General features: G+C 40.2%; 17 protein-coding genes and 1 pseudogene across 30 annotated transcripts in view; 9 read left to right on the top strand and 9 right to left on the bottom strand.

Moving 5' to 3' along the window:
* Positions 1-10633, top strand: part of LOC120551213 (5-hydroxytryptamine receptor 3A-like) — a 20931-nt gene extending 10298 nt beyond the window's left edge. The window contains exons 9-13 of the mRNA XM_039788463.1: positions 2807-3017; positions 3127-3282; positions 3438-3523; positions 3601-4395; positions 10277-10633. Of these exons, the coding sequence (XP_039644397.1) occupies positions 2807-3017; positions 3127-3282; positions 3438-3523; positions 3601-3816 (669 nt within the window). The 3' untranslated portion in view covers positions 3817-4395; positions 10277-10633. The remainder of the gene's footprint in view (positions 1-2806; positions 3018-3126; positions 3283-3437; positions 3524-3600; positions 4396-10276) is intronic.
* Positions 10634-15581: 4948 nt separating this feature from the next.
* Positions 15582-24275, top strand: LOC120551214 (annotated as a pseudogene).
* A 3792-nt stretch (positions 24276-28067) lies between these two features.
* On the top strand, positions 28068-36458 carry lrrc59 (leucine rich repeat containing 59). Of its 2 annotated transcripts, none has more exons than XM_039788483.1 (8): positions 28068-28242; positions 28406-28515; positions 28713-28772; positions 29631-29789; positions 30436-30540; positions 30615-30687; positions 31144-31335; positions 34626-36458. In XM_039788483.1, the coding sequence occupies exons 2-8, from the start codon at positions 28414-28416 to the stop codon at positions 34904-34906; spliced, it is 972 nt and encodes a 323-aa protein (XP_039644417.1). In that variant the 5' UTR covers positions 28068-28242; positions 28406-28413; the 3' UTR covers positions 34907-36458. The 2 variants fall into 2 exon arrangements, with proteins under 2 accessions (XP_039644417.1, XP_039644416.1); XM_039788482.1 differs by having other exon boundaries at positions 34623-36458.
* Positions 36129-54134, bottom strand: LOC120551200 (NACHT, LRR and PYD domains-containing protein 14-like). Its single transcript, XM_039788428.1, is given in 12 exon segments — positions 36129-38267; positions 42192-42365; positions 42770-42943; positions 44096-44269; positions 44571-44744; positions 45182-45355; positions 49581-50846; positions 50848-51355; positions 52816-52892; positions 53194-53307; positions 53627-53764; positions 54097-54134. Coding segments are annotated over 12 exon segments (3006 nt in total). The 5' UTR covers positions 54111-54134; the 3' UTR covers positions 36129-38248.
* A 4868-nt stretch (positions 54135-59002) lies between these two features.
* nat9 (N-acetyltransferase 9 (GCN5-related, putative)) lies at positions 59003-61907 on the bottom strand. Its single transcript, XM_039788381.1, has 6 exons — positions 61692-61907; positions 61177-61286; positions 60399-60539; positions 60171-60230; positions 59486-59580; positions 59003-59394 (listed from the first exon to the last, which is right to left on the bottom strand). The coding sequence occupies exons 1-6, from the start codon at positions 61766-61768 to the stop codon at positions 59245-59247; spliced, it is 633 nt and encodes a 210-aa protein (XP_039644315.1). The 5' UTR covers positions 61769-61907; the 3' UTR covers positions 59003-59244.
* A 353-nt stretch (positions 61908-62260) lies between these two features.
* Positions 62261-67207, bottom strand: syt15 (synaptotagmin XV). Its single transcript, XM_039788377.1, has 8 exons — positions 67045-67207; positions 66742-66928; positions 65850-65986; positions 65406-65698; positions 65157-65324; positions 64119-64227; positions 63793-63975; positions 62261-63679 (listed from the first exon to the last, which is right to left on the bottom strand). Exons 1-8 carry the CDS (start codon positions 67052-67054, stop codon positions 63540-63542), a joined length of 1227 nt encoding a protein of 408 aa, XP_039644311.1. The 5' UTR covers positions 67055-67207; the 3' UTR covers positions 62261-63539.
* A 638-nt stretch (positions 67208-67845) lies between these two features.
* Positions 67846-71886, top strand: LOC120551164. The gene is made up of 2 exons (XM_039788376.1): positions 67846-68179; positions 69289-71886. Exon 2 carries the CDS (start codon positions 69304-69306, stop codon positions 71380-71382), a length of 2079 nt encoding a protein of 692 aa, XP_039644310.1. The 5' UTR covers positions 67846-68179; positions 69289-69303; the 3' UTR covers positions 71383-71886.
* A 1648-nt stretch (positions 71887-73534) lies between these two features.
* zgc:112285 (uncharacterized protein LOC561476 homolog) lies at positions 73535-77390 on the top strand. The gene is made up of 6 exons (XM_039788378.1): positions 73535-73695; positions 73814-73923; positions 75889-75983; positions 76111-76391; positions 76653-76816; positions 76923-77390. Exons 1-6 carry the CDS (start codon positions 73560-73562, stop codon positions 77100-77102), a joined length of 966 nt encoding a protein of 321 aa, XP_039644312.1. The 5' UTR covers positions 73535-73559; the 3' UTR covers positions 77103-77390.
* timm23a (translocase of inner mitochondrial membrane 23 homolog a (yeast)) lies at positions 77389-81198 on the bottom strand. The gene is made up of 7 exons (XM_039788380.1): positions 80680-81198; positions 80432-80490; positions 80244-80337; positions 79304-79388; positions 79145-79203; positions 78798-78908; positions 77389-78258 (listed from the first exon to the last, which is right to left on the bottom strand). The coding sequence occupies exons 1-7, from the start codon at positions 80780-80782 to the stop codon at positions 78125-78127; spliced, it is 645 nt and encodes a 214-aa protein (XP_039644314.1). The 5' UTR covers positions 80783-81198; the 3' UTR covers positions 77389-78124.
* A 5620-nt stretch (positions 81199-86818) lies between these two features.
* Positions 86819-100958, bottom strand: qki2 (QKI, KH domain containing, RNA binding 2). Of its 7 annotated transcripts, none has more exons than XR_005637867.1 (9): positions 100362-100957; positions 97714-97862; positions 96530-96646; positions 92763-92906; positions 91422-91509; positions 90918-91196; positions 89184-89701; positions 88957-89034; positions 86819-86951 (listed from the first exon to the last, which is right to left on the bottom strand). XR_005637867.1 is itself a non-coding variant. In XM_039788739.1 (9 exons), exons 1-9 carry the CDS (start codon positions 100501-100503, stop codon positions 86929-86931), a joined length of 1044 nt encoding a protein of 347 aa, XP_039644673.1. In that variant the 5' UTR covers positions 100504-100958; the 3' UTR covers positions 86819-86928. The 7 variants fall into 7 exon arrangements, 5 of the variants coding, with proteins under 5 accessions (XP_039644673.1, XP_039644674.1, XP_039644675.1 ...); XR_005637868.1 differs by having other exon boundaries at positions 88957-89031; XM_039788739.1 differs by having other exon boundaries at positions 89678-89701; positions 100362-100958.
* A 5295-nt stretch (positions 100959-106253) lies between these two features.
* Positions 106254-113199, bottom strand: prph2a (peripherin 2a (retinal degeneration, slow)). The gene is made up of 3 exons (XM_039788738.1): positions 112210-113199; positions 110280-110526; positions 106254-107582 (listed from the first exon to the last, which is right to left on the bottom strand). The coding sequence occupies exons 1-3, from the start codon at positions 112788-112790 to the stop codon at positions 107376-107378; spliced, it is 1035 nt and encodes a 344-aa protein (XP_039644672.1). The 5' UTR covers positions 112791-113199; the 3' UTR covers positions 106254-107375.
* Positions 113200-114515: 1316 nt separating this feature from the next.
* On the bottom strand, positions 114516-119529 carry tbcc (tubulin folding cofactor C). 2 transcript variants are annotated; one of them, XM_039788736.1, is made up of 3 exons: positions 119469-119529; positions 119337-119387; positions 114516-116686 (listed from the first exon to the last, which is right to left on the bottom strand). In XM_039788736.1, the coding sequence occupies exon 3, from the start codon at positions 116548-116550 to the stop codon at positions 115507-115509; it is 1044 nt and encodes a 347-aa protein (XP_039644670.1). In that variant the 5' UTR covers positions 116551-116686; positions 119337-119387; positions 119469-119529; the 3' UTR covers positions 114516-115506. The 2 variants fall into 2 exon arrangements, with proteins under 2 accessions (XP_039644670.1, XP_039644671.1); XM_039788737.1 differs by lacking the exon at positions 119469-119529 and having other exon boundaries at positions 119337-119435.
* bicral (BRD4 interacting chromatin remodeling complex associated protein like) lies at positions 117713-127246 on the top strand. 4 transcript variants are annotated; one of them, XM_039788730.1, is made up of 13 exons: positions 117713-117813; positions 120017-120070; positions 120292-120337; positions 120650-120698; positions 120819-120884; positions 121110-122381; positions 122480-122528; positions 122631-122671; positions 122793-122842; positions 123491-123636; positions 123793-123887; positions 123978-124080; positions 124179-127246. In XM_039788730.1, exons 3-13 carry the CDS (start codon positions 120297-120299, stop codon positions 124649-124651), a joined length of 2385 nt encoding a protein of 794 aa, XP_039644664.1. In that variant the 5' UTR covers positions 117713-117813; positions 120017-120070; positions 120292-120296; the 3' UTR covers positions 124652-127246. The 4 variants fall into 4 exon arrangements, with proteins under 4 accessions (XP_039644664.1, XP_039644666.1, XP_039644665.1 ...); XM_039788731.1 differs by having other exon boundaries at positions 117771-117813; positions 120002-120070; XM_039788732.1 differs by lacking the exon at positions 120017-120070 and having other exon boundaries at positions 117747-117813.
* si:dkey-21c1.4 (uncharacterized protein C17orf80 homolog) lies at positions 127086-134605 on the bottom strand. Of its 2 annotated transcripts, none has more exons than XM_039788734.1 (5): positions 134389-134605; positions 131403-132818; positions 129767-129880; positions 129137-129253; positions 127086-129034 (listed from the first exon to the last, which is right to left on the bottom strand). In XM_039788734.1, exons 1-5 carry the CDS (start codon positions 134396-134398, stop codon positions 129006-129008), a joined length of 1686 nt encoding a protein of 561 aa, XP_039644668.1. In that variant the 5' UTR covers positions 134399-134605; the 3' UTR covers positions 127086-129005. The 2 variants fall into 2 exon arrangements, with proteins under 2 accessions (XP_039644668.1, XP_039644669.1); XM_039788735.1 differs by having other exon boundaries at positions 129767-129877.
* Positions 134606-135429: 824 nt separating this feature from the next.
* Positions 135430-146309, bottom strand: LOC120551355 (guanine nucleotide-binding protein subunit alpha-13-like). Its single transcript, XM_039788749.1, has 5 exons — positions 145941-146309; positions 144775-145001; positions 140265-140315; positions 139233-139433; positions 135430-137784 (listed from the first exon to the last, which is right to left on the bottom strand). Exons 1-5 carry the CDS (start codon positions 146221-146223, stop codon positions 137413-137415), a joined length of 1134 nt encoding a protein of 377 aa, XP_039644683.1. The 5' UTR covers positions 146224-146309; the 3' UTR covers positions 135430-137412.
* Positions 146310-147135: 826 nt separating this feature from the next.
* LOC120551544 (regulator of G-protein signaling 9-like) lies at positions 147136-158430 on the top strand. The gene is made up of 17 exons (XM_039789028.1): positions 147136-147311; positions 149214-149310; positions 150240-150290; positions 150406-150512; positions 152205-152256; positions 152335-152393; positions 152469-152545; positions 152630-152711; positions 154142-154204; positions 155107-155136; positions 155300-155361; positions 156271-156384; positions 156468-156583; positions 156754-156841; positions 157168-157306; positions 157430-157512; positions 157913-158430. The coding sequence occupies exons 1-17, from the start codon at positions 147243-147245 to the stop codon at positions 158097-158099; spliced, it is 1476 nt and encodes a 491-aa protein (XP_039644962.1). The 5' UTR covers positions 147136-147242; the 3' UTR covers positions 158100-158430.
* Positions 158431-158847: 417 nt separating this feature from the next.
* LOC120551545 (regulator of G-protein signaling 9-like) lies at positions 158848-162880 on the top strand. Its single transcript, XM_039789030.1, has 2 exons — positions 158848-160630; positions 160972-162880. The coding sequence occupies exons 1-2, from the start codon at positions 160176-160178 to the stop codon at positions 161132-161134; spliced, it is 618 nt and encodes a 205-aa protein (XP_039644964.1). The 5' UTR covers positions 158848-160175; the 3' UTR covers positions 161135-162880.
* An 11626-nt stretch (positions 162881-174506) lies between these two features.
* LOC120551692 (glutamate receptor ionotropic, NMDA 2C-like) lies at positions 174507-226659 on the top strand. Of its 2 annotated transcripts, XM_039789197.1 has the most exons (17): positions 174507-174836; positions 174912-175815; positions 184899-185256; positions 185755-185853; positions 195313-195378; positions 196170-196358; positions 197090-197430; positions 197864-197978; positions 203157-203368; positions 211202-211370; positions 213573-213726; positions 214189-214314; positions 216091-216320; positions 219179-219339; positions 220567-220754; positions 222307-222539; positions 223778-225322. In XM_039789197.1, exons 3-17 carry the CDS (start codon positions 184915-184917, stop codon positions 225320-225322), a joined length of 4170 nt encoding a protein of 1389 aa, XP_039645131.1. In that variant the 5' UTR covers positions 174507-174836; positions 174912-175815; positions 184899-184914. The 2 variants fall into 2 exon arrangements, with proteins under 2 accessions (XP_039645131.1, XP_039645132.1); XM_039789198.1 differs by having other exon boundaries at positions 174507-175815; positions 223778-226659.
* The last annotated feature ends 32222 nt before the right edge of the window (positions 226660-258881 follow it).

The raw sequence follows: 258881 nt of genomic DNA, 5'->3' as shown, positions 1-258881 counted from the left end.
CACAGAGGTGGAAAGTAAACGTTCTATTTTAAATTCCACCTCTGCGTGTCTTTAGCAAGTATAAGTACTTTACTGGAACTCACTACATTACAGAGGGGAGCATTGTTCTGTCACTCCACAAAAGATATATGACTGCTATATTTTGCAGATTTAAAATTTGGCCAAGTTAAAACAATAGGTGTCACATCAAGCATCCAGACACCGACTGTGCAAGATCAAAGAAATTGGAAATGTTGCATGGGGAAATATAGAGAATATAGAGAATACATAAATCAGTAAATGATTGCTAAGAAAAAAAAAAAGGGGGAAAAAAGTGAGTGATAGATAAATAGAAGAGTAAATAAGTTTAGTTCCACCCAGAGACTCCAAAAAGCTGTTTTTGGACACATAAGGCCAGACAACAGTCGGAGCCGTCCACTTAAACCTCAGTCGTGGGCACCTGGGTAGCTCACCTTGTGGAGCGTGCACCCATATGTGGAGGTGTGCTCCTCGACGCGGCGGCCACGGGTTCGACTCTGACTCGGCCCTTTGCTGCATGTCATTCCCCTTCCCCCCTCTCTCTCTCCCCTTCATGTCTTCAGCTGTCCTGTACAAATAAAGGCCTAAAATCTTAAAAAAGAAAAGTAGTTTTAAAAAAATAAAAAATAAAAACCTCATAGCAGCACTCCTCACACTTGCTCAGCTCATCTCACCCTGAACATTTCCAGAGAATAATCCAGCTCCTATCTAGGAGTTAAGTTGCAGAGCCGATGCTGTTTGCAGTGCCGATCCTGACCTCCCTGGGGCCCTAACCAAAATTCTGCTAAGGGGCCCTCCATCTGACCCGTGATGCCGTGAGCTATGTTAACCATTTGCCATTGCCACACAGTCACCAGTTCACCTGGGTCTGTGTTGCTAGTACTTGCTGAAGACGGCTGTGCTGTTTTTGTACTGGGTCTGTGCTAGTACTGGCTGTGGAGGCTGGATGTTTAACAACTGAGTCTGTGCTTGTACTGGCTGATGATCCAGCATCTCCTCTACTGACAAACTTAAGCATAGCACCTGCAAATTATAGATAACTCATTTTTATAAGCTGCATCCGACCCAATTAAATTGGCTCCCAATTTCCTTTTATACATTTTCAAATATAAAATACTATTTATACTATGGCTTGGCTCTTGTAATATTTAAATAGTGAACTAGTGATGCAGATATCAATAATCCCTGTGAGTGATATCAAGAATTAATTTTTGTACAAGTGAACATGTAATTCCTGATATCAAAAATAGACATTGGTAGGTAAAAATTAACTAAGGGGCCCTACTAGTAAAAATAATCAAGAATTCACATTGCAAATAGTAAAAAAATTGAATTCTTGATATCAAAAATGCATAAACTGTGAATGAATAAAAGCTAAAATGGCTTGCCATAGCATGTTAAAGTTTTTATTTATTATTATGCATGTTGAAGCAATTCTTGATTTATGGTTATTATTTACTGAGGGATGTGCATCCATATTGACCAGTTTGTCTAGCTAATCAACATTTTAAATTCAATATAGCCTATAAATCAATGTCAAATTGTCAATACATTGCTTTCCATCTTGCATAATTAGTGCAGTTGTTTAGAGTTTTTAACTACACGTTGTCTGAGACTAGATAATCAGTGTCTTAAAAGTATGTATAATGTGTACTTTGATGAGGAGTGCCATCATTCACGCCCATATATTGTAGCCTACAGTCTATCTGGTCTTCACACACATTTCTGCTTGAAAAATGCACGTTTCATTTCGTGCATGCGCCTAACGCATGATAACACACCAGACGCAGTTATCTTTTCCGAGCTGCAGTAAACAAACACTGTTGCACTTTGTTGTTTATCAAACGTAATAAATAATTGTATTTTACTCTCACTTTTGTCAGGCACAAAGTCACAAAACACAGCCCTGGAAGTGACTGGCATTAGCAGCTAGACACAGACCAAGAGATGCACTGCCTGCCTGCCCAGCTAGGTTAGCAAGACCGAAAAAAAACACAATAGAAATGTACATAAACATAACTTTACTTTGCGGACATCAAACTTGGAGAGGAGAGAACACAAGTTTACCTGATTGTTGTTCCCGCAATTCACTCTCATGGTGTTTTTTTTTTTTTTTTCCTCTTTTCGTGACCAGCAGGATAGTTTCGCTTTATTTTGTCATGGATGTTGTAAACATTAATTGACGCGCTATGACACGAGGGGGAGGCGGGGCCTCAAGTAATTTGCAGGGCCCTACGCAGCTTACGTAGTGAGCGTATAGGGCGGATCGGCTCGGGCTGTTTGTAGAGGTGAGCCCGTCTATATCACTTTGGTACAACAACAACTTCGGCACCATATCCATCTCTCATCGTTTTTTTTTTTACTTATTTGTAAGTACTTACTTACTTATTTTAAAAATATATATATTTAATTTTACTTTAATTAAAGTACTTCTTTTTTTATCAAAATTGTCGTACTTCGCTACATTTCAAGTTGCATCCATTAAAGAAATAAATATGTAAATCCTTTGTTTTCTCTTTTTTGTTCTTTCCTTCCTTTCTCACTTGAATTGATGTGAAAATATGAAAATTCCTAAAGACACATGGTTTCTGGTAACTCTGCTCTTCTTCTGAAAGAGTAATTTTACCTGAAAGAGTGCTTCTCGTACCACTGTAGACTGGGCAGGCTGGGACAGATTACCTTGTTGTTGCACTTGTTATGTACTACATACCTTTTAATACCTAGTGTTGCTTTAGTTTAGCCTTTGTACAATGTATAGATCAACCACCTGACCCATTTAATTTTACAGATCAACATGAAGAGGCGGTCTGCACTTTACGTGGTTAACTTCTTGGCCCCCATCATGTTCTTCTTTTGTCTGGACTTGGCCTCATTCCTGATCTCGGACAGCGGAGGAGAGAAGCTCAGCTTCAAGGTCACTGTGCTGCTTGCTGTCACTGTGATGCAGCTTATTCTCAATGAGATTCTGCCTTCCTCGTCAGACAGGATTCCTCTTATAGGTAAAGAAGCTCAGAGTTTTGCCTTTATCAAACTGCACTGGAACAGCACATAAACTGAGTCAGTGTTTGGTTATTCGTTCACATTAATGATGTTGCCTTCAACCCAAAGCGGTCTACTGCATTGGGATGTTTGGATTGATGCTGCTAAGCCTAATGGAGACGATTTTGGTGATGCATCTAATGGAAAAAGACTCTAAAGACCAAAGCCTGAGTGAGGACTGTGGGGACAAACAGGGCAAAGTCAGCTTCCGCAACTGTTGTAGAGGTGAGATTTACTACAACAAATATGGAAGTTTGTATATATTTATGATAAAAGACAGAAAGTCAGAACCTTAGAATTCTCTGAAACAGACAGGTGTAATACTAAGCCTTTAATCGTTTAAATATACATTAACCATTGTGTCTAATGCAACTTTTTAGATGTTAAGAAATTGACTCACGTCTGTCACATCTGTGATGTGTTTCCTGGTGAAACGCCATCTGGAATGCTGCCGGTGGCCAAAGAGGTTAGGATAAAAAAATTCTCAAATGTCAAAAAAAATTTCACCCAGATAAATAAAATACTTCCTTTCTGTTTTTTCAGGGTAGCAGCCTGACGGAGGAGTCCCATGCCTCAGATGAGCTAAGTGAGGCGGTGAAAGCTCTGACTCTGCTCCTTAGCAACAGGGAGGAAGAGAGGATGCCCGGCTACTGGACCAGAGTGACTAAAACAATCAACAAAATTTTCTTCATTTTCTATGTCATAGCTGCCTTTGTGTTTTTACTCTGTTTGTTTTTCATTTGGAAAGAAAACAGGTGATAATAATTCAGATGATTGAAAACAAGTCATTCTGCAGGTTCATTTGGGCTAGAGGTGAAGCTGTGCTGAAATAAAGTCTCTGCCCCCAATTTTGGTGTCACTAACCACAACCTTCTTCTGCATGAGCCAAGCTAATGATCAAAGGTGTACTTGGCTGTTCAGGTAGTATTCAATCCTTCAGTGGTATTGCAGCTGCCATTTGCATGTTTCACACACAGTGGTTCATATCAAACACACATGTTGTCTTGTCATATTCTAATACACTAATCTGCAATCAATGGGTAGATTTATGTCTTTGCTATGTAATAAAATATACACTTTTAGTTATCAAGCATGCAGGTCAAAATTACATGTTTTCCTAATCTTTATATGGGCAATTCTTATAATCCACCCCAAAACATTAAAGTGTGTACAATTCTAAATATGCAATCAAGTGCATGGAATTTCATATCATACATGTTCTCACAGCTTTGTTTTGTTCCTGCAGGATTCCTATCTAAGCTCTTTTCATAAAATTACATTCCTTTTAACCATTGCGCTAACATGACTAAAACAAATATCCAAAAATCGATGCAGCAGGTCCCTATGGAAGCTTTGTAACTGTTTTTTTAAAAATGTGTAGTAATTTGACTTGGCTTCTCCAGAGCAAAAGAAGTCAATCTACAACATTCTCTCTTCAGAACCGGTATAGAAAGCACATATCAGGACTGTTCCATTATGAATACATGAAGCAGAGTAATGCAGCTGTGTAAGAACACCACAGAACGAACACAATAATACCTGATAGAATAACTGTAAAACACATTAATTTCAGAATATTATAGATGTGTTTCAGAATGTTAAAGAAACAATAGACCAGTTTTAAATCTACACTACACAACACTACGTAGCTTTATAGCTATCAGACTCTGTAATAAACAATAACAACTAAAACAATTCTCTCTGTTTTTTCTTTGTGTGTGTGTGTGAGGGCGGTGAGAGTGAACCTTAAATCCTCAGTGGAGAACCTCAGCTGACCCTGAATGCCCTTAGGCCTGTCTCTTTTGTGGTTTTAAAGGGATGAATCATACAAATGGGGAGCTTTGAGACTATTTTGTCTCAAAAGCGTTCATGGCGTTGCACTCGTCTGTTCAAACGAAAGCTTAAATTAACACATTCACACACGGAGAGTTGTTGCTTGAAGTGGGCATGATTGTTGGATTGTCTGTTTCGCTAAAAGTTTTATTCATACTTTGACAAGACATAATGGAAGAGTGAGATGTATGCGTGTTTCTGTGAATGCTGATGGTCACTTTAATTCTTCAAATTGAATTTGTTAGACATTAGTTTCACCTTAAGAAAAACAACTGCAAATAGAACTGCAAATACTGACATTTTATTTTTATAACAAACCTAACTTTTGACAATTCTGTCAAGATGGCACCACAATGAGTTTTCATATTTATACTACTCTCTATATCATACACATTGGATCTTTAGTGTATTCACTCTATTCATATCATATCTTCAGCTGTTTATTCCATAGGCTTACAATCTCTTACTATTGCCATAACTGTAATCACATTCTGCACTTTCTATATTTATACACACACAACACACACACACACATATATATATATACACACACACATATACATCTTTCTGTATTCTTCAACACTGTAAATACTGTTCAAACTGATAATGCTGTACACAGTATATAGTGTTGGCTATTCATACCCATTACTGTATATTCCATTTTCATATTCCATATTTTTTATTAATTTTTTATTTCATAGCTTATACCACGTTCTTTTATTCCATATTTTATTTTGTGTATTAATCTGTAAATTACTTTGTACTTTACTGCTTTCTGCACTTTTAGTTAGATGCTAAACTGCACTTGTCTCAATACCTGTACTGTGCATTGACAATAAAGTTAAATCTAATCTCGCACTGCCAGACCCATCTCAAAATGTGTTAGAGTTTCAGAGGATGTAGGACCCAAATGCAGAGACGGACAGGCAGCGTGAGCTTTGAGGATTTAATAAACAAATAATAAGGCCCATACTAACAAAAGGTGTCCCAAGAACAGAAGGCAAATCCAAAAATAGGTACAAGCAGAATCCTCAAAACAGGAACAGGCAAAACACAGAACAGTAACAAGCAATCCACTGACACTGACAAGGAAAAACACCAAACAGCAAACAATAATCCGACAAGACACAAAGACAGAACCGAGACTAAATAAACCAGGTAACGAGGACTAACAAGGACCGGTGACACTAGGCTGGGCAAACAGGTGAAACAAATAAGACAATCACAAGGGCGGGAAAACTAAAGTCAGGAAGTAAAACTAGACAAGACAAGGGAAGAAACAGATTTCAAAATAAAACAGGAAACCGAAAACATACAACCATGACAAAATGAGGCTTAAAATCCAATCAGATATTTAAAGAAAAAAAAGATAAGATTCAATAGAACCTTTTTAAATTGTTGTGCAGCAGCAAAAAAGGAAAGAGTGTAAACAGACAAACATAATCGTGTATATTTATATGCATGTTTATAATTTTTTTAATGATTAATTAATTAATTCAATCATTTCCTATTTATATTATCCATCCATTAAAAGTATATAACACTCCAAAAGACTGACCAAAAAGCACAATAGATTTTCATTTTGAGGCAGTCAGTGCTTCCAAAAACACAGACTTTCCAACGTCTCTGAGCTTTTCAACTTACTACGCTTCCAATGTATTCTTGCTGACCTACACCACAGACTCCAGAATGAGGTAAAACAGCAAAGTGTTGAACCTGAAGGATAAAATCAGTGGTAATGAAGTGGACCTGAGTCTGTGTAACCTCACCGAGGTGCCAGTCAGAGAGCTGGTGAGTTAACGTTACTCATCGTCTCTGTTTGGGTATGAAACTGTTGAATAAATTAAACATTCATGGCATTATATGAATGTGCTTTAAAGTTAAACTTAAGGCTACCATGCTGTGGTTGCATGTTTGAAATGGTTATTATGTAGGCCTACAGTTACTGCTAAAATGAAATTGACCCATGCTATGGTTTATCCCAACAGGCTTTATTCACCAAAGCAACTGTGGTGGACTTGTCTTGCAACAACATTACCTCCCTTCCTGTAAGTACAACAAACGCTCCTTCTACACTAGAACAAGAGAATGTGAACAAATGACAAGGAATGTGAATCCGGCTTTTTGTTGGTGTCAAAGTACACTGAGATATACATTCTGCTTAAAAACATTGGACTACTATTTACAGATCTAACCTTGTATAGAAAAAGTATACACATACATATACATACTCAGGGTGGACATGAGTTGTAAGCAGTTCAACCATAGAGCGATATTATCCGTTCTGATTGTTTAATTTGAAGGCTCTTTAGAGGCCATAATAAGAGGAGATAAAACTATACAGACATAACTCAGAAGAAAATGTGCCACTAAATCTTTTGTTTTATCCCTTTTAATTACACTCAACAAAATTATAAATACAACAATTTTGTTTTTGGCCCCATTTTTTATGAGCTGAACTCAAAGATCTAAGACTTTTTCTATGTACACAAAATACCTATTTCTCTCAAATATTGTTCACAAATCTGTCTAAATCTGTGTTAGTGAGCACTTCTCCTTTGCCGGAGAAAATCCATCCACCTCACAGGTGGTAGAATCAAGATGCTGATTAGACAGCATGATTATTGCACAGGTGTGCCTTAGGCTGGCCACAATAAAAGGCCACTCTAAAAATGTACAGTTTTACTGTATTGTTGGGGGTCCAAAAACGAAAAAAAAAAAGAAGTTGCTGGATATTGGCAGGCCACTCTAAAATATCATCCACGACTATCACCTCATGTTGCAGCATGATAATGCATGGCCCCATGTTGCAAGGATCTGTACACAATTGCTGGAAGCTGAAAACATCCCAGTTCTTGCAAGGCCAGCATACTCCCTGGACATGTCACCCATTGAGCATGTTTGGGATGCTCTGGATCGGCGATACGTACAGTGTGTTCCAGGTCCTGCCAATATCCAGCAACTTTTTTTTTTTTTTTTTACCGCCTTGTTTTCGAACCCCCCCGGACCCTCCCAATACAGTAAAACTGCATATCTTAGAGTGGCCTGCCAATATCCAGCAACTTCTTTTTTTTTCCTTTTTTGGACCCCACCCCCCCAACAATACAGTAAAACTGCACATTTTTAGAGTGGCCTTTTATTGTGGCCAGCCTAAGGCACACCTGTGCAATAATCATGCTGTCTAATCAGCATCTTGATATGCCACACCTGTGAGGTGGATGGATTTTCTCGGCAAAGGAGAAGTGCTCACTAACACAGATTTAGACAGATTTGTGAACAATATTTGAGAGAAATTGTTCTTTTGTGTACATAGAAAAAGTCTTAGATCTTTGAGTTCAGCTCATAAAAAATAGGGGCAAAAACAAAAGTGTTGCGTTTATAATTTTTTTAGTCAATGAGTAGTTATTTGTCTGCATTAATGATGCTGCCTGCCCCACCCAGTGCTCTACTGCATCGCTCTCTGTTGCTATGGCAACAAACAACACACAGCTTCAACACGCCAGCCTTTCCCCGGCTCTTACCGGCGTGGTAAAAGCTATTATGCTATCTCAAGTTCAGATAACAGCTCTGACGTCTTGCACACATGTGGTGCCGTAGGCGGAGCCCGGTCACTCCCACACTATGTAAACAGCGGGAGCGAGCGCCCACTCTACACAGTCACTCCTTCCCCGGTCGTAGTGGGGACGGGAAGAGCTCTGACTCGATGACTGCCCCGCCATGCGTTCACAGCATAGCAGCCGCTCTCTGTTGCTATGTGAAGAAGGATTTTTCTGGTTCTGGAACCTCAGGCACTCAGGCCTCAGATTCTGATTCCAGTTACCTTACACTCTAAACCATCCCTCTTAAGCGTATTCGTTTGATGATCACTAAACTAGTGGACTGAAATAAAATACTGAGATGATTAGAATAAAGTTAACACTTTTAGTAAACAGTATTATAAGTTTACAAATACAAATACACATGCACATGCACATGCACATGCACATGCACATGCACATGCGCATGCGGGCTCACAAACTGAGGTTTCCAACACCTGCCAAGTCAAATAAGCAATTGTTACAAAGTTCCACTTTCTATTTATCCTTTCTGGGTGTCATCCTTCTCTTGTCATGCTCCATACCCACCCCAGGATGGCAGGGTGTATGTTCATTCTCCAAATGGGGTTGATGGAAACCCCTCGCATTCCTTCCTCCCCCTTCATGACCTCTCTTTGTGACCTTTTCAACCAGGCATAAACACATATATTTCTACCAGCTAGTCCTGACATTAATGTTGCAACAAAACCTTTCCCACAGAATACACAACATCACACATCAGGCACATGAGACACTTAACACTAAACAGAAACTGTTATCATCAGAAACACACACACACACTCGTCGTTACCCTGTGTCATGTGTCATGATCTGTTCTGCAACTTTAATTACCTTTTTTGTGTTCTTGCTTATCTGCATCCTTAAGCCATAAAGTCCTAAACTATTTTTATGACTTAGCTTAACTGTCTGTGCATCAGAGGTCTCTCGGAGTACAGCCACTTTCTCTGACTGAATTTCACCCAGATAAATAAAATACTTCCTTTCTGTTTTTTCAGGGTAGCAGCCTGACGGAGGAGTCCCATGCCTCAGATGAGCTAAGTGAGGCGGTGAAAGCTCTGACTCTGCTCCTTAGCAACAGGGAGGAAGAGAGGATGCCCGGCTACTGGACCAGAGTGACTAAAACAATCAACAAAATTTTCTTCATTTTCTATGTCATAGCTGCCTTTGTGTTTTTACTCTGTTTGTTTTTCATTTGGAAAGAAAACAGGTGATAATAATTCAGATGATTGAAAACAAGTCATGCTGCAGGTTCATTTGGGCTAGAGGTGAAGCTGTGCTGAAATAAAGTCTCTGCCCCCAATTTTGGTGTCACTAACCACAACCTTCTTCTGCATGAGCCAAGCTAATGATCAAAGGTGTACTTGGCTGTTCAGGTAGTATTCAATCCTTCAGTGGTATTGCAGCTGCCATTTGCATGTTTCACACACAGTGGTTCATATCAAACACACATGTTGTCTTGTCATATTCTAATACACTAATCTGCAATCAATGGGTAGATTTATGTCTTTGCTATGTAATAAAATATACACTTTTAGTTATCAAGCATGCAGGTCAAAATTACATGTTTTCCTAATCTTTATATGGGCAATTCTTATAATCCACCCCAAAACATTAAAGTGTGTACAATTCTAAATATGCAATCAAGTGCATGGAATTTCATATCATACATGTTCTCACAGCTTTGTTTTGTTCCTGCAGGATTCCTATCTAAGCTCTTTTCACAAAATTACATTCCTTTTAACCATTGCGCTAACATGACTAAAACAAATATCCAAAAATCAATGCAGCAGGTCCCATAGTTTGTAACGCATGCTTTCTTTTAAAAATGTGTAGTAATTTGACTTGGCTTCTCCAGAGCAAAAGAAGTCAATGTACAACATTTTCTCTTCAGAACCGGTATAGAAAGCACATATCAGGACTGTTCCATTATGAATACATGAAGCAGAGTAATGCAGCTGTGTAAGAACACCACAGAACGAACACAATAATACCTGATAGAATAACTGTAAAACACATTAATTTCAGAATATTATAGATGTGTTTCAGAATGTTAAAGAAACAATAGACCAGTTTTAAATCTACACTACACAACACTACGTAGCTTTATAGCTATCAGACTCTGTAATAAACAATAACAACTAAAACAATTCTCTCTGTTTTTTCTTTGTGTGTGTGTGTGAGGGCGGTGAGAGTGAACCTTAAATCCTCAGTGGAGAACCTCAGCTGACCCTGAATGCCCTTAGGCCTGTCTCTTTTGTGGTTTTAAAGGGATGAATCATACAAATGGGGAGCTTTGAGACTATTTTGTCTCAAAAGCGTTCATGGCGTTGCACTCGTCTGTTCAAACGAAAGCTTAAATTAACACATTCTCACACGGAGAGTTGTTGCTTGAAGTGGGCATGATTGTTGGATTGTCTGTTTCGCTAAAAGTTTTATTCATACTTTGACAAGACATAATGGAAGAGTGAGATGTATGCGTGTTTCTGTGAATGCTGATGGTCACTTTAATTCTTCAAATTGAATTTGTTAGACATTAGTTTCACCTTAAGAAAAACAACTGCAAATAGAACTGCAAATACTGACATTTTATTTTTATAACAAACCTAACTTTTGACAATTCTGTCAAGATGGCACCACAATGAGTTTTCATATTTATACTACTCTCTATATCATACACATTGGATCTTTAGTGTATTCACTCTATTCATATCATATCTTCAGCTGTTTATTCCATAGGCTTACAATCTCTTACTATTGCCATAACTGTAATCACATTCTGCACTTTCTATATTTATACACACACACACACACACACACACATATATATATATACACACACACATATACATCTTTCTGTATTCTTCAACACTGTAAATACTGTTCAAACTGATAATGCTGTACACAGTATATAGTGTTGGCTATTCATACCCATTACTGTATATTCCATTTTCATATTCCATATTTTTTATTAATTTTTTATTTCATAGCTTATACCACGTTCTTTTATTCCATATTTTATTTTGTGTATTAATCTGTAAATTACTTTGTACTTTACTGCTTTCTGCACTTTTAGTCAGATGCTAAACTGCACTTGTCTCAATACCTGTACTGTGCATTGACAATAAAGTTAAATCTAATCTCGCACTGCCAGACCCATCTCAAAATGTGTTAGAGTTTCAGAGGATGTAGGACCCAAATGCAGAGACGGACAGGCAGCGTGAGCTTTGAGGATTTAATAAACAAATAATAAGGCCCAGCTATACAAACCAAAGGTGTCCCAAGAACAGAAGGCAAATCCAAAAATAGGTACAAGCAGAATCCTCAAAACAGGAACAGGCAAAACACAGAACAGTAACAAGCAATCCACTGACACTGACACTGACAAGGAAAAACACCAAACAGCAAACAATAATCCGACAAGACACAAAGACAGAACCGAGACTAAATAAACCAGGTAACGAGGACTAACAAGGACCGGTGACACTAGGCTGGGCAAACAGGTGAAACAAATAAGACAATCACAAGGGCGGGAAAACTAAAGTCAGGAAGTAAAACTAGACAAGACAAGGGAAGAAACAGATTTCAAAATAAAACAGGAAACCGAAAACATACAACCATGACAAAATGAGGCTTAAAATCCAATCAGATATTTAAAGAAAAAAAAGATAAGATTCAATAGAACTTTTTTAAATTGTTGTGCAGCAGCAAAAAAGGAAAGAGTGTAAACAGACAAACATAATCGTGTATATTTATATGCATGTTTATAATTTTTTTAATGATTAATTAATTAATTCAATCATTTCCTATTTATATTATCCATCCATTAAAAGTATATAACACTCCAAAAGACTGACCAAAAAGCACAATAGATTTTCATTTTGAGGCAGTCAGTGCTTCCAAAAACACAGACTTTCCAACGTCTCTGAGCTTTTCAACTTACTTACGCTCCAATGTATTCTTGCTGACCTTACCACAGACTCCAGAATGAGTAAAAACAGCAAAGTGTTGAACCTGAAGGATAAAATCAGTGGTAATGAAGTGGACCTGAGTCTGTGTAACCTCACCGAGGTGCCAGTCAGAGAGCTGGTGAGTTAACGTTACTCATCGTCTCTGTTTGGGTATGAAACTGTTGAATAAATTAAACATTCATGGCATTATATGAATGTGCTTTAAAGTTAAACTTAAGGCTACCATGCTGTGGTTGCATGTTTGAAATGGTTATTATGTAGGCCTACAGTTACTGCTAAAATGAAATTGACCCATGCTATGGTTTATCCCAACAGGCTTTATTCACCAAAGCAACTGTGGTGGACTTGTCTTGCAACAACATTACCTCCCTTCCTGTAAGTACAACAAACGCTCCTTCTACACTAGAACAAGAGAATGTGAACAAATGACAAGGAATGTGAATCCGGCTTTTTGTTGGTGTCAAAGTACACTGAAATATACATTCTGCTTAAAAACATTGGACTACTATTTACAGATCTAACCTTGTATAGAAAAAGTATACACATACATATACATACTCAGGGTGGACATGAGTTGTAAGCAGTTCAACCATAGAGCGATATTATCCGTTCTGATTGTTTAATTTGAAGGCTCTTTAGAGGCCATAATAAGAGGAGATAAAACTATACAGACATAACTCAGAAGAAAATGTGCCACTAAATCTTTTGTTTTATCCCTTTTAATTACACTCAACAAAATTATAAATACAACAATTTTGTTTTTGGCCCCATTTTTTATGAGCTGAACTCAAAGATCTAAGACTTTTTCTATGTACACAAAATACCTATTTCTCTCAAATATTGTTCACAAATCTGTCTAAATCTGTGTTAGTGAGCACTTCTCCTTTGCCGAGAAAATCCATCCACCTCACAGGTGTGGCATATCAAGATGCTGATTAGACAGCATGATTATTGCACAGGTGTGCCTTAGGCTGGCCACAATAAAAGGCCACTCTAAAAATGTACAGTTTTACTGTATTGTTGGGGGGGGGTCCAAAAACGAAAAAAAAAAAGAAGTTGCTGGATATTGGCAGGCCACTCTAAAATATCATCCACGACTATCACCTCATGTTGCAGCATGATAACGCATGGCCCCATGTTGCAAGGATCTGTACACAATTGCTGGAAGCTGAAAACATCCCAGTTCTTGCAGGGCCAGCATACTCCCTGGACATGTCACCCATTGAGCATGTTTGGGATGCTCTGGATCGGCGTATACGACAGTGTGTTCCAGGTCCTGCCAATATCCAGCAACTTTTTTTTTTTTTTTTTACCGCCTTGTTTTCGAACCCCCCCGGACCCTCCCAATACAGTAAAACTGCATATCTTAGAGTGGCCTGCCAATATCCAGCAACTTCTTTTTTTTTTCTTTTTTGGACCCCACCCCCCCAACAATACAGTAAAACTGCACATTTTTAGAGTGGCCTTTTATTGTGGCCAGCCTAAGGCACACCTGTGCAATAATCATGCTGTCTAATCAGCATCTTGATATGCCACACCTGTGAGGTGGATGGATTTTCTCGGCAAAGGAGAAGTGCTCACTAACACAGATTTAGACAGATTTGTGAACAATATTTGAGAGAAATTGTTCTTTTGTGTACATAGAAAAAGTCTTAGATCTTTGAGTTCAGCTCATAAAAAATAGGGGCAAAAACAAAAGTGTTGCGTTTATAATTTTTTTAGTCAATGAGTAGTTATTTGTCTGCATTAATGATGCTGCCTGCCCCACCCAGTGCTCTACTGCATCGCTCTCTGTTGCTATGGCAACAAACAACACACAGCTTCAACACGCCAGCCTTTCCCCGGCTCTTACCGGCGTGGTAAAAGCTATTATGCTATCTCAAGTTCAGATAACAGCTCTGACGTCTTGCACACATGTGGTGCCGTAGGCGGAGCCCGGTCACTCCCACACTATGTAAACAGCGGGAGCGAGCGCCCACTCTACACAGTCACTTCTTCCCCGGTCGTGTAGCGGGACGGGAAGAGCTCTGACTCGATGACTGCCCCGCCATGCATTCACAGCATAGCAGCGCGCTCTCTGTTGCTATGTGAAGAAGGATTTTTCTGGTTCTGGAACCTCAGGCACTCAGGCCTCAGATTCTGATTCCAGTAACCTTACACTCTAAACCATCCCTCTTAAGCGTATTCGTTTGATGATCACTAAACTAGTGGACTGAAATAAAATACTGAGATGATTAGAATAAAGTTAACACTTTTAGTAAACAGTATTATAAGTTTACAAATACAAATACACATGCACATGCACATGCACATGCACATGCGCATGCGGGCTCACAAACTGAGGTTTCCAACACCTGCCAAGTCAAATAAGCAATTGTTACAAAGTTCCACTTTCTATTTATCCTTTCTGGGTGTCATCCTTCTCTTGTCATGCTCCATACCCACCCCAGGATGGCAGGGTGTATGTTCATTCTCCAAATGGGGTTGATGGAAACCCCTCGCATTCCTTCCTCCCCCTTCATGACCTCTCTTTGTGACCTTTTCAACCAGGCATAAACACATATATTTCTACCAGCTAGTCCTGACATTAATGTTGCAACAAAACCTTTCCCACAGAATACACAACATCACACATCAGGCACATGAGACACTTAACACTAAACAGAAACTGTTATCATCAGAAACACACACACACACTCGTCGTTACCCTGTGTCATGTGTCATGATCTGTTCTGCAACTTTAATTACCTTTTTTGTGTTCTTGCTTATCTGCATCCTTAAGCCATAAAGTCCTAAACTATTTTTATGACTTAGCTTAACTCTCTGTGCATCAGAGGTCTCTCGGAGTACAGCCACTTCCTCTGACTGAACACAACTTCTTTTGCAACGTGCACAAATATAACTTTAACTGCTAATCTTCTATAATCATGTCTACAATAATAGAAATATCTTTCATATGGCAACAGACAACACACTGATGTGTGGGAAATCTTGCCACCCAGGAACGCATGGCTGTCAAAGCTTATCACAAAAGGCTATATGCCCCAGTTAAATAAATAAAGGATTGGTTATGAACTTTGCCCGTCCCTCTTCTAGTACAAGGCAGTGATATTATTACTGACAGAATCATTTTCAGGCAGCACAGAGAGGACCGGGATGCTCATTAACTGTTCAGACCTCTTAGAGTCATGATGCTTGCAGGTTTCCTCTTTCTGCTCCTCTTCACAGGTAAGCTGGTACAATTCTGTACGATGCATGCAGGTGTGAAACTTCTGTTGTCACCCCAATACAATTAAGGTGAATGGAGTTGTAGTTTAATTCAATTTATATTTCCAAAAACTCTCACAGTGTGGTAAGTTGATAATTTAGAGTAACTAGTGCAGTGCCTGTTGAAAATATGCCTGTTTGGAACGGCCGATTGCTTGGCCTGTGTTATTGCTGCTTGTAGAATTCCTCAAAACCAAATTGTAGCCTACCCCAAAATTACTTACCTGAGCTAATCAGCACCTATCTGTGCTAATCAACCACCAGAACCTGACCGTTTGTGTGTGTGTGTGTATTTGTGTGTGTGTGTGTGTGTGTGTGTGTGTGTGTGTGTGTGTGTGTGTGTGTGTGTGTGTGTGTGTGTGTGTGTGTGTGTGTGTGTGTGTGCGTGCGCGCAGAGAGAGATACGGTGTTGTCTCGTGTCTCGTGTCGTATGAGCGACTCATGAGTTAATTTAAAGAGTCGGGTGATCCGAGTGAGTCACGACTCAAAGAGGTTTAGTGCTCAGTCAGTGTGCATGCAGTGTGAGAGGGGGAGTGGTCAGCGGCTAGTGCGGCAAAAGCCAATGTGTGCTTCTTTTACCAATATATATTTGATATATTTTGCATTTCTAATCCAAACAACGTCACAACTTGGCACTGCACTTACTCTAGCCCATAACAAGACACCTGTCAAAGTTTGAAATTCATCGGATTAAAGGTTCGAGAGATATGCGCATTACACCCACACAGACAGACAGACAGACAGACAGACAGACAGACAGACAGACAGACAGACAGACAGACAGACAGACAGACAGACATTCCTGCAATTTATAGATAGATGGGGACACTTCCAGGAAAGATATGTTGCAATTCATTTTAATAATTAATTTAATCCAAATAGCTGTATACTCTTTTCTGTCAGGTGGAAGTCCCTTTAGGTTCCCAGACCAATCAGAGCATTCTGACGATCAACAGATGTCCAGTTACACTGTTAAGGAAAGTATGTAAAGAAAGTAATTATATACAATAATTATGTGCATTATTATTTACTCCTGTAGTCTTGATTATGGAATCTCAAAGACAGTTAAAACCTACCAGAACTAACTAACAAATTTGGTACTGACTCTATTTCAAATCACATTTTAAATACACGTTATCAATAGTTAATGCATCATTTGCATATTTAAACTTACAATTTTTTAGAAAATCTTTGACACAAAAAACAATTGTCTTAGGTAATCAATTAGGGAAGTTTCATTATGATATCTGTTTGTTAAAATGTCTTACCCTATTCACCTGTAGTGTCTTGTAGAATGTCTGGAATTTTACAATATCTTTAAAGGCTGTTTTCTCCAAATTTAGTTTTTCTCAGACACATATACATCAAACTTTCGACTTTCACTCCTATCTATTTTCTAAAGTACGTTGCAGAGGGGTTTGTTCATATGTTATTCATAGCCTGATATATGTAACATTTTACACCGAAAAGCGTGGTGAAAATAGACTAGTATTTTCTGATTTATGAAGTGATGAAAAGAGATAAAATTCCCTGTGTAAAAACCTTAGACTCTAATATGTTAACCACAGCAAACAATCATTTTGAACCTGGCTTTATCCAATGTTCAGAATTCTGTTTTGGAAATAAATGCAAACTAGCAGCTAACATATTTAACAAGATCATTTGTATATATACACATAACATTAGAAAAAACTTCTAATACAAATAGTATAGTCTTAATCTATAGTAGGAAATTTAAAATGTAATGGTGATGTCTCTTAGTTAAAATATTTTCCCTCTTCACCTGCAGTGTCTCCCCTTAAACAGCTGTGATGGAATCAGGGTAACTTAAGTCTGTTTTTAACTATTGAGTTTCTGTTTGTAATAATAAAACAAAAAGATACTCTGGTGTAAACAGTAAAGTGGTCTGGTCAACGATGCATTTGGACAATGTGTACCGGATGGATCTCAAATAGAGAGGCCTTTAAATGACTGCGAAAGCTCACATTTAAAAATCATTAGTGGGCTGATGACATAAACACCCGCAATCCTGCCAATGCCAATCTCATAATAGCCTTTCACTGATCACAATCCCTGGATATTACTGCAGATATTTGTCAGATGGTGTTTTCCAAGGTTTGATAATGAATTCAGAAGCAGTGGATACCTACCCACAGAGCCTATTGTTTGACTATTGTTTGTAATTTCTTCTAAAATATAAGTAACCATGAATACATACAGTGTATCTGATGTCCAAAAAAAAAAATAAGAGCATTGAAGCATTTCTTTACTTTTTAAGAAAAGACTCTTTGACTGAGATTGTGTCTTAAAATCTCCCAACAGATCTGGACTCTGGGGAAATCTCTAGGAAAACCTGTAGTTATCAGGATGTTTTAGACTACCTGAAACTGAACAAAAACAACGATATGTACACCATGACTCGACCTGTAAAAGACTTTAAAAACCGTACATGGGTACACCTTCAAATTGTGATCTATGGCATCCTAGATGTGGTAAGTTTTAAATTAAGCTTTACATTTTTGTAATTTTCTTTTTAATGATAAGGATTATTTCCTTTTGCTAAAGAGGGTATGTTTATTTGTTTCATTGAACTCTCTGAACTAGAGACATTATGTGGAAATCAAGACCATGTGCCCAGGAGCATGTGATTAGCGTTTAAAAAAAAAAACTTTGCACATTTAGCAATGCTGTGCGATGATTGTTGATACTCAATTGCCGGACAAATGGACCCCCCCCCCCCATGTCATCTATTCCAACTTGTCTGGCAAAAGTAGCACCTGAAGCCAACAGTTTTCCCTAAAGCTACATTGTGTAAGAATTTGTCCCATCTTTTGGTGAAATTGTATATGACAACCAACTGAATATTACTTTATAACCCCCCCCATTCCGAGCGCGTTCTAACTCCTACGGTGGCCGTATTATTCCAAGAAGTACGACGTTGCCCGTGAGTGTTCCTTCCAGTGTAATAATAGTTTTACGTTATTTTGTTACCATTTCATTGCTAACATTAGCTATCAGGTTCCCAAGCATATGCAAGCTAATGTTGTATGTTGTAAAATTGTACGAGATTAATAGTGTAAGGCAATGTTTACAGCGTAGGAGAGAAACAACGGAGGTTTGTGTCTTTAATACATTTCTCTGAGCAGCATAAACAATGTCAATGAAACCGAAATGAGCTCTTAGTATCGCCATCTTTTACACGCAGCTGTTAGCTGTAGCTAGTCTGTATTACGTCGTTCTAGTAACTACTGGCTGTAGTTAGCCAAGCAACTATAAAACATTGAATTTACACAAATAGGCAGAATTACCTTTTGAGAAGAAAGCAGCCAACTTCGGAGTCCCTTTTAAAATCATTGCTCCTTATGAGCTCTTTCCATCTTGGAAAAGCCACTCCAATATTAACTTTGGTCTTGTTGCTTTGCCTGTCGCGTTGTCGTTTTAATTCTCTTTTCAACCTCCTTGGCGACTCCGTTACATGTCCTAGAGAATAGGCGTGATGCTCCATCACCACCAACAGGCTTTCAAATCTGCCGACAGTTGCTGAGTAATCTTCTCCCCCTCCCTCCCTGGCATTCGTGATGCTGCCACGGAGTGTAAAAGTGCGAAACGCGGAGGTATGTCCCTCTTTGGTTAAAGTATTTTAAAGATGGAGGCGCAACATGGGAGCGAGTTGCTCCTATGTATTCTGAATGATTCTGAATGGCAGATTCTATGCTTACGAGAATACTTTGATTAGTTAGTGAGCACATTTTTGTGAGCACATATTTGTGAAAGAACGAAGGGTTTTTGCTAAGAATTAACTCAACAAAAATACACAATTGGAGCTTTAAACATTTGAGCTTGTGCTTAGATTTGGCATGTATTAACTGAAATGTTCTTTGTCCTTGTCCCTGTGTTATATAAAGTCTTATGTTTGAGGGCTGTATTTTATAGTAAAACCGGCATAATGACAGTTTTGCTGTATGGTCAGCCACAACATTCATTGAATTGTGCAGCAGGAAAGACTATCACTCATACTTTTTTCTTTGCTCATAGAGAGAGATTGAACAGACTTTCATTCCTTATGTTTGGATTTATATGGTGAGTTCTCTCTGAGATCGACATCAGTTTTCTGATCATTCGTACCTGTTCATCGGAGTGGAATTATTTCTTTTCATTCTTTCACTTCTTCTTCCTTTCTTCTTGATCCCCTCCATGTTTTCCTGTGTAGAAATGGCAAAATGAACACATTAGGTGGTTTCCACCTGCATTTTGTGGAATTGAACAGGTGGTTGTTCCTACTAAATTATTGTGGAAGCCAGATCTAACTATTGAAGAGATGTAAGTTTGAAGTTTTGTACATGCTCTCACACTCACAAATCCACATAAACTCACAATGGTTATTAGTGATAGAGCGTCAGACTGTTTAGAAAGTCGTTAGATAAAAAACATCAATGTTTGTTATTCAGGACAGAGAAGGACAAGGCCCCTCCGAGTCCTTATCTTACCATTGACTGGAAAGGTGATGTCACACTGAGGAACGACCTGATGATAGTCAGCTCGTGCAAGATGCAAGTTTACAAATTTCCCTTTGACGTTCAGAGCTGCAACCTCTCTTTTAAGTCTGCTGCATATTCTGGTGAGCTTGTAACCAATTTTAAAAGTTCTAGACATTCATTTTAAATGTGTGTTTTGCGTTTAAATGCATGTGTGCTGTGATCACTTTGATCACACTGAACAGTTTGTCACCACCACATACATTCCTTCTTTGTTGACCAATTTTATTTTTATTTTCTACCTCAGATGACGAAATAACGTTTGAAACCATCAAAGATGGTTTCAAAAACACAGAGTGGACTCACCAGTTGATGCGGGCCCAGTACGAGTGGTTGTTCATATCCTTGACAGTTAACAACAAAACTGTCAATGATCTTATCTACAACCAAAGCATGATTGTTTACACTGTAAGTATTGAGAAAATGTTACTGCTTAAATGTTTTCTTCCAGAAAAAAATCTATGTGTATACTTTTTTTTCTTCTTCTTCTTCTTTTTTTTTAAATCTCTTTATTGAGTTTTTCCAAGACATGCACCAAATGCATTGCACCAGCAGCACCCCATGTAATACAAGGTGGCAATGCAAGAAATGTCCAGATAAGCAAGCAAACCCTTACAGAACTAGCAATGGAACAGGCAGCAACTCAAACCTTAAAGGAGTAATTCAATTGTGACAGGAAGGCCCCCTCCCCTATAAATGTACACATATAGTACATGCATAGCCATACACACTCACGCATAATATACAAACGTATACATACATACACCCATATACCTATACACTTGTAAATTTACATACAGACAGACACACACACACACGCGCACACACACACACACACACACTCACTTACACAAAACTAATGGATGTTATACTGGGTGTGAGAGAGAAAGGCAGAAAAGAGGTTAAAAAAAGAACAAAAAATTAACTAACATGGCAACAACAGTGATTCAGGAAAAAGTAGCGACACACTATGGATTACAACTTGACACGACTGGCCAGGCACATGAGGTTTGTAAATCAATTCATGACTGCTGAGTTATCGACCATTTGTCAAGAAGTAGGTTCCTTATATTTAGAAAGACTCTCTCTTGATTGGCAAGCCTATATAGAAGGCCTTCCGTGTTGATTACATTGCCAAGTTGTCTCATAATCAGCCGGAATGAGGGATGGATCCAGATTTCTATTGTTGTAAAATGAGGCATTTCACTAGCAAGTACAAAGTGAGATGGCTTAGACAATGTGATTATCCTGAGGGGAAGTCACACAAAAACCAAACAAGGCGAGAAATTGGTATGGTCTAATAGGTTTGTCATAAGCCTTTGAAATGTAGTCAAATATTAGTGATCACAAGGCGTGGAAGCTTAGGGCAAAGCCACAGCTGGTGGAGTAGTGTACATGTGTCCTGTTTACACTTATCACACAAGGGGAGATTTTGTTGATGATCTTGAATTGTAAAAGCCGATATCTTGCACTCCAAGTACTGTATCATCAGTAATTTCAGCTCCCATTTCTTCTTCCTTATGTTAGCATCAGATAAGATTACATGGGCTAGCAAAAGTAAGTATAGAAACGAGATTGACCCCTTGCTGTTAGTGCTGTGACGATTAAGGCAGGTGAGGATGGTGTTTTCAGGTTTGTTTTCGTAGCCTGGGAAATGAGCTCTAACATAATTTTATCTGATAAAATTTAACAAAACATTTATTAAAGGTAATTAACTTCAGAAAAAGACAATGTAATGCACATCCAAGTAGCTGCTGGTGTAGGACAAAAAAGTACATGTGGAAAGAAGGTAAAGTCCGCACAACGGCTCAATGCTCTGAAAAATACTTTAATAAGGAACACAACGTTTCGGCCCACAATCTGGCTTTCCTCGCCTGTTGTGAGGTAATTAACTTGCCAGATTTGTCTTTGATTTTGTGAATGGCACGGGAGGTTGTTTAACAGATGTAACAAAATGTTTGATTCTGAACAAATAAGACATTCTGCCAAACTAAGATAATTCCTAAATAATTTATACAGAAAGTCAAAAACTCCCAAAGTAACACAAAGTAGTACCAGGGGAGAGGGATCCTCCAAACTACCAGGATGCCGCAGGTCCTATATGACCTAGAGACAGTGGCCACTGGCCAGCTGCCTTTAGTTCCTTGATTACCTCCTGCTCTACCCAACCAGGAACCTGCAACGCTTAAAGACAACACACTCACAGCACAGCAGCAACAAAGCACATATGATGTTTAAAGTTATCATTTGATACATTGTTAACTTACAGGTATATGTCAATGATTGCCACTTTAAGTAAATCATTTAAAAGCTTCCTCAACTACTACAGACGTGAGCAGAGACCTTGTTGATGCAACCTGGGCACCACAGAGTTTCCTTTGACTAAAGTATTTGAACCACCTAATCCTTACTAGATCAAGATGAAGAGGCGGTCTGTCCTCTACATCGCCAACTTCTTGGTACCCATCATGTTCTTCTTTTGTCTGGACTTGGCCTCATTCCTGATCTCGGACAGCGGGGGGGAGAAGCTCGGCTTCAAGGTCACTGTGCTGCTTGCTGTCACTGTGATGCAGCTTCTTCTCAATGAGATTCTGCCTTCGTCGTCAGACAGGGTTCCTCTTATAGGTAGAGAAGCTCAGAGTTTTGCCTTTATTTGACGGTACTTCATGTGAGCTTGAACAGCACATGAACTGAGTCAATGTGGTTATTCTTCTACATTAATGATGCTGCCTTCTCCCTTTAGCGGTCTACTGCATTGGGATGTTTGGTTTGATGATGCTAAGCCTCCTGGAGACAATTTTGGTGATGCATCTAATGGAGAAAGACTCTGCATCCCAAGACAACGAGGCAGGTAAAGACTAAAGCCTGAGTGAGGACTGTAACAAAAAGGGCAAAGTTAGCTTGCACAACCATGATGGAGGTGAGATTAAACATAGATTCTACAAACCTCGCTGATTGTTCAGTTTGCTAGTGCTACTTATATTCACTGCTATGATTTGAATACTCACAGACACAATTACAACTTACAATACATAATGTTGATGCTACAACTGTCTTTATTGTGTCAAACATATGCTTTCAGAGATGAAGAAATGGACTCACTGTGCTTGTGTTTGTGACGTGTCTGCTGATGAACCTCCATCTGAACTGCTGTCATTGGCTAGAGAGGTTAGGAGCGGTTGCACTTTAAAGGGTTGGTTCACCCAAATTAAAAAATACAAACATTTATAGAACAACGAAAAGTATAAAATATTTCGGCAGTATGTTCTTCTGTGACAAAGATGATGTTTTTGGGCAAGGGTTGTTTTAATTTCTTTAGTTGAGATTTTTAAATGCATTGAGAACGATAAACAAAATTGAAAAACATTGTTTGGGAAGAAGACAGAAATCTCAGGGATGGATATCTCAAAAACAACCCCGAAACTATCTGCACAACAAGATAACAGAAGGAGTGAGTCAAAAAATGTTTGTTATTAGGATGAATCAACTCTTTTACTCTCATCACAATGGACACAAAAACATAAACGTTAAATGTAGCAGCTTGCAATCCTATATGGTCCATAATCGTATTAATTACAAGTAAAAAAAACACTTCTGCAGGGCAACAGCAGCCAACTGACGAATGAGTCCAATGCCTTGGAGAAGGTCTCAGATGAGCTGAGGGAGGTGGAGAAAACACTGCTCCTGCTCCTCAACAGCAGGAAGGAAGACGGGAAGCCCGGCTACTGGACCAGAGTGGCTAAAACAATCAACAAAGTTTTCTTCATTTTCTATGTCACAGTGACATGTCTGTTTTTAGTTGTTATCTTTTTTAAATGGAACTATGCACCAGACGAGTAGTGGCAAAGTGTAAAAACAGGATTAAGACAATGCTAATCTAACACATATACTCTGTATTAGCGCATGACATCAATCTGGTTGTATTATACAGTTATAATAAGTTTTAGAACACCCCAATTTTTCTAGTTTTTTTATTGAAATTTTAGCAGTTCAAGTCCAATGAATAGCTTGAAATGGTACAAAGGTAAGTGGTGAACTGCCTGAGGTTAAAAAAAAAGTAAGGTTACCCAAAACTGAAAAATAATGTACATTTCAGAATTTTACAAAAAGGCCTTTTTCAGGGAACAAGAAATGACAACAACGTAAACAACGTAAAGCTGTTCTGCAGCAATGGAGGTTGATCAAGCTTTGAAAGTTGGTGCTACCAATTCCCACAGGTGTCCCAACTTACGTTCCAAACCCCTCTGTTTGTATAAAACTATTGTTGGAACACACTGTGGTACCGTACCCTCATGAGCATTATTTGAACAGTATTGTACTGCAGAAAGTAGTGTGTTGCCATAAAAATGGCGGGAAAAAGGCAATTAACAATGGAAGAGAGACGGACCATCATAACACTTAAGAATGTTGGTCTTTCCTACAGAGGAATTGCGAAGAAAGTCAAGGTGTCAGTGAGTACAGTATTCTTCACCATCAAAAGGCACTTAGAAACTGGGGGAAACTCTGACAGGAAGATGTCTGGCAGACTCAAAGCCACAACAGAATCAGAAAACAAGTTTCTGAGAGTCAACAGCTTGCGTGATAGGCGGCTCACAGGACAACAGCTTCAAGTACAGCTTAATAGTGGTCGTAATAAGCAAGTCTCAGTTTCAACTGTAAAGAGAAGACTTCGAGCTGCAGGTTTGATAGGTTGAGTTGCAGCAAGAAAGCCATTGCTAAGACGTCAGAGTAAGAAAAAGAGGCTTGCCTGGGCCAAGAAACATCGTCAATGGACTACTGAAGACTGGAAGAAGGTGCTATGGACTTATGAATAAAAAATTTTGATTTTGATTTGAAATCTTCGGTTCATCACGCAGGATTTTTGTACGCCGCCGAGTAGGCGAAAGGATGGTTCCTCAGTGTGTGACATCAGCTGTCAAACATGGAGGAGGAAGCGTGATGGTCTGGGGCTGTTTTGCTGGATCCAGGGTCGGTGATATGTACAGAGTGAAAGGCACCCTGAACCAAAACGGCTACCACAGCATTTTGCAGCGCCATGCAGTACCCTCTGGTATACACCTAGTTGGTCAGGGGTTCATCCTACAGCAAGATAATGACCCAAAACATAAGTCCAAGCTATGCCAGAACTACCTTTAAGTCAGGTTTAAGTCACCAGACTTAAACCCCATTGAGCTGGTTTGGGATGAACTGGACAGAAAAGTGAAAGCAAAGCAACCTACAAGTGCCACACATTATGGGAACTTCTGCAACAGAGTTGGGAAAAACTTTCTGAAGAATATTTGATTTCCATTGTAGAAAGAATGCCACGAATGTGTTCAGCTGTTATATCTGCCCAAGGGGGCTATACTTTGATGATTAAAAAATATATACAATATATAATATAATACATTTTGGTTTATAAATTGATTCCATGATTTCTTTATTAACTTAAATTGTTCATTTGTTCTATTCTTTCATTTCAGAGTACAATAAGACTGAACTGCATGAATTTCAATAAAAACCTGGAAAAGCTGTTCTAAAACTTTTGACCAGTAGTTATTTATATATATATCATTCTAATGTTTAATATGCCATCAAATACATAATTGAATATATTAAAATGTGGGCTTCGCTCTTTAAAGATCCATATCAAGTTATCTTCTAATGAAAAGCAATGTAATCAATGCCTATTGTTTAAGTGTTTTGCTCACTCATCCAGAATACAAAGCATATATACTATATACCAAGTGTGCTTCTGTAGCTGTGTAAATGTGTTTCTTTTCCTTCATGAAGCTGTGCTGAAATAAAGTCTCTGCCCCAAACTTTGGTGGCACTAACCACAACCTTCTTCTGCATGAGCCAAGCTAATGATCAAAGGTGTACTTGGCTGTTCAGGTAGTATTCAATCCTTCAGTGGTATTGCAGCTGCCATTTGCATGTTTCACACACAGTGGTTCATATCAAACACACATGTTGTCTTGTCATAATTCTAATACACTAATCTGCAATCAATGGAGATGTATATCTTTGCTATGTAATAAAATATACACTTTTATCAAGCATGCAGGTCAAAATCACATGCTTTCCTAATCGTTATATGGGCAATTCTTATAATCCACCCCAAAACATTAAAGTGTGTACAATTCTAAATATGCAATCAAGTGCATGGAATTTCATATCATACATGTTCTCACAGCTTTGTTTTGTTCCTGCAGGATTCCTATCTAAGCTCTTTTCACAAAATTACATTCCTTTTAACCATTGCGCTAACATGAATAAAACAAATATCCAAAAATCGATGCAGCAGGTCCCATAGTTTGTAACGCATGCTTTCTTTTAAAAATGTGTAGTAATTTGACTTGGCTTCTCCAGAGCAAAAGAAGTCAATCTATAACATTTTTAAAAGGCTGCGTAGTGACTTTGATGTTTAAAACTGGTCTAGTGTTTCTTTAACAATCTGAAACACATCTATATTATTCTGAAGCTAAATGTATTTTACATGGGTTCAGTTATTATATCAGTTATTATCGTGCTCTTTCTGTGGTGTTCTTACACAGCTGCATTACTCTGCTTTATGTATTCATAATGGAACAGTCCTGATATGTGCTTTCTATACCGGTTCTGAAGAGATAGCTATCAGACTCTGTAATAAACAATAACAACTAAAACAATTCTCTCTGTTTTTTCTTTGTGAGTGTGTGTGAGGGCGGTGAGAGTGAACCTTAAATCCTCAGTGGAGAACCTCAGTTGACCCTGAATTTGAAATTTGTTAGACATTAGTTTCACCTTAAGAAAAACAATTACAAATAGAACTGCAAATACTGACATTTTAGTTAGTTTAATAACAAATCATTTATAGACATTTTCAACAAATATTTGCTTTTGTTTGTTCAATTGTTTTTTATTAATGGGGAAAATCTACATTTACAAAAAGACATGAGCTGACTTCAAACCTAACTTTTGATAATTCTGTCAAAATGGCACCACAATGAGTTTTCATATTTATACTACTATTGTCATAACTGTAATCACATTCTGCACTTTATATATATTTTTTATATATATATATATATTTTTTATATATATATATATATATATATCTTTGTGTATTCTTACACACTGTAAATACTGTTGAAACTGATAACACTTTACACAATATATAGTCTAGGCTATTCACGCCCATTACTGTATATTCAATTTTCATATTCCATATTTTTTATTCATTTTTTTCTTCCATAGCTTATACCACATTCTTTTATTCCATATTTTATTTTGTATATTAATCTGTAAATTACTTTGTACTTTACTGCTTTTTGCACTTTTAGTTAGATGCTAAACTGCACTTTGTTGTCTCAATTCCTGTACTGTGCATTGACAATAAAGTTAAATCTAGTCTCACATTGCCAGAAATATCTCAAAATGAGGCTTAAAATGCAATAAGATATTTAAAGAAAAAAATATAGGATTTAATAGAACTTTATTAAATTGTTGTGCAGCAGCAAAAAAGGAAAGAGTGTAAACAGATATAGGCTAGTGCAACTAAAATATAGAAAATGCCAAAAATACAATAGTTATTATTAATTATATGTATGATAATTGACATATAGTCGTGTATATTTATATGCATTTTTATAATTTCGTATTTTTTTAATTATTAATTAATTAATTCAATCATTTTCTATTTATATTATGCATCCATTACCTGCACAAAAAAGTAGCCTACTCCACAAGAGGGTAAAAAACAACAACCAAAAAGTCCTGTGGTCTGTGTTGGGTCCTCCGGTGCTGCAGGTGGCGCTGTTCGCTTCAACGTCTCCGCGGCGCGCTGTCTTTCATTCAGTGACGTGGATTTTCATTTTGAGGCAGTCAGTGCTTCCAAAAACACAGACGTTCCAACATCTCTGATCTTTTCGACTTACTTTCTTCACATTTAGAAATTGTGACCACTCATTTTATTTCATTCGTTTGTCCCACTTCAACGCAGTTTTGTCACCGCTTTCATAACAGGTGAGCAAACCGTGTCAAACGTTAGATGGGGTTTCCTGCTCTCTGCTAGTCAAAAGTATCTTCAGTAACGTTACAAACTGTTAAAATGTGTTCAAAATCTCTTGGTGTCAGTGTTTGTTATTCACAATAACGCTCCAGTGTATTCTTGCTGACCTTACCACAGACTCCAGAATGAGTAAAAACAGCAAAGTGTTGAACCTGAAGGATAAAATCAGTGGTAATGAAGTGGACCTGAGTCTGTGTAACCTCACCGAGGTGCCAGTCAGAGAGCTGGTGAGTTAACGTTACTCATCGTCTCTGTTTGGGTATGAAACTGTTGAATAAATTAAACATTCATGGCATTATATGAATGTGCTGTAAAGTTAAACTTAAGGCTACCATGCTGTGGTTGCATGTTTGAAATGGTTATTATGTAGGCCTACAGTTACTGCTAAAATGAAATTGACCCATGCTATGGTTTATCCCAACAGGCTTTATTCACAAAAGCAACTGTGGTGGACTTGTCTTGCAACAACATTACCTCCCTTCCTGTAAGTACAACAAACGCTCCTTCTACACTAGAACAGGTGAATGTGAACACATACAAGGAATGTGAATCCGTTTTTTTGTTGCTGTCAAAGTACACTGAAATATACATTCTGCTTAAAAACATTGGACTACTATTTACAGATCTAACCTTGTATAGAAAAAGTATATACACATACATATACATACTCAGGGTGGACATGAGTTGTAAGCAGTTCAACCATAGAGCGATATTATCCTTTCTGATTGTTTAATTTGAAGGATATTTAGAGGCTGAAGGAGATAAAACTATACAGACATAATTCAGGAGAAAACGTGCCACTAAATCCTCTTTTTTCTTTTTTCTTTTTTAAATCCCTTTTAATTATTTAATTATCTTGTGACCCAGTGGAAACGATTTTTTATTTAAAAATCAAAATTTCTCAACTTAAAGAAGTAAGGTTTTCTATTGTGGATTTTTAAAATTAGTAAATTAGTGTACGTTTAGTCTTTCTGGCTTTTTTTTTTTGTTATGTTGAATATAAAGCAGTTACAAATTCACAGGTTGTTAATATGGTCTCAATTATTGCGAAATGATTGTGTTCTCTATTCCTTCATTTATAACACTAAAGTAAGGGGGGTTAGACAAATTAAGGTAAGGGTTAACAGAGGAATCCGTCTCTGATGACATCTTCTTACCTCAGAAAACTCTGGGATTACAGGGTGATACTAATATCCTCTATTTACTTGGTTTTTAAGCCTCCTTAGAGCACTTAGCTTGCTAACCTCAATCTTTATCTGCAGATTTTTCATCGTTGTCACTAACAAAGTATGAATATTTGGACTTGAGTTCTTATTTCTTTGGCTTTGTTTACTTCTTGTAGCCAGAGTTCTGCAACCTTACCCACCTAGTGAAGGTGGATCTGAGTAAAAACCAGCTGACCTGTCTGCCAGAAGACGTGGGTAACCTGGTCAACCTTCAACATCTGGACCTGTACAACAACAAACTGACTGTCCTGCCTGTCAGCTTCTCTCAGCTCAGGGTGGGTTTCATTTCTATATGCTTATTGACTTTCTTCCAGAGAGTTTGATGAGAAGATTGATACCACTGTGTTCAATTTTAAGCTAACTAATTAGTTTACCTTAGCTTAGCATAAAGACTGGAAGCAGGGGGAAACCGCTAGCTTCGCTCTGTCTAAAGGTAAAATGTCTGCCTTCCAGCACCTCTAAAGTTCACTAGTTATTTGTTTAATCTGAACAAAAACCTGCTAATTTGTGAGCTTTAGAGGATTTCTTTCTTTTGGACAGGATTTTGCTAGCTGTTTACAGTCTTTATGCTAAGCTATGCTAACCCGGCAGCTAGCTCTAGCTTCATATTTAGCATACAGACATGAGAGTGGTATCGATCTTCTCATCAAACTCTCTGCAAGAGTCAATGGTGGTTTTTTTGCCTCCAACGTCTCCTTCCAGGCAGCTAACCTTAAACCTAAACATAACCATTGACGCGCTGCCTGGAAGGTGACGTTGGGGGCAAAAGACACCAAACACCCTCTGCAAGTGCTAACCTTCACCGATATTTAGGTACTCTGCACTTGTGTCTGTTGTAAGAAATTAATATGGGTGTAGACTCTGGCTTTGTTTTGATCTCTGACCACATTTATTTAACTCAGTGTGTGTGTTTGTTCTCAGAGTCTGAAGTGGTTGGATCTGAAGGATAACCCGCTGGAGGCCGGCCTGGCCAAGGCAGCAGGAGACTGTCTGGATGAGAAGCAGTGCAAACAGTGTGCCTCCAAGGTGAGAGAGAAAGATTGACAACAGATCACCTAAGCAGCCCTCAGTATCTAAAACTAAAGGACATTTTCTTCCAGGTTCTGGAGCACATGAACGGTCTTCAGGATGAGGTTGATCGTGCACGAGAGAAACGCCTTTTGAGGGAAAAAGGTATCAGGAAATCTTTTTATTTGAGCCTCAAATTAATTTCAGCAGATCAACTGCAATTTGATCAGTAGAGCTAGATTATGACGCTCAATGCTTTTTTGGTCAGATTTGTACTCTTGCTTTCTTACTCTTTTGTCAGATAGTTCCTGATTTAAATAACAAAATAGCTGAAACTCAAGTATCATATCAAAGGGCTGGAAGAAGTACCCAGATCCTCTGCTTAACTAAAAGTATCAATCCATCAATGTGAAAATACTCCTGAGTAAAAAAGTACTTCAGTTCAATCTCTATGACAGATATATAGCAGCATTTAACTGTAGGTAAAGAGGTTGTGATTATTCGTGGTAGGAAATAAGAAAAAAACTGACAGTTATGCTCCTTTTATGTTATGAACAAATGTGATGCTGATCTGTCTGTCTACATCGCCTCAAAACACATTCTTCTTCCCTTCTTTATCAGAGCTGGAGAGGAAGAGGGAGGTGAAGCAGAGGGAGCGGGAGGCCAGAGACAAGGAGGCTCGTAAACAGGAGAAGGCGGAGGAGAAGGAGAAGAGGAGGAGAGAGTACAACGCTCAGATGGCGGCACTAGCTGCACGGGAACAACAGAAGAAGAAGAGCGAGGAAAAGAAGAAAAAGAACGGACAGGCAGCAGGTCTGGATGATGCACCTCTGAAAGGGATATTTCATGTTTTTCTTTTACCAAGTTAAACTTCCACTGGCAACTAATTCAGTCAATGAGAGGCTTTTTGAGATGTTTAAAGTAGAAGTAGCAGAGGATATTAATGATCCTGTAAAATGTTAGCAGCATCGTTCGTATCGCTGCGAAATACTAGACTACTATACGACATACTACTTTTTTATGACTTTTTATGATTTTTTTTAACATAATATACCATGACTTTTTATGACATACTATACTATGACATTGATATGACATACTATATTATGACCTTTTAATGTAATTGTTACTACATACTATGCTATGAGTTTTTCTGACATTTTTTGACATATTATACAATTTTTATGTAATTTTTCTGACATACTATTCGATTACTTTTTTAAAAAACTTTTTTTTTATATACTCTGACTTTTTAATTTTTTTCCAACATACTATAATATGACTTTGTTCTAGCTAGCTCTTTTCGACATACTATATTATGACTTTTAGGATTTTTTTCAAAATACTATACTGTGACTTTTTACGACTTATTATGACGTTTTTATAACTTATACAGAATACCATGATTTTTTTTCACATACTATACTATGACTTTTGTTATTTTTATGACATACTAAACTATGACTTTTTACGACTTATGATGTTTTTTGAAATACTATACTATGACTTTTTATCACTTTATTCTACATATTAGACAATTACTTTTTATGATTTTTTTGGACATTGGCTTTTTTCGACACACTTTACTATGACTTTGACTTTTTTGAAATACTATGCAATAATAATAATATGATTTTTTTTTGAGATACTATACTATGACTTTTTTGTGATTTTTTTTTTTTTTCGTCATACTATGACTTTTTTCGTCATATTATACTATGACTTTTTTACGACATACACTATGATTTTTTTTCGACATACTAAATTATGACCTTTTTAATTATTTTTTCGACTGACTTTTTCAGATATTCTATACTATGATTTTTTGACACACTATGGCTTTTTAAAACCCTTTATGTCATACTATACTATTACTTTTTAATCAGTTTTTTCAACATACTATTCTATGACTTTTTATGTCAATTTTATGACACACTGTACTATGACTTTTTTTTTTACATACTACACTATGACTTTTTTGACTTTTTATGCCATACTGTACTGCCAATTCTTTTTAGATGTACTATACTAGACGTTTTCATGACTTTCATTTTTACTTCCTACTATACTATGACTTTTTTGAGATACTGTACCATTACCTTTTATGACTTATTATTTGACATACTATTTTTGTATGACTTTTTTCCACATACTATACTACTACTTTTCATGACTTTTTTTTTTTGACATACTATACTTTGACTTCTTTTGGACTTTTTTAGACTATACTATGCCTTTTTTGACCTACCATACTATGCCTTCTTTATTACTTTTTTAGACATACTAAGACTTTTTTTTATTTACTTTACTGACTTCTTATGAGTTTTTTTTATGACATACTATTACCTTTGTTGACATATTATGACTTTTATTGACATACTATACTATTGCGTTTGACTTTTTTTTTGACATACTATGACTTATTTATGATTTTGTTCCAACATCTTATGACTTTTTATGACGTTTTTATTACACACTATGCTATAAATGGTGTAGAGTGCAAAGGTTAATGGAATAAATATGCAATGATTAAGGTAAACGTTTGCTTTATATACATGATGAGTAAGGTAGATATGACAGTATACACAGTGCCCAGTGTACATTTATTCATATTTGGCAGTGATGTGTACATGTTTAAATGTTTATAGTTACAGTGGATGGTTATTGTTACAGCTTCATTGCTGAGTGATTGATCCTGCCACTATGTGACTGGTGTTAATGTTCATCATATGGACAGTTTGCGGAAAGAAACTGTTCTTGCGTCTTGTTGTTTTGGTATAGAGTGTTCTGTAGTTCCTTCCAAAGGGGAGAAGTTGGAACAGGTTTTGTCCAGGGTGTGATGGTCTGCAGTGATGTTTTCTGCACATTTCCTGACTCTGGAAATGTATAATATTTTGAAAAAATGTATAAGTCATATTATAGTATGTTGAAAAAAAGTCATAGTGTAGTATGTTGAAAATAGTCATAGTACGTTTTTAAAGTCATTAAAAGGTCATATAATAGTATGTCAAAAGAAGTCACGAAAAAGTCATAGTATAGTATTTTTTTTTTTTAAAAGTCCTAAAAAGGTCATAGTCATATTATAGTATGTCGAAAAAAAGTCATGAAAAATTCATAGTATAGTGTGTAAAAAAAAAAAAAAAAGGTCATAGTATGTAATATGTTGAAAAAAGTCGTACAGGAAATACTGTATATCGAAGAAAGTCATAAAAAGTTAAAGTATAGTGTGTCGAAAAAAGTCATAGTATATTATGTCAAAAGTAATGTCGAAAAACTTAGTATAGTATGTTGAGAAAAACCATAAAAAGTCATAGTATAGTATTTTGAAAAAAAGTCATAGTATAGTGTGTCTAAGAAAAAGCCATAGTCTACTACATCGGAAAAAAGGTCATATTATTGTATGTCGAAAAAATTTAATAGTATATAATATGTTGAAAAAGTCATAAAAAGGTCATAGTATAGTATGTCCGAAAAATTCATGAAAAAGTCATTGTATATATTACGTCGACAAAAAGGTCATATTATAGTGTTTTGAAAAAAGTCCAAAAGGTCATAGTATAGTATGTCGAAAAAAAGTCATAGGAAAGTATGTTGAAAACAGTCTTAAGTATAATAAATCGAAGAAAAAAAGGCGTAGCATATAGTATGTGAAAAAAGTCATAAAAAGGTCATATTATAGTATATCGAAAAAAAGTTTGAAAAAGTCATGTATCTTGAAAAAAGTCATAAAAAAATCATAGTATAGTTTGTTGAAAAAAGTCATAGTATGTTGATTAAAGTCATAAAAAATTAATTAAAAAAAGTCCTACTATAGTATGTCGAAAAAAAGTGAGGTAGTTGTTGAAAAATCAAACCTAGAAGACAATAGGTTAGCAAAGCTGCATTTTGTGAGAAACAATGATAATTTTGTTATTTCTTGCACCGATATGGTTGGTGTTTGGCAGCTGACTCTCAGAAATCAGTGGTTTATGTGATCCCAGGACTTTTTTTGTGTTTGTAATTAATGTAGTTGATTCTTTGCTAGTGCAAAGTTAGTATAGTTGTTTTCTTTAGTTGTTTTAGGAGTTGTTCTAACACCACCCATTCTTGCTTCATCTCAGCAGATAAAAAGGCTGTTGTTGAATTGGCGCCTAAACCTCGACGTTCTCTCATTGGCCTGATGTTCAAGCTCCTCCTCCTGCTTCTACTAGGATTGGCCGGCGTGGCAGCCACCTGCCGCCTGACCGACCTGCAGAAGGAAACCGCGTGTGTGCCGGTCAACATCTTCGTCGATGACAGCCTATCCTGGGCCAAGGAGCAGGAGGGCGTGGTCAGACAACTTGTGCAAAATCTGTCTTCCGCAGCAAAGGAGTTTCTTGAATCCACACAAACATCTAAGAACTAACTCTCCATCAACTTCCAGAGCTGTGGGTTTTCCACTCCAACTGGGATTTTTTTTTTTTATATAGATACATGCTGAAATCATGAATATCGTTAAGATGAGCAGCCCTTCATCCCCTCACCCTGTTTGTGGTGCTGGGAAGTGAAGAGTTTGTACAAATGAACAAAGTGGGGTGGACAGATGTTTTAAAATCATCTTAGATTCCTATGGAATTGTTGCTTGTATACTCTCTTTGTACTACAGCCTGTTTTAAAAAAAATCATCCTAAATGTCTCAATGGACCATGTTTTGTACTTAAAACCAGGTTTGCGTTTCAGTGCATTACATGGAGCGTGGGGTGTATTTAAGAGATGTTCAGTGACATGTCAGGTGGCCCTGTCTGTGCTGCACTGGAGTGTCGGACCTGTGCATAAGCCGATGTTAGACGTGGCAGTCTGAGCATGTGCAGTGAAGGCTGTGTGAATGTAGAGCTCACTCGTCGGTGGCCTCCTCTGTCTTTATAATCTTACATCAGTCAAACCAGCTCAATCTCACAGCATATACACAATTACTGGCATGCAAACTAGAGCCCAACTGATATGAGTGGATTTTTATAATATCAGATAACAGTATAAGGCGTACAAGCCGGCTAACTCAACACAGTACAGAAATGCCAAAGATATGTTTGTGGTCATTAATAAATGTGTCATTGCATAGTTTTTCCAGCAGAGATCAAATTACCCCCCTTCTTGTAATGATTAAGCGATTTAAAAATATAATTAGTCATTATTTTTATGTCGATCGGTTGACTAATCATTTCAGCTCTAATTTATCTTAAAAAACAAAACAAATATATCAATAAAGATATATCTATATGGGCCTCAAAAATCCGGTATCAGTCAGGCTCTAATGTACACCCTTCCCAGTGCACAAACTGTATTAGAAATACCATACCAACAATTTTGCTTGTGTTACCCCTTATGCTAGTAATCCGGTCTATATCACAGATATGCATTTTGAAAATCATGCTGTTGTGTTTTAGACCTTTGGAAGTATTAAACCTACTGTAACTACATTCATTGATTTCCATTAATTTCCATTACAGTCTGAAAAGTCAAATTACTTTAACGAGACATTTCAACTCAAATCTGCACTTAAACAGCATAACCACACAAAAATACTAGAACTTCAACAAAAATATATCTAGACTTGATGTTCACTGTGATGGATAGATTACACACCTGTACCAAGTTTCAAGAGAATTTATTGAAATACTGCACGGACAAAATGGAAACCAGTGACTGCATGGAAGGTAGGAATTGTAAAGAAAAACAGCAGCATTTACAAAAGGGTTATCTGTAATATAAAGCATACATTGTTAAGGGGATATTGCTTGTAAAAACAGTGATATGGGCCTTTATGGTGGTTACAGTATTTAACTTCACTGTAGCTCAGAATTCCCAAATCATCTGGTATAATAAGGACCAAGAGTTCATATTGATCTAACTCCAAAATGTCAAATGACATTCATCTTGTAATCTGTTAACTAAAAAAATAAAAGGGTTCTTTAAATTTATTTTGTAATGCAACTTGTTTTCATTTGTCTTCATGCAAAAAGCTGCCTTTCTGCTGTGGTTTTTGTACAGCTTTGTCCGTGCTCTTAAACATTAATAAATGGCTATGCACTGCAAAAAATACGTCAACATTGTGCCTGTTTTTGTTACAGAAGAAGAATGGTGGTGAATACACTTTGAGTTAGGACATACAGACTGAAAGTAGCCAAAATATGATTTAAATCAGGAAATATCTTATTAATTAATAAGTAAACAAGACTGAAAATATAACCAAGCATGAAACTTTTTCGCGTTTACAATACTCTCTTCACAATTTAGTCGGTTACCAAAAACATTGACTTTCGACAACCAGCCTTAATAAGGCAGGTTGATAGAGGTGATGATGGTGATAGAGTGATACAGAGATTTATACCAACATGCAGGACATTTATGTATACATAAACTTTAGGGTTGGGTACATTATTTACATTGTGCAGTAGTGTGTGTACTTACCATTTTATTTCAATGCATTACAGCATACAATGCTGGGAATAGTTTATTCTTTTTGCTTAATTAAGAATAAGGAAATGGTAAAATAAGTTTTGCTAGTACAATTTGTTCTAAACCACATCGATAATGCACATGGTATTAGATCACAAATATCAGAAGGTACTCTCATGAATTATCTGGGTATTTCAGTCACCTACATATATGAATATTGATTTCATGCTTTATATTGAATTGAATCCCCTGCCAATACACAGCTGTAATAAACATGTACATGACATTACACTAAGACAAGTTTAATATCTTTTGCTGATTCATTTCATGTCAACAGAAAAAGAGCAAAAAAATGTGTAACAAGTTGTAAAAATGTTCAGCTTTAAGACTGCAATGGCTTTTTCAAAATCCAGAGATTGACTAAAAGCTACTCTGATCAAAATGTTTATATTAACAATGGTTCAAATGACAATGTGGAAATGAAAGGGGTTGTTCACAGTGACAAAGCCATTTATCGGTGTTTTAAGCCCCCAATGTCTCCTTCCAGGCAGCGCTGCCTGGAAGGCACTAGGATTTGGCAATGGTTAGGGTTAAGGTTAGGGTTAGGTGCCTTTAAGTCAATGGTCTCAGCGCTGCCTGGAAGGAGACGTTTGGGGCTTAAAACACCATGGAGCGACAAAGCTTTGGATAATTATCAACAGACTTTGCAGGTATTTTTTGTAAAAAAACAAAACAAAAAAAAAAGGAAATTGAAATATCATATATGAAATATAATAATAACAATGATACATGTTTGGAGTCTGTCCTTTTAACTGGCTTTTTCTTATTCTTAACCAATTATATTATTAAAAGTCTGCTGATACTCAGAATGGTGTTTTAGTTTTTAGACTTCGGTGAGCTTTGATTAAATCCACACTTTCTACAGGTTTTATCTTCTTGTCCAGGTGGAGGAGTTGAATGAGTGTGGAGCAGAAGACGTGGAAGAGTCTTAGTGTGTCTGCAGAGACTGTGTAGGACAGAGCAGCAGCAGAGCAGTCCTGATACACTGATGATACAGATCCAGAGGAACACACAGGGATGATGATGATGATGATGATGATGATGATGATGATGATGATGATGATGATGATGATGATGATGATGATGATGATGATGATGATGATGATGGTGGAGCTGATCTCAGAGCAGTTCAAGACTGCAGCACTAAGAGTCATCCCAGTAATATGACCCAGTCAGAGCTGAGGCTGCTTAACCTCTCTGGATCATCAGGACACAGCTTAGCCTCTCAACACATCCACCTTTCTGATCACTGTTAGTGAGTAAACTTCCATCTGAAGAGAGAAGGAAACAACAGAAGTGATAAATAAGTGTTTACAGAGAGTCCCTTTATCAGCTGTCAGTCAGTGATGCAGCACATCCTGTATAAAGACCAGCAGGGACTTCAGTCCAGTTTAGACCACAAGGGGAGCGGCTGCGTAGCTTCCTTTCTGGTTTCATGTTAATATTTTGGAGTGAACACATTGAGCTTGAAGCACAGAGACCTGCAGAGACGTTGGACATAAAGTCTGTTGACTGTGCAAATTAAAGTGAATACAGTGGCCCTAATTTATGAAACGTGCGTATGACCTAAAATAGGCGTAGGACGGGCGTACGCAAAGCAAGGCATTTATCATTTTCGTTTCTCTTTTAAAGTGTTGTTAATGGCCACAAGTGAACAATTTATTTCTGCCATTGACCGACTTGGCTTCGGCTTGTTTTTCCAGCCCCTCTGCTGTCAGGAGATAGAGTCGGGGTGGTGGTAAGTAAAATAAAAGATACTGCATAAACTCCACTACTGTGTGTTTATTTAAATATACAGTGCCTTGCGAAAGTATTCGGCCCCCTTGAACTTTTCGACCTTTTGCCACATTTCAGGCTTCAAACATAAAGATATAAAACTGTAATTTTTTGTGAAGAATCAACAACAAGTGGGACACAATCATGAAGTGGAACGAAATTTATTGGATATTTCAAACTTTTTTAACAAACAAAAAACTGAAAAATTGGGCGTGCAAAATTATTCAGCCCCCTTAAGTTAATACTTTGTAGCGCCACCTTTTGCTGCGATTACAGCTATAAGTCGCTAGGGGTATGTCTCTATCAGTTTTGCACATGAGAGACTGACATTTTTGCCCATTCCTCCTTGCAAAACAGCTCGAGCTCAGTGAGGTTGGATGGAGAAGCGCGTTGGTGAACAGCAGTTTTCAGTTCTTTCCACAGATTCTCGATTGATTCAGGTCTGGACTTTGACTTGGCCATTCTAACACCTGGATATGTTTATTTGTGAACCATTCCATTGTAGATTTTGCTTTATGTTTTGGATCATTGTCTTGTTGGAAGACAAATCTCCCCCCCCCAGTCTCAGGTCTTTTGCAGACTCCATCTGTTTTCTTCTCAGAATGGTCCTGTATTTGGCTCCATCCATCTTCCCATCAATTTTAACCATCTTCCCTGTCCCTGCTGAAGAAAAGCAGGCCCAAACCATGATGCCGCCACCACCATGTTTGACAGTGGGGATGGTGTGTTCAGGGGATGAGCTGTGTTGCTTTTACGCCAAACATAACGTTTTGCATTGTTGCCAAAAGTTCGATTTTGGTTTCATCTGACCAGAGCACCTTCTTCCACATGTTTGGTGTGTCTCCCAGGTGGCTTGTGGCAAACTTTAAACAACACTTTTATGGATATTTTTAGAAATGGCTTTCTTCTTGCCACTCTTCCATAAAGGCCAGATTTGTGCAGTATACGACCGATTGTTGTCCTATGGACAGAGTCTCCGACCTCAGCTGTAGATCTCTGCAGTTCATCCAGAGTGATCATGGGCCTCTTGGCTGCATCTCTGATCAGTCTTCTCATTGTATGAGCTGAAAGTTTAGAGGGACGGCCGGGTCTTCGTAGATTTGCAGTGGTCTGATACTCCTTCCATTTCAATATTATCGCTTGCACAGTGCTCCTTGGGATGTTTAAAGCTTGGGAAATCTTTTTGTATCCAAATCCGGCTTTAAACTTCTCCACAACAGTATCTCGGACCTGCCTGGTGTGTTCCTTGTTCTTCATGATGCTTTCTGCGCTTTAAACGGACCTCTGAGACTATCACAGAGCAGGTGCATTTATACGGAGACTTGATTACACACAGCTAGATTCTATTTATCATCATTAGTCATTTAGGTCAACATTGGATCATTCAGAAATCCTCACTGAACTTCTGGAGAGAGTTTGCTGCACTGAAAGTAAAGGGGCTGAATAATTTTGCACGTCCAATTTTTCAGTTTTTTATTTGTTAAAAAAGTTTGAAATATCCAATAAATTTCGTTCCACTTCATGATTGTGTCCCACTTGTTGTTGATTCTTCACAAAAAATTACAGTTTTATATCTTTATGTTTGAAGCCTGAAATGTGGCAAAAGGTCAAAAAGTTCAAGGGGGCCGAATACTTTCGCAAGGCACTGTAGGTACACCATGTAGGCCTAAGAGATTGCAATATAAGCCTATATATTACTGACTATAGCATACCATACTATAGCATTCCAATTTACCGTTAATAACAGTTTTCAGATTGCCAAATAGTACACACATTAGTGCAAATGAACCTGAGATATCAGGGTTTCAATCTCCACCTCTGAAAAGTGCTGCTTCTCAGCCGGATTACGTCTCGCCATGTCGTAAATTGTAGGGGCGAGGCCTCAAAACCGAGAATATATTGGGGCATGATATTTAAATTACGATCGTTTCCAGCCGCTGCATTTATTTTATTTTTTTATTTTTTTATTTATTTATTCGGGACAGTGCACATTAATGAACAATCTAACATTTCTGTACAGACTGCAAATGAGCCAGGTTATAGCATAAATGCTAATTTTCACCTGTAGTCCCGAGGCAGGAAAACAACAACATACAAGATAATGCAAAACAAAAAAAATATTACAATATACAAAATTAAACAAGAAACACAATCGCACGCATTCAGACAGATTACATTACATCAATAAAATTAGTCAAAATAATGACATAACTGAGAACTTTTAAGAAATTGTTTAAAGTGCTTTTTAAATGTGCAGTAAGTTGGACATTCTCTTATGTTCGTTGGGATGCTGTTCCAGAAATGACCTCCTCTGATAGACAGAACAGTTTGTCCAAAGGTAGTTTTTCAATGCGGGATCTCTATATCTCCTCTAAATGAAGCTCTGGTACAATAACCTCTGTCAGACCTTGGTTTAATGTATATAGAAAGCGAAGGTGGAGCAAGTCCATGAAAAACTTTATAAATTAACAACAATTTTTAAAATGAATAAAATTTTCAAAATTAAGCATATTGTATTTTCCCAAAATATTACACTGATGGAATGACAGAGGTTTTTGATCAAGTATTTTTATAGATTTTTTTAATATCATTTCTATGGGTTTTAAAATTGTATTTCCAGTAAGTGACCAGGTTGTGATGCAGCAATCTATGTGTGAAAATATCATTGAATGTAGGAACATTTTAGCAGAAGTAATTGTTATTAATAATCTGATTTGTTTAAAGTTTTGTAAATTGAATTTGATTCTATTCGCTGTAAGTTTGATGTGTTTTTTAAATGAAAGTGTTGGGTCCAGTGTGACACCGAGGTACTTGAACTCCTCAACAATGTCAAGTTCCATTCCCCCGAGGAACACATTGGACTGCTCCAGTTTTATGGGTTTTTTGTGAAAATCATAGCAACAGTTTTCTTTTTGTTCAATAACAGGCAGGATTCAAGCAGCCAATATTCTCCAGTGCTGATGTAAGGGTGGATGATGCTTCCTGTGTGCTTTTAGCAGGTGTAAAAATAACCGCATCATCAGCATACATTTGAAAGTGGACTGTTTGACAAACATTTGGCAAATCATTTATATATACAGAGAACAATACTGGTCCCAAAATAGAGCCTTGTTGGACCCCTGCTGAACATTCAAGGTAAGACGAGTTAGTGCCACCAACACTCACAGATTGTCTTCTGTTGGACAAGTAAGATTGAAACCAAACTAGCGCATTTTCTGCAAAGTTGAAGTGTGTTAGTTTAGACAGAAGGGCTAAACTAACTATCAATGTACAACCATTCTTACTATCTTATTGGTGTGATACGAACGTTTCATGAATCACACGTGAAGCCTATCGTAAGATGATTCTGCGCTCATATCTGTGCTGGTTTTTACGTTAGGTTGATAAATGAGGGCCATTCACTCCAACCCTCTACTGACCTCAGAGTCTCCAGTTTACAGTGCGGACTCTTCTTCAGATCACTCAGCAGCTTAACTCCTAAATCCTGCAGTGTGTTTCCTCTCAGATCCAGCTCTCTTAGATGGGAAGGGTTAGACTTCAGAGCTGAGGCCAGAGAAGCACAGCTGATCTCTGACAAACTGCAGGAACTCAATCTGAAAAAGGAATACATGAAAAAGATAAATATCAATTTATAATCCAATATGTGTTGAGGATTTTTAAATTAGTGACAGATTTGACTGTCTTTGTCATTGTTTTGTGCATCATCATAATTTCAGCCTTCTATAGAAATCATCCAAATGTATAGTTTATTAACTCCCCAAGAATTTTGAACAAAAATATATAATGAACTGGACAACACACAGATGTGAAAACTAAAGAACATGACATTCTCTAGTTTTTCTTTTGTGACTGCAGTCCAAATTTAGTACGAGAAAATGAAAATATGAACAAAAGTAAAATTAACAACTTTATGGATATAAGTCATGTATGTGCATAATTAGGTTAAATTGTTAATTAAACATAAGATCTATAATAGTAACAGACTTAGTAAACCGACCCCAGTGTCTCCAGTTTACAGTGCGGACTCTCCAGAGAACCACACAGCATCTTCACTCCTGAATCCTTCAGATCGTTGTTTCTCAGCTCCAGCTCCCTCAGATGGGAGGGATTGGACTTCAGAGCTGAAGCCAGAGAAGAACAGCTGACCGCTGACAAACTGCAGTCCCACAATCTGAATGAAGAATCAGTGATGTAACTTGTATGTATGTGATGTAAGAAAATGTTCCTGTCACACAAAGGTTGGTTGAGTCAACATCCAAAAGTTTCCATAGATAACGAATATTTTATGATGAATTTGGTGAATATATGAAGAAACAACATCTACAATATTATTTTAGGAATGGTGGAGTCCTAAAATCACAGGATCTTCAGTTTAAACTATTTAGTCAGTACAAGCATCATATACTGTAGCTTGAATACATTTGTTACATTTGTTATTGTCTGATAGTTGAAATAGAGATTATTTATTATAGTTATGTATTATTTATTTTCATTCCTTTAATGCCAAAAATACCCGGATATCGAACAGTCTATCTCTCCTACTGTATCGCAAAGCACCGCAAAAATCACAACAACCGTGGATTGCCGTTGTGGCCAATAACTGGGAACATTTTACAATTTTGTATGCTATTTCATCACTAAATTCACTTTTTTATGCAGAAATCAACTATGTAGAGCTGGAATATGGGCAGTTTTACGAAAATTGAAGACTAATTGTGAATTTGCTCCGACGGTAATGGAGTTCAGAAGCTCCACAGTCTGAATTGACAGCCGGCGGGTGCCTGCCGGGGTCGCTGGCTGTCCACCCAGCCTGGCCACCTTCACAGACCTCGCTGTGAGCTTGCTGGAGCTCTGTTAGGAGATTCACGGACAAGAGGCGTGTATTTCCCCGATTGTTTAAAAAAAAAAACACATATATTTTCATTTGCAATGGTGATGTGAGTTATTGTTTTTCCCAGTGCTTTAAGAGCTTGTTCAAAGGCTCAGCCTGGCTTAGCATACTGCAGAATAAAATGATTTAACTGTTTCATACTGCATACTACTGATGAACACATTATGCAGTAGGTACTGAATACTGCATACTGCAGTAGTTGGGAGTATATAGATTTCAAAAACGGCCAGTGTGTTCTTTGAATTAGAAGACAGAGGGCCCTGTATCAAAAATAATTCTGATAACTGTTTATAAATTTAGATTAAGATTAATTTGGTTTATTTAATTTAGTTCCAATGAAGGTGGTACCCTAATTCTAAAGTAGTCATACTGCTACACCGTACAGCATTCATCCATCCAACCTCAGCACAGAAGTAAAAAATTGTGTCTGACCTCAGAGTCTTCAGTCTACAGTATGGTCTCTCCAGAAAACCACACAGCAGCTTCACTCCTGAATCATGCAGGCTGTTTTTACTAAGGTCCAATTCGCTCAGATGGGAGGGGTTGGTCTTCAGAGCTGAAGCCAGAGAAGCACAGCGGATCTCTGACAAACTGCAGCAACTCAATCTGAATAGAGAATAAATCATTTAATGTTTAATAATTTGCTCAGAATGAAGGTTTATAAAGTATAGAAAATGGAAAGTCCAAACACCTGAACCTAAAAGGATGCAGGTTAAGATTTTGAATTTGTTGCTCAACATTGCTCTGCTACAGTCAATGGATTAAACCACTGAATAAAAAAGACTTTAGCATTAAGACTCAGTGTGGATCAGTATATCAGTCTTATGTCTGCAGTTTAGTGTCACCAGAATGTTCACATCATATTAATCTCAGCACAGAAGTAAAACATTTGGCAGTGTTGTCTGACCTCAGAGTCTTCAGTCTACAATGTGGACTCTCCACAAGATCACACAGCAGCTTCGCACCAGAATCTCCCAGACAAATGTCACTCAGGTCCAGCTGCCTCAGATAGGAGGGGTTGGACTTCAGAGCTGAGGCCAGAGAAGCACAATTGACCTCTGACAAACTGCCTTTACTCAATCTGAATAAAGAAAAAGATAATGTAGATAAAAATCCATTCATAATCCAATCAGATGTGTTCAGAGGTTTTAAATGTGTAGCTTAACATGACGATACCTAATCAATGAGCTTTTCATTAAAATGAGTGGAGTGACTTTGATATTGTGTTACTGTGAATCATCATAATGTCCGCCTTGTACAGACATCATCCAAATGTCACCACAACATTCATACAACTATTCATGTCAACACAGCTTTATAGCATGCTGCTGATTCTTACGTTTCTTTAACAAACATGAGTTGTTTCTGTCTGCAGACTAAATTTTGTCCTAGAAACATGAAATGAACAAATGGACATTTACAACTTTGTGGATTTAAGTTATGTTTGTACATGAATTAGGTTCAATTGTTCATCAAATTTATACATCTATAATAGTAACAGAAAGTCGGTGAACTGACCTCAGAGTCTCCAGTTTACATTGTGGACTCTCCAGTCCAGCAGACAGATGTTTCACTCCTGAATGCAACACCTGGAGGAAGTTCAGCTCCAGCTCTCTCAGATGGGAGAGGTTGGAATTCAAAGCTGCGACCAGAGAAGCACAGCCGACCTCTGACAAACTGCAGCCACACAATCTGAAAAAAGAATAAATGATGTAGAACAAAATCTATATACACTTCAATCAGATGATTGTGTGTTGAAAATGTGCAGCTCAAGATTACTGTTCTAATCAATGAGTGGTTACCTAAAGTGAGCAACTTTGTCATTGTGTTTTTGTGGATCATTATAATGTCAGCCTTCTAGAGACATCATTCAAATGTTACCACAACATTCATACACATATTTATGTCAACACAGATTAATAACATGCTTCTGATTTCTGAAGTCTGGGATTAGAGGATCAATACTATATTGATCCTTTAAACAGCTGTGTGTGTTCTGAAGGATCAATATCAAATCAGACATGATGGACTAAAAACACTGTTCATTATTTCATTTATTACATAACTTTTTTTCTTACTGTATCCTCCTTTCCATACTAAGTGTGGCTTGTAGGGACCAGAACACCTTAGACCAAACATCAATGATCAACATTGTGGTTGTATCTAGGGATGCTAATTTAGAAAAACAATTCTGACCGATAGCCAATGCTTGTTAACCAATCATTAACTGTTAACTCATGTCCAACTGGTATGAGACCATGGGGTAAACCCAGAACATGCTGGAGGGTTTATATATTTGTGTGTGTGTGTGTGTGTGTGTGTGTGTGTGTGTGTGTGTGTGTGTGTGTGTGTGTGTGTGTGTGTGTGTGTGTGTGAGTCTGTCTGCTTATCTCTTTCACTCTTAGTTTAGACAGCTTACAAATACTGTAAGTATAACACGATCACAAAATCAAGCTAAGTGTTAGTTCATGCAGGACACAGAAGTCATTTGCCCGCTGATTGAATTATCACTAGTATCAGACACACACTGATCACAGCCATTCTCACATCAAGGCGGTCCTTTTAAATATGACTCTTTCCTCACTGATCCCTGCTACACTAACGCTGCTTCACTCACTACTGCTGCTGCTGGCAACCAGGCTTGAAATTTCGTAATTTTAGGGTCAAGGCCATTTGGCACTTCGGTGTGACAAAATATGTTGGGGCACAAAGGCCATCTTCCAGGGCACAAAGGCCAATGAATGATTTGGAGCTTATAAATAAACAACTTGAATACAACTTGGAAGCTCAAACATTCAACTGTTAGTAAAAAACAATTTACAGTGGAGGGGGATTGAAAAATGCAATGCTGTGTGTGTGTGAACTGAGCAAGATATTTGTGTGTAGATGTGTGGCAAAAGCCATCAGTGTTTAGAAAGGAGTTTTCTTTGGGAATCTCTGTTGTTGTGTTCATGGAGCAGCTCCAATGTTAGCAGAGCCCTGATAGAACCAAACTCCATCCAGAAAACAAGCATTTTAAAATTTGTTTGTGTTTCATCTAGCCGACAGACCTGATAAAAAAAAATAATAAAAAAAACGGCACAATCTGTACTTCAAGTCGCGCTGGAAGTGGCAGAAATCAGACGTAACATTTCCTTCGTGGAAAAGGCAGTACACATTAGCATGCTTTTTGCTCCGCCAGGTGATATTACTAATGCAGACATGATGCTGTTTAATTTCCCGATGTATCAGTGACTTCCACACCAGGTACTAAGCAGCAATAGTGGTTATTTTGGCCTCATGATGATGGAAAGAAACATTGTTTGTGCCTGTGATGTGAGTAGCGCGAGTAATGCGATTACCCAAATATGATCCAATGCCGCTTCCAAAATCGAAAAAAGTTTGAAAACAAATATTGGTTGCCATGGTGAACTCGTCATTCAGTGGGAACTACGATGTAACTTTTAATTTTGATTTTAGACTTTACACCGTTGTTTAAAAATGTAAAAACAATGCTGATCTTTGATATCAATTTACTTTTATGTTTTAATGTATTCACAATATAAGCTGCATCTGGGTTAGGCAGAACAATTGTATCAATACTGTTAGACCCAATCACCCCTCCTCCAAGAGTCCTTGGGTTCCGGAAGTAAATTTCCCAATCATTTTCCCATTGAATTCCGGAAAAATACGTACATAAAGAGTTTTAGACCATGCCTTAGGCTAACCAGCTACGACGTGACTCATAAGCATACAACATATCATTTAGAGTGAAAAAACGAACAGAAAATCCCCAAAAAGTCAAAGGTACAAGACTGTGTACATATTTTCATTATCGAGTGAAGGAACTATTCATCCCGTAAACCACCACGCACCACCGAATAAAGGAAGCTACGTTAGTTTAGCTAACAGCTAATTCGGCTAACCGCTAGCTGAGACAGCATGTAATAACTTTAAAAGACCCTCAAAATAAAACCTGAAAATAACCGTTAAAATATATAACAGCTGTTACGTCAGCTGTAGCCTGCTTAACCCAGTGTTAAGTTTGAGTTAACGTTATTTTAGACTGAATTAAGGTGTCAGCTAGCGGTTAGCCAAATTAGCCGTTAGCTAAACTAATGTTAGCTTCCCGGGGAAGGCAACGGCCGAAGCATGAAACAGATCGTTATTCGTGCAGTGTCGTAAATCCTCATAAAACAGGATTAAATTCTTTGATTATCATCTTGGGCATGCTCCCAGCAGGCAGCTCCCGGCAGCTCCCCCTCTTCACCAGCATGAGTTCCACCAATCAGAGGCATCACTGTGGGATTGTTCAGGATTGTGGGTAATGGAGTACTTATCCAAGACATCGCAAATAAAAATACTTTTATCTCAAAACAAGGTTGGTGCCCCATGAACTTTTGGCGTCTATATGAGCATATAGAATCGCTTAGTCATGTCGTAGCTGGTTTTAAGTCTACCATCAACGGTTATGATTTTATGGCTTATACTCCAATTGTCAATGGAGAAATTGCATTGTATTTTTACTTCCGGAACTCGCTGTGGGCGGGACTGTTGAGCTCTATATCCTTTTCTTTTATACTGATTCCGTATGAGCAGTAAAACTCAGCTGAGATAATTAAATCATGTCTGTCTGCTCTCTTAATCTCAGGGGGTGATTGCTTCCTGAATTAATTCAATCATGTCTGTCTTGGAGCCAACCCTTGTTGGGGTGCCGACTAGATTAGACCAAAGAATGTTTATTCCGGTAACTTAAGAAGAATTTACATCCTCATGATAGAACCTTCATCTATGACCGAGAGTAACCCCGAACACACGTGGATTGTCAGCCCACTGCAGTGTAAACTTGTTTTTGTCATGCCATTTTGTTATAAAATCAGAACACGACAACACCCAAACATTCGAACACACAAACCAAATGCTGACCTCTGGATTTTGACAGTAGCAGGGGCACAAAGGCCCTGGTGGCCGTAGGGTGTACAATTATTTCCGGGGCATCACGGCCAGAGCGAGGGGCAACGACGGCCATGGTCGTCTTTCTTTTGGCTTACACTTTTATACCCAGAGAGCATCATCAAGAGCGGAGCCATCAGCACCAAGCATAAATGTATTTCCATTTGTTGCAATAAATTGTTAAATCTACGACCAGAGTGTTCTTGACTGAAAAGCATTGATGGACAGATTTGAAATTGTATCATATGGGGGGTAACAATCGGGGGAATTTAAACTCCAGGGGAACAGCAGGGAGAATAAAAAAAAAGGATTGGCAAGATTGGAATGCATATTTTATCATTTATCAGAATCAGATCATTTATATCACATATATCCTTTATCTTGTTTGTAATAGATTATCAGTGTGTTTTCTTGCCAGAATCACTCGTGGAAAAAAATAGACCAGATGGCGAAACTGCCTCTGCAGATCGCAAGCCGGCCATGGAGCTCTGCACTGCATGCTATGTGAACAGCCCAATGGTTCTAAAGAAAGCAGGAGGCGCTTCGGCATCCAGTGTGTACCCAGCGTTAAGCATAGTGGTAAAACAATCAGGTATTACATGTATGTGTGATTATATGAGACACTTTGTAAAACTAACTTAACCACATTCACTGATAACTGTATAATACTGCTATAAGTTATAATGAAATGCTGCTGTGATAAAAACTAAAACAATCTCTAAAGTCCTTCGTATGTTTTACCAGGTTTGCATGTCACCTCCATTACACAAAGAAGGATAAATACTGTAGAAGAGAAAACTGTAATATACATTGGATATAATTATATAATAACTGTTTATTAACAAAAACACAAGTGACAAAATACAACTGATGTATCATTTTGTTTTGAACACATTTTAAGAATAACAAGAATGGTACAAATATTTTTGAGGAACTAAATGACTAATCTACACTGATTTATAATGTTAATCACATCTGGACTTACCGAGCCTTTCTGCAATTCCTCACAGCTGGAATCAGTCTCTGTCGTCCATCCTGTGATGCGTTGTACTTCTGCAGGTCCAACTCATCCAGAACCTCCTCTGACATCTGCATCATGTAGGCCAGAGCTGAGCAGTGGATCTCAGAGAGTGACTTCTCTGATCTGTTCTCTGACTTCAGGAACTCTTGGATCTCCTGCTGTACTGAGTGGTCGTTCATCTCCGTCAGACAGTGGAAGATGTTGATGTTTCTGTCAGGAGAGACGTCATAATTGTTCATCTCCTTGAGGTTGTTGATGGCTCTCTGGATGATTTCTGGACTGCTGTCTGTCCGACCCAGCAGGCCACGTAAGAGTCTCTGGTTGGACTCCAGAGAGAGGCCATGAAGGAAGCGGACAAACAGGTCCAGGTGGCCATTTTTACTTTCAAGGGATTTCTCCATGGCTCTCTTAAGGAAGACATCCAGGGATGAGTCACTCTTGTTGGATTTCCAGTCTTTCCCAAGGAAGTCCTCCAGTACCTCTGTGTTGCTGTTAGTGTAACAGTGGTAGATATAGACTGCAGCTAGAAACTCTTGAACGCTCAGATGAACGAAGCAGTAGACAGTTTCCTCGAAGATCACACTCTCTCTTTTGAAGATCTCTGTACAAACTCCGGAGTACACCAAGGCCTCTGTGACATCAAGACCACACCGCTGCAAGTCTTCTTGGTAAAACATGATGTTTCCTTTCTGTAGCTCCTCGAATGCCAGCCTACCCAGCTTCCGAAGAAATTCCCTGTCAGCCTCCGTCAGCTCCTGTGGACTCTTTTTTTGTTTATTATCATACTTCTGATTCTTCCTCTTTGTCTGAACCAAAAGGAAGTGTGAGTACATGTCAGTCAGCGTCTTGGGCAGGTCTCCTCTCGAGTCTGTAGTTAACATGTGGAGAAGAACAGTAGCGGTGATCCAGCAGAAGACTGGGAGCAGACACATGATGTCGAGGCTCTTGCATGTCTTGATGTGTGAGATGATTGTGCTGGACAGCTCTCCACTGACTCTCCTCCTGAAGTATTCATCTTTCTGGGGGTCAGTGAAGCCTCGTACTTCTGTTACCCTGTCAACACATTCAGGAGGGATCTGATTGGCTGCTGCAGGTCGGGAAGTTATCCAGACGAGAGCCGAGGGAAGCAGGTTCCCCTTGATGAGGTTTGTCAACAGCAGGTTGACTGATGACTTCTGTGTGACATCAGACATAACCTTCCTGTTCTTAAAATCCAGTGAAAGTCTGCTTTTTTATGTGTTTAATGCTGGATGGAAAAGGTGAAGCAGCTTGAGGGGAAAGCGGGGAAAAAAGAAGACTGTACTGCTCATCTTTGATCAAGTTCAGCTCCCTGAAAGAAAGCGGAATCACCAGACTGATATCTTGGTTTTCCAAACCCTCTGCCCAGTCCAGAGCGAACTTCTGCACTGAGAAGGTTTTTCCAACGCCAGCAACACCGTTCATCAGAACAACCCTGATTCGTTTCTGTTGGCCAGGTAAGGCCTCAAAGATGTCGCGGCACTTGATTGGAGTGTCATTGAAGATCCTCATCTTGGAAGCTGTCTCAAGCTGCACTACCTCATGTTGGGTATTAACCTCTTCACTCTGTCCCTCTGTAATGTAGACCTCAGTGTAGATCCTGTTGAAGGATGTTTCACTTCTTGTTTCACTAGTTCCTTCAGTCACACATTCAGTTCCTTCAGTCACACATTTATATATCCTCGTCAGACTGATCTTATGTCTATGCTGACCACCAATCACTAGAAAAAGGACAAAGGTGAAAGACAAAACAAGAAAAATAAAAGTTGACAATCTGGGGATTATTTTTATTACCAATATGAAAACGATAAATATAAGAACATACAAAGAAGTAAAGGCAGAGTTGGCTACTTCCGGTTTAGCTTTTTAAACTTGGGGGATGGATGATGAATGGAGATTAAATTATTTAATCGTGTGGCTCTTTTAGACTTTTAAAATGTTATCAGAACAACCAGGCAGGGTTAAGGGATGTGTGACAATCGCGACTGTTCGTTCAAAACAACAATGGCGTAGGTGCTGGATAGATGGTTCATCCAATTCTGGAGATAGCTGCAAGCAGCAATACAGGAGGCCAAGAAATCAGCCTGTTCCTAACAGGCACGTTTTGAATATGTACTGAACTAGCAGCACCAATAATAAAGAACTAGGGGTGCAAGACACTGTATATTGACTAAATGTTGTTATTCGCAATATCACGTTGCACAATATTAATTGAAAGTGTCGCAATAAGTTTTGCTTATTTTGTGGAGTGCTGCGTCCCGTCCGTTGGCTGTGTGGCTTAGTTGTGTTCGATTTACAGCCCGCTTGAAACGCTATAATGATCATCATTTCATTGGCCAGTTACCGTGCCACGTCAGCGCACAGGTCCACTTTGTGACCAACCCTATGTAGCATACCACATGTGTGCATATTTCAACAGAGTGACGGTGTAAGAGACAACTAAACGGAACGAATCAGAGAAGCAAAAGAAAAGTTGTGTCCTGTTCTCTCTATTTATTTATTTTATGCTCTCCAACCTGTAAAACATGTCCTTTTCTGTAGACATGGTCCTTATTTATTTATCTATTCATGGTGTACCAGTCCAATATGACTGCCAGTTGAAATAAACCTTGTGTTGTATGAAAACTTGTTTAATTTGTTATGAATCTTTTTTGATGCGTTTTCCCATAACCTTTGTAATTTTACATATGTTAAAAAATATTGAAATTAATATCGATATCGCAATATTCATAATCGATATCGCAATATCACATTTTGTCAATATCGTGCAACTCTACAAAGAACTATAACTGCTTTAAAATAAAATCCTGCTACTGGAATACTTTTATGTGAAGCAGCAGCAAAAGGTAACTTTTTGTTTACATCAGCAACAGTAAGTTGACAAAGCTCTGCTGTGACACTAAAATAAAGCTGGTATCTGAAAGTATAGACAGGAACACAGGAAAAGTGAAACAGAGCAGATATGTTTGTTGGTATACAGGTAAATTTCAGTTGGACTTCAAATTAAATTGAAATTAAAACGGATACTAGAAGGATATTTATAATGATGCTGAATGGTCGTGCTGATGACAGAACAAATTATATATATATATATATATATATATATATATATATATATATATATATATATATATATATATGTTTTCAGACATGAAGACATTAGATAGCTGTAGAGACTTACTTAGTACAGTGCTGGTCTGACTTGTTCTGGATCTGGACAGCTGTTGCTCCACAGAATCATTCCTCCTCCTCTTCTCTCTGTGAAGACATTGCTTTATAACTAAATGACTTGTTGATTGTTGTTGAAAATATCAAGCTTTGGCCAAAGCTCAGATGTTCACAGAAAACAGTAAAATTGCCGCAACAGTTCTGTTTGAATCAAGTCTGTAATAAAAATGAAAATGAATGAAAAATGAAATGAAAAAACCCAGAAAACATCCATCTTAGTTTGAAACAGTATTTGCACTATTATTGCATCATAAATATTAATCCAGAACATGTTGTCTTCATCAACACATCATCTTTCATCAGAGTAGCTTACAGTAAATCAGTTTCTTACATTGTGCCTGAAGGTCCAGGTTCATTACTGAACAATGGAGGTTCCACTATGGACCGGTCACTCCTCATAGACTGGCAGCCGGATAATACAGACTCTGCTCTCCTGTACTGAACTCTGCAAACACCAAGATGTTATTATTCATATTGCTTGAATCCTTGATTAATTTTCTTTCTAAATCTCTATAGGAAGCTCTACATAGACAAACTACTGCTACTGTCAATAATTAGGAGGATTCAGATATTGTAATAGTCCCCTTCGATTAGATTACAGCTTGTCTAGTTGACTGACAGCCGTCACAGATAGGCTACTACCCTACTAAGAGGAAGATGGCACAAAGGATTTCTATTTGTCACCAAAAGTTTGTAAAAGTTTTGTAGCAAATTAACTTTAGTGGACAATAGAAACACAAAACCTTTAGTAGCAGTTGTCTTACTTTGTGCCTGAGGGTCCAGGTTCATTACTGAAGAATGGAGGTTCCACTATGGACCGGTCACTCCTCATAGACAGGCAGCCGGATAATACAGACGCTGCTCTGTCCTCCTCTTCCTCAGAATCACTCATCTTCTCAAGTCTAAGAGGGAAACCAGTAACATTGGAATTAGCCTACATACATAGACAAGTCAGAACTCTCTAACTTTTTATTTAGTTTTATAAGACGTTTATTTTTTTGCCATCACAATGATAATAGACTTATATCCAACAGTCTTCAGACAGACAGACCACATGGCTGCTTGCTCTCCATTTTGAATGTGATGCTCAAACCAGGAAAAGTAAAAAAAAAAAAAAAAAAAGATAACATTTGAAGACGTCATGTTGGGCTCTAGGACACTAATTTCGTATCTGGTAGTGATTTTTCAATTATATAATTAAACAGTTAGTATTAATACAAGTATTAACACTCACCCTACCTCAGACATCCTGTGTCCTAATGCTCTGTGGAGTTTAAAATGGAGTCTGAATAAACCTAATTCATACTTTCAGTTTCAGTTTCCTTGCACCTCCTCCCTTCGTATTAATAGGCTATTACGAGTGTGTGTGTGTTTAATGACAAAGAAAGTAAATAAATGAAAAATAAACTTCTTTGCCTACATCACATTATTAGTTAGTTCCGGTTTAAAGTCCATCTACTTAACACCAAGCACACACCCAATTTACCAGAACGGTATCTATGTTTTTTACTTCACATACACTGTAAACATGTTAATATCTGACAAATATACACAGTGTATAATACACTGTGAACATACTGTTTTATCCACCTACTGTATGTATCAACCATGTATTCTTATATATTTTTCAGCTCCCAGTTAGTACTAAATTTAAAATTGTAACAGTTTGTGCGCCTAGCTACAGTCACACATATGACATGACAGTCTTTACTAAAACAGTTAGTTTCCAGTAAATCTGTACTGTGCTCACTGGGGCTGGGTATCGCCAATGATTTCCTGAATCGATTCTGATTCACAATATCCCAATTTGATTATATTCCCGAATTGTTTCCATATCAATTAGGTTAGGGACATTTCTGTTAGGCTACAATACCAGTTCTGCTTGGATATAAAAGAGATTCTCAGAGAATGCTGTAAATTGTGAAAGCAAGAAGAAACCCTGACATATTTTTTATCTAATGCACCAGGTTCATGTTTACATTAAGAATTGACTACCGAAAAGGGGTCAATTTACCACATCCATGGTGACAAGGCATATTTAAAAAAAGATAGATTTCAAGATTTTATTAATTAATATCACATCACTCAAGCAAAGATACATTTTATTTGGAGAATTTAATATTTTAACCCAGCCCTAGTGCTTACAGATGAAGTTGAGCAGTGAAATAATAATCATTATAATAATGTAAAACTTATGCGGTGTCTTAAGTTCCACCCAGTAGGACTGGTTCCAATCTCCTCTTGTCTAACTTTGTGTCAATCGCTGGTCATGCACACACATTCATTCTCCCTTGTGGGGGGAGGGGCTTAGGAGACCGTTTGGGCTTTAGCAGAAAGGGCGGGAGGGACTGAGAAGTTGTTGATGTTCAAATTCTTTGGCTAAGTCCTACCTACAATACCTTTATGACAGCAAAATATTGACTTATAGTTAATGAAAATGTCACCACAAAGAACCATTAGTAGCTACTCTGGAGCTTTTGATCATCAGTTGTCACAGAACTGTAGATGTTCAAATTTCATTGTGTATCTGCATTCTAAAGGATGTCTTGATGATGATCATATCTATTTCATGGACCTCGTGGTTTCATCAACTGCAATTTCCAAGAAATTTAAACGCCAATTATGTTTGGAAGATGAAATGGTTACATTTTGGAGGTGGCAAAAAGTATTATTTTCGGCTCTTTTGAAACAATGCTGACACAAACTGACACAGATACATTTGTCATATTAATTTAAAAAAAGGAATAAGTAAAGCACTGTATAAAATATGTTTGCATGATGGATAATATCCATTTAACTTCATATTAACTTCCACAGTCAATACCTTAAACATTCAGGGGGTTTTATGGTTGTTTGTTTTGTTTTCTATTTGTATTTAAATATTCTTGTATTTTAATTTGTCGTGTTGTATCACATTTAATTGTGAAGCACTTTGTGATTTTTATCTGTGAAAGGTGCTATACAAATAAATTGTACTTACTTACTTAATGTGAATGAGCTCATATGAGGAATATAGAGATAGCAGTCTGACAGCAAGTAACCACTGTCGCCATTAGCCTGATGAAACTCCTTTAATGTGTCTATGTCCACTCAGTAGAGGGAAGTCTAACTGTTAAAGAAATTGAACCTTTAAAACTACATGCCTCAAATAAATATCTCTTTTGATGTCAAAACATTGAAATTACATGACTGGAATAGGAGGAAATAGCACACTGAGGTTTGAGAGGATACAAATCAGAATTATATGCTTCCACTTTACATTTGGGGTCACAAAGGCGTTCAATAAAGCTCCTGCAGTTGCCATTCGATCTTAACCAGCCTTCGGTTCAAAAGACAATTCTAAGAAATGCAGCAGACTAATGGGGCAATTAGGAGGAACATGAGACAAACTTGTAATGTACAAGAGATGTGTTTCACAACCAATTAGGCATCAGTGGTTACTGGTTGTGCACCAGGAAATGCTACTCTTTCCTACATGATTTATTCTGCACTCAAATTTGAAAGAAAACATTTTTAACCCCCTAAAAAGCACCCTGTTTTTGGTGCACAAAAATACTCTCTTTAAGTTAAATGGGATGTTCCTGAACCATTTTGATCTAAGTCATGATCCTGGTCTCTTCTGAAAATCAACTGTTTGAATTTTACAAACACAAAGTCAGAAGTTAGATTTGACCAAATGTAAAGAGGCCCAAACTTGCCTTTTGCCTCTATTTTGTTTAAATTTTACAGTTCTGTTTTATGTATGTAATGCTGCTACAAAACATTAATGATGGCGAACTGAAGCTTTCTGAACCAGTGAAGCTTTCAATCCAATTGTATCGAAAAAAGGTTCAATACTCGAAGCTTCAGAACTCTATGAGGACATCTGGTGGTGGAAGTTAAGGATAGCATTGCGTCACAAACTGTTTCACAGATATTAGCCATGGATGTCTTTGAGTTGAAGATGAATGTTTTTCCACTGTTCCAGGGCAGAATTCTTTCCACTGTTCCACTGTTTCTTTTCTTACCTACAATAAACTCTCTACTCGCTATAAACTTTCTATGAACTCTCTACTGGCTATAATAATCTCTCTATATTCACTAACTCTCCTACTGCAACAACCCACAAATATGCGCCCTGTGTCGCACTATTTTTAAAGCTTTGAATTCAACTTCGAAGCAGTCACGCGGGTGTGTGTGAAATGAAGCTTCGGGCGTAATTGGTCACGTGATTATCTCAAAACGAATCAAGCTCCGATACAAAGCTTCATTCCAAATTGGATCATTTCTTCGATACATGCCTCGAAGCAGATGGTTCACGGATAACATCACTACAAAACTTGCACCTGTGGGCCCTGTGAAATTAGGATCTTAAAATGGTTTACCCAAAATGGATCATGAGGTTTTGGGTTTTCAATTGATGAGGATTCACTTAGATGCTGCCAACCCGAATAGAATTAACCACTTCCACTAGAAAAAAAACATTAAAAACCACATGATGTTTTTATCCTTAATTTCTCTTTTTCAGCAACAAATGCTTCAGGGAAAAGCAGTTAGTCTGGATATTAAAAGGAACCGTAGGCCATTAAAATGGTTGTTGTTTGTGGGCTTTTAGCGGAAGTGGAAGATAATTTTGTCTTACTTCTCAATTTGCAGGAAATATTGTTGACTAGTTCGGGGAAAAGCACAAAAGCAGCTTTTCACTTTCTTTCAGAGAGTTAGATGAGCAGATCGATACCACTCTCATGTCTGTACCCCAAATATGATGCCTCAGCCAGCAGCTGGTTAGCTTAGCTTAGGATAAAGACTGGAAACAGGGGCAAACAGCTAGTCGGGCTCTGTTAGAAGGTAACAAAATCCACCTACCAGCACAACTAAAGCTCAATAATTAACACACGCTATATCTTGTTTGTTTAATCTGTACAGTTGAAAGACGCATTCAGAAGAAGTTGCGACACAGAAACTGAAAAATACTCCACAGGTAGAAGTTTTACAGGGAGATTTTTTACTCTTTAAGTTAAGAAGTGTTAGCAATAAGTGTACTGATGAATTCCATGTCTCCAAAGAAAAAGGAGGGATGAAAGGAAGAAAAGGCTGTTTTCAGGGTTCCTGAACACTTTCAATAATGGAGATACAAGATTTAAAATATGAGACAGACATTCATCTCTTGTTGAAGGTAAAATCTGAATCTGTAATATACACTATATGGCCAACAGTAGACAGGGGTTGTTTTTATAGTTTGGGTTAGGCCCTTTAGTTTAATTAAGGGGAATCTAAATGCTACACTATACAATAATATTTCAGCTAATAGTGTGCTTTCAACTTTAGAGGAACAGCCTTTCCTGTTTCAACATGATAATGCCCATATACACATAGTCAGGCACATGAAAATAAAAAAAATAAATAAAAAAAAACGACCCCTGACTAATTCCCATCCAACACCTTTGGGATGAACAGGCTCTATCACCCAACATATCAATGCCCAACCTCAAGAGCAACCTTAATGCTCTTGTGGCTGAATGAGAAATCTTGTGGGAAGCTTTCCCAGAAGAGTGGAGGCTGTTATAGCAGCAGATTGACAGCAACTTTTGGCCATACAGTGTAACTCCAGCTGTCAGATAAACATATTAAACGTGAAAAGTAAAATATTTCCTTCTGAAATGTAGTGGTGGAAAAGTAGAAATACTGACACAAAGAACCAGTACCTCAAAACTTTACTTGAATAAATGTACAGTACAGGCCAAAAGTTTGGACACACCTCATTCAATGCGTTTCCTTTTTTTATTTTCATGACTATTTACATTGTAGATTCTCACTGAAGGCATCAAAACTATGAATGAACACATATGGAATTATGTACTTAACAAAAAAGTGTGAAATAACTGAAAACATGTCTTATATTTTAGATTCCTCAAGTAGCCACCCTTTGCTTTTTTATTAATAAGGGAAAAAATTCCACTAATTAACCCTGACAAAGCACACCTGTGAAGTGAAAACCATTTCAGGTGACTACCTCATGAACCTCATTGAGAGAACACCAAGGGTTTACAGAGTTATCAAAAAAAGCAAAGGGTGGCTACTTGAGGAATCTAAAATATAAGACATGTTTTCAGTTATTTCACACTTTTTTGTTAGGTACATAATTCCATATGTGTTCATTCATAGTTTTGATGCCTTCAGTGAGAATCTACAATGTAAATAGTCATGAAAATAAAGAAACACATTGAATGAGAAGGTGTGTCCAAACTTTTGGCCTGTACTGTACTTCCCACCTCTCCAGATGTGGGTAAATGTCTAAAAAGTTAAAAGCACACGCTAGATTTCAGCTCAGCTTCCCCTCAGCTGTGTGCAGAATGATCTCTCTGCTGGAAGTCTTTCGGACGTGCGAGTGCAGCTCAGCCCTTCACTGTGACACCAGGTCCTGTCTGTTGCTGCAGGTCTGTCTGTAGTCTCTCTCCTTCATGTCGGCGGTGTCATCCAGCAGCCTCGCCCGCACGGGCTCGTCCACCATCATCTCGAGGGTCACCTCTTTGAACACCTTACATACAGACACCTGCAACCGACGCGAGGCCCACGGTTAGATTCACTTACAAAACGTTCACATTCTGGGGCCTTTTCACACGGTGAGATCGTGACCTTATTACCTCCTGGAAGTGGAGTTTCTTGAACATGGCGACGCTGACCTGGTTGTCCAGCCCAATTTTCACTTCAAACTTTTTGACCCCGAGTTTGGTGACTCCTGGTGGAAGACAAGATTACCACCATTTACATACTATTATTCACAAACGGTAACCAGTTTACTCCCCTGTGCTGGCTGTAGTCTGAAGTGAAACATAATGATAAATTATAGGACATTGCAGCAGCTCTCTGCCATACGTGATTTAAAACCCAGAAGAAAAAAGAAATATTTTCCCACCTGAAATTAAGTCAAAGCCACTGTGTGTATAATTTGTATTTGACAATATAATATTTCAAATGATTATGAAAAATGTATTTGCTGTCATTGCTCTCGGCCCTGCAGTCTCATTATTTTATACAAACACCGTTACTGTTTGAGAAGATGTTGTTTTGCCCTAACCAAGTCAGTAGCAAGTGACCAAATAGAAAATTGGGCAGCAATTCAAAAGGTCTGGAACCTGACAAGGGGTCGCCCATATAGAGCTATACTCCTCAATGCAGCGGCCGCGGGTTCGACTCCGACCTGCGGCCTTTTGCTGCATGTTGTTCCCCCCCTCTCAAGTCTAAGATGTCCTATAGAAATAAAGGCCTAAAATAATCTTTAAAAATAAATAAATAAATAAATAAAGACAGAACTTATGAGCTGCTCACCGTAGCTCATCATCATGCGTGTCACCTCTTTCCCGATGCCCTTGCCTCTGTGACTGGGCTCTGTAAAAACAACAAACTTCATAAGTATCAGGGAATGAAAAAATACAACTACTGTAGTGTCATAATAGAAAGATAAATGCAGGAAATGAGTAGCATGTAAAAAACAAAACACAGGTAGATTGTATATGTTTGATAAGCCTTTTCTTTTGGATAACACATGGGCGTCACCTGCTATCATGACCTCCAACTCAGCCAGGGATGGGTCTGTGGGGTCAGTCAGGAAGATGTTGACATCTCCCACCATACATTGCTCCTCTTCTACACTGGTGTCCGCCCACCGCTGCTTGTCCAAGATGATGAACGTGCACTCTGGAAAGACAAAATTTAAAGAAAAATAATAATGAAACAGCTTTTCCATAAATGTAAAAGGTTGAAATATGTTATAAAGATGATTAGGGGTGTGAATCTTCACTGGTGTCACAAGTCGATTACGATGATCCTGTCAAGGATTAGAAATTGATATCCCAATGCATCACGATGCGTCACCTCCACATTATTATATATTGCTACACATGGTTTTCATCAACAAATTCAAGCGGTCATATATATATATATATATGAACTCCCCTTTTTATTGTATCTGCCCTTTAAAACCACTTCCTGAATGTTGTGGAGTCTGAACACAGCAGACATCAGACCAAAAGGCAAAAAAAAAAAAAAAGGCAGCGAGTGGAAAATCAAGAAGTAACATCATTAGGCAATAATCGATTATGGTCTGTCACTGCATCTCTGGAGAATCATCCAGGTCTGCATCGCGATGCATCAATGTAATGATTAATTTCAACACCCCTATTGAGGATATACAGTATGTTTTTTGGAATAACTCCTTTAAACCTTGAGAGGTGATACAGGATTTCTGTTGACATATCTTGGCTGATCTGCAGCTATTAAGACAACTCTTTAGAGCATTTATAAGAACTGAAAGTGTTATTTGAGTGCACATTACTGTCATCATCTTCCCTCCAGCTCTTCTGCATGTCGTACTCCTGTTCCAGGGTCAGTGGCTCTGAAGCAGTCAGCTGCTGCAGGTCAGGAGACTTCATCCACTCATGATACCTGATATAAAAGACACGGAAAGGACTGAAGGTGGTGTCTAAATCACAGAAAAATATTTCTCTGATGATTATTACACCACAACAAATCGTCATGTTCTGATGATCTTGTGAAAACCTTTTTTTTTTTTTTTAACGGGGCGATTTCTTAGTAGGCCTACAAGGTCTGTAATAAGCCATTTAATATTTTTTCCAAATATAAATTAAAATTCATTTAACACTATATTTAGTAACCAGATCAGCCAAATGTAAACATGAAGACATAATAAAAACTCACTCTGCTAACAAGAAGACACGAGCAGATGGACAAATGAAAGGAATAAGCGTAAAGGAGAAATGAAGAGACAAACTGAATGAATCGATATTAACAGACAGAGATGCTCTCGTGCCTAACGGCCGTTGGTGTTACCTGGGCACGTGCTCTGCATTGTAAGGAACCAACACGGCGTTGTGTCCCTCCAGTAAAGTGTTCTCATTTATCTTCATGGTGTTAAAACCAGACACAAACCACCGATATGGCTAATAATAATAATAATGTTAAATCAGCTTCACGTCCATTTCGAGTTCAACTCCACTTCCGCTTTGTCTCTCGGTGGTTCAAACTGCGGCTGCGCTCAGTGATGTACAGGCGGTGGGCGCCACCTGCTGGACAACATCAGAGAGCACTGAAGAGCCTGTGAGGTCAGGTCAGATATTATACCGTGATTAATTGAAAATCAGAGATGTGGAAGTATTTAGATCTTTTACTCAAATAAATACAAAATAGTTATAGCACAGTATAAGAAAATACACCATTACAAGTGAAAGTCGTTGTTTTCTTTGTCTTAATGTTATATAAATTTGTTATATGCAGGGTTCAAAATTAACTTTTTCATCCTCCAGCCAAATGGCTAGTGAATGTTCAAATTTCACCAGCCACTCAATAGATTATCATTGTTTTTTTTGGCTGGTGAGTGAATCAAATCTACCAGCCAGTTGCATATTTTACCAGCATTTGGTAAGATGGTGCTAATTTTGAACCCTGGTTATATGAATGTGTTCTTTGTCTCTGTATTGTTTGTTTGTTTAATATTCATGTTTAAATATGTTTTTATGTATACAAAATCAACCAAAGCAAATTCTTAATAAATGCTACTTAGCTGGCAACAAATCTTTTTCTGATTATGATACTGATACATTCAAAATCTTAGTCAAGTTAAAATATTAGTATGAAAATGTATTTAAAGTACGAAAAGTAAAAGTAATCATTATGCACAATGGCCCTTTCAGAATAATATATATTATATTATTGGATTATGATTATTGCTAGATTAATACCACTTTAATGTGGCAGCTGAGCTGGTAAAGCTGGGGATAATATTTCCCTCTGAAATGTTGTGGAGTAGTATAAAGTGGCAGAAAATGGAAATACTAAAGTAAAATACAAGTACCTCAAAATTGTAATTAAGTACAGTACTTGAGTAAATGTACTTAGTTACATTCCACCATTAATCATAGACACATATACATGAAAAAAAGTATAAATAAAGAATATATGTTATATAAAATATGCTTCTCCCAGCTCCAAAAGCTGTAACTATGTAGTGTCCATCAAATTTAACCTTGCTTTTACTGTCTGCATTTGTTTTCTTATAACCAATTGTATTAATTTTTTTCCCCATGGCCATTCCAAGTTTCCTGCCCAATCTACTATATTATTTATTGCTGTTTAAACATATAAATATACCTTTGATTTAGTTTTAACAACTATGAATCCAAAGGATGTAGGATGTGTTATAGGTATCCATCGACACTAGATAATCTCACTCTGTCACCTTATTTTATGCTATTAGGGAATAAGAAAGAAGTTCTGAGCTATAAAAAGTTCACATATGATTCAGGTGAGGGTGATTATTAGTCAAGGATCTAGTTCTAAGCTATGGCCTAAAGGTGCTTCCGAGGACTGTGTATCTGATATTTCTGCCCCTTCAAAACAAGGTTCTGGTTTCCTGTGTGTTACAAGGATTCTGAATTTGGATAAATCATTGAAGTTATTGTTATTGTTGTTCCTGTTTGTATAATCCACAAATTCCTGATTCAGTTCCTTTATTGCAAATGTTGATTTTATTATGTCAAACACTGTGTATATATTCATTGTGTGTGTGTGTGTGTGTGTGTGTGTGTGTGTGTGTGTGTGTGTGTGTGTGTGTGTGTGTGTGTGTGTGTGTGTGTGTGTGTGTGTGTGTGTGTGTGTGTGTGTGTGTGTGTGATTTGTGTGTTAAGTGGCCCGGCCCAGTCCGTGCCACAGTTCGACCGGCTCTTGTGGCGTGTTAACCATGTCCATCCAGTGCTGCAGCTGCGGGCCCCTAGCATACATGAAGGGACCCAACACCAGCACTCCTAGCAGGGCCGGAGGCTCTGGGAGAACAATAAAGACAGAGCTGAGCCAAGGTGAGTACACAGCTGATCTAATACTGAAGTTCATGTTAGCAGGACATAAGATAACATGCACATTAAGTTGACCTTTTCACCTGAGCGGACGTCGTTTGGCTGCTGCAGCTCAAATCTCAGACAGGCCTCGTCCAGGTGCTGCGAGCGCAGTTTAAACGTCATCCTGTGGTCGAAATAGGGGTCGTTTTCACATTTCGCCACAAAGCTGCGTTTAATCTTCACCACCTGAGTGTGTATCTGTAAGCTCACCTGTACGCACACACCTGGGAAACACACATATGCTGTATTACTAATGCTTCAGACGTAGGTAGACTTGCCTCGTATTTTCATTCCTGTGAAGACGTCAGAAGAACAATGCTTACATGGACACACATCCACAAATCCACTGTTTACCTGAAAGACTTACCTGCGTCTGTGAGCAGCTGTAGGCCGCGAGCCCTCAGAACAACCACAGAGAGGCGCTGCAGACACGGACTGTACATGAGCGATATCTGCACATCACCCAGCTCTGAACACTGAAAGAGATTACAATGATTATGAGCTTTCATGGCCAATTTTGTGCACATGCAGACGTCCCACGGTGTTACTGTTTGCACCTGTCAATGGTGAAAGAAGTATTTAGATCCTTTACTTCTGTTAATGTAACAATACTGCACTGTAAAAATAATCCACTTCAAGTCCTGCATTCAAAACCTTGTTAAAGGTCCCATGTCATGACCATTTCACTTCATGAGGTTTTTTAACATTAATGTGAGCTGCTTTGCCCGCCCAAAGAATTTGGCCCGCCCATGAGAGAGAGACATCATGGCTTGAAAACAAGCGAAGCATGGCAGTTAGTCAAGGTCACACCCCCACCCTCCACCTTGCCCCCTCATCTCTTCTCCTCAATAGTATTTAAAGCTACAGACACAGAAATGACACATACTAAGGAAAGCTCATTGTGGGACTGTCTCTAGTGGCTGTAATTCTGCACCAAGGCTGAATTTCGGGAAAGAGACTTCAGATACAGTATTAGGGGACCACTAAGGCCTATATAAAAGTATCCAAAAAGCAGCATGTCATAAGACCTTTAAACCAAAACTATCATAAACATAATGTATTTAAAGTAAGAGTAAAAGTACTCATTGTGCAGTAAAATGTTCACTGTCAGTGTTTTACTAATGTATCCAATGATTCTGGATTAATATTCCTGATGCATTAATGTATATGTTGCATTTTACTGCTCTAGATGTTTAAGGTTGTGCTCATTTTAACTCCTTTATTTACTGTTGGGTAGTTTAATCTACAGCAATGCATCATACTGTAATCTGAAAAGTAAATAAAGCTGTCAGAGTAAAAGTATGTTGCATAAAATGGAATACTCAGGTAAAGTACAAGTACCTCAAATGTGTACTCAAGTACAGTACTTGAGGAAATGCTCTTAGTTACATTCCACCACTAGTACCTGTGTGTCGTCCTCTGTCTCCAGGTCCCTCCAGAGCACCCTGCCGGCCTGACCAAGCTCCCCCTCCAGAGGAAACAGTACCCTGCCCACCGCGTGGCGTTTGCCGTCTTGCTCCACACTCAGCACACACACGCTCAGGGTGCTCTGAGGCACACACACACCTGACACCTGCGGAAGGAAACAGGAAGTATGTGAGATACAAATTGTTCTTTTGTCTCTAAGGTTGCATCATTTTTTTAGTGTCCTCGCCTGGAAAACTAAGCAGTCGCAGAACTCGGGGTCGGGCCCCGTGCCCCGGGCCTTGGCCTGGCGGGGCCGCCGGTCGTCAGGGAGAAGCCGGAGCTCAACCAGCATGATGTTGCCATGACAACGGGGAGGGAGGTTGCCGAGGCGGAGCAAGGAGACCATGAGCTGCTCGCAGCTGTGTCGGTACTCCACAGAGAAGCAGAGACGGGTGGCCATGCCTGGAGGAGGTGCCACCACCTCGTTCAGAGGAGGAACCGAGTAGAGACCGGCCAGCACCGTCCCCACTGGGTACCATCCTGATGGAGACAGTAACAACAATATAGAAAGTAGATCACATTAGTTAGCACATGTATTTTTCTTGAATTAAGGTTGTAAATTACTTTAATTTTACTCAAAGGGACTATAACCATCTACACATGCTGTCAAATAAAGGCAGTAACGACCTACTCCTTACTGTGAGTGACCCACGATGGGCCAGTATGTCCCTTCGGGCCTCCATCTTCATCTCCTCCTCCTCATTTTTTAAGTCACCATGGTTTTGTGCCGTGAAGCGAGGAGGCAAGGTAAAAGGGATCTCACAGGGCCTTCCACACAGACAGAGACAAATGTTATTAATTGTGGCTACAGGCTATTTGCAGCTTTTTTGAATATCAACTTAATTGTGATAGCTCTCTTAAAATCAAGACTACAAGTCCTAAACCTTGATGCTTCCAAGTACGGTAATGGATGATGTTCTTCAGGAAAGAGACTTTTTCTTGGAAATAGCAACATATTTCAGAGGATTTTCCCATACTTTTGTCATTGCTTCAGTCCATTTTGTTTAAAATCAACTGCTGGATTCGTTTGCCTTTAAGAAATCCAGCAAGATGTATCACATAATCTGACCTGATGAAACTCAGCTCTCTCTTCTTTCTTCTTCCCCTTTTTTCTCCTCAATCTTCATGTAAAGTCTGAAATGTGATATAAAAGTTTGCTTTGCCTCTGTCAGCCAGAACTGATTTAAAACCATTAGTATTGTTTATGTATTTTTGAAACAGTAATGTGTTGGGTGGTTTAGGGGTTTAAGTTGTTGACCATGTATTTGCGAAATCTCCAGTTTGCGTCTAGCTGGGGACCTTTTTTGGCATTTCAAACCTCCTTTCATCTCATTCTTGTTGGCTCTCTACTGTACACTATCTAATAAAAAAGGCACAAAAAAAGAGTTCAGTGGGATCAACGGGATCAAATATAACTTTTGTACTGTTCCACAAAACTTTATAAATATACCTTTGAAAGAATGAATGAATAAACAGTAAGAGAAAAGCACTATGTAGGACTGTGTGCATGTTTTTTTACTAACGTGGCGCAGGAGCCCTGAGACACCGGGAGCACTTGGGCAGAGCATGCTGGTACTGAAGGCACTGTGGAGAGCAGCTCCTCGTATTGACTCCGACCCTTCTTCTTCCTCCTCCACAGATAGTAAACCGTCAGACACAGCAGCAGCAGGAGAGCCACGGACAGACCGACAGCCAACAGTAACATCTGGTCTAATAAAACAAGCACATTTACAAGGTTAATAAATCCAAAGGTAGTAATGTATGGGTCTAATTTAGTTTACAGCTTACCTGCCATGATTGCTTGTTAGTTCTGTAGCTGAAGCTACCTTTTAGCATGAGTTGTTAATGTGAGAGTCTCTTGTTGTAGACCTGTTTAGCTGTGAAATGTGTACTGGATGTGACCCTGGAGAGCAGAGAAAGTATGCCACAGCTGGGTAATTCTCACCATGTCATGCTGTTATCTGGCAGCAACACTTGTAGCGCTTTAAAAGGAACATACCACTGATTTAGGAGCCCATTTACAAATGACATATACTTCACACTACAGCCAACCATTTGCAAACTATGCTGTTGTGTAATTTACTGTATAGTCAAGGAGCTAGAATTACCAAAACACTAATGTAGTAGTCGTGTAGATTTTTGTCTATTCATTTTATGTTTTGCCACACTGGCTCTAGGAACAGCAATGTCGGTCTGTTGGTGCACCACTTTGAAATATCCATACTGAAATATCTGAAAAACTATGTGAAGAATAGCCATGACATTTGGTACAGACATCCATGGTACCCAGAGGATGAATCCTACTGACTTTGGTGATCCTTTGACTTTTCCTCTAGCGCCTCCATGAGGTTAACATTTATGGTTTTTAGAGAACTGTCTCACACAAACTGTTGGATGGATTGCCATGGAACTTAAAGTAGCACCTATGTAACTAAATTATGTACTAATGTAATGTGGCTGCTGCGACAACTGATCTGATTTTAACTCAGAATCAAAATGTTCATTAGCCACTTATCCACACACAACACACCTCCACCCCCCACCACACCCACAACCCCCCCACACACACACACACACACACACAGACTGTTCAGAGATTGGACGGCAGCTAATGAGATGACCGCTAATCCTCAGAGCTAAAGGTAATGGCCCTCTCTCTTTTACACACACATATGTACAAAATCACACAACACATTTACAAATAGAAATCCTCATAGTCATGCTGATGTCAACTTCACATGAGGTTCAGGTGTGAGAGAAGAGTCAGGGATGAAGATCAAGCTGAAGACAAGTCACAACAGTGTGTGCTTGAGGCTTGAGAGCGGCTGGAAACACGGACGATTTTCCTAAGAAGGGAGAAAGAGAGAGAGGAATGAGGGGAGGAAGGAGAGACGCCATTTAGTGCTACCTGCTCTTTGCCAGGGAAGAGGGCAAAACAGGACACAAAGTGTGAACTTCACGGTAAGTTGTACTTTTGTCCTTTATCTGACATCGCACTGTATTTTTGTACACACAGACAGTGTGGGTGTTTGTTCATGCTGTTTGTTCTTTAACTACAGACACATTATAAGGTAGCAGTCATGTGGTCAAAACACTACTAGGTCACTTTGGGACAGAGGTTGATTTGGTTTTGCAGTTAGTTTTTATATATATATGGATTCATGTTTTTATGATAATAATTCAGGCAAAGCAGCATTGATTTTCAATAAGTGAAGGACTGAAGAACTGGTGTAATCTGATTTATGAAAGCATTAATACAAAGAAGATTAAAATTAGGCACAAAATGGTATTGGAAGAAAATTTCTTATAACCTGTCTAACCATCCAATCTTGCTGTCTCTGTCTTTCTTTATCTTTGGTCAATTGAAGGCCAAATGCTCTCTAAACTGTCTCGATCAATCTACATTTTGTCTAAATAATCTGGATTGTGTAATCTCATTAGGCTAATCTGGTGTGTGTGTGTGTGTGTGTGTGTGTGTGTGTGTGTGTGTGTGTGTGTGTGTGTGTGTGTGTGTGTGTGTGTGTGTGCGCGTGTACTGGCTTAAAGTGTGTTGTAGAGTCAGAAAGAAAGAAAAGATTAAAGGAATAGTTCCAACATTTAGGGATATATGCTTATTTGCTTTCTTGCAGAGAGTTAGATAAGAAGATTGATACCACTCTCATGTCTGTTCATTAAATTCAAGTAAAAAAAATAGTTTGAGCAGGCAGCCGGTTATCTTAGTTTAGTTTAACATAAAGACTGGAAACAAGGGGGAACAGCTAACCCGGCTCATTCCAAAGGTAAGAAAATTCACTTCATAGCACTAAAGCTCACTAACTAATATGTTTATTTTCTTTGTTTAATCCGTTTAAAAGCTAAGCTAAACTAACCACTTGCAATTTCAAATTAAACACAGCAATTTCAGAGTGGTATCGATCCTCTCATCTAACTCTCTGCAAGAATAAGCATATTTGGTGAACTTGTGGAGCATTTAGCAGCTGGTTTCCCTCAAGTGGCAAAAAAAATCAGTTTGGTTTGAGGACAAAATGCAATTAACACTCAAAGGTGGGTATTTTTTTTTTTATTCGCAGGTTGTTGCTGTTGCCATGGCGAGGCCCGGGCGCCCTGCATCTGAGAGCTACCAGCCAGTCTGTTGTTCAGTCAGTCAGTCGGCCTCTTACTCCAGCGAAGCTAGAACTGTGGGGGCGGAGGATAGGGATGATCATGCGCCCATTTTCTCCCTATCTAAGAGCTCCATGGATGTGGTCATGGCGACAGGGCCGCCGCACAAGCGGGACCCGGCCTGGACCAGATTGGACCTGAGACGCAGCTCCAGCACCAACACACACGCTGAGCAGAACTCAGTGACGCTGCAGCAGCTGCACCCTCGCATGTGGCAGCACATCAACTCCACCACCAGCAACCAGTTGTCACTCGCAGGCCAACACGTAGACGTGCACAGCCCTCCTGCCCTCAGCGAGCGCTGGATCACCAACATGCATCGCTGGAGCGAGTGTAGTGGCAGCACACACAGCCGTAGCAGCACTCCAGATACAGTTGTATGGAAAGGTTGGACCTCACGCCCCTCGAGTCTAACCCAGGAAACCCTGTGCTCTCCCCTGTCCAAACCAACCTCTCCACCAACCACCCCCTCTCCCTGCATCCCCCCCCTGCAGACACCAACTTTACCACACGAAGATCTTTTAACTTCTTCTTCAACACTGAGCACATATCAGCAGGAAGAGTCACCTGCTTCCTCACCCACACCCACACCCACACCCTCTCCACTGCGATCACCTCTGCAGGCTCACACCTCCTCACTGTTGCCATCCAACTCCTCCGATCTCTTCCAACCCACCAGCACGGAGGATGATCGCTTCCTGGAAAAGAACTCGCTTTTTTTTACATTCCCATCCCCGCTCCCATCGTCTGTTAGCTTAGCAGAGGAAGGTGTGTCATCAGATCCTGGCTGCCTTGTCAATGACGTGAAAGAAGAGCTGCACAGTCCTGGAGGCCAACAATTATCAGAGGGTGGAGGAGTGAGAAGCCCAGTGCAAATGTTAAGCTACCTGGCGCCTAATTCTCCAGCAGATGGACAAAGTGGAGCCTCCGTTCGCCATCTTGAGTTGCCATGGCAGCCGGGGCAAAGCTGTCCGACAGGCAGGGGCTGGAGGTCACCCCTGGTTTCTTCCTTGAGCGACTCGCTTTTGGGCTGCAGGTGCCACTTGAAAACCAGAGAGGGCCACACAAAGGCTCAGTTGTTCAGGGAGGAAGGTACAATGACCTCACAGCTGAAGCAGGTAGACGCAGCGGTGCAGACGATCTCACCCATTGGCTCCCTGTGGGGCCTCAGGACGAACAACTCCAACATGGGCTCCAACATGGGCTCCCACTCGGTCTTGGGCTCGCCGCCTGGATCAAGGCTGAACCTGAAGTCCTCAGTGGGGTCCAACTCCAATCTGGTGTCCCCATCCTCCAGCATGTTCCCAGTGAGCAGCGGAGAGGAGGAAGTGGAGGAGGAGGAGGAGGAGGAGGAGAGGCGAGGAGACAACCCAACATTGGACATTAACTCATCCTCCTCGCATGATCTGGAGAGGAGGAGGTCGTGTCTGAAGAACCAGGGGGAGGAGAGGGACGCTATGGGGAGGAGGGGCAGCATGAAGCAGGTGCAGTGGGACGAGAACGGGATGACGTGGGATGTTCACGGAGCATCTGTGGACCCGGAGGTGCTGAGCACAGCCATTCAGAAACATCTGGAGCTCCAGAACAGCCCCCGGGCTCCGAGACGTACCTCCAACAAGAAGAAAGCACCAAAGCCTCCTCTTATATCGAACGTGGTAAAGGCCATGACCCTAGAAGTTCATCCGCCTGTGATGATAATAACCTCGACTTGTACGGTGGAGGGCGAGAGTGAGGGGCCACCAGAAGCAGACGGAGGGAGGAGGGAGGTGGAGGAGGAAGGAGAAGAAGGAGGCAAAAAGGAGGAAATGATAGAAGCTGCTCGTAAAGTAAGCAGAGCAGAGGGAGCTAATTCAAAAGAAGAGGATGAGGTGTACGGAGAGGAAGGCACCAGCCATCCTAAGTCACCCTTGCATGGGAGTGGACATGGGAGCCGCAAGAGGAGTGTGATCAGGTCACTGAGAAGGCCTGGGTGGTGTGGAGGCTCCAGAAAGGCAGACGACTGATCCTGGAGACCACATGGGCTATTGATTATCCATAGCTCAATTTGCACAAAGCACCACTAATAAACTCATTGACTTTAGGAGCATTTTCTCATTTTCATGTGGTTTTATCCTGCTGTTTCTTTTCGTCATTTAGTAAAATGTGGAGATGCAATGTTAGAAAATGTGTCCCTTCCACTGGATCGCTTAATTTCCTCTGAAGGGACATGCTCCATACAGGTTTCCCTAACTTGTTGGTTGTTAGGGCTATCTATCTTTTTATTTACAGTTAATATTCTCCTATATTCTTCTATTTCTGTCAAGACTATATACATATTTGATTGTTTATTTTTTACGTCATTTTAAACAGCAACAACACACCTACATTCTTGCAGTTTAATGATGGATAGATGCAGTTCTAGCGAGGTTTTCAGGAAAGTCAAGGGTTACCTATAAATCATTAAATCAACTACCAGGTAATGAATTTGTTCATGTAGATGTTCAATAAAACCAAATTTTGTCTTTGTATCTTTGTTGCTCCAAAAATAATTTTTTTGTATATAGATGGCAGTTGGAAAACTTTTATTATAATCAAGTACAGTTTTGATGTACGATAATACTTTGCATGTCTACTTCACATTTCAGATGGAAAAACATTTTAACCCACAACAATTTTAAACTTGTTACTTTGCTTGAGCATAAACACAAAAAATCCGTTTATAAAATATAATTAGCTAACATCAGTAAAATGCTGTTTACACATTATCTAACATATTTATAAAAATATAATATTCTGCATAATGAATCCTTTAACTTGTGACACTATGAGTATGACAAGCTTGCAATAATTCTGTACTTTTACTTAAGTGATAGCATACTTCTCCCATTACATCTACTGTATATGTACACTTTTATAACAATTTTCTTTTAGTCTTTGTCATAAATCTTTGAGTCTGAGATGATTTTTTTTTTTTAAGACAGGAAAAAAAAGCCCAGCTGAGATGTCTGATCCTTTACAGTTGACAAATGAGGGAAATGCTGCGGAAGCATGTGTCAGGTTTACAGACACAGATAATTACACAGGATGTGACTCAGCTCAATCATGTTGTTTGAGTATGAACACCAACTCAAAAACCCAATAAACTCTCCCTCCCTCTCTTTCCACACTCACTCAACTCATTCACCGTGAAAAAGGTACACAAAGTTGAGTTGTATGTAAACTTGGTGAACCACAGTGGTGAGGTTTGACCACTCAGGCGCTGCCATTCAGATGAGCAGGCACATTCTCTTTCATTCACCATAGAAAAAAGATCAACTCACTCGGGGCTTCCACTGCAGTTATTGTTGTCATATTTTCACAGAGGTGTGTAGAGCAGGCATTTATTTACTCTTATTTTCTGGTCTTAAATGGTAAATGCTCCCAAATTACATAAATATATGTGTTTTTATCCACTGACCTAGCATCTAGCCACGCAGATAGGTTTTGTTTCATTTGCCCAGTCTTTAAGGTCAAATCAGAGTAGCTAAATAAAAAACAAAATTTATTCTTCAACTTTATTGAAATCTATTTATTCTTAACTGTCTTTCTGTATTGTAATTCCCTGTAAATGTATAGCCAACATAATATCTGTCATAAGCTAATATCAGCCTAACCGATTTATCTCAAACTGCCACTTAATTTCTGGTCTTTCCTCTCTCATTTGACTCCTCTTACTCCCAGTTCAGATTGACAAGAATAAATATCAATACAAGCCATCTATCGGCAGGTAAACACACGGTAACACCATTTTTTCTACTGAGTCATGTTTACATGGATGAGCTATGGTGGAGATGTGGGATATCAGAGATAAAGGGCATGCCCAGGTCACTATGTCACTGCTGTAAGTCATGTGGCATGATGTGATGTGATGTTTGTTTGTGTACAGTGCTGTATTGCCTTTGTCCTGTGTGCATGTTGGTGTACTGTGTGCATACTATATGTATGTGAAAGTGCTGATGGGACTCCCCGAAATCCCCTTTTTCTCAACGGCAGTGGAAACTTTAGCTGTACAGGAGAACAATCCAGCGCTTGGCCTTTGTAGTGACACAGCTCATTGTCCCTGCTGTTGTGTGTGTGCGTGAGTGTGTGTACATCTGCGTGCACTTGCTGCCCGATATAAATATAGTGGGATGTGTGCCGGCCGGTGATTCTGTGATAGACGATGGCTGTACCAGGACCTCCTCTGCTCCTCTTTCTGTCCCTGCTGCTGCCGCTGCTGTTGAGCAAGGCATCTCTGCCAGCAGATGCATACACACTCATCCCCGGACGACAGCCACAGCACAAGCTCCTCCACCTGGGTGAGGGCAACACACACACAGAAACACACTCAGCTGTTAACACATACTAAATAAGTGTTTGATTTGAATGTCTGCTCTCTGTTTTTTTGGGCCTTATCTTGTTCTTCTATCCTCTTAGACTGGCCTAAGGATTGTGGTATGGCTCACTTTAAGCCCAACATGGCTGAGAGGATTGTCTCTGGTAACGAGGCCAGACCTCACTCTTGGCCCTGGCAGGTCTCTCTGCAGGTAAATCTGCCTTTGTATTGACGTGGTTCAGTATTGAGAGATCTTGAATTGACCACATGATAAAGTTACATACAAAACTCAAAACCAGTACACTTACTACCTGTGGTAGAATGTAACTAAGTACATTCACTCAAGTAGTGTACAATTTTGAGGTACTTGTACTTTACTTGCACTTTTCCATTTTCTGCTACTATATACTTCCACTCCATTACATTGCAGAGGAAATTATCGTACTTTTTACTCCACTGGATTTATCTGACCGCTGCAGAACATATGATCAGTTTAAAAAACATTATGCATTCTTAAACACTATTATCTAAAACAGTATATTAACTTAAGAATGCATCAATGATAATATTCCAATAACATATATAGAACATATATAACTGAGTGGGGTCATTTTGCATAAGGAGTACTTTTACTTTTGATACTTTAAGTACATTTCAATGCTAATACTTATATTACCTGAGTAGGATTTTGAATGCAGGACTCTTACTTGTAATAGAGTATTTTTATACTGTGGTATTACTACTTTTACTTGAGCAAAGATCAAAGATCTAAATACTTCCTCCACCACAGCTTACCTCCAGCCAAATTTGTATCCCTTCTTGGGCTGGTATGAGGCTGCCCCTACAGATAATTTTTTAGATCCGTTCATGTGTTTTTTCAATCTTTTAGTGTATAAAATGTCAGAATGTAGTGAAAAATGCCAATGAGATGTTGTCACAGCCACGTCTCTAAATTCCTTGTTCGTCTGACCAACTGTTGAACACGACCAAAACCATCAAATATGCTAAATTTAAATGAATGTAAAACAGAGAACATTAGCAGATTTTAGGATTGGGAACCAGTGCACGTTTGTCAAATTCTCAAATGTATTGTCAGTTAATTTTATGTCACTCGCTTATGGATTAATTGACTAATCATTTGGGCATATTACCATTTCCTATACTTCAATTCTTAACAATTGTAGATCTAGTAAAAAACTAATTATCTTTTATAAACAAGTGTTTACATTAGTAGCTCTAGTATGTCCGTTTTGAGCATTATCCTGGTTTTGATCATATTCAGGATTATGTTTACATACGAGAAACCTTCATTATTATTCATGTCACTGTATACATGATCATAACAGTATCCAGGTTTCTGATCATCTGTTGGTGCAGTTGTGTCTTGATTTCTCACCATATCAGCCACAATGTTCTGCACCAACAAAGAAACCAAAAATAGCTTCATAGCGTATTTATATGACGAAATGTACTATAGGACTAGTACTATAGTACTAATAAGAGAAAATGTGTTCTGCTTTCAGAGAGGCTGAGCAATTGCACAGGTCGGAAATTACATTTTTGACTAAATCCAGCTAATTTGCAGGAAGTCTAATTAACATTCCTTAATTGATGATCTATTAAAAGGTGCTCTAAGCGATGTTGGGTGGCGGCACTTCTTGTTAACGTTCGAAGTATTTTCAAACAAAACGAAGCTAGCTCGCCCCTCCCTCCTCCTCATCCCGTCCCCTCCCCCTCCCTTCCGTGCTTCCGCGCACTAACCCCCCAACCCCCACCCCGAAATCCCTCTTGTCGGTTATTGGCTGGAACTCTGTTATGTTTCGTGGTGCAGGTTGGCCAGTTTGTTTTTACTGGCGTTGGTGGAGCCTGGGCTGTCTACAGAGACCGTTTTTTTTTTGTAGTGTGTTCACGGGACAGGCAGCTCACAGATAGTGAGGAGATGTTTGCTGTATGTGACAAAAAATGTTGTAGCCTAAAAAGTGCTTGACATCGCTTAGAGCACCTTTGAGTGTTAGCAACAGGAATTTATGAAACAGCCTGCATTAATTCATACATTATATCATCATGAGTCATACATCAGTTAAGCATTACTTAAGTGTATGCTTTGTATCCTTATTATGAAGTGTTAACAAATAATCTCACATCACTGAGGGGGCTGTCTGGATGTCTCTCGTAGGTTCGTCCCAGGGGAAGTAAACATTACATTCATGTCTGTGGAGGAACTCTCATCCACAAGAACTGGGTCCTTACGGCTGCTCACTGCTTCCAAAAGTAAGAAACAATTAACACAGAAGAAACAGTTGCAGATTTAGTTGTAGTTTAGGGTTTGAATACATATTTGTGACATAAACAATGAGAACCACAGAGGCCTTGCTTTAACTGTTTATTGGCCTTTTAGGGGTAAAGCTGAGGATGCTGGGAGCTGGAGGATCGTCCTGGGGAAGCACCAGCTGAAGCGCTCAGAGACGGCAGAGAGAATTTTCCCCGTGAAGAGAATCTACCGGCATGAGAACTTCCGTTACCCGACTCACAGCGAGCTGGACTACGACATCGCCCTGGTGAAGGCTGCCACAGATATCGTCCCATCAAACTTCATCCGCTACGCCTGCCTGCCAAGCAAGCAGACCAGCCTCAATCCGGGACACTACTGCTGGGTCACAGGCTGGGGAGACACCCGGGGTGAGTAGAGGAGGCGGGGCGGATGTAAATGACAAGAGAAAAGCTCTGAAAGAAGTAATTGTGTCCACTGATTAACTTTTGTCAACCCATTGGTTGCGCTATAGGAAAAGTCAGGGAATCAATAGAATTCATCCATTGGGGATCAAAAATGTGCAAAATGTCCAAAAGTTGTGGAGATATTTCAGTCTGGAGCAAACTGATGGATTAAAAAAGTCTAAATACAGTTTAAATTTAAAATTGTTTTCCTTAAACACATTTCAGGTGGGAAGGAGAATGTGTCTCTGGCAGAAGCCCTGAATCAAGCCCGCCTGCCCATCATTGACTTCAAGACCTGCCGGCAGAAGAAATTCTGGGGCGATCGTGTCCGAGACTCGATGATCTGTGCCGGGTTCAGGGACACTGAGGGCCCACCTGCTGCATGCCAGGTAGGACTGAGATTTACAGTGATATGTTGAAGTGAGAATGAATAAAAATAAAATTTTAAAAAGTGCATCTCCTTACCACCGATCTGTCTCCTCCTTCCTCCCCCAGGGTGACTCTGGTGGTCCTCTGCTGTGCCAGCAGGGGCAGGATCGCTGGGAGGTGCACGGCGTTGTGAGCTTCGGCCCGATTGGCTGCACCGTGGAGAATAAACCCAGCGTTTTCACCCGCACCGCAGCCTACATCCACTGGATCGAGGCAACACGCATCAGGGACTTCTTCCTTCACTGAGTGGGCCGCCTGACTCATCGCTGACAGCAAACATAAGCTCTGCTCCGTTTCATGTCTACAGACAACTACAATCTGTTTTTCCTAAAAGTCTCACTGCAACAGTTCATTCAACAAGAAGTAAATACGTGTTCTGAATGTGAAATTATTGTTTTCTTACACATCATTTTTTAAAGTCTTCACTATGCACTGCTCTGATTTTAAACAGCAGAAAGTTGAGGCAGAGCACTGCATAGTATACACTACTCATGACATCTACATTTGAGCAATAAAATTGGTTAAAAGCAAAAACTGTCAACATTTCCTTTAATACAGAATTTAATACAGCGAGTATGGTGGAGACACAAACAGCTTTACAGTGATTTCTTCTTGCACAGTAAAACAGAGACCACTGCTTATACGCTTCAATAAATACATAGAGTAGAACCATAAGGTTTAGTTCTGCATTTGTAGATCATAGTTGAAAATCTCTTTGCTCTTCTACTACAGAAGAGTCTTTCAGTCCAGAAGCAGTACATGAATCCGCTGCCGTTCGTCTGGTGAACCACACACACCAGATGTCACAAGTCATTTTACACATTGGCTCTTTTAACCCAAATATCATGGGTTCATTGATTTCAGAACAAGCATCAATGAAGACTAATAAGCCTCCCATAAACAATGACATAACAAATGACACACCTCTATAAAAAATCCTCACAGGGTCTTCTCATTACTGATCAGATCAGTGACAGGAACACCTCAGAGGATAAAAAACAAATGAAGAGAGGGGTGTTGTAGGACGGTCTACATCTGGACTCCCAGTGGAATTTAGTCCAATCTCCTTTTTTTTTTTTTTCCCAGAATGCTCCTGGAAAGGAAAGTGACTATGGGGGGGGGAACCATTGAACTGGGACCAACCCACACTTCCCAGAAAAGCACACTGCATTTGACCAGAGTCTAATTCCTCTTAGCGCTGTGGTTAAAGGCTGTGTCCTGGGGAGTTATTTGGCCCTAATGTAGAAGCAGATGTGTGTGGGAGAGGGTTAGTATAGCCTGGAGGAGGAGGAGGAGGAGGAGGATGAGGAGCCGGTGAGGTGGTCCCAGTTGTTGTAAAGAGCGTAGGCACCAGACAAGGCTAAACCAGCCAGACCTCCTCGGGCCACACCCTTTAGGCCACCTGCAAACACACAGTAGTGGCAGAACGATTGAAAATAGCTGTGTGTGAACATAAAATAAACAGCAACGTCAGGAAATAATTCTCATTTTAATTTACCCAAAGTGCCAGATGGTTAGGGCTCAACAGATTCACTTCAGGCAGTGTAATTTATTAGCTCTCAAAAAAATTGGTGCTTTCCAATGTTGATTTCAATATTTGTGCATTTATTGTACTGCCCTTTGAATCTCACAACATGCCTACAGAGTATTTAAATAGTATAAGATAAATAAAAATATAGGTGGTGAAAGTAGCACTGCCAAAAATGTCTATCACTAATTTCAGCTTCTTTTTTGCATGCTGTGGTTGTTCCATAAGATTAAAGCCATCACTCATTCAGATGAGAACTTGTGAAACCACACTATTTCAACAGGAGGATTTTATATGGCGACAATACAGGTTATATAATTCAGTTATCTTCATCTCATTAAAACACATGCAAATACTCTCAGGTTAAAGTCAATAACATTACACATAAATATACAAGCAGAAAAGACACTTACTGGCTGATTTGAAAAGCATCCCCGTTAGCGTCCCAGCAGCCATTGTGTTGATGTCATCTTCTGCTCCTCTGGCCTTCTCTATCGCTACACCAAAAACACTATATAACAAGGCTGCAAGGGCAAAGAAAAGTAAACAGTTTTACGCGAGGTGGCAACAAAAAAACACATCCGTCTCACACTAGAGTCAAGTTTTTCAAAAGAGGGAAACTTGAAAAGCAACATATCAAACATAAAAAAAAATCCCTAAAAGCACACTAATATTATACATTTAAATAAGTAATGTTCTCTTATATGTTATCATCCATGGCATTTGTTTTATTTTTTTAGTTACATTATAATGGTCTTACCTACTGAGCCTAAAGAGTTGGCCCATGAAGCACCCTGTCTGGTCACCATGTTGAGAATCCTGGAGAGAGAAAGCAAACATTTAGAGGACAGGTCAAGTAATCCAGATATACTATTAGAGGTAATGTGACGGGTAAACAGAAAACTGTCTCCATACTCACTGCACATTACGAGGTTTGGACCATCCCATGTCTCTAGTCTCCTTCAGGCTCACCCTGAGACCATTTACAGCTCCAAGTGCTGCTCCTGAAGTCGAAACAAAAAGGAAGAAAGGCTGAGTGAGACTTTGGGTAAAAACAATGAAAACATTCAGCTATTTCAATGATGTATACCCAGGTACACTATATGCCAAAAGTTATGTGGACACCCAAACTTGATTGTTAAACATGTCAACTATGAGCCATAATCTGCTGCTATAACATCTCCACTTTTCTAGGGAAGGCTTTCCACAAGATCTTTAGAATGTGGCTGCAGGGATTTGATCCCATTCAGCCAGAAGATCACCAGTGAGGTTGGCCTCGGATGTTGGGTGATAAATCCCGGGTTCAGTGGGAGCCCAAATTCATCCCAAAGATGTTGAATGCCAAGGTCAAGGCACAGCGCAGACCAGTCACGTTCTTCCACACCAGACTTAAACAACCAACAGTTCTTTATGGACCTGACTTTGTGCATGGTGGCATTGTCAAATTGAAAAAGTAAAGGGCCCACTCAAAACCACATTGTTGTCTAAGTACCATCCTCTTAATTTAAACCAAGGGGACCAAGCTCAAAACATGGAAGACAGCCACAGAGCAGTAAAAGTATAAAAGTGAACAGCAGTGTCCACATACTTCTGACATATATAGTACAAGTATAGTACTTTTTACTTTTCACATTTATAGAAAACAAAAAACTGTTCCTATTGAACAGAATGAATAACGTTTTAAGTACAATCTGAGGAAGTTGTGGGACACTATTATACTAACAAAATTAATAATAATACAATTTGTTTATATGCGCCTTTCAAGTCACCCAAGGACAAATCATAAGACAGTCAATACATCATGAAAGATAGCAGTGGAAAGAAAAATGATGTTACAGGAGGTGCTAATTATCTCTTACCAGTCATGCAGGATCCTCCAATGGTAAAGAAAGCCAGTTCAAACCTCCCTCTTGTTTTATCGGCACCTGTGGGTAGAATGAACTCATCTGTGTCCTGAAAGACAACATCAACGGCTGTTACAGTGAGAAAAATACACAAAAACACCTAAATCAGCTAAAATGCTAATTTCGCTCTAGCTTAACGTTACCTGAATCAGGTAACGAGGGTCGACATTGAGGTAAGGGGACAGAGGACTCATTCCAGTCACTGAAATGACATTACAACAGAAATATTAGCATCACTTTTAACATAATTCAACATATATATTGAGAAAGTTGTATTTACAAGACATTTAAAAGGCCATGAAGCTGACTAGCTAACATTACAGCTGCTATGGCTGTTACCCGGCTAAAGCTAACCAAAGCAAAGTGAAAGCTAGCGTTACATGACGCTTACAGGGGACACCGGCGAGCTCTGTGTTGGAGTATTCAGGTGCACCGCCTCCAAAGAGACCCCCGATACCTCCTTTCATTCCTCCCGATCCTTGCGAGTTGTCCATGGCTGTAAAAGATCCGAGGGGTCAAGCACTCGAGCTAGCAGAGAGCTGCTAGCCAAACCGATCTGGCTAACGTTAACAAGGCTAGCTATGTCGCAATACTGAAAATCCAAGACAAACGATGGGCTGCTGGATTCACCGACACCAACATACGCTGTCCTGTTAATGTGTATTTTGAACCCTAAGTGAGTTTTACCAGTGAAAACACAAGGTTTTTGTTACAGACTCGCTACTTAGCTAGCTAGCTAGGCTTCTTTTCAAACTCCTGACCTCCAGCAGCACGCTCTGCCGTAAAGCGACTACACTGACGCTGAGCTGTCGTTGCGTCATCAAACCCGACCAAGATAATAGCCTACTGTCCTCACTCAACATCAGTTTCATCTCGTGATTTCAATAACATACCTCGTTTAGACGTGAAAAGTAAAGGAACCATACAGTTTTTATAACGTTTGTAAGCCCTACGACTTTACGAAACCTTCACAGATCTGGGATCTGTTTACTCAACCCAAGTGCAAACTGTAACCATAGACTGTAACAGTCTATGACTGTAGCCTAACGCAGCCAGGACATTACAAAACTGACTCCAGACGAGGAGTCAATAATTTGATCATATTACTAAAATATTTGACAAATAAACAGTGATGGAAGAAGTATTAAGTAACTATATCTATATATATAACTATATCAAAGTAAAAAAATACTAAGTTTAGTTTTCAAAGTAAATGGACTTGCAGTATTATAACCGAAAACAGACTTTTTTTTTACAATCTTTCTTTTGCTTACAATATTTCTGGGAATGACCACAAGAAACAAAAAACGTTTGTTTGGAAGAATAAAAAATGCCCCATGTAGGCTGAGTTATTTGCAGCGGCCCGGGTTCGAATCCGACCTGCTGCCCTTTGCTGCGTGTCATCCCCTCTCTTTCTCTCCCCCTTTCCTCTCTATCCACTGTCTCTATCGAATAAAGGGAAAAGCCCCAAAAAGCCCCTTAATAAAAAGAAAGATTTATTACATTTCTAGTGCAGCAACTAACGACAATTTCATTTTTATTATTCATTATTTTGCCTATAACATGTCAGGATGTTGTGAAAAATGCCCATCACAATTTCTCAGGGGACGTTTTGAATGTCACTTTTTTATTAAGTCCAGCCTTTCTTACACCTCTCCCTTGTTTTGGGTCATCTCTATCCGTAAAAAAGGCACAAAATGGCTTCAAAAAATACTCACATTTAAGAAGCCGTTTCTGCATTAATTTTCTGTCGACCAATTGTCTCAGCTCGCATACAGTTTTTTGCTTCTCACTTGTTGCATTTATTGTAATCTAGTCTGAAAAGTTCCTCACAAGCTACACAGGGAGGCAGCAGAGAGCTGATAGTAAATACAGACCTGCTATAGAGGGGTCAAACCTGTTGGTTCTGTTACTCCTCAGTCCTCACTCTAATAGGCCTTATTACTGACTGATTTGGTGAAATTTGTACTCAGTTATGACAGACACAAGTTGGATTTGTTGGACTGTTGGCATCACTTGATGTAGTGAGGCTGAGCGGAGTTAAATAAATATGACACCTGTCTGGCCTTTAGATGCACGGTTTCTCACATTTCAAACCTACAGGGTATACTCACCCATGATGCAACAGGAAGACAGGAAGACAAGAACACAAGCACATGCACACGTACGTGCACATTTATGCAGCGCAGCCCTGGCCATCTGCTGCCGGTCAAAGGACAGAGGCACTGAAGGAATTTAGTGTGTTAAATTTCACGAATAACAGAGCATCTTATTTGGATTCTGCCATTGTATGTGTGTATTCAGACGGGGCCAAGTGGAGCGATGAAGTTTGCCATTGTCGCCCAGTGTGGGTGTTTTCAGACTCTCTGGCATGATCTGTGAGTTAGTGTTGTCTGTGTTACTGCCCAGTGTGCCCACTGTCTTTCCCACAATGCTCCATTCAGCCCTGGGCCTCTCTCCCCCTCACTCTCTCTCTCTCTCTGCTCTCTCTCAGACTAAGCTGCCACCCATTTTATGCCTCTGGCTAATCATCATCATCATCATCATCATAATCATCATCATCACCACCATCACCATCACCATCATCATCGTCGAGCTACAAACCAAATTTTCATTTGTGGGATAAAATATTTGTGATGTCATCTTTTTTTATCTTTTTTTCAGCCTTGTTTTCATCCTTCATTTCCTCTCTTCCTCTTTCTCTCACTCTCTTTTTCGTTCTTTCTGTCTCTCTGAGCTCCCAAACACAAAAGACAGAGAGGCCACGACAGGACCCCAGTGTATGCTGGTTGTCAAGGAGACAAGGAGACAGTGTTGGGTCTTTAAACTGCCTCAGAGGGGTGTGTGGAGTTAGGGGGAGTTGGCCTTATTTACATGGGAAGAGGACAAGGGAGAGAGAGGGGTTTGAAATACAACTTTTGAGCAGCTTATAGGACTCCTGTTATTCAACTAAAAATCATTCCGCCGCTCGGTCATCAAATATTTACCAAGCAGAGGGAATCTGGAGCTGTTCATTATGTGGAGAATGCTGTGCATACATAGTAATGTAAATCAACCTGTCTTTTCCTCTCACTTTTCTCTCTTTATCCCCCCACACACACACACACAAAACCACACTTTGATTGTAAGCACTGGGATCTCTGGGCCCCAGTGTTGGCAATGGCGTAGAGCTGACTGCAGAATACATTACCAGATGCTTGAAGAGTGTTTCATACCAGACTAGGAGAGAGAAAAAAACAGCACAGAACTTGAGAGAAAACAGGAAAAACAGAGACAAGAGTACACACCCATCCAAACACACACACGCACCCCCACCCATTTATACGTCCACACAGTCTCTCTTGTACTTTTTTTCTCCCGTGCTATCTCCACTCGGCTTCTTCCTGTCCAGAGGATTGTCAGCAGCAGTCACATTATGTCCTTTCTCTCTCAGTGATCAGGGGGGGTTGGGGTTGGCGGCCGCAGAGCAGGCTCAACTCCAAGCCTGAAGTTCAATATCACCCCTCAACTCCACAATGAAAGCAGGAAGGGCAGGGAGAGGACGAATGAGCCACCCACTGCTGCATTCACCACAGAAAACCTCCATGTGATTTTCTCCTTTTTTTCCGCGTGTGAAACCTTAAATGCGTAGTTTGAAGGGAACTTTAAGTGTCAAAGGCTCAAATTTCCCAGGATTTCTTTTAACCCTCTTTTTGTTTTCATTTGAATAAGTGCACCCTTAGAGGGTATCAAAAAGAGCTTAATTAGAACAAATGTAGCTACCATGACACAATATTAGCGGTGGGTTTTCAGAGACTTCGGGGACGGACTGTGATCCTGTGTAATATTTACTCTGCAGATGTTTGAGGGCGAGCTTGCACAATCAATTTCCCTTTAATTCCCCAGCCATCTAGTCCTCCAAACCCCCTTCTTTTTTCTGTTATACATGTGCATACCTCTGAGAAACCATGGTGAGCTGGGTGTGTTTTGTTCCCTCTTATTACACGGATCAATGTGTGTAACGTCTACTTAAATAGCAGGAGAAGATAGAGAAGAAGAGAAAGAGCACAGAAAAGGAGAAGTGGGAAAAACATGTTGTGGCCTTTTCGTTGCATTTGTCCGCAAGTATCTGCTGGGTTTCTTTTCCTCCTTCAGTATCTAAAAGGAGTGTTTGGTGATTAGTATGCAGAAAGGAAGCTGATTTGCATAATTAAGAGCTACAGAGAAAAAGCAACAAAGTTTGTTAGTTTTACAACTATGAGTTTAATAGTGTACAAAGAGTTATTCCTGCTCATTTTAAAAGTTAAAAGTTCAACACATATCTTTCTTTTCATGTTTTTTAGACACACATGTATTTTTTTTAAAGAAATCCAAAGCAGAGACAGATACCATTAAAGTGGTTAATAATCACAGAAGTGGTAACCGTTAGTAACCTACACTTGAAGAGTAGATTAATGTTGTACTACACTGTTAATTGTCACACTCATAGTAAACAAAAGGCACAAAAGGCAAGCAATGTCGATCTCAAGTTAATACAGAGGACATCAGAGACTCCAGTTTATCAGGACATTGATTCCTAATGACACATGAAGGATAGTTATACTCATTAAATTACTCTTCGTAAGAAGGCATAATGTTCTTATCTGAAAAGGTCATTTAATGTTATTTTCACGTACAAAATAGAATATAAAAATACATTATAAACTTGTTACAGATGTTACGGCTCCATGATTTTTTTTCTTTTTTTTGTATCAAGGCATCAGTTGGTTTGTGTGTATATGTGTGTGTAACTGTACCACACCTTCTGAAAAAGCGGATACACATGCAGAAATATAGATATGGACGACTTCATCTCCAACAAAAACAATCAAACAAACAAAAAGATAAAATATAACACTATTCTCTCGAGGTATCCGAACCTCACACATAAACATTTCGGACATCGTAGCTGCTGCTTCAATACTGCATTGCACTTCCAATTCAAATGAGCCACTTCTTTGTTTTGTTTTTTTTGGCACTAAAATCTGAATTGGGAAGAGTTATGGATGTAAAGCCATAAAATGTAGATGATGACAATTAATCTGCATAAACCCCAAAGGATATAATTTCATGCTAGGCACAAACCCACGTTGTAGTAGTAAAAGATTTAGGTGTAACATTGTTCCATCGCTCTCAAATAAATAAAGGCACTGTTGTTCAAGCTCATACAATACTGTAGTGTGAAAAAGGCAAAGCAGCGTTGTGTAAGTCCTCTCCATTTAGACAAAAGAAGTGCAACCTTCCCTCTGTGTGTGTGTATCTGTACGGTACAGACGTTACTTGGTAATTGACATTTATACTGCATATATTGACTCAGTATTGGGATTCTTTAGCTATTAACAAAAACTCAAAAGATACTTTGCATTTTGGATTCCAGTTTGTTATTTTTCCTCACTGAGCACCTGTTGCTTTACGGTGAAAAAGGTTTTACACTGGCATTTTACTTCACTGGACGACAGCTTTCTTTTTAGTGACATTTTGAACACATTTTGAACACATCATTGGTGTTACATTTCAAGAGAAAGTGTGTTAATATGCAAATTAGTCTATATCCACGACGTTCCATTTCTGGGATTGCTCCGTTGCCGCCGGAACATCCGCCGGATTTCACTCATTTAGGCCGGATATCCGTTGCCTTGGGCTTCTTTTGTGTTGGCATTTTAGACTCCGGTCGATTTATGAGGACAATGGTTAACCTTTTCTCAGATCTCTGCAGGGTAAATCCGACCAGCTAGCTAGACTCTCTGTCAAATCTGAGTTTTCTGTTGCAAGACTAAAACAACTTACACATATTCCACCAAAACCAGTTTCTTTCGAGCCTATTTTGCAGCGGCACCGGGGCTTTTCTCCGGTGACGATTGCGATTAAAGAAAGAAAGAAAGAAATGCCAATAAACCACAGCACGTTTTCCTCCGATCCCCGAATGCTATGTGAAGTAGCCAGACTCTCCTCCAGCACGCTTTGGAGGAGGGTCTGGCAAAGCATAACATGACACCAATTATGATGTGTAAATAAATGAATGTATGTTGGCCCAGAAAAATAGCAATCTCTTTAGAGAGTGTGTGTAAAAGTTAAGGAAGAGGTGCCCGATGAGGAAAGATGTTTCAAAATGTCAACATATGTCTTTAGGTTTTAGTGTTTATAAAAGGTTTCTTTGCTGGATAAGTAACAATATTATCAGTATAGTTATAGTTATTAATAGAGTCATTATTATTGCATCACATGGACTGAGGGCAGGGTTTGGCACAGCGTGGGATTGGTTTAGGAGCCCTTCACCAGTTTGGGGCCCGTCCCCAGTAAAGTCTACTGGTTATGCATGGCAACAACTGTTACAGATTGGGATTTCGACTGTTTTAACATTCTTAGACTGGCTTTGGACTTTTGGACAGAAGGCACGTTTGGTAAAGTTTAGGTTAGGACTTGGTGATGGCAGGGTCCTGAGGTTTATTCCCATGATCGCTGTCGTCTGGTTGGCTGGTTAGACAGAAGCAGCCGGGTTGTTCCCAATGTGCTGGTCTGGTTGGCTGAGCTGGGGGAGTGACGGGGCCGTGGGCCAATGAGCACGCCAGCAGGCAGAGATGGGTGGGTCATCAGTGGGCGGAAAGGTCAGAAGGTCAAGGGGTCATGGGTTAGTTGCCGTGGCAGCTAGAGTTAGACAGACAGAGACGGACAGACGTGGAAAGGAAACAAAAAGGGCACATAAAAGGGGACATAAAAAAGAAAAAAGATAGAAGAGAGATTAGTGTCAGCTAGTGGCGTCAGGATGACAACAAGGCAGATCTACTGCAGTCGCACAGCATGAGGGGCGCTTCATAAGAGCTGCGCCAACACCTTCATGAGCCCTGCATAACCATTCAGAAGGACTCACATCAACCACCGGGTGGTGACATAAGGAATGGCTGGTTAGTGATGCTCACATGTGCTCATGAAGGTGTTCGCAGGGATACGTTTTAGGAGATGCCCCTCCTGTCGTGTGATCGCTGCTAAAGTGATACTACTCATGCTAGCTGGGCTACGTCTAGCACAGACAGACAGTGAAACCATGGACAGGGAGGGAGACAGCATGGTTTCATGTGGGTGAGAGAGTGACCTTTATGTCCAAAGAAAAGTGTCTGGGCCTCAGAAATACTTTCGCTTACTGACAAGTAGAGCTATTGTTTAGCAGCAGGCATAAGATCCGAATGATTAACAGTTGTGATTAACTGATAATTGATTATGGTTTGATCTATTTGCTATGAAGTATTAGAAGAGCACCTAATGACTACAGTAAGCAAAGAGGCACCATAAGAGATAGCGATGAAAGGTTAAGAGATGGTGATTTTAGAGGGACTTAAGACACAATTTAACAATAGACAGACTAACTACAAGAATTTAGAGGCTTTGGTTTTCTTTAGAGATTTTTTTTCAATAGTCATCTTTATTGCCTTTTAGTGTTTTTTGTCCATCGTGTACAACAAGAGCACCACCGCTCTCTCTCTCACAAACACACACACAAACACACACACACACACACACACACACACATATATTGTAGCTAGCTAGTCCATTTCTATTGCATAAAACAGTCACGAGGCCTGTGAATCGAGAAGGTCACCTCATCTTAAATAGACAGAGCAAAACACTGCCTTCATTGCCACCTTTCTTGGTGACTAAAACAGTAGTAGCTACACACCTTGAATAAAAGTTTGAAGTTTACATGGAGACACTTCATCTATAAAAAGCATATCGTAAAAACAAAAATAAAGATTTACAAACTAAAAAAAAAACTTAAAAAAAAAAGAAAAATACTACAGGTATTTCCAAAGCGATCTTATTCCATAAGCTTCATATAAGCACTTAAATCCTTAAAATCCCTATATACAAATTTATTTTGCAGCTAAATACATGGTAACAGCACCACTCTGGCTAGGAAATATATGAAAGATGTAAACAGCCCCAATGATAAAGTCCAGTGGGCGACTGATAAGACCACAAACAGTATTTCATACAAAAGAGCTTGTAACACAGACTTCAGTAGTTATCACACGCTGTGTTTTAGTAGTAAAGACCAAAGATCATATTGAATTGAATGACCTTCAGAAAAAAAGACAATCACTGTTACTTTAAGTGTCATATAGTCATTGGGCACAACACAGGATTTAATTAATAATAAAAAAACAAAAAAACATTTGTGGAATTCTACTGGAATGAAGTTGGGTATAAATAACATTTCCCACAGTTATTTGTATGGTCAAAAGTAGTAGTGAAGAGATAAAAACAACAACAACAAAAAAAGGTTTCTGAGAGAGGACTCCAAATCCACAGTCACAAGGACTGAGTCACATGAATGGAGCGATCCATTCTAATTGAGAGGGTCCCGGCCTGCAAGCCGTCCAGTTTATCTACCAGGAGAGCAAAGATAACCGCTGCAGCTGTCACCCCTCATATGGTCCCTCCCATTCTGCTCACTTATTTCACTGCAACGATCACATTTTACACTGAAACTGCTTCAGCGTGTGACCTTTTGATACAGTTATTACTTCTTTTCTTTCTTTTTAGGCATGCCGTATTACAGACACATGTAAACTGAAATTGGTCCATTGGTCTGCATGCACGCACACCAACACACACACATACACATACACATAAAGTGGCTGGTGAGCTAACTAACCTCTGTCTGGGGTCACTACCCTTTGGTAAGGATGGATTCTCTTGTCGTGGCGTCGTACCTTAGTGGTCATGGCACCTGCTAACAGCCATTGACATCGCCAAAACAGAACACAGAAGGTTACTCATCAGAAAGACATCAAACAGTCCACCCATGGCACCAACATCAGTGAAACCAGGAATTTACAAAGTGTTCAAGGCTGAGGGTGAAAATAAGTCAAAACATCTCACTTCTAAGAGTCAGAATTCTTGTTGTTTTGTGGTCTTCTGTTCTCTGAAGAAAATATTAATCCAAACCACTAATTTCTCACTAAGCTTCACTATTAGATTCAACATCAGCTGTAAGCAAAGTCACTCTATAGCTCTGTGATTAAAATAAGCTTCATATATTAAATCACAAACAGCAGCGCTAAAAATATCTATGGGTTCACTAAAATGTGTTAAAATTACAAGCAGAAGCCGAACTATTAAAAAAAGTTAAATAGCTGTCACACAACAACACTAGTCTTCTAATACAAAGAGGAAATTAACAGGAATGGACACTTGACTACAGAATGACTGTCGAGGAATCTGTCATCCGAAAGTATGAGCAAACTTTGAGTGTTTGCTCTGTGGGACAAGTATGTGTGGGGGGGGGGGAGGGGAGGGGGGGGTCTCTGCAAGCCAGTCCATGTGTGTGCTAGGAAGGGTTGCTATCGCTTAGCCTTTGGTTGGGAAAGCCATACCTGCAAAAACACAGGAAGAAGGGACTGTTAGCCCAACAATGAGCTTCAGCATTCATCTATATATGTTGTGGATGTATTACAAGAGCTGGATATGGCTGCCAATTTGTCTCAGCGGCAAAGCGTGGTACTGCAACAGAAAAAAAACAACCTGTTGCCACGAGTTCTGTTTGCTAACCCGACAATAACAGAAAATATCAGGTTGTGTTTGGACTGTTTGACGCGCAAAGCTTCAGGCTTCTCTCGGGTTTGGCTATTTTTTAAAAGCAGCTCGTGAAAAATTTCTCAGTTTTGTTAACTAGTTAACTAAGCTCTGCATCCATGTATGTGATGTTTTGCAAGTACAAATACACACTTCTCAAGCTTCTCCATTCTTTCATGTCTCTCAGGTCCTGTCATATGTGAATTTTGTAAATTAGTGCTTTAAGGTGACTGTGTCTAGTCTACACCGCCCTGTTGGCCAGGTCTCTTATAAAAGTGAAAGAAATAAAGAAGGAAGGAAAGCCAATGTGTGGCTTTAGCCTGGCGAGCTAACAGTTAGTAATGGATGAAATTTGGTTTTCAAATTAGGCAGTACCAGGCTGTGTATAGACTGTGTGGTTAAGTCGAGTCAAGCGATACGCTTAAAATGTTTAATCTTTTGCAAAAATATCCCATCATTTTGTGAATCTGCATCATAAATGTACAGAGACCAGAGGGACAAGGAGTGAGACCAGAGGGAACTGACAGAAAGAACTGGCGTTTCTGGTGAATTGTAAGTTCAGTCAGAGGCTGAGCTGAACACAAACACAGGGTCATTGCACGTGTGCCGTCTGTACAGTTGGTACATTGGCTGTTTGGGGTGAATAAACACGGACTGCACAAACAGTCAAGTCGTCAAATACGAAAAAAAATAAATAAAAGCTTTCTGTTTGAACGCACCTTTATAGATGCAGAAAGATTTCCCCCATAAACTTCTATTATGAAGCATGTCTATAAAACTGGAAACAAGGCCCATTATGATGTACTATGAATCTTTAGACCATGAAGGATTTCAATTTGCGTATTTCTTTCTTAGACTCTAGAAATGCTATTTCTTTGTGCGGGATCATCTATGGGACCAGCGGGCGGTGACAGAAAGACTACAGTAAAGGTTTTTTGACGTATGCGATTGGTGAGCAACTTCCATTGGAATCCAGTATCCAGTTCTCATAATACATCCATTGACCATGTAAGAAATAATGAACGTTTGATTTCCAAATACCTAATACTCCAGTTGAGTCAATCGGGTATTCCAATATGGAGGGTGTGAGTGTGTATGGGTACTCGTAGGGAGTGTAGATGATTCCAGATTCGGGCCCTTGCTGCACCATATGCGGATTGCCTCCCTGCATGAGGGCGGAGCTCTGGATCTGACGAATCAGAGGCATGAGGGTCGGTGTGTTGACGGGAGCGGGGTTGCGCATGGAGGGAGGCAGGACGGGCGTTGGGCCTGTGATGATCCGAGGCGCCTGAGGTGTCCCTAGAGGGAAGCCGGCAGTGGCTGTGCGGCACACATTCAATAATGCAAGTTTGCGCACACCCACATGCGAGCACACACAAAGTGCAGACACATACAATAGACAGGGGAGAAGAGGAGAGGACAAACAGTCTATTTAACAGTAGAAACAGAGGCATTGTTCATATATACAGTGGACTCCTGTACCAAGACCCCTCCTTTGTCACACACCAACCCTCCTCCACATGTTAACTATGATGTCATCCTTACGCGTCTTGACATTGGCGTCTCTGTAGGTCCCATTGAGAATGGCCAGCTCCATCAACTGCATTTTCTTCAGGTTGTCCTCCCCCTCAGCCTACACCAGGGCAGAGCAGCACAATCAGCTTACTTAGCGAGGACTGTCATTCAGCGACAAGTGAATGAATTAACTTTCGTGGGAGTCTGGTTTAAAAAGTCAGCAAAGGTTACAATTTTTTTTGCACTTGGTTTTTTTTTATATAATAAAAACATTGTTTGAAATTTAGTAGACCAGACTTTGTACACAGCCACTCCACCACACAGGACATATTTAACTTCTTAGCTCCAGTTACAGCTCGGTGAAAAGCTTGACTGATTTACAGTCGGAAGGCAAGGTCGGTGGAGTTAAACTAACACATATCAATACCTTTGCTCTCACACACTTGCACATTCACAAACAGAGATTAACAGGTGTCCAGCTCCCTGATTGCTTATAGACACTTCACATCTTTTAACTTCTAGGTTTGGCCGATACTGTGCTGTGATTGGAGCGGAAGTGACGGCTGATTGCCGCAATAGAAATCCCCCTGCTGGTCTTTTCAATCAATTTCTTCTGTTGCAAATAATACAGACGGAAAAAAAGAAAGGAGCTTGTGATTTTCAAAATATGTGCTATTGCACTTGTGTGCGGGATAACTTTGAGAGTGTGTGTCCCTGTGTCTATATGTGATGGTTTATTTATTTGATTAGGACAATGCACATTAATCAACATTTCTGTAAATGCGCCAGTGTTAGCCAGTCGGCTAATTTTCAACTGTAGTCCTAGTTACGTTCAACCAATGTGTTTCTGATTTGTCGTCATGTTTATGCATGCATGTGTGTCCGTAGGGGGGGATGTAGGTGGGCTGGAGAATGTGAGAAATGTTGAGGAGTGCAATCAAAATGTCCTCTTGTGTGGATGACAAAAAAAACAGGGAGAAAAAGGAATACTGTAGCCAGTAGTTGGGAATGAAGTGAGTTGTGAACGAGTGAAAAGAGTGATGGAGTGGGGAGAACAAGTGAACAGACTCTCCATTCATTCCCTCAGCCTTTCAAACAACCCAGGGTTACCATGGAAACCCCTTTATGCATGTTCCCTAATTACCCTAACTCCTTACACATACTCTCTCATACACACAGAGACACACACTCTCTCTCTCACACACACACACACAAAAACACAAAAAGACACAAACACACAGTTTTTGGACTGACAATCCCCTTCCCCCTTCCATGCATACCAACACAGTAAACCCTCATCCATTCACACACAGTTCTTCCATCAGCCCAGACCATAATATTTGACACAGAGGGGTTCGGACTGATACTCACAGCTGGTACGAGAAGTTTCTTGACCTCGTTGATGGCCCGCTGGAGTTTGATCTTGGCCCGGTTGTGTGTGTCCTCCACTGTGATCAGGACGTGGAGGTCCTCGCTGAGGTGCTCCCAGTTGGGCTTCCCTCTGTTCATCTCCTCCTGAAACACAAAAACACTTTTTTTAAAGCTCCGTTTGAATGCACCACACAAGCTTGGTCCATTACTGGCACAGAGGGAACAGGATTTCACTTTTCTTCTTGTTTGGCCCGGGTTTTGGATCGGCCTCAAACTACACACACACAAACACGTTCAAGGCTCAAGGTTGTGTAATGCAGCTTTGGAAGCGTTATCAAACTCATGAAATAATCAAGTTGCTCTTCAGTGGTTACACAAGTTTAATGTTTTTTTTTTTTAAATCTTATCTATTCCCTTCTTTCACTCACTGACACTTTATCTAAACTAGTGCTGAATAGATGGTCAATTTATTTATATTCTGATGTTGATTCAATAACAACAATAGCATTTATGACTGAATGAGCGTTTAGTAAGTCATTATCAAATAAAAAATTCCAGACCCTGTAGACCCTGTTGCTGGTTGTATTTGTTGGTCTCCTTCCATGTTGTTTGTATAACGAAACAGGTGCATATGGTTACTCTTGCAATTGTCTGTTTGGATAACTTTTGTGTTCCAAATAGTTAAAAAAAAATACCAAACACAAAATGGATTAGCTGCTTTTCTCTGTTTCAGATTACTGAAATATTTGGGGTGGGGGTAGGGGTTCAAGTCCATCAGAACTTGTGATGCATTAGTTTTTATTTTTAGCCACGATAACTTGGTCAGTCATTCCATCACTCTTTGGTCCAGACAGAAATATCTCAGCAAATTTTGAATGAGTTGTCATACTTTTATTTTTAAAGGCAAGTCATTAAGAACAAGTTCTTATTTACAGTGGCGGCCCAAAAAGCAACTAATAATGCCATTTGGTTCAGACATTCATGTCTTAAATACCTGCAAAATAAATAGCATCCGCTTCAGCTGTATTTTGTGTTTGGTGCTAATTAAATGTTAGCATGCTAACTCACGAAAGTATGATGGTTTTCATGGTAAACATTACCTGTTAAACATCAGGTTAGTATTGTCATTGTTGCTTTTAGCATTTAGCTGAAAGTTCCGCTGTGCTCGAAGGAAAAGTTAAGACATTTTGGAATATTTGCTCATTTGCTTTCTAGCTGAGAGTTAAATGAGAAGATCGATACCACTCTTTTCCATTAAATATGAAGCTACAGCCAGGAGACGGTAAGTTTAGTTTAGCATAAAGACTGGAACAGCGCGCCTAGCTCTGTCCAAAGGTTACAAAATCCACCTAATAGCATCTCTAAAGCTCAAAAGTTACCAAATCATATTGTGTTCCTTTAATTTGTTGTGGTTTTATGGCAGGTTTAGCTGCCAGTATGCTTCTCCAGAACAACTTGTCGGCCAATCAAATAGCTTCAGAAACCCGCACCCCCCTCCCCCTTTCCAACATCAGATTAGGCGGGATTGTGTCCTACAATTTCTGTAACTTTCAGAAACCAATGATACGACATTCACACTGTGATTGGCCAGCTGTGCAGATGTGAGAAAGTAAGCTCGGTTTTAACTTCTCTTTTTTCATTTGTTATTATAACTATTTCTGTTACTTATTATGTGTACAAGTGCAACACTATGAATGTCTTCCAGGAGTGACTGTCTTCAAGGAGACAACTGTCTGAAAATGTGCTGAGTTATCCCCATAGTTAAAGGATATTGCACCCTCTCTAAGACGGCAGGCTTTTCACTCCACCTTCAAGTGTTGCTGCTCAAAACAACTTTTAATTGCTTTTATTTAATTTTTATTGTGGAGGAACAACACATAGTTGACGAGTTATGTTTAAGCATAACCTGACCCTGATGTGCTGGAACTATTTCTTGGCTAGGCGCAGTGACTTCCCAGCCAGGCCAGCTGTTTCCCCCTGTTTCCAGTCTTTATGCTAAGCTAAGCTAACCACCTACTCCTGGATACAGCTTCATATTCAACAGACCGATATGAGAGTGGTATCAATCTTCTCATCTAACTATCTGCAAGAAAGTGAATAAACATATTTCCCAAAATACCGAACCATTCCTTTAAGTACAGCCTTACATTTTATAGCCTGAACTATCAGTTAATCAAAAAGTAATTGTTAGTTGCAGCCCTAGTTAAAACTTAAAATGATGAAGTTTTCTGTCTCCGTATTGCATGCTGGGACATTGCATCCTCTGTGGATGTTTTGTCAAGTGAGATGTATCATTTTGAAAAACACCAAAAGTCAACATCTTTCTATCTTCTCCCCCGTTGCCTCCCACTGTGTCTCTGTTTTCCTTCCTCTCTGTCTCTGTGTGTGTCTCTCTCTCTCTCTCTCTGAGGGGCGTGCGGGGTAGGGAATGTTCTAGAAAGAAAAGAAAAAAAAAAAAGAGAGAGCGAGAGAGAGAGAGAGAGAAGAAAGAAGAAAAAAAAAAAAAAAAAAAAAAAAAGAAAGGGAGGAATGCTGGACTTGCTCCACCTGCCGTTTGGAAAGCTTGAGCCGACTCCGTCCAACAGCAGACACCAGGGGAGAGGAAGGGGGAACAGATGGACCGAACACCAGGACAGAAAAACTAACAACCAAAAACTCATTTTGAGAGAAGGGATAGATAGATAGATAGATAGATAGATAGATAGATAGATAGATAGATAGATAGATAGATAGATAGATAGATAGATAGATAGATAGATAGATAGATAGATAGTGGGAGAATGCTGCACTCATGTGTTTGCAGTCAACTCTCAGTCTCTCTTTCTCAATCAGTAGGAAGCATTAGTAAAGAAGACTATTAAAGTTTTTTTTTTGTGTCTGTGTTTTGTGCATCTGTTAGATTATTATTTTAACCCTGTGAAATGCTATGCAAAAAAAGTGTTTTTGGTGTATAAATCATGAGCACATCAATATTTTAGATTTAATTGTATCTTATTCAGCTTTCAGGTTGCTACTGAATTCCATTCATGTCAAAGTGGCTGAAAGTCCTCTCAAACATAATTTCCTCATCTTTATCGTGTGTTATTGCTGAATGGTATTGCATCTCAAAATTAGTTCATTTTGAGGGCACATTGAGAATGTAACTTTGGCAGTAATGAAAGTACACATAATGTGCAGAGTGACAGTAACTGTCTTAACCAAAGTTTCCACAGGTTGAATTATTAGATGTGTGCTAAAATGAATAGAAATCAATGGCTACCTAGATGCTATATAAATAGCAAAGTAAAAAAGCTATTTCAAGGAATAGTTTGACATTTTGTGGATTACACTTATTCATAGTTTGATGAGAAGATTGATACCAATCTCATATCTGTACAACAAGTTACATCTTGTTTGTTTATATCCACATAAAAACTGCAGTGTAAAAATGACACGTTGTGGTTTTACGGGGATATGTGCGGGATGTATTCTTGGCTGGATGTAGTGAATTGCTGGGGTCTCTGCTGGGTTGCCCGGCAACCTCCCGGTTAAGACAAGACTTTGAGGATTTTGTTACCTTTGGACAGAGCCAGACTAGCTGTTTGCTTGTTTCCAGTATATATGCTAAGCTAAGCTAATTGTCTCTTTGCTGTGGCTTCATATCTGGCATAGACACAAAAGAGTGGTATCAATCTTCTCTTGAAAAAAAAGGAAGAATTTCAAACTATTCCTGAAATTAAAGCATGTATCGTGTGTGTTTTTGTGAGCGTGTTTATCTGTGTGTATACCTTCTTCTTGTCTCTCATGGAGCCCTTTCCCCGCACCATAATCTTGCAGCCGGTCTCTGCCTCCAGTTGTTTGGCCGTCAGTCCCCGTGGGCCCAGGATCCTCCCTACAAAGTTAAACTACACAAAAGAGCAAATCACTTATTGACAACAGGCCTGAAGGAGGGTAGACACATTTCACATCACAGACTTTGTCTTTTTACAATGTGTGTGTGTGTGTGTGTGTGTGTGTGGGTGTATTTGCATGTGCTGCAAGTTTGTGTTTGTGCATCTGTGATGTGTTACTAAGAGACAAAAATAGCTCATTATATGGGTGCTGGCTGGTGCTGGTGGCATAACAGGACAGCGCCGTTCTCTTAACCTTATCTGTCACTAAGACTGAGTGATTAAGTAGACAGCTGCCCCTCTGTGTGTATGTGTTTGAGTGAGTGTTTCTTTTGCCACTATCCGTCTGTCTTTCTTTCATTTGCCTCTCATAACAGTTATTCAGCCTCTTCCTACTTTTTTTTCAACTCCACTGAAGTTTAACCTAATGTTCACTCCAGTTGCGACATATTTCGCTCCGGCCGCTACAATGAGCCTCAACTCTAACCAACACACACAAATGCAGATAGAGGAACTGCTCTCTAAATTTAACCTTGATCTCAACCATTTTCCAGTGTGTGTGTCCTGTTAGCCTCCTGTCATGTGAGTGAGGACAGCCTGTCATTGTATTCGGTGATTGGCGAGCTGATGCGTGGAGAAAATCATGTGAGCCATTCAATCTAGATCAACGCAACTCATACGGCAGCGCTTAACTGTACTTGGCGGGAGCAGGGATGTACAGGTCTCTTACTGCGGTGCACTTGTCTTTATATTTGGAGAAAAAAAGAGTTTATGCACATTTTTAAGATCTTATAAATGATTATGGTGGAAACTTATGTCTGAGTCTTAATATATCACTGTACATGATACATTTTTATTTTATTGGAAACACAGGCCAAGGTTCATTATTGATCTATTTCAAGTCTAGATTACATCATTGGGTGTGAGCACAGATGATCTCAGAAGGAAATCAGCTTTGAGATAAAATGTAAATCTGTGATTTAAAGCCTCTGGCATTCTGTAACTGAGAGGAGATAAAGCGATCTGATAAAGTAAACAGAAACTCTTCTAAAAGGTCACAGGTCATGGATGTGTCCACTCACGTCGGGGTACTCTTTGACAGGCACGTAGAGCTTCTCCTGCAGCTGAGCCACGGGACCGATAGCTTCGGGAAGCTCCTCCACGTCGCGCCCGTTGAACATGCCACCGTTCACCGTGTCGTTGTACATGTCCTTGCGTACCCTGCCGATTTCTGGGGGACAGAAAGAGTGTGTAAAGTTGAGTAAATTTAACTGAGGACGTCCATTAAAGTGTCAATGAGCTACCACAAGTGTCACGTTTCTTCAGACCGTCCGTTTCTTAGGACGATGACTCACCGTCACCAGAATTACAGGAGGCTCTGAGTGTGACAGCAGACAGACAGACAGACAGACAGACAGACAGACACAAGCATTCTGCACCACAATGTAGAATCTAACCACCGAATGCTTTGCAATCAGGCCTCCTCTATTACTGAAAATTCTCTCTTTTCATTTATTTCTCCAACAGTGTTAAACACACACCCACATACACACACATACACACACACACACACTGCTCCCCCTTTCACTCTGTAAATAATACAAGGAAAAAACAACATACAGTACATGTCAGCGGGGGTCACAGTAACCTAACCTACTTTACCTACCAGTGTTTATGAAGTTCTAGTAAAGGGCAGTTATTCAAGGGCTAAAACTAGAATATATTTTTAGACCATTTTCTTGATTAATCGATAAATCTTCTGGCCTATATTATGCCAAAACAAAATAAGCCAATCACATTGTCCCTGACTCCTTGTTGACGTCTTTTCATGTCTTTTTTGTCTGACCAACATTCCAAAACTCAAAGATATTAAGTGTACAATGATATAAAACTGAGAAAAGCACACCGGAGAAGCTGCAAACACAGAATGGTTGGCATTTTTGCTTACTTAAATGGTAAGTTTTTGTCTTAGGTTTGGTGCAGAAGCACTGTCATAAATGAGACTATGTTGTCTGCCTGCGTGATTGTTTAGTGTTGTCTCAATGACTGATGCTAGCCTCTGATGCCTTTGTAATGACATGCTGGCACAATAATAACTGACTACTGCACTACGCACACACACACACACACACAAACACACACACGCACACACACACAGCAGAATAACTGCCTCAAGGCACAAATATCATCTGACCTAAGCAGGCTGACAGGCATGTCTTCCAGCTCTGAGAGTGATAAGTCCGACCATAATAACTACAGTAGGACTCTATAATTACAGCCACAGCTACAATGACAATGATGATCCTCTAATAACCCATTCTGACCTGTTACAGACCAAAAGTGACAATTAAAAAACACACACATACACAAACAAATCTGCACAGACAAGCAGGGCTTTTGTCCTACTTTAGTTACAGCAGGGAGGAAAATGAGAAGTGAAAGAAGAACAAGAGAGTCGAAGGAGAGAGAGAGAGATAAAGGGGGAGCTGTAGCAGGCCTTATCTTAACACTTCAACCTGTCATTGGTTTATATATAGACCGAACACCGTCGCAGTGTTTCCAAATATGCCACAAACATTCACCCTGACAATATTTGTGACTGGCAGGCTTCCTTATTACCCTGCACAAACTTTTTGGTACCGTGCCCTTGTCCACATTACTCAGGCAGAAGATACAGCCAGGCTGAAAATGAGTACGGTACAATGCTTTTCATTCTAACTGAGGGTGTCACATTATCATGGGTGAGAGATGAATGTGCTCTGCTGTCAAACTTCAACAGGAACACGACTAGAGATGTAAAGTTGACCTATTTGTCAGACCGTAGAGGTCATCTGGTATGAGAACAGGCTTGCTGCGTCATGAGACTTGTCAGAGAGCACATAGTCAGGACCTCGGTGATCCTGATGTGCAACAACAGTAGCAACAACAGGCTTTGGCATATTGTTCCAATATGGAACTGACATTGAAAAAAAAAAACACAAGATGCCACTTTTAAAGCATTTGTTGCAATGCTGTGATGCCCATCTTTTATTGTTTTATTTTATTTTTGCTTGCAAAAAGATGTTAGACATCAACAAGTGCAGTGCATTGTACAGACAGCATGTAATCAGCCTCAAATCAAATATTTTACACGGTGACATGCTCTCGTTCCTGCTCAGGGATGGGCTGCAGCATTCACATAAGCCTGCGCATTAGGTCACTGGGAAAGACTAACAACTGTCTATTTGTTCCCATCACCAACTGCCAACTGTGTGTGTGTGTGTGTGTGTGTGTGTGTGTGTGTGTGTGTGTGTGTGTGTGTGTGTGTGTGTGTGTGTGTGTGTGTGCACGCGTGCGTGTTCATCTGCTGCCCTCCACAAATTAAAAATGGGACTTAAGGTAAAGTTCACATCACATTCACACTTTTATTTTCAGTTTAGAACCACAGCTCTGTTAAGGAATTCAGTGAAAAGAAGCATAGGCCTAAATACAATGCAAGTGTTAAATGATTTATCATTAGCATCTTTCAGGGTTGGATGGGATGACATTTGTTTCCTAGGAGCCAGGGAGGAATTCAAGCACTTAATGACTATTCGATAAAGTGAGTCAATAACGGTCAGTTTTATGATGAACACTCACTATTAAGCTGAACGTGTCTAGCCAAGAAAAAGATCATTTTCTCTGTAGTGTGACAAGTGGTTAAAGTCTCTAGTGAAGGGGGCTAAAATCCCCCAAACAGAGCCCGAGTTACCTTCATCCAGCAGCCGCTCCAGATGCGTGAAGATGCCGCTGAAGTTGGGCAGGGAGCTCATCACCTTCCTGTCGTTCATCAGCTGCATTAGGTAGTCCGGGTTGGACTTGGGTCTCTCCTTCACCTCTGTCTCCCCGACCATGGCTTTAGCTTCTACAGTAAAAGTGACCTAGCTAGTTGAGAAACTTGTGGGGAAATCCACAAAAACACACACGCCCCGACAAGCGATGCGAGGACCCCAGGGGTTTCCACCGGCTGCGACCCGCTGACCGCCTCTCTGCAGCCTAACTCAAATCTCAGCTCCGGTTAAATCGACTGTCCTTCGGTTAACGTTTCGTCTGTGTGCCCTTTCTTCTTCCAAACGGTTCCCCCCTGTGTCCAATTCTCTCCAGAGTTTGAAAAAGTTCCTTAATGGAGGAAGTTTGGCTCTTTTTGACACTTCAGGCGAAACTTTAACGGACTCGAAGCACTTCTTTAACGACTTAATAAAAAAAATCTACCAACAACTGGTCTCATCCGTCCTGGCTGCTCCGCTGGTGTCCGCCCGGTGTGTCGGTATTCTGCAGCGGGGATCGACTCCCTATCATATGATTACAGTATAGCAACAGCACGAGTGGGCTGTCAGGAGCGCGCCGCGCGTCGCCGTTATCACAGGGGAGGAGGCTCGTGCTCGTCCCCTCTCAGCAGCCCCTCAGAGCCCCCGCCTTTCTCTCACGCGCACAAGCAAGCACGCACACACCCTACGCCCGCAGTATAACAATATAACAGCTCTACATATGTATGCACACCTGTTACTGTCCATCACTTGTCCTGTGAAGTGTGTGTGTGTCCAGGTGCCCTCAAGAACTGCACCGAAGTTTAATTTTAAAGTAGGCCTACTTTACTTAAGTATTTCCATGTTGTGCAACTTTAGCCTATAAATACTGTACTTTTTACTCCACTACATTTATTTGACAGCAACTGTTGCTACCCATTAGTGCAACTCATCAGTGATGGATTAAAATAATATCCTTTACTTATGTAAAGTCGCCTACCAATACAACAATGTAGAAACAGTGTCCACAAGTACTAGTTCTGCTGAAAATGCCACTCATGTATGGTTATTAATTATAAGATTGTTTATACGAATGCATCAATCTACAAGCCACATACAGTTGTAGCTGGTCGAAGTGTGGAGTTAGTTTTAACTATTTTATATACGGTAATGTCTGGTTGTTCCCATTCTAGGGGTCGGGGCCCCTTTAAAGAGTCACCAGATAAATCTGATTTGACAAATTCATTTTTCTCTAATCTGTGCTTTTATTCTGAAATATTAGAGAATTTTACTTATTTGGGCCTCCAGCGATTTAAATTAAACGCTCCTTATCCCTAAATTGTTTTTTGTAAGTGGCCACAGGCCAAAAACCGCTGATTTAATCTTTATATTTTATATGTTTGTTTATTGACTAATCAACTTTTACTTTTGACATTTTAAGTATGTTTTGCGGATAATAGCCTTGTGCTTTCACTTCACATTTAAAATGCAGGAATTGTACTTTTTACAGTGTGGTATTGCTACTTTTACTTATACTTCTGCCTCTTACTTGCCTCTCACACAACATGAAATGCCCCTCTCCTGTTCACACCCTCCACTTTGAGAACTTTTGTCAAGGATCCTGAAATAATAAGAAGGTGTGATCTGTGCGTTGGTTCTCTCTGGGTGGCTGCAAGGCTTGGAAATGTTATTGCTGAAAGAACAGATAGGTGCTAGTGGCTAAACTTAACTTGCTGTAAATCACACACGTGCACAAGCACACGCACTCACGCACACACGCACACGCACACACACACACAGGCGAGGCAACATGTGCCCATGCATGCTTTGACTTAAGCCTTTTGTCAGACCGTGCTGGCCTCCCACCTGGTTTCTTTCCTCTGTCCACTGTTATACGCACTGTTTTTGCCTTAAGACTAAACTTATGATTGAGGCTGGGTGTGATGCTGTGTGTGTGTGTGTGTGTGTGTGTGTGTGTGTGTGTGTGTGTGTGTGTGTGTGTGTGTGTGTGTGTGTGTGTGTGTGTGTGTGTGAGCAGCAGGAATTGTAACGTGGCAGCAGCAGTGTTGGTAATGGCTGGTCAGCTGGTATGGCGAGTATTCAGGGCGGGGGCAGTGCATTGTCCTCTCATAGCTCCAACAATGCCCCTCTGAGCAGGCCACACATCTACCAGTCACGGGCCTCTCTCTCTCTGCCTCTGCTTTTCTTTCTGTCTGCCATATTTATTCAGTCATAGTGAAGTGTAGAGTGAGATGTGATACGAAGTACCATCCCTAACCTTTGGACGAAACGTCAAGGTCAACCCATAACCCCAGTTAATATGAGAGCATGTGTCACCGGATAGACTTCACACATTGCATGTGCATTATCACTTTACATCATTAATAAACGCCTCAAATGTTGCATGTATTCATCACTGCAGCTCATTATGCATAATTAATAGCTCACATTCATTTAATTCAAATTAAAATACTTTATTTGTCCCTATGGTGGCACTTTGCAGAGGCATGTATAGTAGGACAGTAACACAATATAGGAAAAATAAAATTAAAAAAAGTAAAAAATGGGGGATAAGCTGTACACATTATGATAATGGTGTTATGCAAATTGTCTGATATGAGAATATAGCAATCACAGATTACATCTAATGTACTCCATTCATGTATCAGTTTACATTCCATAAATTAACTCTGGTTTTAGCTTCTTAAATGTGAGGATTTGCTGCTTTTCTCTGTTTTTACTGATTGTAAATACATTTTTTGGTGTTTGGGACTGTTTGAAAAACAAAACAAGTAATTTGAAGACATCACCTTGGGTTCTGAAAACTTATGGTCATTTTAAGAGCTGTAATGATTAGTCAATGACAGGAAATGAATCGGCAACAATTTTGATAATTGATTAATCGTTCAAGTCAGATATCAAGCAAAAATGTTCTGTTTTATATAATTTTAAACAGAATAGTTAAGGGCTTTGGAGTGTTGGTCGGATAAAAAAAAAGATCTAAAGATGTTACCTTTGATTCTGGGAGATTGGAATGGATATATATTTTTTTTTACCGTTTTCTGATATTTTATAGACTAAACAGTTAATCGATTAACCAAAGTAATAACAGGCAGACTGGTGCAGTTCAATGATTTATTAAGAAAAAAGGATTACAAGGCAGAGAGTCAAAATGCAGGCAGGCATAACAGGTACCAAAACTCCAAACATCAATGCAACAGTGATGAACCAACAAAGGGACAACTGCAAATGGACCAATATAAGTGCAGTGGCTGACGAGGGAATGAGATGCAGGTGAGGAGGCGGGCGGGGCAGGCCAGGCAGAGCTGATTAGTAAAGTGGGAACAGGTGATCTAGAAAAGAGGGAAAATCTGAGGGCATCTGGTGGATGGAGGGAGAATGTCACAGATGTGGTTTGAGGAATAGGCCATGTGGCTGGAGAGGGACAGAGAGCCATACTGTGTCATTGGCAGACAAATTGATACTGGCGATACAGTAATGGTTAGTTACAGCTGTCTTCATTTTTCACAACTTACATCTTATAGAATGAATGATTATCAAAAAAGAATCAACAGAAGTTAAAATAATAAATAGTCGTAAGCCGTGGAGTGTTTCAGCCACCCACATTTTGAGTATCTTAATCTGCATTATTTATTATAAATTAAATTACTCTGGCCTTTGGTTTGTTGGTCGCACAAAACAACAAAGACATTTTTTTTTCACTTTCACTTTTTGATACACTAAACATAATCGATTTTCAGAAAAGCATTCAACTCATCAATCAGTGCTGAAAATTATTTTTATCTCCAGCCTGACTCCATTTTGTTTCAAGGGAGAATTCTGTTGCTGAGTCAGGTTTTGTACTTCCATCTTCAGTGTAAGTAAAATGGGTCTTATTAAGGTGTTTACAACATTACACATAAAGGGTCTGTATTGCAATGTGTCTCATGTTAATTAGCATCATGCCAAAGTAATAGATTCTCTTCACCTTTTAAAGGATACCAGCAGTGGGGACGCCACCCCTGTTACATGATCACTGATGGAAATACACCCTCTAGTGGACTTTTAATGTAACTGAAACCTTACATAGTGAGAAGCCCAAAGTGTTGATGCGTGCCAGCACATTTGTCAAAGACCGAGAGGAAGTTTGGAAGGCGTTTGGAGTCAAAAATAAATCCCATCTGAAGAGTAGTTTAGTATAAATGTTTGCTGGAACCAATCAGCAAAACAGTGGGAGTGTTGGTGAAATCACAGATCAGACCATCATGGAAAAGAAATTGAATGAGCTGGAAACCTAACTACAACTGTAACATTACTGTTGGAGGTCTTTTAAGGGATTAGATTCACACGCAGTCCGTATATGATTTTTTTCAAATTTGATGACCTGCAGTTACCAACAGAGAGCAGCAGAATACAGAAGACACACAGGATGCTGCCTGCAGCTTGTTTGTGTCTCTTACAGGATAGTTAACAGATGTTGGCTCTGTGGGAGAAGCTACAGTCTTTTTGTGAGAAGAATTGTTTGGGAAAGAAACATTGGATGCAAGGTTTTCTTTGGATAATTATGTATTTTAAAGGTAGTTTCTTCTAAAATGTATTACTATGAAACAAAAGTATCTCTGACAGTAGTTTTGTCATGCAATAAGAGTTATTTTGAGTGTCTGCTCCAGAAGCCAAATGGACATTAGAAACCAGTGGTGCTATAACTACTAGTATGTTAGAAAGTAATTTGATATTACTTTATACTCCTACTCTATTACATTTCTATGGAAAATATTGTAATTTTTTTACTCTGCTATATTTATTTAATAACTTCAGATACTATTTACATTGTTCACATCAAACTGTCAAAATTAGCTCCTCATCAACCAGTTACACCAAGAAGCTGTTTACAAGGTAAAGCATCAGCAATACAAATCACTTAATAATATATGTAGTAATATAACATTGTCAGTGAGTGTTTGTGCCGCATGCATGCTTTTACTTTTGATACTTTTAAGTATATTTAATTAAAAATACTTCTGCACTTTTACTAAAGTGAGATTTGTTTATGCAGGACTGTCACTTTACATCCTAAGCAAAGGATGTGATTACTTCTTTCGACCACTGTTTTTGTAGAAAATCTCAAATCAGCCTCTTTTATCCCACTCAGATCATGACTTTCTCTTGTTTGTCTTTCTATCTCTGTCTCCATGACGTGATCCCTGCACCAGGACATCACCTGCTCACCTGGCTGAGGGGCTCATGCTAATCTAAAGCCGATTAGGCTTCTTATCTACTCAGGCGCTGTTATGTGCTTTGGTCCAACAAAAATACCACGCAGGGTTGGCCTCTTTACCGTTCCCGCTGACTCTTCACAGCTCTAACTAAGCCACACTGGCTTCAACATCATGGCTCCTCATGTGTGTATGTGTTTGCAGAATATGTGGATCTCAGTTCAGATTTACATGGTTTTTGTTAGCGGATTGTGTTCAAGAGAATGGATAAACAGAACCGTATTGATTGCTATTCATCAATATATGGACTGAAGGGATCAAAGGATTGTTTACTTGCATCCTCAGAAGTCAAAGCTCATTTTAGAGCTGATTTAATTAAAAAAAATATCAGGTTGTGCTGAAATCAATAAAAAACTCCACAGAACATTTTACAAAGAAAAGTCACTTGCAAACACATGTAGATGCACTCTTTTCTTTGTGGTTTATAACCCCCCCCCATGTCAAGAGTCATCCGATGTCCATGTGAAAGCAGTAATGCTGCTAATTGTCCTTATCCTATTGACTTAATCAGGAACCCTGCAGCACTCACAGCACGCCTCGTCTCAAGTTTGTGTGACTCAAGGTCGAGACAACACAACGTTCTTATTTCACTGTCGAACCACATCTCTAGAATCCTTTATTTGTTTATACAATCAACATAAGCGCTTCTCCTACACAGACAGATAAAGCCAAAAAAAAATTGAAAAAATGTACATGGATTTGAATAAAAGATTTAGCTTAATTACAGTATACACGTTTTTAAAAAAAGTAACATTTTGTCATTTCTACACTATTTACAAAGACAGCAACCCAGTTGTTAGAATATACATACATGTGTGTCAATATACAGATACTGAATGCACAAAGGAAACACCAAAGAGGATCTGAGATTACAGTACAGGGGTCAGGAGCCAAGATTTAGCTGCCAAATTCAGTCATCCTCCACAGGTTTGGTATTGGCCCTGCCTCTCTACAGGGCTCACATCCCAGTTCCCATGCCTCGCTCTTCGACCGTGTGCCGGAACATTCATGCAGAATTCATACCGATTCATTCAATTCATAATTTAACTCCATCTCAGGAGCTTATCCAGTCTTCATCGGGGGACTGGAGTATAAAAAGAGCTGAGTGGGGTGGTAAATTTGTTTGCATTGCTTATATACAGTATCAGCTACGAGCCAAAGTACTATAGACAGGTCAACAAAAATAAAACACTGCGTTTCTTGGGCTGTAAATATCTTCCATCTGCACCATCATGCAACCACCATCCCCACCAAACTATCTGACAACAATACAATGGAAAGAAATTACGTATTTACTTGTGATTGCAAAACATCTGCCATTTATCAATACATAACACATTTAATTGACTCATCATTTTTGAAAAGATCCAACCCCACCGAGTGTCTCTTCACAAAGACAGTTGGAAGCCTGAGATGGATTGGTTTGGTTGGGGATTACCAAAATGAAAAACCATCACATAACTCGTCCTACACATTATCTCTCTCTCTATGTATGAATATACCGTTTATAATTATTTATGCAAGGAGTCCATTTGAAAGGAGTCCATTTAAAAAGGAGTTCAAACCCAAATATGTGTTTGTGTGTAGTGTGGTAGTGTCTACATGATAAATGTTGGTAGAAAAAAACGTAGCAATCTCACACGTCCCCCCCTTCCCCTCCTTTTCATGTGGGAGTGATGTCAGTTTTTTGCAGGAGGGGTTAGCTCAGCTGACTGTGGCGACCGCTGCCTCGCCCCCCTCCTCCACCTTTGTGCCTTTGCCCATGGACTTCATCGTGGCCATGATGTCGGTGAACGTCTCCTTTACAGTCTTCTCCAGGATCCAGCCCTCGCTCTCACTCTCCGGGTCCTCCGGGTTAGCCAGGCTGGACAGGGAGCTGTTGACGTACTGCAGGCCGATGGTCACAGCAAGCTGCAACGGACAGGGACACATATCAGAAAAAGGTTTTGTTTGCAACAGTAACACTCCTGGACTCACAAAATGAGTAACTGCTAATGTCATAATAGGACAAAATGAATTACATCAGATAGGTGGAAAAATAACATAGTTTAACTGCATTTAAATTGATCAAATGTTGCTTGACTTAGGAAACATACTGTCATCAAGATAAGAGTAGATACAAATCTGTAATATTATTATCAATATAACGGATGAAAGTTTGGAACAAGAGCTGCGACGATTAGTCGATTATTAGATCTGCAGAACATGAATTGGAAACTATTTGGATAATCGATCAATCGGTTCATACCCTTTTCATACACAAATGTCAAACTTGTTCCAGCTTTACAAATGTGAGAATTTGCTACAAAACAAGATATTTAAATGATATCTGCAGCTTGAGCTGTAGGGATTTTCACTATTTTCTGAAGTCTGTAGACCAAACAATGAATCCATAAATCCAGAACATAATCAGCAGATTAATTAATGCAGTTGTAGCCCTATATCGATTATCTTTTAAAAATCTTAGAAATTGTTTCTTCTGTTACATAACGCAAAGAGACAGCATAAATTAGATGACAAAATTTACAGACAACAAAAAGGCAAATAAAGCACAGGTTATGAGTTGTTGGTTTGATGTATATATAATATGTAAAAAAAAAAAAATGTATTGTATTTATTTCTGTCCATGTGTGAAAGTGTGTATTGTAAGGGAAATGTGTTAAGAGGTGGAAAAAATAAAAATGTACTGTACATATTGATATTGTAGTAATCTACAGCCTAAAGGTCGAGTCTATCATTAGAAATGTCAAGAAGTAATTTAAGACTGTGACTTTAGATCAGATTGAGAGCTCAAGCTCCAGGAAGTGGGTCTGTCCTCGTCAACTCACGCAGATTAACCCATTACTCCACCTCTGAGCCCACTATCTGTGTCAGCATCGAGACGCTTGCATAACTACTCTTAAATCTGAGATTCCTCCGACTGTGCATCTGATCAGCTTCCAGGGTGTCGCCGAAATCCAAGTGTTCAGAGCAAGGGGTTGTCTGCTGGATTTCTGGGCCAGAGGTGATATCTAAATGGTGCTGTGTACTGTCTGCTTGAGGTGATACAGGGTCTCACTGACTTTCACTGACTTCAAGGATTTATCTGTACATGTTTGTCGCTTTTCCGTGTAATGGCGCTCAGATTCTTGGACATTAACATAAACAACAACAACAACAACAACAACAGATGTTGGCAATGGAGGCTCAGGGGAGATTTGACGAGAGGCAAGGTGCCATTTGGCTGCTGAAGGATTACAATTTGGGTAGAAAGTAGCAGGTAAGATGCTGTAAGTAAGCTGCACGTACGTACATGCCAAAGGTGGCGCAGGGTAACCTGACAGTAGGCAAAGAGGATAGAGTTGTTTGGGAAGATGCAGTAAGTGTAGATGGCGGGGGCAGAGTGTGGAAAGGAGGGAAGAGGAAAGGAGGGAGGTGATGGATGACAGACGTGCCAACTGGCTCAAGGCCTTGCATGTTTACAGCCTCCTCACCTCACGGTTTGCTGCTAGGCCATCACAGTCCTCAACGGACTTCTTTGCCCTCCCTGAATTTATTAGGAAATAGCTGAACAATTGATTCTGCTGTAAAGCTTCTCTGTTTTACGCCAGAAGGCTGTTTTCACTTTCATCTGCTGAAGGAGGAAAGTTTCTCTGCGTTCACATTAAATCTGAGTTTAAGGTGTGTACGTACAATCATGAAACCAATCATGGTCCAATATGAAACTTACTCAAGAGTCATGAGGGAACTTTAACCTCCAGCACAGCTGATTGACATTTCAATGAAGCATCCAGCACGTACAGTATATGTAGTAAGCATGTGAGCTTCCTTATGCCAAAACCCCATCATATAAACATATTACTTAAAGCAGAGTATATCCATGTGTATTATATGTCTTAACACATACCCTTTAAGGGTCACATTTCATAGTAAAGTGATTGTAAAGCCCTGTTTCAGTGGGAGACGGTCCTGGATGCTTCCATAGAAAAGCTCATTTAGTCCTCATCCTTAAAGCCTTGTTTCTTTTCTCTTTGGGTTGAAAACACATCCGAAAAGCATACATTTCACCTTTTTCGTTTGTTTTGGAGTATAGAATGGGCTTATTGTTGCCCCTTGTGGCCGATGGGGTAAAGTAACACCCGCTACAACTCTAGCTGCGGCCGACTAGTCAAATAATTACATCCTATGAAATTTCCTAACCACTTTTCCTAGACCTTGATGGAAAACATCATGAGGGCAGTAATGAGCCCATTACGGCTTGGCACATGATAATGAGGCGAAGAAGATGGCGCATTAGAAATTTTGTTTTTGCTGACACAAGTGGCACAAATCCGAGATTCATGCTTTATCATAAGTGCATTCAAATTAAATCTTTTGGTTTTACAACAAAAAAGACTTTAAGGGCGAAGACTCACTAGGTTGGTTTGTCAAATGCACATCTGGTTAATTTCCACTTCCATTAAACTTCAGCAGGATTATCTCCCACACAGTGGATCAGCAGTACACAACGAGGCTAAGTGATGGTGTAGGTAATCTACCGCAACTTAATATGATGGAGTAAACATCATTTTTGAAGTAAGTTTATACATCAACAGGGAATATTTGTGTTGATGCATCGCTGGCCCTGACCTCCAGTAAAGTGACCAGCAGCACCAGGGCTCCGATGGTATTCATCAGGCCTCCATAGTAGGACAGCATGGCGTCACGGCAGCCGTGCTTCCACACGTTGAGCTCCTCCGTGTAGTGGTCGTAGCTGTAGTGGGCAGTGTTGTTGGTCATCTGGTTCTGGATGCAGGGTCTGGGGGAGCTGGGGTTACAGCAGCTGAACGGGACCCCATCCATCAGATACTGGCCGTCCACGTTGCTCCCAAGGCGGCTAAGAGGATGAGGCAAAGTGTCACGTTAATGCCATGTTATGATGGGCTGGAGGTGAAAGTGAGGGGAGATTAAAAGGTCAGCAACTACATTTGTAGTATGTGTGGGCTAAAATTACTTGAACTACTAGCTATGACTTTTCTTCTACCAAAATAACTATAAGGTGTGACGTTTTCTTGTCACACAGTATTGTGCATTTTTTCTTTTCAGTTACAATTTAATTGAATAAAATTCTGCTTATAAGCATTGGAAGAAAGTCTTAGAGGCCATAGCTACAATATTATGCAATACAACAGCACACATTATTGCCAACTCTTCTTACCATATCCCTAACTGAGGCTAAGCATAAATCAAAATGTAACCCTTCACAAACTCAGCATTATTGCAGAGTTGTGGTTTTTATTGCTTTTATTGTGTTAATGGTTTATTTCATTTTTTTCATTGTGTGGAGCTTAAACAACACGGTCACTGGTGTACAACCAGTAGTCAAGAACTACTAATCATCAACTGTAAATCAGTCAAGGTGTAAAGTACTGTGATGACATCTCCATTACACGGGACTACAGAAGTACACTAAATGTGAAAACAATTTTTACTTAAAAGCCTCGACCCAAATCCTGTCAACTGTGATTGATGGTAGTAGGTCAATGGAAAGACACTAATGATTGGATCACTAAGACTTGAGATGCCAGATTTGGTTTAGTGATTTATAGAAACACCAATCAAGCCTAAAATAATGTCCCAGATAACACTTTTGGTCCATACTACAGAACATATATGCAATACTACACTATATAGGATAAGTATACGTTCTGGATACTAATGACGGAAATTATGAACTAGAAAGATTGCTGTACTGATATTTAATAAAGGTCTTTTCCATGATTACTGTCCTGCAATGGCATCACAAGTTTCCACCAATCACCTCTCTACGTTAGGCCTTCTCTCCAGTATTATTGTAATCAGACAGCCAGTGTTCATACTGATCTTAAAATGCCGACTTCATATTGTGTTATTGTGCAGTGCTGTTACTGGAGAGTTGCCAGATTATTTCCTGATTGAACAGGACACTGATTCTTAAAAGGGCATGGACGCTGTAATCCTTGAGATTAAATGTTAACTATGTGCCAATGCGCAAAAATGTCCTCTTCACAATCGTCACTCACAAACCCAACTGTTACTTGTTGCCCAAAAATCAGTGCAGATATGAGCAGGTTGTCACAAAGAGGCCACATATCACTAGACCGGAACAATGTACCTTTAATCCTGCTCGTGCCTTTTTGACCTTGTGTATCTTTTTCTGTACCTAATCACCTCCTCAAGTCCCTCCTCCATTACTTTATCCGTAAAACTGCCTAGTAACCTCTTCCACCCTCGCTGCGCCTGATGCCACTTCCCTGTTGCTGTCACCATTTCTGTGATGATAATCCTGAGTGGATGAAAGTGAATAATACACCTGCTCTGACCTACCTTCATCTCAAATCCACTTATACTGAACTCTTACTTTGTATAGACCACCCCTACAGCCCTCCACCTTGATACACTCTAAGGCTCATCTCATTGTAGTCATTGCACTCCGTCATTGTAGTCATCATTGTAGTCATTTCACGGTCACGTCACACATTGATAACTTTTTTTTTTTTTTTTTAAAGGTTATCACGAGGGATTTAGTTCTGTCACTTACTCTTTGACTTCCTTTGCCCCAAAGTCCAGGTAGCGGTTGCTAACCCACTGAATCTCAAACCAATCTCTGTAGTTGTCATTTCCGCAGCAACGGAACTCCATCTGCATCAGGTCCAGGGTCCTCTTCATGTAGCAGCGTCCTGGTGTGTCCGTGTCCTTGTAGTACTTCATGCCGTTCTTCAGCCCCTCAGCCAGGGTGAACTGCAGAGGAATCCTCATCAAGAAACACAGCAGGGCCGTCATGAACAGTAGGCCGTTGAACACCATGCATGACACCAAGAAGCTCTTCAACATGGACTTCCACTTTGCAAACTTGCTAGGGTCTAGTGAGTCGTAGCAGATTTTGCCTCCAAAGGCGTTAATGCCGCAGGCTATTAGACCCATTAATATAAGCAGGTTGGGCAAGAAGTGGCTCTCGTTGTTGTCCATAAGTTCTGAGCGCTTTCGCAGCTCGATCTTAAAGAACAGGCCCATGCTGAAGACCAGCACGCCGGCCATTACAGCGAACCAGTACATGAACCAGACCGTCTGAGCGAGCTTTACTCGCTTTTTCAGGTCAAACTTGACCAACATCAAAACCATTGTTCAACCTGGGATGTGTCCTTGCCTGTGAAAAAGAGAGTCAGATAATAATCTATAACAGCAGGAGCTTCAAGGTGTTCTTGAATGTGCGATCCGTCTCTTTGCTATCAAGATCTCCTTGGCTGGTCCAACGGGACAGGAGAATCAGCTCAGCCTGTAATCCATCCCACGACAACACAGCAGAGATGAAGCACCCAGGAGGACCTGGGAGTAGCACAGGATTGTTATTTCTTCAAAGCTATCTCCTCTCCCATTGTGACAGAAACTTAAAATGTTATGAAGGCTTTCCCCCCCAAGTTTTACCGGGTTTTCTTCCTTTACACACAGGTGAGGCTAATCGTGATGTTCCGTTCTCCTGGAGAAGTTGAGGATTGCCGAGGATCCTCATGATTAAACTCAAAGTTGCAGTACGTCATGCTAAGCCCCTGTAAGCAGCCTGATCCCATTTGCAGAAATCCCTCTACACAAGATGAGCCTAAACATAAGCCTCTGCCAGGGGCAATAATTGGTTTGAGCGTGCACGTGGTCATGGTTGCCTTGATCGAACACCCCAGGAGCTGTAATGGCATCAGCTGGAGCCTGACAAAGACCATGGACATGAAAGTGGAGCTAATAATCGAACATACTCATTCACAGCTAGGGGTTCACAAGTTCAACACAAACCGGATGTCTTCACAGTGGAGCAAATTCATGTAGGCTGTGCTACTCAAGCCCCAGTAACCCAGAGACAAAAGAGCTTTCAGGCTCACACATCAACCCCCCTAGTATGACTACATATATGCTGCACAAAACTGAGATACATTGGATGGTTAAAACACATGGTAACACATCATTTAATATGCACCTTTAAGACACCTGTAGTAAATGTAATCTTACAACCTAATAAATTCATTCAAGTGCTCTCCATTATCTTATTGTCACTTGCTATCTTGGCAGTTGGAATCAACACTGTTTGTGACAAACACGAGCCAAATGCTATTAAGAGTACTGAATGCTTAGCCCCCTCTTTCATCTATTAATTCTCTTAATGTTTCAATAACTGCATTTGTGTCTTTTTAAAATCATGTTTGTTGATATTTGTCCTCAATTAAGAAGTTTCCTCTGTACTGTACATACTACGATGTCCTAAGTGTCAATTTAGAACCAACCCTCAACACTTTCTTGTAGGGCTGGGCGATATGGAGAAAATCAGATATCACGATATTCTTGACCAAATACCTCGATGTCGATATTGCAACGATATTGTAGGGTTGACAAATGGTGCTTTAACAAAATATTTTCCCCAATGAGATTTCAGATAAATAATCAACAATAATGTTGATTAAATGAAAAGGGGGTAAAGGCAAATAAATAAAACCCTGCTAGAACAGTCTAGTAAGTTCAGAAAATTACATCAATTTACTCTAATGCACCCTTTAAATCCAGGAAAAGACAACACTTGCGATATTACGATATCCAAAATCTGGCCGGATATCAAATCCAACTTAAAGCCCCTCTCTGCTCGTTTATAACGACATTACATCACTGTTACTGCGTTGTTTTGTTTTCTTAACGTCATGCATGTCTTGCTTTGCCTCGTCTCAGTCTATTTTTAATCGTAAGTCACCTTTTAAGGGTGTGAGGGAGTGTTACTATAAATGCTAAATAAATAAATAAATAAAAAGTTAATTTGTGTTTTGTAAGTGGGCTGGGTATATTTGCATGCAAACACTAGAAACAAACATGTTGTTGAGCAGGAAGCCTTTTATTTGTGTCTCAATTCCATTCCAGTACATTTTATTACAAAGAACAGATTAGATTGAGTTGCGTTCAGTAAGATCAGACCACCACTAAAGCATTCAAGTGCAATTTAGGGTCGGGGGTCAGTAGATTAATACAAAATGTTAGTTAGTTGCAGCCCTATGCTAACTTCACTCAGTGCCAGTTTGTTAGGTACACCTAGCCATGCAGTCTAATACAACATTCCTGCAATAAATCCTACATTTATGAAGTTTATGTTTGCATTATACAGAGATAACTACAAACATCTAACAATTTCTGAATACTACTGAAAAAGACATAAGCCTTCCCGGTGTGACGTCGTCTTTTTTTTTTTTAAGATTTAAGATTTATTTTCTTTTTTTTGGACATGTGAGAGAGAGAGAGGGAGAAGACATGCAGGTCGGAGTCGAACCCTGGACCTCTACGTCAAGGGATAAACCTCTAAATACATGTGCGCCTGCTCTACCAACTGACCAACCCGGCCACGTGTGAAGTCGTGCTATTTTTAAGAGTTTTGCATTTTGCTGTTTAGTTTCAATTATGCGCTAAGCGTGAGCAGAAGAATATAAGCCTTCAAATCTCCAAACCAGTTTCATTTGGGTAAAAGAGTGGATGCAACGAATCAGAGATGTGATGTTCTTCTGTACCAAAGGTCCCACTGTGATTTGTTGTTTTTTATCTCAGTGCAGTTTTAAGCTTGTCATCCATACTACCCTTTTCTCCAGCTCTATGTAGCAGTGCAACGCAATCAGTGGATGACATCTACCAACAACAACAGCAAAAAATAATAAACCCAGTCACTGACTTAACCAAAAAAAAAAAAAAAACTTAATTAAAACCATTGAGCTTTGTGAAATAACCTGGACAAAATATTTGTGTATTTGGGCTGAAAACATTTCATTTGATGGTTTGACTGACACGTTACTTTGGCAGATAAAAATTTAAATGTTTAATTCTAGGGGTCCCAGTTGGTTTTCCGGTCTACTTCTGGAATGACAGTCCAGTTAGGGGAAGGTGTTCCTGCAGCGAGCCAGTTGAAGTCATCCACCTGGTTCCAGTTGTTTCTGTCCTGGTCTAAGCCAGCCACAGTAAAGTCCTCCTCTAGGGTGGGATAAGACCAGGAGAACGGGGCGAAGCTCACTCCACGACAGTCCTCTATGATGGCTCGGCTGGTGACGTGCAGATACACCTGTGTGTCCGTGGTGTTGTGAGTCCGCAGCTGCTGACAGGGGACAGCCAGAGTACTGTTTGTACAGTGATCAATGAACACTGAACTAGACACGGGCCCACACAGGATCTCACAGCTGTCGATGTGTTTCAGGTGCAGCGTGCTGGGGGCACCAAACAGACGGACCTTGCAGTTAGTCAGGTGAGTCAACAGCACGTCTCGTTTCTGTATCTCCTCAGCTGTCTTTGTCAGACTCACATTGTCCATGTTGGAGAAGCTGCACTGCTCAGGCGCTGCAGCTCCATCCACCTTAGTGCTACCAGAATCTGCAGGTGTGCCGGCATCAGGTAAAGGTGTGGCTGACACTGGTGCAGAGACTTGATCTGTTGCTTTAGTGCGAGCTCGAAAGCCAAACTTCTTCTTGGGCAGAGCCTCCTCTCGGATCTCAGTGAGGGAGGTTTGGAGTTTCTGGAGAGCGGCCTGGGCTTGTCTCAGGTCGTACTGCTTCAGAAACAACATGCTGTCATTAAGAAACTTCTGCAGCTGGACCGTTTTGGCCGTCGCCTCCTCCAGTGTTCGAGTCACCGCAGCCCGGTCAGCTCCGGAGCAACTGGACAGCAGCTCCTCGATGGACGCCCGCTCTTTGTTGAAAGTGGTGTAGAAGTACTCGCCCTTTTCCTCCGCGACGGACTGGCTCTCTTTCGCTTCCTTCCTCCGCTCAGCATCCTCCACCCTCGCCTGGTGCCTCTTCTGTAGTCGCTCTTGTATCTTGTCTGCGCCGCTTTCGCCGGCAAAGCCAGTTTCCTGGCTAACTTCAGCCACTACGTCCATGTTGTTGTTGCACTGTCAGTTCGTTGTTGCGGAAGTGATAACGTCACACACTTTCTTCTTCGTGACTGTTGCAGGCCAAAGTTAAAAGGTGCTTACTGCCACCTATTGTATCGGACATGTCATCGCAGTGAATCACCTGGACAATGATTGTAAATGAACATTAAAAAAATCAAACAAAACCTAAAATCTATTTATGTTTTAGTAACATGCCTTCAACCCACCAACATATAATACTTAATCAAAATGTATCTGGCAATTGTTGGTAATTGTTAATGTGCCTGTCTAAAATGTTTTATTATTAGTTATTTATGGTTTATCTGTATGGACAGATGGAATGTAGACAAAATGAAAGCAACTACCCGATGCAGGCATCATAGTGTTTATAGCGAATGCAATACATTTTATGAAACTAAGAGATTTGTATTTTTAAAATTTTAGACAGACAATCTATCTATCTATCTATCTATCTATCTATCTATCTATCTATCTATCTATCTATCTATCTATCTATTATGTTCTTTTTATAGTTTATATTTTTCCAACAAGTGTGTTGTGTGTATTTTGCTTAACGGCAGAAGCCAAATTATTGAAAATCAAATAAAAAACCCTTACCCTGTCTCCACAAAATAGAAAATTAGCATTTCCCTTCATCCTTGACATACACTCAGTACCTTTTTAAGCTATCTATTTTTATAATACTTGTTAAAATCTGCCATTATTACAGTATGACATGTTACATTTTATATTAATTTATATTTATATACAATTTGTAGTTTCATATCAGAAGGTAAAAACTAAAATAGCAATTATTAATATAATTTTAAGCAAAATCTTCATAACACAATCACAAAATTGATTACTTTAATAGGCTATTTTTTTAATTATCGTCCAAGTATAAAATATGTAAATTAGTGGGTAACTAGGCCCTTTAATATACAGTATGGTCATCATACCTGAGAAACGTCAAGGTGTGGCACAAGCACACATCAGAGGCCCGCCCTCTACCGTTGGTAATAATTAAGTCTAATAACATTTATCTGGTATTCATTAGGCCAGTGGTATTGTAATTCATAGTAATACAAAAAAAAAAAATATGTGTTTAAAAACTTGTCGTTGTTTTTATATTTCTTATTCAGATTTAGAGACTTGAATGCCACCGTTGTGGACTGATGATTTGGGTTGCCTTGTTCTGTGCACTACCCCAACAACCCGTGCGGTGATGGCGAGGAAACCCCGTTGACAAGGCACTGCTTTTTCATGACGGTGAGTTTCCCTTTGAGTGTATTATAATTTTGTGATAAAAATTTCAAGGAAAAAACACACACAACCTCCTTCCTCCCTTCCTTCAGGGAGGGAAGAGAGTTTGAGCGGAGAGAAAAATCTATCCGAGACAGAACAGGGACAGTGCGAAAAATATATGAGTGGGAGAGGGAGAAGGAGGAGGAGGAGAAGGAGGGGGGAGCAAATTAAAAGTTGCCAAATGGAGATATTGGGTTTCAAGAGGAGTGAGACAGGAGTAAAGGGTTTGCCTCTTTGAGTCGTCTTTATGTTGTGCAAATCGGGATAAATATGTATGGCTCGACACGGTTTAGTCCTCTGGCATTTTCGACGGATTCCACCCGACGTTTCCAAAATAGGCGTCGTCGACATCGCGGCTAGCTTACCAGAACAGGCCGGTGTTTATCGTTAAAATGTTGCTGAGCGTCCAGCCCGGAGAGCTACCCGACCAGAACACGGGCTGGTACAGAATCCCCCGATTGAAACGCGTCCGTTCGGTATATCGAGACAAATGTGACGTTTTTCATGCTGGCAGATGAGCCACATAGAGGACAAATGAAAGCCTCCCCAACAGAGAAAGAAAGATCACGTCAGCGACGGGCGTTTTGTGCTGCTTGAATGCGATTATCATTCTGTCGATTCAGTCTATTTTTGGAAATAAAACTTGCAAGCTGTACATTAGCTGGCTTACTAAACCAACCATACGGCTCCATACAGTAGCAGGACTACAGCAGGGACCAACGTTAGCTTGCTCTGCGTCGAGGCATGCATGCTAGGGCGGATTTCGGCGACTTATGAATTTGAGCTCAAACATGAACACATTCCTAGAAAATATGGTTTTATTTTAACAACCCTGATCAATATTCTCGCCAAACGTGCAAATGCTTTTGAGCTACATTAAACGCTCATTTCTGTCAGAATAGGCATGCTTTATGCTTTAGTTTACTTTTTTTTTGGTGGAATATAAAGTGCTCAACTGTTGACGTTAACGTTGGTAACACGTTGGTATTAACATTTGCATTTTTTGTTTGATTCTTTTGGATTATTGAAAGGATTGTGGTGTTATTGTTTATTCTGCATATAAACCGTCCGCATTTGGAGCTTTGTTGTGTAATAAACTTATTACTTTGTTAATCGTTTGGATTACGTTTTTTGTTTGGAAAGGTCGACATTGCTTCCCCACATTTTACAAAGCATTGATTGTCCACTTTTGAAGGACAGAGTGCCCTCACTGCCTGTGGTAGCACTGACGACAAAACGTAGTCTATTTGGTGTGGGTATTTTACAAAAAAATGACAATATTCGGTAATATAATGAGCGTTTAGTAGGTTTCTTGGTATTAAAAAGTCACAGTGCCATACGTTTAAAAAGCCTATTTTGTACAGCAGCCCAGTCGTTCTTTGTTCTCCTTGAACTAAAGATGGAGGCTGAACGTGGCTCTGTTGTAAAGACAGCCTATGTCATGGTAACAGCCATTTTGTAGCATTGCAGCAACGTTTTGCACTTACCCAGGAACACAGCCTACGTTTCTCCAGGACTTCAACACAGTACAATGTAACCTATGATTGAAAGAGCATTTATATTTCAAATCCTGGATTAATTGACTATAGGAATTTTGAATTTCTGACATATTCCCTCACCATGTGCTCCACATTGCTTAAAACAACTATTATGATAGACAAAGTCAATTGATAGGTATCCAAACCCTCATAACCCATTACTCTGTTGGATCAAATTAGTACTCATGGGTTTAGTTTTGTCCCCCTTTTATAATTTAGCACCAAGATAGCTGCACACTTTTGCTGGCTGACATAATATAAAGCCAACACCTCTTAGTAGAAACAACCATTCAAGGTATAAAGGAAGCAGGGTGGAGTTATTTACACTCGATTGGCCATTTTCAGTCTGTGCAGACAACCAATGTGGGACAGCAGAGGAGGGTAATGGGTGGGAGTTTGTGTGTCAGAGACAAACATCTGTAGGAGGGGATGAAGGCCATCCTGCCCTTAACTTACTCCCATAGCACTGAATAACATATCTGTCCGCCTCTTTCTCCCCACTCCCCCATTTCACACATTCATCTCTTTCATTATCTCACCTACATTACTCTCCAACACTCCCACGCCCTCTATCTCGCATGTTTATTTTATTTTCGTAATATTACTAAATGCAGTTTCTCACCCTGCAGCCCAGGAAGCAAAGGGTGTTAAATGACTGAATTCATGCTTCCTGCTGGAAATCTGTGAGTGAGATGTACTTACTACTAACATAATGCTACATATGCTAAGGGTTTACAGCTCATACACTACTACTTCAGTTAAAAAGTGATCAATTGGGGTTCATTGTCATGATTAATGAAGCCATTGCTCAATGCAAATTTAAACATGAATAACCTATACTAAAATTCACACCAGCCATACCATCTCCTCACCTGCTACATTCTATCCCCCCGTACTCTTTCAGGTGTCATGGATGATGAGGACGATCGCCATCTTCTGGATATTTTAGGGTAAAAAACCCTTTATAAAACTGGCATTTATGTTATGGACATACCATCACTTTATGAATGGATGCACTGACATTTGTCTTCACCATGCAATTCACAGTGTGGCCACACATTTTTACACTTCCTTAAGTTTTGCTCAAGTATCTGCAAACTTATTTTTTCATCTTGTGCTGAATTAGATAAAGTAACTAATCCAATGTCCGATCCAAAGTATTTTCTGTCACTCTGCTCCAGGACCAGTTAAGCCATTTTTAAACCATACATAAGTGAAAAGAAACTTATGTTATGTTAAAATCTGTTCTGCACCCTTTTCAGAGATGTGGATGCATTGAATGACTATCTCCATGGCAGCAACAGCAAGTCTGTTAGTATCTCTTTCAGTATTTACAGTCATACCTTGCCAAGTGTTTCTGAATAGTTACTTCATTTTAATGCATAACGAATCCACTAAAGCTCTTTTAAACTGCCTCTTTTGTTTCTGCAGATTGAGGAGGATGATGTAACAAATGCAGCTTATGGGTCGGATGGATCCTTCTTTTCTAGTGACACAGTGAGTGTACCAGTGATTACCTTGATCCAACAAAACAAACTACATGATACAAATGATATTATAAAAAGTTCATGGAATAGTTCCCTGTTTTGTACAGGTGATAAAAAAAAAGCATCACGGGTGTTATGAGACAGACCTAGAGTGAAGGCTGTCTTATACGCAGTTCACATGCAAACAGTTTTTTTTCTCCACTTTCTGCTCATTTTCTCTAAATGCTTCATTTAGGTTGGCTCCAACTCTGGCCTCAAGGATGGCTCTTCAACAATGGGTGAATTCTGTGAGGATTCAACAGGGGCAGGCCTCCAGCTCTCCAGCACCCTTTCATTTATCGAGGATGAATTGGGGTCTGGGAACTCCCCTGGAGGGGTGGATTTCGGGGGAGAGGACCAGCCCTTTGACATACTACAGAAGTCTCTCATGGAGGCCGACATCACGGAGCAGACGTTGGCCCAGGAGGCCTTACTAGACTCCCAGCCCGCTCCCACTTTGGTGCAGGCTCCTGTTTCCTTCCCCTCCCAGCTGGTCTCTGGGGGTTATGGAGGGGGAGTGGGTGTGGTAACACCGGCGACAGCTGCGTTCCCCACAGGTCAATTCCTGCAAGGGGTGTCCCAGCTGCCCAATGGCTCCGCCCAGCACATCCAGGTGTTGGGCTCCTTTGGGGCGGGTGGTGGTGTGATGACTCTGAGCAGCTTGGAGAGAACTTCTCAGCTTGTGCTGAGGCCGGGTACGCCTGTAGCTGCAGCGGGGGCCGCTACAGGGGGGCAGGTGTTTGCCCCTAACCAAGGGCAGGTAGGCCAAGTTGGCTTACCGTTCAAAAACATCCCCCTTCAAAACATCATCATCCAGAGAGGCCCGGGAGGGACCCAGACTCTTGTCAGACCTATCCAGCCTAAACCCCTTCAAGCTGGGACTCAGACTGTCTACAGCCTTGGTCTTCAGGCCACTCCCACCACCATGGCTAACGTAGTTAACGCTAACACTGCTTCTCCTGGGGGACAGTACACAGCCAATGGCTCCATTGTAGTGCAGTCGCCCCTGGAGCAGCAACAAGCACAGGCCCAGACAAATATACCACAGGGACAGTTCTTGCTGCCCAGCTCTTTGGCACTCACTCCAGCTAGCACCATCCACAATGGCCCCGCTGACCCCAACTCAAATGCCCTAATTAGCAGTCAAAACGCGGTGCAGATTGTTGCGGGGCAGAACTTCACTGCACCACCAGGAGGCCAGCTAATTTTTAATCAGGGAGCAGTCAGTAGGAGTCAGGTTGGAGGGGTTGTGACTCAAACATGGACCGGAGTTTCTTGTGCGAACCCTGTGCAGACATCGTGCGCTCCTGGGCGTCTGACTCTCGTTGGCCCAGCGGCGGCAGGGATCGGCGGTCAAAGCCAAGTGTCGTCGAGCCCCGTTCAGCGCCTTCTAGTGACTCAAACTCAGAATTGCACTTCTCTGTCCCCTTTAGCTGGTACTGTGACACAGGAACAAGACTACAGACAGGTATAATCACAAGTTGCTGGTAGCATTTCATTCGTTTTCACCCATTTCCTTTTTCCTGAAAACTGTTATCTGACATCCCTTTCATTAAACATTTTCAGAATTCTTCATCACCTGCCCTAAAACAGGCACATCTCAGCGGCATCCATGGTAACAAAGGCTAATAAAAATGTTTTGTCAATGTATGACGTATTTAAATGTAGTCTGTCACACTAAATAAGTTGCCTTGTTGTCTGCATGATCTCTCTTTAGCCATGACAACCATGACTCAAGATTCAAAGCTGAACTCTCAGGTATATCACTCGTCCTACACCCTCTGTTTTTCACTGATGTATATGGTGTGTATTTAAGTTGGATTATGCTGATAGGGTAAATATGCTACTAAAATGTATTATGTTCACGTTCTCTTTATAGGTCAGTGCTCAGAAGAGACCTGCCCTTCCACCACTTACAAGAGGAGAAATGTGAGAAAAAAAGAGTTTTTGTGTATCATTAAAGGTCCCATGACATGGTGCTCTTTGGATGCTTTTATATAGGCCTCAGTGGTCCCCTAATACTGTATCTGAAGTCTCTTTCCCGAAATTCAGCCTTGGAACAGAATTACAGCCACTAGAGCCAGTCCCACAATGAGCTTTCCTTAGGATGTGCCATTTCTGTGTCTGTAGCTATTGAGGAGGAGAGGGGGGGGGGGGGCAAGGTGGAGGGTGGGGGTATGGCCTTGACCAACTGCCACTTAGCTCGTTTGAAAGCCATGATGTCTCTCTCTCATGGGTGGGCCAAATTCTCTGGCCGGGCAAAGCAGAGAAAGGGGAGGTAACCTTGCTCCTTATGACCTCATAAGGAGAAGATTCCAGATCGGCCCATCTGAGCTTTCATTTTCTCAAAGGCAGAGCAGGATACCCAGGGCTCGGTTTACACCTATCACCATTTATAGCCACTGGGGGACCATAGGCAGGCTGGGGGAACGCATATTAATGTTAAAAAAACTCATAAAGTGAAATCTTCATGCCATGGGACCTTTTAAGATATATTTCTTCATACGTCAAATGCTGTCTTGTGTTTGTCATTTGGCCATTGAAAGAGCTTGTCTCTTTTTCCTGTCATTCCTGTAGGATTTTACAACAGCTGAGGAAGGATCATGCTCGAGTTCAGACCCTAGATCAGCGTCGATTCAGTTCAATCGATGATGCACTGCAAAGACTCCTCCCGTACCACGTGTTCCAGGGGGCTCCACCCAGCCAGGAGGAGTTCTCACAAGGTACAGCCTTAAATTGATTAGCTTTACCCTAAATCTGCAGGCAAGGCAGAAAACTGCAGCCCTGAAGTATAGCATGTTTATGCATGTACCTGCAAAAGTAAAATTTGTTTGCAGAATTAAAGTACTTGTATCCATGTATTTTTTTTTTTTTTACAGTGGATGAAGAATTTGAGGTAGTTGCAACTCAAGTGCTAAAGAGGACACATGCCATGGTGAACAAATACAGACGGCTACTGTTGGTGGAAGCTGAGGTAGGCACACACATGAGCAAATACTTTTATACACACGTTTCATGTCATGACATGCACCGGGCTAACGGATTGCCTCTCCCTTCCCTGCAGCGTTCCAGTCCGTCATCAGAAATGGTGATGATCGACAGGACCTTCAACCAGGAGGAGCGCGGCAACTTGACACAAGACAAACGCATGGTACTAGTGGATCCAGGTAAATAAAATAAAAAAGGAAGAGTAAAGCAAATAATTTTCTCACAGAGGTTTTATTTAACTCTCCCTCTCTTCTTCTGTTTTTTTTTTTTTTTTTAGACACCTTCTTGGAAGACTTCTGCTGTGGGATGAAATCGAAACTTTTCCAAGATCCCTTCCCCTCTCAGTCGTCGTCCAAGTCAGACAGAGGCTCTACGGAGCCGCCGTACAGGACAGATTCCAAGCCCGGGTATGGGGACCCGGGAGGGGGTGGAGCTGTAGTACCAGGTGCGCCAGATAGACTCCACCCTTCACTCTTAGAAAACAAGAGTGTCCTGGAACTGAAGAGATCCCAGCAACACTACGGGCCCAGCAGCGCCGGCAACAACGGCCTCATCGCTGCCAACAGTTTTCCCCAAGGTAACCCCTCACCTTTGGCAGCAACGTCAAGAGGACAGACGCACTACCAGGTGTCTCACCCGCTGTCCTCTCAACCGATCCAGCCCCAGTACCCCCCTCAGCTCACCTCACCCCCTCACACCGACACAGACTCTGCTCTAGAGGCGGCAGTCAACAGCATCTTGGAATGTTAAGACTGATGTCATCCCCAATGTATGGTTTCGACTTCTTTTGTGTGCGTACGTTTTTTGTTGTTGTTGTCCCACTCTCCTGTTGTAATATGTGTTGTATTCCCCCCCCACATCGCTGTGTGAAGAGAGGTTGACTCGTCTTTAATGTCTATTATCTTTGTGATACTATCTCCGGCCATGTAGCATGTATTTAGTTTGTTTTGGTTTACTTTTGGGGGGGCTTTGAGGCATCAAGGTGCCAGATGAACGCAGGCTCTTAAAATGACCCATAAAGAACCGGGAATGTGTGCAATGCAATGTACGCACGGGCGGAAAATGTTCTTGTTCTGTTTACTTCAACATTATTTTAAAGGAGTAGGGTCTGCAATTTCAGTAGCTTGAATATAAGAGTGTCCCTTTCTTCACACAAAGCCTCATTCATTTTGTGCCAGTTGAATACCCCCAATACCTATGCTGAAAAACAGGGAGCGGGAGGAGGGACAAAATGACGACTCTGTGCCTAATTCTAGGTTTTTATTTTGAAGTGTTTACATGAAGGAGCTCTATTCAAAAATACCCATTTACTTAGTTTCTTCCTGCATTACAAACACACACACACACACATACATGCTTTAGTACAATGTGTTAAGTAGATCCATGCTACAGTAGAGACACATTCACATAGACAAATTGCACTAAACGTACTGTTGCTTATTTCAGGAACTATATGAATATGTGGCTGTCGTTGATATCCAGTGTCTGCTAGGCTAAACAGAATGTGAATATTTGGAACAGAACCAAAATCTATTCGCCTGCTTTCAGCTGCCTGCAACAAGGATAGCCTCTTAATCACACTAGAAACCATTGAAACTTGTCACATATACATATATAGTAGTGTTACTGTACTCAGCAATGCTTTATTTCTTGTGCTTAAGTCACATTTTCTTTGGCATTTTTCTTTTGTACCTTAAAGGTATGCAAGCCCTGACACAGACACAGGACAGCTACTCGATCTCAACCACTTTTATCATTTCACAGTGTTTTTTGTGTCAGGGGAGCTTAGTCCTCAGATTGAGGAAGATATGTTTCAGTATCTTTTTATTTCGATTTTTTATTTCTTTATTTTTGTTTTTAGAAATAACATTTAAAAAGATGACTGTTTTTGTTTGTTATGATGTGTTCCCCGGCTTTGTGAAAATGACAATATCATCATTAGTTCAAATGATGATCATTGATTGTACGTATGTTGGTCTGCCTTCTGCATATAATTCTATATTGCTCATATCCAGCTATCTATGCTTTGACATGACATGTCTCTCAGAGTGTGTGTGTGTGTGTGTGTGTGTGTGTGTGTGTTAATCTGCACACACACACTGGTCTATGACTATGTGTTTTCATGTAGTTTGGTTGTTTGATGCCATACTCTTCTTGACTTTATTCCCAAGTATTGGCTGGGTCCCCCATGATGTTTTTCTCACAGTTTCTTCTGAAGCATTTCCCATATTTCCTCTCCTTTCCCTCTCAGCAGCGCAACCAAAACTCAAGACAGGAGAGAGTGTGGCCTTGTCCAGAATCACCGTCAGATCTTTATGTCTTTGTGCTGGTGACAACAGCTCTGTAGTGTTTCCTCTGCAGCTGTGCCCCTGAAGCTCCCACTGTGTTCTGGTTGTGTCTGAGAATTGTTGAGTTTTCATTTAGTTCTTAGAGCCCAAACTTCACTTACTGTGATATTTCATCATGATAAAGAATTAATCCCAAATATTGGCTATGTATTTCTGTTTTTGGAAGGGCATTTATGCAAATAGAAATCTATGGTATAAGCAAGAAAGGGGGATTTCTGCCAAAGCCAACACAGAACCAAAGCGTAGGTTAAATGCTCTTGGGGGTTGATTCTAGATAGTGTCACCTTTCTCCTATAAATGTGTCTATGAAATATGCTTGCCAATAGGCTACAGGAGCTGCAGACTATAGGCCTTTTGTATGAGGTGATAGAGAACACACCTGTCTTCTATTTTTGTGTTTGAGTGCCAGTGGCCATAGCAGCTCGCCTGTATCTCTGCCTCAACCCTTATAGACCTCTTATATTTACCAGTGCACACTGAGAAAACTCCTGCTTCTCTAATGACATGTAAGGGTCAGATTTGTTATTTGCTCCTTCAAGTGGTTGCTGCAAGACTTTGTGCCTCTTTAGCACTTATATCCACAAGAAAGTTAGTTTTGGAGTTGCACAAAGTAGGGACGTGTTGGTGAAACGTGTTATCTGGATGCACATCATTGTCTGAGGGCTTGGTGGGAACATACTGTGCTTTTTCTTTCCTGTTTTCTGTGCAGATATGTTTTTTCTGTCTTCATTTTCACTGTTGTTGGGTCTCACTTGATTTGTTGTTTGTTGTTTTGTACAAAAATGAAAAGTGAAACACAAAATATTTATAATTTTTGTATGGAGAAAATAAGAATGTAAAAAAAGGAAATTGTTTTTTATTGTGTTGGCTAAGAAGTGGCGGCGTCAAGAAAAATCATTACAAAAAATACTGTCATTTCTTCATTTTGTAGCTAATGTGTGTTCACTACAGCAGCAAGGAGAGTCAACAATAAATTCATTTTGAATACAATAACAAACTGTTCCAGTCCAGATCAGAACCTCCTTCAGCGTCCCTCCATTACTATTCTGTGAGTGTTCACATACTGGCACTGACGGACTGAGCATGCATAATAACATCATGTGACAGGGAAAAGAAAAACAAGATTTGTAACCCTCTGCTACACAGATATGATCTTTTCACGGATACTGAAGTCAGGACATTTTAGATTCCCATGTTTTTTCTACATCTAGGCTGCCAGAGTAAGATTTTAATCAAGTTAAAAAATCTGTTGGTTCCCTTTAATCCTCTCATGGACCCCAGCACCAATGCCTCTGCACAAAGAAGCAAAGAAAACTCAAACATTTGGCTGCCCAGCCCCTTTGGTTCTGGTTACACAACACAACAATGACACCTAGTGGAGCCCTTGGGAAACACAGTGGGACTCTAAACAATAGAAATCCTAATTAAAAACTTAAGTAGTTCTCTTGTGAACATTTTCCCTTCTCAAAATAAAACAAGATACAAAGTAAACTAAATAATATAAAAACAGATTAGTAAATAAATAATGCAGTGCCCACAGGCTTTTATTTCAGGTGCCCTATGCAGGTGCAAATCAGTTGAGAATGAAACGGCTGGTATCAGAATCACAACTCTTCCAGTTGTTAAAGAAAAGTTAGACATTTTGAGAAATTTCCTTCATGGCAAAGAGTTAAGTAAGATGATAGATACCATTGTCACTACCCGATGTGAGTCGAGCACAGATGTGAGTTGCACATGCTCAGATTTAAACGCTTTAGGGCATGACGCCAAGGGATCCGGATCCGGCAAACGTTTTAGCTATCTATGATTATTTGATTGCTAACGTTAGCCCAAAACGCCATTCAAGTGACAGCCTTTGTTGTGTTTGATTGCTAACTTGTAGCCAGCAGTGAACGAACTTCGTTATGTAGGTCCATTTTTATTGTATTGACATTACAGAAGTCTCTCGTTAGCAGGTTCTTGTAGGCTACTTCAGCCTCTAATCTAGAACTGCCATCAGGGATCATGGTGTGAAAATGTGATGCCTTACACTAAATCATAAATTACTGCTATGTAATGTATGTACCTATCTCATTATTCTGTGGCTAACAGCAAAACAGCAGATCTGCGTGAAACCTGGTCTAGCCATGGATGTATTAACGGGTCTAGCCTACCTGTGTGGGGCTGTCGCAAAGTGACACATGCGCAACTCACATCTGAACTCGACTCATATTGGGTAGTGACACCATACTCTCATAACTGTCCATTAAATATGAAGCTACAGCCAGCAGCAGGTTAGCTTAGCTTAGCTTAGCATAAAGACTGGAAACCGAGGGAAACAGCTAGTCTGGCTCTATCAAAAGGGTAACACAATTTGCCTTTATTATGGCTCGTTTGTTTAATCTGGACCAAAAACTGAAGTGTAAAAACAAAAACTGTCATGGTATCCTGATTAAATTGTACAGATTTGAAAAACAAGTTATAAGAACGGGTTAATCAGTGAGCTTCAAAGGTGCTGGTAGGTACATTTTGTTTCCTTTGGACAGAGCCAGGCTCTCTCCAGACAAATAAGTGCTTTATCTAAATTGTTTAACTTTTGATTTGACGCCAATCAACTTCAATCAATTTCTCAGACATAAACCCTGTGGAAATGTTAGGATCTGGATAAATAAGATATTATTAAGAGATGGATGTCTTAAAAGTCCTGAACCCTCCCTCTGTCAAAGCTGCTGTTCCCTTGTACAGAGTCACGCTTATCCAAACATCTTCCCTTGACATTAGTGGTACTTCCTCCAGCGATCACGCTCTAAAAAAAAAAAAAAAAAAATAGCCACAGACATGCTCAGTTAGCTCCAAATCTATGCAGCCCAGTACACAAAGCAACACTGAGAGGAATCCACGCACTTACTTATATGAGGGTAACTCCAGATGTAGCCGAGCACACAGTAGCCTGCTAACAACATGCCCACTCCACCTACACCACCTTTCTTCACATCAATATACCTCTTGTAATACCACTGCCAGCCTGATGGAAGCACAGAAGAGGAAAGAAAAAAAACATACATAAAAACCTTATACTTTACTAAATACTTAAAGAAATTGTTGTCTTGCCCGAGAGTCAGAGGAGAAGATTGATACCACTCTCATGTCTGTCTGTTAAATACGAAGCTATAGCCAGCAGCCGGGTTGCAAATTTACAAATCCCACTATGGCCACGCCAAGACCTGCCAAGACCCGCCAAGACCCGCCCTACGAAGCAGCTCGATTGGTTGGGGTTAGGCATTTGACCTCGAGTGGTTAATGTTAGGATAGCTGATTGGTCAGGGGATAGGACCTGTACAAATGGGGTTACGTTACTTTGCATAAGCATGGACGGCTGGCCAATAAATGCTATTGAAGGGCGGGTCTTGGCGTGGCCATAGTGGGATTCGTAATATCGCAGCCAGGTTAGCTTACGCAAACAGTAGGCCTAGTGGTGTGTTTTCTGAGTGATACATATACTGTATTTGTTTTTGTGTGAGATGAGTGTGTTATTCACCTCTTTGCACCATTTCCACCACGTCTTTGGGATGGCTGGGCGTTTTGCAGGCCAGCCACTCTGGCAACTCCCTCAGTCTCACCTGTCCAAGACTCCGCTGTGTCAGAGCACCTACTAATAATGACACCCATAAGAATCAATGCACTGACTCAGATGAATACACACTCAAAACACATCCTCTGCAGATACCAAAACAATGTTGTTGTTTTTTCAGTACCTCACTTTGAGGAATGCAAACATGTTTTTCTAGGAAAACCTTTCTGAATATTTAACTGTAGAAGCCTAAGTTCGATGAAGAACTTTGCCTAAATAAAGTAGTCCTTGGTTAGCAATATTACCATTTGTCATGATCAATCAGAAACGAGTCTCGCTTTGCCAGACCTTCCTCCACAGCGCTGTGGTGAAGGGTCTGGCTAGTCCACACAGCATTCCAGGTAGGGGTGGGAATCACCACAGACCTTACGATACGATATCATCACGATACTTATGTCACGATAAGATATTATTGCGATTACATATTGCAATATTCTGCGATATATTGCAATTCATTAACTTTTTTCCAACTTCAAATTATGTCCCAAAAAGGAAACTTGGGTCAACATCTGCTTTATCTAAAAAGATACATTTCTCTGTTCATCTCACTTCAATTGTGTTGCTACAAAATCAGATAGTCAAGCAGACAAACTGACCAACACATATATAATAAAAGATCGATACTTGGCGTCTGTGAATCGATACAGTATTGCCACAGAAAATATTGCGATACTATGCTGTATCGATTTTTTCCCCCACCCCTAATTCCGGGATGGGAGAAAAACGTGCTCTGGTTTGGCATTTCTTTAAACCAATCACAATCGCCATGGGAAGCCTCGGGAAGGATCTTGTTTTGGTGGAACGTGTGTACGTTCAAAAGTTGTTTTAGCGACAGATAGTCTAGCTAGCAGTTAACCATAGTCCTCATAAATCCACCGGAGTTTAAAATTCCAACACAAAGAAAGTGTAAGGTAACGGAAATCCGGCCGAAAAGAAGGACATACGGCGGAATTTCCAGCGGCAACGGGGCAATCCCAGAAGTGGAGTGTCGTGGATATAGACTAATCACAAACTGAAATTGAAGATTAAGTAGATAAGACTACAAATCTAGTCTGGCTATCACCAGACCAAGCTCAATCTTTTAAGACTGAACATTAGTCTGGGGAGTCTGCTCTGTATTTTCTACTGCACAAGAGGCGTGATCAACGGGCATAGTTCAAATGACTGTACGAAATTGGATGGTCCTTCAACCAATCAGACCAGCGTAGCAGCGACAGCGGCATCAACGGGTTGCTGCGCTTCGGTGGCTGCTATGTTGAATGTAAACCAGAAGCTGCTTGGTCGCTTCTCTGTCGTCATCGTGTTAAACCCGCCTATAGCGCGCCAGGTGGATAAGCCAGTTTGTGATTGGACCCCGCAAAATTCTAATGGAAGCAGGATAGATAAACGTACAGGTTTCCAGCCTGAGCTGCGGGGCAAAATCAAAACGCCTGCAGATCGGGCTGGGTTTACCCACTCTACTACAAATCTGTAGTCTTATACATTTCAGTCTACCAAAAAAGTTCCAACGTTGGATAAACACTTTTTACTGTCAAATACTGACCTTTAGTTCCATTATCAGCAGTGTGTTGTTTCTTGACCTCGAGCTGCGACTTCAACCCATCATCAGCTCTCAATGTCTCCACCCTCGCCGCCAGCAAAGGGCTAGACAACTTTGTGAGTGATGGTGATATCGTAAGGAGTCCTGTCACCTTCAGCCCCTGATTCATGCTGACAGTATGTGGAGGGGATGTGGCTTTGCTCTTCAGGGACAATAGATGGCCAGAAAGGAGGGGAGCAGCAGGGGAGGTTAGTTCAAGCTGTTGCTTTGAGAGTAAAGTTGCTTGTTCAGACTTTGAACTTTGTCTCTTAACTGACTGTAGCTCTGTATGTTGTGAAGTGTTGCAGGGCGGCTGATCTGACAGAGCTTTAGTCGTAACCAAACAGCTATCTTGATTCCCTGTTGGAAGTGGAACTGGACTGAGACTTGTACCAAGTCTGATTTTGCTGCTTCGATCATCAGTAGTTTCAATCTGGCTCAGGATGCTTGGCCTGCTGGACTGACGGGTGCCGTTAGCTCGGCCTAACGTGGCTTTAACATCCTGGAGGGTAATCCTGGCCAGGTGACCACTTCCTGATTTCAAGAGCATCTTATTCACATATAAATCCTCGACTTCCCCCTCGTTGTCCACCAAGAAGTCATCATGGGCTCTTGCACTAGTAGTTTCATTTACTTTAGAGTCCAGAGAGGTAGAGGTATCTTTGGTTTTTGAAAGGGATTGTGCAGCCTTCTTCGTCTTAGAAACCTTCATTTTAGAGGCAACTTTGGGTTTGGTGTCTGTGGACTGAAAGGCAGGATGAGCGTCATCTTTTATTGAGTCTTTGTCGGGATTAGTTTTGGTCCCAGCTGTAATTCTGGAGCTGAAAGGATCTGCCACAAATGGAGTTGAACCTAAAGGCAGGTCCTCTGAGGCAGATCTACTTCCCTTCAGTGATCCCTTAGAAACCTGTTTGGATTTTGCAGCTTCTATCAAAGCGCGTAGACTCTGCTTTTTGGGCTTAGAGGTGGTGGGAGACAGAGGTAGCGATGGGGAGGAGGTGAGGGACATGGTCGTGGAGGAGGGCATGTTGGCTGTCTTGATTTGTTCGGACAGCTTCGGTTTCTTCTTCTTAGTTGATGGTAGAACTGATGCAGAACTCAGCGATGATGACTCTGACGACGATGATGCATTTGGTGGTGCAGATGATACCACAGAGATCTTTTTACTCTTCTTTGATAGTGGATTTGCTGTTATTGACAATGTCTGTGTGGACTTTGCAGTCGGTTTGGACAATAGCGCGGCCAACTGAGAAGACAATGTTGTCTGATTCACTGTGACATCATGTTTGGTTGGAGGTGTTTTGGAGCTTGCTGCTGCCTTGCAATGTGGCAGGTGACTCTTCAACCTTTTGTAAGTTTTCCCGCAGAATGGGCACACCTCTGTGGGGAAGAACAGAGACAGAGTGTGTGGTTAAAACAAGTAAGACATGGCTAAAACCCATCTATGTTTAGATGTGGTCAATATGTACAGTTATTTACATAATCGATGAATCTGCTGATAATCTTCTTGATCTTTTGTCTATAGTAAAAATGTCTACAGGGCTCCAGATTAACTTTTTTTACCGGGAGCACTGTAGCCCTTAAAGGTGCTCTAAGTGATGTGACCCGTTTTTTAGGCTACAACATTTTTTATCACATACAGAAAACATCTCCTCACTATCCGCTAGCTGCCTGTCCCCTGAACACACTGTAAAAAAAAAACCACGGTCTCTGAATACAGCCCAGGCTCCACAAACGGCAACAAAAACAAACCGTGCCAACCTTCCCCACGAACCATAACAAACAGAGTTCCAGTATGTGACAAAAAATGTTGTAGCCTAAAAAACGTGTCACATCACTTAGAGCACCTTTAATGTTGGTCTGAATGGAACCCATTTAGGCTACCCATGAGCATAAATACATGGAGGCATTATATGTCCTTACTCAGGACATAATGAGGATACAAAATCAGTTGAGTTTGCTTCTGTTGCAATTTGACCTAGGTTGACCCTCATTTTGACTTAAAATGACTGGACTAAAGGTCTTTCAACACAGCGCAGCCATGAGCTCAACCGACCGGAAGTGCCGGCAAGCGGGGTTAAGGGTCAAAACCTTATATACTGTCTATGGTTAAAACCATGGGACCGTAAACAAAGACGTCAGGAGGGCTAACCCTAACGTTAGGCTAAGGCTAACTTCTTATCGGCTATTACTATGCAGCATTTATCTTGCCAATGTACGGTCTTTAGCAAACAAATGGATGATCTACGGCTGCAGTTCACATAGACAGTATATAAGTTCACCACTCGCAAATGTATTATGGAATATGCAACATCATGATTTTGACGGAAACACGTCTGCAACAGCCATAGGCAACAGCACGTGCGGACGATGAGTGACAGACGCTACGAAAGCGAGAGACGCACGAGGGGTATATATGACGTTACCCACGTTGACTAATCACGCCTCACGGACTCTCCCCCTCTCACACACATTGGCCAACCCTGACAGACTCGCTCCCTCCTCCTTCTCAACATGAAATAAAATGAAATAAAGAAAGTAATCAAATTTGCGAGTTGTTTTAAAAATGACTCGTACTGTCTTTAATAATGGTGGTCGTAGTCTGGAGCCCTGGGTTATATTAATTGCCTATATTGTCTTATATTGTCTAAAACTCTATATATTTGGTTTACCATCATACACATGACAAGAAAAGCTGGAACTAGATATATTTGTCATTTTTGCTTTAAAGATGACACTTACAGTTTGTATTATTTATTGCATGATGCACATTTTCTTGACTTTATGGGCTGACCTTGACATTGAAGGGAAAGTACAGTAGAGGCTGTTCTACTGTAGATTCTACTGTATTTCATCACTCCAATACAAACGCATTATAATATTGTTTGTGACCAGGGCATGTGTGGTGGCTCTGCTTTTCTGAATGACAAAACAATGTTGAGACACTTACCAGAACTCATTTTGCATGCGTCTGTAAAAACCAGGGAATCAGGTTAAATCATGTTTCCAAAAAAAGCTACAACAGGAAAGTTGTACCAGCGTCAAACAATAATCCATTATCACATTTATACGCAGTGTTGTCACTTTTAAACACGTTTCAAAACGTTTCTTTAGTTAAGACACGTTCTCACATTCAGCTCGTAAAACTCATGGTAAAACTGTTGCTGTTATCAGAGAAGGACCCAATAGGTAGCGCGTTAGGAGCCTGAGTGTAAATAGCTAAATGTCGCTAAAATAGCTTAAACGTATTGCTGTATAATTAAGCGGCAGACTTAAAAACTATATTCATAAGAGATGATGGGTTATAACGGGGTTTTCTGGTACAGTTAGATACATGTATGATCATGTAGTGATCTGTTCAGTGGGTGTGGTGCACGAATTGAGATGATTCACTCGAACCATCTTCCGTCTTCGCGTAAATCCCCGAACAAGCCCAACCGCTATTATTATTTTATTTTTATTTTTTTATGTGGTCTGTCAAAATTTCCCACTAAAGCCTTTGATATTTCTGTCGAATTGATATTTAAGTTGTCCACAGTAGTGTTGATATTATCTGGCAGAGCACGTCATTTAATTAATAAAAAAGGTTCGACAAAAAAATCTCAGCACAGATAGATACACAAGATAAAGTTGGTTATGTTTTTGAAGCTTTCGACCACATATGAGTAGTATTTCGGTTATGTATGCCAGGAACCATGCTTGACTTTTAATTCATTCTCTCCAAGGTGAAAACAACAAGTGATGAAGGAATATCTTGAAATACAGATTTGTATTTATTGGAAGTAAAAAAAAAAAAATTGCACCATATTAATTTAAATCATATTTTACCCTGTATAGGACTGTCAACTTGTATTTTAAAAAACTGTCCAAAGGTTTAGTTTAGCGGTACTTTTAATGTAGGAATACTAAATGTGGTTGTTCATTTTGTAACAAATCTCTGAGCATATCCAAAATACTTAATATGTAATATTAAGGAAAAGAAAGAGCCTACTTTCATTAGAAATGTGTATTTTATTGATAAGGGTTAGAGTGGCATGAAACTTGGCACAGGAATGAATTTTAAGGTGATGAAAAAAATACACAAAAATACATCTAAAAATCAAAAAAGGTCATCTTCATTGGAAAAGCAGTGATTTGAAACACATTCAGAATAGAAAAATGCTCCATTTCTACAACCATTTACATACACAGAGATAAACCTGAATATTATTTACATGGCAACAGATTACAGTATATACAAAGCCAGAACTGGAAGCAAACTGAAGCTCACAGGTTTATTTTGGGAGAAAAACTACAGACTGTTGATGTGAACAGTCCCAAGAAAGCATGGGGTGATTTGGCAGAGAAGCACAGATTTGAACAGTGCCTGGAAGTTGTCCTCTAACAAAGATTGGCCCCCTACAAAATACAGTAGCATTTTTTCCCCTAATTCTCCCCCCTCCCCCCAACAAATTCATAAAAAAAAAAAAAAACACTACTAAACAGGACAAGATGGCGTGTAAAACACAAACAAACCTTCAAGGGTTTTTTTTCAGGGACGCTTACAGCAAGTTACAGCTTACTATTACAATGTTGGTTACAGTAAAATCAAATCTCTGTACATCTATTAACAGACATTCATCATTCAGGCAAACAGGGGAGGTCGGTCCCTTTACAAGGCATCTAATCAAAGATATAAAACAAAGAGAGAGAGGAAAGGGGGGGGGGCCTCTGGGTCAACTTTCAGGGGTCAAAGCCAGGAGGATACAGTACCAAACACCACCCAGCTAACTGTACTGAGGCCTGGCTGAGACTCGCCGCTCTGCCACCCAGATAAAGATTCAATTATTCAGTTAGTTCACCAACAATGACATCAGCATGTATGCTGGTTTTGATTCAACCCTGAGAAAACAGTGGACTGCATGTTCACTTGCTGACACACCTGCCTAATGTGCCATTTAAGGTAATTTTGTCCTACAACCAAAAGCAAGGGACAACTTGCATCTTAATTATCTGTTGAAGGCAGCTAGGATTGGCTTTAATTGTATAGAGGCACAGGCACAAATGCAGGATTTAAACAGTGATTAGGTCTACATAAGACAATATAGGGAAAGGTATTGTAGGTTCAGTCTCGCGGTTGTGCCCCTTTTCTAGCATTTTTCCCACAGACAAGGTACCAGATCAAATATTTGAACCGTTCTGAGAGCTTTCGAAATCAACGAGCTAGTCCTTGTCCCGGCGAAAATGGCTCTGCGACTGGCACTGGAAGAGGGAGGAAAATGGTGCTGCAATATGAGAAAAAATGAGGACAATCGTGCAGTCACCAGATCATCCGCAAGTTGGTAAACCCTTCTACAAACTACAGGGGCTTAGAAACTATGTTCACAAAGCAGCACCAGAGGGATGCAGCAGAATTAAAGGAGTGGTTTTGGATTAGATTAATTCAATGCTTGTGTACACAGACTGGCAAATCAATGTTGGCGCAAAGCTGATCTTGGACCATCTAAACTCTTATTACATGTTGTCTAAACAAACTAATTCCTGTATTTGTTGCTCGGCAAGTTATGTATCTGGTTTAGAGACCATGTGCCCGGTTTGTAATAGGTCATGCTGGTTTGCGCCAGCACCGGCAACTTGTGAGTCGAAAAGCCGCAGCAAATCTTGTGCTGTAAGGTGGCGCTCAGACCAGAGGAGAGAGTCTCTAGACGAAGCAGCAAAGTGATAAAATGTTATCCAACTTTAAAACCGCCTGCTTGTCTTTCTTTATAACCACAGACTGCCCTACTGACTCGTTCTCCTGCCAAACTCTGAACTAACAATAGGCCAACTCTTCAAAGAGGAGTGTAAAAACTAATATACAGTAAAAACGGCTGAAGAAGAATGCTGACATCTATCTCATTCTTCAAGGTCTCGTCAAGTCCTCGTCAGGAGCGGGGGAGGAGGGGGGGGTGGTTTGTCCCCGTTCAGGTCCTCTACTTTCACAGGTTGACAGGGGTCATTGGAGCATGAGCTGCTTGAGGTTGTCATGGAGGATGGTGTCCTTGACGTCCCGGAACACCAGCCTGATGTTCTCCGTGTTGATGGCCGTGGTGAAGTGGTGGTACAGTTGCTTCTGGGTGGCGTCGCGTCTCTTGTCCCGGAAGCACTCCACCATAAACGCCTGGACGTCTGACAGGTTGTGCTCCTGCCCAGTGTACTCGGCAAAGTAGTCCTTGAGCGGAACGCTCTTCACTTTCTCCTCCAGCAGGTCCGTCTTGTTGAGGAAGAGGATGATGGAAACGTTGACGAAGACGCGGTTGTTGACGATGGTCTCGAAGATGTCGAGCGACTCGCGCAGCCGGTTGGTCTGCCTGTCCTCCATCAGCACCTGGCAGAGGCAACCCAGAGATTAAGTACAATTACTACTGCTAGTACTGTTGCTGTTGTACCAGATGGAATTTAAACTAGTGATGAAAATACACATAGTTGCAGGCAGAAATTAATGTCACCCTAGTTTTTTTTCTTCTTCCAATGGTTAATATTTTCCTGGTCAGTACATATCTTGGGCATACTTATGCAATAACCAAATTTAAGGAATCCTATAGAAAAATGTTGGTTTATGTTGTTGAGTTGTTAAAAATGTACATTGGATGATATATCGCTATGTATACAAGGAGCACTTTTAATCTACACATTTAAAAAAATAAATGACAAAAATTGTATTGTGTGTGCATTTCTTGTGTTTTGCCAGACTGAACCATGATCCTAAAACTAGGGTGCACATTAAACTATACATTTGGGCAACATTTCTCTCCTACTGTAGAGACAATATATAATATACTAAATCAGACTTATGGCCAATGATTTTTCTTTAATGAAAAACAAACAAAACAACATTGTTAATGGTAAGACCGAGAACAACTTTTACATGAGCACAAAATAAGCGCCCATATTACGCTCATTTTCAGGTTCATAATTGTAATTTGAGATTGTATCAGAATAGGTTTACATGGTTTCATTTAAAAAAAAAAATAAATAAAAAAATAAAAAAACACCCTATTTTTGTTGTACTGCACATTGCTGCAGCTCCTCTTTTCACCCTGTCTGAAAGGTCTCTGTTTTAGCTACAGAGTGAGACATCTCACTGTTCCAACATCTTTGTTGGCAGTGGCACACGCGCAGTAGCTAGGTAAGGATCTTATCAGATAGCTAGCTGTTTAAACAACTTCGGTCAGTTACAAGGCAGGATTAGACGGGAGACTTCTTCTAAACGAGGGCGCACTTCCAACCTTGCGTGGAATAGCTGCAGAACAGGGACATGTAAGTAGTTTGTTTGTAGATTATGGTGAACTAGTGTGTGTTGTAGCAGTGTTTTGCCATTAAGAACGAGCTAGCATGCTACGGTTAGCCTCCTAGGGCCCCCCATTTCGGCTAGTGACGTAGAAAGCCGTCCAGATTTTGAACAGCTCACCCGGAGACTGAAGGCAGGACACATAGAGAAACCCGTATCTCACTCAAAACGGCATGGATGTTTTTTTCTTCTAAGTTTGCATGCGTGTGGAAGCACCAGAGACACAAAATAACACCCAACATTTTTTTTTCATAATATGGGCACTTTAAGGAAATCTACACACGGTGTGGAATGAATCACAACAGAATAAGAGTGTGTCTATAGACACAGCGACGACGACTTATCAAAAAGTCACCAGACATTATCGGTTAGAACAAACTGATTAACGAGCCACTTATCAGGCTATCTCAAGTGTGTGTGCTTGCACGTGTGCGAGAAGAAATGAGATGCCATGGCCAGTGTTTGGCAAAGCGGCACGTTTTCACCTGGTCGTATTCAGAGGAGGAGACGAGGAAGAGGATGGAGGTGACCGAGTCGAAACACTCGAACCAGCGCCTCCGCTCTGACCGCTGCCCTCCCACGTCCACCATCTTGAAGGGAACACTCTTGATTTCAAAGTCATACTCGTGGATGCCCTTGGTGGGTTTACGAGCCAGCAGGATATCCTGTTGACTGGGAAGATAATCCTAGAGGAGAGACGGAAAAACGCAATGAATATACAGTAGATGAATATCTACATTTATAGAAGATGAATTTGAGAAAAACTAATTTGTTTTTTTACAACAATCACAATATGAAGACAAAAATGTTGCTTTATACATATTACGGCTGAAAGTATAGAATGCTTGTTTTGCATTGAATTAGTAGACATATAATAAGATGTGACAGTGGTGACGGCGATTGCTGATGGTGCTGACAGAAACTCCACTAAATAAAACAATAAATAATCTCCTGGGTGCCCAATCCAGTGTTGCAACAACGCCACTCTTTGATTATAGGTGTATGACATCTCCCTACAGCCTGCAATCACATACAAAATCTTTTAAACTGACATGGCAAGAAGAAATATTTAAAACTTTTGTAATTTTAAATTTGACTTTTTAATTCCTTCTTTTGCCTTTTTAGAGGGAACTGAATTCAATGCTTTTTAAGCCCGTTCAAGACCTGCAGATACCCTGGTGTAGCATCTGTTACTATATACATATTTTCAAACAGCCACTTTAGTTGCTCATCAGCTAACCTTAAATTGTCCAGACATTTTTCAAATACTTTTTTTTATATTTTATTTTTTAAAGATTATCTTTATTGGGCAGATAAAGGGGAGAGAGAGGGGGAATGACATGCAGCAAAAAGGCCGCAGGTTGAACCCGCGGCGGCTGCAGTAAGGACTGAGCCTTTGTACATGGGGCGCACGCTCAACCAGGTGAGCTACCCAGGCGCCCCGACACGCATTGCAATATTAACTATAACATGTACATGTCTGATTATAACAATCGGTGCAGGCAGAAACAACTTACCAGCTCGCCAAGCTTATCCAGATTATCCAAGAAATACTTCACTGACTCACCCTGCGACAGGACAGAGGAGGAATTTGTTAATTCTACATCATTTATTAGATTCAGTCATTTTAAATCATAAACAGCACAGGCTACTGACTGCTAATACTGCATTCAACAGAATACATGTGTTGCTGTTGTAGAAGCAGGACAAAATCTCACTTTAGCTGCCACAAACAAACACACACACGAACACACACACACGAACACACACACACGAACACACACGAACACACACACACACACACAGTTTGTTTTCCTTACCAAAACTGTCTCTGCCTGAAAGCGGAGTCTGCTCTCAGTAGCTGAAGCAGGATGCAAAGTATTTGGTATTGCACCAGACACGTTTGTAAGTGTGTCTTTGATGTATAAGTGTGGCTAGCTCTGCATGTGTGAGTGTAGGGGTGGTTTTTTTCTAGACCGTTCCAACGCTGTTCATACGCAATTAGTGCAAGTCCAGACATGAGGCTGCCAAGACTGAGATGCATTCCTTTATGTGTGTGTGTGTCCTCCACATAAACCAAAAACTGACTGCAAAAAGCAAAGCAGATTATCCTTACCGTCCTTCCTGTGACCCACAGTTTCTCTACAATACCACACCACGCATTTACAGAGGATTGTTTGCATGTGTTTTGCATTAATGACACAGCACACAGACACCTTGCTATGAAACCTACATTTTATTATTAGTAGTATTTCTGAGTGTTAGCGGCATGCACCATGCATTTTCCTCACTGTAATCTTCTGTACTCACCTTTTTATCTTTTAAAAAAAACTAACCTGACCTGAAAAACCTGCGTGTGTGTGTGTGTACGTGGAAAGTGTGTGCAAGGCTAAGATTACACACGGGAGGAATAGATTGGCGTGGCGCTACACTAAAGCCAAAAGAAAGAAGAGCTACCTTTCGGTGAAGATACTTTTAATTCTGTACACATTTCGAGAGCTGTACACATACGAGAGCTCAAATCTGAGCAGGACTGGGGGTTTTGAAATCCTCAAAAATCTGTCCGATAATAAAAAAGGAGAAGAGAAACAAGAAGAGCAATCACTCTCAGCTCTTTCTGTTCATTGTACAGCATGACAACGCCTGCAGTTTTTACAAACGCGCTGTGAAAGCAAAACTGAAACAGAAGATAACAGTGTACCAACTGAATTGTGGCACATCTACTGTGTTTTACTATCTTATCATAACTGCATGTTACTACATTGCAAAAAGGCAAGTAAGAAGAGAGAGTAAATGTTTATGGGTGATTTTAAAGACTGTGGGAACTTTGTACTATGCAAAACTAGAGGATCCAGAGGTGATTACAGTCCAAACATGTGTTTTTAATGATAATTAACAAGCACGTCTAGGGGCACGTCTGATTTGTGATGCAAATACTTAAATGCAAATATGCCAAAACACAAAGGGTTGTATTTGCTGACAGAAAAACAAATTAGTCCTCGGAAACAAGAGCGGGGGATATTTAAACCGCTCCCAACTGAACAACTCTTCAGCTGCTGCTCCTGGGTTTTATGTGTTATTGTCTGAATGGTAGAGCTCGTGTTTAGGAGAGATGATGCCCTCAGGTTTTAGATTTCATTTGCATTAAGACTTAAAAAGGACAAATCCGGCGCAAAATGAACCTAGGGGTTAATAACACGTGCGTACCGAGTCGACCGTTCTCTGGGCTATGTTTTCATGCTAATCGAATTTTGCCAGTTTTAGCGCAAACCGCTAATTAGCTTATGAAGCTAGTTGTCGGGGCACGGGTAAAGTAAAAAGAAATCGCTATTTCTACACCACTAACAATGCTCAAAATAGCACCACACTTCCACGGTAGCATAATAAGGGTCCCTACATGTAAACCGAGGCATTGAGAACTTTGTAAGTGTACAGACAGTTTCTTAAAAAGATAGTTTATAAAGACAGTACCGCTCACGTATACATGCGGGCGCCATCTTGGGAAAACAGTCACGACCAGTCGAACGACGAACGCCGTGCAACCAGTAACATAGCTCAAGCACGGCGTTCGTCGAGCCTCGTTAGTGGTATAGAAATAAGGATTTATTTTTACTTTACCCTTGCCCCCGACAATTAGCTATATAAAGCGGTTAATAATTTAAGTTAATAATTAGCGGTTTGCACTAAAACTGGTCACATTCGATTAGCATGAAAACATATCCCAGAGAACGGTCGACTCGGTACACACGTGTTATTAACCCCTAGGTTCATTTTGCGCCGGATTTGTCCTTTAATAAAAAGGTTTTTATACACTACAAAGGCCTGCAGCAAAAATAAATTATTTAAATCCATTTATCTGGTCATTATTTCTTCAGTTAATGGTTTAATTGTTTGGTATGTCAAAAACATCACAAAATAGTTGGAAATGTCTATCACAATCTTCAAATTACTTGTTTTGTCAAAAAAAAAAAAAAAAAACCTGAATATTTAGTTAAAATAGCAGCAAATCCTCACTTTTGAGAAGGTGGAACCATGAAATGTTTGGCATTTTGTTTTGCATCTGATAGTCTCGCATTGTCAGACCTTCCTCCACAGCGCTGCAGAGGAGGGTCTAGCGAGTCCACACAGCATTCCGGGATGGGAGAAAAACCAATCAAAATTGTCTTAGGCGGCGCTTCGCTCGGATACCAATGACAACGCCCCTGCAAAATAGCCTCTGGAAGGAGCTTGTTTTGGTGGAACACGTGTACGTTCAAAGGTTGTTTTAGTCGTGCAACTGAAACTCAGATTGGACAGATAGTCTAGCTAGCTGTCTGGATTTACCCTGCAGAGATCTGAGGAGCAGTTAACCATAGTCCTCACAAATCCACCGGAGTTTAAAATTCCTACACTAAGGAAACGGAAGGTGACCGACATCCGGCCGAAAAGAGAGACATACGGCAGAATTTCCAGGGACACCTGAACAATCCCGGAAGTGAAACGTCGTCAATATAGATTACTTGTCTGATGATTGGCTTACTAATTAATCAACTAATCGTTCAGCTATATAGTAATCTGTATGTATGTGTAGTCCTGTGTCTGTGTTATGCATACACTGACTGTAAACAAGGAATAAGACTTTAACAAACAAACTATGTCACACACATTTTTTCAACTTGCCAGTTTAGTTTTCTCCCAAACTGAAAGATCAAATATAGGATAATAATAAACAGAAAGGGAGCAAATGTTTGTTATTTGTGCTTCATAAATGACCAAGTTTTTAATTTATTACCACTATCTGTAAATTGACTAATTAAATAATCTAAAAGTAGTTTTCTGCACTAATATAAATGGTAGTTAACGTCCCAGATGAAAGATTTTGAAGAAACAGTAGATGTATATTGACCAAAAATTGCTAAAAAAAAGAAGAAAAAAAAAGGTTTTCAGCAACGATTTTGATTAGTTTTTTTTTTTTAAAGCAAAAATAACCAAAAAATCCTTAGTTCAAGCATCTATAATTTGAAGATTTGCTGTTTTTTTATTTTCTATTATAGTAATTTGATTATATATGGTTTTGTATTGTTGGTCCGACAAAACAAGCAATCTGAAGATGTCATACTATTGTATGGGCCTTTTTCTGACATTAACATACCAAAATATGAGAAAATAGTTGTTAGTTGCACCCCTACATGCACACAGAATGTATATTTGTGTGTACTCGTACTTGTGTAGCTGGAGATGTGACACTCTTAGGGTTTCTTTGCACAAATAACGCTGAGTGGGAGAGCCAGAGCTCTGTTTGTAAGCATAAAGCTGTTTAACTACAGATCAACATTCCAGCTCTGATCACTCTTATTCCCCTTTCAGTCTGCACAACAAGCTCACACCAACAAGCTGAGTGTGTGTGAGACTGTTAACAAAACGCCATTGAGAACAGTTTGGCCTTATGCAACGGACAGGAAAATGAAAATGTTCCGGTATTTCTCATTACTGACAGCAACTTGGAGAAATGTATGCCCTATTTTTGTCTCGAAATGCTGGATAATGTAGAAAGCTCATTTACATCAAATTAAACTAATTTGGTTTAAAACTGCAGCAGGTTGTGAAAGTATTACCAGGCAAAATATGTGCACAGGAAGGTCCCGGCAGGTGAACATACTGGCGACCACAGGCTGATATTCTGGGGTAAAACGTCAAGTGTGTGTGTGTATGCTGACAGCCAAGCCTTAAGGAGCGGGGAGAGGTGTAAACAGGAAGCTGAGTCAATCACATGTCTGACCGCTCAACAGAGAGAGAGAGAGAGAGAGAGAAAGAGAAAGAGAACCAGAGCAAGAATTACAGGGAGAGAGGAAAAGGAGGATGAATTAAAAAGAAAACCAGTTTCACTTTCCATTTCCACCACCGCCTCACAGACTTTCATCTTTCTCATTCTGGGCTTTTTTTGAAAAAGCCCAAAAAAACTATTACTGGATTTGGTGAAAGAGAGGAACTGTGCCACCACTGTCTTTCAGTAAGGCTATGTCAATGTGAGTGTGGACAGCCACCTACCAGCTGAAACTCCCTGCGCCGATCATAGGCGTTCTGTATGCCCGAGTCCTCCCACAGAGCTTTGATGGCCGACAGGTACTGCAAGAAGACGGACGTCTCCAGCTGCCCGTTGGCCATCTTAGCCGACCGGGTGTTGAACGCCATCAGGCTGTCCCCATGCTTCTGGTTTTCTGGGTCACCCCACGGAATGTGCAGCTTCTCCCGGGCATCTACCAACACACGTACACCTGGAAAGGAAGGGAAAGATATCACAATCAGAGAGGCCCGCTGGTAGTAAAATCTAATAGGCCACATGTAATGGAAACCTATTGTGGAAGACAGACTAGAAGAGCAGGTGAACTGCATGCCAACCAAAAATGACAGGTGTCTTACAAACCTGTTTTTTAGAGAGTAAAATGTTAAATGTAAAATGTTGAAAAACCACCACAAGATTAACATAAAACTGTATCACAAATATTTGTGCAGATGTTCCAGTGATTACAGTAATCCATTAATTTGAAACTGCTTCTGTAATAATAATAATAATAATAATAATAATAATAATAATAATAATTCACTTCATAAACAGTTACAGCAACAGCTGATCTTGCAAATGGTACAAATAAATACTTAATATTTGTTAATCTCTTAATATTTTATATTACATTTTCATACTTTCTGATACAGTCAGAGAGGTATTAATTCAATTAACCGCATTTTTTATTTTTTTACGTCGTTTTGTTTACACTAAATTATAGTGTCTTATAAGGTGTCCATGCTATTTCGAGTACTCCCTGTAACGTTACATACAAAGGGTGGACAAACAGGAACACCTTACAGCACACTGGTGGTGGTGGGTTTACCCTCCATTAGCTACATCCCTATGTTAACGTTAGCTGTTGAGCAACTAAACTTGCCGATGGCCACTCGAAACTACTGGCGTGTGTAGGACTATGTTACAAATTTAAAACGTCAAATATGTTATGGCTACACGGCTATAACTCTTAAAAAGCGAGATTTCAGTAGAAACACGTTTCATCTGGGTGTGCCGACAGCAGATGTAGACTGTTTATGCATGTCCTCTAAACAGATGTTGAAACTTTCCAAACCATTTCAAGCGCCCCTCTGTCGCAGAAACGAGGCTTATCTCGTCTCCCCATGTACCTGCCGTTAGCAGCGAGGGTTACCTTTGATAACATTGCTGTAAATTGTGGCTCTGAAGTCCTCTCGGGCTTGCTGGTCGAAGTCCTGGCCGTGGATGATCCGCATTTGTTTGAGGAAAGTCGACTTGCCGCTCTCGCCAGCGCCGAGCAGCAGGATCTTCACCAGCCGTTTCACGTATGTTTTCTCCCGGGAGAGACATCTGTCGATCTCCTTTGACTTTCGGACCTGTTCCACCTCGCCGCTGTTCAGCAAGCAGACGGGTAGACAAACTTTTAACACGGACCTGGTCGGCAGGAAATCCGCCATGTTCGCACAAACTTCATCGATGCTAATTTGATGCGCGTTCGCGGAGCGCAGGCACGGGACCAAGCCCCTTCCCTAAACTCAGGAAGTAGTGCTGCTGACTGTTTACCATCAATCTTAAGTCACTTTTTGCTTTGCCGTTTGTGTCTTGCTGACTGAAACAAACGTAACATTTTATCCCACGTATGCCTTGACAAACACAAATATATCTACATGAGGTCGATGTAGAAATATGTCAGTTGATATTTGAAATAAAGCAGTTATTAGTCTTAACGGTTTTTTACGACGCTATCACACAGTTTATGATCAAAACACACATTCATGTGATGGTGCAACTCAATTCAAACGCTATGTACTGTGTTTTACTGACAAGCTAATAAAACATTTGCAAGTTAATTTAACGCTACGCGACTTGACTGATAACGGCACGGTACTATTTCGCACTCTGCTGGTTCACTTTGGTAATTGCGTAATTTATAGAAAAAGCCGCGCTCTGATTGGTTGATTCCCCTTCTCTCTTTAGGTATGCTGCCTTTAAAGGCTGTTGAAAATATGAACATTTATATTTGAACGTTCTTCAAACGTTCAATAAAAATGTAAAATGCAGACAGAAAAGACTCGACCACAGAAGAGTTGTCAATATTTGTTGAATAAAGTGTGATTTATTTTATTAAATTGGAATATCCTTTATACTTGTATGTCATTGATATATATCGTATCGTTATTGATGATATTGTACAATATTGTATAATGATATTGCATTTGCATAGTTGTTTATAAGTGTCTCAAAGCTAATTTAATCATAATGTCCACTTTAATGCGAAAAATGACAGTATATTTACAATATCCAACCTTCCAAACAGGAGTTTATGGTGAACACTCGAAGGCAGCATCAGTGTCTATCGTTGCACCTTCTTTTCAGCATCCACACACTACACAGGGCTCACAGGCGACAGTGGCGTTACACGTGTGTGTGTGTGTGTGTGTGTTGTGTGTGTGGTAGAGAGTGATCATTAGACACCATGACCATTAGAAACCCTCTCCGGGATCATGGACAGAGGTATCGACCAAGGATCGCTTGTCTCAAGAAGGTAGGCTGTCCTTTTACATCAGAGATGATGACCACAGCCCTGCTTAGGCTGGACTATAACTATAGATAGGACATATTGGTAATTCTCCAACGCAGTGCTTGCGCTTGAGTTGTCTGCTGTATCCTCATAAACCGTGGCTGTTGATATTTGTTCATATAAACTGCGTTAGCTCAGAAAAAAAAACTAGCCTATCAGTATTTTCCACAGGTCCTCAGGGCAATCCTGGTTTCCTTAAGCTTGAGTGTAGAGATTTATTTAGGTTAGACATTTTTTTTTAAAGCAACAACGCTTACAGGTACCTTTTGGACTACAGAATGCTTTGAGGAAATACAACAAAACAGATAACACATATGCCATATTTCAAAATGCGTGCAAATCTGATTTGTAGTTACCCGACTGATCAGAATTAGTGAAAAAAAAAAACTTCACAAGTAGCCTACCAAGCATTTAGAAATACATGTAATCGAATGACAAGACGTCTGAACAGCAAACAAATGTCGTCTTGGTTTCAGTGGGTAGGCCTACTCTATCTGTTTGTCACACTAAATGTTACTAAACTGTTTTGTTGCATCCTATCACAGTGATAAGGTCATTCAGTTTAATAAGCACTAAGCCTGGATCAGTATCAGTGCTTCCATAGACACCAACCAAACAGCTGCTGGAGAGAAGTAAATCCAGGCACTGTGTATTGGACGGCAACAGCCCGGTCCTGTGGACAGAGCAGGGCTCAATTTGTCATCTCACATTTCAAGTTCTATCCACTTCAGGAGCTGGAATATGTATCATAGTAAAATAAGTTTGGCATTAGAAAAAACAGGAAATAATTCAAAAGCTCTGTCATTAGCAAAATATTCTCAGAGTCTATTGATCCCAGATGCAGCACTCACAATGTCCTGCTCACCAGGGACATGCTAACCATAGATATAATGCTAACTCATTTCCATGAGAACTTTGTGTTTTGGTCCATGAAAGCCCACTTTGGTCCGACTCAGCCTGGGGCTTATAGCCTCTCCAGGATGACTTCAAAGCACAAAGCCACTTCAAACAGGCCCGGGAGTCAGCCGCATACACTCTCTCATAAACACACACACACACACACACATACACACACACACACACACACACACACACACACACACACACACACACACACACACACACACACACACACACACACACACACACACACACACACAAGCTGAAATAATATACTGCATGTTTTCTTGCTTTCCAGTTCACACCTGAGCTGTGGGATCTGATGATATGATAAATAAAAAAAAAGTGTTTAGGAGCAGTGACTCACCGCAAAACCTTCCACACAAGCCAGACAAAAGCCATGAGATCAGGGCATGAAACAGACCTCTCATCTCACCTCTCTCCTTGTTTAAATGCAGCACTGAGATTCAGAGTTAATTGTAATGTTGTAGTTTTTGGTATAATTGTGTTGAGAGAGTCATTAATGACGCAGCATTTTCCTAATAAGAAGTATTAATTACAGGTGTTGATAGCGGGCCTTATTATCCCATGGGAACAATTTGCCTCAGAGATTTCAAATCTATGAAAGGCAATTAGATGCCATTTTCCAAATCTTTTATTAAACAGAAAAGAGGTAAACAAGGATGTTGTGCATGATGGGGATAATGATAATTATTATCAGCACCATCATGTCCTAGACAGTGGAGCAGATTTCATCCACAAATCCATCTAACCTCATTTTTTTATCCACAAATTTTACGTGCTGCCCTGATTTCCCCATCATGTAGGCTGCCTCCACAACCTGTTGTCAAAGAAACCTGTTGGCATGGTGACCTCTGCCCCCCCCCCCCCACCACCACCACCTACTCACAATCACTTGTCGTGGTAACCTCCTCCTCACCCCTTCATAATCATATTCCTTCGCAGGCAGAGAAGGTGCTGCTGGAGATGCAGGACCTCAAAACAGGAGTTAAGTCACAGCCCCAGAGACTGGTTATTACAACAATACCACACGCTATTACTGGTAAAAAAAACACACACACACACACACACACACACACACACACACACACACACACACACACACACACACACACACACACACACACACACACACACACACACACACACACACACACACACACAATATTATTCATATTGCTGAGTGAGTGTGCCTGCATAGTCTCACTGGAGGATACTGGAGCTCCGGGCTCAAACTTGAGAGCTACAGATTTAATCTCCATGACAACCCCTGCAGTCTCCGGGAGGCAGGGAGAGGGAAAAAGTAGGAGGTGAAGGAGGAGGATGATGATTGAGCGGGCAAGAGGAAAAGAGCAAATAGCAGAGACAGAAACAAGAGAACAACAGAGAGACAGCTAGGTAGAGGAGAAGAGAGGAAACCTAGTGAACTTTGAATCCAGGCAGTTTAAAACAGCTGAATGAAGAAACCAAGCAAACAGCTTCTCCTCTCCTTTTTATTCCTCCCCTCACCATTTCTTATCTACCTTTCTTTTCACCTCTACTTTTTGTCTCCTTTTTCTCCTCTCCTTTCCTCTCGTTTTCTCTCACCTCCTTTCCTCCTTCACTCTCCTTCTCTTTCCTGTCTCTCCTCACCTCATATCCCCTTTTCTTTTTTCTTTACACTCTTTTCCTTACTCCTCCCTCCGTTCCTTTCCTCTCCCTTCCTTTTCTCCTAGACTCTTCCTTTCTTTCTTCTCTTCCTCTTTTTTTTTTTTTTTTTTTTTTTTTTTTTTTTTTTTTTTTTTTTTTTCTTGTTTCCTCCTTCCTCCACATTAGCTGCAGAGGCTCACAGTCGGTAGTGTTGTATCAGGGGTCTGGCATTTAGAAGCCCACCTACCTATCAACACACACAAAAACCTATTTCTTGATGTTCACTGTCACTGATCACGGTTTTGTCACCTATGACTTCTCATTTCCGTCTTTCCTCCTCAGGGGAAGACATAATTGCGTGGTTAGCGGACAGATTCCAAGTAGACACACAAGGTGAGAGATGTGTCAGCTGATGCCATTCATATATTTACATGACATACAGAGTGAGTCAGCTGAAAGTGCCTCTTTTGATTAAATTCCTGCTCGTCTCTGCGCCTGTTGTCTTCAGAGGCGAGGAGTTTTGGCTCAATGCTGGTGGCGCTAGGATACATCTACCCTCTACAAGACCACAAACGCTTGGTGATCAAACCAGATGCGTCCCTCTATCGCTTCCAGGTAAACACACACCACATGTCAAAATCGCAGACCCCAAGGAAACTATCTTCCAAAATTGTATATCTAGTTTGACTGATGTCATTTTCACCTTGTAGCCACGGTTCTGCTGCAAAATAGCCTAGGGAAGGAACTTGTTTTGGTGGAACCACGTTCAAAAGATGTTTTAGTCGTGCAACAGAAAACTCCGATTGGACAGATAGTCTAGCTAGCTGTCTGGATTTACCCTGCAGAGATCTGAGGAGCAGTTAACCATAGTCCTCATAAATCCACCGGAGTTTAAAATTCCAACACAAAGAAAGCGAAAGGTAACGGACGTCTGGCCGAAAAAAGAGTGAAATCCGGCAGAATTTCCGGTGGCAACGGAGCAATCCCGGAAGTGGAACGTCTTAGATATAGACTAATTAGTATGTAACCCATATAATATATAAAGGAAGAAGTCAGTTGACTTAGTATAAAGAGTGATATAGTACGTTTATCTACTTTACGTAAGAAAACTACTTCTTTTAACCCAAACCACATGGTTCTTCACTGCTGGGGCTTGCACAGGCACACTGATCGCTCGTGTTGATGGACATTCGTAGGAAGGAAACTTTTCATAAGATATCATACAATCCGTATGAGAGAATACGTTGAATAGCGCTATGGAGCAATGTTTTTCCAAATGGGTCACAGTTTTTGTTTTTATCGAGCATTTGCAAGAGGATACACAACAATTAAAACAACAGTTGGTGGTGTTAGCGGTGGAAATGAATTCCACACATTTGTCAATCTGCAAGGATACACATTTTGTTGAGAAACACTAAATGTAAAAAAATTGCTTTTGTTTGTTTTAAAGAAAACTCAGGTAACCGTTTAAATTAAACACAGCCGTCAACATCCTACAATACAATACAAGATGTTTTTTTTGAAACTCACTGACTGTTAAATATGTTTGAAACTCTTTTGGTAAAATTATTAATAGGCTATATAATGTATCATTATGATTGTTTTAGTACATTTAAACATTAATCCATGGACAGTTTTTATTAGGTGCAAAGGCTGAAGTTTCGATGCAATGTGCATTTTCACCCGAGTCCATCAAAGCTAAATGCTGATAAAAACGCACATCAGTCAACATTTGTTGGCTTTAAATATGCTCTATAATTATATCAGGAATCTGGCTGGGTAGGGACCATAGTACCGTGATAATGAGACTCATTGCATTTTTCATTGCTGCCTTTCTTGGTTTAAGCACACATTAGCTTCTAAGGAGATAATTATGGCTGCACCTTTTGATCATTATGTTGAACTAATAGTTTCATAGTTCCGTCTATAAAAGTCCAAAAAATATGTCCCGGAGCGGCGGAGACTAAAGTGATGTTTTGTCAAACCAACAGCCCAAAACTCAAAGATATTTAATCTATGAGAAGCTGGAACTGGTGAACAGTTTTTCTTGATATTTGACAAAACAGGAAGGATAAATTAAGCTTCACTGAGGAACTTAGGGCATTCCAGCTTTAAATATAATGTTCGCAAAACTGCCTGGAAAATAGTTCACCATCAGCAAAGAGAAGAGTGTCACTATTCCTTTTGTTATGTGAAATCTGAAATTGGTCTGCTTTTAGTTTCCTGAGCAATGATACATTAACCTTACTTTGGTTCTGGTCTGTAAAAATAAATCACAATAAAACGTCTGACTTTTGTCCTCTTTAGACACCGTACTTCTGGCCCACACAGCAGTGGCCTGTGGAGGATACAGATTATGGTGAGTGAGACGGAAGTCGTTCACATTTTATCTCACGTCCAGTTACCAACACTTACACTTTCCCTTTCGCTATGAAAGCGATCTACCTGGCGAAAAGAAACATACGCAAGAAGGGAATCCTGGAGGTGCATGAGCAGGTGAGAACGTTACTAAATGAGAGTGATTCCTTTCTGTCTGCTGGCATTTGCTGAGGTGTTATTTTATGTCCTCAGGAGCACTATAACCGTCTTCACAAGTGGATGAATCATAAATGGGATTTCATAGTGATGCAAGCTAAAGAGCAGTACAGGTAGGTGTGTGACATACTCTGACATCACTCAGTTTTAAGATCGAGAAGGTGTTACTATGCTCTGTGTTTGTGTGTGACATTTAGAGCTGCGAAGGAGAGGAAGAAACCGGACCGTGTGGTGTTTGACTGCCAGGAGAGAGCCTACTGGGTGGTTCATAGACCTCCGGTGAGAACACACCCACACACACACCAACACACAGATAGTTATTAGACATGCACTGCTCACACAGGATACAGCTTCATAGTGGATTGCCAGCAGACAGACGTCTGAAAAATAAATTGCACTCCACCTCTATACTTCCCAGGGTATCTCATTATCTCTACCCATGATGCCTCATTACCATTACATGTCCAGTCAGAGGAAAAGTGCACCGCTGATTAATATTTCACACTACGTGGGAGAAATGGGTTGCAGCGGTTTGCAACTTGAGCTTGCGGCATCGTGAGTCTGAGTTTCACCCTGTTTGGATCCCTGACCAGGCTAGGAGGCTAACCCTTAACCCCCAGGGTCCCTGAAGGCTCAGGTTGACTAAGTGTCATTGAGTTTGTGCTAATTCAATTTCCCATTAAAGCAAATATCAACTGATATGGTGAAACCTTAATGTCTGCTTTATTACATAATCTTGAGGCCCAGACGTTAATTATTTCAGGGGATATTGTGTTACTATGTTGCATATTGCTGAATAAATTTGTATTTCATCAAACTATCTCAAACTAATTGACACACAAGAAGCCTGGGGCCTTTAGCTCTGTCGGAATACTTGTTGTTTCGACTTTTGTGGGAACATTTTATGAATATGTCTTGAGTTGCACCTTTTGCCCCACTTGGCAGTTGCATCCAGCACACAGACTCATCCTTTTCAGAATCAGAATCAGAATCAGAAAATGTATTGTCATTGCACAAAAATTGCAACGAATTTGCATTCTTAGCAGCAGTTCACCCAGTAAACATAAATCTAAATGTAAAAAGACAAGAAATAAATAGTAAAACAATACAATCATAAATAGAATAAATATACACACTAAAAGTACTGGAGTTATTGCACATGGTCCGTATGTGAAGGTGTGAATGTATGTGTGTGTATGTGTTTGTGTGTGTGTGTGTGTGTGTGTGGGGTGGGGGGGGGTGCGCTAGTGAGTGTGTGTGTTCAGTGTGGTGATGGCTTGTGGAAAGAAGCTGTTCCTGAGTCTATTTGTCCTGGTCTTATAGTCAAAGTCAGCTTCTATCTCATATAATATCATACTCCTGGGACAGACGTATGCTGCTGTTAAATGTGGTTTCAAGGCAATACATTTTTATATCCTCTGCTGGAAACGAACACATTACTTTAAGTTGTATTTGTAATGTGGAACAGTGAATTCACAAAAATCACATTTAACACGTGACCGGCCTCTTATCGTCTCAGACGGTCGGGAAAAGTGTGACACATTAGCAGCCTGTGATTAGCATTATAAAACAGCCATCTGCTTTAATTAATGAGTCCTTTTGTAAACACACAATGTGAAATAATTTGTTGTTGGTGTGTGTGTGTGTGTGTGTGTGTGTGTGTGTGTGTGCGTGCGTGCGTGTGTGTGCGTGCGTGTGTGTGTGTGTAGCCAGGGACAGTGAGCGCCATGGACTATGGACTGGATCGACTAATAGATCCCAACGCAGACGAGGTAACAGGTAAGTCTCTGTGTGACCTGTATGAAGATAATTCCTGCCAATCAGCTTATATTAAATAAGAGGCTTTAATGCCAGGTGCAGTAAAATTATGCTTGTCTTCTCTTTCCATTATATGTCTGCTGTTTCAATCATTTAACTTACCCTTTACTAAAATTAATTTATCCTCTCTTTCTTTTCTTCTCTTCTGCAGGCATTTCCATGACTCTCTATTTGTTTTTAGACTTTTAAACTGGTTATGAACACTCACACACACACACACACACACACACACACACACACACACACACACACACACACACACACACAATCAAGCAAGGCAAATTTATTTATATAGCACATTTCAGCAACAAGGCAATTCAAAGTGCTTTACACAAAACATCTAAAAAGCTAAACAGTTAAAGTGCAGTGTAATAAATTAATAATAATTAGATTTAATAAAAGGCAGTGGCAAACAGAAAGGTCTCCAGTCTTGATTTAAAAAACTGAGAGTTGCAGCGAACGGCAGTTTGTTCCAGATATGCGGTGCACAAAATCTTTGACCGAACTGTTGGTGGTCGAGTTGCATTGTGGGTAAGGTAGGCATCAAGTTTTGACAAGGAAGAAGAATGCATGAAATAACATTGTTATGAATCCAACAGTTATAGGAGTGCAATGCTAAATCGGGTGAAGTACTCTTTTAACCATAAGTCTTAACCCTCAATCAGCCCTTTGAAGAAGTAAGAATTATCCAAAATATCTATTTCATCTCAAATGTCGAAACCTCACAATGGTCCTCAGAAAGATACAAATACACACACACGTACAGCACAACATCCCTCTTTGTCTATGTAGATAGATTTTTTTGTGATATGACATGTAATCTGTAATGTAACATTTCATATATTTTCTGCCCCAGGCCAAAACACCCGACTTCTACGCGAGAATCGTGAGTGAGAATTTAAAGTCGACTTTCTCTGACTTTTCCATGATTTTTATTGTCATCCTGTTTGATCTAAACCAACAGTTATGTTATCCATCAGTGATCCCCAGAGACAGGTCTGTTTTCCTGACATTTTTATAGCTGTCATCTCTCTTCCGCTTCCCTGTAGATGATCTTTACTCAGCAGTCCATCATGAGGCCCAGAGTGAAGTCATCGGTGTCACTTGGCGCGTAAGATAGTTCATGATATTCTCCGTCTTCTTGTATCTGTGACAACACCACAGTCAGTTTAGATTGGTTGCATCATATAGTGTTTGTCTCAAAATAAGATCTCCACTGAATGACCAGCAAATGTAGCACAGGTGAAAGTCATGCACAGATGATATAGATATAGTAACTGTAGGTTTGGTCATGTCATCAGCATGTGAGGAGCAATACATTGGACTATTAAGTACTTTGAGACTGCGTACCTCCACCAAGGCAAAACCTGTTGCTCTGGTCACTAATTTACCACGGCAGTGCTTGATTAAGCCAGCGAGGTGACTCTTGTGCATAACTTACCGCTTTGGCTAACATTTAGTGGTGTGAGCAAAATAAATGGCCACTCCTGTAAGGGATTAATTCCCTTTTACACTGGAGAATACTGACATTACTTTTTAAAAGTATGTCAAAGTCTTTATTATGGAGTCATAGGAGTGCCATAAAAAATTATAAATCTGTAAAAAAATAATATAATGAACGTATATACAATAAATACAAGAATAAATAAGTAAATGAAAAATAAATTGAAAAGCAAAGGCAATAGTGAAAACAATGAGGAAAAATAAAGGGATAAAAATAAATTGACATTATATAATAATTTGTAATTTCCATGCAAAACAAATACATATTTTAAAAGATATAAATTATATTATTATTATTATAAATAAACAAATAAATGTAAAAATAAAGGAAAATGCTTGTAATTATTCTTTTATATTCTGTTATTTCTTTTTATATTTCCACATGTATTTTCTTATTCTTTTACAGATTTATTCTTTTATTATGAAGAATGGCACCATTCTCTTTAGCTGCATCCTCGTCTCTAATCTTAAAAGTTATTTCCTTCAGACAGTAAATTCTTTCTTGCTGTTTTTGCAGATTGGTGAAGTACTGTGCCACCTATAACAACCACGACCCTTTCCTCTCCAAGTGTCTTCCCAGCAACCCCTGGCTCACTGATGATGTCACGTACTGGACCTTGAACATGCCCTAGTGAGTCTGTTGAGGACGATACATAATCTATATTCTGAGTATATTTTCAAATAACTTGTTCGTTTTATGTGCGTGTGTAACAGTGTGGAAATACCAACTAAAATGCGAGTGGAGAGGTGGACGTTTAGCTTCGCAGAGCTGCTCTCAGACCCTCGAGGACGAAATGATTTCAGACTCTTCCTAAAGAAAGAATTCAGCGGTACGATGGTTGTTATTTTAATTAGATCACAGCCTTGATTACGAAAGTGTTACTGTTGCAAACGTGCTGCACAGTTTCTGCTCACACAGTGTTAATCTTTTTTGCCATTAGAAGGGGCTAAGAATAGTTTTCTTTTCTATTATTTTCAATTCTATTCTGAACCGTTATAGGTGAGAACTTGGCATTCTGGGAGGGTTGTGAAGATCTGAAGTGGGGCGAAGCTGCGACGATGAGAGAGAAAGCAGAGCATATCTACAAGTAATGTCTTCATTTATTCTCTGCGTAGAATATATTAGTCTTTTCTGATAAATGTTGATAGATGTTAGTGATAGATCAGAAACAATTAGTCGATTAGTTCAAGCCAAACATTCTCAGGTTGCAGTTTATTATCATATTTTTTTTTTTCATGATGAACTAGTAACTATAGCTGTCAGATATTTGTAGTGGAGTAAAAAGTACAATTCTCTCTGAAATGTATTGGAGTGGCATGAAAAGATCATAAAAAAGTCAATTACAAGTCCCTCAAATTAGTGCTTGATGCTAGTATAACGTTTCGTCTGTTTCTTCCACTTTCCTGATCCCAGGACATTCCTGGCACGTGGTGCACCGCGGTGGATCAACATCGACGGAAAGACGATGGAAATCACGGTGAAGGGCCTGAAACACCCACACAGATACGTCCTGGACGCAGCCCAAACTCACATCTACATGCTCATGAAGAAGGTCAGTAAACACAGCAGTAGTCGGTTTTAAACACAAAATAAGTATGATGTTATAGTTCCCGCAAGCTTGTATTCACAATCAGAACAAGCACTGATTCATGATGAGTCTGTGTGTATTTTGCAGGACTCGTACGGCCGGTACCAGAAATCTCCAGTGTTTAAGGAAACGGTGAAGAAGGCCATCTGTCCTGAGGAGCACCATTTCACGTGAGTGACAGCGTTTAATGCATACAATTTTGCATTTGATTAATGACACTCTGTAAGATGACATTGAGCTTTAATCTATTCCCTTTAATTGGGAAATAAACTTGAAAAGTCTGTCTTTTGATTTGATTATCTCAACCAGCCTGATAAAGAACAAGTGCGCCAAATGAGGGGGGGGGGGAGTGACATTGGTCTGGGAAACCAAGTTTATGTCTCTCATCTGTCTGGCTGATATTAGTGTCCCCGTAGCTTCCTAAAACCACCACATCCATCACTTTCCAAAACTTGATTTTAACGCTGCCTTTTCCTCCCTCCTCTTCCCTTTGCTGGTCTCTCTCTTTTTCTTATTTCCATCCGTCTCCTGTTTCTATAACCTTCCTTTCTGCTATTTCTCGTCTTCCAGGGATGCCCAGTTGGAGCAAAATGCAAAGAAGAGACGGCCCAGTCTCAGCCCCATCATCCTGCGGCAGATGGAGCAGGAGCAGAGAGCCAAGATGGCCGCCAATGTCGACATCACACAGGTCATGAGCAAACTCAGCAAGCAGGGCAAGGAGGCGCCCCCTCCTCCATGTCCTCCACCTAAGAAATAAACATACAAATGTGATGTTCACTGATTTTAAGAAATGATTTAGTGGAATCATTTTAAATAGATGCTGCAGTTTATTTCTTAATGCTAATGTTTAAACTTTAATGCCATTTTACTTTGTTTAAATGTTTTTTATAATGACAATGGATCAAATGCTCTTAGTGATGCAGACCTGCAGAAAATGATAACCTCACTGCAGGTTAACTCTAGGGAGCTTTATAGCATCTTTCAGCTCGTTGTTTTGGGTTTACAGCTTGCAAGTTTAAAGGTCCCATGGCATGACAATTTCACTTTATGAGTTTTTTTAACATTAATATGAGTTCCCCCAGCCTGCCTATGGTCCCCCAGTGGCTAGAAATGGTGATAGGTGTAAACCGAGTCCTGGGTATCCTGCTCTGCCTTTGAGAAAATGAAAGCTCAGATGGGCCGATCTGGAATCTTCTCCTTATGAGGTCATAAGGAGCAAGGTTACCTCCCCTTTCTCTGCACCCATGAGAGAGAGACATCATGACTTTCAAACGAGCAAAATGGCAGTTGGTCAAGGCCCCACCCCCACCCTCCACCTTGCCCCCCCCTCTCTCCTCCTCAATAGCTACAGACACAGAAATGGCAAATCCTAAGGAAAGCTCATTGTGGGACTGGCTCTAGTGGCTGTAATTCTGCACCAAGGCTGAATTTCGGGAAAGAGACTTCAGATACAGTATTAGGGGACCACTAAGGCCTATATAAAAGAGACTTCAGATACAGTATTAGGGGACCACTAAGGTCTATATAAAAGCATCCAAAGAACACCATGTCATGGGACCTTTAATGATATTAAAATACTCATAGACATACAGTATATATCCATACTAATGTCAAAGAATCTATTTCCAATGTGACGTTCAGTGGAAAGAAACCTCTTAGTTGGTGGTTGTTTCAGCTAAAAAATGCCACAAAATTAGAGCTACATCATCATCATGTATCAGTCAATTTCTTTCAACAAGTACAAGTATGTTTACAGTACGTAAAGTGATTGGGAATGGGAACGTGCACCACTGAGACAAGAATCAGACAAAAGATCTGCACACTGTATTAAAAGTTCCCAGCAATATTAAGTGTGTAATGGTTTGAGCAGAGAGAGAGAGAGAGAGAGAGAGAGAGAGAGAGAGAGACAGAGATATTGGTCAGCATTGTCAAATCACCACCACAAAGCAGAACGAGCAAAATATCAAGTGATTGTGATCTGCACGATTGTGATCAATCCATTTGATCCATCAATCCATTTGATACTCCCACAAAGGAGACAGGGCATGCTTCTGTGAAAAGGAACTAGAAACATCCAGATCAATATTATACAGGCATATATTAAATACGACACATAGGTTGAATCAAATTTGTATCATAAATCACATAAATCGTCCAGAAAAAAAACAAAAAAGTGGAAATCCAGTGGAAGTACAAATAGTAAACTAATATGAGGCTATTTTTAAGCTCACCCAACATCACCCCACCTACCTCTAATGGTAACGAGCCCTGCACATGTGAGACTTCTGGGTGTTTTTCCACCACACATTAAATGTATTTACCTGGCAAATGTCTCATAAAACTACTATAAGAAGTAAGGTTTGTGATTTGTGTGAAGTGAGCCTTTAAACACATCCTAAACTTCTCACATATAACACAAGTCACGTTGAGAACTAAGAAACGGCCATATTGAGACATCTGTTACTCTCTGTTACATTTCTGTCCATACAAGCTGTAACTGTTGTCTGTCTTGTTTTTCTTATAATACACACGTTGTACTGTACATCTTCACTCATACACTGTTCTTTATTGTACTGTGTTTTCTTTTCCATAAGTCATGAGCTAATAAAACACCCACAAACCACCTCATGTTTATGTTTGTCTTGAGTTGTCATTCATTTACTGTTTTCATGCAGTTTGATTGTCATGTAGCCCCAAAAATAGTTAGTTGGAGCCTAGTATGTATTACTAAGTTTGAAATACTCTGTCTATTTGGGGTGGACATGTTCTGAACATCATGGTGTTTAAGTAAGTATAACATTTTCAATGAAGCGTCTGCTGAAAGGTTTTCAAAATGCATTTATTTTTCTTTCTGACTTGTGTCTGTTGCCCTTTGACCTCACAGCTGTGCCGCTTCACCACTCCCGTCCCCCACCTCGCCGTCTACTCTGGCATCACTGACTTCCCGTCTGCCAATGCCTCGCCCTCTCTCCCCTTCCTGGCCCACTCCCCAGCTTGTCCGTCCCCCATCAGCGTGGCCTTGGACAGCACCTCGGCCTCTGAGCGGCGAGTGGAGGCCGGTGAAGGGGAAGGCGAGGGGAACCCTGCGGCTCAGGCCCCGGCAGGTGGAAATGTGTCCAAGTCTCGCATGGCTCTGTCCCTGCAACGTCTGCTGAAGCGTGGCTGCACCCCCGCCACCCTGTTCGCCAGCTTGTCGCCCAAATGCCACTCAGCTGCCGGGACAAGTAGCCGCATTCAGCCAATTAGCCCGGATCAACCTAGCCAGGCTCCGCCAAGACGGATTGGCAAGTGAGTGTGAGACACAATACAACAAACTGCACACAAAAACAGTCCTCTCACTTACTGCAGTCAGATACTCTTTAATCCATTTACTCTACTCTTTAAATGTGATGATTTAGTTTAAGGTTATATGTTAAGTCATCCAATTACACTCTGTCCGCTTAAAATGGGGGAGTAAGTATACAAAGGACTACAAATTCTAAATTGTTTTTCTAATATGAATGCAAAACCCTCAAATTAAAGCTGAAAGTCCTTCTCATTTTTTACAATTCAAATTCTTTAAGTTATTATGTTTAGAATATGGATATCACACACGTGCCTGACCAAGTCTTCTCTGTAACCCTCCACAGTTTTTTCCAGATTAAAGTGGATATTCCTCCAGAGTGCCGTATCTACCCCATAGAGTCTGAGGACGAGGACGAGGAGAACAGGGCTGCCTCTCGGGGAGGAGTGGGAGCCAAAGAGATCATCTGCCCCTGGGAGAGCCTCACTCCACAGAACGGGACGGGCTAATCGGCTGCATTTACACAGGTATAAAAAAAAGGGGGGGGTTTTAAATCTGTGTCGGTCTGAGCAGGCACATTTTTCCCATGTTCTGACAGAGATAAAAGATCTCACGTAGAGCATAAAAGGCGGAAAATCCCGGTGTAAATGTGGCCGCATTCTCACCACTAGGCCACAACATAAATACCAAACAACATGACTCAACGGTCAATCTGGGACACTGTAGAGATGGCTGTTTAGACTGAGTACTTACTGTGTCCATGTTTTAACTCCTTAAAGGAAACCTGCTGTATGTTTAGAGCGTCAAACACACACTGCCTGTAGGTCTGAAAGGGCCCACTTTTACGTCTGCTGCAGTATTATCCTCTTTTCCACTGTCCACGCTCAGTATTTTTTTAAACTGTTTGAGTCCCAATTCCTCAAGTGCAACTCTTCTCCTCGAAGAAATGTTTGGCAAGCCACCAAAAAAGGCTGTAAAGGTTTTTGGAGTATTGAATATTCAAGACCAATCAATAAACCAATGAATATTGTTTATTCATTTAACTTTTCGATGATATTTTCTTTAAATTGTGTTCCAGCTGATTGGCTGTTTCAAAGCCTTCTTTACACAGCCAGGATTATAATTCTAAACCCGCTGTTAGTAATTTGTATGTAATTTATATACAGAGGAAATTATCTTGGTGTCTTTGGCACAGCAACAGAAGTTGTATTCAACCATATTTTGGCACATTTGGTGTTTGGAACAAACCTGCATCTTACAAGCCAACAGGCATCAGTGTATTCCTTTAACTTTTGAAAGGAATACGCTGAACTGAACTTATTGACACAAGCCCTTATTGAAGTGAGCACCAGCTGGGCCAGCTGTTTAGGTTGGATGGCAGCTCAACTAGAGGACAACAGGGTGCACGAACATCCAAGCCCTTTGGGAAACTGAGCTGTAGCTTTCACATTCAAACCTCATTCTGTATTCATTAACAAACAGTAGCCCGACAGCAGCCTTATCCACCTTCACACACCTGAAATATTTCGTGTTTTTTGGCCTCAGAAGTGTCTACAAAGCAGGCATGTACACAGACATTCAGGGCCACAAGATAACAAAAACTACAAATGAAAAGAAATGCATTATTTTTGTGATTGCCAAGGAGCTGAAATAAAAGTTAGTATACAAAAAATGCATGTTTACATCCTAGAGAGTGATGAGCCAAAGCAGACAGACATATTTGGACTCTGCCTGTGCACATGTCTGCTAAAAATATAGATAACGTATTGATATATTTATTGAATAATGATCAGTTTTCTGAAGTAGAGAAGTGTTCTTGTGCTGCTCAATAGACTTACTGTAGATGCCTCATCCGCAATTTACTTACCTCTGACACATATTATGTGAAAATGACTGAAGAGATGCAGTTTTAGGTCAAATAAGAGCACATGAACAGCTTGTCTGCATGTTGCTTTTTTTCTGATCCGCTCCCGACAGGGAGTTACTGTAACGTGGGGTCAGGTGATAGTTTTGTATTTAGGTCCACTGCTGTTTTGTAGCTGTCGTATTATACTGTGCACTACTCTGAGCGAGGTGTTAGTATTTTTCTTACGTCTCTCTCCGTTGGGGGTGGGGGGGAGACACAGTACTGTCAGAATGTATTATCTTTACCATGTTTACAGATGCAAGAATGTGAAAAATACCTTGAATTTGTGTTTGATTTGTACATTCCATGGCTTGTGTCAAGTGCCTCAATAAATGACTGTCTTAACAAACAAGGTTCACCTTCTTATTGAGATGTTGCCTTTACATGTTAACTTAAAGGGTCAAATTACAAAAAAAAAACATTTTCTCACTTATCTGGACATGCAGATAGTTTTTTTGCCCAGATTTTCAGATCTGTCTACCTCCATCTTAAACAATGCAGGGGAAGGGAATGTATGTGTCTCTTTCCAGAAACAGTGTTCTGGTTACACTGGTCAATCCAGCAGTTTATCTATAGGGACTATTTCTTTGATAGAAAGAGGTTCCAATGACATCTGTTCACAGTGACTTCTGTACATTATTCAGAGCAACATGGACACTTAATTTGGAAATAGACGTTGCTGTTTTTTTATGTCATTTTTTAATGCTGTGTTACCCACAAAAACAAACATATCTAGTGGCAGAAATCTCAGAGACAGATCAAACCTATACTAAGATGTTTTTATGTAACATTCCTCTCCAGCCTCAGTAGGCTAAGTGGTGATGACAGCGATTAACCACTAGGTGGCGATATAACAATGGCAATGCGATCAAGGCGCCATTTACATAGTAACACAAGCTGGTGGATGGATATGGTGCATTAGTTCACTGAAACCTGAAATAATAAAAGAAACAATCTGCATTTACCATTTATCAGAATGTTTGTATAAATGTTTCCCTCATTAGTATTTAGATTATGTGAAATATTTTGAACAAGCTAGACAGAAACAGGTTTGAGTGAATTTGCCGTGCTCTAATTTCCACATAAACCTAACCAAGGTCAATATTTTGGTAAAGGTACGAACAGGACCATTCTACAATCTGATGTCCATGCAGAGTACATAAAAACAGGCACGAGTGCTTGTAGTCAACATCATTTCTCTGCCATCACCGAGGTTACTGAACTGAGGCCGGAGCACAGCTTTGATCTGTGTGTGTGTGTGTGTGTGTGTGTGTGTTTTTTGGTGTCTCTGAGCAGAACCGTCCGATCGCTATCTCACAATACCCACACAGGGATGTCCACACACAGTCAATTCATACATTAGCTTACCAAGGCGGAGGGAATTTATGCAACACATTTAACATTCATCTGAGGTGTGCATATATTAAAATACATTTGTGCGGAAGCTTCTTTTAATGAAGCCCTTGGTGTTTGGTGTTACACCTGAATGGGTTTTTCAAAAGCCATATACACACTTATCCTGGCTTTCATGTTGTTGTTTTTGCAAGGTTTTTCTGTCACACAGCCTCAGTTTGATTTGTTCATTATCTGTTTTCTGCCTTCGACTCTTTGATTTACCAGTTACCGATGGCTGGAATTATTGGACTGCATTTGCAAAATAGAAGAGAAATCAGTATTTTAAGCTGGAAATTGCAGCCAAAACTAAAAAACATATCTAATTCTATGACAAAAATCCTTTAAACTGGCCTATGTCGATCTGAAATGAAGACAGATATATCTGCTTAGACACTAAAAAACCGGACCCCAGGACAAACAGGAAAACAAAGTACCCTTCAAGGCAACACACACACACACACACACACACACATCTGCAGGCACACACACACACACACACACACACACACACACACACACACACACACACACACACACACACACACACACACACACACACACACACACATCTGCAGGCACACACACACACACACACACACACAGTCTCCGCAGACATAAACATGTGTCGGCCGCCATGTGTGACCTCGCTGTGACATGATGAATGACCAAATCAGAAGCGTAATGAAACGCCGCACATTCGCCTGCTGCTGCTTCCCTATGTATGCATGTGTGTGTGTGTGTGTGTGTGTGTGTGTGTGTGTGTGTGTGTGTGTGTGTGTGAGAGGACCTCAATCAGAATCACAGGTGACCTGGTGTCTCGCTTAGCCTCCTAGGTTTGACAAGAGCAGATAATTACCAGTGACCCCACACCTCGCAAAAACGAGGAGAGAAAGCCAGTGGCCATGAAGAGGAAGAGGAAGAATGACCTTGAAACTTCAACTATATTTAGGCCACCTTTATGGCCTCCTCTTCACACCACCTCACTTATCTTCCTCTGTGTTAGCCTTTAACCTCCTTCACACCTTCTTGAGCTCCTTCAACCTACGCAGGAAGAAAAGAACCTCACAAACTAGTAAATTATCAGTGATATTTTAGTTTTTTTCATAAACAGTATTTAATCATGTTTATTTGTGAGCAAGATATATAGATTTGATGTATTTTAGTAGGTATTTTATAAGGATAAGTACATACTGACCAATGTTTTATTTAGCTAATGCATACATAAAAAGGAAATACATATAACAACGTGTATTGCATTTTATTTCTGATTTGAGAGAGTGTGTGGTAAAAGTGTATTTTCTATCTTGTGATTAGTAGTAGTTTTCTTTTGTAAAACTTAAATATCAATGTTTGTTTTATTCAATATGTAACTGAGCTTTGGCAATAATGTAACTTAAACATTCATGCCAATAAAGTTTATTTGAATTTGAAATTTGAGAGAGAGAGGCAAGGCAATTTGGTCATGACCATGTCAGGTGAATTTCAGCCAGAATAAAACACTAAGAATTGTGACAGCGATGCCGGAGGGTGAAGTTTCGCAAGAATAACAAACCAACCACACACACACACACACACACACACACACACACACACACACACTTATGCATGCCCACGCATACAATCTTTGTCTCATGAGAAATGGTATTAATACCTGGCAGGCTTTAAAATGTCAGCTAGTCTCAAACAAGGTGCACAAAGAAACCAATTTATTTATGGATCTGACACTTCTCATGTCTTTCTGCTCTCAAGCTATTTTTGTTTTCAAAGTGTGTCTTTAGAAGGAGGAGGAAGAGAAGAGGAGGATGGGGCGAAGATGAAGATGCAGACAGACAAATTGACCGAGTGCTGAGAGTGTGGGCCGGCAGCCAAAGGGATCAACAAGTGAAGCCCTGAGGAGTTGGTATTTTAACCCACACTTTGGATAAAATGTCCCATCGGACGATTCTTCCATCTCTGACACATGGCCGTGATCAAAGAATTGCGTTGGGTGATAAAAATACCACGAATGTGGGCTAATCACAAATCTGCATCCAGTCCTGACGGCTGCTTTCTAACATGAGCTGGAGTTCATTTACTCTCCCTTCTGTCTGACTTCTTTTGTCTTTTCTTTCTTGCTCTCTGTTCTCCTTGCTTAGTATTCACCTCCACGGTCACACACATATTAGGCCAATCTCCAGAGCTGTTTACTCATTGAGTGATGAGTGACTGTTTAAACATCTGTCCGCACCAGTGTACACAGCTACACACACACACACACACACACACACACACACACATGGCTGCCAGATTGTATCCCAGAAAGCCAGTAACATAAGTGTCTACTTGGCTTTAAGATTTAAAGATCTACCAATGCAGTAATTCAAACACATTCATAATCAAATAATCAACCTTCTATAGTGTACTGGAATACTGGGAATATATTTTTGATGCATATACTCTTTATTGTAATTATTCTGAATCAAATGAGAATTTGCTTTGGCTGCATGATGCCTTCAAATGGAATGTGTAATGTTGTATTTCCGACTGGATATCCAATTATATTATGTTAAGCAGGTCAAGCGATTAAAGTCAAAGGAAAATTGTCTCACGTCGACTACAACAACTATATTCAGTACCGTTTTAGGACTGACAAATAACACACACACAAAAAAAAGATGACTGAAGCTAAAGCTGCACTAATCTATATTTTAAAATTAACAAATGGAAAAAAAAGTCAAAGACAAAAAGTAAATTTTATTTACAAAGCCCAATATCACAAATTTGTCTCAAGGGGCTTTACAATCTGTACCTCGATTTGGATAAGGAAAAACTCCCTAAAAAAAACTTAAAGGGGAAAAGAAATTAAAGAAACCTCAGGAAGAGTAACAGGACAGGACTGGACAGACTATATATAGTCATATATATATAATAGAATAACTATTAAAATGACAGTCTAGGGACACCTGGGTAGCTCACCTGGTAGAGCGTGCGCCCCACGTACAGAGGCCGTAGTAGCTGAGGGTTTGGTTCTGACCTGCGGCCCTTTACTTCATGTCATCCCCCCTCTCTCTCCCCTTTCATGCCTAAACTGTCCTATCAGATAAAGGCCTAAAATGCCAAAAAGATGTATAGACAATCAAGTTGATCCACAGAGAATTATCACCCGACTCTGCGGTTCATCTCTTTTTTTTTACTGTCGTTAAGCTTATTGTTCACATATTTTAATGCTACTAGGCTGTAGCTCTGCCTTCGACACATCTGATCTTACAATCCTATTCAACTGTCTGAATAAAAGGGGTTGGCAACACAGACTGTGACTTATAGTGGATATGTTCCTGTAAAAAAAGTCAAGAGTTTTAGAAATGCTTGCTCATCTCTGGTTCCATTCACTTGTCTCTGTTCCCCGGGGCTCAATTTTAGGATGCATTGTTTTAAATTTGCATTCTTCCTTTAGGGCCCATCATCATTTGTAAGCATGATCATTTGTAAGCATAAGATTGTTTCTAATTGTTATGCAGATTACTCAGGTTTGTGTCCAACTGAAACACAGTGATTCTGCTGGCTTGTTGTTTCTCATATATTAACTGTTGTATGTCTAAGAAGTTTCTAGCTCAGTGACATTAAAGCAGCTACAAGGAGTTTTATAACAGTCTCAATTTAATACTGATGCTGATGACATACATAAGCAAACGAGACCATCAGCGAGAACATTGACTATTCCTTAATGCCTGGCCCCGGGTCAGATTCCCCGTGAAATCAGACGAAACGATTTACGGCACGTAAAAGGAAGCAGGAGGATATTTTTCTTTTTTCTTTTCGACGTCAATATATGAATTAATGTTGGTGGCTAAAACAAAGTTTGCTTTGTTCCCCCATCGTCATATTAAAGTTATTACATAGCCACAGTGCCACACATAGATACATTCCCTCATTGCATCCTGCAAACAGCTGTCTTTTAAAAAAGAAAAATAGTATTAAAAATCAACTGTGTCTTTCTTTCACTCGCTTCTAAAAGAAATGCGCTAGCCCGATCAAGATCTTTATGACACGAGTCGGTGGTGCTCATGGAAACACAACGCTTTTGTCCACAGGCGCCGCCAAAATCAACGTAAAATTAAAGTTCCTTGTAGTTGCTTCAAATCAAAGATTGTTTCGTTTGTCACTTTTAACACCATTATCACTAACAGCGTCCACTATAGTCTCAGTGGTTTAGAGTCTTGTTCTTTTAATTGTCAGGTCAAGATGGTTGTTCAGTCTTCTTTTAGAACATCTCTAAAATTAGGGGTTTCATTCTTAGGCTGCACTTCAGAAGGTAATCATAGATATACTCCATACTATCAAGGGCAATTTCCTCCCTGCGAGCATTTTATGTAACTCACCTGTATCTTTCCCTGTCTTTACTGGTTTTCTGTCAGTTCTAGAGCGTCTCTGGTTTAAAGCCCAGGAGGAGGAGCCCAGTCAGGGTATCATAATATTTCCTTTTCAGTCTTTCAATGGCTGCTTTAAAATTCTTTAAAAAAAATCATATTTTATTAAACCTAAAGAACAAGGTATCCCTCATCTTTAGGTATGTTTTCTGTTCTATTTTATCACTTTTTTCTTTTTGTTTTAGTCCTTTATTTCATTGGTGTTACCCACTTTGCACCACTTCACTGGGTTTACAGTTATAATCTTTTATTATGGAAAAACTGTGGTCCTTTAGCAGAATGAAAACGGATCTATTGGAGTCTGCCCGTCCAACAGCGTCAGTTGTTTATTAAAATGCCTAAAATGACCTGTTTTTTTTTTTTTTGAGAATTGGGATTCTTGACTGTCTAAAGCAAAGGAGATAGTGTGGGGTTGTTAGGTCAAGATGGGTGGTTGGGTCAACTAACCCAACAAGCATTGTGAAATTCCACAGACAAACATCCTGTTTCCTTCCGACAGTGATTTTTTAACCATGACCGCGATCTTTCTGTAACCCTAAACCAAGTTTTTTTTTTTTACCGAAACCATAATCTTTCTCTTAACATAGCTAAGTATTCATTTAAAAAACACACACACACACACACACACACACACACACACACACACACACACACACACACACACACACACACACACACACACACACACACACACACACACACACACACACACACACACAATCTTTTCCTTACTTTAAGGAGTTTGTGTGTCTAAACTTTAATTTTATTTGACTGTGAGCAACTGCAACTAAATTTCCCTGAGGGGATCAATAAGTATTCTGATTCTGATTCTGAAAAGACACCTGACTAACCTTTAAATTATTTGAAACACATTTTTTTTGAAGGCAGTACAAAATAAGAAAACACTCATATATGGACATTATTTGACATTTTGGGAAATACGCTTTTTTCGCTTTCTGGTGAAAAGTTATATGAGAAGATCGGTGCTGCTCTCTCTGTATCTGTATAGTTAGCTGGGGCAAATCTCACAAATGAACACGTAATGTCTCATTAGTTTAATTTGTACAAAACCTGGGTAAAAACTACAATTCACTGGCTACGGGGGTTATGTGCTTGTCCGACACACAAGACTTTAGAGGTGCTGGTGGGCGGATTTTGTTACCTTTGGACAGGGCCAGGCCAGAAAAAGTGTAGCTTTAAATGGTAAAGTGTACATTGGGTATGTGTTGCAGAGAGCGGTGTATGAATGTAGCAGCACAACGTGAGTTGACTGCTTGATCTGGCTTGCAGGCTTGGCTCTATTAACTGAATGCACATTCTGCTATTTTACAGAGGGCCATTGCCAAACAAGTTGACCAACTAACCCTAAAAATAGTCTGACCTCTGAAACAAAAACAGAATTGTCAACTATTAGGATGATTCACCAATTATGCCACAACCTCGAGGAACCATCTTACCCGAAGTCTTTTGAGCGGCCACTGTGAAGCGCTGTCCATGGTGCTAAATCCTTTGTCAAGCTGTTTTATACATAATTGGGGCTGCAACTAAAGATTATCTTCATAATGGAATAATCTGTTGATGATTTTTCTGATTACCTAATTGTTTATTCTTTTCTATTCCAACAATTCCTCAAAATAAAAATACATTGCTTGGAGACTCATGTATACCTTTTCTGATCTGACGGCCATATTGGAAGGACAACATAACTTGTCAGTGCTCTTGAAAATCTATTACAAATCACTGTCCCAGATCTGTCCCACCCCATACAGCAGTCAATGTGGTGCATTACTTTTCGTAGCATATATGAATGGTTCATGAGAATAGACTGAACTAGTGCAGTGCCTGTACAAAACAGAGGAACAGGCAGATTTCTTGGCCTCCGATATTGCTGCTTGCAGCAGCTTTACTCAAGAATCTCTCACTGTGCTCCGTGGGTCCTGAGCAATACACCTGCCATACCATAATTGCGTCTCCTTGCAATGCATTCTATCCGTCATTTGACAACAACTACCTTTTTGGGACCAGGCTATCAAGGGTTGATTCTGAAATTTACATCGCTGATGTTTGAAATGTATGAGTTTGCTACAATGTAACATCTCTAAATACTAGTGCTGTGCCCGTTGAAAATGGGCTGATAGCTTGGCCTGTGGTGTTGCTGTTTGTAGAATTTATCAAAACCAAAGTTTACCCCAAAATGACTTACAGTGGGTGCTCCGGAGTTCGAGCACCCATGTGTGCCAGACTGCGAGTATGGTTCATTCATTTAAAATTAAACATTGCAATTGGTGCTAAGTGGAGCGTCTGTCATAATGTGATTGGTTATGTCGCTGTCAGTCCCCTGCTCCATATCCTATCCACCAATCACAGCGTCTCTTGGATGAAAACGCCTCCATCCCCCCCACAGGGCGTGCATGTGCGTTAGGTAGGCCTAATCAGAGTGAGAATTAAATGGACAGATTTGTTATTAAAAAAGCAAAGCTAATGATGCAAGTGCATCAACAACATCCACCACCAGAGAGTTCTTAATTTCTCACGAAGCTGATCGCGGTTGATACCCCAGAATCGGTTACTGTGCGCTAGATACAGAGCACCGCGAGCTGCCGGTCGTGGTGCTCAGTCAGGTCAGCGGTAGTTAGTGGTCAGTTAAACTTCTCATCTCCAATCCTATCTGTATTTGTGAGAAGTGGCGCTGTCCTGAGTTGAAACTTTACGGCTTCATTATCGAGTTAATAGTGTGTTTGTATCAGCCGCTGTCCATTTCCTAAGGTTATGAAATGTGACTACTTATTTTTTTAAAGGGCATGCGCCCGTGAGCACCCACGGAGGAAAACATAAATCGGCGCCTATGTACGGAAGACATTGTGCTTCTATATTTACTTGACAGAAAACATTGCAGAATCAGAATGTAATCACAAAATATCACAATTAAAATGTAATCAGACATTAGATTGTTGTTTGTTTATTCAAAGTCAAAGACAGTCCAGCTCCGCTGCTCTCTCTCTCTCTGCTCCTGCTCACTGCTCACTCAGTGTGAGAGGGGGAGTGGCCAGCAGCTAGAGCGGCAAAAGCCAATGTGTGCTTCTTTTACCTATATATTTAACGATATCTTTTGCATTTCTTATCCAAACAACGTCTAACTTGCACTTACTGTTGCCCATAGCAAGACGCCTGTCAAGTTTGAAATCCATCGGACTAACGGTTCGAGAGATATGCGCTTAACACCCAGACAGACAGAAAGACGTTCCTGCAATTTATAGATAGATGTCCCGTAGACCGTAGAAGAGCTCGCACTTGACAATACACTTCCTTGGGCCGTCTCCAATACACCCACCAAATGTGCGATTGGATGAATGGTTGTCAAGAAAATTGAAGGACAGACATCCAGACAGAGACTCCTTCCATTTTAATTAGATATAAACCAGAGAAAAGCAACAAATCATCACACACGCCAACCTCAGACATTAATACTTTACATTGAGTATGTTACGCATAGAGCTGCAGATATTCGCGGCAGGAGCTGTACATACAAAGGATTTGTTGACAATCTCAGAAGAACCAATGTGGTATCAGCACACGGTGTTGGTTCTCAACAAATACACATCTCAAAAGAAACATAAATCCTCCTTAACAACACTCAAAATTGTAGAATTAATTATTTACCAGCAAGCTTTATCCAGTAAACATCATTTTATTTCTCGCTGAATCAAACCAGCCAGTTGTCAACTGTAAACGTAACCAGCCAAACCAGCCAGTAGAGAACATATGTTCTCTACTGGCTGGTTTACGCACTGTCCAGCTGCTGAGAGAGACTGTTGAAACATCTATCCCCTATTGTCTGCTTCCATTCATCAGAGGTATCACTGTATCTACTACACACATCCCATACAGATATAGACACCTCAGTCACACGTCTCACATCTCAAACACTCTATTTTAACACTCGCCTGTATTTATAGCGCTGCGTTAAAAGGCCTGCCTAGTGAGCAAAAAGAAGAAAACAGCTTTTATTAGGAGTGATGGTAACCTGCAAACGACAGCACTCTTTAAAACTATGAAACGCCTGTCGGACAATGTGAGTGAAAGAGGTGAGGAGAGCAAAGCAAAACTGTTTGTCTTTTCTCTGCAAAATTACTGTCACAAGTAAGCCATGAAGAGAGGGAAAATAAGTGAGAGGCAATCAGACAGTTTTCTCTCTCTCTCTCGCACTCAGTATTACGCTCTACTTTCTCCTCTCAGCACACAGACCCACACTTATGCATGTCAACACGATTCCAGTCAATGTTATTTAAAAACCATGTGTGATGAGTGAGAATTATAATGGAGGATTTTTTTTGTTTCCCCATCTGCTTTTCAGTTTCCTCTCAGGCAGATGATTGCCTTCACAGTATGCACTTTGATCCGTGAATGAAGCGGACAGCATACAATTCCGAGAGACACATACGGGTGTAGGACCTCCAGGTCCATTGTCATATTTGCACTGTCTCTTTGGCTTTACTGGCTTGTGTGTTTTCCCCGTCGATAATCCAAGGTAAATGTGATGTTTGGAGGCTTGACTTTACGGCTATTTTCTTTATCGATTCACTCCGTGTAGAAAAGAAATGCTGCAAATAGATCACACACAAACAAATGCATGCATCATCCACACAACATGCTATGTATTAGTTCTAGGCTAACTTACAGTACATACAGTATATCCACAATCTCCAGGATGATAAAATCAGAATATATGAATTAAAATAAACTTGCGACAAAATAATCTCAACTCAAAGGTCCACTACCAGCTTTTTGAGCTTTCAATCACATCTCATGATGCACTTACTCTTTTCCAACACCACTAAGCTCGATGTGTTGTACTGTGAAATTGCACATCTTCCAGAAACTTTCAGAAGTATTTGTGTATGAGACTTGCAGAGTTTCGGTATTTGCAACCGCTTGCGTGTTGTCAAATTGGCGGATGTGTTTTTTTTTGCTTTTGTTTTATTTATTTAAAAACAGATTAAAAAGTTGAACCAGTGAATGTTTGACACTGTTTGTTTGAAACTAACTTAAACATTATGATTATTAAAATTTTTCTTCCAGTGAGTATAAATAATAATTTATTACAGTTTCACAAAGTTGGGAAAGTTGTGAAACATCCTACATTTCCCATAATGCAAATTGATAGCATAAGGGATTCACCTCTTCATTCATTCATTGGGTTCAGTGGCATACGGTAGAGAGAACTCTGACTGACATGTGCCCATGCATTACCTTTGGCTTCCATTTCAACTGCGTAGTCATTGGATGCGTAGGGAAGTCACCGGGGTCTGAATTACCCTAACCCTAACTCTCCTAATCCCCCCTAACCCTAACTCCCTAACCCACCCACTGACCACGCCAGTCTTGGTCCTGAGTCTTTATGACTTTCCATTCTTGAGATACAGCAAATATATGCAAAAGGAAGTGATGTCGCTCGCCATTAAAGTGTGTTCATACGGAACGTGAAGCAAATTCAGAAGCGGAATGATTGTATACAAAAGTCAATGGAAGTTCAACTTGTTTTCAACTTGGACTTCCTGGTGAGATGGTCAGAGGCTGAGCGGCCACACAAACACACTGCACACACGTATGTTGCTAGCCAGCCATAGCAAATGGCAGTTGCTAAATTGGTCGAACAAACACAGACTATACAAACAGTCCCAGTCAAATTCATGCATATCACACAAGGCAAAAATTTGTATTGTATTCTATCTGAACGTCATCTATAAAATTGGTGGAAATTCCCCTTAAATTGACTAATTGTTTCACCAAGATCATAGCGATATTTGCTGTTGGCTTGTGTGTTTTCTGTCAATATTCCAAAAATGAGATGCATGTTGGGTTATTGACTTTGTAAAAATGTATTCACACTGATGAACAAAGGACAGAGCCTGAGGGCTCCAGACTGGAAGAACAATACTATTATCGGGATTCAGTTTGGACCTGTTGATGGTGAAGGGAAAGAGAAAAAATGCAGAGATAGGGAGTGAAACAGCAGAGCAATACAGTAAGGTGATTTAAGGGAAAGAAGGCAGGATATGTGACAGGATGAAGGTGAATAATACTGAGAAAACAGGAGCAAAAGTGGGCTGGGAGAGGAGGAGGGGTTGCTCTGAAGTGAGCGAGAGGGAGGAGAGGAAGAGAGGCAGGCTTAATCCTCACACCATTATTATCAAGACTCACATGCAGCCCCTCCTGTGATGGAGTGAGAGGAGATAGAAAGAGATAAAGAAAAGATGGAGTTAAAGAGGAAATGGAAAGCAGGATTACTGTTGTGACAGCACTAGGAGATGAGGGGCAGTGCAACGGTGAGAGAGGAACTCTAGTGGGAAACGAAAAAAAAAAAAAATCAGTGCAACAGGATGAGGACCTGCTAGTGCGCAGCCGGCCCAATCCCGTGGACCTGCCATCTGTCCCGCTGTTCTCTCCGCGTTGCCGACGCTCCCACCACCAACCAACATCTGGATAACCTCGCATCCCCATATGGTAGAGAGGGTGAGGGGGGGGGGGGCAAAAAAAAATCCAAATCATATCGACCACTCATCCTTTTTGATCACACAGGACCTGAGAAAGGCACATCATCACCTTGGGGATCCCTTGCTGCGGAGTGCATCACCTCAGGGCTGATAACTGGACCGGAGAAGGAAAAAACTTTTGCTCCAAAGATGCAGAGGCGTGCACAGGACCCTTTCTTATCTGTCTGTGAGATTTTCTAACTTCCCATGGATCTGTTGTGTCTCTTACCCCCGAGCAGGGAGAGGGAAAAGGAGACAGAGGAGGTGGAGAGGGGGAGAAAGGAGGAGACGGCGGGGAAGCGTCACCGCCGCCGCTGCTGAAGTGTTACCGGCGTTTGTGCTCCTCCGCTGAAGAGGCATTTTATCACTCTTCCTCCCCCCCTTTCGCTCCTCTCCTCATCCGACCAGCAGGGAGCCTGAGGGATACAGACAGGGAGCTAAACACAGTGGGTTCATGCTCATATGCACACAAACACACACACACTTGCTGCTCTTCTAGGGGCTCCCGCACCTCTCATCTTCCATCCCCCTCCTCTTCCCTCACTTTCCTTTCCCATTTTGATGTCCTGTCTTCACCTTCATGACCACTTGTAAATCTGTGACACGTACAGAAAAAGAGGAAAGTGAGAGAAGGGGTGATGAAACTGTGGAGTTAGAAAAGAGAGATTTTTGGAAGAATCACACACACACTTGCTGTCACGTTGTGAAGTCCTCCAGGGGAGTGTGCAGACATCCAAAGCTGCCAAACACACACACGCACACAGTCGCTGATAACTCACTCACACTCACTCTCACACAGAGACTTGGTCTAGATGCATACTCCTACAGGTGCTGAGAGAGGCAGGTGAAAACCAGGTGAAAAGTAAATAGAGAGAAAGACATTTGGAGGAAAGCAGCCTGGGAACAATGGAGCAGCAGGAGTTCAAGTTGGATGACAGCAGAAAGCACAGGTAAGTCTTAAGAAAGATGTTACACATATACACACTCCCTCACACTCGTATTTTGTCACTTAATCTGATCCACTGTCAGGAATATATAAGTGTGATATTGACCAATAGAGATAGAATAGCTACTATACCAGAGGCTCAATAGACATGCAGTTTGAGTGCAGTCATACTTTCAGGTTTCATAAGTGAAGAGTTTCCTCGAGAGAAATCTCCCATCTGCTGCAGACAGAAACAGAACAGCCATTTGTTACTATAACAGGAACTAGTGTAAGAGGACATATTAGCATTTTTCACTCTGAGTTTTGGTGGTTATCTGCCTGTATTGTGTGTGTGTGTGTGTGTGTGTGTGTGTGTGTGTGTGTGTGTATATATATGTGTGCGCAATCCTTTCATACCTACCTGCATGCTAACTAAATATGACTTATGGATTATAGATGTTATGGTTGCAGTGTTTTACTGTCATATCAGTTATCTGGTAATTCTCATTGATTTGTCCTATACATTGCATGTAGCAGCTCTCATTTTTCTCCATTAGTGACAGAAGCTTTCTGCTCCAGTTTGCATAAATCATTTTGCAGCAGCATCAGGTACAACAGCTTCTTTTAGCTGCATAGTTCACAGTAACATAGATCAGTGGTAGCCAACATGTGGTTCGGGGCCACCCAAAGGGTCCCATGATAAATCAAAAGAGTCCTAAGATAAATCAAAAGAGTCCCAAGATAAATCAAAAGGGTCCCAAGATGATTAGCTTCAATAAAAAAAAACACATTTATCTTGCACAAAATTATATTTATTTAATTGTCTTCTTTGTCTAATTCTTTTGTTTTTGTGAATGTGAATTACTGGCTTCTGAAATCTTTTCCGAGGCTGTTTAAATGCATCATGTTGCAACATCATAGACAAGTAGACAAGTGGTTCCCAAAATGATGAGGCTTGGGGGGTCACAAGATGACAGGGTGTTGGATATTAAAAGAAATATTTCTTTTACTATCTTTTGTCTAATTCTACTTTATAATTGTACCCTTTCTAAGCTGTTAAGAATCCTTCAAAAAAATAAAACTGTAGCTGTTCACAACTAATGTCACTAAAAAAGGGGTTAAAAGTAGACTGTGATGTGTGTTCAATGGTCAGGAGATAACAAGGGTTGGAATTACTGACACAGTCAATCAGGAGTATGTGTGTGAATGTGTAAAGGAATACATACTTGGATCACTTCATGTATGTTTTGGTATGTGTGTTAGCAGATTGGGTGTCACTGAGATTTTGATTGCTTTACGTTTAACTGGCAGGGGGCCAAGCCGATCTAGAAATGCTCCCATCCCATCAACTTCACTCATCTCGACTGATACGTCCGGCCTGCAACGATTTCCTGTAAAGCTGTCAGATCTTTATGTGTGAGAGCAGGAACCCACAGATGATGGGTTTGCAATGTTAGCAGTTAAAACCCCTAATTATGATAAATGTATGTGGCAGACGTTATGTGATATGTTTCATATTAAGCTCTGGGGTTATTATTATTGGGAGTTTGTATGTGGAAGGTTTATTAGCTGTGTGTGTGTGTGTGTGTGTGTGTGTGTGTGTGTGTGTGTGTGTGTGTGTGTGTGTGTGTGTGCGTGTGTGCAAATCTCGTCTTTCACAAGCCATCCATAGGGAGGGGAGACGGAGGGATAAAAGTAGGAAAAGAAGGGTGAAGCAGTTGAGCTGGTTGACGTTGACGGACTGTCTCTGTGGTGTGTTTACTGTCATATGCATAACTGTTAATGTAACTGTTTTAATGATGACTTCAGGGAAGAGTGATGAAAGTGCTTCATTGAGTGGAGTCACATTAATCCAACGTGTACTGACGTGTATTGGAATTCTAACCAATTTGTTAAATGTTTGTAACCACATGTCCAAAAGCACAAGACAATGTAGCCCTGATCTACGCCTGTACTGGTATCTTGAGGGAACCCACCCATTTTACACATCTATTACTCATAAAGTTTGTTATTGAAAGAATGTTGAAAACAAAGGCGAACCCACCAATAATAAGGTGTAGCCTGATATTTTCTTTTTATGTAATTTAACAGCACAAACAAGCTGTAAACACAACATTTACATAGCAAACAGTTGCTTAATAAAACATCCAGCTGATAAGGAGCGATATTAGCATGTATTTTGGGTTGTGTTTTCTGATGACGATGAAAGTCCAAGATTCACTCTCGTTTTCGCTTTGGTTTTGGTCTCCACCAACTCCTGAGGCAAATATGTTAAATGGACTGCGTTTGTATAGAACTTTTCAACCTTACCTGACAAAGCGCTTTACAATTTGCCTCTCATTCACACACGCGCACACAAACACTGATGGTGGCGATATCTGGATCTTTAGCTGATAAATGCTCCACTATATTCACCAGCTAGTCGCTAACTTTGTTTGTCGGCTGTTTGGGACTGGGCAGGTGGTGTACAGTGGGTTTGATGATGCTGATCAGAGTGCTGAGAGTGAAGCAAAACAATGAGGTTCAATGAAATGCTCTAAAGAGCTCAGAGAAACTGTAGAGTTGGTGATAGTTGCCTGTGAGTTTGTCACTACGAACGCCTCATTTCACATATATGTAATCATTTGATCCACTGTCAATACAAAATTGCTGATTAACCTAATCTGCCCAGATAGAATAGGTGATACAAATCATGCAAAAACCAAGATGGTGTATAATTTTTTCCTCATTCATTGAGTGTAGAGCTGCAGCATTCAGATCAGTGCTGCCACTTGTCGCTGGAAACTATAATATAGAACATATTTTATATTCCTACATCAGTATTTCCGTGGTGGAAAGTAACTAAGTAACTTTGCTCAATTACTGTTCTATACAATTAGATAAGGTACTTGTGCTTTACGTGTCTGCTTTATACTTTTACTCCACTTTTTTTCACAACTTCAGTTCATTTGATAACAAGTTATCAAATAAATTATGATCTACTTTGCAGATTATAATACTCAATATAATAATCAACATGTTAATTATGATGTATTATTATCAGTTAAGATAAGATGTTCTTATACCTGGGAAATTCAAAAGCTATCCAACAGTTTGTACAGTAAATAAACCTTTAGTCGCTGCAACATCAAAATGATGCAAGATGCAAGATGCAAAAATCAAGCATTAAATAGGAATTTTATGTATCCGTTAGAATACCAGCATCAGGAAATGAAATCATTGCTGCAGAATAAGTTTTCACACTGGGATTTCTTGGACTGATCTCAAGTCTGCATAAATGAGGCTCTAGAGAATCCTGATGTTTCATGCAGCTGTCAGAGCACAACTACTGCAGTATGTTGATGAGAGGAAGGCCGTCTACTACATTAATACTAGCCCACTAATTCAAGCTCCCTAATTAATGCAATTAAATCAGCTTCGAAGGTGCTTTATAAAAAAAAAAAACAAGGTTCAAGCCAGACATGTTGATAATTCTCTGGTGATGATGCTCATCCGATCAACTAGATCCTCTCTGCTCATTTCCTCTTCGCCCCCTGGGGACTGAGTATAGGGACATCATATCCCAGCTAAGTAGTTAAATGATGGAATGTTCTGTACTGTATATATACTCTATGGCCCAGGAGGTATGTGATACTTTAACAGAAATAAAGCATCAGCTGACCATGTGGTCCAAGAGTTTTCTCATCATATGCATAATAGTATTGTTTATTATATGTATACATGGTAATTGTGTAGCAATCAATATTGGTCTTTTTGCACTTTGTTATGGAAGAGTTACAGGATAAATCATATTATTATGTTCTTTTTAGTCACCTGAAAGTGTAACTGTGAAACTGTGTATTAATTCTGGACAAACAAGCGATTGTGTTTATACTCCCAAATCTTTTTTTGGCTTTCGAACACCTTCATCAATGCCTGCTGTAGGCTGCACGAGCAAAGAGGTTTAACAGTTTAATGGAAGAATTATTTTGCATTTTTAGAATTCTTTATTTGATAAATTATCAGATGCTAAGAGGCTGAAAATATGAAATATTTTTCTTGAAGGAAAAAAACTGAAGAGCAATGATAAATTTGCATATCAATTGTTTGTTTTTGTCATTCAATCAGTCCTCCAAAAATCTTCTTGAGAGCTGCAATATAAGGTTTCTGACTTGGGTAGTAAGAGGGCCCAGCAATAGTGGTGGATAGATCCTGCAGGGGGATGAAGGGTGACTAGCTATACACTCCTCTGATTTTACAGGTTTTTTCCCATCATGTCTTCCAAATGTATCACTGCAGCTGCATAGTTAGTTTTCATTAACAGTCCATTGTATGATGAATTTGGATGTGTGTAGTCATATCGATGCTGACGCAGGTACAGTCTGACGCGGTCCCAGTGAGAGAGTGTATCCCACATGGCAGAGCTGCACTCCATCTGGAAGTCTCTATAATAATAGAAAACCTGTGCATGCACCACCACACTCACTCACTCAATCTGCGCACGTGAATATCATTTCGGAAAGTAAGTGAACAGACACAACAGGATTTAAGGATTACACAATTTTTGATAATATGAAGTCTGATGTTTTGTTGTTTGTCTGTCTCTGGCTGCCAGTCAGTCATCCTTTTTCATTTATGTAATTTTAAAAATTCAGTTAAAAAGATGAGAACATAATCAGCTGACTCTTGTTGTGTGTTTGTGTGTAAATTTAGATGCATGGTCTGTCCCTCTTGTTCACATGCTTTCTGTGTTGTAATCACACTATAACTATAATATTGATGCTAATCTGGAGCAGACATACCCACTCCGTCAAACACACACACATACACACATTGCTAATCTGAGGCCCCAATATGACGCTTTTTCCCCCCGGAGATTAGTTTAAATGATCACTTGACCTGCTCTGCAGTCAAATGATTAGGGTTGGGTATCGTTTGATTTTTTTTTCGATTCCGGTGCTAAATCGATACTTTTAAAACGGTGCCGGTGCCTAAACGGTGCCTGAACCGGTACTTTTCAATAAAGTTAAAAAAAAAAGAAGAAGAAAAAAAATAAGGGTAGTAAACAACAGTCAGTGACTTGTTTATTGCTAAGGCCATGGTCAAAATTAAAGATTTAATAATAATGTAATAACTATAACAATAACTTATTTCACCAGTATATTACTGTTGAACCCCAGATGGGAAAAGGGTATTTTACAATTACTGTGAATGCACCACGAGGCTACCTGTTTTAAGTGAATGCACCATCTGTGTTGTTTAATTCCGACGACGGCAGCTGCAAGTGAACGCACCGTCTGTGTTGTTTAATTCCGACCATATAAACATACTGTATATCTATGAATTCCGACAACGGCAGCTGCTGCGCTGACTGTTACATCCCGCTGTTGGAGTCCACCACAGTGAAATACAGTCACACTTTACACTGTTTAACGTTAGCTGTCAGCATTTTACCGGTGTTTAATCCAGCTGCTAGCTAAAGGTAGGCTAACGTTACATGCTGTCAGGTGTAGTGTAAAGTCAAGCACCGAAATGAGGCACCGAAACTTTCGTTCTTATTCGGTCTCGTTACTACCGTTTACGTCGGCACCGGTTCCCTATTGGCACCGAGTTTCGGTACCCAACCCTACAAATGATCCACCCAGTCAGCATTCGTCTGTATCTTTCGCAGTTACTATTGTTTGCTATCGTCCTCCTGTTTGCACAATTAACTTTTCCCTGCAACACTGGTCTGTAAAAGTTTTATACTTTGAGTTATATGATTACTTGTAAAATTACTTTTGCTTTGTTAGTGTTCGTACAAATAAAGGAAATGCAGGACGCTTGAATTCTTAACAACTGGTAAAATTCATTAGAGATATATGAGTGCAAACTCTTCACAGTTTCCTCTGGTTGTTTTAAAATAAGCAGTAATTTACAAAATAATTAGAATCAACAAAGTATACTTCATTTTTGGCAGTCCAGCACTGAAGAGTGTTACTTTACGTACCTATTTCAGCATAAAGCACAGAATTAAAAAACAACAACCTAGATGGTAAAAATTTCCAAAATCATGTAATTTTAGTGATAGATTCGAGTTAATTCACTTTTTCACTGATTAACATTGAGTTACGTATATTAGGTTTATCGCTTAAATACTGATTGAATTTCAAAGGTCTACATTAACTAGTATATATAGGTTATACACTCATAAAATGGAAAATTTTTAAAAGTTTATGTTTTTTTTGTAAATAACACTTGGCTTGCTGGCTTTGCCTTCTGTTGTTGTTTTTTAAGCAGAATAGACAGGAAATTACAATACAATCCCAAAAAGAGATGCAACAAAATATTTTTTAATTTAACTTATTTTTTAAAGTAAGTGCTGTAATATAACTAGCAGGAGACAAGTAATAATTGAGGTAAGTTTGGAGACATTACCTTATTTAATCATTAAATTAATAAATATTTTAGTTGTATCTCTTTTTGGTGTAGTAATTTATAGACGGCCCTAAGCACTCGTCTGACTGCAGGTAGCAGCAGCAACAGCAACAGAGAGCAGAAGAGAGCAGGCAAGTGTTCATAAACTTCTGGTGTACTTACAAACTTTCCAATCCATCGTTTTATGAGTGCATAACCTATATATACTAGTGTAGACCTTTGGTATCATTTCGGGCATTATTAGTGGGGTCATTTAAGAGATACAAACGTGGGTCCATTAGCCCCGCGCTAAGCTACTCAGCGGCTAATGCTACTCTACGCTAACTCGCCCAGTGTTAGACCCAGGTGAAAAAAGCTTCTGGGGGGGTGTTTGGCTCGAGGTCATGGTGCAAAGGACCCTAGGGTAAATTACTCCGAACCATCACTTTAAATACTCTTCCTCCACATAGTAAACACTCAGAGTAATTACTCTCACTAATTAGTGTATATTTGCAGCTCGGTCATAAATCTACTTCAGAATATAAATATATTTTGATCCACAGACTTTAATAATGTTAAAGGTGCAGTAGGTAAGCCCCTCCCCCCACAAGGGAGAATGAATGTGTGCATGAGCAGTGATTGACATGCAGTTAGACCCCCGGCCATGATTGCTGTGGATTTTTGCAAATCGCACTACAGGCTGTACATTTTTTAAATTACCTACTTCATGTAGTTCTACTGGAACATATGGTCAGCTTCAGCAAATATGACAGAAAGTTAGTTTTATAAGTCTTACCTACTGCATCTTTAAACAACAGCATCTCGCCACCCAAGAATATCAAGCCATCTCTGTTTACAATATTAATCACCCTCTGTACCTCCCAGGTTATAAAATGATCTATATGCACAGCAGTTGGTAAATTAAAGAGTGGGTGGAGGATTATACATGTTACCTTATAGTTCTGTTTTAGCTGTACATAAAGGTTGATATCTACAGTACTAATTGTTTGTCTGTTATTTTACAAATGATTCAAAAGACAATCGAATGCTGTTTGTCTCATGTCTGAAACTCTTCGAATCTGTTCCTTTTTTAGTTGCGTGGAGGGGGTTGTTTGTTTTTAATCTCCACCTAGCACAAGTGGGTGGTGGGTTAACGGCTGCACTGTGCTAACATCAAGACGTAATGATTCATTGGAGAGAGAAAAGGTGATCTCAGTGAGTCAAAACAAGCAATAGGATTTACAAGAGGCAAATAACATCCTTCTGCACTGCATAAACTCGCCGGAGATCTGCGTAAATCATATTTCCGATTTTGAGATTTTTTTTTTGTGTGCCCTCCAATAAATCCAGGTATATATGGACTTGATACCACAGCTAAAATGGCCAAATGTTAAAAATGTCACTATTTGCAGATGACACTGCTCAATATATTGCTATTACAGAATTCAGTTTTACAAGAGGAAAATGTGAAACATCATTTACGTTTTGCGAAACCCAAATATCTTCAGCAAAATGTCTTTGAAAAGGTGAAACCTAACATCATCCACAAAACATAAATGCTTAACAACAATACCAACAACAACAACACAGATCTGTGAAGTAATCCTTAATAAAGGCAGCTCCATGTCCATTATAACCCTTTATAAATTAAAGGTTAATCTATCAGAAGCATCTAATAACATCAGAGTTGGTTTTTAGGGGGAAAAAAAAAAAAGGAGGAAAAAAAGAGGGGATTAGGGGGGGGGGTTGTGGGGGGGGGGGGGGGGGGGGAGAGGTGGGACACATTTAACCCAGTGTTGCTTTGAAAGCAGCTTTGAATCAAAGCTGGGAGGTGTTGTTAATTATCAGGGTGTCTCTGATGGCCCCAGATGAGACCGACACTCCATATAAAACCCCTTCCAAATATGTGTGAGATCTTGCTATAAGAAAGCCCACCTTCCTTTATCAAAGCTTCAAAGGTATTGATTCAATAAGGAAGAGCATCAAACAGCCAACATTTTAATGAAAAATGCAAATGCAAATGTAATAGATAGAGTCCAGTGAGTTGTATGAGGTGTTTATTATAGCAGTAAACCATTTTTAAAGATTAGGGTTACTGAGACATTAAACTCATATATATATATATATATATATATATATATGAGTTTAATGTCTCAGTAACCCTAATATATATATAAGCTTATATATATATATATATATATATATATATATATATATATATATATATATATAGCTTTTTCACTCCTTGTATTGCTGTGGATATGCCGATGACATCACCCCACTTGGTGAGAGGCTGGCTGAAGTAATGTCATGTAATGTAATCCTAGTGATGAGGGTCAAGGACCTGTGTGACAGTTTTGGCATCTTGCTTGCAGTCTGTGTGTGCGTTTGTGCTGAATCAGAGATGTGTAGAGATGAAGAGGTGATTACAGTCATGACACTGGGGGCTGGATTATGGAGGATTACTTGCATGCATACTTGCACACACTGACACACCCACACACACAGTTTAACACATGACACGAGTCAAAATGCAGGGCTTATACTGTCATACAAAAGGGTCAGAGAGAGAGACAGATCAGGAGAGTGATATAAGGGATGAGTATGTATAGACAGACTATGATGAATTATGTCAAAAACATAATATAAGGAAAGCATCTTGTGTTTGACTGTTGCTCTCTTTCCTTTCATTCCCTCGTCCTCTCTCACACTTTTTCTACTTGTCCTTTCCAGGTAGTAGGCCACCAAAATGGCCATTCCCAGGGGACATCCTCCTCCGTCTCCTTGGCCTCCACTCTTCCTCCTGCTCCTCATCTCCTCCCCGCTCCCCCTGCAGGCCCGGCCACTCCTCCTCCACCCGTCCATAAACGTGGCGGTGGTGTTCAGTGGCTCCAGTTACCAGAATGAGGTCAGAGGTCGTCTCAGCGGGGAAAACTTTGTTGACCTGCCTATTGTTGTCAGCCCAGTGACCGTGCTGGTCAATGACACCAACCCCCGCGACCTGCTGACACGCCTCTGTGATACCATGGCAACGGAGAGGCTGCACGGCGTAGTGTTTGAGGATGATGTGGGCTCTGGTGCAGACACACAGGTGATTTATGCATTTTTAGGCTTTCTGATAAAACACCCTCTCCAGAGTCCTGGTGTTCAGTCACCCACATCCGTGTTTTCTAAAGTTGCACAAGGCAACATGTTTATGTAAAATAGCACCTGTTCTGTCAGCTTAAACCAAAAAGTGGGTTGCAAAAACGAACTAATTGAAATGCCAAGCATGTACATCTTTGCTCAAATTAAATTATGGTGTTGATATGGTTTCTGATTGTAAAGGGAGAAGTTGTAACACCAAATCGTGAAAGCGAAATGTAAACAGTGCTCAAAGTACTGTCACTTAAAATACATTTTACTTGACTGTAAAATTACTTGTGCACAAATCTGAATTTAGAATGTAATTGAATTTTAGGTAACTGTACAACCTGATCACAATAGTGCTGCACTATTAAACTAAAACAAAAACAAAATAGTGCTGCACTATCACTGGTGCAAACAAACTTCTTTCGGCGATCACTGAATCTGTCTGTTTTGTTTTAAGGTGGCAGAAGTGGCACAGATCCTGGACTTCCTCTCCACTCAGACAGCTCTACCAATCGTAGGCATCAGTGGCGGCTCTGCAGTTGTCATACCATACAAGGTACTGTCAAAATAATGAGCGATCTCTTCAGCATTGGTCCATCACCACCCTAGAGCTTGAACCGGGGCTAGAGTAGTCTGCGTTCTTGCTATGCCACAGTAATTACACAAAAAAAATGCATTTTGTGTCCCAGAGGTGTTGCTATAACGTGTCGCAAACAGCATAATAAGCAATTTCGGAAGCAAGATTCTAGTAATAAAATTAACAACAACCTGTAATGTAGACCCTGTCAGCAGCAGCACCACCAGCTCACAGCCTCCTGTCTTAGTCAGAACTCTTCTACACCGTCGTCATTCAGCTTAAAACAACTTACGTAGGTCAGAGCGGTGAAACCTACTTAGGCGAGCAATTCGCTGCATGCAAATATTTGGATATGAGCAATACAGATGGGTGAATTATCAGCGATGACTGCAGCCATCGACCCTCATCAGCTCCTCTAATCCCTAGCTGGGAAAAGTCTGAGTTGTGGGAAGGGAAACTTTGCGAGGGGAGACAAGTGCTGTGGGCGATCTACGCCTCAATCAATCATCCCGGCGCGCTTGAAGAGCAGCAGGTTTTTCCTGCTATGATTTAGGATGTATCTCATTGATGAATAGAGATGGAGAGCTGTGAGCTGTGTAGATTGTAAAGAGGAGATTGATGACATCAGACAGATTCTTAATCTATACTTTACTTTTGAGTTGCAAAATGGTTTCATTCCTTCTTCCTCTCACGCTCCATGCTTTCCGCCTGTCTTCCCATCCTTCCTTTAATTGCTTAAATGTCATCAACACCTTGTATTTATAGAGCCAACTCTCACACATAAAAACACACATGCAAATGAACACCCTCACATATTAGAGCGCATTCCTACAACGTATCCACCACAGGAAGCATCCAAAACAAGCTGCAATTTGTAGCATGTGGCTGCTAGTGTTGGATTTTACCACCGGGCAACATTTTGTAAACCAAAGCATATTGTATTTATCACTTCCTGTTAATCAAAAGGTATCTGCAGATGTCACGTCATAGATGGGTATTAAACAGGAGGATTGGTAGCTGCAGGAGGGTGATTGATATGCTGTATTTTGATGAAGGAGCGGGAAAGGCAGAGTGAGTGAGAAAGAGACAGAGAGATGAGAAAGACGCTTCGATGGAGCTTGGCTGACAGCTGCCTGAAGGCAATGTTTTACTGTCTCACAGAGACGTCTCCCTTCCCTCTTTCATGAGTGAAATAGTCATAGTCTTGTTTCTCCACCTTTTTCTTTCCTTTTCCATTTTTGTCTTCCCACTCTCTGTCCACTTTTCACCTTGTCTCATTTCCCCCTCATTTCCATATTTGCAACAATACAAGTCTCTCTATCCCTCCAGTTTCACCATCTTTCCCTCCATCACCTTTACTCTTTGACACATTTCAATCCAGTTTTTTGGGGCTCCGTTGTGCGTTGGCTGAATCCATTAAGGCTGTGGTGAAGGGAGAGGCATGTTCTCTTCTCTGCTCTTTCTGAGCTCCAGGACCCCATTAAACTGTTAATTAGACCCTTCAGGAGGTTGAGGCCTCCCATAGCTCTCATCATTCACGCAAATATCCAAACCATTCACTCTTCTTTCCTTTATTTTTCTGTTTTGCATAACCTCCCTCTTCCCCCTACCAGTCGCTGCTTCATCTTAAAATTGGCAAGGACGTTTTCGTATTTACCCCAGAAGTGCTTTTGGCATTTCTGTGTAAAATCTCTGAGCCTCCAAAATATTTGGGGCAAAGTTTGTCAGATATCAACAATCTCTGGTTTTTAATTTGCAGAGTTCATCGTGGCAGGTTCAGTCTGGGTTATTTAACCTCTCTGCTTGACAGCATCAAAAGACAAACGCACAGATGGGACTTTATATCTCATATTGAGCGACCGTTTGTCTGACGAACCCAAAGTGCTGAGTGACAGTTCTCTATATAGCACAAAGAGTACCAGCACTCTCCTCTGAGGCCTGCCTGTTGAAGGCCTCATTCAGCCCTTCTCTTCACACTCCCCCTCAGTCTCTTTCTCTCTCTTATACACTCCTTTGTTGTCAGCAGCGAGAAAAAAGCTTGTCAGAGGTGTCTGGCACAATGGGACAGGTGGATTGGACGGCGAAAGACATATGTGTGAGTGCATGATTCTCTTCAGGGATAAAAGAGCTCAATAGTGCTTGATTATCAATAGCCTGATGACGATGAATATCTTTGATGACGGGTTTGAAAAGAAGCAGCACCCGCCCGAGCCTCCTATTTATGGTTCCTGTCTCAGTGATCTCTCTATTGCAAACAACAAGGAAGGATGGAATGAAACAAAGATGAAAAGATTGAAGGGAGGAGAGGAAGTGTGTCGTTTGTCAGATGGCGCACACACATCAAGCGAAGGCGAAGAGGAGGAAATGAGGGAGCGTGAGGAACGTTATTTTGCCTTTTAAAAAATAAATCAAAAAAGTATTTATTTGTGACCCATTTTAAGATTCCAGCATGTATGAATGCAGCCACAGACAGGCTCCAGAAGTTGGAAAGCATTGGCCATGGATATCTGTACCGTATTTCATGGCAGTGAAACAGTTGGATGACCGACATTGCCACTGAAAGAAAATACAGCAATAAATACAAAAAACACACATAGAGTTTATACACAGGTTGACGTCCTCATCAGGATCACCAAAACCATTACAAAGTTAGCAATGAAAAATCATTAGACAACCCGTCACATGCAGATAACAGCCCAAATTGTACAGTACTTAGAATAGAAGATCTCACACATGTTAGTGCCACTTCTTGGGAGGTAAAACCTGCAACCTGATGGAAGCCAATTCAACTCACTGTTTAAAGGCTGCTAGGAGTCTAATAAAATAATGTTCTGTGTAGCTATGACTTGATACGAGCGTCGAAGATCATTTAAACAGCCACCTGTGACTTTATGACACAACCCTTTCAAAACACACTGGACTATCTCAAAAACCGTTATCGCCAAGCTTAATTACGGCTGAGATTTTGAAAGGGGGCATATTGTAGATAAATGATTTTCACAGGACATATAAAAACATAATTGCTTTTGTAAAACCAGTTTACTGTTTAAGTACTTAAAAGGTGAAGTAAAAAAAAAAGTGAAATATTTTTGGAGAGAATAGATGCTAGATAGAATTAGCTAGAGATGACAATTTGTATCTATTATTGAGATAAGAGTAAATCTCTGTTTTTGAGGAAATACATGAATGTTTGATCACTCACCAACCACTTTTTTGTTCATTACAGTTACAAACATCAAATAATGAGTGATCGTGGTTGTAGACCATGATGAAGTCTGGAATAAACAAAGCCGACAGCTTTATGTGTTTGCCAGTAAACAGGAACAAAAGTGCCTTTTAAGTTTGCACATGATGATTTTTTGAAGCAAAGAAACTGTTGAGGTTGAGTATTCGAGCGCATAACATCATTTATTACAATTTGAAGCTGTCAGTAGAAGATTATATTCCAGGAGTTACAGTCTCAGTCCTGGCTGCAGTCTAAGGTCACACTCTGTTTGTGATATTGGACCGACGTGATCCAATGAGCTAGACGTGTCTCATTGGATCACAGTTTCTTTTTTGGGGGTTTGTTTCTGTGGCCAGACTAGTCTCGCATTGCCAGACCTTCCTCCACAGTGCTGCGGAGCACACAGCATTCCAGGATGGGAGAAAAACGTGCTTTGGTTTATGGGCAATTCTTTAAACCAATCATTCTTCGGAGCCGAAGCCGCTGTAAAACAGCCTCGGGAAGGAACTTGTTTTGGTGGAACGTGTGTACCTTCAAAAGTTGTTTTAGTCGTGCAACATAAAACTCAGATTGGACAGATAGTCTAGTTAGCTGTCTGGATTTACCCTGCAGAGATCTGAGGAGCAGTTAACCATTGTCCTCATAAATAGACCGGAGTTTAAAATTCCAACACAAAGAAAGCGAAAAGAAACGGACATCGGCAGAATTTCCTGCGGCACCGGAACAATCCTGGAAGTGGAACGTTGTTAGGGTTGGGTATGTTTTTTTTTTTTTTTGATTCCGGTGCTAAATCGATACTTTTAAAACGGTGCCGGTGCCTAAACGGTGCCTGAACCGGTACTTTTCAATAAAATAAAAAAAAGAAAAAAAAAAAAAAGGGTAGTAAACAACAGTCAGTGACTTGTTTATTGCTAAGGCCATGGTCAAAATTAAAGATTTAATAATAATGTAATAACTATAACAATAACTTATTTCACCAGTATATTGCTGTTGAACCCCAGATGGGAAAAGGGTATTTTACAATTACTGTGAATGCACCACGAGGCTACCTGTTTTAAGTGAATGCACCGTCTGTGTTGTTTAATTCCGACAATGGCAGCTGCAAGTGAACGCACCGTCTGTGTTTTTTAATTCCGACAACGGCAGCTGCGAGTGAAAGCACCGTCTGTGTTGTTTAATTCCGACCATATAAACATACTGTATATCTATGAATTCCGACAACGGCAGCTGCTGCGCTGACTGTTACATCCCGCTGTTGGAGTCCTCCACAGTGAAATACAGTCACACTTTACACTGTTTAACGTTAGCTGTCAGCATTTTACCGGTGTTTAATCCAGCTGCTAGCTAAAGGTAGGCTAACGTTACATGCTGTCAGGTGTAGTGTAAAGTCAAGCACCGAAATGAGGCACCGAAACTTTCGTTCTTATTCGGTCTTGTTACTACCGTTTACGTCGGCACCGGTTCCCTATTGGCACCGAGTTTCAGTACCCAACCCTAAACGTTGTGGATATAGACTATGGCCAGACTGACCCGCTTTCTCCATTTGTCCTTCTGTACTTCTGTCTCTTCTCTCCGCCCCCTCATTTCTGTCTCTCTTGGCTTCATGGTCCAGAAACCAGCAACTCCATAAACAGGTCATGAGAAGCCTAGATTCGCTGCACAGTTTTCCCACTGGAAACAGATTTTATCGCAGGGAATGAAAGCACGTTAACAAGCTTCACAGCATAGGTGGCCTAATAATTTTAATAAGGTAGTCAGTCAAACTACTAATGCTGAAGTGTCGAGTGTCAAAACAGAAGTACATTGTTAGTGGAGTGTTGATTTCATATCCAGGGGGATGTTTCCCTCCACGGTTGAACTTTTTTTTTTTGCACTTTTGCCAACATATTGAGGACACGAAATGTTTAATTTACCACAATAGAGCAACGTTATCTGTTAAAACTGTGTTGACATATTACAAATGCATTTACCAACACTACAAATGAGATTGTCTATTTAAAGGGTCAGTTCACCCAATTGCAAAAAATAACTAAATGTGTGCACTACAAATAAAAACTAATGTACAGCCAAGAATACTAACTATTCTGAGTATAATGTATGAAACAAAAGCTTAGTGGCATCATTTATCTGTTTTCTGATGTTTGTGCAAAACTCAATGAGGAGAAAATTAACTATTAAGTGTAAAATATAAAGAAAACTAAATTGTGCAGGAGGGTTTCTGACATTTAAATTGGCAGTGTGGCAGCTGGTGTGGCTATCACAGGTCTAATGACATAAAACTAAGATGATGAACATGGTAAACATTGTACCTGCTAAACATCAGCATTGTTGTTTTGAGCTGTTAGCATTTGGCTCAAAGTTCCACTGTGCCTCAGGGTTCGAAGTAAAATGAAACCTCTTCCTGCAGTCAACCCTCTCCCCTCTCTGTTGCAAGGGCACATGCATGTGCAGAACAGCCAATGGGAACGCTCTCCCTATATTTGATATATTTCATTCTCAGACCACTTGCATTACAATAAACTGAAGGATTATGATGATTTTTTTGCCTTACCAAAAACGAATTGCCTACCACAGCTTTAACGTCATAGAGGTGGAATACAAATTTGTCGAAGGGCCCCTTTAAATTTAATGTAGAAATACAGTAGTGTATAAATAATTACATTAAAAATGTCCCCTAATTAAAATTTACCAATGTGTAATCAAGTCAAGTCATTATGCAGCATAACCCCTTTCAGTATATACTGTACAGTATTCATATTATTGGATTATTACTGTTGTAGTTGATTGAGATGATGTGTAAGTACTTTATATACTGCTGCTGGCTTTGTATGCAAAACCTCAACGTGCAAAGTAACTACAGCGGTCAGAAAAATGTAGTGAAGTAAAAAAGTATAATATTTACTACTGAAATGTAGTGGAGTAGAAGTATTACATAACAGAAAAAATGGTAATAATGAAACTAAAGCTTGAGAAAATGTACTTTCCACCGCTGGAGATGGAAGCTTCCATATGTATAAGCTTTACGAAGAAAGAATGACATATTCTGTACATGTGTAGATGTATCGGGTCCATATGATTTGAGTGAGCATTTGTGTGAGCGAGCGACCCAGACCGGTCTCTCCGCTGACGGGGGAGGTACGGCTTAGAGCTCTCCCCGTGGGAGGAGACGAGTGTGTGAGCAACCACCATGTCCACCGTCCTCCTGTCACATTACCATACGCTCCTGCAGTAGGACTGCTAATTACGTCTGTGTGACAGCCGGACTGCCAAGGTGGTGAGAACAAGACGGCTGGGAAGTGGAGGACGAGAGGGGGGGAGGGTGAACTCTGTCTTCTCACGTGAGCGTGTGAGTGTGAGAGTTGGACAAGGAAAATAAGGTCATTTTGTTGTAAATCTTGATTGATTTCACTGTGTAAGGGGAGAGGGGATGTCTTTCCATCACATTTGCTTCTGAGTTTGTTTGACTTTTCACAATTTAAGATGCTGCTAATTGGATGATGAACTTGATGAACACGTATTGGCCCCAGGGAGGTCACTACATTATTTGTGTGTTTAATAGCTCAGACAAAACTAATTGGATTATAATTACACTTCTTCACATGTGCACCTCACCACTCCTCCGTCATATCACATGAAATCGGACACTATAGTTAACAAGGGCTGCCAATCCAGAGACGTTTTTTTATTTATTCAGTGACAGCCTGACATGGTTGTGCACTGCTATTTATATAGCTATTCTGGTGGAAGCCCAGTCAGTGGTCTGACTTTCAGCCTCCAGAGGTGAGTCTCAAACAAAACTGGTAAAATTGATTGAAGGAGAGTCTAGTTGTGATATTCCTGTGGTATTCCTCGGGCTGCACAGCTCTCTTGGGCTTTGCAGAGCCTCTGAGGTGTGGGAGAGAGGGAAGAGCAAAAGGAAGGAGATATGACAGTTAGTCACCTCTGAGACGAGAACAGACTGAGAAGATCGGAGACGTGGTCCCAAATGGGACTTGGCAGTTTAACACTACTCTCTCTCTCTCTCTCTGTGTCCCTTTCTCTCTCTCACTCTCCATGCATGTGTTTCACTGTATTTTAAGATTCCCCAGTCTTCCTGTCCCTACTTAGTGCAGGATGCTGCTGTACAGTTTACAGATATAAAAAAGATACCACATTACCCTGATATTTGCCTTCTTGCACCAGCTCGCAGTCTGGTATTGAATCAAATTCAGAATATTACTACTTGTATTAAAGCCATGCATGGTATTGCACCTGCTTACATCACAGGTCCACTTATGCCCTTCAGCACTTAGATCTTCCATCCACGCTCTGTTAATACACAGTCCAATCTAAAAGAAAAAAAGGCAGGGACAGGGCGTCCAGACTGTGGAACAATTTCATTTAAATTTGTAAACTTTTAGTTTCTAGTTTTGCGGCTAGTTCACACCTGAATGTAGTTGTTTGTGTGTCCTGTGCATCTGCCCATGAAACATGGTTGTGGTAATTTGGAGGCCAAAAACTGTCTAGACCTGTCTAGCCCTAGGCTGAATTTTGTTGACAGACATACAACCAGTAGGCAATTTTTAAGAGATCCAAGACAAAACTGACAGAAGGGCACAATTACAAATCTGTCTGCTACTTCAGCACCATGGACAGCGCCATGAATTTAACAATACACAGTAAGGTCCATGGCTACGGATATTTCAGAGCCATGGTAGGAGCCATTAGATGAAGTATCGATTAGTCAACAAGGGGGATGGCCTTCGCCTGTTGTATACAACCATTCTTTCAACAGCTTTTAAATGACTACATTTTTTTACATTGAAACGTAGTAATTTAAAGGCTGTTGAAACAACACTTATAAGTAACCTAAATGTGTAAAAGAAAGTGTTGAATTACATCCAAATTTGACCCAGTTTTGTCAGAGATGTCTAAATATCTCCTCTCCTGCAAATCACCAAATCATTGCTTGGAATATACCTGTTACTCCTGACACAAATGTGTTGTGTTGCTAGCTGACTTCTCAGTTATATATATAGGATTAGGGTTATATTTATATATAAATGTGTTATATGTAAAATATCTTTTCTTCTCTATCAGTTGATTATTTCTGCTCTTTGTGTCTATATCCAGTCCCTCTTACACTCTTCAATAGTCCTCTCATCCCTATAGCCTACTTTATTTGAATGCTATTTGAAGGACGTGGGTTCAGCGGGCTCTAGTAACGTCCATCTTATCTGTCAACACACAGCGTGCAGGTATGCAAATGTATGCTAACAGACACACACACTTGCATACTTTGGACCACCCCTTCTTGACAGAAAGAGAGCAGCAGGACGGATAATCGCAGATTGGAGACACTTGTACCCGATCGGGGCACAATATGGACAATCAAAGCTCTATCGTTGAATGTGAGCGACTACAGAGGTGGAACCTGTAACAAATATTCATGACAAACCTTTCCACATTACTGCATCTTCTGTGTTGTATCTATTACTCCAAATTTGTAATGCTTTATTGTTTATATTTAACTTTCCAATTATGCTTTTTAGGACATTGCAAAGTGAAGATTAAATATTTCATTAAGCTATATCAAGTGCCCTATGCCAAGCAGAGCACCTAAAATTAAGTCCTTTCTTTTTTCCCCATTTGTCACTTCTCATCAAATTAATTGGATTTAGAAGTCTGTTCCACTGTCATGACTTTCAACAGTGATAGTATGCTGATTGTACAAGAGGACAAATTCTTAAAATGCAGTGTCCTAGTTGTCGTGAAGTTTTATCCAAATTTAATTGTTCCGCAGCAGTAACAATGTCAAAGGTGCTGCTAAAATGAAGAGCAGCAGACAAAAAACCTTGCATCAATTTGCTTCTGTTGTGGCACAAAAGTTCACCGCTGTGTAGATGTTCATTTGGTGATTTATTCAAGATATTCAGCACTTGTGATACAACTTTCAGAAGTGCATGTTTGACACTCTTATAAAATACAATGTTTTTTCCACCTTTTTAAAAGAAATGGATCGGCAATTGGGCATCATGGTATTATTTGAATAAAGAATAAAACTGTACTTCATCGTCAAGAAACCGCTTCAAACCCCTGACGGCAAACATTCACCATGCTGAGGCGTCTTTGAGCAAAACCATCTCCAGAGATGCTGTTGCGTCACTCACCTTTCACCCCATTAAGGTTTTTCCCAGCTGAATCTTTAAATGGGAATCTCTTACTCTTTACAGGCTGAGGGATCCTCCTTCCTGCAGATGGGAGTGTCTCTGGAGCAGCAGATTGTCTGCATGTTTAAGGTACAGCATAGCATGTATCTAACCTCATTTGAACATAATATTTTGGGGATTGAAATCTAGGTTTTCATACCAAAATGTTACAGGGTCAAGCCTGACAACTGGGACCTCTCAGGCTGATTAACACCATGTAGGGACAACAATCAGCGGGATATCACTGATCTGAAGTTCTGGCCCGATTTCCACAAACTATTACAATCTCTAATTCTCATGAGATCAGAGAGCTTAATGTCACTGATGTTTTGGGAGTCAAACAGATAATCTCATTTCCGTCCAATTTTTCACCATTATTGCGTGGGAGCATTTCTACAACTGAGGAATATGCAGTGTGAAATTGACAGATGCATTTGTGATGAAATGCGTTTTATTTTTTTTATTTTTTATCAGGTAGGATAATAAAAGCTTTCTAGTTTGTTCCTGTCATTACTGATGTGGTCAAACCCCACATTAGACTCCATACATCTTTAGAGTGAAATATAGAACAGAGGAATTATTACCAACAGTTAAATAAGAAGATTGATACCACTTATGTCCACATATAACAAAATCTGCCATGAGCACCTCTAAAGCTCACTATATAACAGTATATAAAAACACAACAACTTCCTGTCTCTGGTCTTTACAGTAAACTAAGCTAAGCTAACCGCCTGGTGATTTAAGCTACATATTTACCATACAGATGTGAGAGTACTGATTATCTCATCATCAGTCCTTCACAATTTTATATTTGCAATCATTCTTAAATCCCACATTTTATAACCTCTTATTTATATACATCCATACATCCGTTTCAGATCATGGAGGAGTATGACTGGGGCGAGTTTGCAGTGATCACCAGCTTGCTGCCAGGCTACGACACCTTCGTGGATATAGTTCAGTCCTATACAGATACCTCCTATTTCCTGTGGAATCTACAGGATATCTTGTCTCTAGAAATGTCTGTCGGGTCAAATGATGGGAGGACGAAGCGCATGCTGCAGCAGGTACAATGAGATATATACAAATCCCAGATTGGGTTGCACAAGCTACTCCTAAATTCATCACTTAATTTGTGTTTAAAGTTAAAACCTTACTAGTTTCAAACCAGCACTTTACTAAATGAGGTTGCACCACCACCAAAGTAGCATTAGCTGTAACATAACTGCCAATATAACAGTTTTTGCGTGCTGTTAATATTTATTAAATGTAGGAATGATTTATTATATTGATATCTACATGGACAAATGTGTGTTCATGCAGTTTAGAGTGACTGGGAAATAGGCGTATCTGATTAACGTTATACTAACCAAACCTGCCAAACGTTGACAGAAAGAAAAAAAGAAAGCATGTTGATGAAATGTCAGATCAGAGATGTCCACCATATTCCCTACCTATTTTACTTTTCCGTCCAAACAGGTAATATGTTAGCAAGCTAATATTAGCTGCATCGTTTTTTTTCAGTTACAACAGTCATACTGGCAGTTACTGGGTCTAAACAATTAGGATCAACTAATGTCCATGTAAGAACTAGTCTGTGCAATGCAATCTTTCAATTTAGTTTTTTTTAATGGTGTCACTTTAACTTTGTAAAGCCTAAATCTCCACTTAGCAAAAACTTTGCAAGCAGGTTGAAGTTTATTGGAGGAACATCTGGTGCTACAGGCTCTTTAAGACCTACAGCAGTGCCGCATGTTCAGGATGTTATCTCTCTGACAGACTTATTTTCTGTCTGCAGGTGGACTCTCAGGTCCTGATGGCGTATTGCTCCTATGAGGAGGCACAGTACTTGTTTCAACAGGCAGCTGAGGTGGGTCTGCTGGGGCCAGGCTACATCTGGATCCTCACCAGTCAGGCCGTGGGCAACCCCGACAGCCCTCCACCTGACAGCTTCCCTGTCGGTGTTATTGGTGTGATTACGGACCAGGGGAGAAAGAGCTTGCGGCAGAGGGTGAGGGAGGGTGTCGCTATTGTAGCTAAAGGGGCTGAGAGCTTCCAGAAGCAGTACGGGTTTATTCCTGAGGGACATGGTGACTGCAACAAACCTGCTAAACACTCAGACAACAATACTCTGTTCAGGTGAGTCACACTTTTGTCAGTAACACAATTCCTTTTAGTGATCATTACTGATGCAGCTTCAGCTACACGGCATAAAGTGAAAGTATGTTCTACCTCTTTTTCATATGTTCTGAAATGCAAATTGACCTGTATTCATTATTCACAGCCCCAGTCTGTCAAGGATGTAAACCTTAACAGACAGCGAACTCACTCAGTAGGAACACTTTGGCCTCCACCAATCAGCTGCCTCTTCCATCCTCTAATGAGCTACTTCCAGTCTCCTATGTTAGATTAAGCTCTCCAGGGGAGCTTTAGGTTTAATTAGGAGGTGATCATTGTGTGTGTTTGTTTATCTGTGTTAATAATTATGCAAATTCTCGAGTGATGTAGAATCAAAGTCCTTGATTGCACGCTACATACTTTTGTATAACTTTATGTTTCTGTGGGTTTGCAGACACATGCTGAATGTGACGTGGGAAAGGAAAGATCTGTCATTCAACAACCAAGGCTTCCTCTCCAATCCTTCCATGGTCATTATCGCTCTGGACCGGGATAGACTCTGGGACAAGGTACTGGGCACCAGAAACTGGAACACAAAAACATGTGGGCACTAATGGCACAGAACCAATTGTCCTTTTACGTGCCCATATACTGCATACGGAGGACTGAGACACATTATGGAATCACAGGTTACTAAGGCTGCGAGTGTTTTATGGACAATGAAAATAACTTATATTTTTAGTGTCAGGCTAGTTTTTTGGGAACAGGTTAAAGAGAACCTTATTATTGTTGTGAGTGTGTTAACAACAGCTGTTGGCCATGTAGTCTGTGTTTGGATCTATCTCAATTTGTATGCGTAATGCTGTTGTTCCTGTATATAAAAGGCCAAATGTAGATGAGAGGTGTCATTTTGACATCCTGAGCGAAACACTGAACCACAATTGCTCCCAATGTTTTTTTTTTTATATTTTTTTATTTTTTGCAAATTTACACCGAATTACCGATTAGCAGTTCCTGTTTACAATGTACATGGATGTACAAACAACTGTAACTTGATTACAGAAAAAATCTAAAACACAATTGTTGATTTTCAAGCAAGTTCTGGAGTTTTAAGGAGCGTGTTTTCCTCTATGATCTCTAAGCGGATTTCTGGACTTTAGTTGCGATAGACATCAGAGATAATAAGGTGTATAATGTCTGTGTGTTCATATTTGACTGAATTATGAGGCAGAGAAGGATATTTTTGTATGTAAGTTACGTCAATCAGACACTAATGGTTTTTAAGTATCTTAATTGCCTCAGTGAGTTGTGTGTCACATCCACTGCTGCAGCTCCAACTGTGCTGGCCATGTTGGTAAAATTGTCAAATCAGTGGGGCAACCTTCAAAACAGTGTCTTTCTGTTGGTTTTAGAACACCAGCATGCACTCTTTCACCTCACACAGTATCTTTACCTCACGTCTCTCCCTCTGCAGCCCCTCTTCAACCCCCCACCACACAGTTTAAAAACATATAGGGCCCTATTTTAACGATCTGAAACGCAAGTATCAAACTTGAAACGCAAGTAGCTTTGTGGGCGGATCTCGGGCGCTGTTGCTATTATACCGGCGGGATAAATGAGTCCTCTAATATTTCCTCATTTATTTCAATACATCCATGATTCATGGAAATGTTGTGTAAAACACAACAAGCCACAAAGAATGCTGCGACTTTTTGAGGACTGTACTGTAAAGTGCCTCCTGACCTATCCAAACACCTGAAGTGCATTTTCAGTAATATTTTCCCTTGTAATTATGTATGGTTTGCAAAAATAGGAACTGCTGCATCCTTGTAGATGAGGGAAGCAAACGCACACGCTACATTATGGCCAAGCATGCGCCAATAAAATAGCATCTGAATAACTCGCTACTCACTTTAGACTAGCGCCACTGACTTTAGACCAGGTTTTTCCTGGTCAGTGGCGGAATTGTTTTCTGAAACTGCAAAATAGCACCAGGGAACGTTTGCGCCGGAACACGCCTCCTCTTTTCGCTGAACCGCCCCCCTGCAGCGCAAATACATTCCCTAATTTACCGACGTGCGTCTGTGGGGGGAAAAGTCCGCTGTGCGTCGGGTGCAAAATAGGAATGATACATGCGTCGGTGTACAAAGGCAATTGCGCTGAGTGCAAGATAGGGCCCATAATCTGACTGGATGCAGCAAGTGTATGCCTGTTGCATTGGAGATGCCAAGATTCATTTAGGAAGAAGCTGAAAATAAAAGGCTGGTTGAGGGAAAGTGGCTACATTAAAAATTGAATCACCATCACCAACAGATGATATTTGAATGTGTGTGAAAGTGTAGGGCTAATTTTAAATCAATAAGTTCTGCTTGTTTTCTGTTGAATAATTATTCACTTCTCTTACTCCTTGCAATTTTCACACACACACACACACACACACACACACACACACACACACACACACACACACACACACACACACACACACACACACACACACACACACACTTCAAAGCCCGAGGGGTGTATTGAAAAAGTCCTGCTAAACAGAGAGACCTGAACCTAATCTCACAGCTACAGTTGAACTCATTTATTTCTGGTCTAGAAAGAGCAACCTACTTTATCAATGTCACCTTCTGGCTGGTGTGTATGTATGTGTGTGTTTGAACACAGACATGCAATTGTGCTAAAGTGGGGTTTGGGTTGTATGTGTATGTGTATGTATGTGTATGTGTATGTGTAGCACTTAAAGTTGCACTTGTGCAGCCAACACAAGATCAATTCCTCATGTCCTCAGAGTCAGGTGTGGTTTAGATGTACTGCTGTTGTTCACACACTATCGACAACAACACAGCACTTGTCTCAAGTGTCTAAATTCTTCTTCACTCTGTCCTCATTACAACCTGGTCTCTTATTACTTGTTCTTCCCCCTCCTCACGTCATGTAGCTCGTCTGTAATAGTGACAGGTGTTGGTGTTCTTGCTCTTTTCAATTCAATTCAAATGTGACACCCTGACAGTTTAAGATGATGTTGTTCCTTAGCATTGTTTGAAGGCTGCTGCTGGGTAACATTTTGGGAAGGAAAGACCCCTTTCTTTGCTGAGCCCCTCTGCTATACTTCATTTTCTCGCTTCTCTTCTTTCCTGTTCTTCTCATCTCTATTCTTTCACCTGTGGAATCCAATTGAATAAAGATACGTTAAAAAGGTTAAGGATGCAATAATCAATGTTTTTATAAGATCAATGATTATGTACAATGTAGTCTATATCCACAATCTTCCACCGGGATTGCCCCGTTGCCGCCAGAAATTCCGCCGTATGTAAATTTTTTGGACAACGGTTTTCCGCTTCCTTTTTGTTGGAATTCTATGAATGAGGACTATGGTAAACTGCTCCTCAGATCTCTGCAGGGTAAATCCAGACATCTAGCTAGACTATCGGTCCAATCTGAGTTTTCTGTTGCACAACTAAAACAACTTTTGAACGTTCACTTTCCACCAAAACAAGTTCCTTCCAGAGGCTATTATTTCCAGCAGCACCTGGGCTCCATGCAGCGGAGATGATTTTGATTGGTTTAAAGAAATGCCAATAAACTAGCCAGACCCTCCTCTGCAGCTCCGCAGCATTGTGGAGGAAGGTCTGGCAAAAGGAGACAATGTACAATGTTAATGTAGCTGATTTTAGCCAAAAGCACCAAACAACAAGCAAATTTAGCGACCAGTTGTTGAACATAGTGTATCATCTAGGAGCTAGATATTTGTCGCAGAAGTTGGTGGAGACCAAAGACAGAGCTAAAAAGAGAGTGACTATTGGACTTGGACAGAAACACAACTCCAAATAAATGTCAATGTTGCTCCAATGTCTGTTGGATTTGTAAATTGACAACTGTTTTAGGAGGAAACAACTGACTCATGAGGCATTACATTTTACCTTACATTACAATCATGGTATGACAGAAGCTTCTTCCCAAGGTGACTTACAATTAGTGCATTCAAACCACATAGGAACAATAACCACAAGCATGTTCAGTGAAACAGTAAAAGTGCTTAGAGATGTATTTGCTAGAAACGGTTGTAATCTGAAATGGTGGATTTTTTGCCTATGGCGTGAGATGGGCAGTGACTCTGCTGTCCCAACTTCAGTGGGGAGCTCATTCCACCACTGAGAAGAGCCTTGACCAAGGCTAGCGACCACAGGGGTCTCTGACTAATGGCTCCCTTTGCTGCCCTGTAGGCCAGCATGTACCAGATGCACCAGAGTTTTGAACTGGATGTGGGCAGCAGAAGAGGAGTGGTTCATTCATTCAGGTCTGATGAGACCATGACGTAATGGCAGCATCTGTAATAAGACATATTTATACATTTGAGTAAATCAAGTTTAAGTCTATAAATCCTTTGATTTCAAGCATTAGTATGACATCCATCAAAAGAAAAGCAGCTGTATACTTCCAGGTAGAGCGCTACATTATTTTTGAATTGGCTGCCCTGGGAAGAAGTTTCACATCTAATGAAAGATTCAATAATCCATTTACTTTGATTTCTAACATGAAGTATTGGGAAATTTCCAAGATCCTCATACTGTGATTGTATCCAATAATCAATAACAGTTTTGGCACGTCCCAACCGTGTGAGAATGACAGAGCTTATGCTTAAGATGCTCCATGAGAGGATGAGACATCCCATAAAAGACAGATTGAATTGATTGATCTTCACAAAGCATCTCTGCGATGCTATCATTCACAGATTGTGAAGAGAAACAAATCACCGTCTTGCACATCATACTGTACCTTCATGCAGATTTTAAATCATCCATGTATGATGAAGGAAGAACGTTAGTATGAGCGAGCAGAACAGATCAAGAGTTGGTATGAAAAAGAAGTCTCATTAAAGCTGTGAGGGAGCAAGTTTCACGTGCAGTAAGTCAGCGCTGGCTGAGCTCAGTATGGCTCATTAGTTTGGGTTGATATGACAAATAGTCCTGGCTCTCACAGAGAGGGTTTCATGGAGTTTAGTGCCGACATCGATGGGATTATTCATTGCGTGATGTGACATTTTACAGCAATTCTGTTCTGAAGTGGCTCCCTGTGACATACATTTTTTTTCAATACACTGTTTATTTTTTTCAATAGTCACCTCGCTACAGTCTCTCTGTGTCTGTCAGTGTATCTGGCGATTCCAGCTAGTTCAGCAAGCTTTTTTCCCCCCAATATTAAAGCAGTTCTACAAAAGCAGCAAATATAAACCCGCAAGGACATAAAAACACAGATAATAAATAGCACTAATCACTTGAACAGTTCCCATTCATGAACAGTAACATTTCAATTTATTTATTAAGGTGAAAACAAGAAAATGAATAATTAAATAATCAGTCAACAAAATGAACACAGATTGAAGGCAACACATGCTGGGATGTATTATTAATGTGATACAGTTGGCTTGCTCTTTGTTTTATATTCTTGCTTTTTTTTAAATGTAACTCAATTAAACTCAAACACTTTTAAGTCTCCTTATTCATGCATTAATGAACTCTACTCTTCTTTCATCTTTGAACCCTCTTCAGCCAGGTCAGCACATGCAAATGTCCTCTTTGTAAAATAAAAAAAAAAATCATTCATCCTGTGAAGTACTGTACGATAAGACAGGACAGGTGAAGAGAGAAGGGGTTGATATGCAGAGAAGGTCAAAGCTGAGATTCAAACATGTGTGCAGGATAATACTGACTTATTTATCTCTCGCCCTCCCTCTCCAGGTGGGTACGTACGCCCGAGGGATCCTTCAGGTTCGCTACCCGGTCTGGCCTCGATACGGCAGCTTCCTGGAACAGGTGTCTGATGACCGTCACTTGACTGTGGCCACGCTGGAGGAGCATCCCTTCGTCATGGTCGAGAATGTGGACCCGGGCACTGGTACATGTGTCCGGAACACGGTGCCCTGCAGGCGGCAGTCCAATCAAACAGAGAGGTACACACAGCAACGCAAACACATGTACAGCTTGTTACATGTGCACAAATATGTAAATGTAAGCATAAATATTCAACACAGATAGGGCTGGGTATTAAACCCCAATATTTTTTGGGGTATTGAAAAATGTAAGTACCCAAAGCTGGTATTGAATATTGGTCAGGTTTGTAATGTTTTTATTAATTTTCATTCAAATACAATTTTCGACTCCCCTAACCCTAACCCAAATTTAACTCATAGTCCACTTTTGCCAGTCGGTGTCAGACTGTACAACATCAATTTTGGGACCAACGCATTTCCATTTGTGGCCTTCAACAAGGTCCTCCACGCCGCAACACAAAACACGTTGGTCTTACGAAAACATTTTTTTATGTTACAAATGTTCCTGCCTTTTATTACCTCTTCATATAAAGAGGAGAATATTGTGAAGCCAGTCTTGGTTCTGGGAAAAGAGGGTATCATGAAATCCTGATTTAGCAAAGTGAGTTTGAGGTAAATGTGTTGTAGCATTACGCTAGCGTGCCAAGGTATGGTGTGTCATGCTGTGTTCTGATTGGTTGGTTTTTAAACGTGGATCGTAGCAGTTACATTGTCTGAATTTTGTTGGTGGACGATCTTGGACAACAATACATTTCAACATGTTTTTCTCACAATTGTCTACTTTTGTCTTGGATAGCGTGAAAGCACACAGGGGCCTTAACTCTCTTGTACTGGAGCTTTCAGTTGAATCACAGTGTCCTCAACAGCAGATTCAGTTTGCTCTGTTGCAATGAAAATGTAGATCTAGGCTCAAACTTTCCAGGATTCTGAGCATCCTCGCATCCATATTGACTTAAAAATTGAGTTTGACGGTTCATTTTTGACTTTGGAAACAGCAGTTGGCAAAACAACAACAAAACGCAAGGTCCATTTAATCCAGAAGCTCCAGAACAAGCAAGTGATGCTGTTTTTCCACTGCATGGTACGGCTCAACTCAACTCTACTTGACTCACTCTTTTTTTGTTTTCCATTAGCAAAAGTTGTGGATAGTACCTGGTTTGGTACCACATTGTTCAAGGTTCCAAGTGAGCTAAGTTAAAACACTGTAGACCCCCGATTTATCAGAGAGAATCATTACTAGCCAAGCTCATCAATAGCGACCCCAATTGTTGTATTCACAAAACAAAACCAAAAAAGTACTATTACCTAAAAAGTGAATATTGAGTTGAGCAGAGCCGTACAGTGGAAACACGGCATAGGTGAAACTCGAATTGAGATTGTTTTGTTAGCTGCTGTTTTTAGTGTCAAGAATGAATTCAGGCTCAGTCAGTCTCAACTGTTTATTTGAGTAGAAAGTTTCTGATTTAAACAGTTTTGTGTCTGTTTTTCTGCCCCAGTTTAGTTCTGAGTAGACACTGCAAACCTCCACACTTCATTAAACACAGAGTAATTGTGTGTGCTGAGTGTCTAAGCACTTTAAAACCACACCTCTGGTGTCAAACTCAGAGCGCAGCATGGCAGAAAACAGCTATTTAATTAAACAGATATTACCTCTAACTACCTACAACTGGTGCTCGTTAGGAATACACAATGTCTTCATGATAAAAAACACTGAGAAGAGAAGTACAAGTCAGTAATATATTATATAACATGACGGTCTTCTGCTAAAATCAATAGTGTATGTCCTTTGAGATGAAAAATTTGAGCTCAAATTATGAATAATACACTCTGAGACAAGCTTATCTTGCTCATTTTTTTTTTTTTCTGGAAATTTTAACCCAGTTGTTATGAAGATCTCTGGTCTCTTGTCTACTTGTTTCAGATTGATGGTTGTTTCAAGTGTGCATGATAGAATATTAGTTCCTGACTTTACTTATTTAGAATACAATTGAACATTATAACTGATCTTTTTCATCAATAACTTGGACTTGGACTTATGAGAAGTACACACCACGTAATACCTCTTCTTGATCTTCCTGTCTGCAGTTTCTCATTTGTATTTGAAAGTCAGTTCTTTGCAAATGACATTTGAGACAAAGTGTGATGCATAAAAAACAGCTGTTCTTCAATCATTTTGGAATAATAAGTCAGAGGTGCCACACATGTTTCTGATCACAGACATATTGTTGTTTCTTCTTGGATCTTCTGAGAAAGTGTTAATTTATAATATCTATGTATTTAATTCAAGTGGTTTACTTTGTTCGTCAGCGTGAAATGAAATGCTAATTATTGATTACAAAGCCTTTTTATGGTTTTCGTTATGTGTGTGCATATCTGAGACATCTAGGAGAGCAGATTAGGGTTCTAAAAGCTTTCATGTTTTCTGTGTACAATAACTTACTGCAACTGAGGAACTGAGATTTTGATTCTCCAACAGTTTGAATTATGGACTTAGAATAAAATATTCATAATGCAATAACTTCTCCAGCTGTTTTCTAGTACAGTATGTGGAGGTACAACACAACAGAAGAAATGTGCTCCTTCCAAGGATCTATTAATGATGTGTGATTGTGAGCAGAGGACACACATATTGTTCAGCATACCAAGAGATGGAATGCAGTAATCACATGAGAACAGACAAAACCTGAAATTTGCTGCCAGCCCATTAAATGTCACACCCACTACACCTCACTGCACTGATTTGGTCATTTATTTAAGGACTTAAAGGACAAATCCGGCGCAAAATGAACCTAGGGGTTAATAACAGATGGGTACCGAGTCGACCGTTCTCTGGGATATGTTTTCATGCTAATCGAATGCGACCAATTTTATCGCAATCTAATTAGCTTATGAAGCTAGTTGTCGGGGCATGCAAAAGTAAAAAGAAATTGCTATTTCTATACGACGAACAATGCTCAAAATACCACCACACTTCCATGGTAGCATATTGAGGGTCCCTACATGTAAACCGAAGCATTGATAACTTTGTAAGTGTACAGACAGTTTCTTAAAAAGATAGTTTATAAAGACAGTACCGTTCGGTATACGGGCAGGCGCCATCTTGAGAAAACAATCATAGCGAGTCGAACGACGAACGCCGTGTAACCACGGAATTGTCCTTTAAGGTGGCTGAAAATAGGAGCCCAACCTTCACCTACTGTAGATCCTCTCTGCACTCTGGAGTTTTGCTATTTCTAACTTAATTCTCACTGGAGGATTTTCTCTGTGCTTATTGATCATGTTACTGTGTATTTATGCTGCCATGTTGTTTACCTGCAGCACGGAGCTTACCCAAGAGTAGAACCCTACCAATTGTACAGCAAGCTCCATTTGCCACGGGACGATCATACTGAAAAATCTAACTTTTAGATGACAACATTTGGCCAATACACAACAAATACATCCAGTGGCAACCTTCATGCATTCATCTTAAGTTCCTTTAATTACCACATTTTTTTATGTAAAAAATGTGAACCCTCAGCTGCTGAGCAGAGGTGATGTGATGGTATATATGGTGGTGTCTTCATGTCTAATCTTTTTTTTAGTCCGGTTAAATCGAACTCTGCTTCATTTCAAAATGTGAAGTAGTATAGTATTTTTAAGACGTTTTCTCCAGGTGCATTTTGCATTCTGCTGGTATAGTTTTGCCTGTTATATTGCCTAGATTATTACCACAGTTATGAGCAAATGCCAGCTCTGCTGTTACAATGTTTCTCTCACAGATATATGCACTAGTCCACAAGACAGGGCCCTCTTTCTGCATTCACTTTCTTGCTCCGGCCCCAGACACATCTGACCAATAAGTGAAATTGTTTGTAGTGATGCATTTTGGTTTGCTTAGATTTTTCTCTGTGTGAAAAGAAACCAAACCAAGGGGTAACACTCCAAGTTTAAAAAATGATCAACTGATTAGGACCAGAGCAAATTAACTACAGGTGTGAAAAAGCTTTGAATTTGTCATATTTTAAGCTTACACTACTTAGACAAAAGTACAATGACGACAAAGAGAGGGACAGAGTGGTGGCAATGAGAAAACATATTGATTTACATCAAAAAATAAGCTTAAGTTTGTTATATTTTAAAGGAAGATTAGATGAGAAGTCTGTGAGAGTGGTTTCGATCTTCTCATCTAACACTCACAATGTATTTCCCAAAAAGTCTAATTACTTCTTTAATTTAAGTGTTTTATCCAGCAAACCTCACATGTAACACCATAACTTGTATTTAATTTTTAGACATTTATTATATGTTTAATATGCACAGGCTGATCACCTTTCGTCAACCGAACAACAGAAAACAAACAATTCAGCCTGTAAATGCCATGTTCATGTTCACTTCGGTGACTCAACATGTGTCTCTGTGTGTGTATGTGTGTGTGTGTGTGTGTGTGTGTGTGTATCAGTTATGCAGATTGCAGAGCTGACCATGGCTGGCACATTAATTATAGAGAGCGATATGTAGCGGCTGTTGTTGGGCGCGATGGCACATTGATTGCCAGTAAAGAAGATTTATCTGTCCAACATAGGGACATCTGTCATAGCATGGGACAATGTTATCCCATCCTACCCTCTTTCTGTTTCTCTTTCACCATTTCTCTCAGGCTGGCATGTCCCATTTGGACAGTGACCAACAAACAGGGAGAAGGAAAGAGAGAGGGTGAGAGGACTGCTGCTATTTAAATTAGTTAATCTTGCTGTGTGGTCGGAGCAGCTTCCCCACAGAGCAGATGTTTAGGGTGATTAGAACTTTTTGTCTTGCTCATTAAAAATCCTTTCTTTGGACAGATGATGGCCTCCTTTGCCAGAAGACTGAGCCTACCTCGCTGCGCTGATTAAGAGCAGGAGTTCCACTCTAAAATCCTACTTTAAAGATCCCGGCTTTGTGATATAGCACAACATGCAGTGAGCAGATGCTAAATTAGTTGATAATTTGATTAGTTTTTGAAAAACAAAAATCAATTGCCAAGAATTTTGATAAACGAATAATTGCTTAAGTAATAATATTAAATAGCCAGCAAAAATGTTTTGTTTATTTTGCTGGTTCTCTAATCTTTTCTGGGTTTAATATAACACATTATATTGCAAAAAGAGTGTGGACATATGCTTTGTCCCAAACCAAAATTAATGAATTGAAGAATTTTACAAAAACCTGGATAATGGTTAATGTTCTTTAATTTCCTGTTACCTACATATTGGGCATTCTTATGCAAATATGTGTTTATGGAGATTATTGGCAAGAGAGCTACATGTCAATTCACCATTTTGACCTCCACCCTTCACTACATAAATGGTATATAACTTCCTGCACTGGCAACTGGCATTGGGAGTAAATTGTGTACTGCAGTATCAATATACTGCTTGTATCTTTGTGTGCTTTTGGCCTGGGGCTCTTTTTAATGGTTTTGGTCCCTTTGATCTAATCAAGGTAAATTGTCATGCTACAGCATACAATTATGTTTTAGGAATTCAACATGACAGTGTCCCCATTCACGTTGACTGTAGGACTTTAACTTTACCTCATCATTCTTACATGATCACAGTGGTGGTTATTTCAATTATCCTGCTCTTCCTCTTCTTCCGCCTCCTCCATCGGTCCTCCTTTGCTCTTGCCCTCCAAACTGAAGCCGCCACCTTGTCAGGCTGGTTGTTCTTCTGTGCTTCCTGGCTATCGTTCACCTGAGAATCCTCCCACTCCCTCATGGGGTTCCCCTCCATGCTGCACTAGTTTCTGGGCATTTTATGAAGAACACACCACACAACCCAACTGCTGCTAATCCTCCAAGGATACTGTATGTGTGCATGTGTTTGTGTGTGTGGCGGGGAGAGACGGCCCAATTTAAATGTGTTTTTGTGTGTGTGTATTGTTAGTGGAGTGTGTATAATGACGACAGGTGGCCAGCTCCTGCAGCAATTAATTAACACAGCGTTTATCAGAGCTATTGACTCCTGTGAAAAAAGCAAGCCTTTCAAAAACACTTAAAATGTGCCTGAAATGAACTTGTACGCTGTTGAAAATAATCAACTTGAATGTTAATTACTCGCTTGACTCCTTTTCCATTCAATGTCTCGCTCATTTATTCACTCACATGCTCTTTTTTGAGCTTGTGCTGACTCTTGACATGCTGATTTTATCTCAATTAAGCACACACACACACACACACACACACACACACACACACACGTATAAAGTACTAGAGACCCAGACTTGAGTAAAAGTACAAGTGCTCTTTAAGCACCACACATAAGTGGAAGTACTAAAATATTCAAAATTTGTTGTACTTAAGTATTGCAAGTAGTTTATTTAATAAAATGTACTACTCAAGTACAAAGAAAAAATTTTTTTTTTTTTTTTTTTTTAAAAAAAAAATTTTATATATTGTTTATATTATTTCAAATGTTTAGCCTAAAAGACACAATTCCTTTGGCTGTGGCAGCAGTACAAGGACAGGAAAACCACGGGTCGCTAGTTAGCTAGCACTTACTGATAGCTTGAGCTGGTGTGCCATTTGTGTATTATATTTGTAACTTACCTTGATATGTTTCTTCAAATTTGATGGTGAATTTTTGAAGGCCATTATTTCGGAATCTTTCGTGAGGCAGAGTAGGCTCTTCATTCTATATGAATTGTCTTTCACTCCAACAAATGAAAACATGGACTCTAAGTAGGGTCAGGGGTGGTCTCCTTCCTCACCCTCACCGCCACGATCACTCGAAGTTGAAGGTGTTTAAGGTGGTGTTTCTGGTTCTTCCATCTCGAAACAAACTTACAAAGATCAAGTGTTCTCAATGCAGGCAGGCAGCAGAGCGAGAGGCAGAACGGGAGCACGCACAGTCTTCTTATAAGACTTTGATTCGCTCAGTGATGAGCCAGCTTCATCAAACCTGGTGACAGAACCACCTACCGCTCTGGCAGGGATAATGTGGGTTTGTAAAGATTCGTAACATTTTTATAATTGTAACGAGTAACGATGCAGCACATAAAAAATGTATGGGAGTGGGCGCCCAGATGGCTCAGTTGGTGGAGCGGGCGCCCATGTGTGGAGGTTTGCTCCTCGACACAGCGAGTCCGGATTCGACTCCAACCTGCGGCCCCTTTGCTGCATGTCATTCCGCCCTCTCTCTCCCCTTTCGTGACTTCAGCTGTCCTGTCAGAAACAAAGGCCGAAAATGCCCCAAACAATTATCTTTAAAAAAAAAAAAAATACTCCAGTAGAGTACAGATACAGCTTTTTAGTACTTAAGTACAGTAGTGAAGTAGTTCTACACACACACACACACACGCAGGGATTCAGCCTTGTAGTTTTTCCACTCGAGCTGTTTGTTTTTTCAGGAAGTTTGTCGACGTCTCTTTCAATCTGTGTGCGTTTAACTTTTATTGTCCACGGTTGCTTTTAGTGTCTCTCCGTTATTTTTTATTCTATTATGTTTTCACCATTTCCTGTCCTTCTGTTCTCTTCTTCTACACCCCATTAAGTAGAGAGGCCACACAGAGGAAGTGAGTGTCTCTCACATGCTACACACCTTAATGGCCTTTGATTAGAAGCCATCACAGTCACTCAACCATCCACTGTGGGCTCTGTCACACTGCCTCTGTGTGTGTGTATGTGTGTGTGTTTGCAATTTTTTGGCGCCTCCTCTGTCTCCATCGACACCTTGTTATAGACATTGATTTTAGCTAATGAACCAGCCATCGCCTGCCCTTCGCTGCCGTAAACAGTGGTCACTGTCAGCATGAGAGCCCACAACTATTTAGCTCTCACACTCTCTGAAACAAAGCAAAACAACAGCTTCAAGTTTACAAAGCTAAATATTGTCCCAGCTGCCAGAGCAGGTTTTTTGTTCACAAGATGTAAAATAAAAAAACTGTATTTATTTACTTTAGTGTGACACTGCTTTTTTCTCATTCTTTTTTCAGTATTATCGGCCACGCAGGGTCCTACACCAAACTGTGCTGTAAGGGCTTCTGCATAGACATATTGAAGAAACTGTCCCGCACCATCAAGTTCTCCTATGACCTCTACCTGGTCACCAACGGGAAACATGGCAAGCTGGTTCGTGGGACCTGGAACGGCATGATTGGGGAGGTGAGACTGAGGGACGACTTATTTAAAGAAGGATAAGTCCCTGAATGCAGTAGCTGGTGTGGCTGGGTTGAGTCGCATAGTGACCATCTACAGACGATTATTAGAGCAAGGTGTTTTAAAAATGTTCATTCACAGATCTTATTAAAATAAACTTAGCTTTGGGCTATGGCATGCCCTAATTACATTAGAGGTAAGTGTCGTTTGTACCATAGATATCATCAAAAACAGCAGTACATGTTGAAGGAAGACTGCAGTGATAGTTACTGTTCTTTATTTGTCTTTTCAGTTCATTAAAAAAATATTTGTTGGGGACAAAAAAAAAAAAAAAAAAAAAGGGGGAAAAAAAAAAAACTTTTTTAAAAAAATGGGTTTGGTTTTTAATTAGAGCCATGTTTTAGTCCAAATACAAAGTAAAACAACAAAAGTAAGACATAACTTTAAAGCTGAATTAACTGATGGTCTCTTGGTGGGTAGCGCAGCAAAAATGTAAACACAACACTGATATATTATCACTTCATAAAGTTATTTTGGCAAATGGTTGCTTATTTACTGATCCAGGAGGCTCCTAAACTGCAATATGATAAAGTCCAATATGCTTATTATATATATATATATATATATATATATATATATATATATATATATATATATATATATATATATATATATATAGCTGCCACCAGATACTTCAGAATGAGTTTAATTTCACCAAGAGAGAGCAGCTTTCACATCTTTAAATTAGCTTTAAGCCACGAGTCCCATTAAAAGGGAGCAGGACAACGTGTGAAACTGAGTTTTAGTGCATTCAGACCAGTCGCAGGATTACATGCTCCTCTGTAAAATGTGAATAAGTTATAAGTTATATAAAGTTAATGGCTAAAATGCTTTTGAAGATTAAACAGGCTGTTTTTCCTGTTTGGGTTCCTGAAAAGTGGAATGATACAAGGTTTCTGTCCAACAACAGTCATATTTTATCAGCCTATCTCTTGTTTTAATTGTAAAATATAAAGCAAGATGTATCACTGATGTCAACCCAGTTGCTGATGTAGTGGTGTAAGTACCTCAAGGCTGTGCACAAGGGCAGTGCTTGAGTCACTTTAAGTAATATAGTAGCTCCCCACATCTGGACTCCAGTAGAGTTGGTGGATGGCAGTAATGATGCACAGTGTCTTAAATGGCACTAGCATTGCATGGCCAAGAGTTTCTTTGATGGGTTTTTATCTAGGTCAGTGGTGTGAGGCCAAGCATACACATTTGGAGCAAATACACACTTTTCTCCCACCCACCAAGCCACATCAAACGCATCTGAAAGTGAAACACCCTGAACAGGTGTTCCTTAGGAGAGCCTTCTTGCTTGTGTTTCTGTGCCTGCAGGCGCTTTGCTCTAAGTCTGTATATATGTGTGTGTGTGTGTGTGTGTGTGTGTGTGTGTTGTTTAACTATATTCGTGGGGTCCAAAAACCGGGAGTCCAGTATACTTGTGGGATCCCGACAGCTTTGTGGGGCCAAAATGCTGGACCCCACAACTTTAAAGGGCTGTTTGAGGGTTAAGACTTGGTTTTAGGGTTAGGGATAGAATTAGGTTATGGTTAGGGTTAGGGTAAGGGTTAAGGTTAGGCATTTAGTTGTGATGGTTAAGGTTAGGTAAGGGAATGCATTATGTCAATGACAGGTCCCCACAAAGATAGTGCCACAAACCTGTGTGTGTGTGTGTGTGTGTGTGTGTGTGTGTGTGTGTGTGTGTGTGTGTGTGTGTGTGTGTGTGTGTGGCTACATTTATAAAAACATATTTCTCTCTGGAAAGCAAGCCTGGATGAGCATTCCTGAGATGCAGCATGGCGTCACTCTCTCTAGATGCTCGGATGATGAGACAAATATGTTTCGCATCTCTTCAGACAGCCGTGATTAGAGCCATCTCTTACTGTAGAGCACAAAGTTTTTGCTGCATTGTGGCTTTCAATGTTCAAAAAGGATTGCTCATGAAATTCAGAATTTGCTCTCTTTCCAGCAAAGACGAGCTTGGCAGACTGTCCTTTGGGACACTAGGACGTTGTGATGATATATACTCATTCAGGTCTATTTTACAAAATTAAACAGTAAGCAAAAATTGTTTACTGAATAAATAAAGGAAAGAACCGCTGACAACTATCAATGCCTCTACAGTGCTTTACTTTAATTTCTGTCTGTTGTTCTCTTCTCAAGGTTGTGTATAGACGAGCTGACATGGCCATTGGCTCTCTCACTATCAATGAGGAGCGTTCGGAAATCATCGACTTCTCCGTACCGTTTGTTGAGACAGGCATCAGCGTTATGGTAGCCCGCAGCAATGGGACAGTTTCCCCATCTGCCTTTCTTGGTAAGAAAAAAACAACTGATTATTCTACATCCATTTGTTGGGTCAAACCGGCCATATCATCCATTATCCTGCAGTTTGATGTACAGTATGGGTCAGCCAATATTGCTGCCATCTTCTTTCCCACCACTTTCTCCCAGGATGGCCTACTTAAACGAGTTCTGTCTCTGCAAAGGCTTCAGGAAACTTCCCATTAAGCTTTTATCCTGCCGATAACTGTAGCCTACAACTAAATCCCCTCACGTACCGCACACACACCTAAATCCCTTTTCCAAACCCCAAACAACAATATTCAGCACAAAATCCTTATAAGTGTATTTCTCTCTTCTCATTTTCTCATCTTGCTATCCTCGTCCCACATATGGTGACCCCCATCACAGGCTGAGGTTAAGAAGCAGGAAGTACAAAAGAGACTTACTTTAATCCTTTATGTTTGTTCCTTTACTTCTCCTCCTCCTCCTTCAGAGCCCTACAGCCCAGCAGTTTGGGTCATGATGTTTGTGATGTGCCTGACCGTGGTGGCGGTGACGGTTTTTGTGTTTGAATACTTAAGTCCAGTCGGCTACAACCGCAGTCTGGTCAGCGCCAAATGTGAGTTTTAAACCTATTTGTTTCACTTTTACTGGTAGAGTTTATTGGATTGCAGTGGATAATAGAGGAGTGAATGGTCACTACAGCATCATCACTACAGAGGTAAACAAGAGGTAAACTCAAGTAAAGTCCATATTTATCACACAGATATCCATATATAACCCATATATATCATATTTAGCTCTGTCTGCTGTGTTCTGAGTATAATACGGCAAGAATACATTTAGGTATTTGTATATATTTCTTTAAAAAATAGCCACAAGCTGTGAAATAAAAAAAAAGATCCATGAAATGTACTTACTTTGCATCTTACAAAGCACTTGACTGTAAGCCTGCGTGCATGCCGCTAAATCCAGCCCAGTCTGCATGTCCTGCAACGTTAAGAGTTCCTCAACAGGATTTTGGGGAGAGGGCTAATCAATCCCAGAATGCAGCGCTGACAGAGCGTGCCTTGTCTCCGGGTCCGAAAGGTCATTTTCCTGTTTTAATTAGCATTCGTTGCTGCGCTAATCGAAGTGTGATTGATGGCGGTGGCACCCTCCGTTGCTGCACAAGAACAACGGTGGCAGAGAGCGATGGAAACGGGCTGAGGCTGTGAAATTGTTCTGTTGTTTGAAAGTTTGCAGAAGGGCATGAGATGGCTCATGAATACTTACATGGTGAACTGTAGACATGTTTTGTTTGATGAGAGAATGTGTCAAAACAAATATGTGACTTAAAATCATCACACTGACGGTCAAAACATCTCTGGAAAAAGATGTTGACTGTAGACGTAAAGGGTTGTTTCACCCAAATTACAAGAAACGTTTTTTCTCATGTACCTCTGGAGGCCATGAAGATAGTTTTGGATTTAGATTTATTTCTGCTACAATTTACTAATTTATATGGTAAAAAAGTCATCCCCAGCAGCTAATGTGCTAATAACCACATATATTTATATGAGATTGAAAAAGATCTTTAGTAACTGTAGTAAGGAAGTAGTAGGAATAGAGTGTGGTGCTGTTACAGAGACACAAAATCCACAGAAGAATAACATTGGGGTGGTTGGTTCAACAAAACATCTGTGTTGGCTCTGTGCGGCGCTTAGCACCGCCCAAGACAATTGTGATTGGTTTAAAGACATGCCAATAAACCAGAACACATTTTTCTCCCATCCCAGAATGCTGTGTAGACTAACCAGACCCTCCTCCGCAGCACTGTGGAGGAAGGTCTGGCAATGCGAGACTATTTTGTGCTTAAACCCAACCAAGCCTTAACCATAGCTGTGTTCAATAAGAAAACTAACTTTTATTTTTACAATTTGTACTGGTTTGAAAAGGCCACTGACAATGTCTATCTACTGTGCTGCCAATGGATAGGCACGTACGTGTCATTCTGGAGGAGAATGACAAATGAAAAGCAAATGTGCTGTTTTTTGGAAGAGATATCGCCGTTGATTTTCTTCTTCCCCATTCACCTCTTTTGTATTCAGGTGGAGGCTTAAATCTGAGGTGATCCCAACACCCAGGCAAATAAAACCAAAACTTTCTACATGTCTAGATATCACTAGACCACTAAAATGTGTTTTCTAACATTTATGAAAATCTTCAAGAGAATCAGTGTTTTTTTCTTGAGTGTATCTTAAGATTTACCCCTTGAGCACACCATTGTCTTTTTGGACATGAACCAGTTCTTTAAAGAAAATCCCCTACAGAGCCCCTTCTTTTTTCACTCTGGGCTAAGGATAAGTTACACGGCAACAGCCTCTCTGACTCACTCCTCCCTCTGTTTCCTTAGCTCCTGGTGGTCCGACGTTCACCATTGGGAAGTCAGTGTGGCTGTTGTGGGGCATTGTCTTCAACAACTCGGTCCCCATTGAAAACCCTAAAGGAACAACCAGTAAGATCATGGTCCTGGTCTGGGCCTTCTTTGCTGTCATCTTCCTGGCCTCTTACACTGCCAACCTGGCTGCCTTCATGATCCAGGAGCAATATATCGACACAGTGTCTGGGCTCTCTGACAAGAAGGTAAGAGACTGAATAAACAACAGAATAAGAATAATAACCTCGCGATAATGTGTGTGATTATAAGGCAGGACATTTGAGCGTCCACACAGACATACAGAAAGCAGGCTGTTTTGTGCAGCTGTGAGATACAGAGCAAACCACGTCTCTGTGTGTTTGTGTCCTCTTTTCTCTGTTCACTCTGCATCGGCTAATAAACCATGAACGGAAGAGAAACAAAAGACTCGCCGAAAGCCTTCAAGATGAAGTCAAGTAAAAGGACTTTGTTGTGACTGTCTGTGTTCCTTTCCTATCAGTGGAGAGCCCAGTGGCATGAATGACTAATCAATTACTGCCTTCTGTCAATACAGATGGTGTCTGAGTCTCCACTTGTCCTGTCAGTATTTTTGGTCCGTCTATCAATATTCCCCATGTGCTGTCTCCATCTCTTGACTCGCTCACACTGTTAAAACAAGCTTGCGAAATGTCAAGCGATTAAAAACAGTCAAGCCACAGAGGAAAAACAACACCCGCAGACTTTTTCTACCACATAAATGTGTGGAACACACACACACACACACACACTAAACCTCGAAACAGAGCCTCAGAGGAGCTTTACAAGAAAGCATTTCATTCTTCACAGAGTGAAAACAACTCCCCGGCAGGGATCAGCAGTGCCACCTCAGTGATCTATGGGTGTATTAGCTGACTATATTAATTTTATGCAGATGCATTATATCCCACAGCATAAAGGACTAATATAAATTACCCTGCACAACACAACCTCAGCTGCCCCTTAATTCGGAGATCCTACACGACAGAGGATTAGGCGGGTTTAGGTCGTAGGCTGGCACAATCTCGCAGGTTTAAAGGATAAGGCTAATGTTTTTCTATATTTTTCCTATTGTGAATAAATGCCATGAAAAGATGAAAATCAATGTGTTAGTCCATCTCTCAGTACTTTATTTTATTTATCCATATCCGAAACAGAACTGTAAAAAAAACCATCCCAAACCTGACCAGCATGAATCTTTTTTTTTTTTTTTAAACAGAAACCTTACCTGAAGGGACCTGAGGATAGTCAGAACCTGATCTGAATAAACCCAAGGATAATTAGACCTGATTCAAAATGCAGTTGACCCAAATAGATAATGATAACACCGGCAGCAGCATAATGCACCACCAATTAATGAGCATCCCCGGTTTGGTAACTTTTGGTACTTTATTTTACTGAGGAAAGAACAGAAAAATAGGAATATCCTTGAAAGAGAAGTTCCATTTAAACCCAAGTAAATGTCCATTCTTTATTAACAATGTAGACAAATTCACGGCCACCGCAATGTCAAGCTCATCACTGCATCACTGCTGTTTTTTTTCCTTTCTTTTCTTACAAGTACGCTTACTGTCAATAAACAGTGTTCAGTTGCCTATCTGTCTGTGTTTCAATAACGAATGTATGTGGGCAGAGTGGAAGGTCCAGAATTTCCACTCCTCCTCACAGAGCTGTTAATTCCCCCGCTGCGTTGTATTTATCAAATCAGGTTATCTGCATTCAAGTAATGTGTTAAGACAGACTTGAAAAAATTAGAACCTATTCTTTAATTTTTTCACTTACTTCGATAACTTTTGCTTTTGTTCAAACAGCTGATAAAAAAAAGGCCAGCTGATTAAAAAAAAAAAAGGCGTGTAACATCCCAACTGAATCCATTGCAATTGCAGCTGAAGAGTGATTATATTAACATGCATAGACACCGACTCACACGCTCCCATTTTGATTGTCCCATTCGTTTGTGCTCAGCTCAAAAGGTCAACGCTGTAAGCAAGATGAATAGATCTTTCCTGTTTACAGTCTAATTGAGCTCTAAGAGACGTAGTTCTGCTTCATCCTGCATTAATACATCTGCTCGTGAAATGTGAACTTCGATCGGGTGCAAATTGAACCGGATTAGGATCATCTGTGGGCAGCGAAATGATTCAAACAGATGTGTGTTGACTGATATCAGATTTAATCAACTGGAGGTGAACTGAATGGAGTCCATTCAGTCCGCATTGAGTTTGGCTGCTGATTAAATCAGTCTTGGGAAAAGAAATGGAATGACTCGGAAATGGATTTCATTTAACTGAGTAGTCCCTCGTCCTCTTTACTCCTCTCCACCCCGTGTCTTCATTCTGGTCCCATTTTGCTTTTCTGTTTTTACTTTCTTCTTTATTTTTACTTTACTTTCTCCTCCTCCTTTTTTCTCTTACATTCTCTCCTTTCTTTTCCTTCTTTTTTTTTTTTTTTTTTTTTTTTTTTTTTTTTTTTTTTTTTTTTTTTTTTTTTTTTTTTTTTTTTTTTTTTTTTTTTTTTTTTTTTTTTTTTTTTTTTTTTTTTTTTTTTTTTTTTCTCTTTTGTCCTTTGCTCTCTCTCCACTTACTTCCTTCTCCCTCTCCTCTTTCCTCGTGCACTACTTCTCCTTACTCTCCTGAGTCCCCCCTTTCTATCTTACCCAACTCACTCTTTTGCTTCCCCCTCATATCTTCACTTTCTACTCTTTTCCCTCTCTATTGTTTAAAATCTCTTCCCTTACTCTTTTCTCTTCTCCTCCCCCTTATGTCACCCTCTCACTTATTTCCTTATCACCTCCCATCCCTGTCATCTTTTTCTTTTATTGCCTTTTTCTTTCTGTTGGCTTCTCCTCTCTCCCATCCTCCCCTATTCTGCTCTCTCTCTCCCTTCAGTCTCTCTCCTCTCCTTTCATGTTATCCTTACTCACTTTTCTCTCTCCCCCCTTCTCCTTACCAAACCTCTTCTTCTCCTACTTCCCTCTATTCTCTTGTCTCCCTCTCCTCATATCTTCTTGCCTCTTTTCCCTTTCCTCTCATCCTGTGTCTCCCTACAGTTCCAGAAACCACATGAGCATTACCCTCCTTTCCGCTTCGGGACGGTCCCAAACGGGAGCACAGAGAGGAACATCCGCAGCAACTACCCTGACATGCACACACACATGATAAAATACAACCAGAAGGGGGTGGAAGAAGCTCTAGAAAGCCTCAAAAACGGGTACAGTTTTACTAACATTTTAACTGTATTACACAATTAGATTAGAGATTATATTGAACTGATCCTCCTGCCATTGAAGACATGAGTAATAATGATCATAATTTGAGTAAAACAGCAGAGATTTGCTTTGTGTTGTAGCAGCTATTTGTAAATTAGGCCAATGTGATGGGTGTATTTTTAGATAAAATAAAATCATGTCTAGTGCTGCTTACTTTGAATAGAAAAGTGCTGTCAAACATCTAACCTTCACTACAAACACACTCGGAGTGATTGTGCACATTTTCATCCCTTTAACTACAAATTGTGTACACTGTACTTTATGTTGTTTGATTGATTTATTTTTGCCAGTGTGGAATAACAATTTACTTTCAGAGACCTGAAACAGTTAATCCATTAGTGTGAACACTTTGTTACTTTTAATTTTAGGTTTAGGGTTAGGTACACTTTGGTACCTTTAATTTTAGGGTTGGGGTTAAGTAAATGTTACCTTTAATTTTAGCCACGCTAGTGGCGCAATGTCAGCCAGTTGGTCCAGACTGAAACATCTCAACAACTGTTGGATTGATTGCCATAAAGTTTGGTAAAGACATTCATGGTCACCAGAGGAATCCTCAGGAATTTAGTGATTCCTTTACTCCCTTACTTCTAATCTAACACTACCAGCAGTCCATTGTAAATGGCAATATGTCAATATCTCTCACACTGGTACACCTTTTTGTACAGGCATTCAAGTACAAGCAGTTCAAAATGTAAATGTGTCCAATTCTTTGGTTTGTGACCAAATACCTGCAAAACTAATGACTTTCGACTTTTCCATCCGCCTCACCTTATGTTCTTTTTGTTAAGTACTAAATAGCTAATATGAGCACGTAGTCTCTGCTCACAGCTGGTACTAATCACAGGCAATTTTGTCATAACATTTCTATAAAAAGTGGACTAAATGTTTACTGTGATGGATTACTAATCTCAAGCTAGTTTCAAGTCTCTGCAAGCAGCCTGCAAGGTGGGAACAGTCTAAAAACCTATGGTGTGCTTATGAAAGTGGTCAGTAGCAATGTAAAGTATACACCACTTGTATTTAATGGCGTAGAACATGCAAAACCAGTGATGCTGCAGGATCCTTTAAGGGAGAAACATAGAGATATAAATATAATTCTAACACAATGTAAGAACTGGTTAAACTTCGTAGGAGCTAAACATTCTCTCAGACGATCTGTTTGCATGCAGGAAGCTGGAAGCTTTCATCTACGACGCCGCTGTTTTGAACTACATGGCCGGGAAGGACGAAGGCTGCAAGCTGGTGACCATCGGCAGCGGGAAAGTGTTTGCCACCACAGGATACGGCATCGCTCTGCAGAAGGACTCCCGCTGGAAACGGCCTATTGACCTTGCGCTGCTGCAGTTCCTTGGAGACGGTGATCCAAACCCTACATGATAAAATGCACAACCCGTGCCAGCACACACACTCCTACTGTACACTTTCCTGTGTTTTATCTGTTTGTATTTATTTCTGTCTGACTGGCACGCTGTATGTGAACCATGGAATTGGCGTCTGTCCAGTTCAGTGTGTGCTGTGTCAGCAGGGAAGTGGGCTTACAGGGAAGAGTTAATATCCTGCAGAACAGCAGGGAGTGTTAGGGATATGATTATCTCCACTACACACTCACACAGACACACACACACACACACACACACATATCCTTCCTACCTATATACACACCAACACACTCACCATGACAGCCGCCAATGTGAAATTATATCCTCCCTCCTCTGAGAGCTTAAGAGAACCCCCCACACACACACACTCACACTCACTCTGAGCTTTCCATGATGATATAAGAAATAGTGTGTTTATGGTCAACATACGTTAACTGAGAGATAAAATGGGCCGTGCTCTCTAGAGGCCACTGGGGAGGACGCAGCTCAAGACGTGGCCACCTGTTCAGAGGCCTGGAGGAGTAGTTTATGTGTCAATGATAGGTAATGGAGATGTGTTTAAACACTATACATTTTTCTCGTTCAATAGGTGCTTCGTTGGCATGGCAAGATGCTTTTACACTGACAATGCATGAAGCAGAAATGACTTTAGAAGACAAGAGTATTTAGAGTGTAGGAATTGTAGCTCATTTTGTACATACGTAGTAGTAATTTAGCTGTACAAGGATACTTAACAAGGAAATCATAAAATCAGATTTTTATTAAGGCCAAACTGTAATGGTGATAAAGGAAAAGAGTCTGCAAGCGTTCCTGTCATCGGACAATTCAAGACTGTTGTATGAATGCAGCGTATTAATGGTCAATATAGCACGATATCCTATTAAATTAGCTTTTAATCGCCTTGACTTTGGCTGGCATTAAGCATCCACTATTTAAAAAAAAAAAAAAAAAACTTTATTCTTAATAGTCACAGTACAATGGAGTGAAATTGTATTTGTATTTCTCCTAGTAATAGGAGTAACTTGGGTTTCAGTGTCTTGCTCAGGGACACTGACATGTGGCCAGAGGAGCCTGTGATTAAACCCCCAACCGTGTGGTCATGGGGCGACCACTCTACCTCTGAGCCACAAGCCACCAAGTTGGTTTCATTGTCATAACTTGACTTGGAGGTGGACATGATGTACAAGACGTAATTTGAAAAATGACATTAACGCAGAATAAATGGGCAAAGGCCCTGAAATAAGCAATGAGTGACGATGGCTGTGGTACAGGCCTGGCAGAGCATCACCCACAAAGTGTTTGCTTTAACCTCATAATTACAGTTTCATTTCAAATCCATTGTGGTGTTGGTTCAGAGAAACAACAACAACTGTATGCACGTATAACACATCTAAGACAACAGAGATGTTATCTTCAGGTTATTGTAGGCTGTCATATCTCTTTCTCTTCTTCACTTTGTCAAGTATCTCATACTCTCTCTTTCTTCCCTCTTTCCTACCATATGCTCTCATATCTGCTCTGTCCCAACAGGAGACACCCAGCGCTTGGAGACGGTGTGGTTGTCAGGCATCTGCCAGAACGAAAAGAACGAAGTAATGAGCAGCAAGCTGGACATTGACAACATGGCGGGCGTCTTCTACATGCTGCTAGTGGCCATGGGCCTCAGCATGCTGGTCTTTGCCTGGGAACACCTTCTTTATTGGAAACTACGACACTCCCTTCGCAAGTCTCCCAAACTTGACTTCCTGCTGGCCATCAGTAGGGTGAGATTTGCATATTAGTCATTTGATTGATAGTTTTTTTTTAAGCCGGGTAGCTTGTTGTTTATGGATCCTCCTCAGTTGTTTTGATTGCTGATTCCTTGGTTAATGGAAGTCGGGTTGAGAAATTGCTTCACTGATTTTTACATTGATTATTTTGTTAAGAGGCTGATTGGATTAGTTGAGTAAACAGCTCGGATGAGATATTGAAAGATTGGCTGGTTGATTATGTATACTCTATTTGGATGCTTGCTTGCTTTTTCAGTGAAATATGCTGTTTTACATCAAGTGGCTTTTAGGTGATGATAAATAAGCATAAATGGATGAATTTGCATGTAATTACATGGTATCATTAGAGGGTCTTATAAATATTAGCTAAAATGGCACTGCATTGTTATTAAGAATGAGATGGGAGGGGAGAGATAAAAGGAGAAAAAAGAAACACTAATTCTGGTGTTTACTCAGCATTTAACTTTGATTGCTTAATGTCCATTTGCAATTAGACTTAATCAGTACCCAGTGTGTTGATGTTTGGGAATGTGGTTATTGAGGAAAAAAGCTCTGGCTGAAGTTGCAGCCAGGGATATGTCTACGGACTCCAGCCTCTGTGCTCCTCTGCCGTGTAATTACACTATTGTGCCTGGATTGGGGATTTATCAGATTAAAGGCTAAATGACTATCTGATCATTAATCCGTATGGGGCGGCCCCCAAGGGCCAAATTAAATTTGGCTCATTCAGGATCTCCCAGCCAACTGTAAGCAGAGAGCAGTCATGGGATTTGGCTCTATTTGTCCATGAAGTTAGAGACAGGACTTTAGGCGTGTGTGTGTGTGTGTGTGTGTGTGTGTGTGTGTGTGTGTGTGTGTGTGCAATCCTCTGAGCTTAAACTGTTTTTCTTTGAGTCCCAGGAGAATGCATAATGAATTAGTGACTAAGTCTTGCCTCAGTGATAAAATGAGATATTAATGAAATTATTTTTTATTTAACTGCCGGTGGGGGTTTTATTAGTTAGGAGGTGGAACGTCACTTTGAGATGCACAAATTTAAATTTTTTCTGTGAAATGTTCTCCTTAGGACAGCTATGTTGCTACAGTTTGTGGCTAACTATTGATTTAATTACAAAGGATTACGTGATTTATACTAGACTTCTCTTTTCCCCTGTGTCTTTTCTCACTTCTTATTCTCTCCTCATTCTTTTCTTTATCTTTTTCATTCTTTGTCATTCTGTTTCATCTCTCAGGGTATTTACAGTTGTTTCAATGGAATGGAGGATCCTGGGCGTTCATCTGGTTTGGCAAAACCTGACCTGACCTCCAACTACGCTCAAGCAAACATGCTGAAGATGCTTCGCACTGCTAAGGACCTAGTCTCCACTGCCAATGTTGAGACCTCTCTGGACAATGCCACCAAGACCATAGAACAGTTGAGCCGTCATGGCGGCAGCTTGCCTGTTCGTATTCCACAAGTCTCCACTGAGGCCGTACCAGGAGGATTTGCTTATATTACGGAGAATCACTGCTCCCTAACCCCACCTCTGAGTGCTGTTACCTCTCTGAAACAGCAGAGGGGTGTGACCAGGCCGACGCCACTGCGCTATACACTCCCGACTCGCTCTTCTTCATGTCTGTATGACCGGCCACTTCCTGTGTCCAGCCTCAGCAGTCCCCACCTGGCCGTGGGTGAGCCGCTTCCTCATCAGCACCCGCACCACTACCAGACCACAGGGAGACTCTACGTAGACACACATCCTCACTCGCCCTTCATTCCCTACACCGATCTCCAACTACCTGACATCTACGCTTCTCACCCGGTCTCCTTGTCTCAAAACCAGTATGTCCAAGCAGGCTTCTCCCGACGGAAAAGGAGGTCCAAGAGTTTCCAGTGTGAGGATGAGGATGTAGAGAGGAGAAAACTCAGGGACCAAGGAAAGAATGACAAAGGTCCCATCTACCTGAGTGAGCTCAAAGCCAACCACCTCCAAGACAACCACATCTCCACCCCCAGCATTGATAACATCTACTCAGGGGAGGGGATGTGTCCTCGGGTAGAGAATTACAGATCCTGGCCCCCGGAGGACCTGGTGCTGAGAGGCAGACGCAGGCACCGCCGCCCCTCTTTCCTCAAAGCCACATGGGGCAATGAGCAAATACGCCAGCTGGACGAATCCCAGTCATCCCTGTCCAGCCAATCACCTTCCACCCTGCCAGACCTGTTCCCATGCATTCTTACACCAACCACACCTGCAAAGGCCTGCAACCCTGCTCACCTTCGAAACAACCTGTGCCTCCCCCGGAACCAGGCCTACCTCCACATAAGGGAGGACCAGAGGAGGCCCAATGGGCGTAAGGGCCAGAAGCTGCGCTACTCTCACTCCGCCCACCTCCCCACTTACGGAGAAGCAGTGCGACATGGGACTGGGTTAGGGCGGGGGATGGTACGGAGAGCCACCAGCTTGCTCAGCAGACAGTACACCCACTACCTGAACTCATACCCTGGACTACCCCTCTACCACGGGCCCCTAGACCTACACAACCACAGTCAGGCCTCCAGCAGCCACCCGAGCACCAGCCCAGTGTGCCAGCTGCTGGCTTGTGGGGGTGGGAGATGTGGAAGCCAGCGGGCTCTGCTGTACCAGGACAGTGTGTATGGGGCCTATGGGGTCTATCAGGGATCCCAGACTGGATCAGAGGCCCAGGCAGGTAAGGGAGCAGGGGGCCAGCCTGTGGGGAGCCCCTGCGTACTTCGTCCCTGGCGACGGGTGTCCAGCCTGGAGTCTGAGGTCTGATGGGAAACCAAAGGAACCTCATAAGATGGATACTGTGGAGTAATAGAGGACAAGACACCTGTATAACCACTGTGGAGAGGGGGAAGTGGTTAGATTATTGTAAGGGGGAGAAGTTATGACTTGAAGTAGTTGTTGATTTTCTATGTGACTTTGTGTGGTAAAGAATAGAAGTTTGGGTCTGCAAATTTCACAGATGTTTAGGACTTTTTTGATGTATACTACAGTAAGATAAGAAGACTGCACTGTTACCAATTTATCCTCGAGAAAGGTTTGGAAAGCTGGAGTCGGCAGGTTTTGCTCACTTGCTACTTTCCTACAACGCTTGTGTGTTTTCTGTGCTTTAATGTGCACTAAACAGTCCACGGTGTTGGCGCATGGTTAAACTATAATCAGTTTTCATGCTGTGTGTGTTGTGTATATTTTATCGTGGATAGTTGGGATTCAGTCTTGGGTGTAGTGTAGTAGATGAACCGTTTACATCTAGGGAGAAGTAGCAGAGGAATAAGGGATTGTCTCTTTCAAATTCAGCCATCAAAAACAAGCAGCCACTGTAGCAAGATTTGTGAAGACAGCTGCAATGAACAAGAGTTTAATTCCAAAATAAAAACAATTAATATTAAAACATTTTGACTCCAGACACAGAAGAGCAGCAGTTTTTTTGTCTATTCAAGACGGTCTGTTAATGAATTTCAGGTAACATCTTTCAAGATTCATAATGTTTTGGAGCTAATCCCTTCAAGTCGTCATTTAGTGATGAGTCAGAGGAAGCAGAGACTTTGTGAAAGCAGTCCATATGAACACAATCTGCAAAATGATGAAAGTATTGGGACAGCACTGACCAGCACTAGGTGTCTTAAACCATGGATTCTTTTTCCTCACTGAGTCTCAGTATGAGGCTGCAGTACAGCACAACATCACACAGGGCCTCACAATAAATAAATTCAGTATCTAAATACTATATCAATAGAGAAAATGTGTAATTTGAGGCTGGTTAGTGTCATATTCATGTATTCTACATATGATAAGAATTTATAGTCACTCTTAACATTTTCTAATCACAAAGTTCTAGCACATTTTTCTTTTTGTAAAGCTGTTGCCGGTTTACTTAAATATTTGTTATTATTGTATTAACTATGTTGTCCTATATTACGATTTTCATCACTTTCTCATTTCCACTCTTTTATATTCCCTCATCATCCCTGTTTTTCCCATTCCCTCTAACTGTTAAATGATCAAATTTAAATGAGGTAATTGAAAGCTATTCTAGTATCTATATTACCTGGCTCCCTCAACCTGTAATTAATCACTTAGACTAATTAAAGAACCTTTTGGATGAACATGCACGTGCGCCTCTTCTTTGTAGAGCCTTTGTCTTTCTGTCCATGCATACTTTGTAGAGATGAATTGTATCTTAATCGAGACATGCTAGTCTTAAAGGGGACAGTTCGACATTATGGAAAACTTATTTACTTTCATAGTGAGAGTTAGATGAGAAAAATGTGTACCAGTCTCTGTTTGGTTAGCCGGTTAGCTTAACCTAGCATAAAGTTTGGAAACGTCATTTACACATTATATGTCATTTGTTTAATCGTTCAAAAACTAAAGTGTAAAAATTAAAAGTTGTGGTTTTACGGGCTGTTATGTGAAGGAATATTTCTTGGCCGAGTGCAGAGTATTACTAGCCTGGGAAAACCCTGAAGAACTTCGGGCAAATTTGAGATTTGCTCTGCAAGTCAGTCTGGCCAAGAGCCCATTCTAGCCCATTTCCAATTTTTCCAAATCGAGGCACCAATCACAACCGTTGAGGCTTTACATGATGACGGTAGCGCAGCGACAGCAAGCAGCTTTTTGTTTAAATTCAACATGACGGCCACTGAAACGCAGCAAGCCGTTGATGCCGCTGTCGCTGCTACGTCACCTGGATCGTTGGTCTGATTGGTTGAAGGACTGTCCAATTGCGCCCAGAGGCATTTGAGCAGCGTCCGTTGGTGACGCCCCCTTTGGAAATGGGCTGTGAATGAACGTTGCCCAGACCCACTCTCAGTTACAACTGAGAAGGGTCTGGTGTCAACCAGGCTAGAGTATTACTGTTAAACAACAGAGCAGGGTAGCTGTTTCCCCTCGTTTCCAGTCTTTATGCTAAGTAAAGCTAACCAGCTGCTGGCTGTATTTACCGCACGTATGTAAGAGTGGTATCTTTTCTTGTAACAGAACTCTTATACGATGGAAACAGAGGATGAAAAAAGAGGAGGTAGAAAGGAAAGAAAAAGATGAAGAAAACAATCTGCTTGCCAATAAAACTCCTTTTCGGATCTTGTCATATGGAGGTCAGTCATCTGCTGCAGCATCCTGGAGGAATATCCTTCTGGTGTTTGGGCCACATGTCAGCTTGTGACTGACACAAATACACAGCAGAAAAGAGACTGAACCAAGTGGCGACGATGGTATTCTTTTACTTCTAATCTTCTGTCAAACTTGAACATGACAGTGTAGCAGTCATGGCAGATCTTAAAACGTCTGTCAGCGCTCGCCTGCAGCAAGTTTAGGTAAAGATAAGCTTCTCTATTTCAAGGTGACCTGTTGCCATGACAATTACCCTCTCTCTATGCTGTTGTCATGACGAGATAAGACTCAATTCAGGAGGCCAGATGAGTAATGTTGGAGAGTCCAAACATTGAGCGCTTTGATTTTTCCATTAATCTCTGCTTTGTTACTGGAGCATTGCTTTAGATTGGACCATAATATGGATTTAATACTCTACTCTCTTACTGATCCCATATTCTTTGAGTTCAGGGTAATTGGACTTCATTTCATCGCTGAAGAGCAGAAAGGCCTCAGCATGTCTCTATAATTAAGACATGCTTGTTGGCCCAACATAAAGCCTGGATTTACACAGGTACAAGTGGATTTAAAAAAGAAATCCTTTGTACTAATATCTGAAAGTGTGGATGGAAGGAAGGAAAGTAAGAAGGAGCTAGTCTACATTACAAAGCTATTTTTTAATTGGGTCTTTATAATTGACATCTACTTTTAATGCTAAGAAACGAAGATTGAACAGATTTTCATATAAAACAGTTGTGAATGTTTTCAAACCTGACACTTATTGAAAAGGTACAATTAGTCTCTCTCAAACTCTCCTAAAAAGGTTAAAGGTGCAGTAAGCAATACTGGGCAAAGACTTTTGCTATTTGAACTCAACTGCCAAAAAAATACTTCCAAAAAAACTTCTCCCTTTAGAATCTCCACCCCCAGATTCATGGACGTGCATTGGCAGAGTCAATGTTGCCCATGTTAGGTTGTGGATAAGCAAACTGTTGCTACTGCTGTAAAGCTAACCAGTTGGGAGCAGCCATCACAAACAATAGCAAACGGACGAGGTCAGGGCTGGACTGGGACAAAAAAAAAAAATCGGCCCTGGCATTTTTGGCCAAGGCGACCCACACCCACCGTGATTGGTCAGACACATTTCCTGCAGACAGTCTTCTTAAAATATGCATGCATTCTATGATATGAGTTACCTAGTTGTCTGCATTCATGTGATAGTTTTGGATCCTTCAAGAGGGTTCTCAAGACTTATCTGTTGATCTTAAACTTAAATAATTCATTCATTATTAGAGTTATGATTTGTATATTTATGGTATTTGTTTATTTTTTTATTGTTGATATTTGATATTGTATTGCCATTATTGTTATTATTACTATTTTGCTTAATATTGTCTTAGCAACTTTTAAAAACTCGTTACTGTTAATTTTAACTATTGTAAGATTCATATTTTGTCACTTTGGACAAAAGTGTCTGCTAACTACAATAATCATAACCACAACCCTTCCCAAAAGCTACAATAAAGCTGAGAGTAGTATATGCCCTGGAAAAGAGCACCAATACAAGAGAAGCAGTGTACTCACTCACTTTTGATTGACGACCTGGAGGCCATAGAGTACACAATGTCCATGCTCAAGTGCAAGTAATTGCCAAAGATGGAGAGTTTAAAGTATAATTTCTAATTATTTAAAAACATTTAAGTATACAAGTATGTATTGTCAGTAAAGTCAGTCAAATGTTGCCTTGGTCCACACCAATGAACAAGAAAGATTTACTCTAACAAGGTAACCTTTAAAAGAGTGAGAAACAGAGAGAAATGTCAGCTAAGTTAAGGTATAATTAATTTAGCTTAAATGTCTGGGCAATGTAGAGAAACAGTGGTGGCAGTATAGGATCAGGAATGAGTTGCAGTGTTTTTTTTTAAGATTATTTTTTGGGGCTTTTCCCTTTATTTTTGAAAGTGGATAGACATGAAAGGGGGAGAGAGATGTGGGATGACACGCAGCAAAGGGCAGCAGGTCGGATTCGCACCCTGTGCCGCTGCAGGCTCTTACTGGGTGAGCTAGAGGTCGCCCTGAGTTGCAGTGTTGACATTAATGCTTACTCCACTGATCAACAGTTAACAGCCACGTGAAACAAGGACAGGATAGGCTAGCTAAACACTACAATAGTTCTTTAGCACTTTTCTACAATAGTTAAAATAGTACTGGCATTCCACAAATCAACTTTGGCTTTGCAATGCTACTGAATAACATTAGCTAATTAAGCAATTCAAGGAACACTGATGCTTTTTTTTATAGATCACACAGACTTTTCAGCTACCCAACAGGCTAACTGCTAGCATTTTCAATGTAAGCTTAAGCAGTTAGGTTACCTGATAGCCGATAACTTTAATGTTACAGCCAAACAGCTTGTTGTCGTTATCACGTAAGGCGCACATAACGCGCGCGCGCACGCGCACACACACACACACACACACACACACACACACACACACACACACACACACACACACACACACACACACACACACACACACACAGCCTCCCTCCATTCCTGAGAGTCCCTGTTAATTTGCCTACTCCTTACCACATCATCATCTACTCTCTTTTCCTCACTCGCTCCTATGGCCCTGTCATGGTCACTCTCCTCCTCCTCGGCTTCTTCCCTGTCATGATGTTGTTTCTACTTCTCTGTATAGTCAGCCACCTCTCCTCCTTTCTCTACTTCAGGTAATGCTGATGTTGAAGCAGCTACTACAGCCCCAAACATGTCAGAAATTTTGGCACATTTTGAGGCATCCGCCTGTAGATTCTTAATCTTTTTCTCCCGTAATTTCTCTGCACCTCCCTTGTGCTTTGGTGGTCGTTTGTCCATTTTAGCGCAGATGCTAAACTTCCAGCATAAGCATAACTATTACAGCTTGTGTCTCAGGGCCGGGAGGCGATATTACGAATCCCACTATGGCCACACCAAGACCCACCCTTCAATAGCATTTATTGGCCAGGCGTCCATGCTTACGCAAGGTAACGTAACCCTTCCTGGATTTGATCGGGTCAGGCCATTGCCAATTAAGAAAATTAACCAATGGGCGTTGTCAGTTCTTTAAAAAACAGGCCTATAAATTATATCGCAGATTTGGCCCAAAAGTGCATTGGCCCACTTGGAAAATGCCTGGTATGCCAGATGGCCAGTCCAGCCCTGGATGAGGTTAAACTGACCTATTGGCATTTCTTGAAACCAATCACAATCGCCTACAGGGCTAAGCGCCGAGCGGAGCCACAATGCAAAATAGCCTCAGGAATGAACTTGTTTTGGTGGAACATGTGTACGTTCAAAGGTTGTTTTAGTCGTGCAACAGAAAACTCAGATTGGACAGACAGTCTAGCTAGCTGTCTGGATCTACCCTGCAGAGATCTGAGGAGCAGTTAACCATAGTGCTCATAAATCCACCGGAGTTTAAAATTACAACACAAAGAAAGCGGACATCGGAAAGAGTGACATCCGGCAGAATTTCCAGCAGAACGAGAGCAATCCCAGAAGTGGAACGTCGTGGATATAAACTATTACTCACTTGTCCATAACGAATGCCCTCAGTTTTCTATTCCTTTGTTATCACGGAGGTTACTGCAGCATTGAAACCATGGTTGAAACGCCTCACCGTTGTTAACAAGGCTTTTTCGGCTTTCCTGGTCATAGAACTTTTTTTTTTTAATTTGTATTATTCAGTCCTTTTCCTCTTTTGCTGTTTATCTGCCAGCTCTTCTCGTTGATAACTCCTAGCCCCGGCCGCTGCCTCCCCACTCGCTCCCTCCGCACCCATCACTTGCTTGCACGCGCCACCTGGTGCTTATTGGCTGGAATAGTGTTGTTTGGCTTGTGCGCACCTTTCTGTTTGTTTTGCATTTACACAGCCAGGGCTGTGTAGGAACACCAGATTTTTTTCATAGCACACAGAAAATAGGGAGCTGGTTGACCGTGAGGAGATATTCGCTGAATTTGACAAAAAGTGTATTAGATTAACATCGCTTATTATACCCTATAAGAGAGTAAAGGAAAGTAACGTGAAACTCAGCTTTGTATTTTTTGAACTAATTTTTTTTATGAAGGCTTTTCATCTCTTCATGTCAACAACTTCACTTAAAAATAATTATTTGTTGAATTTTGGAAAAAGGTGTTGTTTTCTTTAGCATTTTTCTTATCAATTCCTAAAATAAGTAGCCCATCAACACATAGTTAACAGACTAGTTAATCAGTTTTTACACTTGCATACTAAGAGACAACTTCTGCAAGAGAAGACAAAAAACACTTTGGGTTTTAAAGTTTAAGTGCCACATGTAGTTTTACTCCTTTTCATATCATAACTGTTGTGGAAGGACATATAGCCCGAGTCTGTTTGTTCCTTGTAATTATTAAATAAATACTGGGTAAAGTATAATTGCCGAGTAATTTATTTCTAGGTCTCCCCTAAACATGTAAACACACAACATTGTACTTCTTCACTTGCACCTATACGTACCCAGTATATATTTCCTTGATACCCTGTATGTGCAAAATATTTACACCAGTTGTAATCTGAAGCATTACCAAATGTTGACAGCGGAGGTTGGAGGCATTTTGCATGTTTAATATAAATGTTTCATTGTTATACTGATAAAAAAAAAGCAGGGTTGTATTTATGAACTGTCCATTTCACCTCTCCATTACACACTAATCATCCAGAAGAGCGTATTCATGCCGCTCCAGGGGAGAAAAGGAAGTCATTCATTGCAACAGCCATCAGACAGTAAACACCCACAATACGAGGCCAGCTGGGGCTCTATGTCCAAGTGTCATGTTTAACTTTTTTATGTCTGTGCCACTGCCAGTTTTAAATCCATGCACATTTCTTATATTTAGTGTTTAGCTGTGATTGGTAAATCGTGCCTTTTTAGCCATAATGTCAGCAACCATCACTTTGGTCCGGACTGAAATAATTAACAAATGGAAGGATTGATATATGAAATTTGGTCCTGACATTCGTTCCCCTTACGATGAACTTTGTGTAATATTTTCATGACCAAATACCTGCTGAACTAATGACATTCCAATATTCGTTCTTTGTGTCTGGTGCCAATTGGCACGGTAACTTGGGTTTGGATTTAATAACAACATGTGTGTAGAAGTTGTATCAGGATTGATGGAGGGCCTGTTTTGCCAAATGATGAAATATGTGAGTTGTGCATATGAAAACATCAATGGAGCACCTGGGACAGGCTGCAGACATCTCTCTCTCACACACACACACACACACACACACACACACACACACACACACACACACACACACACACACACACACACACACACTAATATATACACATAAACATGTGGACATTCAAATAATCTTTTTCTAACATACATCTGCTCTCACAAACACACGCTAAGTTGAAATATAGCATCTCATACGGAGGGGAAAAGCAAAGGCAGAGATGAAGAACAATTAGGTGCCCTTACCAGCATAAGATTTAATATTCATGTCAGGGGGACACAGGAGTCCACACACACACATAGACACACGTCACTTCATAAATTTGCCACCAGGGATATTCCGCTCTTTAATCCAATGTGTGCATCTGTTCTTTTTAAATAAAATGAATGTCAGAAAGTGGTGCAATTGATTTAAGCACACAGACGCTGTCTATATGTAGGTACAAACAACAAGCAGCAACCTTGACAGGGTTGTCGGCCACAACCAGAGTCACCAGAGGGCCGAAGTCCGCTCTGCTCACACCTCCTGCCTGCGAATAAATTGCTTCACATATCGCAGCAACAGCTCCAGATGCTCTGAGTCACCTTGAGACAAAAGGCTGGCCCGCCCTTCCCTCATTGGTGAAAGGGAGGAAGGAGAGAGGAGAGAAGAGGAGATAATAATAAGAAAAAACTGTGGGAAGAAATCAAGAAAAGCAGAGATATGTTTGGGACAATGGTAGAGGGTATTTGTGAGGAGGAGGAGGAGGAGGAGGGAACTAGAGATGGCGAAGGAGATGCCTGAGACTTGTCAGAGGAGGAGAGATAGAATAAGTTACAAGAGAGGAGGAGGGAAGGAGATGAGGTGGCTTTGAGAGGGGGTAGAGAGAATAACATATGGGAGGCGCAGAGAAAGAGGAGAGGGAGGGATAGGAAAGTGAATGAGGACATAAATGAAAGATATTAAGTCAGCTGATATGAGAACAGGTAGAAGTGTGCAGAGAGGGATGGAGGGATTTATTTGTATCTTAGAAAAGGATTACTATATTTTAATATATATATTGCAGGATGATGATAATAATGTGGAAAACCAGTAAAAAAAAAGATCCAACACATCTTAATTTCCTGACGGAAAATGTGCAATTCATTTACAATGATAGCCTTATTAAAGGGAGATACACAAACCAAACAAACAACATCATTACTATTTCACTGACATACATGCAGAAACGTGACGTAAATGACAGCTGCTCTGGTTGTTTTGCCTTGCACTATCACATTAACTAAATCATCAAAGCAGTACAGCACCCTGAGTGTGACAGCTGTCTGTGCATATGAGGACACATTTTATTGTGCTACAGTACGCAATTAAACTTTGCATTTGAGATTCTGTTGTGTATGAATCTGTGTGTGTGTGTGTGTGTGTGTGTGTGTGTGTGTGTGTTTGTGTGTGTGTGCGTGCAGAAACTCGTCTCCTATCCGAGACGATTGGATCTGCCAGCCAGCAGAAACGTTAATTACTTCAGCAATCTTCAGGCTCAATTCCCACAATCGCTCCCATCTCTGGGAAGGGAATGAGCTCGGCCATTCAGGAAGTCTAGATCCAGACGAGCCTCCGATTCAAATCTGTTTCGAGGAAGAAGGAAATCAAATGAGCAGACCAATACAGATGGAGTCCCGAGCATGTTCGCAATGCAAAAGTTATTAATAAAGGTTTTTTGGTTGTCAGGGAATTTTAAACAGACGCTAAGTGACTTCGAGTTACACTGACTTAATCAGACAGAATGTATCTTAATTGACAAATCAAGGAAAAATTACAGAAATAAAAATCTTTTATATCATTACACTTTTTTATAAACCAGGCTATTTCATTTTTCTCCAAACTGTCAAAAATGAAAATGACGAATGAAGAATACAACCGTGTAGAAATTACATTTTTACACTACTTATTTTCAACAGCAAATACACTGAGGAAAAGTAATGCCAGAATTGTTTTTATCAACATAACGAAGAAACATTGTTGATTGATGCATTAAAGGGGAACTATGCAGTTGTTGTTTTTTTAGCTTAATTTACCTTAACTGAACAGCTTCGGAGTCATTGGAATGACTTTTTTCGGGTTGAATGGTGGCCGTCTCGCTTCCCCCTAGTGTCTGTGAGCGGAAAAACCACCCTTGCAACTTTGGGCCGACAGGCTGAGCCGGCAAAAAAGAAGCAGAAAGTTAGGAAAGCGTCCTCCAAATGAACGAGACCTGATGAAACCAATATTCACTCTCTTTTAGACCTGTTTAAAGTCTCTACCAACACCTGAGGGAATTATCTGGCTCTGTAGCTGCTAAATGCTGTGCTGAGCAGGTAGTGCACAGTAAGAGCTATTCACTGAAAAAAAGCTGCCTACCATGGTTGAAGACGACGCTATGAGAGCGGTGAGAGTGAACCAAAACAGTAAAGCTGAGTAATGTAGGGTCATTACTTCGAGCCACCCCTTTCACACCAACACACTGTCATTTGATACATTGTTATTAAAAAAAATATATCGATTAGCCTATAGCCGCTTTAAGGTAAGGTTTAGGAGAAAACTGTAGCTTGGGTTATGACTACTCCGCTAAAGTTAGGGAAAAACCTTAGTTTAAACCTTTAGTTGTCATGGTTACAATGCTAAATATGTGGTTACGGTTTGGGTATGATCATGATCATGCTGAAAAAGAAAAACAAACAAAGTTGACTCCCGGTTGGAAATGGGAAACAAACAGCACTCTCACTTGAAACTGTGAAAACATATTAGTAGTATAGCAACGTAATTTCTAGGAGGCAGTGTTGAACAATTTAGTGGTTCTACGCCCTGCAACTCATGTGGCTTTTTCCTCAGCTTCATATTGATCAACCTGATTTTTCATCCCTTCCAAACTGTCACCGATCTCTATTAGACCAGAGGCTCCAATCCTGAGGTGCACCAGTCTCTCAATGAGTTTTTCGCGGAGCAATTTCAGTATGGTACATCCAGGTCTTGGTTGTGTGTACACAGCCTATATATCATCGGTCTGAGGATGCAGCCACAGCCAGAAACACAAAGGAACAACAAGTCCTCTGTGCTCACTGCCACCTCATTTAAAAAAAAAAAAAAGCTCTTGATTTCTGCCTGAAAAGATACAGTACATGGGTCATCAGATTAAAGCCGCAGCTGTGATTAGCAGGCGTCGCGCTGCTGACTTCCTGTGAATGACACTATAAAGCACACACTGTCGCCTCTCCTCTTGTTCTTCCAAGGTGACAGCTCCTGGGTTGTTTTGGCAATGATTACTTCAGCAAATTAACAAAAACCCCACGATGAGCCGCCTATAGCACAGCCAAAGAACCAGGCCCCGCACGCACGCACGCACGCACGCACGCACGCACGCACGCACGCACGCACGCACGCACGCCATATCATCAGAGTGTGAACAGACATCCTCCGATCTGCCAACAAGACACACACACACACACACACACATACACTGCAGGGTACAGAAGCCAAAACCATAGCCCTCTAATTAACCAGTCCCACCCTCCTGACCCAGTAGCCAAGAGCAACCTTATTATCAACCAGATCTTTACCCCTCTCTGAGTCTTTGAGCTCTGCTAAAATTAGGTTCAGCACTCTGCTATCCTGGAGGAGGACCACCAAATAAGAAGAGAACGGAGAACGATATTAGTTAGGATGTTATTAATGGAAACTTGTGTGGTTATCAAAGTGGTTGACCCGTCTTAACATCGGTGTCAGTTGGAGATGGGACAGTTTTAACAGCAGTTTGTCTTTTTTTACTCACTCAAAATAGTCTTTCTCCTACCTTGAACTTTTATTTTGTTCCATTTCCTGTCTTGTTGCTCATTCTTAGTTCAGCAACACCGTGACTCTGTACTTTGCCATATTTTTTATGTTGTTTACTTAAGATTTTAAGAGGATTGAAACCTATGACTAGACACCCCATACAGCATGACTGTTTAGATGCGTTTGTCTTGAATACAGAGTACAACACACAACAACAACCTGTAGACTGTGATTAGGGTTGTTAGTTGGTAAAATCTTGCGTGCACACAAATTCTCGCTGTACAAAAGCATAGGCAGTCATCCACATCTCTCCATCCTCATTCTCACCCACATTAAGCAGGTTTTTTGTTGTTGCCTTTTCAGCACAAAGTGCAGCATAAATTAGCAAGGCAAACTGTTGAGGATGGAGTTCGTACCAATCATACCATCATTAAATGTTCTTCTGTATTTATGTGCTTCCTTATGACTCAAGACTTCTGTGTTTTGGTTTGAAATAGGTGTGTGTCATAAAGAGTGGAGCAGGTAACAGGAACTAATGTTGTGTTCCAGGCAACCCGTAACTCGTGTTTTCACAACCTTCTACCCGTGAAAGTGGCCTGGAACGGCAGTCAAACCCGTAACTTACTACTCGTGAACTCGTACCAGATGGTTGTACTCCCAGTTACAGTTTTTGACGTCACACACACATAAACAACAATGACGACCCCCATTGATGCTGAACAGACTCCGTTTATTAATAAATAGACATAAATAGGCAACGTAAAGTAACCTACATAGCTAACGTCAACGTTAGGTAGCCGCTAGCTAAAGCTAGCTAGAAGGGTTTGTGGTGACTTTGCCTGGAACACTACCAACTCGTGAGTTGTGACTTGAAGTCGTAACTTACGGGCTAAAAACTGTGTCTTGAACGCAGGGTTAACCCTTGTGTTGACTTAGGGTCAAATTGACCTGTTTTCAATTTTTGTTTCATATCAGAAAATATGGGACGTAGAAATAAGCGCTGAAAATGTAAAGAAGAAAAATTTTACAATATAAAACATTGGACAAAGCAAAAACAAACTGTCAAGAAAAGGTGTCAAAAACATGGAAAAAAAGGTTGACGGGAAGACCGCACAAGTTAAAGAAATAACTTTTTATTCAAAGTTAGTGCATGCAAGGAAAAACACATACAAACTAATCTAACGAGAGGATGAAGTGCAAGTGGAGAGCTGGGCTGAAAAGCTCAGGTGAGTGGAATGAGGTGATTAGGCAGGAAAGGAGCTGATTGGCTGAGAAAAACTCTGGGAGTAGGGAAGGACTAACGAGGGTGCTTCAGAGCAGGTGTGCAATGGGCAAAGACAGCACAGGAACACAGGAGGAAAAACACAGCAAACAGAAAACCTTAAAGCTAGAGTGCGTAGTTTCGGTTACCCCCATGAGGAATTCTAAGAAATGACAACACTGACCGGAGACTGGAGAGAAAACAAAGGCAGACTAACTAATATAGTAAACTTAAATGGTTATAATGCCAGATAGTCTTTTAAAGTGATGGTTCAGAGTAATTTCACCCTAGGGTCCTTTGCACCATGACCTCGAACCAAACAACCCCCCAGAAGCTTTTCTCACCAGGATTGAACATTGGGCGAGTTAGTCTTATCAGCTGAATAGCTTAGTGCAGGCGCTAATGGATCCAACTGTGTATTTCGTAAGTTACCCCACTAATAATGCCAAAAATTATACCAAACTTCTACAGTAGTACAAATAGGTTATGTAGTCATAAAACAATGGATTGGAACGTTTGTAAGTACTTACAAACGTTCCAATCCATCATCCAATCCAAGTTGGTAAGTACACCAGAACTTAAGTTCTGGTGTACTTACCAACCAATAAGACACCAGCAATAAGACAACATTGGTTGTATGTTGAAACAATTAAAATGACATAGGCTTCCCTAACAATTGACCCAACACCAAATAATAGACAAAGTTAGAGACTAGCTGGGGGACATAGTGGAGCATTTAGCATTTATTTTTGTCATGAGTTGGTGGAGACCAAAAACTGAGCGAAAAAGTGAGTGAATATTTGACTTATGACCAGAAAGTTTACCAAATCCACTTAGAAGTTGATAACATGTCTGTCTTGTGTTTACAGCTTTTTCTGCTGCCCCAAAGTGCAAAAAAATAAAGATTTGTAGGTTTAAGTACGATGACTTAGTGGACTGTTACCAGCTTAAAGAAAGCAGAATAAAATAAAACATGAAAAGCCCCATTTAACAATTGAAAGATAAATGGTGATTAAAACATTATTGACTTTGATGTAAGGGGCTCTTTAAGATCACTATTAGAGGGGCAAGAGTAAAAAAGAAGTCAAAAAAAATTTGTTGAGCGAAGTCCATTTCAGTCTGTACCCCCCTGAGGAAATCAGCGAGGAAGTAGCAACTACTAGATATTTGGAACGATGATTCCGACCCAGTGGGTATAGGGACACAGCCACCTTCATCGGGTCCGCAGTCATTGTCTGTCAGCGCACGCACGCACGCACACACACACACACACACACACAACCTTACAATAACCTTAACTCTTACCCTCACCCTCACCATAACCTAATTCTATCCCTAATTCTAAAATCAAGTCTTAACCCTCAAACAGCCCTTTAAATTTGTGGGGTCCAGCATTTTGGCCCCACAAAGCTGTCGGGACCCCACAAGTATACTGGACTCCCGGTTTTTGGACCCCACGAATATTGTTAAACAACCCCCCCCCACCCACACACACACACACATACTCTTTGTATTTTACTCATCTTTATTCTTGATAGGAATTGTTCTTTAGGCATCAGTCAACAAAAGGCAGGGGAAATTTGTGCGATTGTTATGTTGGTGAAACTGAACACAGCCACTCAGGATACAGACTCTTCTGTCACAGCAGGCTGCCACACAGGCCGAATGTCAACCCAAATTTTTGAGAAACTAATTCTTGCCTCTGGATTTGATATTGATTTTATGTTATACAATGCATTTGACATGCTTCCTCAGGACAGCGAGATACAATTTAAATTTTAAATCGAGTGCGGTGTTAAACTGCTCTGTAAAGATAACCAGGATCTCATATTCAACCCATTTTCATCTGTCTTAATGCAACGATCATCCAGAATTCGTAGAACTGAAGTTACAGTATTTAGAGGCCTTTGCACACCAAGTCTGTATTTTTCCTATGCATTTGTTAATCCATCATTGGATTAAAAAGAAAAGTTGCGCAGAATTCTTGCACACTGAGTCCGATGTGTTTTATTAGTCTTATTTGTTGTGAACATTTGCAATACGAAACACATTGGAATCGTCAAGCAGTGACAATGATTTTGTGGTCCTCTCACTTCCTGAATTAATTACGTGGGTGCAATGGATAGCGCTAGTCCCAAACGAGGGCTAATAAAGTAATGACATGAGCAAGAAGCTATTATTTACCTGACTTGAGCCCAATCACTACTATCTAATCTTTTGCACATCCTTCCATTCCAAGCTAATCTGCAATCACCACAATCTAGCTTTAATTTCTACTTTTTTTGTCTTAAAGTGCTTAGTGCTGGAAGACGACGTGAATCAGTTTATTATTAGATGTCATTTTGGATGATGACGTTTGCATGCACGGTGGTCAAAAAACTCTCTAAAGGTTTTTACGGATGTGAAAAAACAAAAATCAAACCTGTTCCGAAAACTTTAATGACGGATGAAAGTTTTGAGTCGGTGTGTGAACGTGATTTACTCAACGTGACAGTTATTGATAGGCCACTCGATACAGGCTACGGATACATTTTGGTCAGTGCCAAAAAGTATTGATGTTCGAAACCCAGACAGTGTTGTAGATTAAACAGAATCTCAGGTCAATTAATTGCAAAGAAAGTTCTACAAGATAAACAGGAAGAAAGCCTTCGGAAACAGACCCAGACATACCGGCAGTGCATAATGTGATTACGGTGAATTTAAGAGTATTAAATGCCGTGCTGCAATTACTCCCTTACTGTGTGAGTGTTTGTAATAGATGGATACATCAGGCTTTATTTAAATGAAGCGAGGCGAATGGCTCTCTCATCAGAAACAAAATCAGCATGATAAATAAGTAAACAAACTACAACAGCCAGGCTTTGTGATGATGAGAAGTGCCTGCTCGCTGGATATTAATCGATAGCAGCGATTTCCATCTTCGACCTGATGTTGTTTAACAAGAGGAGAACAGCAGTAGACAATTAACAATTTCAGAGGAGTCCTGCTGGGTTTGCTTTGTACATCTTTCTGCCGCGCTGTCTCGTTGGATTTTAAGAATTGTTCACTCTCAATTGCTCCCCTGCTTCTTCCATTCCACTGTCTCTCTTCACTCTACCACTGTTCCGTTTCTTTCTTTTCCTTGTTGGACCCGTTTGATGGCCTCCTCTGTCTGCTCTTTCTTTTCACTCCTCCTTTCTCTCTCCTGTTGTAGCTGTTTTGTCCCTCTTATCGCCGTGTTGTTGTATCAGGTTAGCGGTCAATGGTGTGAGGTGACAGCAGACAGGTAAAGATGAATGGAGTCCTGGCTCGGCTCTGCGGTGCTTTGCGCACGGATCACTGGAGGTGCTAATTCAGGCATAAACAGATTCAAAAGCACACAAAGAAAGTAATGAAGCGTGGCTGATTGGACAGTGCAGACAGAGTCCCAGTACACTCACACATGCAAACACACACACCAGTGATACCAGAGACACAGGCACACATTAAGAGTTGTATAAAACGGCTGGCAAGTGTGCAGCAGCTCTCCAGTGTGTGCATGTTCACCTGCCAGTGCTTCAGGGAGAACTGACCAACTGTCTCAACCTCCACCTCTCCTTTTCTTTCCTATTGATTGCTCTCCTCCCTTCTTTTCTCTTTCCTTTCTTGTACCCTCCCTTTTACCTTCATTTCCTGAATATCCAATTTGAATATCCTTTTTGCTGTTCTTTTCTTGCTTGTCCTCATCTCTTTCCTCTTTCCTTTCCCTCCAATCCTTTGCTGTCTTCTTGTCTCTTTTTTTTTTTTTTTTTTTTTTTTTTTTTTTTTTTTTTTTTTTTTTTTTTTTTCTTTTTTTTATTCTGTTTTTTTTTTTTCTACTCTTTTTATTTTGCACTCCCCTCCTTTCTTATATCCTTTCCCCTTTTCCTTTTCATTTTTTTTTTTTTTTTTTTTTTTTTTTTTTTTTTTTTTTTTTTTTTTTTTTTTTTTTTTTTTTTTTTTTTTTTTTTTTTTTTTTTTTTTTTTTTTTTTTTTTTTTTTTTTTCTTTATTTTCATTCAACTGATCTGCTCTGTGTTTATCTCTCTCCCCAAGTGCTGACAGTATTTATCTTCTGACAAACGGCTTCACATCCTCGGCTCGGCGGCCGATGACTCAGGGAGAGTGATCAGAAAGTGCGATGTTCTCTCCTCTGTAAATGAACAGGCTCAGATATATGGAGAGTGGAAACGAAACAAGCAGGCAAGTGCAGGCGAAGACATGCGAGCGAAAAGAAAGTGAATAAGTGTGTGTGCATAGGCCTACATGTGTGTGTTTGAGAGAGAGAGAGAGAAATATATATATATATATAGAGAGAGAGGGATTAAAGCCTAACCAGTAGAGACAAAGACACAAAATAGCTTCAGTCGATGTCTCTTTCAGTGAGTCAGAGGTAATTGAAGTTTACATGTTGTGTAGATTAGTTTTTACAAGTCAGTATGTCTTTTTTTGCTACAGTTATAGTTTACATATGCAATACAACACCTTTTGAGACTTTCCACACACTGCTGGCTGAATCTGAAAATGCATCATTTTGTCTCAGACTTGGTATTTCTTCCACTGTAAGACTGACAATAAAAATATGCAGCTCCCTTATTCATTTCTATGTGACCACTGTGGGTTGGCACAGCCAGTACAGGGTTCCAGCAGAGGGTTGTTGGGGGGGGGAAGTAACTTGACTAAGTTTACTCAACATCTTCCAGCAAGGTGCTGTGTTGGCCAATCAAATATGTGCAAGAACACAGATTATTTTGAAACATGAGCTGCATATTTTTACTGTTTACCTTGCAATCGTCAAGATGAAATGATTTGTCTCCGTTGTTTCAGCAGCTGTGTTGTTCCACAGTTTTAGCTAAAATCGTTTCTCCTTGTATTATAAACCACTTGTACTATCACCAGCGATAGTGATCAAACTATCGCTCAAACCGGCTTTCCTGGATCATATTTGATTGTCCCATCAGGCACTCCCATGTCAACAAAAGCCCTAATATATTTTTTAATGCTGTGCTGTTTTTGGTCTCAACAGCGCACTGTTCCTCAAAAATGTAGCTCTCTATCATAGATACATTTAAACAACTGAACTGTAGCTATTGTTTTCACATGTAAAAAGCTTTTTCATATTTCAACGGCATGGGTGGACGTGGTCTCACGCTGACCTGATTTAGTGAGCAAGTGGATGAGTGTGTTTATGTGACAGAAGAGTCAGTGTTCAGTGAGTCTATATCTTACGCTTGAAACTGAGAAAATTGGTCTTGTCTCTAAAAGTAGCTATCTTCCCTGTCTCACACACACACACACACACACACACACACACACACACACACACACACACACACACACGTAGAAAACTATCAGTGTTGTCAGAGGTGGTTTGTGCTGACTCAGATAAGGTACACCTATCTTATCGTCTCTCCTAGAGTACAAACTTGTCCACATCCATCTGTTCAGCTCTGATCACACACACACACACACACACACACACACACACACGCAACACACACACACACACACACACACACACACACACACACACACACACACACACAGGTGTAAGTGTGAGACATGACCTTCCACAAGCTGTACTTATCACCTCTTATAGTGAAAGCTCTCAACAAAATGTTGAAAGTGGAAATCAGTCCTTAGATTAAAACTAGTTTACGATAAATCTACTTTTAAGTTAGTAAATTATATGTACAATCACTTGATTACAGACACTGTTACAATAGGTTCTGGTCCCATTCTATAGTAAAGTTACTTTTTCTACAAATAAAGCTAGTCATTCTTTCCTAGAACCCCAAACAAATTAGTGAAAATTGCGACGTTCCCTGAGATACCACGACCCCCAAACAATGAGACAACCTCAAATTCACCACCGCAGAAATAAGTTATTTTGTTTGTTGTATTTGGCTGAACAAAAGTTTGATGCCATTTGTCTGTCCCTACACTCCCTTAATGCCTTCGAACATGCCTCCGTACATACAGCAGGGACAACAGAGTGCATTTCTATGAGTGTAGATGGGAGTAGGATAGGTAATGAATATCTCTGTGAGGTTTGTAGACCGTCACTGTGACTCCCAAACCCACTTAAATGGCTTCACGGTCTATAACCCTCCCCATCTATTGTGCCCTGCAACCTTAGGAACAAAAAAATGGGACTATGCAATTGCTGGCAAATGAAAGTCAAACTAACCCTTGCCCGTGGGAGGTTTCCTATGACATATGATATTCTGTGTGTGTGTGTGTGTGTGTGTGTGTGTGTGTGTGTGTGTGTGTGGGTGCTTGTGTGTGTGCGTGCATGCATGCTTTCTGGGGACTGCATGTCTAATTGGGGACAAAATTGGTGTCTCCATTTGATTTTTACTGCAGCTGCATTCAGCATGATGTGAAGTGGTTTCTGTCTTAACTGTTGGGTTAAGGTTAGTAATTGGGGTGAGTGGAAGGAGGGGAGGGAATTTATGTCAATGCCTTAAAAGTATTCTAAACCAAAATGTATGTGTGTGTGTGTGTGTGTGTGTGTGTGTGTGTGTGTGTGTGTGTGTGTGTGTGTGTGTGTGTGTGTGTGTGTGTGTGTGTGTGTGTGTGTGTGTGTGTGTTCTCATGCACACTGTTCATGATAAACCCTACTTTAGCTGATGTATCTATTCCTTTTATCATCTAATGATGACCAAAGAGGTTTTGTTTTAGGGAAATGACTTTTTTAATACTCTGTTCTAGTAGCTTCTGCCACTTGAATTAACCTGGCTGAAGCAAAAATTTACAAAAAAGGAGCCTTTTTTAAAATCCTCAGTGATTCGCTGGAGTTGTTTTAATGCAGTGCATAATTATAAGTCACATTTCAGGTACCCTTATTTTGATTTTACCTCCAAATGAGTCGTTTAGATAAAATGACTAAATTGAAGGCTGTGTTGGACCCAAATATCAGCGATTAACTTGAAAAGAAAAATATTATAACTGATCAAAACTGTGACCAAGTTTCTAAACGTTTTCTTAAGACTTCATTTGTTTACATTGTGTTTACATTGTGAGTCATTTGCAATAACTTTAGTAAATGCTTTAAAGGCAGTCAATTATTAGAAGTAATTAAAAGGGACAAAATTAACTAATGGTATTAGGTTGTTGTGACTAAATCATTATTATGGTTTATCCTTTTTTTGTTGACCGACACAAATAAGATAATTATAACATTTTCTACATCCTACATTGTATCCACATTTTATGAAAGCTTATCACACATTTTTTACTATTTCTGATGATTACCCTTTGGTCTCTTTTTAACACGCCTTTATGTCTACATGGTTTTTAATTTATGCTTTGACAAGGCCAGGAAAGTCAACCATTCAACAGATCTTCTTACTATAAACGGAGATAAACATATCTACATAATTGTCTCTAAAAATAACAAACAGTTTGAAGTAGTTTGACCCCGATACCTCCCGTTTTAAAAGCGCTGTCTCCTCTGCTGACTAACTGACATAAAGTACCTTCCATATTCTTTTTTCATGAAAAGGTGATCCACACTCGGCTAACACAGAGGCGAATGTGGCCCCCAACAAGCCACTTGTCAAGCCAATCAGACGGTTTGACAGTATCTCCTGAATCGTAGTCGTTCAAGTAGTCTTTCAGCTGCCTTTCACTCGTGTCTTGTCTCTGAGTGCAAAATCTGACATGTGAGGAAAAAGGCAATTCATTTTTCACCTGCAGGAGATTTAGATCATACGGATGCTTACAGATTCATAATATAAGAAAACTATAAATTCAAACGCGTGCTTGAATACATAATTACTGTACATGAAGTGTGAACTGTAATGTCCCTCTTGCTTTCTAATGTTCCTCTCCTCTAGGCAGACCTATACTAATAGATTGCTCATCTGTCCACAAATGTATAGTGGTCTATTACAGCTCTCTCACTCGCTCTCTTTCCCCTCCAAGGCTCAAATGAATAGAGCAGTAATGGGAACATCACTCGTTCATCTCTCTCTTCCTATTCTGTTCATCATCTTTTTCTCGCTTCACTGGGAGAGAGACCAAAAAGCAAGATGTTAACGAGGAGGAGGAAGAGCTGGCTGGCTGCTTGTTGAATCAACCTTATATGAACATACACACAATTACATGAACACATTGGAAAGTTGACTCTCCTGTTCTGTAAATGGCACTTGCACTGTGCTTTGTAAACATGAATAGTTTTATATTACTAAGTTTCTGGACTATCCTGAAACATGGAGATTCAAATTAAGATATCAGCATCATATGAAATGTCCTAATTTCTTCAGAAAGTCTGCAAAGAATAGAAAAAAGCATGCTAAATGGTGAGAATAATGAAAAGCCTGCTTTATTTTACACCATGCAGCATCAGATGCTTCATATATTCTATTCCTAAATAGTCCAAAAGTTATAATTAAATATGGCAAAAATTTGAAAAAAGTTTAAAATAACTTTATTGTCAGTGGTTGGGAATTACACTTGCAGAAGTGTCTGGTGTTGTGGTAACAGATGTAGTACCAGTGACAGCCAAGGTCGGTAGTGTCAATTTTTTCACCCAGATTGTAAACACATTCACGCTTTTCTTTATGAAAGTTGCATCTCAACCTACAAACAACATAACATAATTTAATGTTGGATCACCTTAACTCCGCTGCAAAATTAATGCCAACATCAGCATGCTAATATGCTCACAATGACATGTTAAAATGCTGATATTTAGCCAGTATAATTTCTGCCATATTGCTTATGTAAGATGGAAGACAGTATAGAGAAAGAATATGTGAGCAAACGAGTAGACGTGTCCTCACAGTGCCGATCAGTAGAGAACAATTTAACCTTGCAGCCAATGCTACGTAGTCATCATACAGTTAAGTTGTCTGTGGAGCGTGTGGGGAATGTAAGAGGTAAGGAGGGATCAGTGTGTGTGTGTGTGTGTGTGTGTGTGTGTGTGTGTGTGTGTGTGTGTGTGTGTGCGTGTGTGTGTATGTATGTGTGTGCACGCGCGCAGTGGTATAAGAGGATATGACAGGTCAGTGCTGTGCAGAGAGGGCAGAGTCGACCTTGGCCGTTTTATCGAATTTAAATGTATATTACAGAGTGAGACACGGGGGGGTAAAGGTTGCATATAAAGGTCGCATTTTCATGAACTTAACATGGTACTAACAGCTGCACATTATACAGTTGGTGCTCTGAAACAATGTTGCCACTAAGTGCTGTCTTGTATTGGCTTGTATTGCTGACCTAGGTACTGAGCATGTGCGACTCCCAACAAAGATGGTACAGAAGTGGGATGCCTCACTCTGTAGCTAAAACAGAGAGCTCAACACACAGGGTGAAAAGAGGAGGTGCAGCAGTGTGTAGTACAACAAAAAATATGGTGTTTTTTGAAAATTTGAAAATGTAAACCTATTCTGAATTAACCTCTAAATACAATTATGAACCTGAAAATGAGCATAATATGAGCACTTTAAAGCTTGTATCACATCTGCAGTCTATGTCAGGCATGGAGAGGACTCAGAAGCAGACACAAACACAGACGTCTTTTTAGTGATTTTTAATTTAAGGTAGAGGTAAAAAGTAGGCAGTTCAAACATCCAAAAGGTCTGGTCCAGTAAGGTCCAGGCAAGGGCTGGGCAAAATCCACATCTCTCTCTGCTTCAACACAGCTGATTCAAATTATCAACTCATTGGCAATTTTAGACCCTTTTTATGGTTTTTTATTTATTTAATTTTTTTTTGTACATTTTAGTGCTTCAAGTTAGAGTTTGCGAACTTATTTGTTAGTGACAGAGGACAAACAATTACAGGTTCAAAGGGCTTGAAACAGGTTTAATATCCTGTGTCGCTGTCAATCAGAGGTGGTTGTGCCAGACTCCCACCACTAACATTGCTGAATGTTAGAACATTGTGTCAAATTGGGTGTTATTACGGTGACTTATAAAGTGTCAGGTTTAGTTCCGTCGTGGTGTTAATAGTGTCAAAAAACGTTAGCTGACGTTGTTGTTCAGTCTCGGAGATTATCGGCTAATGAAATTACTGATTTAGCAGGAGGGGTTAACACTTTTGCAAGGCACTGTATCCGTATCACATTCTCATCACCTAAAGGTATGATCCTAGAATCTCTCTGGATCAACGCGTTATGAACTCCTGAAGCTGCTTGATAACAAGCTAATCATTTAAATCAGCTGTGTTGGAGCAGGGACGGATGTAAAACATGCAGGACAAGGGACACTCCAGGAAGGTTTGGGTCTAGAAAACAGGGCTCAAATTAACTAATGGGTCACAGAAAGAAGGCTTTATCAAGTTGGCATTAACACAAGACAATCTGACAAAGGCTTGAGGGAGACTGAGGCTAAAGAATCCTGACTGGCTTGATTGCTCAGGTGATTGTTTGCAGGTGATCACTCTGGCACTCTTCTCAACTCCTAAAAGGCATGCACATCCTCACTCCAATTAAATACCAACAATTAACTCAACATTCTTTCGTGTTTTGAGGTTTCTGGCTTTCAAGACTCACTTTGTAGTTTGATTATGAAACTTCCAAAAACTCTCTGAAATGTATTTATAATTAAGTGTAAAACCTATGAGAAATCTACATTCTTAAACTCTGTTGCTGTATTGCAGTTTGCCTGCTTGGCTGCTGAACTATTATTGGCAAAATAATCATTTACACTGAAAAGAAAATGGGAAACTTTGTAATCACAATTAATGTAAAAAAGAATAACACCACAGAAACCAAATGCAACCAGGCTTCAAGGACTTAGTAATAACCCACAATCAAAAGCAAATCAGAATGTTGTAGCTTTACAAAACAGACAGCTCAAAAGCCGTTTGAGCCAGGAGCAAACCCGAAGCTAGGGCTTTTGCATTGTGAAAAAAGCAAACAGGAATACAAAGAAGGGTGTTCTCTGATGCTCCACAGAGGGTCAAACACATTTATGATGTGTGGATGAGCTGCCACGGAGCAGCCCTACAGGGACAGTGGATATGTTTGCAGGAACAGGAGTTAAGCGAGATCACAAGGCGATCACAGGCTGGCAAGTGGATGTGAGAGTGGATGAGTAGCAGAGGAGGAGGAAAAAAAGATGTGGGGCGGGGTACTGAGAGTGATGAATAGTAATATTTCACAGCAACTTTATTCTAAAAAGTAAATACACAAAAGTTAGCTTTTGTAATTTTAATCTAAATTGAGGCAAGGAAAGAACCTATTTCTGCTTAATATTATATGGTTTTGTCAAGTAGCTCTTTCATTGTGCTCCTGCCTCTGTAGCAAACAAACAAGAATCCCCATGGCAAACCGTAAACACTCAAACAAGCAACCATCCAACAACACACAAGCAAGCACCATGCAACACCTTATACAACAACACAGAACACCATAGCGATCTAACAACCACCTAGAAATGCCTTAGAAACCGCATTCTACAGCATAGGGATTTACACATAGATATAGAACTATATCTATGGATTTACATCCATTCTTAACACCCTAGTAACCAGTTAATCATCCCCTTGCAAATTCTCCGAGCACCATAGCAACCACATAGTATTATCTTATCAAAGGGACCAAGAAAGTACACAACAAAGCATCTTTAAACTCTATTTTAAAGATAACTATTAATTGACTAACATTGTATCAAATGACAATGTAAAAAATAATGTGAAGGATTCACTTGTAACCTTAATTATCATCTGAATCTGCAGCATCCCTCAGGTTTTACAGAGCTTTATAGCAAGTTTTCATTTTCACTAATTGTTTAGCTGTCCACTGTTTACTATTTTAGGTTACTCTCACCGCTCTCATACCATTGTTTTGGGCCACAACAGCCAGCTGTTTTCAGTTATAAAGCTCTAAAACCCCCCTGTAGTGACTAGCTGGTGAACCTACTGTAGTGGAGCATTTAGCAGCTAGAAAGAGCCAGATATTTCCTCGTTTGTAGAGACCAAAAACAGAGCTGACTTGATTTGACATGACACGCTGTATAAAGTTACCAATGTAGGTGATAGCCAGAGTATAGAGTTTTTCTTCAGCACTTTCAGTGTTTGCAGACATAAACACATGCATACAAACAGCACCATCTTCAGCAAGCAGCCAGAGACAGCTGAGATCTGGCAGTATCGCCAGCTGCCTAGCTTTTTATCTTTGGCAGGTCTGCTTTCTTCGGGCTGCTCACAGCCCAAACATCTCCATTGCTGCCAAATACTAGAACTCTGAGCCTGATCACACACATGCAAATGAAAATAATGTATCTACACACAAACACAAAATTTGTGTGCAACAGTGTCACTGTTGCCTAGAGGTAAGAGAAGTGGGCTTATCACCAGTTGTAATGCCCTTACCAGCTGGTGTAGGAGGGGATCTCTCCAGTCGTAATCGCCAATGAGATGCCTGCCGGGCTGCTAATATACAGGGCAGCTTCCAGGTGTGGATTTACACCGCTGTATGAAGGGCAGAGCTGGAACACAAGTGAATTTTCTCTCTGTATAAACACACCCAACATCTAAACCTTAAAAGTGTCAGCCCCAGGGGTAGTATTGCCTTTAGTGGCAAGCACTAAACTGTGAGAGGCCATGAGCTTGTCTAAACCGAAAGGGTTTAGCCTCTTGGGAGAACGATTAACCTCAGCAAATGTCATGATAATCTGCCTATTAGGCTAAAAACTCATGGAGTGCCCAACCTTGAAAAGGGGTTTATCTTCTGGGGAGCAGGAATGTGCTTCGTAAAATCCATAGCAAGCTATGCTTTAGATTTTTATTTGTTGTGTTAAAGTGGCAATATTAGCACCATGGTATTTCTTAAGAGACACATTAGGATTCTTTTATTGGGGACCACAAATACATTCAAACAACACAACATGCGTTCAAAATATCAATATTCAATAACAACATACAAAATGTCTTCTTTCAGTCTAGTTTAAAAGACTTCCCTACAGCAGTTTTGACAGACAGATTGACAAGAAACCAAATAAAAAAACATGAAATAAAATGCACAATAACTTAGGTGAGGGCTGTTCAATAATAGCTCCTCTCCATACCAAGGTGACCCTTGGATGTACCTGCACTGTAGGGCGATAGTCCATAAATTCCTGCCCTAACATTAACCTGTTATTCCTCCCTCTAAAACACAAACTGACTGAGCCCAAAGTGACCCAACACCACAGTCCTGAGGCAGAACTTGGAGGACACACACACACAAGCTTCACTACTCTCTCACTCTCTCTCACACACACACACAGAGAACAGGTGCAGCAGTCGACAGATGAGGAGGATTGTCTCCCCTGCCTTCTAAATAAAACACCAATCTTCATCTCAAACTTTCTCTACACTCTCTCTCTCCCCCACCCGCTATTCTCTTCCCAACTGTCATGTTAAAGTCAGCAACTTTACAACAGGGCACACCAAATTCTCTCTGATTAAAGTCATTTTTGAACACAACTTTCACAGTCATCTTGTTTCTGGTTTATGCCATTTGTGAACTAGTATCAGTTAAAACTCCCCTTGTCATTTGGTAGGGCGATGCTTTGAAAGGTATACAAAAAAGTTATAATGAAGTAATAAGAAGTTGGTATGATGTACTACTTTACTTGAGAATGTACAGAAATAGTAACGTATATGTGCATTGAATGCAAATAATAATGAATTATTGATTATGTGAAATTTAACATCTGACTTAAGTTAATTAGAAATGATTAATTAAAAAAGTGTTCAGTAAGCAAATTCCCGCATCGCAATTGCAGTCTGTTCTCGTGTAATTTACCGTTTTCTATAGTCTTTGATATGATCCTTGATTCAAAGCTAATTTACTAATCCTGATTTGTGGCTTGGGCCGGGTCAAAGCCCAGTAAGACTTGCACATTTCTGACATCAGCGCCTTGTAATGGAAATGCTCATTTAATCAAATCTTGTGTATTTGGAACATTTTTAATGATGCACATAAAGGGCCTGTAAATACTGAGGATTTTGTATTCCTTGTTATAAGTGTTGCACCCCAAAAATGAACAGAGAAAAACACTTCCATCTTCTATTAGTGCAAATATTCATAATAACAATGTCCTCAGTTTAGTACAAAACTGTTTCTCCCCGAAAAAATAATTAACCAAAATATTTAATGAGGCATATCAAATTAACTGGGCACATTAATCAATAAAAAGAAATGTAAAGTAACAGTTACACAACAATCAGTCATATTTCTGTTCAGTTTGCCACATCCATCATTTCTTTCTACATCTCAGCCTTACATTTTCTCTTTTTAAGACAATTTCAGTTACGTCTGGCCTTGCTTAATTTTTTATTAAGCTTTTTTTTACTACAATGCTGATTAATCTTACATTACTGAATAAAGTAATTGCAGTATTTCGAGTGACTGCTGCTCTCCAATGGGTCAAAGTAAAATAAATTGTAACTCAGTGGGACCTCCCTACATCAAATTTTTTCTAAAATTTCTTAAAATGTATATTGTAGTGACAGATTTATGAGCAGTATTCCAACTCAGTTTTCCGAGTGATGCAATATTCACCTCATATCTCATTCTGTGTAATAAACAAGACATGGGGCAGATTATGATTTTTTTGCAGGCTATGGGTCAAATCAGATTGCAGATTATGACTACAGATTATGGAACACATTAACTCGATTTCAATGGCAGACAGATGGGAACCCATAAGGCGGGGAGGGGGGAGGGGGGGGGGGGCTTCCGGAAACAGCATCCCCCCCACCTGTCTTGATACACTTAAAACCTGGAGCCCACCACAGAGGGAAAGTCTGATGGAAGCAGATTGGGGAGTTTAAACGCTCATACTGGTGAATTTGAATTTGAATTTTAATCAAGAAACTCACTTAAGAGTCACTTCAGGTTAATCTGTAGAACCAAAAAGTACCTAAGAGATGTCTCTTAATTTCCAAACAGTATCGCCCACAATGAAATGGAGCCTGTCTACATTCAATTTCCGGTTATACTTGTTATCATTTGCTTGAAATTGCAGAATTACATGTCAGAAGCACTTTTATGTTGTGTCTGTGCCATATTACATTTCCTGTTGAAATAGATATAAGTATTATTAGTATTATGGTTGTTATTGTATTTTTAAAATGTATATCAACCAATCTAATAGATGTTGAAATACTTAATACCAATACTTAAAAATTGGTGAAAAGTTTGATCGCAGGTGGCGCTAGGGGATCATTAAAGCCAGCAGGATTTTTCGGGGGACCATGAATGTCTGTACGAAACTTTATGGCAAACTTTCCGATAGTTGAGATATTTCAGTCTGGCTCAAAGTGGAGGAACATTACGTCAAGCATGGCTACAAATTATGTGGTTCTTTCTTTTTATCTTTCCGTGTCAGTACCCCACTTCAGTTTTGTTATTCACTCAAACTTTCTCTGGCTTTGTCCTCCCAACTTACAAGGCATCCTACAGTGGCTACTGTACCTGTCACCCAAAAGCAGTGGGGTCAAAATGGACGTCTGTCATACTCTGACCTCACCCACCCCCCTGTCCCACTGGAGGAATGGGTACATAGACAGGGATAAAGTAAATCTCCCAGTCTGTCCTCTTTGTCCTTTTATACATGACAACATAAAGCTATAAATGTCAGCTTCAAGATTAGACACCATATCCACTATTCCCCAATTGTGGAACAAAACACTCACACATAGATATACAGCTAGATAGACATGATAAAACACACACACACACACACGTACACACTTAAGTTGAAATTTATCATTAGATTGTTTCACGTAGGAAAGGACAAAGAAATGCAGCTAAAAGAAAACAGTTGAAGCCATTTCAGAGCGGCGAGGCTGCTCATCCCAAAACTGCATCTTTAAAACTATAAAATATGACCTCATTGACCTGGTTTTCCACACCATGTAAAGGTACATACACACTCACCACTACTCCCACACACACATGTATTAGAAGTTGTCATACCAACACAGTAACATTTGTCAGTGAGCCATGTGATTATTTGAGCATTTCCTGATCTGACACAACTGCAACTAAAACTACTTGGTTAAGGTTGAGGAAAGATCGTGGTCAGAGTGCATGAGAAGAATGTGAACCCTGTTCTCTAGTGACAAAGGCATCCACAAACTACCTCTCTACAAGAAGCCTAAGGATTAAAAAAACACTCTAAAGCGCATCAGCAAGTGTATAATGGTATATGTGAAAACAGTGCTCTGAGGGGCAGTGAATCCATCACCTGTTTGAAGGGTTGGTCTGACTTTTAAACTGAGATATTTTTCAAAGCTGATGCCCAGAGTGAAGACTAAAAAGCTCTCAGAGAGAGTGTCTTAACGGCTTTGTTTGCAACCTGTAATTTCAGCAGTGATTTTTTTGTCTATTTTGATTCTTGTCTCTTGCCAGTAACTCAAATAAAAAGAAAACAGTTCTCACAGCAGTATTAGAGGGGGAAAGTAAAAAACAGTTGCACTTATCCGGAGGCTGTAAGACGGAAAGTTTTGAGAGCAGTCATTTGCTTCATGTAATCTGAACACACTTTCAAATTTTTGTAACATCTTCTTTGCTACCGAATGTAGAGTGAAGTATATGAAATTTTAACAGATGGCGATTCTCATGTTAATGGACAGCATTTATTAGTACGACAGCATGTGGTTGTTTTGAGCATTTGAACACAAGACCAGCTGTTCATTTCGATTGCAGACTCAAGCAGTGTTGTAGTCAAGACCACCTAAATCGAGACCAAGTCATTACTAAGACCAGAGTGTATTTGTTTGAGACTGAGACAAGACCAAGACCACGACAGGGCGAGACAGAGTCAAGACCAACACCAGACCTAACAACTGAAACTAGATCCCTGAAACATACAGTATATATGCCACTAAGTGTAGACAGGCAGAAAGTGCTTTCCTCATATGTTTATTGTATATAGTGGTGTTTTGCTTTTGGTTGTTGTTCTCTATGCTTGCCTGGCTCAGATACTGAGGACACCTCCAAACAGACCTGAGGCGTATCTCCTAATCAAGGGAGAGGTGTGGGATTGGCACGAGGGCACTCTCAAACACACCTGAAGCGTATCTCCTAATCAGGTGAGATGGGAGCTACATATGTGTGCTGGGGCTGAGAACAAGGGAATTCAGATGTGGAAGAGAGCTGAGGTCGTGCGGGGCTGGCGGGCGGTCAGGAACTGTGGAAGCACCATGTGGTGCGCCGGACGACGTGCAGTGGGACTGGCTTGGACGGCGGAGCTGGACTGAGGACAGGACCTGAGGTGGTGCTTCTTCTCCTGTCACCTACATTCACTTTGGTAGTGTGTGTTGCAGGGAACAGGGGTTAATAGTAACACACTGCTAAACTAGAAATGAGTGGAGTAATTGGTTGAGTGGAGTAAAGTTTTACATCCAATCACAGTAATGATGTTAACACGTCAGTTGTGGTCTTGACCGGTCTTGAAATAAAATCCAGAGTCCTCTTTATCCAAGACCTAGACAAGGTCGATTCCGAGACAAGACCGAGACGTTCAAGAAGTGGTCTTGAGACCAAGACCAATCTCAAGTACTACAACACTGGACTCAAGTATGCAAGTGTACATAAGCATCCACATGATATGGGTGATCTTAATCAGTGTTGCTGCCTGCTCTGCATGCACACACAGATTATAGCACAGATCACTTCGACCCCACTGTCAGACAGATGGGAACCCAAAGGGGTGGTCTTCCAGAAACAGCACACCCCCCTCCCTTCTTGTCCTGATACATGACCTCCAACCTGCAGCTCACCACAGGGCGGATGATTGACTGCAAGAGAGCACAGAGAGAGGTGGGGAGGATGGTGTGGAAGCCTTTGGGGCAGTTTAAAATGACCAGCCTGCATATTTTAGCTCAACAATTAAAAATGTGTCTATTACCTTCTTGGTAGCCAGTGGTTTCAGTTCATGCCAGCGCAGTAGGAAATCATGTTGCAAGGACCTAGAGGTCAACCTTCACAGGGAGTTATTTAGTTTTTTTCCATTGGTAATCCAGTTATTTTTGAAAACTCTTATTTTTTTTGAAAGCTGCATTATTAATTTGTTTGGCCACTAGAGGCCAAAACAATATCAAAACAAGCTTACAGATACACAGCCGCGATCATATCACAGCTTATAAATGGTGTGTTTGCAAACCGCTTTCCAGCTACACATCCAGCAGACATGAAGCATTAGCATTCATTTGTAGTTGTATTGCTGGCCACCTGGGGAATGTATGTCCAATTTGCACTGGTCTTTTAGCTCTGTATGTTCTCCACCAGCTCCTGAGGAAAATGCTCCACTTCATTTACTCGGTAACTTTGTCTGTCTGGTGTTTGGTGCTGTGCAGGTAGTGTTCTTATCAGAGCTTATTTGCACAAAACAGCGGCCTTCTGCTGCCAGAAACAAATGTTTAAGAGAGTTTAGCATGGGTTTGATGCTGAGATGCATTGCATTCATGAGCTACAGTATGTCACCTGGAAGTAAATAGTTAATGGGCAAACTATAAAAACGGAGCATGTGAATTTGGTCGTTGCAATTAAAATTATAATTTTCAGCAGATAACTGTCAAGTCCCAAATACCAGAAGTTCATCTGAGTTTTCAAAATAAAATAAAAAAACATGCTGTATGCCCTATAAAATTGTCAACGGCAATTTAAATTAGATTTTTTAGTTAATTGGCTACTAGTCTCACATTACTAGACCTTTCTCCACAGCGCTGCGGGGGAGCGTCTGGCTAGTCCACACAGCATTCCTGGATAGGTTTATTGGCATTTCTTTAAACCAATCACAACAGAAAACTCAGATTGGACAGATAGTCTAGCTAGCTGTCTGGATTTACCCTGCAGAGATCTGAGGAGCAGTTAACCATAGTCCTCATAAATCCACCAGAGTTTAGAATTACAACACAAAGAAAGCCGAAGGTACCTTACATCCAGCCAAAAGAGTTAAATTCTGCGAAATTTCTGGCACCAACGTAGCAATCCCAGAAGTGGAAAGTCGTGGTTATAGACTAATTGGCTACTGAACAACTTGTATGGAAACCAGAGCAGGAGAATGGTGGGGAAGGGAAGGGGAAAGTAATTGTAGCAAAGTAACAAAAAAATTGGGTTTTGATAAGAATAGTTGTTATGGCACTTGCTGTGACATAGGTCATCCAGGAGAATGATGACTGACTGCAACCACTCATGGAGGCAAAGAAGGGGATCTTCATATGTATGCACACATTTACTCACACAGATGGGCTCAGGATGTCAATTCATAATAAAGGTGAGGAGAAAATCAACCTCTGCCCTGTTAACTGCAGCACCTCTGCTGCCTCCATTACACAGCCTTCCATCCATACCAGTGTCTCCCAAACATCCATCAGACGCACGCCGAAGGTCAGAGTTTGACAGAGTAAGACGAGGTGTTGATCAAAGTGACAGAGCTAAGTAGAGGGAGGTAATAGGGTAGTAGGTCATGCGCAAGGAGCCATGAAACCTCTGGCTGATGCTTTTAATTGTCCTGTTTTTGTTCTGATGGGGAAGCACTACTACACTCCAATTATAGTCACAATTTGTTCATCATGACCGGTTTACAAGATACATCGTGACAGTTTTGCTTGAGGCCGACGAGAGACTGACTTTCAAACATTATTTTCACACTGTGCAATGTGAAACTTAATCTTATTTTATATTTTTGATTTAGTGATTGAATTTAACTTTGGCATCCAAAGATGTAACTAAGTACATTTACCCAAGAACTATAATTAAATGTTCGTGTTTATTCATGTAGTTTTAATGTCACTTATGTACTCCGAATGCTACTATTCCACTACATTTCAGAGAGAAATGCACCATTTATTTCACGTTTATTTGACAGCTATACTGTAGTTTCTTTTGACCTTGCAGATAAAGGTTTACACAAAACATGTGATTACATACATACAACGGATGAGATTATAGAGTATTATTTACTGTATTGCAACTTGTAAATACTTGTAAATACTTTTATATCAACAGTAGTTTTTTTTCCAAACCCTCAGACCTCAAACAGTCACATCAGAACTGTTACTGTAAATTGGATCATAGCCTGAAAGTTGATGTCCACAAGCTTCCACTGTGTCGACAGCACATACCCACCAGTACACCTAAGGGAGAGATAATCTTGCATAATACTTTCTGTACATGAATATTCTACACCCAACATATGCTTAAGACTGCACACAGGAATATCATCTCACTTTGCTATTAATAATGTGCTGTTTTTAGAGATTTGCACCTGACTCAGATGAGCTCTGTGGTTTGGATTAGCATCTTTAAAAACAACTTAATTCAGTTATTTTCTTTATGATGTAAGAATGTGTTAGTTTTAATGTTATACAGCACATTCACTCTCACAAAAACCCGATAACAGTTATTTTAAAGTTCTGATTTTCTTTGATCAGTTGTTAACAAAGTAGATGTGTACAATGATATGTTATTTCAGACACAAAGTGAAGTGAATGTGCAGAGACAATTTTAGGAAACAATTTTCTGTAAATTGTAAGGATTGTTATTCTGAATGTGAATATACTTTGTAAAAACTTGTGCATTCATATGTGAAATATAAGTTTGTACACAATGTTTGAAACGAACAACATGATGCACGTCAGACAGAAAATAATATTCAGATTTAATGTGTATTATCAAACCACTCCGCCTTGTCGGCATTTTAATTCCCCGCCATAGACTCTAGACTTTAGATAAAAGAAGCTTGTGTACTGAATCAAAATCCAAACTTTGAGTGAGGGAATAAATGTTTGAGCCAGTGCAACGTGTCTGTGTTGATATAATGAGCAAGCTGTGGATATGAATCATTTCCGTCATTGCAGGTATTACAGTTGTGTGCCTTGGGCAATGCGCTGTGATTGATAACTCAGATGATTACACTTTGCCAATGGGAGAGGGAGGAAGAGCAGGAGGAGAGAGGGAGGAGGGGGAGAGGAAAGGAAGGGACATAATGACACTA

The sequence above is a fragment of the Perca fluviatilis genome, chromosome 21 (assembly GCF_010015445.1).
Source record: "Perca fluviatilis chromosome 21, GENO_Pfluv_1.0, whole genome shotgun sequence".
Lineage (NCBI taxonomy): Eukaryota > Metazoa > Chordata > Actinopteri > Perciformes > Percidae > Perca > Perca fluviatilis.
This window is presented reverse-complemented; position numbering and strand designations above follow the sequence as displayed.

Bases quoted from the DNA above. Each gene is read 5' to 3' on its own strand.
- syt15 (XM_039788377.1), bottom strand. The intron at 65,699-65,849 runs GTAGGTCGTTAC...TGTCTCCATCAG, and splicing joins TGGGTCACTCACAGTAAGGA to GATGGTACCCAGTGGGGACG. The intron at 65,325-65,405 runs GCGAGGACACTA...TTCCTTCCGCAG, and splicing joins GCGACTGCTTAGTTTTCCAG to GTGTCAGGTGTGTGTGTGCC.
- LOC120551692 (XM_039789198.1), top strand. From the start codon at position 184,915: ATGGCCATTCCCAGGGGACATCCTCCTCCGTCTCCTTGGCCTCCACTC. The intron at 196,359-197,089 runs GTACAATGAGAT...TTCTGTCTGCAG, and splicing joins CGAAGCGCATGCTGCAGCAG to GTGGACTCTCAGGTCCTGAT. The intron at 222,540-223,777 runs GTGAGATTTGCA...TTCATCTCTCAG, and splicing joins TCCTGCTGGCCATCAGTAGG to GGTATTTACAGTTGTTTCAA.
- prph2a (XM_039788738.1), bottom strand. From the start codon at position 112,790: ATGGTTTTGATGTTGGTCAAGTTTGACCTGAAAAAGCGAGTAAAGCTC. The intron at 110,527-112,209 runs GTAAGTGACAGA...TCATCCTCTTAG, and splicing joins GGGGCAAAGGAAGTCAAAGA to CCGCCTTGGGAGCAACGTGG. The intron at 107,583-110,279 runs GTCAGGGCCAGC...TGTCCGTTGCAG, and splicing joins TGCTGGTCACTTTACTGGAG to CTTGCTGTGACCATCGGCCT.
- LOC120551355 (XM_039788749.1), bottom strand. From the start codon at position 146,223: ATGGCGGATTTCCTGCCGACCAGGTCCGTGTTAAAAGTTTGTCTACCC. The intron at 140,316-144,774 runs GTAGGTGGCTGT...GTCCTGTCGCAG, and splicing joins GGCGCAGGGAGTTTCAGCTG to GGTGAGTCAGTGAAGTATTT. The intron at 137,785-139,232 runs GTGAAAACGTGC...TGCCTCTGCCAG, and splicing joins CCTCCTCTGAATACGACCAG to GTGCTGATGGAGGACAGGCA.
- tbcc (XM_039788736.1), bottom strand. From the start codon at position 116,550: ATGGACGTAGTGGCTGAAGTTAGCCAGGAAACTGGCTTTGCCGGCGAA.
- LOC120551545 (XM_039789030.1), top strand. From the start codon at position 160,176: ATGCATTTATTTTTCTTTCTGACTTGTGTCTGTTGCCCTTTGACCTCA. The intron at 160,631-160,971 runs GTGAGTGTGAGA...AACCCTCCACAG, and splicing joins CCGCCAAGACGGATTGGCAA to TTTTTTCCAGATTAAAGTGG.
- qki2 (XM_039788739.1), bottom strand. From the start codon at position 100,503: ATGGTCGGGGAGACAGAGGTGAAGGAGAGACCCAAGTCCAACCCGGAC. The intron at 91,510-92,762 runs GTGAGTATCAGT...GCCCTGGTGTAG, and splicing joins AGAAACTTCTCGTACCAGCT to GCTGAGGGGGAGGACAACCT. The intron at 89,035-89,677 runs GTATGGCTTTCC...AATGGCTGTTAG, and splicing joins TTCTTCCTGTGTTTTTGCAG to CAGGTGCCATGACCACTAAG.
- LOC120551164 (XM_039788376.1), top strand. From the start codon at position 69,304: ATGGCGAGGCCCGGGCGCCCTGCATCTGAGAGCTACCAGCCAGTCTGT.
- LOC120551544 (XM_039789028.1), top strand. From the start codon at position 147,243: ATGACCATTAGAAACCCTCTCCGGGATCATGGACAGAGGTATCGACCA. The intron at 147,312-149,213 runs GTAGGCTGTCCT...ATTCCTTCGCAG, and splicing joins GGATCGCTTGTCTCAAGAAG to GCAGAGAAGGTGCTGCTGGA. The intron at 152,546-152,629 runs GTAGGTGTGTGA...TGTGACATTTAG, and splicing joins CAAGCTAAAGAGCAGTACAG to AGCTGCGAAGGAGAGGAAGA.
- bicral (XM_039788730.1), top strand. From the start codon at position 120,297: ATGGATGATGAGGACGATCGCCATCTTCTGGATATTTTAGG. The intron at 122,672-122,792 runs GTATATCACTCG...TTCTCTTTATAG, and splicing joins ATTCAAAGCTGAACTCTCAG to GTCAGTGCTCAGAAGAGACC. The intron at 123,888-123,977 runs GTAGGCACACAC...CCTTCCCTGCAG, and splicing joins TACTGTTGGTGGAAGCTGAG to CGTTCCAGTCCGTCATCAGA.
- si:dkey-21c1.4 (XM_039788734.1), bottom strand. The intron at 129,881-131,402 runs GTCAGTATTTGA...TGTCATTATTAG, and splicing joins TGCTGATAATGGAACTAAAG to TAGGTGCTCTGACACAGCGG. The intron at 129,035-129,136 runs GTAAGTGCGTGG...TTTTTTTTTTAG, and splicing joins CTGGAGTTACCCTCATATAA to AGCGTGATCGCTGGAGGAAG.
- timm23a (XM_039788380.1), bottom strand. From the start codon at position 80,782: ATGGACAACTCGCAAGGATCGGGAGGAATGAAAGGAGGTATCGGGGGT. The intron at 79,389-80,243 runs GTAAGAGATAAT...TTTCGACTTCAG, and splicing joins TGGAGGATCCTGCATGACTG to GAGCAGCACTTGGAGCTGTA. The intron at 78,909-79,144 runs GTAAGACCATTA...TTGCCCTTGCAG, and splicing joins CAACTCTTTAGGCTCAGTAG to CCTTGTTATATAGTGTTTTT.
- zgc:112285 (XM_039788378.1), top strand. From the start codon at position 73,560: ATGGCTGTACCAGGACCTCCTCTGCTCCTCTTTCTGTCCCTGCTGCTG. The intron at 76,392-76,652 runs GTGAGTAGAGGA...AACACATTTCAG, and splicing joins AGGCTGGGGAGACACCCGGG to GTGGGAAGGAGAATGTGTCT. The intron at 76,817-76,922 runs GTAGGACTGAGA...TTCCTCCCCCAG, and splicing joins GCCCACCTGCTGCATGCCAG to GGTGACTCTGGTGGTCCTCT.
- lrrc59 (XM_039788482.1), top strand. From the start codon at position 28,414: ATGAGTAAAAACAGCAAAGTGTTGAACCTGAAGGATAAAATCAGTGGT. The intron at 28,773-29,630 runs GTAAGTACAACA...TACTTCTTGTAG, and splicing joins ACAACATTACCTCCCTTCCT to CCAGAGTTCTGCAACCTTAC. The intron at 29,790-30,435 runs GTGGGTTTCATT...GTTTGTTCTCAG, and splicing joins TCAGCTTCTCTCAGCTCAGG to AGTCTGAAGTGGTTGGATCT.
- nat9 (XM_039788381.1), bottom strand. From the start codon at position 61,768: ATGAAGATAAATGAGAACACTTTACTGGAGGGACACAACGCCGTGTTG. The intron at 61,287-61,691 runs GTAACACCAACG...CTTTTATATCAG, and splicing joins AATGCAGAGCACGTGCCCAG to GTATCATGAGTGGATGAAGT. The intron at 60,231-60,398 runs GTGACGCCCATG...TTGTTTTTACAG, and splicing joins GTTGGAGGTCATGATAGCAG to AGCCCAGTCACAGAGGCAAG.